This window comes from Macrobrachium nipponense, chromosome 34 (genome assembly GCF_015104395.2).
Source record: "Macrobrachium nipponense isolate FS-2020 chromosome 34, ASM1510439v2, whole genome shotgun sequence".
Lineage (NCBI taxonomy): Eukaryota > Metazoa > Arthropoda > Malacostraca > Decapoda > Palaemonidae > Macrobrachium > Macrobrachium nipponense.
Window position 1 is genome coordinate 27,954,059 of NC_061095.1, and position 223,560 is coordinate 28,177,618.

At 38.8% G+C, this 223,560-nt stretch overlaps 1 protein-coding gene across 2 annotated transcripts; it reads left to right on the top strand.

The window, feature by feature from the left end:
• Window positions 1-52,985: 52,985 nt before the first annotated feature.
• On the top strand, window positions 52,986-193,627 carry LOC135207997 (chromatin-remodeling ATPase INO80-like). 2 transcript variants are annotated; one of them, XM_064240087.1, is made up of 25 exons: window positions 52,986-53,045; window positions 59,889-60,102; window positions 63,381-63,468; window positions 64,752-64,840; window positions 66,429-66,631; window positions 66,823-67,025; window positions 67,456-67,547; window positions 67,984-68,145; window positions 83,399-83,594; window positions 116,862-116,955; window positions 117,144-117,419; window positions 121,234-121,507; window positions 141,204-141,380; window positions 156,288-156,407; window positions 156,590-156,695; window positions 157,579-157,706; window positions 163,171-163,265; window positions 163,503-163,575; window positions 178,275-178,433; window positions 178,601-178,700; window positions 181,143-181,243; window positions 181,776-181,895; window positions 189,984-190,074; window positions 191,260-191,490; window positions 192,570-193,627. In XM_064240087.1, the coding sequence occupies exons 1-25, from the start codon at window positions 53,014-53,016 to the stop codon at window positions 192,782-192,784; spliced, it is 3,639 nt and encodes a 1,212-aa protein (XP_064096157.1). In that variant the 5' UTR covers window positions 52,986-53,013; the 3' UTR covers window positions 192,785-193,627. The 2 variants fall into 2 exon arrangements, with proteins under 2 accessions (XP_064096157.1, XP_064096158.1); XM_064240088.1 differs by having other exon boundaries at window positions 141,228-141,380.
• The last annotated feature ends 29,933 nt before the right edge of the window (window positions 193,628-223,560 follow it).

Sequence of the window (223,560 nt, forward strand, 5' to 3'; positions counted from 1 at the left end):
TCTTTTATTTACGTATGTACACTAATAACTACGTAATAAACACAAATGAAATAACATTGCTAAACTATTTTTATTTTTTATTAATCAGTTTGTAGTTTAGAAATAATGGTGATGCCTTTGGAAGGTTTTATGCTTTGCTATAATTTCATGTTTTGCTTCCATCGAAATCATTTTCTTGGGTTTTTTTTGGGTTTTTTCTTATCACCTGCTTTGTCTTTAGCTTTGAGACCCATGGTTAATAATAAAATAGCCAAATAACACGAAAAATAGGCGCAAATACAACGAACTAAACAACGACGTGTTAACATGCAGCACCAACAAACAAACAGACTGAACGCCATTTATCGGTCGCCTATACAACTAACACTCATCGCAAAATCGTATCTCAAATATTTCGTTGTATATCAAGCTTATATTTTCGCAAATTTTCTGTTGTATCTCAAAACATTCGTATATTAGGGCAATCGTATGTCAAAGTTCCAGTGTAATTAGAGAGAGAGAGAGAGAGAGAGAGAGAGAGAGAGAGAGAGAGAGAGAGAGAGAGAGAGAGAGACGCCTTGGCAACAATGGTCACCGTCTCGGGGATTGACGGGGATTGACGTAACATTTATTTTCTGAACAGATAGGACAGAGAAGTGTTCGTTTCATTAAACGGCCTCTGACTCATAGCAGGAAATGTTTTGTTGATACTAAACATATCACGCCTATTTAAAGATACGTTTACTTTAATTAGTCTATATGAGACTAAATAGTAATCAGCTGTTCTTGTAGCCCTCAAGATTTGGCAAATCACTCCAGGTTGTACATAAAACTTCAAGAATGTAGTGTCACCAGAGGATTACAATAGCTTTTACCTTCAAGAACCAGCATTCTTTTATGAAAATAACTCCAGGTTGTACATAAAACAAAATACAGGAAAACAACATGTAGTGTAACCAAAGGATTTACAAGTAAGGTTTTTTATAACTTTTTAATAGTTTAAGACATATTTCCAAGCGTCGTTCCGGCTACGACGATTTTCGGCTTACGACGCGTCTCAAGAACGGAACCCCCGTCGTAACCGGGGGACTGCCCTGTACCCAATACTAAGCCTAATATATATATTATATATATATATATATATATGATATATATATATATATATATATATAATATATATATATAATTATATATATAAGCGAATACCACGGGAAAATGATAGTCAGGAATCCAAGCGCTTTCGTCTTTATTCAGACATCGTCAAGGAGCTACAAAAATACAATTGGAGAGGAAGGCCTCAGGTACAAACAAGATCAGGAATACCAGATGGTTAATTATCAAAAGAATAAAAAATTAAAAGGGATAATCCAGGATTATCGATATCACACGGTCACAAACTTAAACAGATTCTGACCCTAACCGAAATTACAAAGTATCTTTACAGTCCAAAACATGTAAAAACTGAATATATTAATTTGTTGCTTATATTTATCTACAACTTTTTTCATTATGGAAGCATCAAGTTAAATAAACCAAGACTTAAAATTTAGAACATTTCTATTATTTGACTTGATAAAACAAGATTCAATGATATTTCCTTTTAACTGTGTCATTACATGGGACTAAGGCTCTTGCTTGACTCCAGTTAATAGGATGGTCTAAATCTCTCATATGTACAAAATAATGCATTGATATTTGCCCAGTTCTCACAGAATATTGATGTTGCTTAAGACGCTATGAAAGAGATTTGCTGGTCTGTCCGTAATAGACTTTGTCACACTTTTTGCAAGAATTTTCATATATGCAGCCTGGAAGATCTTTAGGAGAATTTTTGATTACTAAACTCTTGACATTAATATTACTGAAAACAACAAATTTATGTTAAAAAGCTTTAAAATTCTAGGAATTTTATCTAAAAACCTTTCATCATAAGGTAATTTAGAATGTTATGCTTACTAAATTCAAGTTTGTCATTAGTTGAATAAAATGTTTTTTTTAGCTCTTTTCCATGCCACATCTACAAAAGTCCTTGGGTCTTTAAGTTTCAATAAACTGCGGGCTACAGACACGTAAAGCCCTTAGGAACATCCCAGAAAAAAAACAGAGAATTTAACATTTTGATGGTGATTGGAGTAGTAATGAACAAAAGAGGCAATATTAGTTGATTTTCGAAGACTGAAAAGTGAAATTTCTATCATTTCTATGGACAGTTACATCAAGAAAATTCAAATTTCAATGTAATGACACAGTTAAAAGGAATATCATTGAATCTTGTTTCATCAAGTCAAAATAATAGAAATGTTCTAAATTTAAGTCTGGTTTATTTAAACTTGATGCTTTCATAATGAAAAAAGTTGTAGATAAATATAAGCAACAAAATTAATATATTCAGTTTTTACATGTTTTGGACTGTAAAGATACTTTGTAATTTCGGTTAGGGGTCAGAATCTGTTTAAGTTTGTGACCGTGTGATATCCGATAATCCTGGATTATCCCTTTAATTTTTTACCCTTTTGATAATTAACCATCTGGTATTCCCCTGATCTTGTTTGTACCTGAGGCCTTCCTCTCCAATTGTACTTTAGTAGCTCCTTGATGATGTCTGAATAAAGACGAAAGCTGCTTGGATTCCTGACTATCATTTTCCCGTGGTATTCGCTTATTTATGAAGTCACGTGCATCTACTGTGATTTTTTAAGCATAATATATATATAATATTATAATATATATATATATATATATATATATATATATATATATATATATTATATATATATAGATATTATATTATATACGTATTACGGATTATATATATATATATATATATATATATATATATATATATATATATATATATATATATATATATATATATATATATATATATAGATTATATATATACGTATTATATACTATATATATATATATATATCATAATATATATAATATATATATATATATATATATATATATAGATATATATATATTGTTACGTATATAGTGCCTGTGAGAGACTAGATACGTAAACAGAAATGATTGAGGGATTTCAAGAGGGAATTGCTTGAACTTACCGTAAACTGATTATTATTGATTTCTTTCTTTAGAGGGAGGTCGCCAGAAAACTCAGCTCGTTACTTTAAAACTATTTATTTACAAAGAGGCCCGTGCTGGCCTGGAGAAAAGTTAAAGGATATTGGCCCCCCACGTTGGGGCTTATAGTCTCATTCAATTCAAGCTGATTTTCATTCACGTGGGTTAATGCACACTTGCGGACAGAGAGACGGCACGTGACTCATGGATCTGGAAAAGAGCTCCCAGATTAACGACATGAAAGGAAAAATGACTTCTTGCTTCGATTAAGGCTGATTAATTCTCTAACATTGGGGAAGGTAAACTCGAATGGTTCACTGAGGTATGCACGAAAACTAGGTCTTTAACAAGTCACAAAGGGGAGCACGTGGGCCCGATGAGGACAAAGGGCTTCTGATGTAGAAGGGGTAAAAATAAGAATTGGAAATGAATTTAGCAAGAGTCGTATGGTAGTAATGAAGCTGGGTTGAAGTTTACACTTTCAGACGTACCTTTATGCAATATTCTGTGTATCCTTGTAGAAGAATGCGGTCCGACCTCTGTTCAGGTCTGGGGTCCGTGTCCACCAGTGCGTCGTGGGTAGGCCTAATTTGGGAGGCTGGCAATTTGACCTCTGTCCGAGATCACGACCCGCAGCCGACTGAGAGCGATACTCCTTGCTTTCGAATCACGGGGCTTCCAAAAACCGCCTCGAGCATTGCCTGAAAGGTGGTAAACACAACGCCAGCAAATTGGGAAGGAAAATAGGTCTTATTGTAGAAGTCCCTAAAATCCATCTCGAAACCTAGCTACTCTTGTGACCTGCCTCTCTTACCCTAAGCTTCCGTCAGACCGGAAATATCATTCCTACGACATCCCCACTCTCCCAACAACAGTAGCTTCAAGAGACGGCATGGCTGCTACTTTTATAATTAAACAAAACTAATAACTTTCTGCTGGGAAGGCGAGGCGTTCTATAAAACGTAGCAGCTCCCCCTGTTAAGAAGGCATTCACTCCCTTTCGGGCGTGAAGGTCTTGGCTTAAATAAGTGATCGCCTCGACAACCCAGTTCTCCTACTCTAACTTGAAGTTTTTTGAGCAGCGATACGGCTGACTACAATGGCCTACCTAACTTATAGGCAAAGATGCTAAGTGTACTAACTTGATGTAGGGATGTAATCTAGCCTAAGTAATAACTAGGGTTGTCTGTGACGACAGTCTACTCTACCCCTAGATAAGGTTACTTGAAAATTCTACTTGCTACTAACCTAATGCCCTGGTACTAAATCATTAGCCTAACCTACTCAATACAGTTAAATGAAGACGCAATCATTCCAGAGTGTGGTACGCACAGCAGCAGTTCAGCGACGGAATTGTTAAAATACATAATGAGAGGTAATGATGCGAGTTTGGGATGATGAGTGGTTAAATTACCAGGAGGGAAATGCAATGAGGTAGTTATGACATTTACATGAGTGTTAGTATCACAATTTCTAGGGTTAGAGGGTTAGTTCTACTGGCAGAGATCAGGCTGGCTACCTTCTCTGGGTAGGTGCCAGGATCATTCTGCAAATGAATGCGACACTTGTACGCTCGGGCACAGGTGTCAAGGAGAGCATGTGGCTCTTTTGTGTTAGTTTGTTAATGACGTCCCTTCTTCTTCTTCTTATTCCCCCAGGACCTGGCTATACCAGTCCTTGGAGTAGACGGAGGCACCGACTCTGGAAAGGCCAGAAACGCCGGCAGGAGCAGAGGCAGTGGTAGCCTGAGGCGGTATGAAGGTGAGGTCTGCCGGAGGTTCATCCTCGGGCGACAGTGGTGAGGGTGAAGAAGACGGAACTAGTGATTGGCCATGGGCTGCGGTAAGCTCCATGCCTGTTGGAGGATCTCCTGTAGGAGGATCCTTGGGTAGGTTAGGCGCCGGCACTAGCTCGGGGCCGCCAGGCGCAGAAGTCAAGTTCGGTGGTGCTCTACGTCCAGGCTGGACGGAGCTTGGTACTGGACAGTGCTGCCAAGTGGCACTGGCAGAGAGTTGAGGTCGACTGGACCTGTGGCGGGTACCGGAGGTGCAATACCTCTCAGCGTGCCCTTGGAAATGGGAGACAGAGGCTCCTGTCTCTGGTTGAAGGCAGGCCTTGGGAACATGGACGTGTCCGCTGCTGATAGTCGGCTAGGCACTAGGCCAATTAGTATAGTGCCCTATTACGTTGCAGGTTTTGCAACGGAACTGTGAATGATCAATCTCCCTTCCTGGTAACGAGGGAGGACTGTTGGTGGTTGTACTTCCTGGAGGAAGTAAAATTTCGATTACTCCTTGCTTTAGAGTGATTGGACAAGGGGCTTAGGACCCCTAGGCTTTTTGGAATGCGAGGGAGACTTCATGTCTTGCCCTAGGAGGAGGTTCGTAACCTCCTGGAATGTAGCTTGCAACTGCAAGAGTACATACCTTGGAGAAACTAGGTCTGGTGACCCTCAATTGGACGGTCGGAAGGATCAGTTTAATGTGATTGATACCTTCAATGGTGATCAATCGACGTCTATCAATGTTAGCCCCTCGGGGGATTCGGTCTTCCCGTATCAGGGGAGATTTGAGCGCCAGAGTCGTCGTAGGCTCTGACGTGGCTTGGCTGTTAATGGCTTGGAGGGGTGCGACGGTTATAGGGCCCTTAGCTGGGGGTCCTAGAGAAGAAGGATTGGGTTGGGACGGCCATTGCGATGGCCGGAATATTGTGGTTCGCGCACCCTCCGTAATTTGCAGACATGTGACCCTTGCGGCCACAGTCTCGGCAGAACTTGTTCCAGAACCTCTTCCGTGGCACTGGATGATAAGGCCGAGATGGCCACCCCACAGGTTGCGAATCTGCGGAGTCACCAAGGCTGGCAGTGTGCTCTGGCACAGGTGAAGAGTCCTCTCTGGCAGTGATGTGACGTGGGGAGGTTAAGGGAACCTCCGTTGAATCACCCTCGGAAGCAATTTCGGGGTTAACTGGTGGGCTTACCTCTTCCAAAAGGGAGGAGGTAGGCGGTAAAAAGGTAAAAGGCTGAGATGATGCGGAGAAACGTCTGGCCCTGACACTGGGGTCAGGGCCAGGTTCACAAATAGACAGGACGTCGGGGACATCGGATGGCACTAGCCTCTGACCTAAAATTGAGGTTGTGGTTATCTGGCATGCTGCAGGTGTCCGGTGCATCTGGTAGTGGGAGCTGCGTCCAGGGGAGATACGGCTTTAGTAAATCTCGGCCCAATATCACCTGATAAACATCATGAAATTGGTCCACTACGCCAGGCGGCCAATGTGGTTTTCCTTGGTCACCTGGTCCAGAAAGGGCATTTTCACATTCAGAAGGACCGAAGGAACAGGAAAATAGAGGTTACCGTCAATCCATTCGAACTGAATTTCTTCGTCCGTCCGGATTTTGGCACCCCTAGGCAATGCCTTTCTGAAATAAGGGAGACCTGGGCTTCGGTGTCGGCCATGACTTGTACCACTGATAAGGCGTAGGAGACAGTTCATCAGGCAGGGCTACATGGTAGCCTTGGAGAAGTTCACCCTGGAAGCTCTCCTCCCAAGGTAGAGACCGACTTGGGCACTGGTCGGAATCCACAGCATGCCCACGCACACAACAAGTGGTGCAGAACCTCCGCAACCACCTCTTACCGGGAGTCCAGCTCATGGTCTGGGGCTTGGAAACTAGCAGAGAGATGCGTCATCTAGGAGAGCTAGCTCATGCTTTCTCTCTTATTCTCTTCCTTTCTCTCTGCTTCTCTTTCTTTTCTCTCTGCTTCTCCAGCTTTTCTCTGGTTTTCCCTTTCTTCCTTTTCTTGCAGGCGCGCGGCAGCCTGCTGCGCCTTTATCCACTGTCTAGTGCTGGTCCAGTGTAACCGCCTCCTTGCCCAGAGTTATGAGGGCTCCGAGCTCTCTAGCTCTCTGGCAAAGAAGTCACGGGAAGCAGGGGAAGACATTTCCCTTAGGCTGCAGTAGAGGCTGATGAAAATGAAAATAATGGCCAGGAAGGGTACGGAATGGAATAGGAGTGCCTACTGTGGAAAGTGGCACTCACTTGGAAAAGGTGTTTCTGCGACGTGGTAGAGAAAAGTCTGAGAAGACTGGGTGCTCTGTGGCACTTGGGAAGTGTCCCGTAAGTTGGTGGCACTTCTGGATTGGCACCTTCTAAAGAGGTGAAAAAATCAATGGAGTGTACGGCGTACGTCACACTTAAGGGCGTTCCCAACTTGGGAGACGTTGGAATGGGCTACCTGTACGTCTGTACAGGTGCGCGGCACTTATGAGGAGGCGTTCCTTGGAGCACTGGTATCGTGCTGGTATGTCCCGGACACTACACGCAGTATACCCAGTATTACCGAGGTGAAATGGCACTCTGTTCGGGGCAGAGGTGTAATGGTGGAGGAGAGAAAGTAAAAGGTGGGAGTACTTCAGCGGCCAGTCGGTGAACAGTGTCCAAGAATTAGTGCACTGTAAAATGATAAGACCTGACGTGCACTGGTGGTGGCCAGTCCTAAACTGGTAACGACTTCCCTGTCTGGAAGTAATGGAATTGGCGTGGCACACTGTGCGAATTGTGCTTGCGGTATACGCAAGTCTTTCGTGATAAAGAAAATGAAAAGACCACTCGGGCAACGACAGGTAATGGAAATTTTAGAAATGCTCAGTCACTCGCTGAAGTACTCGGTAAATGAAATAAATAAATGCTTGCAAACTGCAATGGACACAGGCGCGTACGTATCACGCTGTGTAAATGAAAGTACACAAGAGACTAAAATAATGTTAATTCTGCATGCTATAATTAATGGTAAGATGTAGTACTCTTGGCTTCGTGAATAATGGATTCTGGTTCTCTCTCTCTCTCTCTCTCTCTCTCTCTCTCTCGGAGAGGGTGACAAATGATATATGAATGAACTCCCTTATATTTGAATTGAACTACTAATGTTCGTTTAATATGACGCAACTTGCGTTAAATGATTTACTTACGTTAACGTTTTTAATGAAAGAATTGCTTTTGAAAACGTTTTATGAAAATGATAACGCGCTCGCGTTGAACGATTTTTACGTTAATGTTAGCGGCTTGCGCTTATGAAATGATTTGCGTTTCAATATGAATTTTACAAAGACGCGATTTACGTTAACTTTATGTAAGATTGCTAGGTCCCCGTGAACAGTGAAATGACGGTAAGGATTTTAAAACGATGTTAGCAAAACATTGTAAATGAGGTACGTAAGTGAAATGAAATTTTCGCTCAGCGCGCGAGTGAGCGATGCGAGGTGAAACATGTGAGCGCACAGCATGTCGTTCAAAACAGCTGATTCTCTGTAAATGCGTAGGTAATTTACAACACGAACTTTTAGTTTCTTATTAAAGGCGAATTACGTTAATTTCTCTGGCAGGACGATAGATACTAGTACCGAGATCGATATTATTTACGTTAAAACTTCGAGACTTACGTTACTTTGCTTAAATTGTTTAGGTAATGTTTAAAGGGATAAAAACATGGCTGCCGCTGTGAATGAGACGAAGGTTGGTTGAGACCGCGCAGGCGCGAGAGAGCGCGAAGCTGAATTAGCCGAGAGGTAAGCGGTTACCAACACTTGGAATGAAAACTAAGTTAAAAATGAATACCCTAACATATCACAGACAAAAGAATTGTACACTTCTTTTGCCGTAACTACTTAGTTAAAAACACTCCTAAACTAGCTAGGCTTTCACAGCAATAAACCTGGCAAAGCACTTCCTAGTTTGATCTGGTTCTTTCTGCATCTATTCTACACACGTGCTGTCTCGTCCTACGAGGACAGCACAAAGTACCAGAGAATTCGCGGGGCAAATTGTTTGCTCGCCGCTAAAATAAAGCACTGGCGCGTTCGCCGTTACAATAATAAGATTTCTACCTACGCTCTTTTAAACACTTCTACAATAAAAATACTTAAACTACCCTTAAGCTAACATTGGTTATAGAATAATCATATTAATGAATGGAATACCTTACCGTGAGTCAGTGTGTCTTCTTTCCCTGCAAGTGTGCTTGATTTACTTTTTGTAAAATAATTTACAGTTTACGTTTTACAACGGATAACGCGATTTACAAGCTTTTTTTTAAGCAAGCTAGGTTCAATCCTGGCAAGGTCGCCAATGTTACGTATAATAGGGCCCTGTGGAGAGACTAGATACGTAAACATAAATGATTGAGGGATTTCAAGAGGGAATTGCTTGAACTTACCGTAAACTGATTATTATTGATTTCTTTCTTTAGAGGGAAGGTCGCCAGAAAACTCAGCTCGTTACTTTAAAACTATTTATTTACAAAGAGGCCCGTGCTGGCCTGGAGAAAAGTTAAAGGATATTGGCCCCCACGTTGGGGCTTATAGTCTCATTCAATTCAAGCTGATTTTCATTCACGTGGGTTAATGCACACTTGCGGACAGAGAGACGGCACGTGACTCATGGAATCTGGAAAAAGAATCCCAGGATTAAACGACATGTGAAAAAGGAAAAATGACTTCTTGCTTCGATTAAGGCTGATTAATTCTCTAACATTGGGGAAGGTAAACTCGAATGGTTCACTGAGGTATGCACGAAAACTAGGTCTTTAACAAGTCACAAAGGGGAGCACGTGGCCCGATGAGGACAAAGGGCTTCTGATGTAGAAGGGGTAAAAATAAGAATTGGAAATGAATTTAGCAAGAGTCGTATGGTAGTAAAAGGTGCTGGGTTGAAGTTTACACTTTCAGACGTACCTTTATGCAATATTCTGTGTATCCTTGTAGAAGAATGCGGTCCGACCTCTGTTCAGGTCTGGGGTCCGTGTCCACCAGTGCGTCGTGGGTAGGCCTAATTTTGGGAGGCTGGCAATTTGACCTCTGTCCGAGATCACGACCGCAGCCGACTGAGAGCGATACTCCTTGCTTTCGAATCACGGGGCTTCCAAAACCGCCTCGAGCATTGGGCCTGAAAGGTGGTAAACACAACGCCAGCAAATTGGGAAGGAAAATAGGTCTTATTGTAGAAGTCCCTAAAATCCATCTCGAAACCTAGCTACTCTTGTGACCTGCCTCTACCCTAAGCTTCCGTCAGACCGGAAATATCATTCCTACGACATCCCCACCTCCCTCCCAACAACAGTAGCTTCAAGAGACGGCATGGCTGCTACTTTATAATTAAACAAAACTAAAACTCTGCTGGGAAGGCGAGGCGTTCTATAAACGTAGCAATAAGCAATATATATAATATATATATATATAGATTATATATATATATATATATAGATATATATTATATATATTATATATATATAGTATATATATATATATATATATATATATATATATATATTATATATAGTATATATATAATATATATATAGTATTATATATATATATATATATATATATATATATATATATATATATATATATATATATATAGATATATAATATATATATATATATATATATATATAAATATATATAGATATATGGTGTGTATATATATATATATATATATATATATAATATATATATATATATATATATATATATATATAATATATATATATATATATATATATATATATTGAATATACAGGCAGTCTATGTGTTACGATGAGCTTAGCAAAAAGACATTCTGAGTTTACAATGGTCTTGAAATATACTATTCATAAAAAATTATTTTTCCTAGGTTACAAAGGCATTAAACAAAAATATGGTTGTTCATATGTGAACCAAACCTTCGGTCTTAACAATAGGATAATTTCTAGTGCCCAGCTGGATCCGGTCAAAAAAAAAAGAGATGAAAGCAAGGAATCTTGTGCTATCTGGCAATGCATGCGTAGATTGATGAAGAGTGTCAAGGGCCATTCACCTACGCCACCGCGTCAGTCTTTTCTTAAAACACCTGGGCGAGAATCGTGGTTAACCTCTCTTGACTTTACCAGTTCATTGACCCGTTTCGATTGTGTTTAGTGTGTGTGTGTGTTTGGCTGTTATTTTAGCTCTTTTGCTCCTCAGCCTCGTCAACGTGTGTGCCCCAGAATTCCAGGGGGTCCCCCGTCCTTGGATGGGTTGCTAGCGCACTTTATGGAGGCTCGCTACCCCCCTCCTCAGGTGGCCTCGTCTTGGGTGGTAGCAAAGGTCGGCCATCTTGTATTGCTTTCTGCCAGTGTCTGCTGCCGCTTCTTCGAGTCAGAGGGAAGCCGTGGCATCAGACCTCTTGATGACATCATGGGATGTACGTCGTTTGGTAGGATTTCCTCGACCTAGTGGTGTCTGATTCCCCTTCTCACCGAGGGGAAGCTGTGATGTCATCACCCTTGCGACGTCACTCCCAGTCGTCTCCTCTGCACTGCCTCTCAGCCATGACGTCATCCCTGCCGCCCAGTTCGCTACATCTCCCTTCCATGTCATCGGAGCCTTCTCTTGCAGATCAGTCTGAGGTTATATGCCAGGCAGTGCTCTGTTTGGATGATAAGTTAGCTGCCTTTTCGGTTGGGAGGACTGGAAGGAAACGTGTTGTTTTGATGATAAGTTAGCTGCCTTGTCGGTTGGGAGGACTGGAAGGAAACGTGTTGCTTCGTCCCCGCCTCCTGCAAAGAGATCGCCTAAGAAACCAAGGCTGTCTTCCTCTCCCTTTTTCCCCCTCTACGCACGTTGGGTATCAAGCATTGGAAGGCTAGGACTTTTGCTCTCTTTCTTCGCCTACAAGGGAGGAACAACGTGGACGTGGTTGTAGAGAGTGTTGGTGTTTTGCAGAGTATTAGTATATCTTCCCTTGTGCAATCTGCATTGGGGCTTACGTCGTCCTCTGCATCGAATCGTTGGCATTGTTTTAACCTCCCCCATCCGTGCACATCGTGAGCATGTTGCAACCTCCCCCCCGTCCATGCACATCGTGAGCGTGTTGCAACCTCCTCTGTCCGTGCACATGATGCAAGTGCTTCTTCTTCTCCAAGGCCTATTCGTCACCATAAGGATCTCGAGGCACCTGTCAAGAGGTCGAAGGTGGTTGAGCGCGGAGTTGGTGCCAGGCAGGGAGTGTTTGCCTGCCCCTCACTGGTGCTTCCAAGAGTTCGACTTTAGGGATTGTCCTTTGATCTCAGTGTTCGGGATACCTCTCCAACTCATGTTTGTATGTCTGCCACGCCCATGACCATTCACGGACATGTTAATAAGTCATCTGTTGGAGGAGTACGTAGTGATGTTCCTAGTGTTATAGTGGGTTCGTTTCTGGAGCCAATGCGTGGACCCAGCCCAGAGAGGTTAATTGGTGTTTCGGGCTGTGTGGGAATATGCATCCAAAGGCAGAATTGTCAATATCAGGAGTTTTGTGAAAAAACCTGATAAAAATGCATGATACATTGTTTTCAACGATACTCAAAAGGATTAAAAGTAAAGTTTTCTCATGATTTCGAAGGTTTTTCAGATGATACCAGCCCAAACAAAGGAAAAACTATGGAGCCAAAATGGCAGAATGTTAATAATTTGGAGGTATTATCTTATGATAAACTCAACATAAGTGAAAGATATGTTGTTTTCAAGACACTCAAAGGAGTAAAAGTAAGGTTTTTCTTACGAATTTTGATGGTTTTTCGGACGCCGATCTGAATGGAAGAAATAAGATTTACATTGGTAGAGCAATGGTCACCAATTACTGTTTTTCATTTTATTTTCTTCACTAAGTACTCTTCATGATAAAAAATATGATTTGTACTCATTTTCTAATAGTAATATTTAGGTAACCTCAGAAATGTATCATTAAAGTTTAAATTAAAATCCCACGAAATCACAAAACCGCTTACTATGTAAGCGCAACACCTCTCTTCTCTTCCCTGAGTAACCTCATGAATCTCTCTCTCTCTCTCTCTCTCTCTCTCTCTCTCTCTCTCTCTCTCTCTCTCTCTCTCTCTCTCTCTCTCTGAACAGAAGATATAAAATTAACTAGATATAACAATATTCATATAACATATTCACTAATTACAGATTTTTATTTTATTTTTATGACTAAATAAATTTTTATGATAAAAAAATTATTAGTTCTAATTTTTAAATACCAATTAAGGTAACCACAGTAAAGTATCAATAAAAATTTTAAAATACAAAATCCTGCAAATCACAAAACCATCTTACAATGTGTAAACAACTCTCTCTCTCTCTCTCTCTCTCTCTCTCTCTCTCTTCTCTCTCTCTCTCTCTCTCTCTCTCTCTCTCTCTCTCTCTCTCTTTCAACTCATGAATAATTTAACTCTTCAGATTTAATGTGTACTGTGATATCCTCTAATGAATTATGCCCTACTGTATCAACATAAAAATTTTGGATACGTATATACTAAAATTCCATCATTGGTCATGTTACAATTTTTATTTCTCTGGCGTATGCTCTATGATGACACATTGCAATCGGGATTGGAAGTAGCCAATAACAGAGCTCGTAACAACCCCTTATTCAATGACAACATGCTATTGGCTGAAGGGACTGAAAGCAGCCACTAACAGCTTAAAACAACCCCTCTATTTCCTTGACGACTTGCTATTGGCTGAAAGGGTAGGATTTTAACCAACCACAGATCGTCTAACTAAAGGGCTTAGTATTCACAAACTAAAGGGCTTAGTATTCACTAACAGTTGGGGTGAGCAGTATTTTTTTCTCTCTCTGAGATAAGAGATTTTTTATGCGTAGTACGTATTTATGTATATTATGTTTAATTTTATATAGTTTTTTCATGTTTCATGCTATAATTAAGAACTTTTGCATTTCAATAAATAGGAAAAATTAGGTAAGAATTTACACAGGTCTGTTAAATTCCATGTCTTTTACTTAGTTAAGGGTGAGGCAAAGTCTCTCTCTCTCTCTCTCTCTCTCTCTCTCTCTCTCTCTCTCTCTCTCTCTCTCTCTCTCTCTCTCTCTCTCTCTCTGGCTCCAAAACAGCAGAATGGTAAAAATTTGGAGTTTTTTATGAAAGGCTTTATAAAAATACCAGGTTACGTGTTTTCAAGACACCTTTGACACGGCGTCAGAATGGAACCACTGTCATAAACCGGAGACTGCCTGTACTGTATTTGATATTTATTAATATTCAAACCCACTTTTTATAATAGCCTTGCAACCGCCTTACCCCCCCGGTGTGTGTGCCTCTGGGTCTGTGGCAAGGCGTAACACACCCTTAGTTACTTCCCTGTGCCCACCCTTTGATATACGGGGCTTTTTCCATGACAGTATGTTGGTTGGTTATTGAAGATGACATTTGTGCTTGCGCTGTAGGAGAATTTACTGGGAGAAGCCTTAATTCATGAGCATTTGCCCCTGTTTTTCTCTCTTGGTATTCTTCCCTTCAAGAGAAATATCTTCCTCGCCCTATGTGCTCACTTGTCAAGCGAGGAGGGGCTGCTGTTGATGATTGGGTGACTTATTCTCAGGGTCTTTTATCACTTCAGAGGACAATGTGCCCTTTGGGATGAGAGGAGTCTCTTTTTTATTAATCATACAGTGGAACCTCAGTTTTCGTATGCCATAGTTTTCATACAGTTCAGTTTTCATAGTTTTTTCAACAAAATTTTGTCTCTGGTTTCGTACGTTTCCTTAAACAATGCACCCAGGATAGGGATTTTGCTCTCCAGTCTGGTATGGTCACACGAAGAGCCAAGACATTGGGTGTTTTGACACTGCCTCCCAACACTTTTTTTAAGTGAGTGGTCAGGTCTATCCTTGTGTCTTGGACCTCAGGGTTTTGAGCACATAGATACAGCAGATGCAGAATCCCCCATTGTACTTCTTCTCGAGAGGCTTTGGGCCTCGAAGGAGGACTAAGTGTTGAAGTGTGGGAAGAAGTGATAGTTGTTAGCTGATGATTACCACTCATATATGTTATTGTGATCTGCTCAGCTCACTCGATTTGGCTCAACCAGTCCGGATCGACCAAGTCAAGTGCTTATCTCTGTCCGAGTGAATTTTCTGCTTTTCTCAGGTTGATTCTTTGCCATGGCATAAGTACCCTCATTTCCCATGTTGCAGACATCATATGTTGATGATCACCCATGATCTACTGCTCCTGTTGGTTCTTCTAGCAGGACAGGTAGAGTAGTACCTTTCCTTACCTGGTTGCTGGACCCTTTTGGTTTTCCCCCTCCGTCTTATACCTCTCTTTTGGAATTTGGCTACAAGGGTTGGTATTTCGAGATCAATCCTTGGATCATCTTGTCGTACATTTGAGTAGTTGAGGAAAGTTGTTGTCGTCTTCATCCTCATAATCGTCTTCATCTTCACTGTTGTTGTCCTCTGCCGCCTCCTCCCCTTCTCCTAAGACTACGTTGGTTGAAGAAGGTAGCCTCTCTGCCCCCTAAGAAGCCTGCCACCATGGGACTTAGAAGGGTCTGCCTCTTACACAGAGGCAAGCAGTTGGATCTCCTGTTGGTTCTCCTAATCCTTCAGGACCTAAGACCAGTTACGCTTAACTCTGGGTCTAGCATTTCGGGGAACCACATGAGTGCAGACTTCGGTTCATACTCCTACCACTTAGTCTTGGAATTTCCCTTCCAGAACTAGTGCTGCATTGGGGGGGCTTGTTTGCAAACACTTTGAATATACAATCCTCTATGGAGTATTGTGCATCTAAAATCGGTGCTGGAGCAACAGCTCACCATCTTGATTCTGGTGCAGGGCTGGAGAAGGGCGTGATTCATACAGTCACTCACCCCTGCTTGTCAACACTAGCATTAGTGTTGTTACCGGTTCAATGAAGATGTGTTCAGTCTTTCAAGACAGGATGTCGGGAGAGTTGGAGAGGAGGTTCTCTGTGCAGTCCTCATTCCGTGAGTTTTCAACCTCGGAGAAGATGTATGCATGGCAAAGACGTTGCAAGTTGTCGCCAACCAATGTTTTGCTCAAAATTTCTTTACCCAAATCTCGCTTACATTTGCGTTAGAACCTCTGCTCTCTCCTCAGGAAATGCTTTTGCTGAGGCAAAGATGCTATCCTAGACTTGTGTTACCATCACTGCAAGTTGATGATCACATGCAAATCACCCCCCCTGCTGGTTCTGCCAGGGGGCCAAAAGAGAACATTTGATCCCCCTCTCCTGTTCCCTCTACTTCCTTGGTTACACTGGAAAGGGCAAGGGGAATCAGAGGAACTCTATGGAGATTTCTCCCCAGAGTTCAACTGCCGAGCGCTTATGTTCCTGGTTTGGTCTTAGGATCTCACTGGAAGTATGCCCAAGTTGTTGAGGATGGATATCCTTCTGGAAGTATCAAACTTCACCTCTCCATTGTTCCTGTTTTGAGAACAACCAGTTTGGCTAAGAGCTAGTTATCTTTGTGTCCTGTTGTCACCATAGAAGCCTCCCTTTGGGACAGCTGTGCCTTTGGTCTCTTCATTAGAGAATGAAGGTCTGCTACCAGTCCTTATTCCATTTCCCCTTCTCTTTTGAAGGATGAAGAAGGAATTAGGCTGGTGCTTGATCAACAGTAGCCTTTGAAAATACTTTTATATTCTCCTTGCGACGTGTCGTTATCAGATGCACTGGCCGAGTAATAGGTGCATACCTGTAGGACAGTTATCTGTCTTACCACTACAAGTACCTCAGTCTCTGAATGGCATTTAACTCTCATTTAGGGTATACAAGCCCTTGTGAGAATCATCAGACAGAGTTTTGTTTTTCAAGACCACATCTTGTCTCTCTCTGGCATTGGCGAAGACGATAGACGATTTGCATGGATAGCCTTGAACATCATCCTTCAAAAGGCGGATATAATGACTTGACTTCTTCTTCTCGGATGTCGAAGCATTCGGCATCTGTTTGACAGGTTCAAAGCCTTCATGATCCCCTGCGCCTTGGGCTTTGTATTACAGTGGGCATTGCTAAGTCGCAGATCAGCAATCACAGAATCAGTCATTCACGGGTTTTTCCTTGGACCGCTTCTCATGTTATATCACTGGTATGAATCGCAGCATTGCGGGACAAATGTGTTGTGTATGCAATGTTTATCTGTGGGCTAAGCCTCGCCCGAGGTCCAGATAATCACCAACATACATGAAACGACTACATTATGATATTAACTGACAATAAAGGTAATAAAAAAACCATTCTCACATTATATATTATTGGCATATCTCCATAATAAAATAGCCTATTCAAAGTATATATGGATGACGTTCATTGGTAGGGTAAGCCTAGTTGCAGTGTGATAACCACCAACATACTTGAACAGATTCACATTTTGATATAAAGGCATATCACTGAATTAAGTTCCATTCGGCAACTAAAACAACTGATGATATTGGTACAACAAAATCAATTGATTATTTTAAGAATGTAAACAAACCAGAAATGCAAATGGTAGATTGCTGTGTTTCATTTCATAATACTATATATGGTAATAATACATGCAATATAATTAGACACAGTAAAACAACAGTTTTATTAAAAGGATCATTATTCTCAATACACAACTATTATTCAACTTTTTTTGCTAATGGATATCTGTCAATGTTACAACCTACAGGCAACAGTCTCTCTCTCTCTCTCCCTCTCTCTCTATCTCTCTCTCTCTCTCTCTCTCTCTCTCTCTCTCTCTCTCTCTCTCTCTCTCTTTAGAGAAACAGCTGATTGCTGACACGTTAATCTGCCATAACTATCGAGCATTTCGAGTTGTTGTAATTAAGTTGTCACTGCCAATGTTCAAATGGTGCTCCAAAAGTAAAAATAAAACTACATTTTTACTCATTCTTCATGTAATGGAGATCTGAAGAAAGATTCCCAGTACAATAGAAGCTGCAGGTTATAGCCGAGGCTGAATAAAATGAATAACGGAGCACATGATGTCTCTTCGGATGGACTCTCTGCATTTGTTAGGGTTTTGTGGCAACAATGAAACAAACAAAATACATTTTTTCCTTTTAGGCTGCTTGTTTAGAAAAAAACATGACATAAGAATCGGCTATGCGACTTCGTTTATTTTGATATTTTTAATGATACAATAACTATCATTGTACTAATAACACCATCTTCACTTAACTAATGAACGGTTGCTAGTAGTACGATGTGCAGATCTGTTTGAGTCCAGTGTTACTAATTTTGCATTTTTAATGCTAGCTTTCATTTTCTTGAGGTAATTAGCAAGAAAATTTTCAATCTAGCATCTGGCAGGAAAACTTGCATTTGTTTTCAATACATCTAGCATACGTATTTTGACATCAAATCTTTGTATAATGTTAAGTTGAATATTTCTTTTAGTCTACTATGTTTGATATATCATGTAAGAAAAATGAATAAAATCTTGCAAAACACTTTAAAAGGGATTGAACAAAAAGAATAGGTTTCGAAATTATAGGAAATTATGTAATGTAATGTACAAGTACACTGTGTATGTTAGAAGTATGTTTTGAATCGAAAAAGAGAGCAATCGGTTGGAATTGGCTGGGTGGCATTGTTGTGTATGATGTGAATTTTTAGCACTTTTTGGAGCAAAATCTAGCAAGAAATTGCCATTCCCATTTGGCAACACTGGCCTACCACCTTTTGTTTATGTTGTTATTGAAGTCGTGTTCGCTGCGTTCTTTAAATTGTAACCATATAAACGAGTTAATTATTGTGGCATCCAAAACCCCTGATTCGTTTTACTCTTATGGGAAAGAAGCCTAAACGTAAGGTGAAGGTTATACATATATATATTAAGTGTGTGAAGAAGGGAAGAGATGTTTTGCTGTATGCTGCTGGTAGCATTATCTTTATTATACATCCGATGCACTGCAAAATTGTTGCCATCTTTATCAACATAGATGGTTGGTGATTACCCATATGATTTACATAATTTTGATATTTCTCTTACCTCTCTCCTATTTCTCTTACCTCTCTCCCTCTATTTCCTTATAAAAGAAAGAGGCCCACGTTGAGTATGTAGTAGCACATACGTATGTAGGCTTATAGCTGTAATCCATAGGCTAGTTAGGGTACATATATACAGTAGTACGTATACTACATATATTTTTTAAGGCTAATGTTGTAAAATAACTTTGCAACTGTCTTGAATTTAGTTTAAGGTGATAGTTGAAGACATATTTGGTGTTTGAACTAAAGTAGGCAGTTTTAAGCAAATTTTTGAGAGTACCAGGATAACATGGATATTTACTTATCCCAGGGGGTTCTGGGCCTATCCCCCGCGATTATCGAGGCCCTACTGTACTTTGTCCTGTTGGTGTATTGCTGTACCTGCAGAAGACTTGACGCCCTCAACTTGGATATTGGTAACCTTTCTCCAGTACTGACTCACCGAGGGAGAAGTGTTCTAAGGACTTGTCTTTCTCCTAGTCTTGCGAGATCGGGAGGAGGTTCTCTGCAGCTGGCGACAAGGTTCACCATACGTTTCCCGAGAGCACATAGTATCAGTGGCTTGTCCTTTTATCCTCACATTCCAAAGAATATGTCGGACTGGAAGATAGATTGTGGTCTCATCAGAACCATATTTGTTTCTTTCTACCTTTGGGTCCCTTGCCCACAAGTCCTTGGAACCTTTTTTTCTTGGACCTGTGTGGCTGCTCAACAAGTTGTGTTTTCTTACCCTCCAGCTCCTTGAAGATGACAAGTTGCATGTTGCCTAAGGTGTGTGGTTCTATAGGTGAGAAGGATTCAAGAGTGAGTGGCCTCTCCTCTACCTTCCTTGTCCTTCTATTGCTCATTCTTCAGGTTGAGATAGGACTCGAACCTCACTTGCTGGACTGGCGCCTGATGTGGTAAATCTACACATCAAACTTTCTTTCTATTTTTCTTGTTGAATCATAGAAGCAATCCCACCTCTTCCTCTACCAAGGGGAGGAAGGAGACTCTGGCACTAAAGCAAACCCTTCTTAGTTCTCAGTCTTAGTGCCTCTGACTCTTTAACATTCTTCCTAGTGTTTTTCGTGTGTTACAATTCCTCACTCATTTTGAAAAGGCCCAGTTAATAGCAGCTTCTGTAACTTCTCAACTAGATCAAATAACATAGTCAGCCTGATTGGTTCTGTCCCTATTTGCATCAGTTTAGGTCTCCCGTCATCTATCCTTCTTACACTACTGCTTTATCAGTGCATTCATTTGTACATCCTGTAATGATTTAATTTAACGTTTTAACCTATACAGGCGGCCCTCGGTTAGCGGCAGGGGTTCCGTTCATGGCTGCTGACGCTAAGCAATTTTTCGACGCTAAGCAATTTTAAAGCCTAAGGCCGCCGCCGCACACCTTCTTTTTTTAAATACTAAAACCAGTTAACAGCGCCCTAGACCAGTCAAACGGCGCCGTAATCCCTCAATGGCGCAATAAGTAAAATTGGTATTAATGCAGTATAGCACTATAAGAATTTACTATTACCGTAGTTGTTGTAAATGACGTTATGTAGAATAGAACTGAGATAATCTTAATGTAATAACTTTATTCACTATAGATCAAAGATCAATCGGGAAATATACTGTTAAATTTAAACCTACTTATAACTGAAGCTGAGAAAACTGTTTCAAGCTGCTAATGACTATTATCGTGGCATCGGCAACCAGGATAAAACTCCAGTAAAACGTATGCCATCAAACACAATCGTAGATAAAATTGAGATAAAATAATTTTAATCAAAACTACTGGCTTGAAAGAACACATTTTAGTGTTGGTTTCACGCCGATATAAGATAAATAACGTAAAGTTCGTATTATGATGATATAAAGGAAAATTGCGAATGGAATCACGTAATTTTTTCACGCAATAAACATGCTGCCAACGTAATTGTTAAAGAAAAAAAAAAGTTCACAATCACAACAAGACATATTCAATTCATATTTGCACCTGAAAACACGTCGTATAAGGAAAATAACCTTGTCTAATATAAGTCAAGTATCTAGATATTCGTTTATGCCAACTAAAAACAAGAAAATTCGCTCAGAATTATGTTAAATATGGCAAAACAAACTCATGTTCGCCATCAGCTGATTTGAAACCAAAACATTGGCCGCTCCGCGGAATACTAGCTTAGATTTGCCATAGTATTTTATAATCAATAATATGAGAATACATACAACATCATTGGATACAGTGAAGTAATGTATAACTTTTTAAAGGATTTATGGAAAAGGTTCATAATTAATAAAATAACACCATGCATTTTTTCGGAACAGTGGCAGACAAGAACGAACATGAAAAAACATCCTCTGGCAACATGGAGGGTAGTTACAAAAGCTGCCTTAATTTGTATCATATTTATGTACAAAATAAAAATACCCTATACGTAATATATTTTCATACACATTTTAAACAGAAGAGCATGAACATTTATAAAATCGCACATAGATCGCTAAATTTGCACTCTTTTTAACTCAATATTTTTGGAAGAACGGCAGTTAGCTGCTTACAAGAATGGAACATGAAAAAAACATCGTATTTGATAATGTGAAGGGCAAGTTTCAAAAGCTGCCTTAGTATCATATTTCTGCACAGAATTTAAATACCCTGTACATAATACATTTGCATACACATTTAAACATTAAAGCATGAACAATTATAAAATGGACACATTGATCGCTAAATTTGCACTTGCACTTTTTTTAACTATATTTTCGGAAGAGCGGCAGATGGTGCCTCACAAGAATGAACATGAAAAAACATCATATTTGATAACATGAAGGGCAGCTTCAAAAGCTCCCTTTGTATCATATTTATGTGCAGAAATAAAAATACCTATACATAATACATTTTCATACACATTTTAAACATAAAAGCATGAACATTTATAAATCAAACACATCCATAGCTAAATTTGCACTCATTTAACTCGATATTTTCGGCATAGAAACAGTATCAGAGGCATATATTTTTTACCCTAATACCTGTGTAATAACTCTCAATACAATTTTTAATATAATTTGCATAACCTTTATGAGCTGAACAGTATTTCTACAAATGTATGTACTCGTTAGACATAACGACGCTAGCGGCGCTGTTGACCGAAAATTGTGTTGTAAAAATACCTTAAAATGTCTTATTTTTTTAATGATATTTTTGACGACAGCCATAAAACCAATTCGCCGTTGAGCGATTGCGCCGTCAACTGCGGGCCGCCTGTATAGTGTTTGGTTATCTTCTCTGAGAGTTAGGTTCCGTTTCCCCTTTAGATTTCCTGGTACAGGTACACAATCCTTTATCCGAAATCCTTGGGGTCAGATGTGTTATGGTTTTTGAATTTTATCCGTTTTTGGAATTGTGGGATCAGGAGCATAATCAATTGTCACTGCTACAGCAAAAGCATTTTTTCCTTTTTTCTCATGTTTTTTCATTATAGTTATTTATTCATTATAGTTTATTATTATTTATATTAATATACTCCTGCTAAGTGATTGGATATTAATTACTTCCAATAATAAAAGAGTGGAACAATTATGACTAGTATATGTTCACTAACATGCATCATTTTCAACAGAAACATTCAGTTAAACTAAAAAATATGCATATTTGAATTTTACCCTGATTGTGATTATTTGACTACTGATGGCAAAAATTACTATCATTGCTATAATTTAATTACTTCTTGAAAACAAAAATGTAACCATTTTAACCCTCTTACGCCGAAGCGGTAAAAAAAAAATTGTCTCCCGTGTGCCGGAGGTGTTTCAGAGTGAGCGCGGAAGCGGAAAAATATTTTCATACAATCAACTTACCTGGCAGATATATACTTAGCTAAGACTCCGTCGTCCCCGACAGAAATTCAAATTTTGCGCCACTCGCTACAGGTAGGTCAGGTGATCTACCGGCTTGCCTGGGTGGCAGGACTAGGAACCATTCCCATTTTCTATCATATTTTCTCTGTCGCCGGTGGTATCAACATTGTTGTTACTTCCTCCTGACTGGAATTCGCTTTTTAAAGACATTTGATCAACTTTATTGGACTTTTGGTGACGTACCTGGATCGTTGTTTTGGCATTCGCTACCGTGGACTGGATTTGGACTTGCTTTTGATTTTTCTACTAGAATGTCTGATTCAAGTGTTAGTGTGAGAGAGTGTGTGAATGTAGGCTGCAAGGTGAGGATATTGAAGGCTTCGGTTGATCCTCACACTGTATGTTGTAAGTGTAGAGGGTTTGAATGTTTCTTTAGCTAACACCTGTCATGAGTGTGAAAGGTTGAATGCTAATGAATGGAAGACTCTAACTTCTTACTTGAAGAAGTTAGAGAGGGATAGATTTAGACGGGCTGCACAAAGGGTGTGAGTACAAGGCCTATTGAGCCTTTTTCTGAGTCTAACTCTCCTTTAAATAATGTATTTGATTCTCCCTCTGTATCTGAACCCTCACAGGCTTTGCATTCAGATTCGGCTTCTGAAATCGCCGATCTGAAGGCTACTCTTCATAAGATGAGGACCAAAATGGCGGCCATGCAAGTAAGGGAAGTGATAGTGACATGCTAAGTGAAGTGAGTGTTCCCAGTGTTGTGGAGGGGGAGTCTGACCGTCTCTGCAATGCTCCCAGGCCTAGACCTCTTCCAAGCTCACGTACCCAGAGGAGAAGGAAAGTCGAAAGCCTTACGGAGGTCGTGGAGAATCCCCACCGGTCAGGCGTCCCTTCAGCAGGCTCTGTTTCGCAACAGACTGCTCAGGACCGCTTCAAGAGGAAGGGTCCTGCGAGAGTGCTTCTTCGTCGTCCGGTTCTCCTTGACCTAAACGAGGGTGGAAGGACTCGGACCTCGCGTCTAGGCCACTGAAAAGCAATTGGAAAGAACCCGCTTTTGACTCGAGCCCGGAACGCTTCTCGGAAGAAGCCCCCTCATCTATCAAGAAGGCAAAGATGGTCTCGACGTCTCCACGATCTGATTTTGAGGATCGTTTTAAACCCCACCCCCCCTTCGAGGTCTCCTCTTCTCCCATTGAATAGGACGCTGGAGTAGCTCGAAGAGGATCAGTTAGTGTACAAGAACAGTTAGCCGCTTTGTGGAGTTCTTTTAGAGATCCTCCTCGCAGAAAGGACGATAGGCTGGCCTCTTCCTATTAAGAAGGTCGCGTCTCCTTTCTCCTGCCAGGCGGCGAGGACTCCAGCCAGACGTAAGGCCTCTTCGCCAGGAGCGAAGCGTCGGCCAGGCGCGAGGCACCAGACAGATAGAAAAAGTCTACAGGTGGCGAACAACTTTCGGCACGACAGCCTTCCAAGCTGAGGAAATAGCCAGGCGTGAGAAAATAACTAGGCATGAAGCGCCTTACAGGCGCGCGACGTCTTCCAGGCGCGAAGAGCCTAACAGGCGCGAGGCGCCAGACAGATCCAGAAAGGCGCGAGGACACCAGCCAGGCCGCGAGACGCAGCCAGGTGTGCGAAGAGTCAGCCCCAGGCGCGAGGCTCCAGCAGGCGCGACGGCTCCAGCTAGGCGCCAGACAGGTCGCGAGGAGCCAGCCAAGCTGCGCACCAGCCCACAGGTTGCGGAGGTGCCCAGCAGGGGCACGAGGGCCAGCCAGAGGCGCAAGGAGCTAGCCAGACGCGAGACGTCAAACAGGCGCGAGGCGCCAAACTAGACTTAAGGAGAGAGAGACCTGTTCACTCGCTTGTCCTTCTCCAGTTGGAGTTTGTCTCACCAGAGGAGAGAAGTTTGTGAAGGAGCCTCCCGAATTTCAGTCGGGATTCTCCTCCCGGTTATGGACGAAGATTCGGAAGACGAGGCTCGTGGTAGAGAGGGGTTTCGAACTTAAAGTTGACAGCCCTTCTTTTGCAAGAGTATGGGGATTCATTGAACTCCTGCTGCTCTCCTCCTCGATCGCTATTTTCGAGTTCAAGGTGCGAAGTCTTCGTCGGTCGAAGATGGAGACCTACCTCTATATGAAGAGGGTCTCCAGTCTCTTAACAACTGGATGTTGACGAAGAAGGAACTGTCAGAACGACCTTTCTGTATGCTCCCGGCGAGACTCTGGCAAAAGACGGTGTGTGGTACGAACTGGGCGAGAACATTGCTGGCCTTTCTCTCCACAGGCCTCGGCTGAAGCTGATTTTTCAACTTTGTTGATGCCTCTAGTAGAACGCAAATGAACGCACTCGTGTGACTTGGACTCTTTCTGGAGATAGATGATATTCCTCAAGGGACTCTTCCAATGTAGAAAGTCTTTAATTTCTGGATGGTCCATTGGGGTGATGTCCAAGAAAGCCCATGGACTCGGAAGTCCTAGACCCCGAAGTCATCTTTGTATCTTGTTCATGCATTGACAAGGCAGTTGCAAGACGGTCGGGAGAAGGTATCCTCCCTCTTGGAGCTGGAATCCTTAAGAAGAGTATTATTTTTAGTGCCTTCCTAACCCAATTGCTGTGTACAAACCACAGAGAGCGCCCCTGGTTTTCGCTCCCATGTCGGACTTTTGTTTCCTTCCCAGTTAGTGAAGGACTTTCTCGCTCACTAACTGAGAAGGCGACACAAGATCTTATCCTACGTCTTAAAGGAAGAAAGAGTACGCCAGTTGTGGTGAGAAGAAAGGACGAGTACTTCGATTCAGCCCTTCAAGGAGGCCTCCTACAGAGCTCCCTCACAAAAAGGAGAGGCCCTGAGAGGAGAGGTAGACCTGCTTTCGTCCCTTTAAGAAAGGGGAAATGAGACAGCAAGCCTCAAAACACAGTAAGTGCCAGGCTACTCGATTTGCAGACGGCCTGGGGACCACTCATTAAATCGAAGCCTCTCGGTCTATTAATAAGGCGGGATATACTTTCCACTTCCAGGACAGTTTCCCCTAACGGGATATCAGCCGGGAACTGTCAGCCAGATAAAGTGGAACCCGTATGAGGATACGCTTCGCTGATGGTGGACAAATGTGGGACAAAAGAGCGATAGAATTGTCGTACTGGATCAAAACTCTCCGGGGTTTACAATCTTCCTTTTCTGTTGCAAAAGCTCGGGGGGCTGGAGACAGTACTAGACGTCAGCGCTCTAAACAATTGTCAGAAGGAGAAGTTCTCTATGGATGTTGCTGTATTTCTCGTGTCTGGCCTCAGTCCTTGCAGGCTTGCGACAAGGAGATTGGCGGTGTTCTGGGATTCCAGGACGCTAATTTTCACGTCCGAGTCACCCTTCTCGAAGAAGAGTAGCTCGTTTTCTGACGGGGGGAAGGATCTTTCAGTTTCAGGGCCTTGTGTTTCTGCCCTGTCCACAAGCTCTCAGGTCTCACAAGCTGATTGGAAGAATGGGGACGAGATTTCTATCCCTCAAAGGCGTAAATATCTCTTGTACTGGAAACTGGGCTCATCAGGGCCAGATCAGGAGAGACAGTTGTTTGGAGAGGACCGTAATTGACCCTAAACTGATCAAAAGTCGTGGGACTACTCGTTTGAACTCGAGAAGTCACAGCTGATCCCCAGACAGAACTTAGTCTATCTGGGGATTCAGATGGATTCTCGGGGTTTTTCGAGTATTCCTGCGCAAGAGGACTCGTGAGAGGCTTGAGAAAGTATCTCTCGTCTAGGGAAAGAACGTTTACTTCGGCGAGGGAACGGTTAAGACTTCTAGGACCCTTTTCCTCGCTCGACAGCTTTTCCTCTAGGAAGACTTATCTTCAGTCCTCTTCAGTTCTTCCTAAGTAGATCATGAAATTGGAAGACGGGACTTCTCTCCGGACAGTTTTCTCTTCCAGTGGAAATGAAACACACTGGAATGTGGGTTGTCCTTTGAAGAGAAACAAGGGAATCTCTCTAGAGGTTTCCGAACCCAAGCGAGTGTTGTATTCCGACGCATCGGGAGAAGGGTTGGGGGAGCAACGCCTAGGGGCAAGAGACGGTCAGGCACCTGGAAGGCAGCGCAATGGATGTCCTGGACAAAATTGCAAAGAACTTTTAGCAGTAACTTGGCTCTAAAGTTCTTTGACGTTTGGACAAACAGTGTAGTCCAATTGTGAAGTGGAACAACACTACGCTTCTTTCCTACATTTGGAAACAAGGAGGACACACTCCTTTTTCCTTCTACAAAATAGCAAAGAGATCTGCTACTTTGACCTCCAGAGGAACATCTCCTCCTAACGAGATTTGTTCAGGAACAAGGAATGTCAGGCAGACAGGCTGAGCAGGAGAAGGCCCAGGGTCATTCACACAGAGTGGAACCCTCCCTAGACCGACAAAAAAAAACAAAGTAAAAATAACGAATTGGAAACATATAAAACTGTACAAAAGAGAAAAAAAATTAGAATAAGTTCAAAAAAAGCATTGAAGTGTGTCAGAGTTCTTGGTCTCTTTGGGTGGCATCCTCATGTGGACCTGTTCGCCACATTCCTATCCAAAGAATGGAAGTCTTTGGCCCAGTGGTGGAAGACCCAAGAGCTCTTGTTTCGACGCATCTGCTAGAGGTATCATGTTAGACGTGTAGCGCTTTCCCCCTTCAAGATCTGGACAAGATTGAAAAAAGTTGCGTAGCGTTCGTACGGAACAAGAATGACCCTGATAGCCCCCTTTGGCCAGCACAGGATTGGTTCACAGAGGTGGTGGATGTGGAGAGTTAGACTTTCCCAGATCCCGTCCAAGAAGGATGGATTCTCAGACGCCACACTTCGAGAGGTATCATCAAAACCTCCCCCGCTCTCGATGACTGTCTTTCAACATCGAAAGATTGTCAGAGCGAGGATGGGTTTTTCACAAGGTGCAAGCACTATCGCTAGAAGCCCACGAGCTTCCCAGACGAGTCTATCAGTCTAAGTGGGAGGTTTTTAGGAAGGGTGGTGAAGTGAAGAAGTTGTCCTCATCCAGTACCTCTGTAACCGAAATCGCTGATTTCTTTTGTTCCTGAGCGGGGACTCTCCCTGATCTGTTCTACATAAAAGGTTACAGAAGCATGCTGTCGGCAGTCTTCAGGAAAATAGAGGGCCTAGAGCTTGTGATAATAAAGATCTACCCGATCTATTACAGATGTTTGAGATCAAAGTCTAGAGAACAGCTCCTCTATCTGGAATCTCTTGATGTGGTTCCAAGTTCCTTCGTAGAGAGATTCGAAGCCTCTCATTTAGGCTTACGTTTAGTGATTTAACAAGGGAAATGCTGTTTCTCTATCATGAGCTTCATGCACTAGAAGATGAAGTCGGATTCAACAGAGACTCGGCCTTCTGCTCGTTTAGAACAATATTTCTAGCCAAAACGAAAAAACCCCTCGAATCCCTGGCCCAAGGAGATTCGAGGTTAAAGGCTATCGAGTCCGTTGGTAGGAGAAGCAGAAAGGTCTCTTTGCCTGTAAGAGCGCTAAATTCTACTTACAGAGGAAGAAACGAAGGAAACAAATGGAGGCTCTAGACAAGGTCTTTGGTGCTTGATTAAAGACCCCACAAGAACCATGTCAAAGAATGCGGCTAGCTTTTTGTAAGAAGCGTCATTACAGATGCTCACAAGGATCTGTCATGACGACTCTTTTCGACCTCTTAAGGAGTGAAAGCTCATGAGGTAAGAGCAGTGGCGACATCCTCGCTTTCAGAAGAATATTTCGCTGAAGAAATCCTTGATCGACATATGGAGCATCAGTGCAACTGCGGTATTGCCATCTCACTATCTGAAAGACGTTCGCGTGACCTACGAGGAAATGTTTTCTCTTGGGTCCATCGTATATCGGATACGCAGATATGGGTACGGGAGCAACACCAATCCTAACTTTTGTACCCATACCTTCTACTAGCTATGTCTAGATTTTCTGCTGCAAGAGGGCTCGATGCTGCACAGGCGGCAGTGACTGTGTTCAGTACAGGAACTCTGTGATGTCTTTGGAGGAGTTTGGTTAAAAAAAAAAATTTTTGTATTTTATGTATGTATGCGCATTGTGTTTTCGGCGTTATGGTTGTTGTATGAGTTTGGGATAACTCAGAACAATCTTTTATATACTAAATGGTGGTTAGGCTCAGTGGTCGGGATGGTTGGTGCTCCTTCATAAGTGTATTGTCATAGAAGTGGGCAGTACCCATGACAAAGTCCGTTCAGGCTCTGCCGAGTAAGCGGATCAAAACCCATCGGCCAGACCCACAGAACTCTTGGCCATAGGATCACATATCTCGCTAAAGTTTCTTGAGGTGATGCAGAACTACCGGCAACAGGCCACGAAGGTCTACCACCTATCCGGTAGGAACCAAGGTTTTTATTGTATGACCTACAACATATGTTGTTACCTGTCCTATTTCATATTGCTGTTCTATGACACTCCACCAAAGCGTGCCAATCAGTAAGATATATCTGACAGGTAAGTTGATTGTATGAAATGATATTGTTTATGTACAATAAAGTTTCATAACATTCTACCTGGCAGCATATCACGATTAATGGCCCAACCCAGCCCCGACAAGGAGACAGGTGGAAAAGGGGGAGGAGAAAATATGAAGAAAAAACGGGAATGGTTCATAGTCCTGCCACCCAAGGAGGCCGGTAGATCACCTGACCTACTGTAGCGAGTGGCGCGAAATGTGAATTTCTGTCGGGGACTGACGGAGTCTTAGTCTAAGTTATATCTGCCAGGTAAAGTATGATGAAACTTTATCGTATTCATCAACAAATATCATTTTTTCAACAACTACAGCGAAGCTTAGTTTTCAAGATAAGCGATCATTTTTTGGCTCCTTTTTTGTCTATTGCTGAGGTTAGTATGCAACCATCAGACATGAAAAAAAATTATCATTATCATATATAAATAATGCGATATATGAGAGTGCAAAAACGAACTTTCATATATATTGTATTCAAATGCGCTGTGCGGCAAAACGGGGTTTAAAGTGTAACAAGACTTACTTTTTTTTCGTAATGTACACTAAATTTCGATCATTTTGGTATATAACACATTGTAAAACGATAAAAAGCAACACAGAGAAAATATTTATCTCATATAATGCATGAATTCGAACGCAGGATGTAAACAAATATTTTTCAAAAATTCACCATAAATCTAAATATTGTCCTAGAGGCTTCCAATTTCTTTCAAACTGGAGACAAATATGATTGAATATTAATCTACTGGAAGAGTATTAGCTTAAAATTGCAGTTTTTGACCATATCGACGAGTAAAGTGAACGAATGTCGAAAATTTTTTTATATATATATTTTTTAATGCAATTATTCGGAAATAAAAAAAATCTACAACCTTTCCAAAATTTTCAGTCTATTCTACATGAAAATTGTGCACATTTTCATATATAAAACTTTTGAATGACTAATATGAAACGGAGGCCAAAGATTCCGAGAATGGGACGTACACATTTCGGAGATTTTGGTGGCGGCGAAATCCGAGCGCGGCGGGAAGGAAAAGATTTTTTAAAAAAATTCACCATAAATCTAAATATTTTGCTAGAGACTTCGAATTTGTTTAAAGATGAAAGATAAATGATGAATATACTAGATGTAAGAGTTTTAGCCCTTACATTGCGTTTTCGACCATTATCGCGTAGAGTCAAAGTTTGACCCAATGGGTTTTTTTCGATTATCGTGATTTATATGCAAATATTTAAAAAATGGAAAAAGCTACAACCTTCAATTATATTTTGTTTTATTCTACATGAAATTGCGCACATTTTATATATAAACTTTAGTAATACGGATAATTTTAAAATGGTTTTGCAAAACATACCACAATTAGCACGTATGATTTTTTCGGAAGAGTTACCGCTGGCAAGAAAGGAAAATGTTATTTTTTTTTTCATAAATCACCATAAATCGAAATATTGTGCTAGGACTTCCTTAGTTGTCAAAATGAAGGTAAATGCTTGAATGTACTCTAAAATATAGAGTTTTAGCATACAATTCGTTTTCGACATTTCGTAGAGTCAAATTCGACGAAGGTTGAATTTTGGCACTTATAGTTATTTATATGAAAAAATCTCAAAACTGATAAAAAAGCTACAATATGAGTGTTTTTTTGTTGCGAAACCATTTTCATATATAATACTTCATGAACGGCTAATTACAATGGTACAAAAAATTATGCAAAAGTGACGAATAATTTCCGAGTATGTGTAACAGATACTTATTTAGTGCGGCAAGAAAGAAAATTCGCTCCTCTGCCGTAACGATTGTAAAACAAAACAAACACATTGATCGTAAAAATCCCAGCACCTCCAGGCGAAGTGATTCAAAGTTTTAGGATGGTAGGCCTATAAGTATTTCCGCGGAATTTTAAGAAAAATCTTTGTTAAGTCGACGTAAAAACGTCCAGTCGGCAACGGGAGGGACAAAAAATGGCGACGTAAATACGTTTTCAGTCGGCGTAAGAGGGTTAACTTAAATTTAGTGGTATGAAAAACCCACACTGTGTTGTAGTGATCAAATGTGACGACAGCAAACTGGATGATGCCAACGTTGACAATAAAGAACAGTCCTCTCCAACAATGAATATTAAACGATAAGTAAGACTATAAAATAACATTTCACATATCGATTTGGAGAGGTTTAATCTTTTACCTGTCATGATGTCATTATCAGTTGCTGTCGTTCATTTGATCACACGACACCACTTTGTGAGATCTTTCCATAGCCACGCTATTAAAGTTAGATTATTGTTAAATCTTGTTTCAAGAAGAATTGTTATATAAAGCAAATCATTGAGTAATTTGCCTTTAGCTGTCAAATAATCACGATATGGCAATGTTCTAATTTAGTTCAGTCACGACATATGTCTATAATAGAAAAAAGAAGTTAAGGGCAGTTCCTGAAAAACAGATCTTCATGACAACCCGCCAGCCAGTCAGGTTTAGCTGTTATCTGTCTGAGAAAAAAATTTTGCTTTGAGTTGACGAGACGTAAGGTGTGTGTTTTGAAAAATTTAGTTGCTTTTTAAGTGTATGTATTTACGGATTACATGAAGATAGAATGAAATCTTTTCACTACTTTTGGAGTGCAAAAATAGTTGGTTCAAAGATCTTGACAGCAAATTTTTTTTTTACCTCGGAGTATTTACTAATGCTGCATTGGACGTACCTTCAAAACAATTAAATCTCTTAATTCTCGAGGAATGTAAGCATTTCGTTTACTGTGTTCACCATTGTTAGGGTCATGTGAATAACAATTTTTTTTCAAAGATGTAGTACTGTAATACACATTTTTTTAAAAATATGAATACCACAGTGTGGATATTACGGAGATGTACAATTAGTTTATTAGCTTGGGAGTTTTTTGGTTAACCTTTGGAATTTTAAGGTAAGTTCTTGGGATTTAGTAAGAAAAATAATTGAGTCGCAGCACACACCCACATGACTCAGAGCAGCTGTAGCATCAAACTTATCAAACCTATGAATTACGTTCTACTCCACAAAATGTTTTTGGTCTTAGATTTTTGGGTAAAAGGGCGAGTGTGCACCTGTATGTAATTGATCCACAATCTCTGCATTCAGTCTTGACTCGGTGATAGAAAACAGGAATGGGCAAAGGGGGGGCGGGTTTAAATGAGCATGGAGTTATTTATTCTTCAAAGAGTACTCCTTTAAACTATTGAATATACCCTCTTATGTTTTATCAAGTTTCTGTTACCCCTTTCCTGGAGGAATCATTACCTCCCAGATTTTTGCTGTCTTTTGGTTATGGGCAATTGTTGACTGAACCTGTGTGATTTCAGTACAATGACTTGAAAGACAGATAACTCCAATCTCCCTTCAGAAATTTCATTTAGGCAACCAGCCTTGATGGTGTGTTTCTTCTCAAAGATATTCAAAAGTAAGACGGAGATACTGCTTCCCATAATTTTAGTTTTGTGCACTCGTTGGTTGTATGTTCCCTGTTGCAATCAGTAGTCGTGCCTATGTGCTTACCCTTTTGTATTGCTGATGCCCATTCCCTCTCCCAAAGGTGGACTTGGGAAGGATGCACCACATTCTTCTCCTTGATTCGGTTTGCTGATGCCTCACTTCCTTAGCCCAAGGTAGGACTTAGGAAAGGATTCAGCACATTCTTCTCATGGAAGGGATTCACCACATTCTTCACCTTGATTCTGTTTTGCTGAGCCTCATTCCATTCTCCCAAGTATGTTTAGGGAAGGATTCCACCAATTCTTCACCTTGATTCTGTTTGCTGATGCATCATTCCCTCTCCCAAGGTATATTAGGGAAGGATTCACCTAATTCTTTCTCCCTGAAGGATTCAAGCATAGGACAAGTGGCAATTTCGAGTAGGACTTCCCTGTGTCTACTTTCAGGTCTAGGGCCTTACTGCTTCACTTGAGCATGGGTCAGCTGGAAGGAGAGTTTGGCAACCTACATGGCTAAATCTTTGAGATTACCTCTTTATGATTCTTTGGAATGAGAAAGACCTGATGCTCCTCATTTTCTAGTTCACAGTCTTGAGGTTGCAAACTAGCCTTTTAGTTAGGTTTCAAATGAGAAGACAAAACTACAAATACTCTCCTCACTTCTACATAAAAGGACACCTATAGGCCTGGATCTTGTTCCTTTGCCTTAGAGTTGCATGAGCCATTGTTATAGCCATCTCCTTTTCATGAAATTTCTGGCAGACACAAGGTTGAGCTTCTTGGTTAGCACTGTCCAAAAACTTAGATTGATTTGTTTTTGTTTTTTTTTGGTGGGTTAGTCCCTAGAATTGTATAGGTAACTTGTTTGTTTTTTACTTTTTCAGTAAGTAAATCTGTCAAGCATTCCTTGTGTTTCATCTTCTCTCCTTGTTTACACTGAATGTCCTTGAATAATCTGTGGATCAGTGGTTTGCTTCACTCTGAAGAGATCTAATAACTGTCCAAATGCCAAGTCACCTGTTATGCTTTTTGGTCTTAAGCCAGCTGGCTTCTCTCCAGTGCCATCAGTTGGAACAAATGTCGTTGAGCAGTGACACCTGTGTGCCATGCCTCTTCCTCCAGTAAGGTCATGGATCATCATCATCCTGCTTCGGAGAGGAGAAGAAGAAGGGTTGTGGATTCCCCCTTTCCCACTTTGGTGCCCCAACTGGTTTTAATGGTTCCTCTGTCGATAGGTACTTTTGTTTGCCAAATGAGTTCCATGTTTCCATGTGGCTCTTAACTCTAGACAGACATTCATCTATGCCATTCATATCTGTTTACCTCATTCAATTAGTTTCTACAAGCTTCTAGTTTTGCTGACTTCTCCTCCTCCATTGCCAGCTTCCAACCACTAGCAGAAGAGAGCAGAAGTAGCATGGGGACACTACCATACGTTTTTTATGCCATGCTTGAGGAAGTCTTTTACCCTACACATAGACTTTGCCTGTAGTGCGCCCCCATCCACTAGCTACAATGATTTTTAAAGGCTGGAGTTTCCGTTGCTCTGCTAAGCTATCAAGGTATGAGCATAGCAGGGATCGTAGATAGGTTTCTTGTCTGGATGGGATTGCTCCCAGGCCATATTGATAATAGAAATTCTTGAAATCAAATTGTTTTCATGGGAGTTCCAGGGACTCATAAGTGATTTCAATGCTCCGATTGAAAGAGAGCTACAATGCGCTCTCCTAGTGGTCAGGCACATGGTCATGTCATTTGTTCAGTACTCCAGTGACTGTTCCTTATCTTTTAAAAAGAGATGCTTCACCTTCCCGCCCCCCCCCCCCCCCCCAAACTGTCACCCATGCAGTGATAGGCCTGGGGTTGTTTACTACCAGTTTGTCAAACAAAATGAGTAAGTGCCGTCCTCCTGCTGCTTCTCTTTCTCAAGGAATATCATATAATAATGTATGGGACACTCTAATTCTGTCTCTTCATCAGGACAGGTGAGAATAGGATAACGTCAGAGTATTTAGGGCATGCTATTACAAGTCTAGTAGAGGACGAGATTCATTGTCTCTGTTGTAAAAAAGGACAATGTTGCTCTGAACCCGGACACTGCTACTCACTCCCAATTCCCAATCCCTGAAGATGTTATTTGTTATAGAACAGATTCCTATGTCATTGAGCCAGTCTAGAGTTTTGGACATCTCTGTTCATCGAACGTTAAATTGTGATTGGTCTCCTGATAAGTGTTTTTTTTTTTTTTTCTCCCCTCTCTCCCAATAAACCACTACTTGAAGTACATGTTTCCCTTGCCAACTCCACTTTCTGTCTTACTCTCAGTACAAGAAAAGTAAACTGCTGGCCTTGTCATATGCAGTTCATGCATATGCTATTTTCTTAACAGGGACTAAAATGTTTTGAGTGGTTCGTCAATTTTTCTAAAAATCTAAAGTTATGCAAATAGCATGTTTGTAAATTTTCCTCAGATCTAAGTTATGGCAAAATAGTGTGTTGTATGAAAATTTCTGATTTTTAAAAAAATTATAAATTTTAGCCATGAGGGCCAACATAGATATGCATAGTATTTAATGAACATTCATTACATCAACAGGTACATTCCAACAGTAGTAGTAGTCAGGACCATGGGAAGCTGAATGGTCAGCTGGCACTGAAATGTTTCTTATCGGCCATAAATTTTTAGCTTTTGACAGCAACGGAAATCTGAATATATTCTTTTAAAACAAGTGATGGTTTTGCTGAAATTAACACGCACACATACATTTGGCAATAATTGATACAATTACCCGTCACTTATGAGGAAGACTAGGTAGTGGGAGCTGTCTCTTGGCAAAAAATTATGAATTTCCATTTCTTTTACATCCAAATCCAGGTTAACAGAAATACAAACAGGACGAAGAAAAGCTGAAACCTGCGGATATCCTATATGGCTGGGAATGTGTGATAATTTTTCTGTTTCAAAGAAGACTTATTAAGCTCCTCTTCCCAATTCTGTGTGAATACCTTGTTTCCATTATGGGGTCATGATGCATTTTGATCAGCAGTGGTATGGTTAAATGACTCACCAGTCTCCATTAAGCTAAGGTAATCAAAGATTATTTTTCCTGATAATTGCTGGTTGTTGTTTACTTGCAGAGTCCTTGGCACAGAATGAGGACCGTCACATAGTTTCCCTGATGATGCTCTGTGATCGGACCATTCCACTGAAGGGACGGAAAGTCTGTAGTAAAAGGATTATTAAAAAACCCAAGAAATTAAGATGCTCAGGTTGTCTTTGTTTTCGTATGTTTTGAAGTTTACACAGAAAATTTAGAATGGAGATATCATTATGTTATAAGCAGGAGAGATATAATAGAAAAGTATTAAGAAAAAAAATGAATTTCAGTTTATTTGCATTAGCACATAATTATTGTACCTTTCATATCCTTCATTGTTGAGTATCCCTTTTATCTGCACCTTCAGGCAATTGCTATGCGCCGACATAAGCTTTGGTTTTAATGGCTAAAAGGAAGGGGTAGGGTGCCAGAATCAAAAGTTCATTAAGGAAGGAAGTGCTCCAAAATGTTTAAAAGAATCGCAACTGGATGTATGCGTGTTTGTCGGACAAAAAAGCCTTACAGGTTATAGTATTGCATGTGTGTTGGGTTGATTAAAAATGTAGATTAGGACAAAATCCCTTTTGAAAGACATATGTAATTCCTTAATGTGTAAGGTTTTTTGTTACTTTTAAAAAGTATCTTATTATACATGTTGTTGATGAGATTCGAACTCCAAATTTGAATTCTTCTTTGATTAGATTGATCCAACTCGCCATATAGGTACTGTATGGAGTATTAGTTTGTATATCCAACTTACCAAAGTAATTTAATAGCTATTAAGTTCCACTTATGCAGCAGCTTGAATTCAAAACTCGAGGGTAAACACTTCAAAACTATTGTAGGTGACCACAGTTTCACCCACTAGCGGCGAGAATCGGACAATGACTGTCAGTTAGAAAGCTCAGTCTGTCCGACCTCTTCTGGGTAAGCACTGTGATTGGCGGTTCGCTTGTTAAATTATTTTCTGGTTATTTAACTGGATTATTTCAGTGGTGGGCATTCCACTGGAGACATATTTAGTAACCTTTAATGGAATTGCAGGGTGAGTTTTTCTTGTTGTAATTGTTGAGTTGATTCATCAACTTATCTGTGTTTACCTCTTAGAAATAACAAAAATTAGTCAGCCCTCAGTCATTCTCTATGTTACACCATCATTTAGGCCTAAGACTTCTGCATATGTTTTTCTTTTACCGGAGTCTCATTAATTGTAACTGTCGATATAAAGGTGGGCAATAATTTGCGGTCTCAGATTCATGGATTTTCTCGGGGGACATATCTAACCATTATTTGCAGGAAAATTCGCTATTCGCGGGTTTTTTTCCGACGATAATAATCACCAAATTAGTGTATTTTGTGTTATTTTCATGCTAAATACATTTTTATGATACAAAAATGATTTACTAATTTTTAAAATATTATTATGATCAATACTGAAGGGGAAAATCCCAGTCTTCACGCATCTTTCTTTCGAACCCAGGTCTCTCTCTCTCTCTACTGAGATGCGAGATTTTAGGTGCACGTTATGTATAATATGTTTTATAAATATTTTCAAATAAAATAATAATAATACTAACTGTCATTAAAACAAGTCATATATGAAATATTTTACAGAAATACTACGATAAATCTCTCTCTCTATCTCTCTCTCTCTTCTCTCTCTCTCTCTCTCTTCCTCTCCTCTCTCTCTCTCTTCTCTCTCCACACGATGATATGTTATGTCATAGTGGTAACTCTCGCCTCTGTTTGGGGTGGAAGTGTATGTATAAGTATATCTTTAAGGACATTACTACTTTATGGTTAAAATAATAATATACAGTACTAGTTTACAAAAATAAGTTTAATGAGATTAACCAGTAACAATAACATTTCTATCTCTCTCTCTCTCTCTTCCTCTCTCCTCTTCTCTCTCTCTCTCTCTCTTCTCTCTACATATTTTTATTTGTTTTATAGTATCAAATAAAAGAATTACCTTATAACTAAAGTTTCAAATATTAATACGATTACTTAAAAATAGGTGATTCCAGTCTTTTTTAATCACGTGGAGGAAGGGGGCGGGGGGAGTAAATGAGAGTTTGATATATGATTTGGCGGAGGGAAGGAATCAAAGTCTAGGGAGTTATTATCCTCTCTTCTCTCTCTCTTCTCTCTCTCTCTCTCTCTCTCTCTCTCTCTCTCTCTCGCTCTCTCTCTCTCTCGTTATTGGCGGTAGGTATATATTTTAATGGTTAAAATGTTTAAGCGGACTGTGAAATGATATTAACTGTACCACTGTGCACTCCAACAAGTCAAAGATTAATACAGTATAGTGTTAGTAATTTTAGGTATATTTGAAGTAGGGATGTTAATATGAAGGTAACATATGGTATCTGAACTTTCAAGATAGGCAGTGTTAGTTATTAAGCATTTTAGTGGTGGTTTAATCTATTCGGGGTGTAAACTATTCACGGCCGTGTCGGTAGCACATCCCCCCAAGACTGACGGGGGAACACTATACATATTATAGTTTTGCCCTTATTTTAAATTCCTAAATTATGTTTCCGAGTATAAATAGATGCAAAACTGTTTATTGCCTCAAAAGTAATTTTTTGAATAGTTTCGTCACTTTTTAGGACTGAATGCTAGCCACGTACGTGTAAGTTAGGCTGGTGTCATTTTTGCCTGAAAAGTAATCTTGTATCTTACGTTAGAATAAGCTTCACATCAGTGTGTTTACAGGGAACAACAGGTGACTCAATAAACATCGTTAGACAACTGCCTTAAAAGTAATTTTGTGAAAATGTTAGTGCATTTCAATAGGATTTTTGTGAGCTGCCAGCCTAGTGTTTCGTCCTAAAAAAGGAAATCTCATATCTTGTAAGTTTTCCTTAGGCCAAAATATTTTACATCCGATGGTGTTAACTAGGTAATATTAATGTTTATCATTCCTTTTGGCCAAAGGTTTGCATATCGTGTTTCTTTACTGAACTAGTTCTGCTAACAGTAAATAAGATTACTTAGTCCTTTCATTTCAAGGGATTTTTGGCTAGTCGCAAATTTGTTGATTAAACTTGCTTCTTAAAGTGCGTATAATGTTTCTTCATTCCTTGGGACTAAAGAAATGCTTTTCATGTTTACCCAATTAAGGAACCTAGTCTTGATAATTGTCAGTAAGTAATATATGTTAGCTTCGCTCTTCCCTTGCAGAGAATTAAAAATGTAAGGGCACGAAAGTAAGGAGGAGAGAATGGGCTTATGGGAAGATGTTTATCGTTGACCGAGAATCAGTCCAGTAATTGCATTGACTTCAGCAGTTTTATGATTATTACTCGCTTTGGCCGCTACAAATTTAGAGATTTTTTCTGAGATGTTTTTCTCATGTTTCTTTGTACAAGGAGGACACAATATATGGAAAATATGAAGTTCCAGCACCAGAATCACCTAAGCACTTGACGCCAACTTGTGCCAACAAAAACAGTCAATGGCGCGAGTTGGATTTGTATAGAAGTCACCCAAAAGTTGCCTCTTGATAGATAATCAACCAGTAATACCTTTTTCTCTCTAATATAAAACTCTATAATTTACCCGGTTACGGCGATCCGGTTTTATGGTGCTCGTCTAGGCTCTTGAAATTGGTGAGTTATGATACATAACAGCAAGTTCCGGTGTCGGCGCATGGTGGTTATGGTGCAGTTGCAAAGTACCCAGGTGTAAAGACAGCCACTGGAAAGGCATCTTTTTGGGAACTGGGCCTCATTCTTTTCTAAATTATGTGAGGTGTCCAGTCTTGGAAAATAGACATCAGTGGCAATTCAGTGATGGAGTCAAGGCATTTAAAAAGGCCAGCAAGGATTTCATTACATTCAACTTCCCTGACAGATAATACTTAGCTAGACTCCGTCTTCCCCGACAGAAATTCGAATTTCGCGCACCAGCTACAGGTAGGTAGAGTCAGGTGATCTACCCGTCCGCCGGCTGGGTGGCAGGAATAGGAACCATACATTCTAAAAACCAGATTTTTCTCTGCGCCCGTATGGTAAACAATGTTGTCTGCGGGGTACCTCATGACTGATTTTCGTGTTGTTTCATCGCAACGATCTTCTGGGCTGTCTTTGCAGGGAGTACTGGTCTGGTTCGGCCTACGCTTTTATTAACTTTTTAATAAATTTGCCTTGGAAAATTTCGAAGATGTTATGAAGTAACTACCGAAGTTTCGGTAGACACTCATGTAGGTTTGCGAAAGGGAAATATTAAATTTATCATTAATAGTGATATAAGTATTAGAACTTTATTGAGGAAATATAAAAAACTCTCTAATTCCTACTTAGGAAAGTCAGGAAAGCATCTAACTTCTACGCTTCCTTTAGAAGCTTTAATAGCTCTCGTGCTACCGAGCAGTTGGAGTATTAACATAATAGTAGTTTTGCATCCTCATCTCCTTCTTACTCTACAGAATCTACAAATTAATAAATTTGAAGATAATTGGATGTAGCTCAAAATGCGAGCTCTTATAAGGTAAGAAGTGAATTTAGTGTTCCCAGTGCAGTGGAGGGTGCGTTCTGATCGGCTCTGTTTCGCTCCCAGGTCTAGACCGCTTCCAAGCTCCCTGGCCCAGAGGAGAAGGAAAGTCGAAAGCCTTACGGAGGTTATGGAGAATCCCCACCGATCAGGCGTCCCCTCGGCAGGATCTGTAGAACGTCCCAGACTGCCAAGTTCGCCATTGGAAAGGCATCCTATAATAGTGGAGGGTGCGTCCGATCGGCTCTGTCTCGCTCTCAGGCCTAGACCTCTTCCAAGCTCACAAGCCCAGAGGAGAAGGAATGTCGAAAGCCGCACGGAGGTTTCAGAGAATCCCCACCGGTCGGGCGTCCCCTCGGCAGGTTCTGTAGTAGCGTCCCAGACTGCCAAGGATAGCCATTGAAAAGGCATCCTTAAAAAAGTGCGTCTTCTTCCGTTTCTTCATCTTACATCCGAAAAGACAAAGGATGTACATGTTTGGAGTTTGGACGATCTAGCACGTTCTCTGAAAACTAAGAGAACACTGAGCGAGAGGCTGAGACTGAGAGCCAGCCAGCAAGCTAGCGCGAGCCACGTTCCAACAGCCAGCAGCGAGCCGCGTTCCAACAGACTAGCGCGAGCCGCGTTCCAACAGACTAGCGTGAGCCTCGTTCATACAGATAAACGCGAGCCACGTTCCAGCAACTGAGCGCGAGCCGCGTTCCAGCAACTGAGCGCGAGCCACGTTCCAGAAAATTTTCTTGGCTCAAGGCGCCTTCAAAGAGAAAACAGACGGCTAGACTGAGGAGCCTTATAGTAGAGTGGCAATCAGAAGGATGCTTCCATTGAACGTTTACTGGCAAGAGGCTCCTAAAAGAAGACTAGTAGGCGCTCGGAACTATCAGGGCGCACGGGACCTTCCACGCAAGGGGAACGTTCCAGGAGCGAGTCTCCTTTCTAGCGTGCAGAACATTCCAGGCGCGCGGAACTATCCAGGCGCTAGGTGCAAGGATCCAGGCGCCAAAATATTCCAAAATCTTCATTTGAGAGAGAGGTCAGTCGCGAGGCTCCTCTTTGAGTTTTTTAACTTGAGCAACTTTCCCCTGGCAAAGGTGCAAGATGTCGCACAGGCGGCCGTTGCTTTTGTCAGAAGGATTCTGATACTAAGAGAAGCCCCTTTTCATTATTCAGAAGACTCCTGTGTTAGGCAGTTCCTCTCAATGCGGACACTCCTTCATCCATGCTCTTCCCTCGTTATGAGGAGGCAAGAGCTTTGGGAGTTTTTCTTAATAAGATTCTCATCGACGTTTGGGTATGATGGCGGATAGGAAATATCTACTTCCTTCCGTAAACCCAAGAGATGAACAGGAATTCTGTCTCTTCCGTGATTTATGAGGAAATCACAAAGATTTAAAGAGTTCCTGGATTAACTTCCTTCCTTAAGGAGATATATATACTCTTTCTATCGTTCTATTAACGAAAAGAATGAAGATAGTAGAAGGTAGTAGAGTATCTGCTGTATGAGAATACGATACGGTCAAATCATAAACACATACCGTAGTTACTTCTTTGCTGTGCAACTCAATTACCAGTATCCTTCTAGGACTTTCCTAGGAAGGACTCGCTTAAATGGGATTGTTAAGACAACACCTACTTAGCTTCTAGATTTATCGAAGTCTTGTTTCGCTTAAATATGCTTTAATAAGAACTTCCTGAAGTTCGATAATAATTTTATAAGATTCCTTTATTAAATGGAGTAGCTGGCAACTCTGGAAGAGTAAGGCCAGACGGCTAATGGAGACTGCTTTTGCTGAGACCAACGCAGTACCATGTAGGTGTTGGTCATAAGTGGTTGGTTACATCTCTCTCTCCTGCGGGATGGAATAACTATCCGTATCTCTCCCCTACAATCGCGGTCTTAGCCTCGGATTGAGGGGATAGTTAAGCTAACATAAATAAAATATGTATGCCTTTTGCTAAGAAGCTTTCAATAAGAGAGATATTACAACCTTTCAATGCTGTTTACCGTAGGTAACATTATAAGGATTCTATCGCAGCAGAACATTATATTATTATAATGCTCTCAGGCTTACGAAAGCATAGCTTATTTTAGAGTACCTGCTCAGAAGAAGATGATGAGTCGGGATGGGAAAAGACACATTCTCTTTGTGGCAGAACTTGTTTCCCTGAATGGACTATACTAATATATAAAGCTTTTCCTACTAAGAATGGAATTAACTGTGAAAAGGATGTCGGGTACCATAAAGGCCACAGATGTTCTGGCACATTAACCTAAAAAGAATTAGAAGGAAGCGCCAGCCTGGCGCAGTGAGCCAAGAGCACCATCCAAGATTTTCTTGTTTTAGCGAGTTATTAACCAATAAGAGTCCAGTAGCCTCTCGGACAGCAGGCTCGGTAACGGCAAGATTCGTTCCTGATTTTGTTACCCATTTAATCACTTAGGCCAATTCCACGACTCATATCGCAAAGAACATTGAGAATCTCTTTTTTTCGCTCCTGTTCGCGTTAACAAAGAGAACCTTCTCGATCGACGATAATAACTGTTAACGTATGTCTTAACATTTGATGGAAAAGAGTTGTGAGAACCTGCGGAAAGTCTTCTTCATAGATCTCTTAGCAAGGTAGAAGACGAACAGGCTTCCTATAGACTGCTTCCTTTTCCTCGAACAACAAGAGAGGTAGCAATATACGACCATCTTTATTTTTATAGAAAGGGGAATAAACTTTAGTCTTTTTCCCCTAAATATAAATTCTTTACAGAATTTAAGATGAAGGGCGTCAAAGAAAGAGAGGATAATACTTTATGCCTCATTTTGGCCTTAGAGAGGTTGGATTCACAGAGGTCACGTTCTTCTCACAACATGTTTTGGAAGTTTTTTTTCCAAGAGAGTCTGGATATTCTATCAGCATCATTATAAATAGACCTTAACAACCTCTCCACTCTGAGTCTGTCTGCGTGCAGACATGACCAGAAGTGGACAGAATGAGAGGATTTTTCAAGGTAAATGACAATAGTCATGGCCAAGACATAGAATTGCTGCAGATCGTGCTAGAGGGAATGAGGAAGCTGTCCCTTCCTTCCATACCTCTGTGAACCACATAGCGGTTTTTCTTTCCTTTCAGAGGAAGAATCACCTTTGTATATGTCTGCTATCAAAGAATGCAGTAAAGGCTATACTCTGTCTCTACAAAGGGAATTGGAGATAGCAGAGGATTAAGATCTTCGGGATCTTATATGATACCTCAATATGACAAGAGTAGGATATCATGTACTTCTAATGGGATCTTTTTTGTGCCACCAGATTCCATGTTCCGACAAGATGGAACTGCTCCTCATCAAACTTCTTTGAGAAATTTTTATGAGGAATTCTTTGTTTCTCTTGGTCCTAACGACCAAGAAGACAAGTGAATTTATTTTTTTGAGCATTGGAATCTCGCATCAGATTCTATGGAGACTAGGCAATGGGTTCTTGCCAGCATAGTTTGTCTGCAAAAGAACTCTAAAACCCCTATTCCTGATTCAGTGTTTCAGATAGAGGTTTCGTTGTCCAGGCAGGGTACTTACGTTTTTCATCTACAGTAGAATGGTTTCAAACGTTTGCCTACAGAGTCTTTGGAATGCGATGACGGCTCAAAATGCTTCCCAGAAGGTGTTCAGAGGGATACAATAAAGAGCTAGAAATCAGGAGTACTCCCAATTTCAGCTCGGAGTCTCCTTCGACTTCAGGCTTCTTCCCTTTCCTTCGGGCAAGGATAGGGAAGATTCTGCAACGAGAAACCCCTTCAACAGGTAAGAAGAGTCTCGTGAGCAAGGGAAGTTACTCAAGAAGGATCCTCCTCGGAGGAAGACTTATCTCTTGTACTGTTAGATATCCTATCGTATACTGGATGTAGCTGACTACAATCACCTCCCCTTGCCAGAGAGGCCAAAGCTCAAAGTGGAAGAATTTCTTCCACCCTTCTCCAGTCTCGTGATTTACTATTGTGGATGTTCAGGACTTTCGGACAATGTAGCGCCAACCAGGAGCCATATGCCAAAACAGGCGTAAAAAAACGCCAGAGGCAGACAGCCCCAAAGAACACTGTCATTGTCTGATGAGGAGAAAGACCGGGCCTACAACCTGGCACAGATGCGCTAGAGGCGCGAACATATCGGACAGATGAGAGTGTCCGATGTGGACATCGCCAGACATCCTCGAGACTCTACCAAGCTCGAAGCTCTGGCAAGTGGGGAGGAGCCAACCAGGCGCGAGGCGCCAGGCAAGCGCTAGGCGCGAGGTACCAGCCAGCCGCGAAGCTCCAGGCAGGCGCAAGGCACCAGGCAGGCACAAGGCGCCAACCTGGCGCCTCGCGCGAGGCGCCAGCCAGGTGCAAGCCAGGCTCTAGGCTTCATCCAGAAGAGATCCTTTTCAAAGAAAGCCCAGGTCGTCTTCTTTGAAACAAATGTGATCGCCAAGCACTTCTTGAGTAACTTGATGATTCCTTCAAACAGCTGAGAATTAAAAGCGCTTGAAGTGCGAGCTTTTATGAATTCTTGTTCTTTCCAGAACAATATGTCGTGAAGGACATATTAGCTGTAACTTACGGAAGATACAACTCGGGAGTTGACTTCCCTTTGCACGAAGGAGGTCAAGTTGACCTACGAGAAATAAACCTTCTCTCTTGGTTTTACGTGTCTACAGATACGTTGCTGGGATAGGAGCCGACACTGATCCTTAACTAAGTGAGTTAATTTTTTCTTTAACATAGTGTTTTGTTCTTTGGGTTGTTTGAAAGGAGTTTGGGGATAACTCTTTTTAAGCACAAGCCCTTGTGTTAGGATCAGGTGATCGGGATCGGTGTTGTGCTCCTTAATTATGCCACTAGGATAGTGTTATTGTCATGTAAGTGGATAAGACCCCATTGACAAAGGCCATCAGGCTCTGTCGAGTAAGTGGATAAGACCCCATTGACAGACCCGCAAGAACTCTTAGCCCATAGGTCACATCCTCGCTGAGGCTCTTGAGACGAAGCAGACTCCTAGCAATAGCTAAGAAGTCAACCCATCTCTAAACACATAGGAACCAAGGTTTTATTTATTTATTACCTACAACGTATGTTGTTTACCTGTCAATCAGTGAATAGCTGTCTCTTACCCTCCACCAAAGGGTGCCAATCAGCTAAGTATATATCTGTCAGGGAAGTTGAATGTATGAAAATGATATTGTTATGATACAATAAAGTTTCATACATACTTACCTGGCAGATATATACGATAAATGGCCCACCCAGCCTCCCCGCAGGAGACAGGTGGACGAGAAAAATCTGGTTTTAGAAGGTATGGTTCCTATTCCTGCCACCCAGCGGCGGGACGGTAGATCACCTGACCTACCTACCTGTAGCGTGTGCCGCGAAATTCAAATTTCTGTCGGGGAAGACGGAGTCTTAGCTAAGTATATATCTGCCAGGTAAGTATGTATGAAACTTTATTGTATCATAACAATATCATGTTTCTCTCTCCTCAGGTGCCTTGTCAATAGAACAAGGATCCTCTGTGAGTGCGAGGAGCCTTCATGCTGTCACTGGGACAGCCCAGAACTTTTCTTACCAGTGCTTGTGGTAGAGAAATGTTTGGTGCTTGAGCCGACGTGTTCTTCCACTCGTAAGCACTTTCACTCTAGTACACTGCCCGGAATGACAGTTTTTGAGCACAAATTGGCCCATTGGCATTTGAGCACCCAGCAACAAAAGAACGTGATGCATCCACTGAACATGCTCTAGTGCCAGAGCACTGAGGAGTGCCCTACTTTATGGAAGAAGTAGAGTCCCCATTAACACCTGTTTATTCAGATTCTACTGCTACAGTGACAGACTTCGACTTTGGATCCATCTTTGGCACCCATCTAGTAGCACTTAGACGACATTTTGGGGTTTTTAAGAAAACCTCTTGCAGTTAAGCTTACTAGGGACGAGTCATTATCTTTGGTCTTTGGTGGAAGAAGAGAGTAAGAAAGCAGAGGAGGACTTCTTCAACTGTATGCAGTTCTTTTTTACTTCCATATTTGCTTTCCAGTTTTCATACCTTCTTACCAACGACTATAGTTGCCAGGCCTAATTTTATGCAGATAAACGACCAACCTCTGATCCCTCCATGTTGTTGCCTAAATGGTGTTGTTCTACATCAGCAAAGAAAAGCACATAGTGAGGTAGACTCTTGGTACTCAATCAAGAAGGAGGAAGGAAAATCTTGCTTAAGTTTTACTCCAGGAAAGTCTTGCTTTAGTTTTACTCCAGCTAGATTTTCTCAGAGAAGATGCTCCTGTTATGCCACTGTAGAAACTCCTTCCCTGGGGTCAGCTACCTCCTCCCAGGTAGACTTCTGGCACTTATTGACTTGTCAAAGAGGTTGGTTTCTTTCAGCTGCTAAAGTGATGTTTTCTTTAGCTGAGATCAACCAATGTTTTGTAACCTGTTCAAGTTTTTGTAGTGGTTAGTTTTTTAAGACTGAATTTGGGCACAGTGGCATGCAAATCCAAGAATGCCCGCTCTTAGGTAGCTTCACTTTTCACTATGGGAGTGTTAAAGAAAAGAGAATTATAGTGCTTTTACACCTCTTGAGGAGTGACCTTAAGACAGAAATTGGCACTCCCCTTTTCTCCTTTAGTTAAAGACTTCTTGCTCCCACAGTCAACAGTACTTGATATTGGTTCTCAACTACACAAGAAATTGACCCAAGATCTCTTAATTCATTCCTCAAGAACGTCCTAGGATCAATCTTCCTTAGTGGTAAATCAACTTTGTTTACAGCTAAGAAATGACGTTCAAATCCTCCATGTACCTGTATAGGCACTCCAGCTGTTTTGGGAGAAGTGGAGCAAGAGAGGAGGCAAAGAGTGGATCATGCAAGTACGTATTCAAGGTAGAGTATTTTATCTTCTTCAAGGTAAAACCTCCTCTAGTATATGAACCCATAGCCTTGACAGCCTATTCAATAGGCTTAGTTAGAGAGGTTTTCGGGCCTCGCAGAGGAAACTGTCCTCATAGGGGTTCTACAATTGCTGTTGGTAGTACCCCAAGGTTTCCTGTGGATGGAGACCAGTCCTGGATGTCAGCTCTCTGAATGTCTTTATACAGAAAAACAAAAACTCAGAATGGAATGCAGTCATTCCATTCTTGTGCCCATGCAGCAAGGAGACTGTATGGTCTCAATAGACATGCAGGATATATACTTCCACATCCCTATACTATACACCCGAACTCGAGGAAGTACCTAAGATTCATCTCCCAGGACTGGGTCTTCCAGTTTCAAGCCCTTTGGTTTGGATTGTTGATGGCACCACAACAGGACAAAGGCTTATTCATTGACCTTCAGGAATCCCCATCGAGAATTTATGGCCATTTTCGGATTCCTCTTCTGTACCTAAGGAGTTGTATATGTTTCGTACTCTGAAAGGTAGTGGGACTAGGCTTAATTAATTGATTCTGCACAGGAACCCAGCATTGATGACCTTATCCTGTCTTTGCCATGTCCAAGTAAGGAAGAGACTTTTTTTCCTCTTCAACCCTGGGATCTTTAACGATAAAGGGGTCACATTCAAGCTCTAGATCCATCCTCTCTCCCTTTGGAATTAGTAGATATCATTGGCTCTGATGAAAAGAAAACCCTCTGTCCAGCTACAGCTTTTGGATTTTCATGACTCCCATTGCCCACCAGTCTTGAGCTCCTAGCTCGACTGGCATACAGCGCTTCTGGGTCACCAGCTACAGCCTTACACCAGATCGTTCTCCGAGCTTCCAAAGGGCTTCAGCTCTGTGGGAGAATAGGGAGGTCTCTGTCCATTTGAAGTGTTCAGAGAACCAGCCTTTTCATATACGATATGGTAAGATCTATTTCATCCACTGACTAGAAGTATTACATTTATGGACTTTTACCATGAGGCACACTCATAATTAGGAGAGCAGTTGGCCTTCTTCTAAGTAAAGCTAAGGATGTTGGAGTAACCTCTACCCCCTTAGTTACATTACATACTTTTTACACCTCGTACATCTATTTTGCCTTCGAACTTCTGGGAATGTAATCGTTCTTCGTTTTCAATAATTTTATGAAAGTTAACCCTTAAATGCCTATTGGACGTATTAAAACATCAACGAAAATTGTCTGTTGGATGCTTAATGACTTATGAAATGTCGACGCAAAAAAACTTTTTTTTTAAATTCACTGAAAAATAGTTATAGGCCTACTTGGCGAAAACTTTTGAATCACGCACCTTGAGGGATGCTGGGAATTCACGGATCAAGCTTTGTTTTGTTTACAAGCGTTATCCAGGCGCGCATGCGCGAATTTCTTTCTCTTGCACTAAATAGCATCAGCGACACATCTCAGAAATTATTTGTCACTTTGACATAATTTTTGCACCATTTTATATTAGCCGTTACAGAGTTTTATATATGAAAATGTGTGCAATTTCATGTAGATTACAACAAAAAAACACAACCCGTAGTTGTAGCTTTTATCAGTTTTGAAATATTTTTATATAAATAACGATAAGTGCCAAAATTTCAACCTTCAGTCAATTTTGACTCAAACGAAATGGTAAAAAAAATGCAATTGTAAGCTAAAACTCTGATATGCTAGTAATATTCAATCATTTACCTTCATTTTGCAACAAATTGGAAGTCCCTAGCACAATATTTTGATTTATGATGAATTTTTGAAAAAAAAACTTTTTCCTTACGTCCTGCGCGGTAACTCTTCCAAAAAAATCATAATTTTTTCGTCCCGATTGTCATAATGTTTGCACGTTTTATATTAGCCGTTACATAAAGTTTTATGTATGAAAATATGCACAATTTCATGTAGAATACAACAAAAACAACCCATGGTTGTAGCTTTTATCAGTTTTGAAAATATTTCATATAATAACAAAAAGTGCAAAATTTCAACCTTCGGTCAATTTGATTCGACTGAAATGAAAGGTAAAAAACACAATTGTAAGCTCAAAAACTCTTACATTCTAGTAATATTCAATCATTTTACCTTTATTTTGCAACAAAGTGGAAGTCTCTAGCACAATATTTCAATTTATGGTGAATTTTTGAAAACCAAAAGTTTTTCCTTACGTACCGCGCGGTAACTTACGAAAAAATCAGAAATTCTTTTTTGTCAGATTGTCTTAATGTTTGCACCGTTTTATATTAGCTGACATAAAGTTTTATATATGAAAATGTGTGCAATTTCCTGTAGAATACTACAAAAAACAAACCCTGGTTGTAGCTTTTATCATTTTGAAAATATTTCATATAAATAACGATGTGCCAAAATTTTAACCATCAGTCAACATTGACTCAACCGAAATGGTCAAAAAAACGCAATCGTAAGCTGAAACTTTTACGTTCTAGTAATATTCAATATTTACCTTTATTTTGCACCAAATTGGAAGTCTCTAGCACAATATTCGATTTATGGTGAATTTTTGAAAAAAAACTTTTTCCTTATGTCTGTGCGGTAACTCTTCTGAAAAAATCATAATTTTTTTCATCCGATTGTCGTAATGTTTGCACCGTTTTATATAAGCGTTATATAAATTTTTTATATATAAAAATGTGCACCAATTTCATGTAGAATAGTACCAAAAAAAATAACCATAGTTATCAGTTTTGAAATATTTTCAAAAATATATATAACGATAAGGGCCAAAATTTCAACATTCAGTCAACTTTAACTCGACCGAAATGGTCGAAAAACGCAATTGTAAGCTAAAACTCTTACATCTAGTAATATTCAATCATTTACCGTTCATTTGAAACAAATTGGAAGTCTCTAGCACAATATTTTGATTTATGGTGAATTTGTGAAAAAAAACTTTTTCCTTACGTTCGCGCGGTAACGCTGCCGAAAAAATCAAGAGAAATTCTTTTGTCAGATTGTCGTAATGTTTTTGCACCATTTTATATTAGCTGTTACATAAAGTTTTTATATATGAAAATATGCGCAATTTCATTTAGAATACAATGAAAAACAACCCATGGTTGTAGCTTTTATCAGTTTTGAAATATTTTCATATAAATAACGATAAGTGCCAAAATTTTAACCTACGGTCAACTTTGACTCGACTGAAATGGTCGAAAAACGCAATTGTAAGCTACAACACTTACAGTCTAGTAATATTCAATCAATTACCTTTATTTTGCAACAAACATGAAGTCTCTAGCACATATTTTGATTTATGGTGAATTTTTGAAAAAAAACTTTTTACGTCCGTACGTTACGCATTCATGCATTCATATTGTGATAATATTTTCATTGTGTTGCTTTGATCATTTTACAATTTGTTATATACTAAAATCATCGCATTTTAGTGTACAATACAATAGAAAAATAATTAACTCATTAGCTTTAACTGTTTGCTCACAGCGCGATTTGTATACAATTATATATGAAATTTTTTTTGCCGCTGTCATATATTCCAATATTTATATATGGTTGCATACTAAACTTCAGGCAATGACAAATAAAGGAGCCAAAATTGAACTCTTAATCTTGAAAACTAAAGCGTGCTGTGATTTAAAAAAAAGAAAAAAATTTCCGCTTCATCGCTCACTCCTGAACGTGCCGGCATACGGGAGACACTTTCGGAAATACCAGCTTGGCGTTTAAGGGTTAAATGAGTGTTCATACCATTCCTATGACTGGCATGGTATAGCGGAAGGAAACATAAGGATTTTTCCTATTATCTCTTCATCTTGTAATAAGATGTCGAGTTTTGCAGAGCCAGGGGGTGCAATGCACCTGAAGCACCCACCACTTTCAGTGGATGGGTGTGGTTTTGGTCTCAGTGTAGGTGGCAATGTTGTATGGTGGTGGTTTGTATTTGGTGTGCTCCTAGGGCAAGGGCAGGCACCTATCTTGCTTTACTAACATTTGGACTAAAGTCTGTGCTGGAAAGTTCCCACTTAGGTATGTAGTAGGTGACACTTGGCTATGCTGCCACACCCACTACAGTTTGAGGTGAGCACCAACCATAAGCAGTGTCTCAGTAGGTCTCTTAACTGGTAAGGAAACGAAAAGCATCTTATTCAATGATAGCAAGTTTTCTACTACAATTTATTACATATCTTAATATTTTGGAGTAGTATATGTCCATTTATTCTGGCTCCTGTTGATGAGGGAATCAGCTATGTAATTACTAGGTAAGTTACATAACAAAAACGACATTTTCTAATAAAATAAGCTTTATATATACTTACCAAGTAATTACAAGAATCGTACCGCCTTAGCCCACACCTACCCTGCTGATGGACATATTGCATGAAACAAGAACCTGAGCTTTCTGTTTACAGTCCTTACCTATTTTCCCGCTAGTGTGTGGTACTGGTCGTCTACACAATATGTAGTTTTGAAGTGTTACCCGTGAAATTTTAAATTCAAGCTGCCATATAAGTGGAATGTATAGCTATGTAATTACTTGGTAAGTATATATAAAAAAAAAAAGTTTTTTTTAATATAAAAATGTCATATTGCTAACATGTAATTTGTATGTAGAAGTTATTTTTTAGTAAAATAAAAAAACTGAACTGTAATTGGACTCAGGAGTTTGATTATATTTTAAACAAATCAAAGGCCAACAAGCAACTGTATTTGCAGGTGACAGTTGACCATTTTTTTTATTGCTAAAATAAATTTCAGAGTCAGAAAAGTGTCAAGGATAAAGTGTGGATGCTGAAACGTCTTACACGAAACATGCAGGCAGAATGGAAAAAGTTTGACAGAATTCTGAAGAGCAGAATCGAAGAGCAGAAAGGGAAGCTGAAGAACAGAGGAAAATGGATAAGGAAATTTTGGAGGCAAGTGGGGAGGTTACTTTTTTAATGTGCATTTTATATAGGTTTTTAAGCTTAAAAACATTTTTTCTGTTGAAACACATATGAGATGTCCTACAAATTGCTGAATGGTAGACTCTTTTATTGATGTACACTTAAATGTTTTTGGAATTCTGAAGCTGTAGTGATATATTTGTTATGTTAATATTCACTTTTTTTATCATGCGTTTAGTGTCAGATTCACAAGAGTGCTAGATTGTAAGAGTTCAATTTCCAGATCCCTAAAAAATAGAAGAAATTGGAATGGAGTTATTATGTAAAAAGATATGAACAGACAGGTCTTATTAACAATAGCTGGTTTGGGTATATATATTTAAAAGTAAATCTCTACTGAGAGCTTTTGGGAATCTTTTCGATCCCCTTTTTCAAAAGGGGAATTGAACAGATTCCTGGAAGTTCTCTTAGAGATTTATTTTTAAAATATATATGTGCCCATACATAACTGGATTTTAACTCCATTTCATTATGCTACTATGAGTATTTTGTAATAGCTGTTTTGCTCTACTCTGCCATATTTCTCTTGTGTTACTTTGAGATTGTGAAAGGTTTTATCATTCCTGATATAGAAGTTCACATTTTTTGTCTTTTAGTTGACAATGTAAGTTTTTGGTAGCAATCTGTTGTTTGTACTGTATGGTTCACTTTTGAAATTCGCAAAACTATAAAATTAGGCTGAGCTTGCTTCTCATGGTACATTTCAGGTGAAGGAGACAGCAACGTAAAGTGAATTTCTTGATAACCTTAACCTGAGCTCTATGCCACATTTTATGAAGAACAAAATGGGATCTTCCTCACTAGATGATGAGGATACAAATTTAATATTCTGAAGCAGTTAGAAGATGATGGTCCTATGCCTTCTTCCTCGCTGAATGATTATGATTGGTAAGTTATTTATTATTTGAATTATATCATTCTTATAGATTTTCTCTATGAAAGATGGTAATGATTAAGGCGACATCTCAGAGCTAATCCTTTAGAAATAACCAAGAATGGTCGGAGTTTTTACAGTACTTATTATCAGTTGGGAATTTTGTTTCTCTGAGTAGGTGGAACCTTTGCATTGTATTGAAAGTATAGTGAGCTTTTTTATATAACTTACCAAGTAATTACATAAAAAACTATTAGTTCAATTTATTGCAGCAGCTTAGATTCAAATTTTGCAGTGGTGACACCGATGTTGTGTGTAGGGGACCAGTATCACCTCCAGATGAGAGGGTTTAGGAATGACTCAGCAGACATCCCTCATTCTGTTTGGTGACACTCCTGCAGGATAAAATGTTGGCAGCAGTTGTTACTTTTTTCCAGTTTATTTAATCCGTCGTCTGTATTCAAGCCAAAAGTATAGTAGCGTCAGCTGAAAGCTTTCAGGCTGAGTTTTTCCCTTCCTTTGTTGATTCCAAATGAAGTGTAGTATAATCAATCTTTTTTGCTTTTTCAGCAAAAGTGCCGTTATTTGATTTAACTACCCTTTGGCAAGTCGGCAGGGCCTACTATAACGTGAACATTGGTTTGTCGTCGAATTGATATTTAAGTTTGTTTCTGATCTGGTATTGAATACTGCTTCAGTAGGGATTTTACAATCTATTGTTAAGTCATCTTTACAAAGTGTAATGCAACAACATAATTACAAGTACAGTAGTACTTCGAGATACGAAATTAATCCGTTCTGAGGCGCCTTTTTGTATCATGAGGTTTTCGTATGTTGGACCACATTTTACATGTAAAATGGCTAATCCGTTCAAGCCCCCACACAAAAACACCCCAGTAAATTTCATAATAAAGCTAAATTGACCTATAAACAATGAAATACTACAACAATTTGGACCATTCAATACGTAACTTAATAATAAAAATGCAAAACCTGTAAATAAAGTGTATATTAGTGTACAAGAAATATTATTACTGTAACGTAAAATGTGGAAGCTTACCTTTTGAGTGAGGCTATCTCCGAAAGTGGCGGCAGAGGAGGAGGAGGACAAACGGCAGATAACGTACGTACGTACGTACGTACGTACACTTAACTTTACGAAAACACAAAAAAAATTTAAGGAAAACTATAAAACTAAAATTTACGAAGCACATTAACAAAACTGTAACACTGAACTTTACAAAAAATAAAAAACTAAAAATTAAATTTTTTTTTTTTTAACTTTTTACTTTTACGTAGGCTTTTTTTTTTTTTTTTTTTTTTTTTTTTTTTTTTTTTTTTTTTTTTTTTTTTTTTTTTTTTTTTTTTTAAACAGAATTTCAACTTCATCACCACTTTCAACGTTCTGTTTTCATCACTTGGTTCTTCCTTTTTGCTTTCAACTTTCTTGTTTTTTATCACTTGGTTCTTCCTTTTTGCTTACTCCTGCTAATGCTGAAGGCCTCTTTAAAAGATAACGATCCAAGGAAGATTGGTTCTGCCTACTTTTGCACAATATTCCTGAAATGACTCAGGCAAACGTCATCGAACCTGCGCAAGCATGCGACCTGTGTAGCTTTTTTCGGGGTTGTCTTTTTTTTCGATAAACAATTGCACTTTATGAAAAGCGGATAGAACATCCTTAATTTCTGCCGTTGTCATAGGCTCCTCCTCCTCTTCCTCGCCGCTGCTAGAGAACTCCTCTTGAACGACGTTATGTTTGCATGGCCTCCAACTCCTTCAGGTCATCCGTCGTAAGCTCCTACGGGTGCTCCTCGAGAAGGTCGTTCCGATTTAGTCGTCCTCGTCGTACGACCAGCCCAGCCCCATGGACTTGCCGAGTGCAATGATCTCGTCAAGATCTGGTTCCACAACAGTTTCGGGATCGTCAAATGTTTCTGACATCTGCTAGTACCAGCTTCGCCCACGTCGAATCCCTCGAAGTCTCAGGCGGATACGGCATCAGGCCAGAGTTTCCTCCATGAGGAATTCAAGGTTTTGCCTCGAAACCTCCTGCCAAGCTTGGTCGATGAGTCGGATGCAAATGACGATGTCAAAAATGCTCCTTCCAAAATGACGCAAGGTGAGGTTTGTGGTATTGGTGATGTCGAAACATCTCTTGAAAAGATGTCGTTTCTGTACAGCTTCTTAAAGTTCGCTATCACTTGCTGGTCCATGGGCTGGAGGAGAGGGGTGGTGTTGGGCGGAAGAAAAAGAATCTTGACGAAGGAATATTTCCGCTAGAATATCTTCCTCAAGGCCAGGATGGATGGGGAGGGACATTGTCCTACACCAGCAGTTCATTTCAGGGGGAGGCGCTTCTCTTCCCAAAAAATTTCTTCACTGTCGGGCCGAAACAGATTTACCCGCTCGGTGAACAAAAGCCTCGTTACCTAGGCTTTTGCATTAGCCCTCCACATCACTGGAAGCTTCTCCTTCAGCACTTTGTGGGCCTTGAAGGCTCGAGTCTCGGAATGATAGACCAGTAGGGGCTTCACCTTGCAATCCCCACTGGCGTTTGAACAAAGTGCGAGCGTAAGCCTGTCTTTCATAGGCTTATGCCCAGGTAGCTTCTTCTCTTCCTCCGTGATGTACGTCCGACGAGGCATTTTTTTCCAAAAAAGGCCAGTCTCATCACAATTGAAGACTTGCTAGAACTGTAGCCTTCCTTGGTCATCATCTCGTCGAAAGTTTTCTTAAATGCTTCGCCGCTTTCGTGTCCGAGCTGGCAACCTCCTCATGACGCACCACCGAATGGATGCCAGTCCGTTTACGGAATTTCTCGAACCAGCCATACGGAACGCCTGTAAGTCTGGGGTTTGCGTTGAAGTCCCTTCCCCTCCGTCGTCTTCCGCCTGCGCAATTAAATCGCCGAGAATAGCGCTGGCCTTGTGGGCGATTGCTGTCTCCGTTACCGTATCGCCAGCGATTTCTTTGTCTTTTATCCAGACGAGGAGCAGCCGTTCCATCTCGTCGTGCACGTGGGTCCTCTTGCTGGACAAAATAGTGATGCCCTTGGACGGTGTACTGCTTTGATGGCATCCTTCTGTTTAAGGATGGTGCCTATTGTCGACGGATTACGGCCATATTCTTTGCGATCACACTCAATCGCTTACCAACTTCATACTTCTTGATGATCTCCATCTTTGTCTCCAAAGAGAGCATGCGCTTCTTTCCGTGAATTTCAACTTCTTGGGACCCATGACTACGTTATCTTGTACGTAATTTACGTAAAAGTTACACAATAAGTTTTCGCACAACACGATAATTGTACTGCAACGAAATCACTAATGAATTTATGTTACTAAAACGAAAAAATTGTTGGACCGAACGAATGCCGTGTGCGTACGATAAAGATGTTGATACGAAGAGGCCGAGATAGGTACGCCACCACGTATACGTATAAGATGCATGATGGGAGGGATGCTGTCCAATAGGAGAGAAGGATTTCATGGTGGTGACTAGCATCAGGAACCAATGGGAGAGCAGGAGGATGGTGGCGAGTCTACTAGTACTAGATGGCGGCGCGCGGCGCGAGTTTCAAAATTGTTATGCGGGCGAATCTCGGACTTTCAGAAACCTTTCGTATCTTGAAACTTTTCGTATGTAGAGCCGTTAAATTTTTCGCATTGGCTTTCGTATCTCGAGTTTTTCGTAAGTTGAGCCTTTCGTTTCTCGAGGTACCACTGTAGTGATAATAATGGAAACATTGTGTTGCTGAGTAGCATGATGAAGTAAACATTGCATTCGCTAGCATCGTTATCTATTAGCCTCATACATAGTAATATAAACATTGCTTCACTACCAAAATAATTTTGATAATAATCATACTAATGAAATACATTTCTGCAAGGCACTTCTTGCAAATTGGTATTTCATTGTTTAGTTACTGGCAAATTCACAGTAAATTTAAATGCTTTTCACCCTTTCTTTTCCAGAATTAAGTGAAAGGGTACAATGTAGCAGAAGAAAAATTTAGCTGTGATGGGCTTTACAGAGGACGCTCTCAGTAGCCAAGATCCGTACATGAAAGTGCTTAACCAGTGCATATGGCTCCCTTGCTTACTTCCCATACTATTGCTATTCTTGTGTTTGGGTTAGCAGATGTTAACCTTTTGATAGTGAAGTATTGTACAGTGGAGGAGATGACTACTCATTCCGGCCCGATACTCCAGGCACGGAGGTCCCTGTCCAGGACCTCATTCCAAGACCTGTTGCCACTTCCTAGGTATCGGTATGTGTAGTGGAGTGGCTTTCCAGCCATATCGGATATCCTAAACCCAGTCCCTGTCAGATTACTCTAAACCTGGGAAGAGACATGCTGTTGGTCCATGCGAGTCCGAAGGGGTTTACCCCCCAGATAGTTGCTTCTTGGTTGAGCTGCGGTTTGCAGGTTTGTCTTTGGATCCCAGTGTGAAGTTATGGATCCCAGTGTTTTCGGGATCCCAGTGTCCAGTAGATCTGAGCTCCCAGTGGATCCAAGCTCCCAGTGGATCCGAGCACCCTGTGGATCATAGCACCCAGCATGGTCTCTGTGCCCAGTGAGATCCAAGCACCCAACGAGATCGGAGTGGCCAACAGGATCCGAGCATCCAGGGAGATCCAGGTATAACACTGGGATCCGGTGGATCCAAATGTCCAGAGGGATCTGATGAATCCAAGCGTCCAGTTGAATCTAAGGGATCCATGCATTCTGTTGGATCTAAGAGATCCATGCATCCAGTGGGATCCGAGGGATCTGTGCATCCAGTGGATCTGAGGGATCCATGTGTCTAGTGGGATCTGAGGGATCCAAGCACCCTGTCGGTGCCGAGCCCCCAGTGGGGGCTGAGATCCCAGTGTCTAGTGTCCAGTGTTTACAAGGTTCAGTTAAATGAGTGCTTCCACCTGTCTGCCTGGCACCAGCTTTCAGGCTACCGGTGCCAACCTGCGTTGTCTGACGCCAGTTCCTTATTGGTTTGGCACCTGAATTTTAAGAACACACTGTTGTCCTGTTTTGTGCATCAGTTTCCATTGAAAAAGGGACCAAGTCTACCCTAAGACAAAACTTCTGGATCAGAATTGTTGACATGCTAAAGGGAGCTTCCTCTTTTGGCTATTTCATAGTCATCCAAGCATCTGTCAAGGTTGGAAATTTGGCTTTTATTTCAATGGAGCAAGACAGTTGTTTTTTTGTCTTCCCTCACTTTAGTACCTCATTGGATCTAGACTTTCTTGCAAGGTTGTTGGAAGTCCTAATTTTCTGGACTGACAGCAGGAGCGCTGGCCAGAGTCCTCCCCAAGTTACGTTGTCTACTTATCCCTGTTCTGGCCTGTATCATAATCCCTGAACCTGCTGGGTTGTGGACAAGCTCTATTGAATGTTCAGGTTCAAAGTCCATCTAGAACCTATGGTGTAATGGCAAGAGCTAGTTTCTTCCTCCGATTGGAACTCTTGGCAGCAGCTGCAACTTGGTGCCAGAAAAAGCCAGAAGTCCTGGGCCATCCACAACCCAGGGTGTTATGGCAAGAGTCATCTCATTCTCTGATTTGAGCATCATCTCCTTTTTTCCTAATGGACTTTATCTTCTGAGGCATGCTTGGAATTAGGAGAAGCATTTTCCTACTAGTAAACAATAAAGATGTTGGAATAGCCTCTACCTCATTAGCTTTCAAGCACTATATATTCCTTATGTCCATTCGACAGTCAACCCCCTGTTAGTATGATTGTTCTTCATTTCTCATAATTCTTAGGAAGTTTAAACAGTTTTCGAATTTTTTGGCAGTATCTGGCAAGTTTTAGTTACTGGCATGTATCATGGAAGGAAGCATAGGATTTTCTCGTACTGCATTGTCACCTCGTAGAACAAAGTGTCAAATTTTGGGGAGGGGAGTTATAAAGTACCCAGAGCACCCAAAATACTTAGTGGATGGTTTGTAGTTTTATTAGTGAAATAAAGTTTTTTATATACATACTTGCCAAGTAATTCCATTATCGGAGCCCTCCCTCCTCCCCTCTGATGGACGTAAGCATAAATGGAATGAGGATTTGTCTGCTCAGTGTTCCTAACCCTCTCTTGAGGGGGTGATACTGGTCACCTATACACAACATTGGTGTCGCTACCACAAAATTTGAATCTAAGCTGCTGCAAATAAATGAAACCAATTGCCTTGTAATTACTTTGTAAGTATATATAAAACTATTTTATTGTTGAAAAGTCATTTTAGGAGTCCAGCTGAACTTTTTAATGTAGGACTCTAGTGGAAAGTGTGAAGATTTGAGTAAAGTTTTGAAATTCTGAAATTTTGGAGTGTATTTGGCAGTTGGGTATATGATAAAATTAATAAAAATGTGAGAATAATAAAAATTATTACATTCAGCATTGGTGGTAGTTTTAACATTTTTCTCAAAAGTGGGTTGAAAAAATTAATGGTGCACGGTTTGTGCATATGTTTGAATTTTGATTTTGGAAATATCACATACAGGTGTAAATTAAGTTTATTATTCCTTGTTAAATTTTGTTATTCATACATTTTAGTATGAATCACATTCTCAAAGACTTAAGAAAAACTCTGTGCCATTCTGTTATTGGTTATGAGTAACAAAAGAATCCTTACATATTCTGACTGAATATGTTTCAAAAGTTTTCTGTTCCATTTTCAAAACTTAAAAATACATTTATTTGTCGTATGTATACAGTAACAACTTTTAGCTTAGAATTGGAACCTTGTGGTCACCTGTTAAAGTACTTTTATTATGATGATAATGATTTTTCATTAGGCTGTAAGGAATGTTATGGTATTGTGTTATTTCTGCTATATATCATTTCATATTTCAGTGAGGCTATGAAAGCCCAGGCTTTGAAGACAGCTCAAGAAGCATATTCCAATCAGCAGGCAAGGTTAAACCAATTTTCAGGTGACCAGAATGAAGGTATATGCTTGGGTGGTGGTAGAGAAGCTAAAGAGCATCCCCAGCCTCGCATATTCAAGGGAATTCTGAAGAGCTACCAAATGAAGGGAATGAACTGGCTGGCTAATCTGTATTATTTTGTAAGTTATCTAATCTATCGTTGTTCTTAACCAGTCTTCAACTTGATAGTAAGATAGAAATTCATAAGACTACAGAATTTTACAGTTTTATGGCTTTGTAAAACAACACAGTAATCTATTTTAAAACTTTTTCATTAATTGTGTTGCAAACAGTAGAAGAAAATAATTTTTTTTAGGTTTTAGGCTTTAGAGTAAACAATTGGTTAGAGAGAGAGAGAGTAATCAGCGTGTTTACACTTGGATCTTAAGTGCACCAAAGAGATTAATTATGCCACAATACATCAACTTACTGTTGGCAGACGCCAGACTTTTAAAACAAACATAAGGATTTTGCAAACAAATAAGTAATAAGTCAAGAATGCAAGAAAAGGAAAGAGAAATAAAATAACTTTTCACAAGGAAGCCAATTAAACAAACAATCGAAGGCATGCAGAAGCTGAAAGCAGTGCGAGTTTGTTTATTACAGAGTTGAGCTACTTTTACAGTAGTAAAACAATCGTAAAAAGCAATTGTCACTAGATTGGTATTTTACTGTAACAAAAATAAAAGTGATTTGGGCAGACAGAGCGTAAGTGAAAGAAATGGGGGGAATAATCATCTTAGATCAGCTGATAAGTCAATGGGAAGCAGAGCTGTTCTCTCTCTCTCTCTCTCTCTCTCTCTCTCAGTTCACCGAACACTGATGCACGGGAAAGCCTTTTTTTTTTTTTGTTTTTTTTTTTTTTTTTTTTTACTGTATTGCATTTGTTTTCACTTTATCATTATGTTAAATTTATTGTGAAATAACATTTTATTTTTTATGTGAATTGGTACTGCTTTGATATACATATTATAGTAAAGATTTTACTGTCTCTTCTCTCCTCAACCAGAGCCATATATTACAGCTCTGTCTTCAACAATACCATGACACATGATAACTTAAAATCATTCATTCATTATTCGTAAAAAATATAACCGCTCCCTCCCTCTACCTCAAGTTAGCTGTGTATCACCGCAATGACAAATGATTTTGTTAATCATTTGTGCTAAATTTTATTGTTAAAAACTGTTCTTTCATTTACTGTTTTGTTAATATTGTTCAACTAGACTCTCTCACTCAGTACACCGAACACTGGCTCAATTAAGACTTTTCTGTATTGCATTTGATTGTTTTCATATTTTATCATTTTGTTAAATTTATTGTGAAATATTTTATTTTTATGTGAATTGGTACTGCTTTTACATACATATAGTAAAGATTTTACTGTCTCTTCTCTCCTCAATAATACCACGACGCACGACAACTTAAAATCATTCATTCATTATCCCTCAAAAACATAAACGCCCCCTTAGGTTAGCTGTGTATCACCGCAATGACGAATAATTTTGTTATTCATTTGTGCTAAATTTTATTGTGATAAGCTTTGTTCTTTCATTTACTGTTTTGTTAATATATTGTTCAACTAGACCATCTCACTTGGCGCACCGAACACTGGCTCAATTAAGACTTTTCTGTATTGCATTTGATTGTTTACATATTTTATCATTTCTTTAAATTTATTGGGAAATCCCCTTTTTGTGTGAATTGTTATTGCTATTATACATACATACAGTAATATTTTAACTCTCCCTTCTCTCCTTCTCTCCTCAACATATCAGTGTTCCCTCGTTCAGTCTCAAGTCAGCTGGGTGTGACGTCACTGCGGTTATGTAGATTTTATGCGTCTTTTATGCTGAATGTTATATTGAAAGTTAAATTTTGTATTAAATGCTTTATACTTATATTTATTTTGTCAAATATTGTTATCATTAAGTATATATTGTAAATGAAAAGTAAATTTAATACAGTTTAACTTGTAAGACCCAGTAGGCCATCGAATACAAGTATAAACTAGATAATCAGTCAGTTCAAAGTATAAACATTTGTTCGACAAACGATACAACATTTTCTTGAAAATTTTGTTAAAAAAACAGAAAGTTTGACATAAACGTTCAACAAAAGAGGTACCACTGTATATGAATTTTCTTATAGAAGTAGAATATCTTGAATGTGCATGTTTAGACTATACAATATGCTCTTGGGGCTCATCAGATTTTATTATTTATCAGAAAGCCAATCCCAAAATCATTAAAAAATTTGATAGGTTATTATATTAATTTTTTCCAATACAGGCAGTCCCTGGTTATTGGCATGAGTTCCGTTCTTGGCAAGGTGCTGATAAGTGAAAACTATCATTAACTGGAACTCACCAATTAACCAGTTAATTGCACCAATAACCAGTCAATGTTGCCTCGGTTAAGTATGTTATGGCGCTATAAATATTGTCGGTGCCATAACCAGAACTTGGTGCATTATGGTGTCATAAATCGTCAATTTTATGGCGCTAGACAAGTGCCATAAAACTGGATCGCCATTAACCAAGTCCACTGATAACCAGGGACTGCCTTACCATAAAAAAAATTAGGAAATTGTTTTAAAAGACAGTAGGAAGGCTTTTCCTTATTACTTTATTTTACAAATTATATCAATAAAATTAATCTCACAATCATAAAAATAGTGTAGTCAAAGATGCCTATTTCTAAAACGAGTCATATCCATTTACATATTTTTATATATATTTTTAAATTTTAAAGAGTGAATTGATATCAAAGTCTTTTAGCTCACATCTTTGATTTTTAAATGAGAGTAGGGGTAGAATAGCACATGTAGTAGCATGTAGTACATGTAGTAGCATGTACAAAACATAAACCTTGGAATTCAAGGTATTTAAAACAGAATAAAAACATTTTTGCGCCATCTCCTAACCTTTGGAAGTCTTTTCTGTTGATAAAGGGAAGTCACAGAGGTGAAGTCTATTTCTTGATTGTACTACAGTATTCAGAAAAGGAATAAAATGTTGAAGATTGTGTTTGATGGTATAGAGCTCTTTGAAGACTTTTGCCTCATTGTTTAGGGCAAAGAAATATGTTCAAGTATTCAGGCTACCGAGAAGTAGAATGTTTGCAGACTGACTTGCTGTTTTTCACATATACATTCACAGCTGATTAGTGAAAGACCAATGATTAGTTCACAAGAATCCATTGTGGCCAGTCTCTCTCTCCCAAGTTTGTAGTGTAAGGAGTTTAGCAATTAGGACCTTGATACTTATGATATCAGCTTCATATATTTAATTAGTAACCAGCTTTAGATATTTGGTGCTATATTATGTAAAAATCAGTATGAAAATTTCATATTTTGATATTTAATGTTGCCCACTGGATGAGGAGGCTTTATAACACTTTATGACTTTTACTTGTAGGGGATAAATGGAATTCTAGCTGATGAGATGGGTCTTGGTAAGACGGTGCAGTCAATAGCCTTCCTTGCCCATATTTGTGAACAATATGGTGAGTAGAATAACTTACATTTGTGAGGTATATGCTTGTTTACATTATCTCCAAATTCTTGTAGCCACTAATTGTGCCAGTTTATTTTTTCAAAGGTGGCGGTACTATTAAAGAATAACAAATATTATTTAAATGGATCTCTTAATCCCTGTACATTGTAGTCCATCCTTTTCTGATCTTTTAGCCTACTACTTTTTTTTTCTCATTTTGAAAAGATTTCATGTGATTGTATGTGGTAAAACAGGAGCAAACCAGGTAGAACAATAGTTCCGTGGTGGGACAAGAAAAAATAGATTCCTTGATATACTATATAAATGGAATGAATTGAAAGACTTTCCTTGAAAATAAACAGCCAACTAATCACAGACCATGAAGACGGTGCTGTTAAGTTTGGGGCAAATTTCCATGTATTGCCACACCAAAGCATTATTAAATCACAAGCCATTAGGGGCTTATGTAAAAATTAATTTGCATTTTGATAATAACACGGAAGAATTTCACTGCCACCTTTACAACTAGAGAATTACACTGTGCCTTATCATCAAGCTGATAATAGATATAATGTTTTTATTATAATAAAGTGGACGAACTAAAGTTTCTAGATATTTGTGCCCTTGCTCAGTGTAGTGGAAATTGGTAAATGTACATGAAAATTATTTGTTATATGTCCAGGCTAGTATTAGCATATGCAGGCAATTTTGAAAGTCTGCACTGATATCTGGTAACATCATTCAAATTGGACAGAACTCATTGATATGGACAAGATGAACAATACTGGAATCGAATATGGTATCAAAGTGTAAATAAAGTAGGGTGAACATGGAAAGGAAACTTATCAGTTTCCTAATTTTTATTATATTTAAATGTCATATTGTTCTTTTGTAGTCTACATGGTTTTTTGGCTTATTATTTGTTCACATAAATTAGGCATAGTTAGTTTAGGTTTTTGGTGTAGTTTAACAGTTTTATTGCCTTGTTTGCATTTTGCCCTTGCCCACACTTCCTGAACCTATTTGTTTAAATGAAAGGGTGGTTACTTTATAAAACTTGTAAGTTTGTATAAAAAAAACTAGATTTATGTTGTATACAATATAAACTATCTTCCAAATTAATGGAACCCATAAGATAGTAATATCAGTTATTTCCTCAAGCTAACATTTGGTTTTCTTTTCAGGCATGAAATGTGGTGTGAGGATAATGTAGTGTTTAAGACTACTGAGGTAGATGTGTCATTGTGAAGTTTAATGAATATATTAATTTCTTTTTCTTTTTTATCTACGTAGATACCTGGGGACCTTTCCTTATAATTACTCCAGCTTCAACACTTCACAACTGGACTGGAGAGATTGCAAGATTTGTACCTAGTTTCCAGGTGAGTAAAGCAGAATTATCTTGGTTAACCCTCCGGACACATGATGAGTAGGGATGGAGAAAATTTAGTCAGATAAGCAGTAGGTATGGAAATAGTAGGGTGAATACTTGGAAAAGCCCAGGAAATCATGGAAAAGGATTATTGAAGACTAGATCTGTTATGGAATTAAGACAGAAAGAGGATACGATAGATGAGAGCATCATAACATTTTACGTCAGCTTGTACCTCAAAAAGGTACAAGCTGGTGTAAAATGTTATGTTGGTGAAAAGTCAGATTTAATGGATTAAGACCACTCTTCTTTTCTCCCTCAACTTAAATATTCAGGGTAGGACATAGTTTTAGCATTGTAAGTACCGTACTATATTTTATTTTGAAAGATTAAACTATGCGATTTTATTGTTCAGGAACTTTGCCTTTACCTATTATTCCTAAGCCAGCTTGGTCTTTTTAGCTGTTTCAGGGGATTAGACCATAATAAGCAAATTACTGAATTTTCTTAAGTGTTCACCTGTTGCCTCAAGTAGTCACCTATTGACTTACAGCCTAGTAAATGTAGGTTCTAATATTAATAGCTTGGTTAGACCTGACTCAGTAAGGTCAAATCCAGATGGTACTTGCAGATGTCTCCTTCCTCATCAGCTTTGTGGTGTTTTGTAACCCACAGGTTTCTATTGTCATCTGAATACTTAATTTTCTTTTTGCAGTTTACTTAGCATCAATAAAGTAATTAACGGTAAAGCATTTATCTTCTTCCCTCTGTTGAGTGGCCTTAGCTTAGGCCTGTAATAGAATCCTTTTATATTTAGTAATGATCTACTTTTTAAATTTCATAAAAACATTTTGTGAATTAGGAGTTTGTATGTTAAAGTGACAGGGTGGTAAGTCACTAAGTCATTCTAATGTCAGACAACACCATGGTGGTAGCGTATGTGAACAAAGGGGGAGGGGGGTTGGCTGGTGTCTCCTCAGCTTCATTTGCTGATAGTCAAGTTGCACCAGTGGGCAATCGACAACTCGGCGTAGCTCATGGCCTGGTACATTTAGGGCAAAAGGAATGTGGTGACCAACAAGCTAAGTCGTCGAAGTCAAGTTCTAGGTACAGAGTGTTCTCTCCATCAGAACATAGTGGACAGTCTATCCCATCAATGGGGAAGACCTATGTTAGACTTCTTTGGTACGCACTTCAATTAGTGAATGTTTATCAACGGAAAAGTCTTGCCAAATTTTTTGCAAATAATTTGACCTCTGTCCGAGATCACGTCTCGCAGCCAACTGAGACCGATACTGCTTGTTTCGAATCACGGGGGCTTCCAAAACCGCCTCGAGCATTGCTGAGTCGATCTAATCCAGCCGCATTCAGAATATCCAGGAGGAAAGATCGCTTATCATCCTCGGCTACCCAAACAATCTTCTGTAATGTTCTCTGATGTAGACCCAACATTCAGAAACCAAAGAAAGACCTGGGACAGTGATGATGCAAGTATGACTTAAAGGGTTTATTTGCCCTTACTGTAATCCCTGCTTTTATACCAGAAGCATTTGATAAGTGTATTTAGTATTTACCAATATCATGGTTATGTGTTTTAGGTTGTGCCTTACTGGGGAAATCCTGAAGAACGAAAAAATCTTCGGAAATTTTTTGATGGGAAGAATTTAGGCACTCGTGAAGCTTCATTCCATGTAGTGGTTACAAGTTACCAGATTGTCATTCAAGATTTCAAGTTTCTTAATCGGTTGAAGTGGAATTATATGGTTCTGGATGAAGCTCAAGCCATCAAAAGCATAAACAGGTAAGAATGTTTTAATTGACTTTTGTGTAATGGTTAGAAAAGTATACTATTAGATTAGTGTGTTGGAGTTATTTCTCTCTTGCTTTTTCTGTATTGGTTTGATTTATTTTAAGAAGGAACTAATTTGGAAGTTAAAGGTTTATTATATGATTAAGATAGTGAAAGTTAACTTAAAAGTAGTGCACTTACAGCCAGAGATGGAAGCTGTTACTGGGCTTCAGTTGCCGGAATCGACTCCTCCTATCGGGTACTCCAATTCAGAACAGCATGGCAGAGTTATGGGCCCTCCTCCATTTCATCATGCCCTCACTATTTGACTCCCACTTGTGGTTTAATGAGTGGTTCAGCAAAGACATAGAAGGGCACGTAGAAAACAAAACTCATGTGGATGAAAGTAAGTATTGTAAAATACATCGCATTCAACTGATTCCTTATCAACACAGTTATTGTTGAAGAACACCCTGTACTTACCAAACCTCTTTATTTTATGTATTGGGCACATCATGACCCACTGCCACTCATACTAAACATACCTCTCCCTTCTCCCTATATGCTATTTTGAACAGTCTCAATCCAGTCGTCTTGTGCAATAATTGTACCCCAGGGAAATTTAAGAAAAATGGAAGAAATTTAAATTTTGCAATTTTCAAAAGTAAGTAACAAGACTAGTTTTATTGTTTTTTAACATGGAGTTAATTTGTTTTTCAGTTTGTTTGGGTCTGAATGAAAATCACTCATTTAGGTGGAATTTTTATCGCACATTTCAAGCTTAAATGGTGTTAAATGGCAGTACTAGAATTACATTAATTTCTCTTAATTTACAGAACATTTAAATCGACTTCATATGATTTTGAAGCCTTTCATGTTGCGGAGAGTGAAGACAGAAGTAGAAAATGAACTAACAGATAAAATTGAGGTAAGAGTTCTGATTGCTGTGTAAACTGTGGCTTGATATTATTTGAATTTGCACCTTTTTATTTTATATTTGCTTGAAAATTAATGATCCTACTGATTCATAAATGTATTTTGACCCTTCATATGACCAAGAGAGAAGCCAGGAATAACAAAAATTCTCTCTCTCTCTCTCTCTCTCTCTCTCTCTCTCTCTCTCTGTAGTTAAACAATATACTACATGTATATTATTATTTATAGTCTAGTTGCCTAAATTATTTTGACCTTTCTCCAAGTTTTTCCACTATATGAAAAACAAATCCTTTCATCTGACCATGTAAGAGTCTACTATGTGATTCATTATGCAGGTTAAGCTTCATTTTAAGAGTTCTTGATAACCAATAATTCAGTAGTATTATGTTTTTTTTTTACTTTAATTATAATTATAAGGAATTTTCCAGATCATGATGTACTGCCCTTTGACACTACGGCAAAAGTTTTTGTACAATGGCCTGAAAAACAAGATTAGTATTGATGAATTGTTAAGGTCTTCAATGGGCCCATCTTCACAGCAATCATCTGTTACTTCATCTTTGATGAACCTAGTCATGCAGTTTAGGAAGGTGAGTAAATTCTTTGGCTGATTTTTTTCTTGGTAGGGAGAAAACACATTGATATAGATCATAGATGAAACTATTATAAATTGTTGGGGGTAAATGCTGATGTAAGTCCTGTTAGAAACTGAAGTGAGGTTTTGTAAATTTGGTACTATTTTCCTCTTTAAAACTCAAATGAAGCTTTTTATATTAGATAATATTTTTATCATTTGACACAAAAATATGATTTTGTATAGTTGACAAATTTTAGATGTGTCAATACTTTATATCATGTAATTACTTTATTTCCAGTATGCATTTTTAACATTTTAATTTTTTGCTGTGCGGGGTGGAACACTTAATATCTAATTTCAAAGATTTTGCAGAGAAAGATATTTATATCTTGGATTCATCTCCTGTTCATGGTTGTAACCAGCTTTATCTCGGTCTCAGTTTTGTACCCACATAAATTACATTTATTACAAGCTCATCAGTCATATGTCCACCTTTGCAGTCTTGAATATCCCTTGATACACACCATATTTTTGGTTTCCAGACAGATACTACAATACTCAAAGTCTGTAGTAGTACTGTCATCAATAACTATATGACTCTCCCGTACTTTTTTGCTTGGTAATCTTAAATAGGTTTCAGTCATCATTAGGAGTATACATATTCATAAAAGTTAATAACAATTTATTTTTAATTTGGCCTTTTGTTGGTGTTTGTAATCTTTTTTACTTTCTCTTCTGTTTTTGGAATTCTTCTAACCTTACCTGTTAACAGGTGTTGTCTCTGCAGGCTTCCTGTTCTATCTGCTTATTTGTTCTGATGGGAATATGAAACACTTTCATAGATGGAGTACTCAGTATAAGGTACTCTGTGTTGATCTCTTGTCTTGTAAAGAAAACAAAAGCCTATCGGGTACTGTAAGTCACCCTTGACCTGAGCTGAGTTAGCTCTTCCATTTTGTTATTAGCCATAGCAACTGGCAGAAAAGCTGGCAGTCACTATGAGCAACAAAACCACAGTGGTAGCCTATATAAACAAGCATGGGAGCACTATCTCTCAAGAGCTGAACAATTTGGTGGTAGAAATGCATGTGTGGTTGGAGTCCCAGGGCCAGGACCTGAGAGTCAGGTACATCCCAGGTAAGAAGAATGTTAGCACTGAAAAACTAAGAGGCAAGAAGTCTTGGGCACCAAGTGGTCCCTAAAATCAGAAAGTAGCTGACAAGTTGATGGAGTTGTAGAAAGGTCCAATGATCAATCTCTTCATCTCAGCAAGGAGTGCCAATCCTCTTTGTACTGTACTCCAGTTCCCTGCCTAGGGGACGACATGGCTATGTATATCTCCCTACCATTCTGATAGCTGAGGAAGGTGATCAACAGGTTCTTTGCATCTCAGAATGACATTGTTAGCACCCCCTTGGCCACAGGTGGAGTGGTACACAGACCATCTTCTAGTAGACATACCAAGGGACTTTCCAAAGCCCCTGACTTTCTGGTTCAGGAGTACATTGGGAGGTACCATCAGGTGTTAGGCTCCCTCCAGCTTCATGGTTGGAGACAATCCAGCAATTTATGTGAAAGAAAGGTTTATCAGAGCTATCTGCATAGGTGATTGCGAACAGTCTCTGGCCTTCTTCTGCTGGGGTTTACTAGGGAAAATGGACAGTCTTCTGCATTTGGTGTTGTGAAAGGGACCGCAATCCACTCAAGACCACTGTGAGGGAAGTAGCAGACTTCCTGGTGCACCTGCATAAGGAGGACCTCTCAATCACAGCATTCAAATGCTACAGAGCTGCCTCGGCCCACATCTTTAGGGCAAGGGGAATAGGTTTTTCGAATGCCTAGAAACTGTCTGCACTAGGAAAAGAAGAACCTACCAAGGGAGTTAAGACTTCTGGAGTGGGGTTACCACAACTACTGTGATGTCTGCCCTATGAACCCATTAAGAAAACATTAGATAGAGACCTGACGTTGAAGACTATTTTTTCCTCTTTCTCATATCGGCCAAGAGTTGGGGAGCTTCGTGCCCTCTTGTACAGCATCACACATGCTGCTGGATGGTCCTCCATCTCCTTGGAGTTTGTCCCAGGCATGTACTACTCTTAATTAATTTTTCTTTCACCAAGAGTAAGTAATTTTTATGTTTACCACTTATATTGTGATTTTGTTTTGTGCCCTGTGTGCTGTGTGTCATTTGTTATTGTCCGTTTTTTGGCTTTATCTGTGTGTTTTTCAGTATTTTGTTTCTGTGCTGTAGATAAAATTGTGCTGGATATTTCTTAACACATTCATTCATGGCTGCTCATCCAGTAATTATTATCTTAATCAGGGGTTAAGCCAGTCTAAAGAGATGCTGTTATCATATTTCTTTGGCCACAACTGCATCTCTTTTTCTTCCGTTGACTCTGGGTAAGTCCCTACTGCTGTAGGTTTTAGTCCCTACTGCTGTAGGAAAACCTAATGGAGAATACCACACTCTCCACCCTATTTGTGTGATGATCTGTCTCCCTCAGTGTCAGCAGCTAAAGCCAGCTACTATGAGAGGAGACATTCTCTGACACCTGAGGTCTTCATGGCCTGTATGACCCCAGACAGAAGATGAACAGGTTCTCACTCTACCACTCCACCCAAGATGTGTATGCATCCCAGGATACTTGAAACTTTCATCCCCTCCTACTGTTCTTGCTGCCTATGTTAAAAGTTCAGACACCACATATACCTTAAACTATCATCTGAAAATTAATATCATTTTAATATAATTTCAATATCACCTAGATATTTTAATATAATTTCAATATCGCTTTAATATAATTCCAGTATGTATTATTTCTGAGCGACATAGCTATATCGAAGTGAGAAAACCAGTTTAGGGAGCTGTAGTTACTAAGAGGGTTCACTATTAAAAGGTCTTTCCTGTGGGAGGGTTCAGTATAATGAGGTTCCTCCTATACATATGGAGGGGAGAAAATTGGTTTATTACTAACCAAAGCCTTAAAAATCTGCTACCTTCCATATAAGCCTCTCTCTCTCTCTATAAGTTATTATTTAATCTAATTACTAATTATTACAGTTACAGTATTATTATTATTATTTAATGTTATTAATATTTGAAAATTAGTATAGGCAGTCCCTGGTTATCAGTGGGGCTCCATTCTGCTGGCGAAAATTGCAGATAACGGGATATTGGTGTAGATAGCCAGATATTTACACCGATTACCAGAGATTGGCGCCTTTGTTAGGTATGTATCAACACCAATACCTGGTTATCGGTGCCGAGAAGTGGAAAACGGAAAAAAAAATTCTGATTTTCATCGCTATACAAGCTATACAACACTTAGTCCTAAATCTAGGCTTATCCTTTGCCTTTATGTTAGACCGTAAAAATAAAAATAGCCTAGACTTTATAGTTGCTTTTGATAAATATATATCGGATGAAAATTACAGCCATGAAGGAATATGTTTAAAAGGTATTTTACTAAATGCTTTAAGTGACCTTAATAAGAAATACCCTGTCCCCCTTAGATTTATGATAGCCATCTGCTGGCTACAAACGTTAGATATTGTAATAAGTAGATCCAACAAAGATGGCAAAATTGTAATCATGGACAAAAACTTGTACCTCGACAAAATCAACCAACTCCTTAGTGACACAAACACTTACGACAAATTGACAAAAAATCCCCTCCAAAATGTCCCCACATGATTTTTTTTGGAAAGTAAGATTAATCGGCCAAGACAAAAAGACCATTGAATAATTGGAGAAATTTGAAGTCGTTAACCCAAAATTACCTTACTTTTATGGCCTTCCCAAAACTCACAAAGATGATCTTTCATTTAGACCCATAATCTCGTGCTGGAGCTTTCAATTGTAAAATTTCTAAATGGTTGTCTGGCTTCCTTTCCCCTTTCTTAGGCCCTTTTTTTGCCCATCCACATTAAACATTTGGAAGATTTTTGTCACAAATTCTGAAGAGCACCTATACCAAACACTTCACAACGTAAAACTTAAGCCTTGATGTAGATTCCCTATTCACAAAAGTACCAGTACATGACGTTCTAGTTTATGAGGGAAAAATTAGTCCCCTATTTAGATAATTTCCCACTGGCCCTTGACAAAATAATAAAGTTATTATAATTATGTTTATTTAATAACATATTTCATCGTAGAGGCATCCTATAAGCAAAAATTTGGGCATACCATGGTAACCTATTAAGTCCTGTTTTAGCCAATCTATACAGTAGAGCCTCGGTTCTCGACGATAATTTGTTCCAGAAGGAGCGTCGAAATACGATTATTTCGAGAACTGAATCAAGTTTTCCCATAAGAAATAACTGAAAATGGATTAATCCGTTCTTGACCATCAGTTATTACCCTAACCTTGCCTTTTTATACAATACATTACATGTAAATTACAACTAAATAAGTTAAAAGTTAAAATAAATATCATGTTTAAAACGTATATTTATAATTTTAAATGTATAATAAACAGTATAAAAGAAAACTGGCCTGCATCCAACCGATTGTTGACCAAGCGCCATAGGCTAAGGCTACCTAGGTGATTAGTAAGTAGAATGTAGTGTAGTGGGTAGGCATAAAACGTGTTGCTAACATAATAAAAACATTGAAAAGCAAGTCTAATTATTACTGTAAATTAATAAACTATTAAAATTAAACCCAATTTATATTTATCAAAACTTACGAAAATTTGCCTACAGTAAGTCGGCATTTAAGGATGTAAACAAACCATAGCGTAGAAACGTTTGCATTCGATATTAATCTATGGTAAATCTTATTATGAATCGACTACAATACTGTACACAAAATTGCTTGAAAATTATCTTTCAGTAAATGTTATGATACTAACGATTTTGTTTCATAAATGTTCTTATAAAAAAGGTGCGTCTTTTACGGCAAATTGTCCAATATCAGGGCTGTTTTCAGAAGCTTATTGACCTTTGACAATTATTTATGGTACTGCATGGTACATATATACGTACGTACGTATAAGTAAAAGAATCTTCTTAATTTCTATAATTACTATACCATTACGTACCAGCCATTAATATCAAGCTTAACCTCTTTTTTACGAGGACGCTTATCGTAACCAAGCATACAGATTGCGTTCGTTACCAAGCGCACGCGTTACATATGTAAACATTGACGTCTTTTTACACTAGACATAAAAGAATCGTCTTAATTTCTATAATTATTCTATACCATAGCGGCTTCTCTGATTTAAGCTAAGGCTAACCTCCTCTTTACCAGCAAGCTTAACAAAGCTTAAGATTGCGTTCGCTACCGAACGGCACACGTTACGTATGTAACAGTGGTTTCACTACCAAATCTCACACGTAAACAATGACGTATTTTTACAGTAGACATAAAAGAATCTTCTTAATTTCTATAATTAATGTATACCGTAGCGGCTTCTGAGTTAAGCTAAGGCTAACCTCTTCTTTACCGGCAAGCTTAAAAAGCTTAGATTGCGTTGCTACCGAACCGAACATGTTACGTATGTAACTGGTTCACTACAAAATCTTACACGTAAACATTGACGTATTACAGTAAGGACATAAAAAGATTCGTCTTAATTTCTTAATTACTACGCACTTAATATGGCATAGCGGCTTCTCTGATTTAAGCTATGGCTAACCTCTTCTTTACCGGCAAGCTTAACAAAGCTTAAAGATTGCATTCGCTACCGAAACCGCACATGTAACCTACGTACGTAACATTGCCTTCACTCCAACCTAACACTTCAATACGTATTGCATTTGCTACTGAACGCGCGCCTCAAGTGTGAGCATGATTTTAGAATAGGTCTACCTTGAAAAAAAAAATCAAGCAGGGTGCTTGATTAAATCTTTTTTTCGCTCATCACTTTCATGCAGAGGAGAGGATAGACGAAACTTAAGGTTTAATTTGGAGTTGGAAATGATGGAAACATTTTGAAGAGGGAAAACGCGAGATGCCATGTAAACACTTTACATTATTTCAGAGATTAACAATAGCAAAGGTTTTTAATAGATAGCCAGTAGTAATGTTGGGACCCATGATGAATCAAAAGGTAACTGCGTATAGAGTTGATACCACCGAAAAAGCAAACGAAATGCGCGCAAGGTGTACGAGACACGACACATGTTTGAATGTTTGTAAACAATAGCTGCGTACTTTAAACAATGCTGAGTGGCGTCACCAGTGTTATCAACCGTTTTGCTAAATTATGCTAGTCGGTCCAAGCAAGAATTTATGCCAAATATGGTGCAATTTTGTGCCAGAATTATGCTATTAATCTATCATTATCTCTTTTCTCTAATACATTTGAGCTAAAACGACGATGTAATGGAAATTTAAAACATTTATATATTAGGTGAAATGATACAAAGTTACGAACAGACAATATTATAACTAATAATTTGATGGTCTTTACATGTTAGCAAACTCGAAATAAAACACCATTTTTCTTTAATAGATCACATACGCAATCACTAGTATACTATTTGATATGCAATCACTAGTATACTATTTGACAAATGTGTGATCACACATACAAATATGGAGAAAAACACAAATTTTACTTATTACTGCATCATTATCATGCCACTGAGAACCATTTTTCTTTAACAGGTCACACACACAATTAATAAACACTTGAAAATGTGTGAAAATTACTTCAAATATAACATTTTGATATTTACTGAAAAATTAAAACTAAAAAAAAAAGTAAACAAACAAACCAGTCTCTACTCGAGAAGAATAGCATACGTACTTATTACTTGATCATTATCATGCCATTGAAGCACCATTTTTCTTTAACAGATCACATACACAATGAATAAATACTTGAAAATTATGTGAAAATCACTTCAGACATAATTAAAATTTTGATATCTACTGAAAAAAATAAAACTTAAAAAAGGAAAAAAAGTAAAGTAATTCTTTACTCGTGAAGAAAAAACATTAAACACTTTACTGACCGTTTGTCATGCCACTGTGGGTATTTATTTATATTTGCAAAATTTAACATTCCTTAGTTGGGTTCAAACTTAGCAATTAACTCATTTGTTAGTGCTGCTTTTGAGGCAATTTCACTATGAAGATACATATATTCACTATAGCTGTGTATGAAATTGAGGAATTTTCTGCATTTTATTTAAAATTTTAGTGAAAATACATTCTAAAATTGTACTAAAACCCTAAGTGTGAAAGAAATTATGCTAAGCTCCAATTCTTGGGTCAAATTATGCTAAAAAAAAACATGAAATTATGCTACATTTGGTAGCACTGGATGATGCCGACTAGCGGCGGTTGGCGGAAACGGTTTTGTTTACAAACATCATATGGTCTAGGGTCGGAAACTGGTTTTTTGGTTGAAAACACGATACAAAGTTTATTGGAAATTTAGTGGCGAAATCCGATTATGTCGAGTTCTAATACGGTCGTGAACCGGGTCTCTACTGTACATGGAATTAAGACTGTGACAGAATCTTGGAAAATCGAACCCTTTTGCTTTTACCTACCCAAATACCCTAGCCAAATCCCTGATTAATGACCAAGAAAAGCCAATCTCAAAGATACAGGAGTATATGGAATTCCATGCCTGGACTGTGACTAATCTATATCAGTTTTACAGGAAAATCACTTCCCCAGAGATTAATACAACATAAACAGTCAACAGAGCTCAGCTATTTTTAACCATATAAATAACCATAACTACAGAATAAACTGGAGTTTGTCACATGTAATTTATAGTAGCAAATGTTACAAAAGCCAGATGGTAGAATCAGCCTTTATTAAACTAACATAGGTAATGAACATCTCTAAGGATGCTGGTATGAAATTATAGATAAAATCATCCTTCAGCCAATGCTTAAGAAAATTAAAGAGAAATTATCAACGGGGGTGGCCTAGTTAAACGGCTTACGCATGGATGGATCTTTTGGTATAAATACTGTCTTTTTTGTGACTTTTTCATTCATTACCTACCTGAAGAGAGAGACAGCAGTCTCTAAGTATACTACTTACTTTCTATATTTTGTTGTTTTTATGGGCTCCTTTTTTTAGATGGAATTCTGTTGTGCCAGAATGTTTTTATGAGTCGTGTATAAATATATATGTATATAAAGGTGACTAAAAGGACAGCATCTGCCTTGCAGTCTTACATTTTAGTAAAAGGCTAGGCCCACTGCCAATAACTGGAAACTGCTGCCTTGCAGTCTTACTTTTTAGTAAAAAGGTAGGCCCACTGCCAATAACTGTGGTTGATGATAGCAAAGGCATGTGGTCGTAAAAATCCCCTTTGCCAAACAATAAACCAAGCCTGATGTTTTAAAGAATATGAATGCCTTTAATCATTTCACAATTGCAGAGTCAATTATGTGTACAGTACTTAATTTTTATAGGCGTGATTAATCCTATTTTGTGGTTATGCTTTTGGATTTCTTAATGATACTTACATCGTTGCGACTGGCTTTTATAGATGATAAAGTGAGCACATATAGAGTAAAATAACTTTACACTGTGAAAGATGTGGAGAATGTCATTACAGGTGGCCCGCGGTTAACGGCGCAATCGCTTAGCGATGAATCAGTTTTACGGCTGTTGTCAAAAATATTAATTGGAAAAAAATAAGGCAATTTAAGGTATTTGTACAGCACAATATTCGGTTAACAGCGCCTCTAGCGCCATTGTGTCTAACGTGTTCATACATTTGTAGAAATGCTGTTCAGACCATAAAGGTTATGCAAATGATATTAATAAATTTTATGGAGTTATTGCATAGGTATTAGGGTAAAATATATGCCTCTGACGCTGTTCTTTTCCAAAAATATCGAGTTCCATAAGTGCAAATTTAGCTATGGATGTGTCGATTTATAAATGTTCATGCTGTTATGTTTAAAATGTGTATGAAAATGTATTACGTATAGGGTAATTTTATTTCCGCACAGAAATATGATGCAAAGGCAGCTTTTGAAACTACCCATCAAACCACCCATCACATTATCAAAGAGCATGTTTTTTCATGTTCGTTCTTGTGAGCCACTGCCTGCCGCTCTTCCAAAAATATAATTAAAAAAGTGCAAATTTAACGTTCGATGTGTTGATTTTATAAATTTACATGCTTTTGTGTTTAAAATGTGTATGAAAATATATTACATATAGGGTATTTTTATTTTTGTACATAAATATGATGTAAATTAAGGCAGCTTTTGTAACTACCCTCCACATTGTCAGAGGATGTTTTTTCATGTTCATTCTTGTCTGCCACTGTTCCAAAAAATGCATGGTGTTATTTTATTAATTTGGGAGCTAATTGTAACTCATTTTGTTATAATGAAACTTCAGCTTTTTGTTATAAGTTTTCATGCATTTATGTTTAAAATGTGTATGAAAAATGTATTACAGGGTATTTATTTTATTTTCGTACATAAATATAATACAGTGGCAGTACACGTGTACACGTCCATTTGAAGTCTTTGTAACAGCCCTTTACATGATGAAGACAATAGGTTGTTCAGTCGTGCCCGAATAATAAAATGTTAATTTATATAATTGAATCATGTTTTTATAACAAATTATATTTACAATTGTTGCATAAATATATTTTAATTAAAAGACAAAACTCGCGTATACTTTTGATTTTGCAACACTGCAATTTGTTTGTTTTTCCATGGGATAAAAGTACAAAATATAACTGCAACTCGGTCGATTTTTGGCTTTGTTACTTGAGCAAAAAATTGAGGTATGACCGTACGAGCTTGAGATGCCGCTGCTATGTAGATGGCATAGTGATGAAAATTAAGATTAGCACAGAGGGAAAAAAGTAAATATGTATGCATCTTTTTTTCATAAATCCTTTGAAAAGTTATACATTACTTCACTGTATCCAATAATATTGTATGTATTCTCATATTATTGTATTATAAAATACTACGGCAAATCTAAGCCAGTATTCCGTGGAGCGGCGAATGTTTTGGTTTAAAATCAGCTGATGGCGAATACGAGTTTGTTTTACCATATTTAACGCAGTTCTGAGTGAATTTTCTTGCTTCTGGTTCGTATAAACGAATATCTAAGATACTTGACTTATATGAGACAAGGTTATTTTTCCTTATATGACGTGTTTTTAGGTGGAAATATGAACTGAATGTCTCGTGACTGTGAAATAATTTTATTTTCGTTAACAGATTATGTTGGCGGCATGTTTATTGCAAAAAAAATTATGTGATTCCGTTCGCAATTTTCCTTTACATCCTTTACGTTATTTATCTTATATCGGCGTGAAACCAACAATAAAAGGTGGTTTTTCAAGCACAGTAGTTTTGATTAATATGATTTTGTCTCTATTTTATTTACGGCTGTGTTTGATGGCATACGTTTACTGGAGTTTTATCCTTGTTGCCGATGCACGATAATATCATTAGCAGCTTGAACAGTTTTCTCAGCTTCAGTTATAGCTAGGTTTAAATTTAACAGTGTATTTCCCTATTGATCTTTGATCTATATTGATCTTTGATCTATAGCAAATAAAGTTATTACATTAAGATATCTCAGTTCCATTCTTCATAACGTCCTTTATAACAACTACGGTAATAGTGTACTATAGTACGATGATTGAAATACAAGCCAAATGGATGTTACCCAATTCGGTTGTACTTAGGAAAAAAAAAAAGTTGTTTCTCATTCAGTTATTCATGGCTGTACACGTTTACGCAACGATTATAACGTTAAAACCATACTTTCATCATTCTCTTTTGCCGTTTTTGAACTTATGTAACATGAAGATGGGATAAAGTTAGACTATCGTAATTTGGTGTCTCATGAAATTGGATTATCGTAAGACGAATTATCGTAACTTGACCACTACAGCTACCTGTACACTATATAAAACCTTATTATATCTTTACATACTTTAGACACCCAAAGGATTAAAGCTAGGCTTTTTTCACTTTAAAATATTTATAATACTATAATGTACAGTGGTACCTCGAGATACGAAATTAATCCGTTTCGAGGCGCCCTTCGTATCATGAGTTTTTCGTATCTTGGACCGCATTTTACATGTAAAATGGCTAATCCGTTCCAAGCTCTCCAAAAACACCCCAGTAAATTTCACAATAAAGCTAAATTGACCTATAAACAATGAAATACTACAAATTTGGACCATTCAGTACCTTACTTAATACGTACTGCTAATTACCTGTAAATAAAGTGTATTAGTGTACATGGTATGTAGTAAAATGTGGAAGCTTACCTTTCGAGTGAGGCTATCTCCGAAAGTGGCGACAGAGGAGGAGGACGAACGGCAGAGACGTACGTACGTACATACACTTGACTTTACGAAACACATTAACAAAACTGTAACACTTAGCTTTACAAAAAACTATAATAAAAATTTTTTTTGTCTTTTTTTTATTTTTACATTTTTTATTACTTTTTTATACGTTACGTACTTTTATATATATATATATATATATATATATATATATATATATATATATATATATATATATATATATATATATATATATATATATATATATATATATATATATATATATATATATATATATATATATACATATATATACACATACAAAATTTCAACTTCATCACCACTTCAACTTTCTGTTTTTTTTAGTATCACTTGGTTCTTCCATTTTGCTTACTCTTGCCAATACTAAAGGCCTCTTTAAAAAATAACTTTCCAAGGAAGATTGCTTCTTCCTACTTTTCACAATGTTCCTGAAACGACTCAGGCAAGCCTCATCGAACTGCGCAAGCATACGACCTGTGTAAGCCTTTTCGGGGTGTCTTTTTTTCATCAAACGATTGCACTTTATGAAACGCAGCTAGAACATCCTTAATTTCTGCCGTTGTCATAGGGTCATCCTCCTCCTCCCCACCGCTGCTAGAGAACTCCTCTTGAACGACGTTATGTTGCATGGCCTCCAACTCCTTCAGGTCATCCGTTGTAAGCTCCTCTTGGTGCTCCTCGAGAAGGTCATTGATGTCCGTTGAACACAAAAGCCTCGTTACCCAGGCTTTCGCATTATAAGAGCCCTTCCACATCACTGGAAGCTTCTCCTTAAGCACTTTGTGGGCCTTCAAGGCTCGAGGAGTCTCGGAATGATAGACCAGTAGGGGCTTCACCTTGCAATCCCCTCTGGCGTTTGAACAAAGTGCGAGCGTAAGCCTGTCTTTCATAGGCCTATGCCCAGGTAGCTTCTCTTCCTCCGTGATGTACGTCCGATGAGGCATTTTTTTTCCCAAAAAAGGCCAGTCTCATCACAGTTGAAGACTTGCTAAGAACTGTAGCCTTCCTTAGTCATCATCTCGTTGAACGTCTTTTTAAAGGCTTCGGCCGCTTTTGTCTCCGAGCTGGCAGCCTGTATTATCATGTAGTGTTCTCTTCTCCTTTCTAGACTTTATAATTTTAGAAATTGAAGTCTTTCTCAGTAGTCAAGATCCTTAACTTCTATTCTAGCTGTAAAGGACCTTTGTACCCTCTCTATTTGCGCAATATCCGTTTGGTAGTGTGGCTACCATATCATATTGCAAAATTCAAGTGGACTACGTACATACGTTTTATAAAGCATAATCATGTGTTTGGGTTTTCTTTTTTTGAAGTGCCGTAACAACATTCCCATTTTTGCTTTGCATTTTGCCAATAGTATTGCTATTTGATCATTGCATAACATGTTCCTATTCAACGTCACACCAAGGTCTTTCAAATTTATCAGAGTTAAATACCATCCTATTTACTCCTGCCCATTCATATATTTTGTTAAGGTCTCTTTGTAGCTCGTTCCTATCTTCATCACAAGTAATTTCTCTACTTATGCTTGTGTCATCAGCAAAACTACTTGTACAGAGTCCTTAACATTACTGTCTACTGCAATCGTAAAAAGAAACAGCAATGCAGCTAACACCGTACCTTGTAGCACACCGGATATTACCTTAGCTTCATCCGATTTCTCATTGTTTTCAATAACTATCCGTTTTCTGTTGTGTACAAATTCTTTTATCCATCGTCCTACTTTGTCCACTATATTATGTTTTCTAATTTTCTTTGCTAATACATTATGGTCTACCTTGTCAAAAGCTTTTGCAAAGTTTAGGTAAACCACATCTGTTTTTTTCTGTTTATCATATTTTTATATATGTTCTCACCGTGGACTAGCAGTTGGGTTTGTGTACTTTTTCCGGGTACAAAACCATGTAGTCCTATATTAAACAAATTATTTTTCATTAATTCTTCATAATATTTTTCTTCATTACCCTTTCATACACTTTCATAATATGTGATGTTAGACTCACAGGCCTATAATTACTTGCCTCTAGTCTTGATCCACTTTTGTAAGTAGGGTAATATATGCTAATTTTTGCTCATCATAAATCTTGCCTGTATTTACACTGCCTTAATAATATTGCAAGGGGCTTTGCGATAGAATGAACTACTTTCTTTAATAAAATGGCAGGGACACCATCTGGTCCAGCTGCTAATCCATTTCTAATTTCATTAATAGCCTACACAATATCAGCTTCAATAGTACCTATGTCTGATAAATATTCACTATTTTTCTCCCTTATTTCTGTATCATTATCTCCCATTATCAATTCTATAGAGAGAGAGAGAGAGAGAGAGAGAGAGAGAGAGAGAGAGAGCATATAAATTACATAAAAATTAAACATAGGGTTTCTTAAGGATTAAAAAATGTTGTGTTTGTGTTGCATATAATTATTTGTTAGGTACCAATGAAAAGTTCACACTATTGAGAATTCACACAGTTCAACTTGCATAAGTTTGAGGTATTGCTGTATCTAAAAATATAAAAGTCCTGTTCTACTTAACGTCATTTATAACATAACTATACAGTCATTATTTAATGTTATATGATGCTTGAAATGCAAGCAAAACAACAGTTATCTGAATCGGTTGTTCATAGCAAAACAAGTTTTATCTCATTCATTGGTATATGGTTGTACGCATTTATGCAATTAATCTTTTTTTTAACTTAACTAAAGATGGGATAAGGAGGTGGAGGAAAAGACGTTAATCTAATGTCATTTGGTTCTCAAAAAAGGAAATTATGATACATGACATAAATGATAATTTTTTATGGGCAAAAATTTGGGGGTCACATTATATGCCAGATCCCGTATTACATGTTGAAAAATATACGGTATATTTTTCAACATTACTGCATCCCCATAAGACAGATGATTTTCTACACATAGAGCAGATGTATTGAAGGACAGAGCTGAATAAGTAAGAGTGACAGTTCAAGTACCTATATCTGCTCTTAATTTAGTTTTCTACAGCAAATTGAATGATTCAGCTATCTTGAATGCAAGTACCTGGCAACTCCACTGAATTTTCAAATGTTTTACTTTTAGTGGGAGATGCAGTGGTGTCATTTATCTCCTGCTTACCTGCAAGAAATAGTCTTCTAGAATTAGTCCTTTGGAATTAGTGACATATATAGTTCAATGGATTTGTCAGATGATGCCTTCTGTTCTTACAACCAAACCTGTTTCTTCTTATGAGCCTATGTGGACGCATGATTTTTCCTGATTATCACTATCTCGTTTCTTCCCTCTGTGTGACCTCATATATAGTTCCATAAGAGCTCTTCTGAACAATTGAATCCTGCAGTCCAGCTGGGTCTCAACTTTTCAACCCTCCTCCTAAAATAGGAGTCAGCCACAGTATAGTTGATTGTGTTGCAAAGAAATAAACTGAGATTTTGAAAAAATTAGTTTTTCATTCAAACCCATCAATCATTTACAGAATGCCTGCCCCTCAACATCTTCATGCCCTGTTTTGCTTCCAGGTGACACAAGTCATCCAGTGGATGCAGACATTTAATGAATATGCTTAATTCTTCTCTCGTAAACAAAAATTGGTTTGTGTATAGGAAATGTGAGACCATAGTTGATGGGTTTATGTTATATTTTAAGAATGTGGTACTTAAGCTAAACTCCATTTGATAATAAACAAAGCAGTACATGATATGGTGTGTGAATTATCAAATGTATATTTTAATTTTTAAGAGAGTTTCAGCCCATGGAATCAATTTTTGGTTTTAATTTTACCTAATTATAAGAACTTTTTGAACATTTAAATGTCATATGTTGTAATTTAGTTCATTTCATAAATAAGGATTGGAATTTATTGAAATGTCATATTATTTTAATATATATTTTATTAATAAGTAAAGATTTTTGCATATAATTGTTTAATGTTTTTAATTTTTCCTATTAGGTTTGCAATCACCCAGAACTTTTGGAGCGCAGGGAGGTGCGTTCTCCATTTACAATGCACCCTAATCCTTATGTCATTCCCAAGCTAGTTTTCCGAGAATCATTAAATGATATGAATTCAAGCAAACACCATCTTTTGTACAATAAGCTGTCCATCTTTAACCCAGAGTATATACATTCAACTTTAACCAGAGAAGGTAAGGGAATATTTAAAAATACTGTATCTTATTGCTATTACTGTTCATCGACTTAGCAAAGGCAAATTGTTGCAATTTCTTAAAGCAAAGGCTTAAAGGACAAGCAAACTAATCCCCTTTTTTTGCCTAGGCCCAAAGAAAGCAAGTCAGAATATACAAAGGTTATTGATTTCTTCATAGTAAAGGTAGGAAAGGTGACATGGACGGTGTTCCAGGGCATTTAGTGAAGAGGATGAATTTTTCCAAGAAACTAGATAGAACCTGACGCCATATTTCCTGCCATATAGGATGCATGTGTAATTTTGCAAAATATGTATAGGAAAAATAAAAAGAATGTCATTTTAGCAAGGTTTATTCACATATAAGCAAGGCTGAGGATGATGGCATATTTCATCTGTAATAGGGTGTTTAATTTTTAAAGCAAGAAGTTTACTTATATCTACAGTATTAAACAATAATCCAGGATATTTAAAGAATCCAGGATATTTAAAGTTAAATTTTAGTTTATTGAAGCAATGATTCATAGGTATTCAAAAAGAAAATGTTAAGGTAGCTAGATAACAACAAAGTGTTTGGAAACAAATACCATATATATATTCATGTATCATTTAATCTTGTGTATCATACAACTTCCAATTTTTTCCAAAACATATTTCATTATATATGTAGTTTAACCCTCTTACGCCGAAGCGGTAAAAAAAAAATTGTCTCCCGTGTGCCGGAGGTTTTTCAGAGTGAGCGCGGAAGCGGAAAAAATATTATCAAAAATATTTTTTTCAAAAAATCACAGCGCGCTTAGTTTTCAAGATTAAGAGTTCCTTTTTGGCTCCTTTTTTTGTCATTGGCTGAAGTTTAGTATGCAACCATCAGAAAATGAAAAAATCATCATTATCATATATAAATAATGCGATATATGATAGCGCAAAAACGAAATTTCATATATAATTGTATTCAAATCGTGCTGTGCGCAAAACGGTTAAAGGTAACAAGTTAATTTTTTTTCGTTGTAATGTACACTAAATTGTGATCATTTTGGTATATAACACATTGTAAAACGATAAAAGCAACACAGAGAAAATATTATAAAAAAATAATGCATGAATTCGCAACTCGCGGACGTAAACAAATATTTTTTTTAAAAATTCACCATAAATCTAAATCTTGTCCTAGAGACTTCCAATTTCTTTCAAAATGAAGACAAAATGATTGAATATTACTATACTGTAAGAGTATTAGCTTACAATTGCAGTTTTCGACCATATCTGACGAGTTAAAGTTGACCAAATGTCAAATTTTTTTATATATATATTTTTTATATGCAATTATTTCGAAAATAAGAAAAGCTTCAACCTTCAAATATTTTTTTGTTTTTTGTTTTATTCTACATGGAATTGCACACATTTTCATATATAAAACTCTATGAAATGCCTAATATGAAAAGGAGCAAATATTCCGAGAATGGGACGTACGCATTTCGGAGATTTGTGGCGAGAATCCGCGCGCGGAGGGAGGAATAAAAGATTTTTTAAAAATTGACCATAAATCTAAATATTTTGCTAGAGACTTCGAATTTGTTTCAAGATGAAGATAAATGACTGAATCTTTACTAGACTGTAAGAGTTTTAGCTTTACAATTGCGTTTTTTACCATTTCGGTAGAGTCAAAGTTGACCGAACGTGGTTTTTTTTCTCATATCGTGATTTATATGCAAATATTTCAAAAAACTGAGAAAAAGCTTACAACCTTCAATTATTTTTTGTTGTATTCTACATAAAATTTCACACATTTTCATATATAAAACTTTATGTAACGGCCAATTTAAAATGGTGCAAACATTACCAGAATCGCACGTATGATTTTTTCGGAAGAGTTACTTCGCGGACGTAAAGAAAATGTTATTTTTTTCATAAATTCACCATTAAATCGAAAATCATTGTGCTAAGAGACTTCCAATTTGTTATTGCAAAAGGAAGGTAAATGCTTGAATATTACTAGAATATAAGCGTTTTAGTACAATTGCGTTTTTTTGACCATTTCGGTAGAGTCAAAGTTGACCAAAGGTTGAAATTTTGGCAATTATCGTTATTTATATGAAAATATCTCAAAACTGATAAAAGCTACAACCATGGGATGTTTTTAGTTGTATTGTGCATGAAATTGCACACATTTCCATATATAAAACTTTATATAACGGCTAATTTTAAAATGGTGCAAACTTTACCCCAATCGCATGTATGATTTTTTTCGGAAGAGTTACCGCGCGGACGTAAGGAAAAAGTTTTTTCATAAATTCTATGTTTACTCAAAAGAATCCAAAATAGTAAACATATAAAATATTCAATAAATATGAAAACCCAAACTTACCCTAATTTGGTTCGCATATTACCAGGTTCACGAACAGAATTTTCAAGGATTCTTTTCTGTTCCTTTCATTCAATAAATTGAGAAATTGCGTTGTGTTTAAGTATACATCTTAATTTACCATATCTTATGATCGTATAAACCCATTATTTGACCAGGAATAGATTATTTATACTTATTACTAACCTTAAAATATTGTGAAATTTCCTATACAACGATCCGAAGAATAGTCTTATTCATTTACAAATGCCTGCCAGTAACAATATCTATCGTGCATGCATGCCCTTCAATATTATCACCTTAACAAAACACTTATAAAATCTTAGACTTAGCTGTAACACATGATGATAAAATTTCTTCCGAAGCCGTGTTGATTCGTTTCCCCCCTACATGCTGAGCTACCGTAAGGCGACGATGACCTTTACTGTTTAACAACTAAACCGGTACTGCTTGACTCTGACTCAAATCAGTCGGAGACGATTGGCGATCCACGCATGCGCGACCTGCATTCACCAACGACAATACTTAACGACTTGTTAAAGATTGCTTAGAGTTAAACCACCATTTAATGTATTTAACTCTTCAAAAACATTTAATATAAAGAAATATTATACTATCACTAACAATTCCACACAACTTATATATAATTTTCTACGCATCTTGCACTGCATAATGTTTACAATATTTCCCTTACAAACTAAAGATAAATGACTGTTTACTGGTCTTTATAAATACACTATCGTGATTCCATCTCGAGTCACGATGCACTCCCAGCAAACAAAAGCAATATTTACAGTTATAATTTTCCTGCTTGAATGGGGCTCTTCTGCCTCAGTAGCTGCCTGTGCCGTTTTCCTGTTCGGGATCGGGGTGCCTCTTGTTATCAGTTTTCTCAGACATGACAACATCAGTCTCTTGCCATAATTCTAAAGGATATAGCTTGACAACAGGTCTCATCACTTGACCTTGTGGGGTTTTTAAAGTAACCACACGCAAGACATCATCCGGTCCCACATGTAATTTGACAATTTGACCGAGCTTCCAACGACTTCTCGGTCCTTCATCGTGTATCATCACAACATCTCCCATTTTGGGCCAAGATTCGTGTCTGATTCCCACCCGATGAGTTTCTCGGAGAGAAGTTAGATATTCTCTCTCCCACCTTTTCCACAGGTCATCACATGTTTTTGTAATGTACAAAAATCGCTTTCCAACATCCTTATTTTCTCCATACAGAGGTCCTTAGCTTCATCTTTCCAATCTATGACTTCCCTAGGGAAAGATCTCAATCTACGTCCTAAAATCAAATGATTGGGCGTCAGTATCCAACTGATCTAACTTCTCCCGAAGTATAACTTAAGGGTCTGTCATTAATAATTGCTTCAAGTTCAGTCACAACACAGGAAAGTTGACCAAAACTGAGAAAGGCCTGACTTATTACCTTTTTCAGACATGTTTTCAGAAGACCAATCAATCTTTCCCATATAGCTCCAAACCAAGGTGCTCTGGCTGGTATGAACTTCCATTTACATTCTACAGCATTTAGGTGTTCTTGCACTAAGGAACTTTCTGCCATGCTTTTCAAATAATCTGAAGCCGATACAAAGGTAGTAGCATTGTCACTTAGCATTAAAGAAGGAAATCCCCGACGGCTACAAAACTTTCGGAACACCATAAGAAACGAATCGCAGGACAGATCTTTTACTAATTCGATATGGATTCCTCTAGTAACTGGACAAGTAAACAACACAATATAAGCTTTTTCAGGATTTTGATGTTTCTCCTTGGTTAACAACGCTCCTGTATAATCTACCCCTGTAACGCTAAAGGGTTGTTTTCTCTGCACCCGAAATTCTGGCAATGGTGGAGCAATATTCACACGGTAGGGTCTCCCCTGTGTTTTCTTACAAATTATACAATGATGTATTACACTTTTTGGCTTAATTGGCGAAGCTGTGGGACCCAGTATTCCTGTCTCACACTTGCTACGGATGCATTTACTCCCATGTGAGCTTGTAAACAGTGATGCTCCCTTACTATCAATTTTGTGAGAAAACAACCTTTTGGCAGTAAGATTGGGATTTTATTTCTGCCGCCTGTGCGACATGTTCCCATCTTCCTCTGCATCTATAAATACTTTCTTCCAAGAAGAGATTCAATTGTAACTAATAAGGTCAATTTTGAAACTTTATCCCCCTTTTCCAAAACTTTATATTCTTTTGGAAAGTATTCCTGTTGTAAGAGGATAATCATTTTACTTTTAGCTTTTTGAAGTTCTTCCAGCGTTAAACTTCCAGTTTTTCTACAGCCAGTTGATTTACAATTGTGAATAAATCATATTATCCAAGCTATAGTTCTACAAAATTTATCCACTCTACTAAATCTTTCCCAGTTCAGCAGATGGATTTTTCACTGTTCCCTACAAGATGGACCTGAATAACTTCATCCTGTGTTTGTGTTTCTTTCACCCATGTCCTGTCAATAGGATAGGTGTGTGGTTTTCTGATTGTTAACCATGGAGGTCCCTCCCATCAAAAGGAGTTATTTCGGTACTTCTTCTGTCCTTTTTCCTCTAGTAATCCAGTCACTAGGGTTTTCTGAAGATGGAACGTAAGAAAAGACAATCCCTGTAGTTATAGAGTTAATTTCCACTACTCTATTTTTCACAAATACTGGCAAATTATTCTTTGTCACTAACCATCCCAGGGCAACTTTACTATCAGACCAAATTATTATTTTCTCAAATTTATTTCTTCAAAGGTTTTCAACTATAAATTTACACAATCTTGCACCTAACAACAAAGCCATTAATTCCAATTAGGTACAGTCAACTCTTTAATGGGTGCTACTCTACCCTTTGCCATAATCAGAGACGAAGTTTTACCACTTGCTCGATAGGCCACACAACCATAAGCTGTTATGCTAGCTCACAGAAAATGTGGAGGTAATCCGCTTTCTCCAGATTAGTGCTTCTGGGGAAGGAAATACTGAGACTTTTCTCTAAGTCTTTGGACAACTCATTCCACTGTTCTAATAAAGGAACTGAAAGTAGTTCATCCCATTTCAACTGTTGCTTCCACAAATCCTGTAAGAATACTCTAGCTCGTATCGTAATAGGGATAAGCACTCCTAAAGGATAATAAATTTGGGCAGTTGCACTTAGAATTTCACGTTTTGTTTGACCGGTCTTAAGATGATTATGGTGTTATTGTTAATTTATCATTAGAGTATGTTTCCAATTTAGGCCTAAAACTTTATAGGTTTGTTTCTCTTTTGATCTTATGCGATAAGCATCCGCGACAGTATTCAAAAGATCACTATTACTAGTCCCTTCATTCCCTTAAATACAAGTGCGCCTGAGCAAAGATTTTGTTTGCGCCAAAAAATAAGCTTATCAATTCATCCTCACTGTTGGAGGCAAATTGAAGGTTGTCTACATATAATCCCCTCTTCATAATATCCACTATCTAGTACAGCTCTAATCTTCTCTAAGTAAGCAGCTGCCAGATGTGATTTAATAGTGGCATTCAAAAGAAACGAGAAACAGTAGCACCGAACAACACCACCCTAAACCTATATGTGATCAACTCGCTATTTGGATCCGTTGGGTCTTGTAACCATAAAAACCGTGTGTAATTGCGGTCTTCTTCTCTCAATTGCACCATAAGAAATGCCTTTTCTATATCACTAATACAAGCGTAGTTGTTAGTCCTGAACTGCAATAAGACTTTGAGCAAATCTGTCGTAATATGTGGTCCAGTCCACAGTATGTCGTTAAGGCTCAATCCATTTTTGCCTTGTCTCCAGGAACAGTCGAACACTATCCTAATTGGAGTGGTGACACTATCTTTCTGTACACCATGATGTGCTAGATAGTGACAATTTTTCACCGAATTGTTTTTATCTACCCTTTCTATGAACCCCCTATCCTCCTGATCCTTCAGGATTTTTTGATAGTGGTTCAGGTAGGCTTCATCTTTCTGAAATTTTGCACATTGTTGTTTAACCTGGCCCAACGCCATGCCAAAGTTGGATGGGAGCCTCGGCTTATTAGACTTCCATGGTAAGGCCACAACATATTGCTTCTCCATTTCAGAATATACAATGGTATTTTCAAAGTCTTCTAGAACCTTTCTATCATGTTCTTTCAATTCATTGCAGTCAATACCTTACTTGTTTATCTAAATTCCACAAAATATCCAAATCATTCTTTACATCTATTTAAATAGAGTAGCTTCAATTACTTCCTCTTTAGTTGCTAGCTTTAACACAGTTACTTGGGTTTTCTGTACTGGGGGAGCATTACAGGCCCTGTTACAACATATCCAAATATGGTAGGTAACAATATAAATTTTCCAGCTTTTCTGAATCCGGGGTGTAAAATGTTATAGACATTATCAACGCCTACCAATATATCAATGGGTGCTTGCTTGTCCACAGGTAGATCGAAATCTTTGTCCGCTAGACAAATTTTGGTTTTACACAACGTTTTCAAATTTCGTTTAACATTGAATTTCTTAGCATACTCTGGTAATTCATCTACCACAATACAATCCATAATAATCAATCAACCCTTATAAGGAATAGAAACACTCACCGTTTCATATTCGTTCACAGGTTTGCTTGTCAAATAACCCCTTAAGGCAATTTTCTCCTGCCGTTTAGATCTATACTTGTAGATCCTGAAGTGCTGACCTTCTAATAAAGGTTCGTTCTGCACGTGTCTTAACAATCCCCCGAAGACGTACCAAATGTCTTCCTTTGCCCTTTAACACAATTGTGGCTGTTGGTAAAATGGGACTTCAGTTTGGATTTCTGACCCTTATCACTTACGGAAAGTGTTCCAATTTTGCACACCATTATTAGATTTATTTGCTGATTTAATTGTTGATTTACTTGCTGGTTTACTTGGTTCGCTGGTTTGTTGTTTATCACACAATACACGATGATGTTTTAATCTATATCCGTTTCCACAAATTTGCTTTTCATAATAATACACTAAAGTGCTTATTTGACGCACACGCAAAAACAACAATCGTAAAAACCCGAGACGACTCAATTTCTTATCCCTACTGGCATAGGTTTTACACTGGTGTCACCAGTGTTCACCTTCACACAATGCACATTTTCCTTGTTTGTTGAGAACTAAATTTATTCACAGTTCCTTTACTCTTAGGTCTAACCGATTGTGATTGATTCACTGTGAATATAGATACGTGTTGATAAAGTTCCAGGTTTATTTACATCCGTTGAGACGAAAGAGCCTAGATTGTGAATTTCTTCCTCTAGATACCTTTTAAATGTGTCAAACACCAGCCAATCATCTCCACATCTGCGTTTTACAGTTTCACTTACACTCTTAGGCAACTTACCATATAGCAAAATGGTGTAAAATTCGTTCAACTCCAAGTTTTCACTCTCCAAAGATCTTATAGAGCATTCAAAATTTGCTCTGAATGTTTGTAATGATTCTGAATTAGCAGATGGAGTCTCCATTTCTAGTAATCTTCTTACCAGAACTCGTTTAATTTCATCCTTTTTCCCATAAGTGGTTTGGAGAAGAGATATAGCTTGTGAATAGTTCGCAGCTTCCAACTTAAATCCTGAAATCAGTTTTAGAGCATCTCCTGTAAGTAAACTTTGCAGATATGAAAATTTCTGAATCGGCTGTAAGTCCACTCGTTGGTGTACCGACACATTGTACAATTCCCAGAAGGAATTCCACTCCAGCACATCTCCATTGAAATGTGGGAGATCCAATTTTGGCAATCTAACATTAGTCTTTGGTGTGGTCGGAGGATTTCCAGGAGAACCGCTTCCTGACATCGCTGTGATGGCATTGATCAACTTATATCAATGTTCTCCAATTACTACTTCATATTCTGCTTGTTCTTCCACCTCATTCATTCGATCTTCTTCAGTGGTTAAAGTCAATATCTTTTCATTCAGGTCTTGCACAATCTTCATTTGTTTTATGAATAAATCCTTGATTGAAGACAGTGTATTGACATTACCTGCGGCAATAGCAGAGTCTATCTTATTTATCCATTTGGTGATCACACCCTTGTAACCACCTCGTGACCTCACCAAAGCTTCTCTTTCCGTCATTTTGCAATGATAATTATCAAACCAGCTAAAACCAATAAAAATTTCCAGACTTTCAGCAATTTCATCAAACAACTGTTTATGCAAATATACAATTTACGAATATTCAACAATTTCAGCAAATTTTAATTTAATATGTATAACCACCCCATTAAATGGAATTAATCAACACAATTCAAGAGAAATTCACTTCAGAACTTATCACAATAATTATATACAGCTTATAACAAATGCAGTGCAAGATGCGTAGTCCCTCATCCCCCCCACCCCATTTGGTCCCACCCTTGGGTGTTATTACCATTCTCCTGAATCAGCATCACTGCTGATCTTTCATATATTCTTTTTGCTAGTGTTTCAGAGGCTTCATGAGTCAAATGAATTCCATCATTGCCTAGATCCTCTTCAGTAAGACCATTAACCATGTATAATAAAACTGGTTGACTTACATAACCTTTGGTTCAACCTATTTCAACCTTTTCGATATCATCATAGGCTTACATATCTCAGGGTTGTGCAGGGTTCCACAGTGACGATATAGACTATCTTCACTCCATCCACATTGGAGATATCATTTGCAAGTTCTATGATATTTCGAATATCACATGTTGATTCAGCATCTTCAATATCTATATCATTACTTCCTACAAAAAGCACAACTGCCTCTGCTTCACTCCCCTTTACTTCTTCAGATGTGATATCATAACAAGTAGCACCACCTTTTGAGCGTGTTATAAAATGAAGGGTTTCCTCTTCTTCATTTTTATTTCATCAAAGGCACTTTCCATTTTCCTTACCTGAGATGTCCTAGGATCAGCACTATGCGTTTTTTTGTTTTTTCTTCTTCTTCCTTTCATTATCTGATATTTCTATGTCAGGACATTTCTAACGTTCTGATGTTTCTATGTCCAACATTGTTAATAATTCACCAAACTGTTCACTAATGGAGAAAAATAGACCAAGCAAGGGTGTAGGAAGGAACTACCTTATAATTACTTAATGCATTATGTTCATTATTTTCAACAGCACAACTATATTAAATTCCCATAGAATTTTCGTTTTAAATAAACTTCAACTTAGCTGCTCGGTCATTAACAAGATGGCCGCCAGTGCGACTACGTTATTCTTAATTAATGCCGAGACTAGCTTAACCCAACAATGAATGCCCGATCATTGACAAAATGGTCGCCCCCCAGTGCGACACAATATTATCAATGTCGACGCAAACTCACTAATACACAACTCGAAAATTTCACTTTCAACTATTAACGAATTTCCGAAATTCAACAACTTTCCAAAATTATTATTTCAATAAAAATCACAACTAATGAAAATAAATGTTCATACTTAAATGTTCTCAATTAGTGGCAACGATTAACACTGATCAATTCAAAATGTACATCGCTATATGATTTTCAATCACTTAAAAGTTCATTCCCCCCCCCCCCCCCACCCCCCCCCCCCCCCACAAATTTCAACCTTTCGTCGTTGTAAATGGTTTAATAGCCGTTAAAACATTTATGAATCTAAAAGAGAACGAAATTACTAACTTTAAAATTCACACTCGTGATTTCCTACTACGATCGATAAATACAATTAATCAAATAGAGTGCAATTACAAAAGGGAACGATAATATCTTACTCAACAATTTTCCTCATATGATTTACGGCAAAAAATTACGGCGTCAACGTTTTCTAAATTGCCAATACCAACCTAGTCATAACAACCCGACGTAACGAACACTTTCTCACGAAGCGCAATACTGGTAAAGCACCTATTCGCCAACATACACCAATATCAAAGTTAAAATATATGCGTTATCAATCAGTTACCAATTATCAATCATCACCCACAAAAATAATCCATCCTGGTCACGGCACCATTTATATGTTTCCAATCAAAACGAATCCAAAATAGTAAACATATAAAATATTCAATAAATATGAAAACCCAAACTTAACCCCTAATTTGTTTGGTTCGCATATTACCAGTTCACGAACAGAATTTCAAGGATTCTTTTCTGCTCCTTTCATTCAATAAATCGAGAAATTGCGTTGTGTTTAAGTATACATCTTAATTTACCATATCTTATGATCGTATAAACCCATTATTTGACCAGGAATAGATTATTTATACTTATTACTAACCTTAAAATATTGTGAAATTTCCTATACAACGATCCGAAGAATAGTCTTATTCATTTACAAATGCCTGCCAGTAACAATATCTATCGTGCATGCATGCCCTTCAATATTATCACCTTAACAAAACACTTATAAAATCTTAGACTTAGCTGTAACACATGATGATAAAATTTCTTCCGAAGCTGTGTTGATTCCTTTCCCCCCTACATGCTGAGCTACCGTAAGGCGACGATGACCTTTACTGTTTAACAACTAAACCGGTACTGCTTGACTCTGACTCAAATCAGTCGGAGACGATTGGCGATCCACGCATGCGCGACCCGCATTCACCAACGACAATACTTAACGACTTGTTAAAGATTGCTTAGAGTTAAACCACCATTTAATGTATTTAACTCTTCAAAAACACTTAATATAAAGAAATATTATACTATCACTAACAATTCCACACAACTTATATATAATTTTCTACGCATCTTGCACTGCATAATGTTTACAATATTTCCCTTACAAACTAAAGATAAATGACTGTTTACTGGTCTTTATAAATACACTATCGTGATTCCATCTCGAGTCACGATAAATTCACCATAAATCGAAATATTGTGCTAGAGACTTCCAATTAGTTGCAAAATTAAGGTAAATGATTGAATATTACTAAAATATAAGAGTTTTAGCTTACAATTGCGTTTTTCGACCATTTCGGTAGTCAAAGTTGACCGAAGGTTGAAATTTTGGCAATTATCGTTATTTATATGAAAATATCTCAAAACTGATAAAAGATACAATCATGAGTATTTTATTGTTGTATTTTACATAAAAATGTGCACATTTTCATATATAATAGTTCATGTAACGGCTAATTTACAATGGTACAAAAATTATGTCAAAGTGACGAAATAATTTCTGAGATGTGTCACAGATACTTTTTAGTGCGGCAAGAAAGAAAATTGCGCTTGCGCGCCTGCGTAACGATTGTAAACAAAACAGCACCTTGATCCGTGAACTCCCAGCATCCCCCAAGGCGCGTGATTCAAAAGTTTTAGGCTGGTAGGCCTATAAGTATTTTTCCGCGAATTTAAAAAAAAACTTTTGTAAGTCGACGTAAAATACGTCCAGTCGGCGTAAGAGGGTTAATATATGAGTTGCATGTTTGGTAGGTTACACGAGGCTATACTTAACTTGTCAGTTGTATTTTTGGTAGATTATACTTGGCTGTGCTTACTATGTATGTCTCAGTTTCAGTAGATTCTATTTAGAATGCATTTTACTACTGTTGATTTTTAACTAATATAGGAATTATTAGAAGCATATTGCAAATTATCATACATTCAGCCAGTTACCATTTCATGCAAAACATTGGCATAAACACAACAAGTATGCTGGCATAAACACCTAGCTAGATAAACAGATGTTTGCCAATGATAATTACCATAACTAGTGCACATTTATTAAGAGTTGTGTTACAGTTAAGTTAATAAAAACTTCATAATTCTCAAAAGTGACTTCCATAAGTAAAAATAAGATAGATTATTAATTCATACCTGGTTAGTGTGGGGGGGGGGTGTTCCATTCGGAAGTAACCAGAAATCAGTGCATCAGGTGCCAAAAATCATCGTTTTTCATTGCTAGACAAGCCCCATAAAATTGGATCGCCGATAACCAAGGCCGCTGATAACTGGGGACTGCCTACTGTACAACTGCACTATTTAACTTTTGTAAATAGATATCGTCAATGTAACACACACATTTTGTATCTCATGTATAGCGCATTTAGCAGGAAAATATTGGTTCCACTTCTAATGTTGCTAATGCTTAATATTGCTGTTGTCCTTAATTAGCAACCCCCAGCACCTCTTGGGTTAAAGTCCATTGCTCAATGAAAATCTACAGTAGAATCAATTAAGTGTATTATTGACTAACACTAGTCTCAGATTGACAAAATATAGTCCCATTGTCATACCATGTTTTTTGTCCATATAACAATACAGAACTCGCCAGATTTTGTGTAATATTAATGTACAATTTTTGATAGTGTAGTTGCTGTCTTGTCCTCAATGAGTTACCCTTTCATGGTCTAACCAGAGCTCCATGGTGATCAAATTAATGTCAAAGAATTCTCTTTTAACTGGTATTGTGTCATAATGATAAACATTATCCTCAGCAAATGCTGAACCCAGTTCTCCTACGTCACAAACCCGCAAGGAGAAGTGGCTATGTGCATATATATTGCCATATTGTTTACATCTGACCAGAGATGGACCAAGACACCATTTCCTTTCTGGTCATCATTGTTATAGTGTACTAAAACCAGTGCTCCATAATTTGAAAGTAAGTGCATAATTTTAAGTTCCTGTTAAAAATTTTGTAATTTAGACTTTGGAACAATGATTTCATTATAAGTGAAAAGCCGTGAACCGGTTTTTTCGCGAGCACATGATTTCTGATCGTTATTTGTAAAAGCACAAAGATGTTTTTAAGAATTTATTGGTTTGCTATTGGACAGTCAACGTTTCTCTTTGGTTCCCTATACAATGGTTCTCCCATACGTATATCATTGTATGTCACTCAGGGTCTGAGTCGTTAGATATCAATTTATCTAGCTTCTCAACGGGCTTCAGTCCCTCTCCAGAAGTCATTTCTTCTGGAATCTGGACTGGTGGGTAGGCTTCCAGCCAGTCTAGGATGTCTTGTACCTCCCTCCAAGTATGAGTCTATCCTATTGTTAAGACCGAAGGTTTGTTCGCGTATGAACAAATGACAAATTTTCTAAGACAATTTGTATTTTTCTTAGCTACAAACCTGAGGTTTTAACATTATACTGCCCACCTCTAGCCGCCCCTCTGTGTGTTAAGACATCCTGAGTTGGGAAAGACTGACGTGGTGGCGTAGGTGAGTGGTCTTTTGACTACTCTTTTCAATCTACGAATGCGTTGCCAGATATCACAAGATTCCTTGATTTCATCTGATTTTTAACTGGATCCAGCTAGGCACTAGAAATTATCCTATTGTTAAGACCTCAGGTTTGTAGCTATGAAAAATACAAATTGTCTTAGAAAATTTGTTATTTCAGTTCAAAAGTTTTATCTAAAGAAGTGTTCCACAATTATTATTATTATTAGTAATATAGGTAATCCTACTAGGAAGTAGCCTACAATCTATATCAATTCAGTGAGAATAAGTTAGCTAGACCAGTAGATACTATCGTGTGTAGCTTATAACTTAGGATTATGTATCCTTAAGGGTGAACAAAAATAACCTGGATTAGGTAGTAATCTGAATTAAGGTAAGATTTAAAGACATATTCGGTTAGGTTATGGGTCAGGGCAGTAGCCTAAGTTTACACCAAAGACCTTAGGATTAGATAAAGGCTACAGACACTTTCTTTTTATATAGCCTGTATACTTAAGCATAATGTAGGTACCTTTAAAAGCGAATTAAATAATCTGGATTGATTAGACAATAGCCTAGACTAGGTGATAGCCTAACTATTAAAGTTTCACAGTAAGTTACTGTCTTATATGGTAGACCAAAAGCAGTAAACTGAATAGGTGAGTGGTCTTTTGACTACTCTTTTCAATCTACGAATGCGTTGCCAGATATCACAAGATTCCTTGATTTCATCTGTTTTTTAACTGGATCCAGCTAGGCACTAGAAATTATCCTATTGTTAAGACCTCAGGTTTGTAGCTATGAAAAATACAAATTGTCTTAGGAAAATTTGTTATTTCAGTTCAAAAGTTTTATCTAAAGAAGTGTTCCACAATTATTATTATTATTAGTAATATAGGTAATCCTACTAGGAAGTAGCCTACAATCTATATCAATTCAGTGAGAATAAGTTAGCTAGACACCAGTAGATACTATCGTATGTAGCTTATAAACTTAGGAGTTATGTATCCTTAAGGGTGAACAAAAATAACCTGGATTAGGTAGTAATCTGAATTAAGGTAAGATTTAAAGACATATTCGGTTAGGTTATGGGTCAGGGCAGTAGCCTAAGTTTACACCAAAGACCTTAGGATTAGATAAAGGCTACAGACACTTTCTTTTTATATAGCCTGTATACTTAAGCATAATGTAGGTACCTTTAAAGCGAATTAAATAATCTGGATTGATTAGACAATAGCCTAGACTAGGTGATAGCCTAACTATTAAAGTTTCACAGTAAGTTACTGTCTTATATGGTAGACCAAAAGCAGTAAACTGAATAGGTGAGTGGTCTTTTGACTACTCTTTTCAATCTACGAATGCGTTGCCAGATATCACAAGATTCCTTGATTTCATCTGTTTTTTAACTGGATCCAGCTAGGCACTAGAAATTATCCTATTGTTAAGACCTCAGGTTTGTAGCTATGAAAAATACAAATTGTCTTAGAAAATTTGTTATTTCAGTTCAAAAGTTTTATCTAAAGAAGTGTTCCACAATTATTATTATTATTAGTAATATAGGTAATCCTACTAGGAAGTAGCCTACAATCTATATCAATTCAGTGAGAATAAGTTAGCTAGACCCAGTAAGATACTATCGTGTGTAGCTTATAAAACCTTAGGATTATGTATCCTTAAGGAGTGAAACAAAAATAACCTGGATTTAGGGTCAAGTAATACCTATTTAAGGTCAAGATTTAAAGGGAACATTTAAATTTGACAATTGGATTAGGTTATGGGTCAGGGCAGTAGCCTAAGTTTACACCAAAGACCTTAGGATTAGATAAAGGCTACAGACACTTTCTTTTTATATAGCCTGTATACTTAAGCATAATGTAGGTACCTTTAAAAGCGAATTAAATAATCTGGATTGATTAGACAATAGCCTAGACTAGGTGATAGCCTAACTATTAAAGTTTCACAGTAAGTTACTGTCTTATATGGTAGACCAAAAGCAGTAAACTGAATATGCAATGAAGCAATAGACTAATTTGAAGGCTACAAATTACAACTGGTTAATCCCATACCCTTAAAGGTGAATTAATTCATCAGGATTAGACAATAATTATACTAGGTGTTAGCCTAACTATAAAGTTTCACACCAGTAAGTTTCACATTAGAAAATTACAGTTTTATATAGTAGACCAAATAGCCTAAGGCTGGATTTAAACAACCTGCGTCAAACAAAAAAACTAGCCTAACTATGAGTTTATACATGAGTAAGTTTCATTTTTTATATACCCTTTACATTATAGATGATCTAGAATAATCTGGATTCTGCAATACCCTATAGGTACTATACTAAAAGAGAAAAATTTAGGAAACATCCTATACGGTAGCCTGTTGTTTAGGCTCCATAGTAATGGAGCTCTTATGTAGCCTATATCCTTAAAGGTGATGAAAATCCAGAACAGGCTGCAGCCTAACCAGATTAAGTAGGAACCCCCTTTTCTAACAGAATAACTTACCAGTACTAGCCTAAAAAACAGCAATGCCCAAATATCAGGTAAAGGTGGTCTTGGCTGCAGAAAACAGAAAACTAGATTAAAGAAGGACTTTTTCTGTATGGATTATATCCTTAAAAGTTTTAAATAAGCCCTATAGTAATAGGCAGTGACCTAGTATAGGGTGAGCTGGAACCCTTCAAGAAATCCTCTATTCTTAGTTTAATGTACATAGTCTTTCTATAAACATTACCCTAATGTACATAGTCTTTCTATAAACATTACCCTAAAGCCATATAAAACAGTAGCTTGGACTAGCTTTAAAAATTAGTTCAAAGAAGATTAGTTTGAATGGTATGACAATTCGAATTAAAGTAACACAGCCCTATACGGCTGTCAAAATTAGCTTAAATTTCAAAGGATATTAATACAAATATGGAAACCATATGAGGAACTACAGAGGTGTCCCTCATTAACCAATTGATACTACTAGCTTCCAATAACAACTTGCTTTATCACTACTGGGTTGCCATTATACAGGGCCCACAGTTCAAGTATTCTGTAGCAAATTGCTTGGTTCGATTTTTGCCCTTGGGTACGGCCCATACCACCTGCTATGAGCATAGTCCTTGTAAAAAACAAGAAAAATTTGCTTGTTTGCTAGATTTGTATGAATCTTGTAGTATGCTAATGGCAGCAAGTTTTAAGGATGAAACGGCTCATTTTAAGCTGTGCCGGTGAATCCTAGGGTTCAGTAGAGGTAAGGAAAGCAGTGATTATATCTCTGGCAGAACTCCGGCAGCAGATATTTAACCCTTTCTCAGAACAAGATTTATGTTTGGGCCAAAACCCAGTGACATCAGTCCCCAGTACCTCTCAGGTTAACCCAGTATAGGAAATAGAGGAATCTTTACATGCCCGGTTATTGTCGGGGGTTCCGTTCCAATGGCTTGATGATAGCCGAAAGTAGCTAATAACCTGATTTGGTGCAGATAACCTGTTAGTGGCACCTCTGTTAGATATGTATTGGCACCAATATTTTATTATTGGAGCCAATAACCAGAAGTCGGCGTATCAGCGGTTTTCAGTGCTAGACAAGCACCATCAAATCAGATTGCCAATAACTGGGGACTGCCTGTATGCAATATAAAGTGGACATTGCCACTGAAATGACCCTGCTGAACTCTAAAAGGTTTCTCTCAGCTAGCCATGAGAGAAACCTTTTAGAAGGAATTCTATCCCTATGCAGCTATTGATGCTGAAGAGGATCTTCCCCCCAAAAAGGATAGTAGTATCCATCTAACAATGACTGAAATTACTATATTTTCGAAGGGTATTGTAACTTACCATAAGGGACGTGGTGCATGATTCCAAAAAGCAAATTAAGTCAGTCAGGTACACTCCAAAGTGTAAAAATACTGCATCCTGCAACTCAAAAGTGAGAAGGGATGCTAATGCTACTCAGATAAGGTCTAATGTTTGAATTCCAACAGGAAAGCACTAAATGGTCAGTACAGAATACAAAACTTCAGATCAAAACATGATAGGGGCTCTAATACTCATCCCTGATGACACAGATCAAAACATGATAGGGGCTCTAATACTCATCCCTGATGACACAGATCAAAACATGATAGGGGCTCTAATACTCATCCCTGATGACACTAATAATCCTTGGTTAGATGCCTCAATGCACATTTTCTCTCTCTGTAGTAAATATGTAATTAATGAGAGAAAAACTGTGATTGAAAACTATACATGTGAGAGACCAATAACAGAAATGGTCTTCTTACCTGTGTCTATAACATTAAAAGTTATAGAAGACACCCTTTACCAGGACCCAAGTTGTTCACCAAGTAGCACCAGCCTTCTGTCTCTTCACTTTCAAAATGATTAGCCTTGGAAAGGCAGATTTTCAGAATTTTGTTGTGATTAAAAGATCAGAGACTGGTCATCCCAGTTTTGGAAAACTCCACAAGTAATGGGCAATGCTACAACTCCCTTCTGAAGGGGAAAAGCTCCCCTTATATATAGCTTCACAGTAATTTAGGACCACCTTGAGAAGAATCTCAGCAGTGACAGCCTCAAACAAGTGGCTTCCCAATGTAACTTCATTAGTATTACATAATAACCCTTGATGTTAGAACCTGTTTGAGGAATCTGTTGTGGTTAAAAACTTAACCAGTAAGCCCGCCAAACCAGTAAGCCCGCCAACAGAACTATACAGAGCGCAGGCAGTTCCCGGTTATTGAGGTGGGTTACACTCCAATGGCTCAGTGATAAGCGAAAACTGCTGATAACCAAACATTGGCAATTTTCAGTGTTTATCGGTGCCAATAACTGGATAATGAAGCTTCTGTTAGGTATGTATTGATGCAGATAACTGGAAATCTGCTCATTTTGGTGCTGAAAATTGCTCGTTTTTCAGATTGCTGATAAATGAGGCCAATGATAACTAGATACTGCCTGTACTCTCTTTTGGGAAAAAGGGGAATTCAGGAAACAAAACCCCAAAACTTCCCCTTACCCAACCCAAAAAAGGCTTGCTTAAAAAGGTAAGCGTTCAGTCACCCCAAAAGTTTTTCTTCAAAGACAGGTAGGTGGTCAGAAGAGACAACTCCTCACAAAGGGACAACAACACCACCAAGGAAATCTTTTCACAAGATCCAAAAACCCTCTTATAGGAAAAAGAAAAGCAACACCTGGAATGGAATGCCTATCAAGGGCAGAAAGGAACCAGCTTGAGAAGAGCCTTTATTAGGCTCAGAGGTCTGGATAAACTAGTCCTTTATAATAAAATAATAATAAAATCAAGGGTAGAGGCAGAGAAAGGGCCAAATACCAATAGGAATGGTATGGTTGGGGGTCAACTTCGATGACGCCACAGGCAATAGAAGTGCTCCCCCTGGGGGACAGCATTAATTGTAATCAGGCTGGGGTGGAAACGGCCTCACCCCTCCTCCTCCTTTAAAGGGGTTCTTCCAGAAAATCAGACCCCTCTCTAGAAGGTTACGTGCAGAAAGTCCCTGTTAACCCTTTAACGCCGATTGGACGTATTAAACGTCGATATAAATTGTCTGTTGGGTGCCGATTGGACGTAAGGTACGTCGATATAAAAGTTTTTAAAAAAATTTTCGGAAAAATAGTTATAGGCCTACTAGGCAAAAACTTTTGAATCACGCGCCTTGGGGGATGCTGGGAGCTCACGGATCAAGGCGCTGTTTTGTTTACAATCGTTACCCAGGCGCGCAAGCGCGAATATCTTTCTTCTCGCACTAAAAAGTATCAGCGACACATCTCAGAAATTATTTAGTCACTGACATAATTTTTGCACCATTTTATATTAGCAGTTACATGGAGTATTATATATGAAAATGTGCGCAATTTCATGTAGAATACAACATAAAACAACTCATTGTTGTAGCTTTTATCAGTCTTGAAATATTTTCATATATGTAAATAACGATAATTGCCAAAATTTCAACCTTCGGTCAACTTTGACTCTACCGAAATGGTCGAAAAACGCAATTGTAAGCTAAAACACTTATATTCTAGTAATATTCAATCATTTACCGTCATTTGCAACAAATTGGAAGTTTGTAGCACAATATTTCGATTTATGGTGAATTTATGAAACACACTTTTTCCTTAGGTTCGCGCGGTAACTCTTCTAAAAAAATCATAAATTTTTTTGTCCCATTGTCGTAACGTTTGCACCATTTTAAATTAGCCGTTACATTAAGTTTTATATATGGAAATGTGCACAATTTTATGTAGAATACAACTAAAAACAACCCATGGTTGTAGCTTTTATCAGTTTTGAAATATTTTTATATAAATAATGATAAGTGCCAAAATATCAACCTTCGGTCAACTTTGACTCGACCGAAATGGTAAAAAAACGCAATTGTAAGCTAAAACTCTTACATTCTAGTGATATTCAATCATTTACCTTTATTTTGCAACAAATTGGAAGTCTCTAGCACAATATTTCGATTTATGGTGAATTTATGAAAAAAAACATTTACCTTACGTCCGCGCTGTAACTTCCGAAAAAAATAAGAAATTTTTTCGTCCGATTGTCGTAATGTTTGCACCATTTTAAATAAGCTGTTACATAAAGTTTTATATATGAAAATATGTGCAATTTCATGTAGAATACAACTAAAAACAGCCCATGGTTGTAACTTTTATCAGTTTTGAAATATTTTCATATAAATAACGATGTGCCAAAATTTCAACCTTCGGTCAACTTTGACTCGACCGAAATGGTCGAAAAACGCAATTGTAAGCTAAAACTATTACATTCTAGTAATATTCATTCATTTACCTTTATTTTGCAACAAATTGGAAGTCTCTCTAGCACAATATTTTGATTTATGGTGAATTTATGAAATAAACTTTTTCCTTATGTCCGCGCGGTAACTCCGAAAAAATAATAAATTTTTTCGTTCGATTGTCGTTATGTTTTCACCATTTAAAATAAGCCGTTACATAAAGTTTTACATATGAAAATGTGCGCAATTTCATTTAGAATACAACAAAAAACAACCTATGGTTGTAGCTTTTATCAGTTTTGAAATATTTTCAACTTTAACTCGACCAAAATGATCGAAAACTGCAATTGTAAGCTACAACACTTACAGTCTAGTAATATTCAATCAATTACCTTCATTTTGCAACAAACGGGAAGTCTCTAGCACAATATTTCGATTTATGGTGAATTTTTGAAAACAGCTTTTTTTAACGTCCTTGTGTTACGAATTCATGCATCATTTTGTGATAATATTTTCTCTGTGTTGCCTTGATCGTTTTACAATGTGTTATATACCAAAATGATTGCTATTTAGTGTACAATACAAAAAAAAAAATTAACTCGTTAGCCTTAACCGTTTTGCTCACAGCGCGATTTGTATACAATTATATATGAAATTTCTTTTTCGCGCTGTCATATATCCCAATATTTATATATGATAATGATATTTTTTTCATTTCTGATGGTTGCATACTAAACTTCAGGCAATGATAAAAATGGAGCCAAAAATGAACTCTTAATCTTGAAAACTAAGCGTGCTGTGATTTTTTGAAAAGAAAATTTTTTCCGCTTCGGCGCTCACTCGCAAACGCCACCTGCGTACGGGAGACGATTTTTAAAATACCGCTTCGGCGTTTAAGGGTTAATTAGAGCAATAGAGAAACCTGCATTTATTTGCTGCCAAGCATGTCTCTTTTAAGTACCCCCAGAATGATTCCTCCAAATGGAGAGTGATTCTAGACTTATCAACATTGAACAAGCACATTGTTTGCCATGTTTTCCAGATAACTACTGTCGCATAAGTTCAATTGTTCTAAAAGGATCTTGGACAGCTGTAGATCAGAAAGATCCATCCTGACATGTCTCTTTTGCCATTCCCTTGCATATAGGGAAAGATATTTACAAATTCAAAGTCAAGTCCTTTGGGCTAAACATTCCCCAAAGAAATTTGACAAAATTATCAACAGTAGTTTTCAAGAAATCAGGAATACAAATAATAAATAGTCTTCCTAAACAACTTATCGATCTGTGGCCCCACAAGAAAAGTGTGCTTGAAAAACCTAAGATTATTGGTCAACTGACTACAGTCAAAAGGTTTTATGATAAATTGACAAAATCCTGCCTCACACACAGCAAATGCTTTCAGTAGCTAGGACTGTGTTGGGATACTTTTCACAGCCTGTTGTCTCTCCACATCATACTCAAAACAAAATAAAGCAAGTCCTCAAAATATGCCTTGCACAGCCCAGAGTTTCCAAACAGCAATTAGAACAAATGAAGGTCCTGTTGCAATTTGCATCAATAATAGATCCAGTGCTCAGATTACAACAAAAGAATGTGAACAAAGTCTAGCTGTTTCCAGCAAGAAAGAGGATGCAAAACCAAGCTCATCAGATTAAAAAAGTTGGTGAGATACTTTGGCCTTGATTCCGGAAGGCATCTCTGGCAAAATAGGTCACCCTGACTCATCAGTCTGTACAAGTGACAATACACACAGATGCCTCGTTGACAGGTTGGGAGGACATTGGGAGGATTGTCAGGTAGCAGGGAGGTGATCAGCTACTCTGGGTAATTGTTGTATCAATTTCCTAGAGCTGGCTGTCTTTTTGTCTCAAAAACTCAACCTCCAGAAGAGAGACATGTGGTTGGTTCTAGACAACGTGACCGTAATGTCTTATATCAAGAGATTGGGATGATGCGATGCTCACCTCTTCTCAATATGATCATGATAGCCATCCTTCGTTGGCGCAAGCAAGAAAGTGGCACTTGTCTGCAATTCACCTCTTGGGGTCTATCAGTGTAATAGTAGACTCTCTATCAAGGAAAACGACAGCATCAACAGAGTGGATGTTAGACATCCACTTTTCAGAAAATAGCCAACATGCTTCCACAAATGGAAGTGGGCCTGTTCACCACACATGAGAACCACAAACTTACAGTCAAGCAACAGCAAGAGATGCTTTCCTACAAGACTGGAACAAATGGTGGAGTATATATATTTTCCTCCATTGTTCCAGATTTTGAAAGTTTTGAGCAAACTCCTAACCTTCAAAGCAACAGCTTACTTAATAGCCCCAGTTTGGCCAAACAGGCATTGGTTCCTATTATATTAACAATGGGTGAAGTGATAAATTCCACTACTGTCCACTGTTTTATCCCAGTCAGTAGGAGGGAGAGTCATTTATGGATCTTCCTTTCTGAGTCGAGACCTAACATGAAAATTACTCATCCAACATTGCTAGGTACCTAGTGCAAAAATACCAGTCTTATAGAAGATATGGTTAGATTACATATATTGATACTGAGAGCCTAGTCAGAATTTCTAGGGAAACACTTAAATTTTCTTATCCCTTTTTGAAGACAAATGCCTTGTGATTATACAAATATCATGGCATACAAGGGAGCATTAACAGAATCATTGCTTTATAGATTCGGGAAATGTTTATTGGTTGTTGGGATTAAAATTTGAGAGCTTTTCATCTCTAAGTTTCTTTGTAAAACTCCTTGAGGACAAGACTGCAGCTACACTATAAAAAAATGACAAATTTTCAAAGACAATTTGTATTTTTCATAGGTACAAACCTGAGGTATTAATAATAGGATAATTTCTAGGGCCTAGCTGGATCCGGTTAAAAAAACAGATGAAAGCAAGGAATCTTGTGATATCTGGCAACGCATGCGTAGATCGGGTGAAGGATGGTCGAAGACCATTCTCATATGATCGCGTATCAGTCTTGCCCAACTCAGGATGTCGTAACACATAGAGGGGTGGCTAGAGGGGGGGCAATATAATGTTAAGACCTCAGGTTTGTAGCTATGAAAAATACAAATTGTCTTAGAAAATTTGTCATTTGTTCATACACGAACAAACCTTCAGGCTTAACAATAGGATAGACTCATACTTGGAGGTAGGTATAAGACATCCTAGACTGGCTGGGGCCTACCCACCAGTCCAGCTCTTAAAAGAAATGGTTTTTGGAGAGGGACTGAAGCCCATTGAGAAGCTAGATAAATTGATATCTAACGACTCAGACCCTGAGTGACGTACAATGATATATGGGATAACCATTGTATAGGGAACCAAAGAGAAACTTTGACTGTCCAATAACAAACCAAGACACCAGGGTTTGTATTACTCCCAACCCCTCCTTGCCAAGGAGTGGAGCATATGCTACCAAATAGCGGGTAAGATATTTGTCTTTTGCATGACCACACTATCAGTATGACTACCTTACCTGTATCAGACCAGTCCAGCGAATGATGTGTCTATTCCTTAAACCGCCCAAAGGAAGAAGGAACGGTACAAGAGAAAGATGGAGACCAGCCAACTCACTCATTCTCTCATCCACACAATCATCTTAGGTAAGATACAAAGGTGCCCTGTTAAGGGCGACCATGAGTTACACAACCTGTTGGGCAGCCACCACAGGACCCAGGGAAAACGTGTCTGCAGATCTGTGGGCAACATCCTTAAGATAGAAGCAGGTGAATGTGGACTGGCTTAACCAAGTACCAGCGCTCACCACTCTATGTACAGCCAAGTTCTTTTTGAAAGCCAGAGAGGGACCAATACCCCTAATGTCATGTGCTCTAGCCTGCACAGACGTGGTGGTAGAATTATCAAGAGTCAAGTATGCCTGTCTGATGGCTTCCCGTATCCAAAAAGAGATAATATTCTTAGACACCTCTTTCTTTGTATGGCCTGTGCTAACAAAAAGTCTGCGGCAGCCTGGTCTAAGGTGCCGAGTCCTTTTAAGATAGTAACGCAGGGCCCAGACAGGGCACAACAAAAGTTCTTGAGCATCACCACTCAAAAAGTCAGTCAGTGATGGAATGGAAAACGAAGTGAACTTGTCATCATGCACAGAGGGATTTTGGGTCTTGGCCACGAATTCCGGGACTAATTCGAAGGACATCAACCCCCATCCCTTGGTATGCTTCACCTCATAGCTCAGACCGTGGAGCTCTCCTACCCTCTTGAAAGATGCCAAAGCCAGAAGGAAAACTGTCTTGAGTGTCAGGTTCCTGTCAGATGAGCGACGCAAGGGCTCGTATGGACTCTTAGTGAAGCTCTTAAGAACCAAGGAAACATCCCACGTTGGAGGCTTGAGCTCTCTAGGAGAACTCGACTGCTCAAACCCCTTAACTAGCAGGGAAAGTTCCCAGGAAGAGATGTTGATACCCTTAAGGCGTAACACCAAACTCAGGGCCGCCCTGTAGCCTCTAATGGCAGAAACGGACAAACGCTTCTCGTCTCTGAGGAAGGTTAAAAGGTCTGCTATTCGCTGAGTAGAGGTCGCGAGTGGAGAAAAACTCCGTTTACGACACCAATCACAGTAGATCGCCCATTTGCCTTGGTAAACCGCGGAGGTCAACTTTCTAAGACTGCTGGACATGTGCCCAGCTGTTCTCTGAGAAAAGCCTCTCGCTCAGAGGAGATACTTGATAGCCTCCAACCTTGAAGAGACAGGTATTCTACTGACTGGTGGAACCTTTCTGCATGGGGCTGACACAGGAGATGTCGCCAAGGGGGAATCTCCCTCAGAACCTCTGACAACAACGACAGCAGATCTGGAAACCATTCCACCTGAGGCCACAGAGGGGCTACCAAAGTCATCCTGAGACCCTGTGAACTCATCATCCTGTTCAGAACCTGACGGATCAAACAAAACAGAGGGAAGGCATACACCTCCAGGTTGTCCCAGGGATGTTGGAATGCATCCCCTGCCAATGCTTAAGGATCTGGAACCACTGAAGAGAACTCCTCCAGCTTCCTTTTGAAGCGTGTCGCAAAAAGGTCCAGCATGGGTCTCCCCCAAATCTGGAAATGCTTGTCTGCCACCACTTGATGAAGGGACCACTCTGTGCCTAGATCTGATCCCGGCGACTGAGTTTGTGTGCGACCACGTTCCGTTTCCCAGGGATATACCTGGCTGAGAGCTCTACCGAATTGCTGACCGCCCACTGGTGAAGCTCTACGGCCAAGGCGTGAAGTTGACGAGAAACCAGGCCTCCCTGTTTGTTCACATAGGCTACCACCGTGGTGTTGTCAGACGTGAGAACGACAGAATGACCCTCTACCTTCCCCCGAAACTCCTTCAGACCCAGGAAAGCCGCCTTCAACTCCAAAATGTTGATATGTTGCTGCTTGTCTTCTAAACTCCAAACACCTGAAGCGATGAGGCTGCCTAAATGAGCGCCCCAACCTGCGAGGGAAGCATCCGAGAACAGAAGGAAGTCCGGTGGAAGGGAATGCAGAGGGACACCATTCAACAGATTCTGGTCTTCCAACCATCAACGAAGGTCTTCTCTCACTTCCAGAGACAGAGGAACCATTATCAGGGGAGAGTCCCCCGCCGGAGACCAGAATTCTCCCAGTCTCCATTGCAGAGACCGAAGATGAAGACGCCCATGAGGGACCAGCTTCTCCAGGGAAGACAACACTTCCAGAAGAACCTGCCACTGATGAGCTGACTGATGTGACTCTGACAGGAAGTTGCGTGTCACTGCCCGCAACTTCTCCAATCTCTGATCTGATGGGAAAACTTTTGCCACTGTCATATCAATGACCATGCCGAGGTAGAGAATCCTTTGAGTGGGTACAAGGTTTGACTTTTCCTGGTTGACTAATATGCCCAGTTCCAGACAGAACCGAAGTAGACGATCCCTGTCCTGCAGCAGCTTCTCCCTGGAAAATGCCAAGACTAACCAATCGTCGAGGTACCTCAGCAAACGGATCCCTGAACATGGGCCCAACTTGACACGAGAGAGATGACCCGTGTGAACACTTGAGGCGCTGTCGTCAGCCCGAAGCACAAGACTTTGAACTCGAAGACCTTGTCCGCAAGAGAGAAGCGAAGGAACTTCCTGGACATGGGATGAAGAGGGATTTGGAAGTATGCATCCCTTAAGTGTATCGACAGCATGAAGTTGCCTTCCCTCACGGCTGCCAACACCGAGCGCGGGGTGTCCATCTTGAACCGTGTCTTCCTGATGAAGTGATTCAAGGTGGGTAAGACGATCACAGGCCTCCATCCTCCCGACGCCTTGGGCACCATGATGTGACTGTAAAACCCCGGGGACAGACGCACTACTTCCTCTATTGCATCCTTGTCCAGCATTTTCTGCACTTCCTCCTGAAGAGCCAAGAACTTCAGAGAATCTGGAGGATATGCCTTCCTGAGCTGCAGCTTGTCTGACAGAGGAGGAGAGAAGTCGAATGGCAGTAGGTATCCCACCTAAAGGACATCTACCACCCACTCCTCCACCCCATAACTCTGCCACTTGGCCCAATGGCCAGCCAGGCACCCCCCACCCGTGGCACAGGAGAGGGAGAGGCGCCTAACCTACCGACGGCCCCCTTTACCTCTGCCCCTTGGGCCCCTTCTTGGCTTAAAGTAACGAGAGCGAAAGGGGCGTTATCTTCTGACTCAGGCTGTGTCGAACGGGAAGGCCCTGTGAACTCAAGTTCCTCGACGGCCTACCAGGCGACGATCTTGACTGCTGCTGGACCAGGGAAGGAGGAGGAGCCGGACGTCTCCGAGGACGAGACTCCAACAGACATAGCCTGGTGCACCAGTCTGTCTTTGGTGTCAGCCCGGCGCCAGCCTATCGCATTCTCGAGTTCTGTCCAAGGAAACGAAAATTGGGACTCCAACAGATCTCCGTTCCTCAATGCCAGCAAGGACTCGGTGTTGAGCGATCTCTCCATCCCAGACAAAGCCACATCCCTTCTAATCAGAAGAAGATTAGCCCATAAATTAGCACTGAGGTGAGCCAAATATGAAAACGCCTTGCCCCCAGACTGCAACAGACTGGCAAGCAAGGAGGCACTCACCAACCCTTCCGGGGACCTGTCGGAAGCTATCTTGGCAATAACCACAGACCAGAAGTCCAGCCAAGAAACCGTCTGCAACATGGAGGCTGCTGTAGATTCCAATGCTGAGGCATCTTTGCTGAGACAAGGACGGAGCCACCGACCTCACCTGTTCCAAAGTCAAACCAAGCTTCAGGCGAATAACGTCTAGGTTAAGATGGCGTGACAACAAAAATGCAGAGCTCGTAGCATAGTACTTCCTATGTCTTGTGAGAGGCGGGGTTAGTAGTTTGGTAGAGCCCCTAGAGTGAAGTGAACCATCCCGGTCCGAAACAGAGGCGTCAACCTTCTGCAACACTGACTGAACATGCCCCGGCAAATGAAGCTGAAGAGATGATTTGGGGTCCTGAGTAGCTCCCACCAAGGCTTCCAAGCAAGAAGGAGTGTAAGACGACCGAGCCTGAGTCCTACTTTCCAAATTTTTAAACCCATGAATGAGAACAACAACTTCCGAAAAGAAGACAGAAACTCTTGTGTGTCTCCCTCCTCCTCCTCTGGCAACGGAGACCGACGACGAGAAGGATGTGTAGGCTCCTCTAAGGTACCTTCCCCACCAAAATTAATGGAAGGGTTAGCAGCCAAACAGCCCAAAACCCCAACTAACTTGTCTGGGCTGGGTCCATGCGTTGGCTTCCGAGACGAACCCACTATAACACTAGGAACATCACTTACCTCAACAGATGCCTCGACATGTCCATGAATGGTCACGGGCATAGCGGACGTACGTATGTGAGATGGGGGGGAACTCGAACACTCGAGATTGAAGGAGAATCCCTTAGAGTCAAACTCTTGGAAGCACCAATGAGAGAGGCAGGCAAACACTCCAGCTGCACCAACTCTGCGCTCACTACCTTCGACCTCTTGACAGGCGCCTTGAGATCCTTACGACGACGAGTAGGCCTTGGAGAAGGAGCACTAACATCACATGGATGGGCAGAGGAGGTTGCAACACGCCCGAGATTCGAGGCAGAGGACGAAGCATCTCCTGCAGATCGCACACCACTAACACTGCCCGAAACCACATCACTCTCGGGAACACGTCCGCATTGTTCCTCCCTCTAAGGGGGAAGAGGGAGAGGAAGACAGCACTAGGTTCTTATGCACACTCTTCTCAGGAGGCGGGGACGAAGTAACGCGTTTCCTACCAGTCCTCCCAACCGATAAGGCAGCCAACTTCACATCCAATACAGTCCAACCTCTGAAGCACTGCCTGGCATATGACCTCAGACTGATGTGCCAGAGAAGGCTCCAATGGCAAGGAAGGGAGATGTAGCGAACGGGGTGGAGGAATACACAAAGACGGATCCCGTGACGTCATCAACGGGGCTGACACCACAGTGTCACTCCGACTTGAAGTGGCAGCAGACACTGGCGGAGCAATACAAGATGGCCAACTGCTGCTACCCACAAAGACGAGGCTGGGGAGGGGGGGTGCGAGCCTCCACAAAATACGCTAGCAATCCCTCCAAGGACGGGGTACCCCCTAGCCCGAGCATTTTCCAAATCGCCGCCATTTTGGATGCCTCCGACTCTGGAAGAGGAGAGATTGATGAAAAAGCCTCACCCTTCTCGGGAACCAAATAAACTTCCGAGGAAGAAGGGGCTACATTACAAACATTAGCCTGGCAGCCTCCCAATATTTGCATCGATGAATCAATGGAAGAAAAGGAAGGAGACGCAGGGACAACGCTACTATGAGGGTTGACTACTGCAGGAGACGAAACATTGGGAATAGGTGCAAAACCTTCTCAAGTAGGAAGAGTCAAAACCCTCCGATGTTCTCTCTTGCCATAAAACGACCTCCACTGCTCCTTAGGCCATGCCCGGCATTCCGTGCAAGGATTCGTAATAGTACAAAAATTAGAATGACATTACTGCACGTGATGTGAGGCTCAGTTGCTGCCGAAGCCAAAAAACGAGAACCTGGAAAACCTGGAACTCTGGGGCACATACGCTGACGCTGAGAAGGAGCAGAAGAAGCCATAATACCAGCCAAACACACACACACACACACACTAAACAGAATCGAAGCGGGCAATGAACCGGGAAAAGGCCATGAGAGGTTAACATGACTCTCACCCAGGCGGTCAAAAGACAGACTGATGCGCGATCATAGGTGAATGGTCTTCGACCATCCTTCACCTGATCAACGCATGTGTTGCCAGATATCACAAGATTCCTTGCTTTCCTCTGTTTTTTTAACCGGATCCAGCTAGGCGCTAGAAGTTATCCTATTGTTAAGACCGAAGATTTGTTCGTGTATGAAGAAATAGGTTTTGATGTAGGAAAAACCTACTTTTGGTAGTTGCTGCCGAGTCTTCAAAACCCTCCCCCTTCCCTGACTTATTTCACTCACTAGGTTGTGCATTTGTGATTGTAAGTTTATATTCAATGGTGAATTTTATAAACAAATATTTGGCATGGCAATGGGCAACCCTTTATCACCCCTCCTCTCAAACTTGTACATGGAATTCTTTGAAAAATGCTATGTACCTAATATCATTTATATTCCTTTAAAGTGGTATAGATATGTTGATGATATTTTAGCTGTTTTGCCTGCTGGTATTGATATAAATTATTTACTCTGTAAATTAAATAACCAGGTACCATCGATTAAGTTTACTCTAGGATTGGAAAAAGACAATGGCCTCCCTTTCTTAGATGTTTTGATACATAGAGAACCATTTCAATGTAAATTCAGTATTTATAGGAAACCAACCAACTCAACTTGTGTTCATTTCTATTCAGGCCACCATCTTAATATCAAAATATCAATTTTTTCTTCTATGTTTTTACGAGCATTGCACATTGTCAGTCCCCAATATTTGGATCAAGAAATTGATTACATAAGAAAAATTGGGAAAGATTTATGTTATCCTTCACATATATTAGATATTTCCTAAAATAAAGCCCACAAAAAGTTTTTTAGTGTAAGTAACACGGAGAAAGAAAATTCTAAGAACATTGTCAGTTTGCCTTATTTTAATGGTTTTGAAACCATTAAGTCATTGTTAAAATCCTTTAAGGTCAACCTTGATTTTTCCTATAATAAATAACTAAAAGGAATATTAATAAAAAATGGTCCCAGGGAAAGTAACAACATGATATATAAAATTCCATATATGGACTGCCCCTCCTTTTTTCTTGGGCAACTGACCAAGGACTTAGAAGTAAGAATCAAACCGCATAAATATTCTGTCAAAACTGGGCAAACATCTAATGCAATACTCATTCATTTAAGTGAAAACAACTACCAGATAAACTGGATTAGTAGTTCAGTAATTGCAAAATCAAAAGATGTCTTATCACGAAATCTTTTAGAATCTGCCATTATAAAACCTACTTCCCATTGTAGTTTTAATATTAGTCGTGGCCAGTTTCATTTAGACCCTTGTATTTGTAACATGTTTAAGAATGACCTCAAAGATACAATCACAGACTTAAATACAAATTAGTTGCCTTATAGATATTTTCTTTGTATATGTATGTTTAACATATTTTGTGAATAAGTTTTTGTAGACCAAACGTTTGAATGTGGTCAATTGCCACCCTGTATTATCCTTTTATTGTCTTGTCCCTGTGTCTGAGCAGTTGGTCTTAATCTTTTTGTAAACCTCTTAAATTGTGCCCATGTTTATGCTTGTCTGGGAAGGTTGCTGATTCTCCAGGTGTGTCGGATTCTAGGTACTAATCTCCTTATAATCCCTATCTGTCACTTATACGACCCTTCCTTGTCATCTCGGTTTCTCATGTATGTCAGTCGGTCGGCTAAGTGAAAGATGTGAGTCGAAAGATCTTCCAGCTACTCCAGTGTTTCCCTTTCCTTTGTGGCTTATACCTTTATGTAGATGAGATAGTGATGAAGAAGAGATGGAGATGGCTAGGAAAAGTCCTCCACACTGCCCTTGGGAAAATAGTTTGCAATAGTGTCAGCTAGGCTTATTCAATGGACACCAGGAAAGTTGGAAGACCCTGACCTACTTCAATGGGAACAGTGAAACAGTGTTGTTGGAATGAGTGAAGGTTTGTGAAGTGAGACACAGGAAAAACATGATTGGCTGAATTTCATGGAAGCCCTTTGTATTGCACAACATTGTAGGGAATGGAGGGGATAGTGGTGTACAGTCTATCCCTGTATTTGCATGGGTTAGGGACCACAACCCCTGCGAAAAATGCTAAAAATCTGCAATATATTGTTACTGTAGCCTAGTCTATGATTCTGACATCTAAACCCAAGAAGCTAAAAGCTTAGAATATGCCAATAAAATGTATAAATAATCAGTATGTACTCATTTCAAATAATTATTAATTAATATTTAACTATAATACACAAACAAAACAAAAAAAACCTTCCAATCGATTGTTTACATTCAGCTCTTACCGTCTTACGAGTACCGAACGAACGCCAAGCAATCACTTTTCCTAGGACACAGTAAGCCATAAATTTTCATGAGTATCTCTCTTCAACTAATGAAACTACCAAACACTATAATAACCATTCATTTCTATTCTTTATTCTATCTTTACCTAATGGAGATACCGAGTTACTGACAGCTATAATGAAACATGTACGTAACGTAATATTAAAACAGAAGAATAATTCTAAAAAATATTACGTATTTGTTGGCAGTCTGATTTATTTTATATTTTATGATATCTAATTCACAATTTTTTTTATTAAATGTTGCATGTACTCATTTCAAATAATTATTAAGTAACCATTAACTATAATAAACAAACAAAAAAAAGCTTCCAAACTTCTGTTTACATCCAGCACTTACGAGTATTGAACGATCGCCAAGCAATCACTTTACATAGTAAGCCATAAATTTTCATTATCTCTCTTCAACTACTGAAACTACCAAACAGTATAATAACCATTCATTTCTATTTATTCTATCTTTACCTAATGTTTTTTTTTATTAAGTGTATTGCATGAATAAGTTTTTCAATTTACAGCATCCTTTTACCAATAGAATACTTAAAGCACAAGGGGTAGATGCTGACCAATAGGAGAGCAGGATCTTATGGGGTGACTAGCATCAGGAACCAATGGGAGAGCGTGAGGATGGTGGCGAGTTTACTCAGCTGGCGGCGCGGGAGTTTTAAAATTGTTCTCGGTGGTCCGGGCGAATCTCGGGACTTTACAGCAACAACCTTTCGTATCTTGAAAACTTTTCGTATGTAGAGCCGTTAAATTTTTCGTATTTGCTTTCGTATCTCGAGTTTTTCGTAAGTTGAGCCTTTCGTATGTCGAGGTACCACTGTACGTTTTACCGTAAAACTTGCAAAGTACTGAATCCATGATCGCTGAACCGCAATCTAGTGGGGATCCACTGTATCCAGAATTTTGAAATATTAAAACCAAAGGGAATTTAGCAGGTACTGAAGATTGTGTTGTGATCTTTTTCTGGAAGAGAATGAAGTGTGAATATAAGTTAGTCTGAATGAAATTTGTCTTGCTTTCAAAGAAGAATTACAATGTAGGATTTACCTTTTATTTAGAATAAGGATTTTATTTTCAGTTTTTCAAATTTATTTTCATCTCTCAAGATAATTGTATTTTTCAAATTTATTTTCATCTCTCAAGATAATTGTAATTGTCTTGCAAGTAAGTTAATCTTAAAAATGCTACTTATTATGCATTTCTTAATATGTAGATCAAAGAAATAATTCATGAAAAATTCAGGGTATAATTTTTCCATGGTAGTTGTAAGCTTATTATTTGTAGGAGATATAAAGTTAATATGTTTATCAAGAATATTTTAAAACAGGAAACTGCATTTTGGAAGCAATAATGTTGGTCTTTATTTACAGAATTGATGTACATTACAAAAAACTATATTTTTTCTCATCAACATTTATGTTTTCAGAAGATAACCAGAGAACGTGCTTTTCGTTTCTACGCTTCATTGATGTTAGTCCTCATGAAATGTCTGAGGTCTTCATAAATGGCCTCGAAGCTAGGTAAACATAAAATTTATTAGATATTGTTGATACTATTTTTGTTAGTTCTTTTATATAAAGTCCTTTGTGTGGATATCTTGTCACCTCAGAATTTAACTATACTCACATATCCTTAACATCAAGACATATGGATGATGTAGAGTCAGGAATTAGAGTAAATTTGATAAACACATTTTAATTCATTACAGATGTTTGTTGCTAGTTGCTGCAGTGCAGTATGCCCACATTAGATATCTTCGAAAGAGGTGGTCGGAAAAGGACAGAAATAATGGGTCACCAACATCGAAACTCACATCTTTGAGTAAAGACTTCTTAATTGTGGACCCCAATCTCTGCTCTCCCAATGTCCAATCAAGTTCCATATTGTCTGATCTAGTTTTCACATCCTTCTGTTCATCTGTATATACATTCACAAATCATGTGATTCATTACATTCCAGAGACTATGAATCACAGGATAATGAGGTAAGTTCTTTTCATTATAGATCATTTCGTTCAGAGTGATGGTTTTCCATCGCAGACCCATCATTCATATTGAGCCCACAGTTTATTATATTCAATGTCCCAAGAGACAAACTTTGTTTTTTAGACAGAGACCTGTTGGTATGGAATAACTGCTCTCCTGTAAGTTTGCTAGTCTTTATTGGTGTCAACTCAGCTCATTGAGATCCTCTCCAGCACAATCTTGTTGGTGTTTTTCTTTTCTGATTGTGCAACTTTATTCCATAGAACTTGTGAGTATTGATCTCAACCAGTTCTTGGCAAGTATCATTTATTTTTATAATATTGTTCTAAATTTTACTTGGCCAGGAATTCAAATGTTTTTATTTTTTGTGCTTTTTATTTTTTCTTTTTTCTACAGTGAACCTCACTTTAACAGACCCAGAACCAATAGACATTGAATTTAACGGACAATATCCAACCAAGGGTAGTTGCTGCTGCTATTTATGTTTACTCACGCAATAACCTCAACATTAGCGCAAAATTGGAACCTACCATATTTTCCATGCATGAGATGACATTTAGATAAGAGGATGTAACAAATTATAGCAAATTTTCATGATTTTATCTCATATCTGTAGTATAAGACAGCTACTAAATTACAAAACTATCTGGGTATAGGATAGCTTTTGCAACAACGGATAGTACCCGTAGAAATTCAAAATGAATGAAATAAAACCAAGTCTATATCATGTTTTTCCTACACACATTACCTAAAAGAGAAACATTGTTTTGTTTAAGTCTCGTCATCAATCACAAACAACCCCTATCAATGTGAGAGTGTATGATAATTATCGTTCATATGACTAAAAATTGTTCTAAATAGTTATTTACCACCAAAGTGATAATACTCTTTGGTGTTATCCTAAATGATATTACTTGTCAGGCAGTCCCCAGTTATAGGTGGACTCACTTATCAGCGATCCGGTTTTATGGGGCTTGTCTAGCGCCATAAAATTGGCAAGTTATGGCACCATAACGGGACAAGTTCTGATTATCGGGCCTTAAGGTATCTTAAGGCACGATAAGGATGCTTATCAGCCCAATTATGGTGCCATAAATCACTGAGTTTTGGTTAATGGTGGTTTTCGCTTATAGGCACACCCCCGGGAACGGAACCTCCGCCGATAACTGGGGACTGCCTGTACCATTAAAATTTCTGAAAGGTTACAGAAAGATAAAGGTTGTTGTGAACACAACCATAACTAGATGTTTACATTTCGTCAGCTGGCCTCGCATAGAAAAAAGTTGAGTTCATTGATGTAGAATTATTCCTCGAATAGGCTATTTATTATATTTATATTATTATGAAGATATAATAATATAGTACATATGGGGGAAAAATAAAAATGGTTTTATTACCTTTATTATCAGTTTATTTCTTAATGTGAATCTTTTCTTGCATGTCGCCAGTTATTGCACCTAGGCCAAGGCTAGCCTATCACATCACTTAGGACAAAAAAAAAAAAAAAAAAACAATGTTTCACTTTAACAGAATCTTTTTTTAATGGATGACCTTCTCCCCTATTAGTCAGTTAAAGCAAGGTTTCACTGTATATTGTGTATGTTTTCCTATTTGGTTTACAACTATGGAACAAGTTAATAAATAATGTGCCATTAGATATTTCTGTCTGTCAACCTGAGGTTTAAGGTTTAGATACTAAAGGTTTTTCAACTTATTTTGTGAACGGTGCTGTTGTGTTTAACTTGTGCCCACCTCCCATTCCCCAATTCTTGCTGTCTTGTATCCAACCTGTAAATGTGAGCTTAATATGACTGATGTGTTTGCATAACAATTTTTTAATAAAAATTTCATGTTTTAAATATGTAATACTGTGTGTATATGAAAATTTTGTTTAATCTCATGTTAACCCTTAAACGCCGAAGCGGTAAAAATGAAAAACTCCCCCGAATGCCGGAGCCAGTTTTGAGTGAGCGCAGAAGCGGAAAAAATAATTTTTTCAAAAAATCACAGCGTGCTTAGTTATGAAGATTAAGAGTTCATTTTTGGCTCCTTTTTTTTGTCATTGCCTGAAGTTTAGTATGCAATCATCAGAAATGAAAAATAATATCATTATCATATGTAAATAATGCGATATATGGTAGCGAAAAAAAAAAAATCATACATAATTGTATTAAAATCATGCTGTGCAAAAAACGGTAAAAGCTAACAAGTTTCTTTTTTTTCTTTGTATTGTACACTAAATTGCAATCATTTTGATATATAATACATTGTAAAAACAAAATGATGTACGAATTCATAACGCGCGGACGTAAAAAAATGTTTTTTTTCAAAAATTCACCGTAAATCTAAATATTGTTCTAGAGACTTCCAATTTGTTTCAAAATGAATACAAAGGATTGAATATTACGATACTGTAATACAATTGCAGTTTTCGACCATTTCCGACGAGTTAAAAATAACCAAATGTCAAAATTTTTTTGAAATTTTTTTTATAAATTTTTTTTATATGCAATTATTTCGGAAATTAGAAAAGCTAGAACCTTCAAATATTTTTCCTTTTATTCTACATGAAATTGCGCACATTTTCATATATAAAACTCTATGAAATGCCTAATATGAAACGGAGCAAATTTTCCGAGAATGCGATGTACGCAATTCGGAGATTTATGGCGGAGAATCCATGCGCGGATGGAAGGAAAGTTTTTTTCATAAATTCACCATAAATCGAAATATTGTGCTAGAGACTTCCAATTTGTTGCAAAATTAAGGTAAATAGTTGAATATTACTACAATATAAGCGTTTTAGCTTACAATTGCGTTTTTCGACCATTTCGGTAGAGTCAAAGTTGACCGAAGGTTGAAATTTTTGCACTTATCGTTATTTATATGGAAATATTTCAAAACTGAGAAAAGCTACAATCATGAGTATTTTTTTGTTGTATACTATTGAAATTGCGCACATTTTCATATATAATACTTCATGTAACGGATAATTTAAAATGGTGCAAAAATTATGTCAAAGTGACAAAATAATTTTTGAGATGTGTCACTGATACTTTTTAGTGCGATAAGAAAGAAATTCTCGCTTGCGCGCCTGCGTAACGATTGTAAACAAAACAACGCCTTGATCCGTGAACTCCCAGCATCCCCCAAGGCGTGTGATTCAAAAGTTTTCGGCTGGTAGGCCTATAAGTATTTTTCTTCGAATTTTTAAAAAAAAACTTTTTTGAATTGACGTATGGTACATCCATTCGCCAATCGGAGGAGATTTTGACTCTACGTTTAATACGTCCATTCGGCGTTTAAGGGTTAATTTAAAAGGCAGTTTATGTGCAAAATGAAATTGTTAGTTTGACTTGTTGCTTCATTTATACAGTGAATAGTTAGTTAATTTAAAAGCCCAGTTTACTAATATTACCTTCTAAAAGTATCAGTGAAGGTATTTTATTTATAACTGCTAACTTGTAACTCCTGTGATAATGTTACATTGATGATGACTTTTTAATATTATATGTTTCTTGATGGTTTCAACTACTTGTATCAAGTTCCAACTAATTGCTTCTATTAATGCGTTTTTGAGAGTAACAGACATGAGTTTTGAGTCAAATATTTTGTAATAGACTTTTGCATTGCAAGCCGAAGAAAAGTAATTTTGTTTTTACCTTATTTTGTACAAATGGCTTCAGAAACTTTTAGGAATATATATTTTTTGTAGTATTGAAGATTTATTCTTATTTTAAAGCAATTTTTCTTATGCATAATTTTTTGTTGAGGCTTTATTTTATATTTCTTAAAAACTTTTATTTTCCTCAGATCCAAAAAGGAAAGAGCTCCTCTTATTGAGGAGTTACCAGAAAATCTAAGATCAAATAGTGATAATGAGGATCACCAGATTAACCAAGTAAAAATAGAACCAAAAGAGGAAATTTCCTTCCCAGAGGAGAAAATGTCCCCTAGTAAGAATACTTCACCTCAGAGATATCAGTTGAAAATAGGAAGTCCTAGCAAGAGTGGGAGTTCTCACAAGTCTTCCCATAAGAGACCCTCTTCAGGATCAAAACATTCTTCTAGAAGGCACAATATAAAAGTAGGTTATAACTTGAGTTATTTTATCCATTGCATCATAATGTTTAAGAAAGAAAAGAATATACGTAAGTTGTTAAGTAAGGGCTGCTGCATGTGTGCTTATGAATATTAGCTATAGCAGTTCAGTGATAGTCCTTTATTCCCCTTAACTTTAACTTATGCCTCTGTATTCATTGAATGCTTATCATTATTATGTATTTTTGATAGTGTTGTTGGTGTCTCATCCTCAAAGGATTATCCTTTCCATGGTCTATCCAGAGCTCCATGGTGACCTGACTAATGTCAAAGAATTCTCTTAACTGGTATTGCGTCGTAATGGTAAACATTATAATACGTGATAAAGTATAAATGGACTCAGGATAATAGGGCACTTTCTATGATCCTCAGTGAATGCTAATACTCAGTTTACCTACGTTGAAACCACAAGAAGAAGTGGCTATGTGCATGCACACCATCATATTGTTTACATATGACCAAAGTTTCAGTTAAACATTTTTTAGTTTATACAATAGAGAAATGATTTACTGTGAGTTCTTCTTCTTCTTCCCAGCTGATTACCATTTTTATATGGGGTCGCCGTTTCGGATGAGTCGTTTCCATCTATTTCTATCCTGCGCTTCTGCCTCATCAATTCCCTTCTCATGTAAGTCTCCTCTCACACAGTCCTTCCATCTCTTTCTTGGTCTCCCTCTTCTTCTTCCTTGAACCTCCATCCCCATAGTATGTCTCCCAGCGTGGTCCTCATCTCCTCAACAGGTGTCCTTACCATCTCAGCCTCCCCTCCTGCACTTTCTTTGATACTTCCACCACCTTAGTCGACCCCCTTATGTAGTCATTTCTGATCATATCCTCTCTTGTCACCCCAGACATCCACCTAAGCATTCTCATTTCTGCCACATCCATCTTCTTCTGCTCTGTTTTTCTCATGCTTGCTGTTTCTGTACCATACAGCATTGCTGTTCTTACCACCGTCTTGTGAAATTTTCCTTTTAACCTAAGCAGTACTCTTTTGTCACAAAGAACTCCAGAGGCCACTCTCCAGATGTTCCACCCTGCCTGTACCCGATGTTTTACTTCTTCTTCCATACTTCCTCCCAAATTCTTAAACATATCAACTCTCTTTATTTGCTCTCCACCAAGCTGAATATTTTCTCTATCATCCCCCTCAATGGTGGTGCACATATATTCTGTCTTAGATCTACTTATTCTCATTCCTCTGTCCTCTAGTACTTGTCTCCATTTTTCCAATTTCATTTCCAGATCTTCCCTGCTCTCTGCGCACAGAACAGTATCATCCGCATACAATATGTTCCATGGTACTGCCTCCCTTACTTCCTCTATTGTAACATCCATCACTATGTTAAAGATAATTGGGCTTAGAGCCAACCCCTGGTGTAATCCTACTCTCACCTCAAAACCCTCTGTCTCCCCAACACTGCTCCTCACTCTGGTAAATACATTCCGGTACATCTCTTGTATCAATCGCACGTACTTCTCTGGCACCATCTTCTCCCTCAGACTCCTCCATACCTCTTGTCTTGGGACTCGGTCATAAGCCTGATTCAAGGTCAATGAGTACCATATGTAGGTCCCTTTATCTTTCTCCGAATTTCTCCATTAGTTGCCTCAGGCAAAATATACCATCTTTTGTTCCCCTTCCCTTCATAAATCCCATCTGCTCTTTACCTATTTGTACTTCTTCTCTCAGTCTAGCATCTATCATCCTCTCCAGTATCTTCAGAGTGTGGGACATCAATTTAATGCCCCTATAATTACCACACTCTTGGACATTGCCTTTCCCTTTAAAAATTGGGATCAATATACTCCCATGCCACTCGTTTGGTATCTTTTCCTGTTCAAGGATCTTTATCATAAGATTGTACAGTATATCCACTCCTTCATCTCATAATGCTTTCCATGCCTCCACAGGAATCATGTCTGGACCGGTTGCCTTCCCATTCTTCATCTTCTTCAGTGCATTTAGTACCTCTTGCCTAGAAAACCTCATTACCATGCCAATGTTCACTTGCCCTCCTCTCTTATTAGTCTTATTATTTTCTTCATTTAACAAATGTTCGAAATATTCTTTCCATCTCTTCACAATGTCTTCCTCCTTTCTAGGTACTACATCATCTTGATCTTTTATTTGTTTGATATGTGTAATATCTTTGGTGCTCTTATTTCTAGCCTTTGATAGCTTGATCATCATCTTTAATCCCTCCTTTGTCCCCAGCTCATTATACACATCATCATACGACTTTGCTGTAGCTTGGGCTACCACCTTTTTCACTGCCTTGTTTTTCTCTCTGAACCTATCTGTCTTCCACTGACTGTGACTCTTCCCATCTTTTCTTTGCCTCCTTATCTTTTACTACTTTCTCAATGTCTTCATCCCACCACCAGCTCTCCTTTTCTTCCCATATGATACCAGATGTCTCCTAGCAGCTCCTTTCCATGCCTTCTTATTACTGCTGCATTTCGTGCCCACCATTCTTGAACATCTTCAATCCCTATATCAATATCCTCCAAAACCCTCCTCTTAAACTCTCTCTTCTTATCCCCTTCCTTCTCTAATTTGTACCATTTAATTTTCCTTATCCCTTTAGCTTTGGTTTTTCTTTCCCTTTTTAACTTCAAATCCATACATAGCAGTCTGTGTTGGGGGGCTACATGGTCGCCTGGAATAACTTTGCAGTTCTTGACCTCCACCATCTTTATCCTTTTATACAGGAAGTAGTCTTATCTGGGAGCATCTCCCCCCACTCCTATATGTTATTAGGTGTTCCCTTTTCTTCTTAAAGAATGTGTTTACTATTGCCATGTCGAATGACACAGCAAAGTCCACTACACTCTCTCCTTCTGGGTTTCTCTCCCCAATTCCATGGCCACCATGCACCTGACCAATCGCCTCATTTTCACTTCCAACATGGCCATTCAAATCTGCCCCCACTATCACCCTCTCATGTTCTTCCAGTTCTTGCATTATTCCATCCATGTTTCTCCAGAAATTTCCCTTCTCTTCTTCTGTGCAACCAACTTGTGGTGCATATGCACTTATAATATTCAGAATCTCTCCTCCATAACATATCTTCAATCTGATGATACGGTCATTCTTTCTATGCCCTTCTATCACTGTATTCTTCAGTTCACTAGACAGCATTATGCCAACTCCATTTCTACCTTGTTTATTTGCTCCACTATAGTATAGCTTATATCCATCACCCAACTCTAGCTTTATTTCCTTTCCATCGTGTTTCTTGCACACACATAACATCTACTTTCTTTTCTCTCATCAAGTCAGCCAATTCTCTACCTCTCCCAGTCATGGACCCAATATTAAGCTAACATACTCTAAACCCAATGTGAGCTCGGTTCTTTAGCTGTACCCGCTCTTGATGCAGTAGCCCTCGCCTTATCACAGAGTTAGGGCGATGTCTCTGTGCGTCGTTTACGGAGTACGCCCTAGCATTACCTCTTTCCATATTTCGGCTCATTCCATTTTTAGGTTTTGGCACAGATTTTTACAGCCGGATGCCCTCCCTATTTATCCGGGCTTGGGACCGGCACCCATAAGGACTTGTTTGCCCCTCAGGTGGCTAGGTTAAATGATTTATTATGAGTTAAAAGCTGTAATTGGCTTATTTCCTCGGTGCTTCTTACAATTTATGATAGGCTAGGTCCGAGAATTTCATTCTTTGCTTATTAATTTCATTACCAAGGTTCATGGAATCATATAAGATGAAAGCTTGTAAGTTTCAGTTGAAAATTTTGTTACCTTATAATGTGGAACAATGATTTTAGTGTGCGTGAAAAGCTGTAAACCATGTATTTTGCCAGGATATGTCAGCGCTAGCAATTTATGATCATTAGCTCCGGGAATGTTGTTCTTCACTTATTGATTTCATTACTGAAGTTCATGGAAACATCTAACTTGAAATCTGAGTACATAATTTCAAGTTCCAGTTAAAAATATTTTAGTTTAGACCATGGCACAATGATTTAATTGTGCGTAAGAAGCTGTAAACTGGCTTTTTTCGCCAGTACAAGTCTACTCTTCTTACATTTTGTGATCGTTAGCTGTTTGTAGAAGCAAAAGTTGTTTTGAAGAATTTATTCTTTTTAGAAGTTTTATCTAAAGAAATGTTCCACAATTATTGTTAATATAAATGGATAATCTGTTTAAATAATCTATGTCGATTCAGTGAGACTGTAGTAGATATTGTCTGTAGCCTACAACCTAGGATTATATATCCTCAAGGGTGAACAAAAATATCCTGGACTAGACAGTAACCTGAATTAATGTAATGGCCTAGGCAGTAACCTAAGTTTACACCAAAGACCTTAGGATTAGATAAAAGGCTACAGACAGTTTCCCTTTTTACATAGCCTGTATATTTAAGCATTGTCTTAATACTGTAGGCTACAATGTGCATACCTGTAAAAGGGAATTAATTAGTCTATTTTGGTTTGAATAATAACCTAGACCAAAAACAGTAAATAATTACTAGATAACACATATACTAGCTGATAACCTAACTATAAAGTTTCACATTAGTAATTTACTGTTTTATATAGTAGACCAAAATTAGTACATAGACCAAATGGACTATGAGGTAGTAACCTATCTTGAAGGCTACAAATTGCCATTGGTTAATCCCATACCTTTAAAGGTAAATTACTCAGGATTAGACAATAAACTATACTAGGTGATAGCGTAACAATTAAATTTCACATTAGTGAGTTTCATATTGGAAAGTTGCTGTTTTATATAATAGACCAAATAGCCTAGGGCTAGATGTAAACAATCTGAGTTAGACAGAAGATGTTAGCCTAACCATGAATTGACAAGTAAATAACTTTCTGTTTTTATATAGCCTTTACATATGATCTAGAATAATTTGGATGAGGTATGCTAGGTTAAGATAGAACAATTAAGAAATGTATGCCAAGTTTCTCCTGTCTGCTTGGGGCAAAGTTCCTCCAAGCGGTTAGCACCAGCGCATTCTCATCAGTCAACATTTTGGAAATGCAAAGCAGTGTTGGCAACGCATTATTTATGAGAAGTGGAGACAGTAATGAGACCTGCAGCATCCTGGGTCTGTTGTCAGTGTCTGGCATGGTATTGAGGGAGGATGCGTTGGAACTATGCTTCTAACCTTCCTTGGCCACCTTGAATATAGGTTGTCAAGTTTGGGGACCTGGTGGTGCTCTGTACCTGGTACAACTACACTTGAACAATAGCTCATTACTGAGATTTTAAATTCTAAAAGATGCCATGTTTAAGTTCAAGAGTAGAATTTTTAGCTATGTTATTACGTGGTAAGTACAGTGCTTACCCACTTTTACGTGGGAATAGGTTCTAGAACCTTCTGCAGTAATGCAAAAATCACCTCTAAAAATGCTTATACAGTGGTGCCTTCCTTAGTCGCTAACCACAGGTTTTTTTCTTGGACCACTTCTCAGTCTATATCGCTGGTATGAATTGCAGCATCGCAAGCTTGTCCGTGGTAGGCTAAGCCTCGTCCGCGGTCCGATAGCCAGCAGCATGCATGAACAGATTCACATTATGATATTAACTGACAATAATGGTAGTAAAACCATTCTCCCCTTTAGATTATTGGCATATCTGCATAATATATAGCCTATTCATGGAATAATTCCACATCATTGACATCAACTTGTAGTTGAGTGGCCAGCAACGAAATGTAAACATTGAGTTACACTGCTTCACAGCAACCTTTATCATTCGTTAACCTTTTAGAAATGTTAATAGTAATAGTGTAATTACAGTAGTAATAACATTTAGGAAAACATTAATTTTCAATTCGAACTTCATTATTGTTTTGGTAGAACGTAATCAACTTCTCCGAACACTGTAGTCATACAAACGATAATTGTCATAGATTATCATATTGTTGTTTGCGATTGGCAACGAAGTGTAAACGTAATAAAACGATTTTTACCGTATATATTATTGTCATATATTCATAATAAAATGCATATCTTATATATTATTGGCATATCTTCATAATAAAAAGCCTCTTCAAGGACTAATTTCTTGGGGAAAGCATTTTTCAAAAGACAAAAATACACTTTACAAGTTTACAGTATGCATTGATTACTTTATTTTGATGTGATTACATTAATATTACAGTATGGTACTGTAATCAGTACAGTAACTATTTTTTATCATAAATGTATATTCATTCACGAAAATAATACGTATGATCACCGTGACGTCACCAAACCTACAGTCTCGTTCGTACGTACTATCTTTACACAATGTGATAGTGTTACACCGTTCTACAAACTACCAATGTATTTTACATAAGTATGCTGTAAACTCGATCATAAATCACTTTACTTAATTTTTTTGTGGAGCCCAAATATGATATCCCGGGAAATTAACGAAATCGCGAATTTTATCAAATGGCAAGATTCACTGATTACTGTATTCTATCATAGAGCAAGATTCACTAATTACTGTATTTTCATCTTCTATTAATAACTAAATACATTTTAGGATAAAAATCATTTACTAATTTTCAAATGTTAATATGAATGTAAATAGCAAAATATCGATAAAATGCTAAAATAAAATCCCACAAAATTACAACCTCTCTCTCTCTCTCTCTCTCTCTCTCTCGTCTCTCTCGGAAGTCAGGTCCTCGTCTCCCGGATCAATCCCGACTTAATCCGCTCGCGGGAAAGGGGCTCAGATCTCGTCGGAGGTCTAACCTCCGATCTCTCGAGGTCTGTGTCATCTCTTCCTCCTCGCCTCTCTTCCTCTCTCTCTCATATCCATTGTAATACTAGTGATACTTCCCCATCCTCCACTACAAAATTCCAGTTTTTAGAATTCTGAATGAAGCGTTTATTGTAAACATGTATTGGCATAAACAACCAAATTGAGAAACAGCTTATTGCTGATGTCATTTACCATAACTATCAAGCGTTTATTAAGAGCTCCGTTAAAATTATTAAACCCTGCCAATTCTCTATTCTTCTTCTTCTTCTTCTTCCCAGCTTTTTTCCCATTTTTATATGGGGTCGCCGTTTCGGATGAGCCGTTTCCATCTATTTCTATCTTGCGCTTCTGCCTCATCAATTCCCTTCTCATGTAAATCTCCTCTCACACAGTCCTTCCATCTCTTCTTGGTCTCCCTCTCTTTCTTCTTCCTTGCACCTCCACTCCCATAGTATGTCTCCCAGCGTGGTCCTCAATCTCTCCTCAACAGGTGTCCATACCATCTCAGCCTCCCCTCCTGCACTTTCTTTGATACTTCCACCACCTTAGTTGACACCCCCCTTATGTAGTCATTTCTGATCCTATTCCACTCTTGTTACCCCAGACATCCACCTAAGCATTCTCATTTCTGCCACATCCATCTTCTTCTGCTCTGCTTTTCTCATGCTTGCTGTTTCCGTACCATACAGCATTGCTGTTCTTACCACCGTCTTGTGAAATTTTCCTTTTAACCTAAGCGGCACTCTTTTGTCACAAAGAACTCCCGAGGCCGCTCTCCAGTTGTTCCAGCCTGCCTGTACCCCGATGTTTTACTTCTTCTTCCATACTTCCTCCAGCGTTAACAAAAGATCCCAAATACTTAAACTTATCAACTCTCCTTATTTGCTCTCCACCAAGCTGAATACTTTCTCTATCATCCCCCTCAGTGGTGGTACACATATATTCTGTCTTGGATCTACTTATTCTCATTCCTCTGTCCTCAGTAACTTGTCTCCATCTTTCCAATTTCACTTCCAGATCTTCCCTGCTCTCTGCACACAGAACATATCATCCGCATACAATATGTTCCATGGTACTGTCTCCCTTACTTCCTCTATTATAACATCCATTTCACTATGTTAAAGATAAATGGGCTCAGAGCCGACCCCTGGTGTAATCCTACTCTCACCTCAAAACTTCTGTCTCCCCAACACTGCTCCTCACTCTGGTAAATACATTCCGGTACATCTCTTGTATCAATCGCACATACTTCTCTGGCACCATCTTCTCCCTCAGGCTCCTCCATACCTCTTGTCTCGGGACTCTGTCATAAAGCCTTTTCAAGGTCAATGAATACCATATGTAGGTCCCTTTGTCTTTCCCCGAATTTCTCCATTATTTGCCTCAGACAAAATATACCATCTGTTGTTCCCTTCCCTTCATAAATCCCATCTGCTCTTTACCTATTTGTACTTCTTCTCTCAGTCTAGCATCTATCATCCTTTCCAGTATCTTCAAAGTGTGGGACATCAATTTAATGCCCCTATAATTACCACACTCTTGGACATCGCCTTTCCCTTTAAAAATTGGGATCAATATACTCCCCTCCCACGCCACTCATTTGGTATCTTTTCCTGTTCAAGGATCTTTATCATAAGATCGTACAGTATATCCACTCCTTCATCTCCTAATGCTTTCCATGCCTCCACCGGGATCATGTCTGGTCCGGTTGCCTTCCCATTCTTCATCTTCTTCAGTGCATTTAGTACCTCTTGCCTAGAAAACCTCATTACCATGCCAATGTTCACTTGCCCATCCTCTCTTATTAGTCTATTATTTTCTTCATTTAACAACTGTTCGAAATATTCTTTCCATCTCTTCACAATGTCTTCCTCCTCCTTTCTAAGCACTACACCCTCTTGATTCTTTATTTGTTTGATGTGTGTTATATCTTTGGTGCTCTTATTTCTAGCCTTTGATAGCTTCATCATCTTCTTTAATCCTTCCTTTGTGCCCCAGCTCATTATACACATCATCATACGACTTTGCTTTAGCTTGGGCTACCACCTTTTTCACACCTTGTTTTTCTCTCTGTACCTATTTCTGGCTTCACTGACTGTGACCTCTTCCCATCTTTTCTTTGCCTCTTCTATCTTTTACTACTTTCTCAATGTCTTCATCCCACCACCAACTATCCTTTTCTTCCCATATGATACCAGATGTCTCTCCTAGCAGCTCCTTTCCATGCCTTCTTATTACTGCTGCATTTCGTGCCCACCATTCTTGAACATCTCTTCAATCCCTATATCAATATCCTCCAAAACCTCCTCTTAAACTCTCTCTTCTTATCCCCTTCCTTCTGTAATTCGTACCATTTAATTTTCCTTATCCCTTTAGCTTTGGGTTTTTCTTTCCCTTTCAACTTCAAGTCCTACATAGCAGCCTGTGTTGGGGGGCTACATGGTCGCCTGGAATAACTTTGCAGTCTTGACCTCCACCAGATTTATCCTTTTATACAAGAAATAGTCTATCTGGGAGAATCTTCCCCCACTCCTATATGTTATTAGGTGTTCCCTTTTCTTCTCAAAAAATGTGTTTACTATTGCCATGTCGAATGACACAGCAAAGTCCACTACACTCTCTCCTTCTGGGTTTCTCTCCCCAAATTCTATGGCCCCCATGCACCCGCCCAATCGCCTCATTTTCACTTCCGACATGGCCATTCAAATCTGCCCCAACTATCACCCTCTCATGCTCTTCCAGTTCTTGCATTATTCCATCCATGTCTCTCCAGAAATTTCCCTTCTCTTCTTCTGTGCAACCAACTTGTGGTGCATATGCGCTTATAATATTCAGAATCTCTCCTCCATAACATATCTTCAATCTGATGATACGGTCATTCTTTCTCTGCACTTCTATTACCGAGTTCTTTAGTTCACTAGACAGTACTATGCCAAACTCCATTTCTACCTTTGTTTTATTTGCTCCACTATAAAATATAGCTTATATCCATCTCCCAACTCTTTAGCTTTATTTCCTTTCCACCGCGTTTCTTGCACACACCACAACATCTACTTTCTTTTCTCTCATCAAGTCAGCCAATTCTCTACCTCTCCCAGTCATGGACCCAACATTTAGCTGACATACTCTGAACCCAATGTGAGCTCGCTTCTTTAGCTGCACCCGCTCCTGGATGCAGTAGCCCTCGCCTTACCACAGAGTTAGGGCGATGTCTCTGTGCGTCGTTTACGGAGTACGCCCTAGCATTACCTCTTTCCATATTTCGGGCTCATTCCATTTTTGGTTTTGGCACAGATTTTTACAGCCGGATGCCCTTCCTGACACCAACCCTCCCTATTTATCCGGGCTTGGACCGGCACCCATAAGGACTTGGTTGCCCCCCCAGGTGGCTAGGTTCTGCCAATTCTCTATTAGTAAACATAAAATACATTTTTGTTCATTTCTCATGCAGTGGAGATCTGAAGAAGAAATAGTAGTGAATTAAAGCTGCAGGTTATAAACGAGGGTGAATAAAACAAATAACGGCCAGGCGGCAGTGATGTTTGAAACTGGAAAAATTACACCTACTACATTGAAGTAATATCTGCACTTTTTCAACCAAACTTCGTTATGATAAAAGGTATCTCCAAATTACATCTCTCCTAACATATATATAATGGCAATGAAGGTATCGATAATACTCAAATCAGCTGAGATTTTGAGAATGTTAACAATATCAAATGCAAATGATGTACATAACGATGTTTATATTCTGTAATACAGTAACAATATGATAATAGTAATACTTTTATTGGATACAGCAAGCAAAACAACATTTATTTTACGTCATCATTATTATTAACCCTCTTACGCCGAAGCCCTAAAAATCAAAACCTCTCCCGTATACCGGGGCCGTTTTGGAGTGCACGGAAGCGGAAAAAAATAATTTTTTCAAGAAATCACAGCACGCTTAGTTTAGAAGATTAAGAGTTCATTTTTGGCTCATTTTTTTGTCATTGCCTGAAGTTTAGTATGCAACCATCAGAAATGAAAAATAATATCATTATCATATGTAAATAATGCAATATATGGTAGCAAAAAAAAAAAAAATTCATACACAATTGTATTCAAATCACGCTGTGCAAAAAACTGTCAAAGCTAACGAGTTACTTTTTTTTTCTTTGCATTTTACACTAAATTGCAATCATTTTGATATATAATACTTTGTAAAACAATAAAAGCAACACTGGAAAAATATTACCACAAAATGATGTACAAATTCGTAACGCGCGGACGTAAAAAAATGTTATTTTTAAAAATTCACCGTAAATCTAAATATTGTTCTAGAGACTTCCAATTTATTTCAAAATGAAGACAAATGATTGAATATTACGATACTGTAAGAGTTTTAGATTAGAATTGCAGATTTCGACCATTTCGGACGAGTTAAAGTTGACCGAATGTCAAAATTTATATATATATATTTTTTTATATGCACATATTTCGGAGATAGGAAAAGCTACAACCTTCAATTATTTTTTATTGTATTTTTCATGATTTTGCACACATTTTGATATATGAAACTCTATAAAACGGCTAATATGAAAAGGAGCAAATATTAGGATAATGCGATGTATGCATTTCGGAGACTTGCGGCCGGGAATCGGCGCTCGGAGGGAAGTTAAATATATTTTTCAAAAATTCACCATAAATCACAATATTGTTCTAGAGACTTCAAATTTGTTTAAAAATGAAGATAAATGACTGAATATTACTAGGCCGTAAGATTTTTAGCTTACAATTGCATTTTTCAACTATTTCGGTAGAGTCAAATTTGACCGAACGTGGTTTTTTTTCTATTTATCATGATTTATATGCAAATATTTCGAAAAAAAGAGAAAAGCTACAACCTTCAATCATTTTTAGTTGTATTCTACATGAAATTGCGCACATTTTCATATAAAAATAAAAACTTTACGTAATAGCTAATTTTAAATGATGCAAACATTTCGAGAATCACAAAAGAAAAATTCTGATTTTTTTGGAAGAGTTACCGCGCGAACGTAAGGAAAATTTTTTTTTTTTTTTAATTTTTTTTTTTTTTTATAAATTCACATAAATCGAAATATTGTGCTAGAGACTTCCAAGTCGTTGCAAAATGAAGGTAAATGATTGAATATTACTAAAATATAAGAGTTTTAGCTTACAATTGCGTTTTTCGACCATTTCGGTAGAGTCAAAGTTGACCGAAAGTTGAAATTTTTGCACTTAACGTTATTTATATGAAAATATTTCCAAAAACTGATAATAGCTACAACCATGGGTTGTTTTTTTAGTTGTATTGTGGCATGAAATTGCCCACATTTTACATATATAAACTTTACTTATGTAACGGTAAATTTAAAATGGTGCAAACATTAGGACAATCGCACGAAAAAATTTATCGGAAGATTTACCGCGCGAACGTAAGGAAAAAGTTTTGTGCATAAATTCACCATAAATTGAAATATTGTGCTAGAGACGTCCAATTTGTTGCAAAATGAAGGCAAATATTGAATATTACTTTAATATAAGAGTTTTAGCTTACAATTGCGTTTCTCGACCATTTCGGTAGAGTCAAAGTTGATCGAAGGTTGAAATTTTGGCACTTATCGTTATTTATATGAAAATATCTCAAAACTGATAAAATCTACAATCATGAGTATTTTTTGTTGTATTTTACATGAAATTGCGCACATTTTCATATATAATACTTCGTGTAAAGGATAATTTAAAATGGTGCAAAAATGATGTCAAAGTGACGAAATAATTTTTGAGATGTGTCACTGATACTTTATAGTGCGTTAAGAAAGAAATTCGCGCCTGCGCGCCTGCGTAACGATTGTAAACAAAACAACGCCTTGATCCGTGAGCTCCCAGCATCCCCCAAGGCGCGTGATTCAAAAGTTTTCGACTGGTAGGCCTATAAGTATTTTTCTTCGAATTTTTAAAAAACTTTTTTGAGTCGACGTATGATACGTCCATTCGGCATACGGGAGACATTTTGACTCGACGTTTAATAAGTCCATTCGGTGTAAGAGGGTTAATATAGTTGTACTGTTTCATTTTAGCAAATAATAACTTTTCTCCAAAAATATTTCTATTTGTAATTTAGAAGTCGTCCTATACTACAGATGAGATAAATTCATGAAAATTTGCCATGATATTTTGCCTCGTCTTATCTAAAGGTTGTCTTATACGCGGAAATATACAGTATATTTTTTTAAGGGTAATATATTGAAAAAAATAATTATATTTTTTAAGGGTAATATATTCATCCAGGCCTTGGGATTGTGCATCCAGAACACAGGCAGCAACACCATGTTCTTATTTTTGAGTGCCATGGGATTTGCAGCCTTGTAAATGAGGCCTGGTTTGAGCATAAAAAGCCGCATTCCTGCACAGCAGGAGGGTCACCCGTCCTTTTGTGCCTTGAATCCGGACAGACCAGTTTCGTCCATATTGAAGACCTGTTCTGAGCGGTATCCTTTCTCCTGCAGAACCTTCTTGAAGGTCTCGGAATATTCTTGGATAAGAACTCACCTCCCTATTTAGTAGTACAGTGTTCCCCCCGTATTCACGGGGGATGTGTACCAGGCACCCCCGTGAATAGTTAAAACCACCACTAAAAATGCTTATAACTGCCTATCATGAAAGTTCAGATAGTATACCTTAAATAACATCCTACATTAAATATACCTAAAATTACTAACCTATTACTGTATTAATCTTTGAGGTTATATTATTAATATCATTTCATAGTCATCTTAAACATTTTACCATTAAAAATATATACCTACAGCCAATAATACAGAGAGAGAGAGAGAGAGAGAGAGAGAGAGAGAGAGAGAGAGAGAGAGAGAGAGAGAGAGAGAGAGACACCATTGAATGGCAACATCATATATCTGACCATCAAGAGTGAAATTATGAATTATCCCTGAGATAGAGGGAATAATAATGGAGAGAGAGAGAGAGAGAGAGAGAGAGAGAGAGAGAGAGATCCTTATTTAAAAGAGTGAAATGGATAGATTATTGTATTTCTTTAAAATGCTATCACATATGAATTTTGAAATTAGTTATATTATTATTATTATTATGTGAAAATATTAATAAACGTATACACATGTACCATAGAAATTCTCTCATCTCAGTAAGAGAGAGAGAGAGAGAGAGAGTTATCCATATTTGAAAGAGTGAAATGGAAAGGCTATTGTAGTATATCTTTAAAATACCATCACATATGATTTTTGTAATTACAGTTATATTATTATTATTGTTATTATTATTATTTTTTTTTTTTTGCTCTATCACAGTCCTCCAATTCGACTGGGTGGTATTTATAGTGTGGGGTTCCGGGTTGCATCCTGCCTCCTTAGGAGTCCATCACTTTTCTTATTATGTGCGCCATTTCCAGGATTACACTCTTCTGCATAAGTCCTGGAGCTACTTCAGCGTCTAGTTTTTCTAGATTCCTTTTCAGGGATCTTTGGATCGTGCCTAGTGCTCCTATGATTATGGGTACGATTTCCACTGGCATATCCCATATCCTTCTTATTTCTATTTTCAGATCTTGATACTTATCCATTTTTTCCCTCTCATTCTGTTCAACTCTGGTGTCCCATGGTATTGCGACATCAATGAGTGATACTTTCTTCTTGACTTTGTCAGTCAACGTCATGTCTGGTCTATTTTGCACATATCACCCTATCTGTTCTGATACCATAGTCCCAGAGGATCTTTGCCTGATCATTTTCTATCACTCCGTCAGGTTGGTGCTCGTACCACTTATTACTGCAAGGTAGCTGATGTTTCTTGCACAGGCTCCAGTGGAGGGCTTTTGCCACTGAATCATGCCTCTTTTTGTACTGGTTCTGTGCAAGTGCCGGGCATTTGCTTGCTATGTGGTTTATGGTTTCATTTTTTGTATTGCACTTCCTACATATGGGAGAGATGTTATTTCCGTCTATCGTTCTTTGAACATATCTGGTTCTTAGGGCCTGATCTTGTGCCGCTGTTATCATTCCTTCAGTATCATTCTTTAGCTCTCCCCTCAGTAGCATTGCCATGTGTCATCGCTGGCTAGTTCTTTAGTCTGTCTCATGTATTGTCTGTGCATTGGTTTGTTGTGCCAGTCCTCTGTTCTGTTTGTCATTCTCCTGTCTCTGTATATTTCTGGGTCTTCGTCTACTTTTATTAGTCCTTCTTCCCATGCACTCTTTAGCTACTCGTCTTCACTGGTTTTCAGATATTGCCCCAGTGCTCTGTTCTCAATGTTGACGCAGTCCTCTATACTTAGCAGTCCTCTCCCTCCTTCCTTTCGTGTTATGTATAGTCTGTCCGTATTTGCTCTTGGGTGTAGTGCTTTGTGTATTGTCATATGTTTCCTGGTTTTCTGATCTATGCTGCGTAGTTCTGCCTTCGTCCATTCCACTATTCCTGCGCTGTATCTGATTACTGGCACTGCCCATGTGTTTATGGCTGTTATCATATTTCCGGCGTTGAGTTTTGATTTGAGTATTGCCTTGAGTCTCTGCATATATTCTTTCCTGATCGTGTCCTTCATCTCTTGGTGTTTTATATCCCCTCCTTCCATTATTCCCAGGTATTTGTATCCTGTCTCATCTATGTGTTTGATGTTGCTCCCATTTGGTAGCTTTATCCCTTCAGTTCTCGTTACTTTGCCTTTTTGTATGTTGACCAAGGCGCATTTTTCTATTCCAAACTCCATCCTGATGTCCCCAGATACAATCCTTACAGTCTGGATTAGGGTATTTATTTCCTTGATGCTCTTACCATACAGCTTGATGTCGTCCATGAACATCAGATGGTTGATTCTGTTGCCTCTTTTCTTGAGTTGGTACCCAGCATCCATCTTCTGTAGTACTTTTGTCATGGGAATCATGGCCACTACGAAGAGTAGTGGGGACAGTGAGTCGCCCTGGAAGATCCCTCTCCTGATATTAACCTCTGCTAGTCTTTTTCCAGAGCTTGTAAGTATTGTATTCCAGTTGTGTATTGTATTTTTGAGGAAGCTGATGGTGTTTTCCTCTGCCCCATATATTTTCAGGCATTCTATTAGCCATGTGTGTGGTATCGTGTCGAAGGCTTTCTTATAGTCTATCCATGCCAAGCTTAGGTTGGTTTTCCTTCTCCTACTGTTCTTCATTACCATTTTGTCTATCAGGAGCTGGTCTTTTGTGCCCCTACACTTCCTTCTGCAGCCTTTCTGTTGGTGGGGGATGGTGTTTGTCTCCTCTAGGTAATTGTATAGCCTTTCACTGATGATACCTGTTAGTAACTTCCACATTATTGGTAGGCACGGTGATAGGCCGGTAGTTACTGGCTATATTTCCCTTACTCTTGTCTTTTTGTACTAAGGATGTTCTTTCTGTGGTCATCCATTTGGGTGCATGGTGATTTGAGATACAATGCTGGAGTTGTTCTGCTATTCGTGGGTGTAGGGTCTTGAAGTTTTTGAGTCAGTAATTATTATTATTATTATTATTATTATTATTATTATTTAAAAATATTAATAAACCTTACATACATGTACCATAAAAATCTCTTATCTCAGGAGAGAGAGAGAGAGAGAGAGAGAGAGAGAAGAGAGAGGAGAGAAAGAGAGAGAGAGAGAGAGAGAGAGAGAGTTTTCCTTATTTTGAAAGAGTTAAATTGAAAGATTATTGTAGTATTTCTGTAAAATACTATCACATACGATTTTTGTAATTACAATAATTATTATCATTTGAAAATATTAATAAGCATATTATACATAATGTACTATAAAAATCTCAAATCTCAGTAGAGAGAGAGAGAGAGAGAGAGAGAGAGAGAGAGAGAGAGAGAGAGAGAGAGAGAGAGAGAGAGAGAGAGAGAAAACACACTCCCTCCCCTCCAGTCACATTACGTGATATATTTGACAGCTGTTGGACCTTAGTTTGTTACCTGGAGTTCGAAAGAAAGATGCGTGAAGTCTGGGATTTCCCTCATTCTTACATAATTTTTTAATTTATAAACTAATATCTTAGTTATTCACCATAGTATTTTCTTTATTGAATTGATTGCTCTTTACATTTATATTATTTGAAAATTAGTAAGTCATTTATTTATCATACAGAAAACATACATCTCTGTAAGAGAGAGAGAGAGAGAGAGAGAGAGAAGAGAGAGAGAGAGAGAGAGAGAGAGAGAGAGAGAGAGAGAATTATTATTGTTATTATGTGATATCATTTAATCTTATTAAACTTACTAATACAGTATTGATGAATATTAATATTTGAAAATTAGAAAATAATTTTTGTATCGTAAAAATGTATTTAATCATGAAAATAACATCAAAATACACTAATTTGGGGTTATTTATCGTCGGAGAAAACCTGCGAATAGACGAATTTCCTGCAAATAATGGGTAGATAAGGTCCAGAGAGAAATCCGTGAATCCGGAGAACCCAAATACAGGGGCCCCACTGTATTGCTATCCCATCAACGGACCAGGCCTTTGAGAAATTTCGTGGTCTCTACAATTTGATCAGGGGATGTCAGGGAGGTACAGACAATAGTCAAGGCATGGGATAAAAATAAAGAAAGCAAGAAAGGGTCACTTCTTTCACCAATACTATTCACTAATGAAATAGTGAAGCTCTATCATGACTCGTTTGTACAAATGTACAATTACCTCAAGAAGGTGGTGCCTTCTGAAATCCTTGACGAAGTGCCTCCAGAAAAAGGGGCAGAGGCGGCCTTAGAATATCTGTAACTCCTCTACTTTTCTGTGCAGTCTATCTTCATCATCATTCATCAGGCTGCATGGCTATAATATCATCATCATCTATTATCATCATTAATCAAAGTGCTGTATGATTTAGTATTATTATTATATAATTTAATGTCACATATTATATAGTAAATAACATGAAAATACAAATACAGGCAGTCCCCGGGTTACGACAGGTTTGGCTTACGACGTTCCAAGGTTAAGGCACTTTTCAATTATATTCATCAGAAATTATTTCCAGGGTTACGACGCCTACAACGCTGATCTGGCACAAGAAATATGACGCCAAAAATGCAAAATAATCAATATTTGAAGGGTTTTTTTATGAAAATGCAATAAGAATGCAGTTTACTTAGTTTCTAAGGCACCCAAAGCATTAAAAATAAGGTTTTCTTAGGATTTTTGACGATGTTCCGGCTTACAACGATGCGTCTCAGGAACGGAACCCTCATCATAACCCGGGACTGCCTGTATTAAAGTACGAAAAAATTCGCATCCGTGAAGGCCGGGGTGCCCGCGCATAATTTTAGATACGTTCCACAGAGAAACCCATGAATGAATGAGTCTTCCCGCAAATAATTTTTAGATAGGTTCCAAAGAAAAATCCACGAATGAGTGAGTCTGCCAATCCCGAGAACACGAATACGGGGAGTCCACTGTAGTTTCACTCAGTTTTCCTTCTGACCTTGACTTCCTGAAATAGAGTTGGAGAGCTCCATGGTTGGGATTTTGACATACTAAACACACAAGGGGTTGGGGGTCAGTAGCATTTGAATTTGTCCCCTGAATTCGTGACTAAGACCCAAAAATTTCCCTCTGCTCAAGATGACAGATTGTCTCGTTTCCCGTTCCTTCCATTGGAGTTTGTTACCAGCAACCATCAAGAGTTATTGCTTGGCTCTGTCAGAGCACTGCGTTGTTATCTAAAAGGACTCATCACCTAAAGTTTAGGTGTCATAGACTTTTTGTTAGTATGAGCCAAGAATACCTTTTGGTTTAGCTACATGAGGTGATAGGCAAGCTCCTCATTGTCAAGTTCTGCCATCAATACTGTAAATGCAGAAGCACATGACATCAGAGGAATAAGTTCCTCCCTGGCATTGAAGAAGAACTTTTCTTCATAGTATTTTGGATTTTGGTTCCTGGCTTTGTCAGACCACTTCCACTTTCTTCGACCTGAAGGATATTGCCCACAGGTCCTTGGACACTTTGTCCTTGGGTCCGGTGGTTGCTGCTCAAGTTGTGTAGTTCATCCAGTGCTCCTGTTGGGACAGTTTGCATCTTTTCTCCCTTCTTCAGTACCTATAGGTAGTTTGAAGAATAAACACATCATATGCTGGAACTAGCTTGATGCAGGTGAGCTTTGCAGTCATACTGTTACAGCACTTTTAATGTTCTATACAACATACAAATCTGCTTCTCTGTAGCTTCTCTCTCCAGCTTGGGGGAGTGAGGAGTGGTGACAAGCCCTTTTCATGTATAGTTCTCTTTGACTTCCATATATGCAGTGAATCTGGTCATGTTACATTGTATTTAAACCCAGTGGACTTGGTGTTAGACATTCACATATCTAACATCTCAAGGCTTAGGTCCTTTTCATTAGAATCCTCATTTTCTAAGAAGAATGGTCAGATGTGCTGAACCTCCAGTTGGTTGAGGGTTCTCATACCTCCCTCCAAGTGTGAATCTATCCTAATGTTAAGACTGAAGGTTTGTTCCGCATATGAACAAGTGACAAATTTTTTATTATTATTTTGTATTTTTCATGGCTAACAAACCTGAGGTCGTAACGTTGACTGCCCACTTCAAGGTACCCCTCTTATGTCTTATCCTGTATTGGAAGAAAGACTAAATATGTCAGTAGGTTTGATCCTGGTCTCTGACTCTCCTCCACTTCAGCTATGTATCAGATCCCAAATGCCACAGATTCCTTACATTTACAGTTTTTTTATTGTTTTTAACTGGTTTCCAGCTGGTTCCAGAAGATTTATCGTAATGTCAAGACCGAAGGTTTGTTAGCTATGAAAAATACAAATTAATTTAAAATGTATCTTTTTTTTTGGAAGAATTATATATATATATAATCTAAAAAAAGGTTTAAATTGTTATTTTCAATTTTGCATTATTGTACTGTATAATTTTTGTTTTATCTTTTAGTCAAGAGATGAAAATTTCTTGCAGAAAGAACCAATTATAGGCATAGATGATGAAACACCCAGTGGAAACGATACTGTAAATCTCCTGCCAGAGTTTCCACATATAGAAAGGCCTCCCGAAACTAGAACTTGTCTTCCCACTCAACTTCCTACATTCCTTATGCATACTTGTCCTAAGGTAATTATACATTGTTTTCATATTAAATGTAATGAAGGTGATGATATCTTTATATCATTATAGTATTGCAAAGGGAGATATAAATGTTCTGTTAAACTCACATTAGAGTGTGATTTGTTTATTCCATTTTTAGTTACAACTTGGATATAAGACAGATCCTTAATTAGATCTTAAAAGATATGAATGTTTTAATAATGTTTAAGAGTACTTATCATTGATGTGTTTCTCATAGCTGTTTATTTTTACAACTTGGATATTAGACAACCTTATTTAGAGACCTTAATAGATATGAACTTTTTAATAATGTCTAAGATTATGTTACACATTTGGTTGGGTGTAGGTAGATAAAATTAATATTTTCTTAGAAATTGCCTTAGGGCCACTTACCCCAGAACCAAATATAGTATAAGCAAATGTAACAAAAGGGAGAACTTACCTTCTGATTATATTTAAAACAAAGGGAAGGCCACCAGGAAAGCCAGTATAGTTACATTAAATTACTTTATTTCACACAGTTCAAGCAAGTAGAATAAATCCTAGCTGGTATGCAGTCCAGCAACACAAAGTATCTTACAACAAAGGCTACAGTTAAGTGGCTTTCAGAATGCTATAGAATTTATTACACAATGGTAACGTAAGATGGGGCCTGTGGCTCGGATTATATCTTTTACAGTGACACTAAGTTTCAAAAGCAGGGCTTGTTTGTAACTTAATTAGGGTCTGAAGCAACTTCTCACAGGAATGATCGATATCAGAACATGAGGGACAAAACAACACATCTCTGGGAAATAGATTTCCCGGATAAGAATTTGTACATAAAGGATTCTCTCATCAATAAAGGGATGGTTACTCTCACTGACCAAAGGATTATTTCCTTAATAAATTTAATTCCTATGGGAACACACACACTAGTGGGTAGCACGGGCGTTTACTTTGAGAGAAGAAATCTTGAAAAGGAAATGAGAGATTTAGTGAGAGAAACAGAAACGGACACTTAATTGTTAATTTCAGACTTACCCAGCAGACTTACCCAGCAATCCACATTTGCAATGTGCAATATTGAGAATGAACTAGCTGATCCCATATGCCTTCTGTTAACAACTAGGGGCTGCTTGTAACCAGGTCTCTTGTGACCTTACTGCCAGTGTGACCTGACAGACCTGAAAACAACTAACCAGCAGGAGATGTCACAGGGATGTAGGTCTCAGGTTAACTTCTGTATATTTTTATGTATAAGACGACCTTTAATTCCTAAAATTCACCCCACAAAATTGGTGGTCATCTTACACTACAATTCTAAAAGTCAAACCTTGAATTCTAAGATGTGTATCGGTAGGCTAGCCTCGGCCTCGTTGCTATAGCCTAACCACCAACATACAGGAAGATTCACATTATGAAATAAACTGATTAAGGTAATAAAATCATTTTTACCTTATATGTTATTGGCATATCTTCATAACAAATAGCCTATTTGAGGAATAATTCTAAATCAATGAAACAAACTTTTATCAGTGTGACCCCAGCTGAGAAAATGTAAACATCAAGTTACTGTTGCATTCACAGCAACATTTATCTTTTGGTAACCTTTTAGAAATTTCAATGGTAGTGCAATTATGGTAGTATAATAACATTAAGGATAACTTAATAATAATTTTTAATAAAGATTTTGCTCATACACATCACAAGATTGATCACATGTGCCACCATCATAAGGAATCCAGTTTGGTTCTGGCGAGTCCACTTCAGCTTCGTCGTCAATATCGTACAAATCATCATTGGTACATCCATCGCATTTTTTGAATGATTTTATGACACTTTCTATTTTCACATTCCCCAATGCTTTTATAACTAAAACACAGCAAACATCAAGTGAGGCAGTATGCAAATCCATTTGTAAACAATTCAGATATGAATGATAATTGTATATGATAATTATCATTCATTATTGTATTCTTATTATTAGCAGCTGTTTGAGAATGGTGATGAAATATAAACAAAACAATTGTTACCCTTTTAGGTGACTTAAGTATGAAAAACATATCGAATCAGTTTTATTTAACCCAGCTTTGATAATTTATGAAAGGAATGTATCTTTGAATTAAGTTCCATTTGGCAACTAAAGACAGTGGTGATATCAGTAAAACACAATCAGCTGATTATTTTGAGACTGTAAACAAAACCAGAACGCAAATGGCACAAAACAAAACCAGAATGCAAATGATGCATCATTGCTCTGTTCACATATTGTAATACAGGCGGACTTGGTTATCGGCAATCCAGTTTTATGGGGCTTGTTTAGTGCCATAAAATCAGTGATTTATGGCACCATAACGGGCCGAGTTCCTGTTATCGGCGCCTTAAGGCACCAATGATAGAGTTATCAGCGCCATAAGGTGCCAATAATAGAGTTATCAGCACCATAAGGCACCAATAGTAGACGTGCCAGAAGGTTATCGTTGCCATAAAATCCCAGAGTTTCGGTTAATGGTGGTTTTCGCTTATTAGCACACCCCCTGGAATGGAACCCCCAGATAACTAGGGACTGCCTATACATGCAATATGATACAGTGGTACCTCGACATACGAAAGACTCAACTTACGAAAAACTCGAGATACAAAAGCAAATACGAAGAATTTTTTGGCTCTACATACGAAAATAGTTCAAGTTACGAAAGGTTGTTGTTGTAAAGTCCCGAGATTCGCCCAGACCACCGAGAACAATTTTAAAACTCGCGCTCCGCCAACTGAGTAAACTTGCCACCATCCTCCCACTCTCCCATTGGTTCCTGATGCTAGTCACCCCATAAGATCCTGCTCTCCTATTGGTCAGCATCTACCCCTTGTGCTCTATGTATTCTATTGGTAAAAGGATGCTGTAAATTGAAAAACTTATTCATGCAATACATTTAATAAAAAAAAAAAAAAAAAAAACATTAGAATAGAAATGAATGGTTATTATACTGTTTGGTAGTTTCAGTAGTTGAAGAGAGATAATGAAAATTTATGGCTTACGCTGTGCTAGGAAAAAGTGATTGCTTGGCGATCGTTTGGTACTCGAAAGTGTTGGATGTAAAGAGAAGTTTGGAAGCTTTTTTCTGTTTTTGTTTTTTGTTTGATTGTTTATTATAGTTAATGGTTACTTAATGATTATTTGAAATGAGTACATGCAATACATTTAATAAAAAAAAATTGTGAATTAGATATAAAATATAAAATAAATCAGACTGCTATCATCGAAGCCAACAAATACTTATTTTCTAGAATTCTTCAGTTTTAATATTACGTGTATGTTTCATTATAGCTGTCAGTAACTCAGTATCTCCATTAGGTAAAGATAGAATAAAGAATAGAAATGAATGGTTATTATACTGTTTGGTAGTTTCATTAGTTGAAGAGAGATACTAATGAAAATTTATGGCTTACTCTGTCCTAGGAAAAGTGATTGCTTGGCGATCGTTCAGTACTCGTAAGAGCTGAATGTTAACAAACAATTGGAAGGTTTTTTTTGTTTGTTTGTTTGTGTATTATTGTTAATGATTAATTAATATTTATTTAAAATGAGGACATACTGATTATTTATACATTTTATTTGCTTATTCTAAGCTTTTAGCTTCGTAGGTTTAGATGTCAGAATCATAGACTAGGCTACAGTAGCAACTGCTAACATAGGCTAGGCTTATTGCTAAGGTACATATGCTAAAGTACTACTATATGCAGTAAAAATGGGGTTGAACATTACATGCAGTTGAATATTACTCAAGTATGTACAGTATTTTGCCTTTTTGGAGTCATATTTCTTCTGTCGGATCGGCATCGTAACCCTAGAACATGTGTTGTAGGCTTGGAAATATAATTTACTGGGGTGTTTTTGTAGGGCTTGGAATGGATTAGGCATTTTACATGTAAAATGCGGTTCAAGATACGAAAAACTCATGATACGAAGTCCGCCTCTGAACGGATTAATTTCGTATCTCGAGGTACCACTGTAACAGTAAAACAAGTTTTATTAAAATTACATTATTCTCAGTACATCTTATTATTCAACTTTTGCAAGGGGATATTTATCTGTGTATGTAACAACCTAACTGAGTACTTCTCTCTCTCTCTCTCTCTCTCTCTCTCTCTCTCTCTCGTCTCTCTCTCTCTCTCTCTCTCTCTCTCTCTCTCTCTCTCTCTCACATCGACTGTAATACTAATGATACTCCTCTTTAGGAGTATCATTGAGAAACAGCTGATTGCTGGTATCATTTACTGTAATATAGAGCATTTATTAAGAGCTCTGTTAAAATTGTCAAGTTGTTAAAACCTGCTGATTCTCAATGGTGGCTTCCATAAGTAAAAATAAAATACATTTTTGTTCATCCCTCATGCAGTGGAGATCGCAAGAAAGAATACTAGTAAATTAAAGCTGCAGGTTATAGCCGAGGCTGAAAAAAATGAATAACAGCCAGGCGGAAGTGATGTTCAAAATTGGAGAAATCACACCTAATGCTTATGTACAATGAAGTAATGATAAGTGCTAATTTTCAACCAGACTTCGTTGATTTACGATAAAAGGTATCAGAATTATATCTCTTTAACAAATATTGGCAATGAAGATATCGATAGTACTCAAATCAGCTGAGATTTTGAGAATGTAAACAATATCAAATGCAAATGATGTACAGGCCGATGTTTATATCCTGTTTTACAGTAACAATATGATATAGTAATACTGTAATTGGATACAAAAGGCAAAACAAACTTTTATTAAGTCATCATTATATGAATATAGCTGTACTGCATAATTTTTGCCAATAATCACTTTTTTTTCCCAAAAAATATTTTTGGTGTTGTGTAATTTAGAAGTCATCCTTATACTACAGATATGAGATAAAATCATGAAAATTTGCCATGATATTTGACCTCGTCTTATACACGGAAATATACGCTATCCAAGCTGTCCAGTTTCTTTTTGCAGAGGAAACATTTGTATGTATGTAAATCACAAGAGAGGGGGAGAGAGCTAGAACAAAAATATGTATAAAAATTTAAAAAAATTAATACATACTAGTACAACATACGTAAATAGGGTACTCACCAATGATGAATGTTGATTAAAGATGATGATGATGAATTAGCTTTGCAGTCCAACGATTGGCAATGAAGATTACTACACAGCTAAGCAGAGGAGTTACATCTCTGAGGGTGCCTCTTCTTCTTCAGTATGTGCTTTGGGAGGCACTTCTTCAGGCGATTAAAGAGGCACTACTTCAGGGGTTTCGGGAGGCTTTGGAGGGTCCTCCTTCCTACATGTGATGAATATCATGATTGGCAGCTGCTGTCATTGCTGCTTCATGGTGGTGAGGGCTTAATTATAGGGCTCCAGTGCCATATCAAGGATATTTGAACACTAGGGAAGGTCTCTTTGTCCTCTGATGCTTCTTCCCCATGTAAGGAAACAGACTTGAGGTGGCACCAGTTCCGGAACCGGTGAAACCATTCTTTGCTTGCCTGAAAACCTTAAGGAGCCCTTCCTTCTCTTCATCTTCTTCTTTAGGAACAGGTTCCTCAAAGCCCAAGAATTCTAATTCCCCTTATTCATTGCCTTCCTCTGCCTCTAGATCGCCGCCTTCCTGTTCCTTTACGTTGTCACCTTCCATAGCAGTTGATAACTGCTGGTAGAATTGTTGTGCTTTTTTGCCTATGGTGTTGGAGTCAAGGGGCATGTTCTTCTTATGGCAGTCCTTGATCCAGTATGCCAGTGGAATAGTGCAGATTCCATTCATACTATTGTTTTATTTTGCACTGTTTTAGCTGTATTCTTAATATATCTTGCCATGCTCTCATTCACACTAAATTGGCAGCCTGCCGCAGCAAAACTTTTGCCCTCCTTGCCCTCCTTCAACATACCAAGAACTTTCACTTTCACTTTGAGTTTCATGATGGCCTTCTTTCTTTTAGGCTCTTTGCCAGAACCATAAGAAAAAGGAGCAGGTTGCTGTTTAGGAGCCAGATTTTCAGGCATTGATTAACTCAGATATTTGGTGTTACGTAAAACACAGATTTGCAAGTATGTCCTCGTATATCAGTAACCCTACTCAGTGAGGCTGATGAAGGAGAGATGTGCAATATCTACAATTCCATCTTCACGAAATGAGACCGGTTTTAGTTCCTCGCTGGACAAGTGGTTTTCGCGCTCGGCTGCCAATCCAGTGGCCCAAAGTTTGAATCCTGACTCGGCCAACGCGGAATCAGAGGAATTTATTTCTGGTGTTAGAAATTAATTTCTTGATATAGTCTGGTTCGGATCCCACAATAAACTATAGGTCCCATTGCTAGATAAACAATTGGTTCCTAGCCACGTAAAAATATCTAATCCTTCAGGCCAGCCCTAGTAGAGCTGTTAATCAGCCCAGTGGTCTGGTACAACTAAGATATACTTTTTCAACCAATCAACACCAAATGTACAGCGAGTGAGTGCCAAGGAAAATGAATGCTGCTTCTGGATTGGCTGCTTTGCAGAGGACAGCCAATACGTAGTGTGTTGAGTATCATTTCATCTAGGAACTGCTCTTAACCCTTAAACACCTATTGGATGTATTTTACATCAACGAAAATTGTCTGTTGGGTGCTTAACCCTTAAACGCCGACTGGACGTATTTTACGTCGACATTTTTTGTCTCTCGGGTGCCGACTGGACGTATTTTACGTCGACATACAAAAGTTTTTTTTAAAATTTGCGGAAAAATACTTTTAGGCCTACCAGCCGAAAACTCTTGAATCACACGCCTTGGGGGATGCTGGGAGTTCACGGATCAAGGTGTTGTTTTGTTTACAATCGTTACGCCGGCTCGCAAGCGTGAATTTCTTTCTTGCCGCACTAAAAAGTATCTGTGACACATCTCAGAAATTATTTTGTCACTTTGACATAATTTTTGTACCATTTTAAATTAGCCATTACATGGAGTATTATATATGAAAATGTGTGCATTTTTATGTAGAATACAACAAAAAAATACTCATGATTGTAGCTTTTATCAATTTTGAGATATTTTCATATAAATAACGATAAGTGCCAAAATTTCAACCTTCGGTCAACTTTGACTACTGAAATGCCGAAAAATGCAATTGTAAGCTAAAACTGTTATATTCTAGTAATATTCAATCATTTACCTTAATTTCGCAACTTATTGGAAGTCTCTAGCACAATATTTCGATTTATGGTGAATTTATGAAAAAACTTTTTCCTTATGTCCGCGCGGTAACTCATCCAAAAAAAATCATACATGCGATTGTGGTAATATTTGCACCATTTTAAATTAGCCGTTACATAAAGTTTTATATATGAAAATGTGCTCAATTTCATGCAAAATACAACTAAAAACAACCCATGGTTGTAGCTTTTATCAATTTTGAAATATTTTCATATAAAAAAAGATAAGTGACAAATTTTCAACCTTCGGTCAACTTTGACTTTACCGAAATGGTCGAAAAATGCAATTGTAAGCTAAAACTCTTATATTCTAGTAATATTCAAGCATTTACCTTCCTTTTGCAACAAATTGGAAGTCTCTAGCATAATATTTCGATTTATGGAGAATTTATGAAAAAAATAACATTTTCTTTACGTCCGCGCGGTAACTCTTCCGAAAAAATCATACTTTCGATTGTGGTAATGTTTGCACCATTTTAAATTAGCCGTTACATAAAGTTTTATATATGAAAATGTGCGCAATTTCATGTAGAATACAACAAAAAATAATTGAAGGTTGTAGCTTTTCTTATTTTTGAAATATTTGCATATAAATCACGATAAATAGAAAAAAAAACCACGTTCGGTCAACTTTGACTCTACCGAAATGGTCGAAAAACGCAATTGTAAGCTAAAACTCTTACAGTCTAGTAATATTCAGTGATTTATCTTCATCTTGAAACAAATTGGAAGTCTCTAGCACAATATTTAGATTTATGGTGAATTAAAAAAAAAAAACTTTCCTTCCCTCTGCGCGCGGATTCTCCGCCACAAATCTCCGAAATGCGTATGTACCATTCTCGGAATATTTGCTCCGTTTCATATTAGGCATTTCATAGAGTTTTATATATGAAAATGTGCGCAATTTCATGTAGAATAAAACGAAAAATATTTGAAGGTTGTAGCTTTTCTTATTTCCGAAATAATTGCATATAAATAAATATATATAAAAAAATTCGACATTCGGTCAACTTTAACTCGTCAGATATGGTCAAAAACTGCAATTGTAAGCTAATATTCTTACAGTATAGTAATATTCAATTATTTATCTTCATTTTGAAAGAAATTGGAAGTCTCTAGGACAATATTTAGATTTATGGTGAATTTTTGAAAAAAATATTTGTTTACGTCCGCGCGTTATGAATTCATGCATTATTTTTTGATAATATTTTCTCTGTGTTGCTTTTATCGTTTTACAATGTGTTATATACCAAAATGATTGCAATTTAGTGTACATTACAACGGAAAAAAAGTAACTTGTTACCTTTAACCGTTTCGCGCACAGAGTGATTTGAATACAATTATATATGAAATTTTGTTTTTGCGCTATCATATATCGCATTATTTATTTATGATAATGATAATTTTTTCATTTCTGATGGTTGCATACTAAACTTCAGCCAATGACAAAAAAAAAAGGAGCCAAAAATGAACTCTTAATCTTGAAAACTAAGCGCGCTGTGATTTTTTGAAAAAAATATTTTTTCCGCTTCCGCGCTCACTCTGAAACACCTCCGGCACACGGGAGACATTTTTTTTTTACCGCTTCGGCGTTTAAGGGTTAATTGACGTAAAATATGTCTACGCTAAAAAGTTTTTTAAAATATTCATGGAAAAATAGTTATAGGCCTACTTGGCGAAAAATTTTGAATTACGCGCCATGAGGGATGCTAGGAGTTCACGGATCAAGCTGTTGTTTTGTTTACAAGCATTACCTAGGCACGCATGCGCGAATTTCTTTCTTCTCGCACTAAAAAGCATCAGCGACACATCTCAAATTATTTCGTCACGTAATTTTTGCACAGTTTTATATTAGCAGTTACAGAGAGTTTTATATATGAAAATGTGCACAATTTAATGTAGAATACAACTAAAAATAACCGATGGTTGTAGCGTTTATCAGTTTTGAAATATTTTCATATAAATAACGATAAATGCCAAAATTTCAACCTTTGGTCAACTTTGACTTAACCAGAATGGTCGAAAAACGCAATTGTAAGCTAAAACTCTTACATTCTAATAATATTCAATCATTTACCTTCATTTTGCAATAAATTGGAAGTCTCTAGCACAATATTTTGATTTATGGTGAATTTTTGAAAAAAACTTTTTCCTTACATCCATGTGGTAACTGCCGAAAAAATCATAAATTCTTTTGTCAGATTGTGGTAATGTTTGCACCGTTTTATATTAGCCGTTACATAAAGCCGTTACATAAAGTTTTATATATGAAAATGTGTGCAATTTCATGTAGAATACAACAAAAAACAACCCATGGTTGTAGCCTTTACCAGTTTTGAAATATTTTCATATAAATGACGATAATTGCCAAAATTTCAACCTTCTGACAACTTTGACTCTACTGAAATGGTCGAAAAACACATTTATAAGCTAAAACTCTTACATTCTAGTAATATTCAATCATTTACCTTCATTTTGCAACAAATTGGAAGTCTCTAGCACAATATTTCAATTTATGGGTGAATTTATGAAAAAAACTATTTCCTTATGTCCGCGCGGTAACTCTGCCGAAAAAATCAGAAATTCTTTCATCAGGTTGTGGTAATCTTTGTACCGTTTTATATTAGCCATTACATAAAGTTTTATATATGAAAATGTGCACAATTTCATTTAGAATACAACAAAAAGTAACTCATGGTTGTAGCTTTTATCATTTTTGAAATATTTTCATATAAATAACGATAAATAGAAAAAATTTAACCTTTGGTCAACTTTAACTCGACTGAAATGGTCGAAAACTGCAATTGTAAGCTACAACATTTACAGTCTAGTAATATTCAATCAATTACCTTCATTTTCCAACAAACAGGAAGTCTCTAGCACTTTCGATTTATGGTGAATTTTTGAAAACAACTTTTTTTATGTCTGTGCATTACAAATTCATGCATCATATTGTGATAATATTTTCTCTGTTGCTTTGATCGTTTTACAATTTGTTATATACCAAAATCATCGCACTTTAGTAAATAATACAACAAAAAAAAATCAATTCATTAGCTTCAACTGTTTTGCTCACAGCGCGATTTGTATACAATTATATATGAAATTTTTTTTGCGCTGTCATATATTCCAATATTTATATATGATAATATTTTTTTCATTTCTGATGGTTGCATACTAAACTTCAGGGAATGACAAAAAAAGGAGCCAAAAATGAACTTTAATCTTGAAAACTAAGCGTGTTGTGATTTTTTGAAAAAAAACTTTTGTTCTGTTTCGGCGCTCACTCCCGAACGCCACCGGCATACGGGAGACACTTCGGAAATACAGGCTCGGCATTTAAGGGTTAAGAGGGCATCACAGTGTCATAAGAATTGTTTATCTATGGAAAGCTGGCTTAGGTGAAGCTCTTTTAAGAAAAACAATTATGGTATTGAAATTTTTCTGTTTACATTAACTTATTACAGAACTGTAATATTTGAAAATTAGTGAATTTAGTCACACGATAATTATTATAATTAATTGGCTAAATATATGGAATGAAGAATGGGAAATTAATAAATTAAAACAAATAAAACCTAGTGTTGGAAAATGCAGTTCATATACCAAAGAGAGAGAGACATACGCCAGTAATTCTGATAAGTCTCTGAATAGGCCAGTCTTGTCTAACACATGGACACCTAATCCACATAACCCTGCTCCTGAATGCTCTGAGTGAAAAGTAATTATAACAAACATTTGTTTTGTGTGTCCAAGATATAATCAGCAGTAGTTATAAAAGGTGTAGAAATAAATCGGTGAAATTTTGTCAGAAACATCAACATTTACAATTATGTAATCCAATTATGTATAAACTTTTTGGAAAATTAATTTAATGGACAAAATATAAAAACATAAATAAAATCCTGTTAGAGCTGGTAATCAGTTCAGTGGTCTGGTAAACTATTTAAAAAATAATAATGATAATATAGGCATCTGTCCAGTCTCGAGATTTTTTTTTTCCTGAGTGTAGAGGGGATTCTCAGGACTCACCAGCTCCTGATGGGTGATTCAAGAGGTTTCTCTGACCCCATGTACCAAGACCTCAGTTGGTGGTTGTGAATGGGATGCTTCTTACACTCATTGTGAGATGTAAGATATTTCATGAAGGCTTGAGACTCCTAGATTGGAGTGCAGGCAGTCCCCGGTTATTGGCAATCCAGTTTTATGCTGCTTGTCTGGTGCCAAAAACTGCTAATTTTTGGCGCCAAATTCTGCTGATTTCTGGTTATTGACGCTGATACGTACCTAACAGAGTTCGAAAATCCAGTTATCAGTGCTGACAAGTGCTGAAAAGCAGCGATTTGTGCTTATCATCAAGCCATCAGAACGGGACCCCAACTGATAACTGGGGACTGCGTGTACTGGCTTCTTGTCTTAGGCTAGTGTAGGAGGAGGTTCCTAGTAACATCTTTCCTTCTCTGTCTTTTTGAGGTACCCAATGAGTTTATGACTACCACGAGAAAGGTGTTAGGGTAAAGGACTAGCCATAGCCCTTTCAGATAAACTTTGCAGTACTTCTGGGTAATGAGGGCATTCCTTCTCTAGTTCTACTAGAGGGAGGTCAACTACATGCCCTTAGATATTTTCTTGAGGCCTGCAGTAGTTGCTGCATGGAGGGTGTAGTCAAAGCTATATACAGGTACCTGCACTTTGAACACCCAATTTTAGCATAGCGTCTAGATGTCTCCTACTGTTCTCCCTTTTAACCAGGGTAGACGTAGGTCATAGGCAGAGCTGCTTGCTAGACCAGTTTTGGATTTGATCAAGAGGTCCCTTCTGCCGTGAATTCCTGTATGGGGAATCTCATGGTTTTGTGATATTTCTTCCTTAGATACGTACCCTCTTGTAATGCTGAGCACTGTGGACCAAGACTACCCAGGTCAGACATTTCACCTGACCAGTAGGAGGTTACAGGAGTCATGACATCCCTGATTGCATGCACAGCCTGAAGCATGACATTTCTGGGTGGCATTCAACTCAGTGTACAGGGACCACCTCCCTCCTTTTGGGTAAATCTCCTACAGTATACTGGTAATGGTTTGTATTCCCATAAGAACACCTAACATATTTTCAAAGTAATTTGTATTTTTCCTAGGTATCTGAACCAGAGCATTTTATGTAGTCAAACCCACCTCAAGTGCCCCATTGGTCCCTGCAACAGAAGGAAAAGTGGCATGTGGCAGTTGATGAGGGAGGGAAATTTCCCCCAACTTACCCTCTTAGCCCTTTAACGCCTAAGGGGTATAATAAAAATTGTCTCCCGTGTGCCGTGGGGGTCTCGGAGTGAGCGCCGAAGCGGAAAAAATATTTTTTTCAAAAAGTCACAGTGCGCTTAGTTTTCAAGATTAAGAGTTCATTTTTGGCTCCTTTTTTTGTCATTGCCTGAAATTTAGTATGCAACCATCAGAAATGAAAAAAATATCATTATCATATATAAATAATACGATATATGATAGCGCGAAAACAAAATTTCATATATAATTGTATTCAAATCAAGCTATGAGCAAAACGGTTAAAGCTAACGAGTTAATTTTTGTTGCTGTATTGTACACTAAATTGCGATCATTTTGGTATATAACACATTGTAAAACGATCAAAGCAACACAGAGAAAATATTATCACAAAATGATGCATGAATTCGTAACGCGCGGATGTAAATTCTTTTTTCAAAAATTCACCATAAATCTAAATATAGTTCTAGAGACTTCCAATTTGTTTCAAAATGAAGATAAATGATTGAATATTACTATACTGTAAGAGTTTTAGCTTACAATTGCAGTTTTCGACCATTTCGGACGAGTTAAAGTTGACCGAATGTCTAACTTTTTTATATATTTTTTTTATATGCAAATATTTCAAAAATGAGAAAAGCTACAACATTCAATTATTTTTTGTTGTATTCTACATAAAATTGCACACATTTTCATATATAAAACTCTGTGAAACACCTAATATGAAATGGAGCAAATATTGTGATAATGCGACGTACGCATTTCGGAGATTTGCGGCGGAGAATCCGCGCGCCGAGGGAAGGAAAGTTTTTTTAAAAATTGACCATAAATCTAAATATTGTGCTAGAGACTTCGAATTTGTTTCAAAATGAAGATAAATGTCTGAATATTACTAGACTGTAAGAGTTTTACCTTACAATTGCGTTTTTTCTACCATTTCGGTAGAGTCAAAGTTGACCGAACGTGGTTTTTTTTCTCTTTAACTGTGATTTATATGCAAATATTTCGAAAATGAGAAAAGCTACAACCTTTAATTATTTATTGATGTATTTTACATGAAATTGCGCACATTTTCATATCTAAAACTTTATGTAACGGCTAATTTAAAATGGTGTAAACATTACGGCCAATCGCACGTATGATTTTTATGGAAGAGTTACCGCACAGACGTAAGGAAAATTTTTTTTTTTTTTCATAAATTCACCATAAATCAGAATATTGTGCTAGAGACCCAATTTGTTGCAAAATTAAGGTAAATGATTGAATATTACTAGAATATAAGAGTTTTAGCTTACAATTGCGTTTTTCGACCATTTCGGTAGAGTCAAAGTTGACCGAAGGTTTAAATTTTGGCACTTATCGTTATTTATAATGAAAATATTTTAAAATATTTTCAAACTGATAAAGCTACGCCACCGTGGATTGTTTTTAGTTGTATTGTGCATGAAATTGTGCACATTTCCATGTATAAAACTTTATGTAATGGCTACTTTAAAATGGTGCAAACATTACAACAATCGCACGTGAGATTTTTTCGGAAGAGTTACCACGCGGATGTAAGGAAAAAGTTTTGTGCATAAATTCACCATAAATCAAAATATTGTGCTAGAGACTTCCAATATGTTGCAAAATGAAGGTAAATGATTGAATATTACTAGAATATAAGAGTTTTAGCTTACAATTGCGTTTTTTGACCATTTAGGTAGAGTCCAAGTTGACCGAAGGTTGAAATTTTGGCACTTATTGTTATGTATATGAAAATATTTCAAAACTGATAAAAGCTACAATCATGAGTATTTTTTGTTGTATTCTACATAAAATTGCTCACATTTTCATATATAATACTTCATGTAACGGCTAATTAAAAATGGTGCAAAAATTATGTCAAAGTGACGAAATAATTTTTGAGATGTGGCACTGATACTTTTTAGTGCGATAAGAAAGAAATTCGCGCTTGCACGCCTGCCTAACGATTGTAAACAAAACAACATCTTGATCCGTGAACTCCCAGCATCCCCCAAGGCGCCTGATTCAAAAGTTCGGCTGGTAGGCCTATAAGTATTTTTCCGCAAATTTTAAAAAAAACTTTTGTATGTCGACGTAAATTACGTCCGGTCGGAACCCAAGAGACAAAAAATGTCGACGTAAAATACGTCCATTAGGCGCTTAAGGGTTAACAGTCAATTTTTGACCCTCTTAACAGCCAGTTACCAACATTTTTTTGCCAAGTTTCAACATTGCTCCTGTTCTTGGTGAAGGACTCCTATTATAAAGAGATCTGGTTTGTATGCTTATGAAAAATTTGATTTCAGAAGTACGTTTTTTATAGCCTGTTTGTATAAATGTTTATGCAAACTTAAATGTCAGCGTAATCCATTCCCATTCAAGGGATATGTTATATGCTAGTAAGAAAGAAGAAATTTTGTTTGTGTTTTACAGGCACAGTGTTTAGAAAAGGAACTCTTCTGCCATGACCGAAGTGCTGCATGGTGGCAGGTTAGATGTCACCATTCTGACACTGCTGAAGGTTTGACTCCAATTCTTTATGGGTCAGGAGAGGTAAGTCCAGTGTATTTGTATTTAGTATTTTTTATTCTCATTTTTAGGTTTTTAGCATATGGATACTAACATTTTATGATTTCTTATCAGCAGTTAGGTGCCAGATTAAAAGTTGAAAGAGTATGTTGAATTGTGACTTTTAGATTTGAATTATTGGATTGTTTTTTTTTTTTTTTTTTTAGCTTGAAAGAGACTGGATGGAGAGAAGACAGAAATTCACTGGAGTTGAAGTTGGTGGCCTTAGAGCAGCCTATCCTAAATTAGGATGGAGTAGAATCCTAATACCTGGTAAGAAAATTTGGATTTGACTATCAAAGGAGGTAACCTGTAATACATTAGCATCAGTGCTACTTATGCATAATAAATTTGGTGATTTGGACTCTATTACTAGTAAAATTTTGTATAAAGTTTATAAAGTAATTGAAGAAGTAGGTTTGAGAATTGTTATAATAAAATGAGAGGCTGGGCTTGTGTTTCAGTTGTATGTAAAGTTACACGCATCTAGAGAAGTCCTATACGATGGTCAGCTGTCTTGGTAATGAATGCATATATTTGGTCATGGTACAAACTGGAATATCACTGTAACCTTGACTTGAAGGCATCCATGCCAAATATCTTTTTCTAAGTGATCTGACCATTTTTCTAATATTTATACAGTACTATACATACATTACTGCTCTTAGCACAGTCAGGCTTGTTTTACCCTATGTTCATTTTCATTCATTGCATCAACTTTTTATAGTTTCTACTGTTAAATAAATTGTTCAAAAAGCTTGTGAAGCTGAAAATATATTTATTGTAATTTTAGAGGTTTTCGTAACTTAAAAAGTAACTTATGATTTATGTTCCCATTATGTTGATATTCATGAATATTTTCACAGAAATAGCACTTTATTTGCAAAAGACTAGCATATCCAAGTGCACTTTCTTATTTTTCACCAAAAAAGAATAATGCAAAGTATTATAAAATGTTGATAATATGGTAAAGCAGAAATATAGGTTTAGATCAGTTTACTTTCTTTAGGGTGGTGTGAGCAATTCATTCTCATGCCAGGGTTTTAACTATTTTTCCTATTACAAGTTTTCTTATAATAATGAAGGTACTGCAGTACCACATACGCTGCTTTTTTTCAACAGATAAAAGCATTCCCTCACACTTTTTTTTCAACAGATAAGCATTCCCTCATTATGGATGCTGGAAAGCTGTATGTCCTTGACAGCCTCTTAAAGAAGCTTAAAGCTGGAGGTCACAGAGTGTTGATTTACTCCCAGATGACAAAAATGATTGATTTACTTGAGGTAGGTGTACTATAGCATATGCTGAAGCAAGTACGTAGTTTGTTTTTTTAACTTATACAGTATGTATAATGAAGTAGATTTGCTAAGCATATAGGAAAGGCATGGTTTTACTGCAAAGGATATTAACTAGTGCAGTGAAAAGCTATGATTTTCAGTACTGAGAGAAATAGAATCTGATTCAGTGTTATTAGTGATAATATTAATCTTATTAATCTAATTGAAACATAAGAGAACTGTTGTAAAATCAAGAGATGAGGCTCAGTGGTTGTTTAAATTACTTTTATATAATAATCATTAAAAGTTATGAAATGCCCTTGGGTTAGTATAAGAGCATGACCATGAATTTTTGTTGAGTTAGTAAATTAACTTGATTTTATGCCTTTTTGTTCCATTTTTGTGGCATAGACATGACGTGTTCTTAGTCCACTATTATTTTTTGGTGTGTACAAGCAATATGGTTGTTGGCCTGGAAAACAAGATTGTTCAGCATGCCAGTGATGCAAAACTCGTGGGTGTAGTAAGGTGTCCACTTACTAGAAATGAATCTGCCCTGTCTCATTTGGGACATTGACTGGATCAGTGAATGGGGTAGTCAGAGGTTTACTTCATATTTCACCTGTCCTACCACTCAAAAGGATAGGATAGGATAAAAGATTAGTCTGGTTAAACTAATCTTTTATCCTATCCTATCCTATCGTTTTGAGTGGTAGGACTGGTGAAACATTCCTGGGCAGTGCTGTGTTGGTCAGCTAGTATAGTATAACGTATGAATTTCATTAAAGATTAAAATATATCAATAAAAGTTCATAATGGTAAATAGATTGAAATAAAGATTGTACATTACATTACTGCACTATGTAGGTATACTTTACAAAGCAAAGGTTTGATATTATGCCCTACCCAGTATGTCGATGACTTTCTAAGGCTTGACTGTCATCCATTTAGACTTGTGACCTGTTGGTCGGAGCTAAACTCAGTTGTAAGTAGGAGGGTACTTGTGTGTGTGTGTATATATATATAGTACAGGCAGTCCCTGGGTTACGACGGGTTCGGCTTACACCGTTCCGAGGTTAAGGCGCTTTTCAATTATATAAATCAGAAATTATTTCTGGGGTTACGACACATTCCAGGGTTACGACACCTACAACGCTGATCTGGCAGAAGAAATATGACACCAAAAATGTAAAATAATCAATATTTGAAGGTTTTTTAATGAAAAATGCAATAAGAATGCAGTTTACATAGTTTTAATACACCCAAAGCATTAAAAGTAAGGTTTTCTTAGGGTTTTTGACGATGTTTTGGCTTATGACAATTTTCGGCTTACGACACATCTCAGTAACAGAACTCCCGTCGTAACCCGGGGACTGCCTGTATTTGATTATTTATCTATTTAATATGTGAAACTCCTTTTAATTTTTTGTTATTGTCCTATCTATTTTCATTACCTAGGCATTGCAATGCCAGTTTTATTAACCATAAATAAATGAGGCATGCCATTCACAGAAAGTTAGTTCTGGAACCAGCTACAAGGGATACTTATTTCTGCTGGGATGCGGACACTAGATGCTATAGAAAACAAACAAAGGACAGAAGTTAGAGATTTTTATCCTTGGTACAGGAGTTTCTTCAGAGAACAGAACCCCCTGCCAAGCTGGGGCAAGCCCTGATAGACCATATATTCTAGTAGAAACTAGATCCTTGCAGTTAGTTCAGGGTTTATTTTTACTGTTGCAGATCTGGTTCTTCTTGATATAATGGTTTCTCTGCTGGGGTTTCTGGCAGCATGGGACTACATAGTTATTACAGGAAATAATTGCTATAGTACAGACCTCATGAGGTTAAATGCCCTTTCCTAACCATGAAAGCCTTCAGTCAGTATGTTTAGGGCAGAAGAGTCAAGTCATGTCTGACAACAACTACAGTGTCATAGCTTGAGTTTTAGGTAGGCACAAAGTCAGAAAGCTTATAGTATCCCTTTTTAGTAGAGATTATCACATGGAGGGTATTGTGAGGCAGCCATGGAACACCCCAATAATAGGGGATGTTTGTATAACAACTCGCAACATCACAACATAAGACCACCAGACCCTTTAGACTGGAAAGTGTATGAATACCTTGAACAACCAAGGACTTTATACAAAATTTGAAAATTCCATTAATGTCCACATGACATTGATTGCTCACCTCCAGCTGAATTAGTAGTATTAACACAGCATTCCTTGCTGGCAGTCCTTCCTAGAAAGCTCATCAGCAGAAAATTACTGTGTCAGCCACACTTCTGCAAATTCCATGTAAATCTGGAAACTTTGGATCACTCAGCTTAGAGATTATCCAGCAAGACTTCAGAAATAGAGAATTGTGGAAGAAACAACCAAAATAGTCTGTGATGACCACACCACTAAGGCTAGCTAAAGTTTTCTATGACTCAATAAACAATCCTCTATTTGCCTCAAATACTTAAACTTTGGGAAACAGACTAATCTACTGCACCAATTGTAATCTGTCACTTTTGACTCAAAAAGAGCAATAAAAGCATATCCTTTCCCTAAGCCAGAGTTTTGCACCTTTTTCTTTGTATAATTGGGGATTCTGAAGAAGAAATGTCCAGGCTATTTGTGTCCACATAACAAATCAGTAAACTAGTAGGCTAATTAGGATTTTTTTAATTGATTCAGACGAGTTCTCGTAAGGCACATGATAATGTGTCACATGGTGGAGCGGTCCAAGTCAAGAATAGTGTCCGTTAGACCAGAGCTTTATGTACCACTTTTATTTTTAAAAGTAACATTGATTCTAGTGCAGTTTTTATGTTTTCATAAAGATGTGAAACTTTGCTCACAAATTTTTGCCTTTGAGAAATACCATACTGAGGTGTCGGCAGGGCAGGTCATCCATATTTCTTGGGAAGGGTTCTAAGTGTCAGGCCTGTTCTCCTTATTCTATTCTCCTGCTTTGCTCTTCTTATGGCATGCTAAATGATGCAGAATTCTGGTGTTATTAAACTACCCTGCATAAAATGACAAATTTTAGAATCAATTTGTATTTTTCATAGCTAACAAACCTGAGGTCTTAACAATAGGATATTTCCAAGTGCAGCTGGTAAACCGGTTAATACAATCATAGAGTGTAAGCAAGGAATCTGTGAGATCTGGCAACGCCTGCACATACGAGGTGAGATCTGGTCGAAGACCGTGTCCAAACCCCTTGATACCCAGTCTTTTTCCAACCCAGGAATAAAAAAAAAAATTATAGAGGGACAGCTAGAGGTGGGCAGTATATGTTAAGACCTCAGGTTTGTTACGACAACACACAGGAGCCGAGGAAGAGGATGTGGGAGCAATTTGAACCACATCCGCACGTACACATAGGCCAGAGCTTCGATTGTGTACAGATGACGAAGGCTCAACACTCCTACAGTCACGAACATGTCCAAGTGTAGGTACTCGAGCGTGAATAGACGACAATGTCGGGATACTAACCTGAACAGGGGTGACTTTGTTGAGCAGAGACGACGAGGAAGACTCCTCTGTGCAGGAACTCTTGTCAGAATCTCAAATGTTAGTCCGAAATGTAGGGGCAGGAGGAGAGGTTCTCTTGGCTGGACGATCATGGAGAAGAGGAGAAACACGGATGCAAGGAAGAGAAGGCGAACCACTCCTCTGCTTGGAGAAGTCCTTATCTCTCCAACTTCTGATGCGATGGTGACGAGTGAATGAAGTGTGAGAGGAAGATGAAGACGAAGAAGAAGAAGAGACATCTTCTCCACAAGATCTCTTCATGGCAGGGGGAGGAGGCGAGGCCTTCCGCTTCTGCACAGTCTCCTTCACAGCGAACGCCGATACCGTGTCATCCAAAATAGATTCCAGCCACTTGAAGACCGCCTGAAACAAGGCCTCTAACGAATCAGCGAGTGTGGAAGATGGTGTCATAACAGGCAAAGATGACATCACAGTGACGGGAGGGTGAGCGGGTGCTACTACTGCCATCATGGACGGAGAGGATGCTCTCCATATGACCAGAGCTAGTCGATGGCCTCACCATGCGACCGAGCATATAAGAGGCCAGAGGGAGGCGGGAGGACAGCAGGAGCTTGGAGAGGGGGGGAGCGCGGGACTCCATGAAATGCATCAACAAGCCTTCCAAGGAGGGGCACCCTGTAGCCCAAGCAATGCTCAAACCGCCGCCAATTTGGAAGACTCTTAAATCTGAAAGGCAAGATCATGATGAGGAAGCCTCCCAACCTTCAGGACGAGTATTGGAGCCTGAAGGAGAAGAGGTAACATTACACAAAACAGCAGCCTGTGGCACTCCTGATACTTCCATCAACGAATCAATGGAAGAAAAGGAAGGAGACACTGGAACAACAGAATTAGCTGCAAACAAAGGAGAAGGAGCCAATGACTCATTCCATGTAGAAGCAAAGCCTTCCCAAGTAGGAAGAATAGAAACTCTCCGATGCTCCCTCTTCCTGTTAAAACAGCTTCCACTGAGCCTTAGGCCAGGTAAAACACTTCAGACAAGGATTTGTTGTAGCACTGCACCTACTGCAAGTGGTGTGCGGGTCTGTTACCACAGATGCTGAAAACCTCAAGCAAGGAAATCCTCGGACGCCTGGACACATACGGTGGCGAGGACGAGTAGTTTCAGAGGAAGCCATAATCCAAAACACAAACACTCAATCACACTGGAAAGAAAGAACATGGGCAAAACACAACTGGCTTGGGAGGAGAGTGAAGCATTAGCATCTACTCTCCAAGGCAGTTAGGAAAAGACTGGGTATCACAGGGTTGCACAGGTGTTGCCAGTTCTCACAGATTCCTTGCTTACAATCTCTGATTATATTACCGTATATACTCGCATAACACGTGATCTCGCATATCATGCGACCCCCAAATTTTCACCCTCAAAAAATTATTTTATCATTTATCTCACGTATCATGCGAGTTAAATTTACGAGACCAAAATATAACAATAGGCTAACCTCTTTTCCTCCTCTTCCTCTATTCCATTTTTTAGTTAGGCTAACCCCTTTCACTCCATCTCTTAATGTATCCCATTTTCTAGTTAAGTTTAAAAAAGTAAAAGAGAATGCAAAAAGTATTGGTAGTAATGATATAGTACTTGTTTGGAAAACGCATACAGCCAGATCAGCTGATTTCAACCATCGTATGATAGTAAAAAATTACCATAGTTACGTTACAAATTATGTTAATGAGAATAGGACAGATATATTTTTACATTACAGGTAGTAGTCGACTTACTACACAATTGGTTACGAACAACCAGTCATAAATCGATTGGATGTAAATTGGCCCATGTTAATTTATCATAAGAAATATTGTTTTGGAGCATTTCTTAACAAACAAAATGGGCAGCATAAGCAATGAATTAAAAAAAACATTAGAAAATAATATATGCACCATATATTTCTGTAATTATATTTAAAACTTTTTTATTGCAGGAGTACATGTGGCATCGAAAGCACAAATACATGAGGCTTGATGGATCATCGAAGATATCAGACCGAAGAGATATGGTGGCTGATTTCCAGACTAAGTAAGGAATTTAGTAACTTAAACGTAGAATGATACGGCATGAGAAAGAGAATATACAGTGTATTACATAAGTCATATTTGTCATGTTTTTATAACTTGAGCAGTTTTATAACTTGGGAGTTTCCTTCTGGTTTTTAGTGAGGCAATGATAAAGGTCAATTTTCCTATGAACATTTTAATTTAATTTTTTGATGATTTAATTCATTTTTTAATATAATTTTATTATCTTGTCTTTCAGAGCAGATATATTTGTGTTCTTGTTATCCACCCGAGCTGGAGGGGTTGGTATCAACCTCACTGCTGCTGATACTGTGAGTTTTGAATGTATAAAATTTTTATATTTTGTTTATTATTGTATTGCTATTATTGTGTAAGGGAAAAGTAAATGAAAATTTTAAGATTATGGCATATTAATAATAAATATAGGAAACCAAAATAGAAGCACTAACAAGATTCAAACATTTTAACAAATATCAACCTTACAGATGTACCAGATAAATTTTATTATTTACTAGCAATTTTACATGAATTACTTCAAATTTTATAACCAGCCTAAAGTTTTATTTACTTTTTACCTATTTTTTTCTGTTATAATTCACAGCTCAGATGTATAGATTACTATTGTATTCTTCAGTGTTTTCATCCTTTCCATGCATTTACATCAACCTGTATTGTAGTAATATTGTTTTTAGTCGTGTTTTAACCCTTTCAGACTGAAGTGACGTCAAAATTGTAATGTTTTCCACGGATTATTCTCTTTAAAGTTGTTTTTCATGTTATGCTAGGATACATGGTTTGGTTCTATTTTGGAGCTGTGAATGGTTTAATTGTTGTAGCAAGTTCAAAAAGCGAATCAGCAAAAACAAATTGCCAAATGTCAAGTGGAAGTTTGCCAAAAAAAAAAAATATCCATAACTTGTCTAAAGAAAATACCTGTAGATGAGCATGAATTGTATTGTTTTGCAACTTTTAGAGCTAAGAATTTCTTTTCCAGTAGCATACTATGTTGCTATTTATGCCTACTATCGCACAGTAAAGAGCAAAAAAATATTGTATAATTCAAGTATTTGTTTATGTTGGTCACCCACTATGAGAGAGAGAGAGAGAGAGAGAGAGAGAGAGAGAGAGAGAAGCGAGAGAGAGAGAGAGAGGAGAGAGAGAGAGATAGAGAGAGAGAGAGAGAGAGAGAGAGAGAGAGAGAGAGAGAGAGAAGCATGTATTCTAAAAATGGAGAAACTAGAGAGATTGTACTGTATTTTCTTGCTGTATATACATTGTATTTAGAGAATAGTTATCTTCATCTATAAAATAATGGCATACAAAAACTACAGAAGCAAAACCAATATTGGCCACAATTCTCCCTTTTATTCAATCTGAAAATAGTGCTTCATCCCTTCCCCCTAAACAGCAGTTTAGGGCCTTATGCTGTTAACAAGTTTAGTAGTATATTTGTTTTTATTGAACTGTTGAACCATTTTGTAGCGTAGTCACTGTTTTTGTCCTCAAAGGAGTTACCTTCCATGGTGTGCTAACGCTCTCCATGGTGACTAAACTAATATTAAAGAAACATCTTTTAGCTTCTTTTTGTAGCCAGGTATTGTTTCCTAATGATAAACACTATGACACGAGTGAGAGTATAAGGGACTCAAAGACGAGGGCCTTTTCTCTCATCTTCAGTGAGGCTTAGCCCAGTTTAATCTACATCAAAATCTGGAAAAAGTGACTAATGTTCACGTCTGCTATTGTCTTTGTAACCGGGTCGGTTAAAAGACCATGGACCATTACATACTACTCGAATCCTTGCAGTTTGAAGACTACCTGCCAGTGCTCTTTTAGCAAACATTGCTTTAATTCAATACTGGCACTCCTCGATTAATGGCGAACTGGTTTTATGGGGCTTGTGTAGTGCCATAAAATCGGCAACTTATGGCACCATATCAGGCTGAATTTTGGTTATCGGCACCATAAGGTGCTGATAATAGACTTATAGCACCATAACTTACCCAACAGAGGCACCATTAACTGGTTACTGGCGGCAGTAGCCGAAACTCGTCGCTATAAGCAACCACAAATTGCCAAGTTTTGGTTAACGACAGTTTTTGCTTATCAGCTCCCAGCTGAGAATGTAACCCCCACCAATAACCAGTGACTGCGTGTATTTTCCATATGGAAACACATAACTTGAAAGTTAAATGCTATTTTGTTCATGAAACTTACCTGTCAGATATATATATATAGCTGTATTCTCCAAAGTCCGACAGAATTTCAAAACTCCCGGCACACGCAGTGGGCGGCCAGGTGGTTAGTACCCATTCCCGCCGCTGGGAGGCGGATATCAGGAACCCTTCCCATTTTCTATTCAGATTTTTCTCTGTCGCGGTAGTGAAAACACCTGTTTCCATTACCTCCGCCTAGGATTTTGAAACTTCATTAGCCGCTTAAGTATCCTATTTATTTTTTGAATGATTGACTTGGATTTGTGGCTAGGCATACGCTATCATAAATTAATTAAAATTTTTTCATTGCATATGATGTCTGATTCTAGTTAGCTTAGTTTCAGACTTTGTTGTCTGCAACGGGTAAGGGGAGGCTACCGAAACCTTCGGTAGACACTCGCTTAGTATACATGACGTTTACATGTTTTCTTTGTTGAAAGATCAATGTAGTGTAATGTTGACTGATTCCGAAAGAAGACGTATGATTCGTATGTACGCAAATTAGAGCGTGATAGAATCAGGAGGTTTTCCTCCACAGTAAACAGAAGTTAGGATAATGAACCTACTAGCCTCCAGTAGACTTTATTTTGCCTAACCCTGTGGTATGGCTTACGGGCCTAGAGGAAGTGTCTGTGAGAGGTAATGCCCTTTCTATTATGGTGGATTACATCAAGTAAGCTTGAAAAAGTGCTCGCTCTCCAATCAGTGTTGTGAGTGTAGTGATGTTGATTTTGCCCCTAGTGTTGTGGAGGGGGCGTCAGATCAGTCCTATAATGCTTCTAGGTCTAAACCTCTGTCGGACTCCCAGGACCAGGGAGGGGGCAAGTTGAAAACCGAAGGAGGGTTACGGGAACCCCCACCGATCTGGCGTCCCTTCGGCAGGACCTGAAGACGCTTCCAAGGCTGCCAAAGATCGTGCACGTGCACGAATCATGAAAGATTGCTTCTCGTCCTCCGAGGCGTCCTCCCCGCAAGGTTGGAGCTCTCGGAAGGACTCGCACCCTCTAAAAATGAAGCTTTAGAGAAGAGGATGCTTCACGTCCTCTCTCTCGTCAGGAGGGAGCGTCAGAGTTCTGATCTGGCGTCCCTTCAGCATGACTTAATATCGATAAGAGTGACAAAGACGCAAAATGTCGCACAGGCGGCTGTCGTCTTGGTCAAGAGATTAAAAATGTCCTTAAGGCAGGACCCTCACGAGGACGCCTTTCGAGACATTCAACGCTCTATCGAGAGGAAGGAACGTCTTTACTCTTGTAGCAAGGATTGTTTTCTTGCTTTCCAAGACGCTCCCCTCCCTCCTCCCCTCATGGCGCTATGTATACGTTATGTGACGTTCGCTTTACTACGAAACGGGATATTGTTCAAGCTCATAAGCTTGACGTCCGGCAAGCTGATTTGCATAGTCAAAGAGCTCGCCAAGACGCCTCTTACTCGTCCCTAAGGGACGCTCTGTCAGCGGACAGAGATGACACTGGAGACTATCCTAGGTTACGACAGGAGAAGGGAAAAGAATTCCTCATACCCAAGAACACACAGGCGTCCTTTTAAATGCCCTTCTGCAGTGTCGATGAGCGTGACAAAGACGCAAGATGTCGCACAGGCGGCCGTCGTTTTTGTCAAGAGTGGCGAACGTCCTTAAGACTCGTCCTGATGACGATCACCGTACTTCTGCTTAGGACGCTCGCGTTTCATGAGCGGCTCTCCCCTCGCCAGGAAGCCTCTCAGGTTACTCGTGTTGACGCACGTCATTCACTATGATGCTTCCCTTGATGTTCGTCGCTCTTCTATTCCGGACGCTCTTCAAGACGCTCAAAGAATGCAATCAGGACGTTCGGCAAGCACCTCGCGAGGATGCCTTTCGGAACGCTCGGCGTTCCTTTTTTTTGAGCGCATTTCTGGATATGTTCATTTGCATTACTAAGACGCAAGATGTCGCACAGGCGGCCACCGTCTTTGTTAGAAGGTAACGAAGGTCTTTAAGGCCATCTTGGAGACGATAGCCTTACGTCTTCCTATAGTGCTCTCACTCTTCAGGAGCAGCGTGCGGCTCTCCAGGACGCTTCTCGGGTGGCCTTTCATGCATCAGGGCACTCGATAAGATCCTCTCTGAGATGCCGTTCAGATCCCTTGGTGTTCTATGCACCAATACGCTCGGTAAGACGCTCGCGAGGACGTCTCTTGAAGACGCTCAACGTCCTACGCATTGCGATGTGAGGAAGCTTTTGCAGATGCTCGACGCCCTACATGAAGAGACGCTCATCAGGACGCTCTGGAAGACGCTCGATGTCATAAACATAGATAAGCTTTTTGGAAGACGCTCGATGTCTTACACATCTGGACGCTCGCCAGGACGCTAGCGAGGACGCTTTTGAAGACGCTCGGCATCCTACACGTCATGACGCTCGGTAGAGCACTTGCCAGGACGTTCTTCAGAACGATAGGCGTCCTACGCATCAAGACGTTCGGCAGGATTCCTGCAAGAACTCTCTTCAAGAGGGCGTTGTCGAAGAAGAGGAAGGAGTTTGGTCTCGTCAAGATGTCTACTTCGCTTTCTACGAAGGGAGCGTTCAATAGAATCCATGACTTGATGAATTCCAGGAAAACTGTAAGCAGATTTCGGTGTCATAAAACGCCTCGTCTGCTTTCGGGATTGCGCTGCCGAAGGGGAACATTAAGGTCCTTCCTGTCGTAAGCCCAGTCTCTAATCAGGAATCCTGCCCCTTCCTCGATTTCTGCGGGAATCGGGAAGACTATATGCTCGAATTCCTGGATTACTTTCCGTCATGCAAATGGGTTGGGTTAGTTCTCATTGACAAAGTTCTTAATAACATTTTATCGCATAAGCGGATAAGTAACAAAATTCGAAAGAGCTCTCATTCATTAGTCAGAGGCTCATCCAGGAAAAAGACTTATAGACTATGTCCATGAAGTCTTATGTCCAATTTCATAAGAAGCTTGAACTTTCCTTTTCGATCTTCGGTTCTCACTTGAGGATTTCCATTTGAATATTAATTCCTTCTCTTGGCAGTCGATTTCCATTCTCTCTCTCTTCCTCGTCGAGGAAAGAATGTAGTAGAGAATTAGATGTTCAAGTGACTACAATACTTACGTATTTTATCTTTACGTCATATTACTAATGTAAAGTTCAAGTCATATACGCATATCGTAGTTACCTCTACAGATGGCAACCGAAAGGACTGTTATTTTAAGTGTATTTAATCGGTCCTTCCTGCAAACTTCCAGGAGTTTCCGGTGTAAGGACAATGCTTAAAGGTATTGTTACAGCAACACCAACTCAGCTTCTGCATCTAGCGAATTATGTTTCGCTTAAATATGCCTGCTTGAGAATTTCCTTCTGATCGATAATAGTAACAAACCTACTCCTTCGTAGAAGAGAGTAGCTGGTAACTCAGGCAGAATAGTGCGAGACGAGAGGTTGCTGTCATTGTGGATGACGCAGTATATTTAATCGGTACTCCCGGCAACTTTCCAGGAGTTTCCGATTTAACATTTGATTAATTAAGCGTAATGTTACGACAACACAAAATCAGCTTCTGTATTTAGCGAATTCTGTTTCGCTTAAATATGCCAACTTGAGAGTTTCTGTTCAAATAATAGAAAATCTATTCCTTAGATGAATAGAATAGCTGGCAACTCGGCATAAGACTGCGAGAAGGTGAACATAAGCTGCTGCCTGTAACTGTCACAGTGTCTCCAACTCAGTATCAGGTAGCTCGTTGTTATGCTTGGTCGTTTACGTCTCTCTCTCCCGCGGGATTGATTGACGAACCGTATCTCTGCCCTACAATCATGACTTTCGCCTCGGGTTGAGGGGATTTCTGGTAATCATGAATAAACACGACTTCCTTTTGCTAAGAAACTTTCAACAGAGATATCTCTTAGACATGTTCGGCGCTGCTTACCGCACTGTAACAGAATTCTGTACGAGTCTACCGCGGCATAGCACTATAATAATGCTCTCCTGCTTATGCAAAGCGCAGCCTTATTAGGGAAGGAAGCATGCTTAGTGAGGGAATGGATGAGTCTGCTGGGGACCATTTCCTCGCTGGAGAAGCTTGTTTCCCTGAATAGACTGCAATTCAGACCTCTACAGTTTTTCCTACAGGAGAACTGAAATAACATCAAAGATCTAGAGATAATTCTAAACGTCTCTCAATGGGTTAAGGATCACCTCAGGTGATACTGAGAGGGTGCCAGGCATCCGGACAGAGGTACAGAGGTCCTGGCACATAATCTAAAAGAATTGGAAGCAATTTGGTTGGCTCTCCAGTTCCTCGAAGAGTGAGTTTTTGGTCGAGTGGTCCAAATCATCTCAGATAATTCCGCAGCTCTCTCATATCCCAAGAAGAGAGAGATGGTTATCGGCATAGGCACGGAACGTAACGATCCTTAAGAGGTTTGTTACACGATTGCACGTCCGTGCGGATCTTCTCGATCGACGGCAGCAACTACTGACGTTTGAGTAATCCTCGCTTAGAAGTATGTCGAGAGTTGTGGAGACTTTGGGGACGTCCTTTCGTAGATTTCTTTGCAATATTGAAGACGAAGAAGCTTCCTCTACGTTTGCGCCCTTATTATCGATCCGAGAGCGGTAGCAATAGACGCCATCCTATAGTATGGAATGGGGATAGTTGGTTAGCCCTTTTCCCCTATTCAAAAGCTTAGGAAATATAATAAGATAATCGCTGGCGTCAGAGGGAGCGAGAAAGACGTTGATCGCCCCATGTTGGCCTTCGAGAGGCTGGATTCACAGAGGTCACGTCCTTCAGAGAGCACTTTCCAAGGACCCTTCCCGAGAGAATCGGTCTACTCTAACAGCCTCACTTCGAGAGGTACCTAAAATCTCTCCGCTCTGAGTCTGAATGCGTTCAGACTGTCAAGAAGCGAGAGGATCTTCAAGATTAATTGCAAGTCTCATTGCCAAAGCAAAGCAGTGCTGCATATTTTGCAGTGTACCAATCGGAGTGGGCCGTTTCTGGACATAGGGCAGGAAGAATGACTGTTCCTCCACCTCTGACATCTGTGAATTACTTTACCGCCTTCCCTTTCCGTCTGAAGTATGGGATAAGCTAGCAGTCCCAACGTTTGTAGATGTTGTTGACGGCCTCTAGGCTCAGAGATTCGGATCTGTCAAACAACAAAGCCCTTCACGATCTTTGAGGTCTGTGGAAATCTTGAAATTGTCTAGATCGAAGCTTCCGGCATGGAACTTAGACGTAGTCTGAAGTTCCTGATGTCAAAGCATTTTGAACCTCTCCTTTCTGTAAACTTAATATATGTGACCAGAAAGGCTAATTTTCTAACCACTCTAGCTACGGCAAAGAGGGTTAGTGAGGTTTTAGCCATCATCAGAGGTTTTGGCTTTAGAGGACATAATTCGGCGCGTCCTCTAAGCCTTCCGTTCTTGCTAAGAACGAAAACCCGTCTAACCCTTGGTCCAGAGGCCTGGAGATCAAGGGGATGGTACAAATTATTGGGCAAGAGCCACAGAGAGTCCTGTGCCCTGTCGGGGCTCTCAAGTTTTATCTTGATAAAACAAAAGAAGTTTGAGGTCATTCGGACAATCTTCATGTTCCGTAAAAAAGACCAGACTTGCCCATGTCCGAAGAACGCCTTGGCGTTATGGTTAAGGAGTTCTTTTAAAGAGGCTCATTCACTATGTTTGAACAAAGATTTGAAAGCATTTAAATTGAATGCTTATGAGGTGAGGGCGCGGCCTCGGAAGCATTTCAACAGAGCATGACACTCAGTAATATCCTGAGTGCCACGTTTGAGCGAAGCAACTCTGTGTTCGCTTCACACTCCCGACGGGATGTGAAGACGACATATGAGATCTGCGAGTCGCGGAGACCATACTATCTGTAGAAATATTATTGAGGGCAGGAAGCCGCACGAATCCTATCCTATAGAAAAGGGGTAGGTGTGCTTTTAACTTTGAAGGGTTGGTCGCTTGAGGCGCTTTCCCTTTCTTTAGCCTAGAAGTTATGGGACTAACTTCGATAGGTTAGGTCAGGTGGTGGTTTTAGCTTCGTTGCCCTCACAGTATGGTCAATATGGTCTAGTCACATTGTGGTCACGCTCCCGTTGACAGATCATCTAGAGCGCACCAACTACACAGGTCACTACCTTGTTGGCAACTCTAGTAAAGCAAAAGCAGGCTTCGGTGACAGTAATCAAGAAGTCAGCTATGCTAACAGGTAAGGAACCAAGATGTCAATCATCTGCACTTGAGGTGTTTCCAAAATCCTTCTATTCTGTCCCTTCCCACCTCCAATGGTGGGATTCAGCTATATATATATATCTGACAGGTAAGTTTCATGAACAAAATGTTATTGTCATGATACAATAAATAAAGTTTGTTCATACTTACCTGGCAGATATATATAATTAAAGTACCCACCCACCTCCCCTCAGGGGACAGTGGTATGAAAAATCTGAATAGAAAATGGGAATGGTTCCTGATATCCACCTCCCAGCGGCGGGAATGGGTACTAACCACCTGGCCGCCCACTGCGTGTGCCGGGAGTTTTGAAATTCTGTCGGACTTCGGAGAATACAGCCATATATATATCTGCCAGGTAAGTATGAACAAACTTTATTGTATCATGACAATAACATTTTTAAGCTCAAGTTAAAAATTGTTAGTTTAAACTGTAGAGCAAGTGTTTCATTTCTGGTTTGAAAGCCAAAACCTGGCATTTGTTTTCTGAGCACATGGTCAGTGCTTTCTTATGGTCATGGGTTTGTTATTTGTGAAAAGTGCAAAATTTGACGAATTTGTCATTTTGTCTTGAAGTTCTAGCTAATATAAATAATCCTTTCAGATAATGATGTCTACAGTAGCCTAGGCAGTAGTGTACATGAAATGATAGTCAAACAGATTTAGTGAGAATAATTTAGACCATATATAGTAGATTTTGTTTATGGCCTATAGCCATGGATTACATATCCAAAAGGTGATTTAGGTAACCTGTATTAGGTAGTAACTAAACTAAGGTAAGTAAAAACAAAGTTAACACATCCTTTTATGATCCTAAGCAATAGCCTAGTTTTACACCAAGACCCTAGGATTTGATAAACAGGCTTCAGATTTTTCCCTTTATAGGCAGTTTTCCCTTTATAGGCAGTTCCTGGTTATCAGTGGACTAGGTTGATGGTGATCCAGTTTTATGGCGTCTGTCTAGAGTCATAAAATTGGAGAATTATGGCACCATAATGCACTGAGGTCCAGTTATTGTCACCCATAAGGCACCAATAATAGAGTTATGGCTTCATAACATACCTAACATAGGCGCCATTAACCGGATATTGGCACCATAAGAGCCATAAATCACCAAGTTTTGGTAATTGGTGGTTTTCACTTTTCAGCACCACTCGGAGAATGGAGGCCCACCGATAATTGGGGACTGCCTGTATATAGCCTGTATACATCTCTTTAGTGTTCCCAAAAAGGATTCTTCTGAACAAAGCACATTATTTGCTAAAAGTTTTGGATGACTACTGTTGCCCAAGTACATTCAATCATTCCAAAAGGGACTTGGACAGTTTCTATAGATCTGAAAGACGCATAGTACCGGCATGTCCTTTTTGACGCTCCCTTGTGCCCCTTCCTAGGGTTCCGGATAGGAAAAGATGAATTCAGGTTCAAAGTCATGCCTGTGGGATAAACATTACCCCAAGAATTTTTACAAAATTAGTAATGGTAGATGTCCGAGAACTCAGAAAAGACAGAATACAGGCAGTCCCCGGCTTACGATGTTCAAGGTTATGGCACTTTTCAATTATATTCATCAGACTGGGGACTGCCTTTACAGCTAATAGCTTACCTAGGCTAGCTTACCTAGATGACTGGTTAATCTGGGGGTCCACAAGAAAAGAATGCTTGGAAAACCTAAGAGCAGTGGTCGACAGACTCCAATCAAAAGGTTTTATAGTAAATTGGAAAAAATCCCGCTACATTCACAGCAGATACTTTCAGTGGCTGGGACTGTGTTGGAGTACTCTTCAGGGCATGTTGTCTCTCCTCAGCAAAACCCAGAACAGAATAAGGAAAATCTCAAAAGGTTCTGGTACAGCAGCCCAGAGTTTCCAGATGGCAGTTTTGCATCAGGAGTAGATCCAATAGTACTTAGATTGCAATTGAAAAACTTAAACAAATTCTGGCCGTCGTACACAAGAAAAAAGATGCGAGACTGATGTCACCAACAGAATCAGATAGTTGGGGAGATATTTCGGCCTTAGACCCAGAAGGAATATCTGACAATACAGGTCACACTGACTCCTCCATCTGTAAGAGTGACAATATATACAGATGCCTCGATGACAGGTTGGGGAGGACATAGGGAGGATCATCAGGTGTCAGGGAGATGATCAGCTACTCTGAGGAATTGTCATATCAATTTCGAGAAGAGACAAATTCTGTTGGTTCTAGACAACATGACTGCAGTGTCCTGCATTAAGAAAACACGATTGCACTCATCTCCTCTCAATATGATAATGGTAGCCATCGGATGGCACAAGTAAAGAAATGGCACCTGTCTGCAATTCACCTCACAGAGTCTCATGGTGTAATAACAGACTTTCTATCAAGGAAAACGACAGCCTCAACAGAGTGGGCATTGGGCAACCACTCTTTTCAAGCAATAGCCAACCTACTTCTACAACATGAGGTGGACCTGTTTGCCACATACAAAAATCACAAACTCCCAGCATACAGTATGTGTCCCCAAATTTGGACAGTCAAGCAACAGCAAGAGATATCTTCCTACAAGACTGGAACAAGTGGAAGACGATATATCTTTTTCCTCCAGTGCCCTGGATTTTTAAGGTTTTGAGCAAACTCCTAACCTTCAAAGGAACAGCTTACTTAATAGCCCCAAATTGGCCAAACAGGCATTGTTCCTATTACTTCAACAACGGGCGAAATGATAATTTCCACTACTGTCCGCTGTCCTATCCCAAAAAATAAGAAGGAAAATCATTTCCGCATCCTCCTTTCTGAGCAGTGACCTTCATGCATGGATTTTTTAAGTACTATTGTCCATCATGAAAACTACTCACCCAACATTGCTAGGTACCTGGTACAAAAATTATGGACATCATCTATCCGGCAATACCAATCCATATGGAAGATTTGTTGTATATCTATACTGAGAGCCCAGTCGAGATTTCCATAGAAATGCTTTTAAATTTTCTTATACAGTATACATTTTTGAAGAAAATTTTAATATTTCTTATACAGCATACATTTTTTAAGACAAAAGTCTTGCGGTTACAACAATCATGGCATACAAGGCAGCGTTAACAGAACCCTTGCTTTATGTATTCAGGTTTGACTCCAGCATAGAAATTGTCACTTCCCTTATGTGGTTCACTTCCCTTATGTGGTCTTTTGCCCTACAAAGACCTGCCTCTGAAAGATTTCCAAATACTTGGTCCCTGAACAAGGTACTTAGACTGTTATCTACCCCTTAATTCAGCAGACCCAATACAACTGCAATTCACATGCCACAAAAGGCTATCTTTCTGATTGCATTAACATCAGGAGCCTGTATTTAGTAGTCTAGATTGGGACGATATATCACACAAACTGGCCCATCATTCCTGGCCAAGAATGAGGATCCTTTAAGAAGGAAATCTTAGTTTAGCAGACAAAACATTATGCCAAGTTCAAGCATTTAAGGTTTACCTAGAGGGAGGTCATGGTAAACATCCAGAAGGTCTGACTTTCCTACACCCCAGCACAAATAAACCTCTTTCTCTACAAGGGCTAAGAACCATTTTAGTATCCCTCATTAAAAAGGCAAACCCACACTCCTTTCCTAAGTTGCATGATATTAGGAAAGTAAGTACGTTGTTGGCCTTCATCAGAAATTTCTCTTACGAAGATGTCTCCGAGTTTACAGAGTTGTCATTAGAAACAGTATTCTTAAAACATTACTGCCATGAGGTCAAACAAGTTCGACTATGTATATTAGTAGGTGGTATGGTTAGCCCTGACCCCGTAGGCACTACAGTGGAAAACCAGGGGTCTTCTCTAACAGGTGGGTGTGCTGACTATAGCAGGGGAGGGTGCAACAATACTGCAACCATACCCAGCATACTTAGGTATGTCATTACGGAAATTCACCCCAAAGAAATGCAAGTTCTTCTTTAGTTTATTGGTTTTTGTTACCAAAACTTGTGGCTTGACCTCGGACCAGAAATGTTTAAGTTTTTCTTTCTGGGTTGTGGGTATTAAAAATTTTGAGAACTTTAGCCTTTCATCACCTCTCAATCTCTGTATAAAGCTTCTTTGAAGACAAAAACAGCGACTATGCTATCAAAAAACAGGTTTTGACGTAGGAAAAACATGTTTTTAATAGTCACTGTTGAGTCCTCAAAACCCCCCACTTCCCTGAAGAATCCCAAATGCCAATGACTGTCCAACACATTAGTTGAATGTCCAGTTTGGAACCCACAAAGAAGCATTTATTTTCGAAACCCAAATATTAAAAGGTTTTCTTGCTGAAGGCAAAGATTTCTTATTTAATTATTCAATAGGATTATAATGTTCCTAAATAAAACCAGTTTTCTAAAGAAAGACTCATTTTTTTCTAGAATTCTTGAAAACCAGCCCAAGAAAAGACTTTATTAGGCTCAGAGGTCTGAATAAACTAATTCTTTATAATAATAATGGTTAAGGGATCATCCTATGTTGATCAACAGAGAAATGGTCCATGGTCTTTTAACGGGACCAGTTGCAAAGAAGATGGCTGATGTGCATGCGCATTAGTCACTTCTAGATTTTGACTTGGCTCAGCCTCGCAGAAGATGAGAGAAAGTGCCCTCTTGTCTTTCAGTCCATTATACTCTATCTCGTGTCATAGTGTTTATCATTACAACACTACTCGGCTAAAAGACCAGGCTAAAAGATGTTTCTTTATTATTAGTCTAGTCACCATGGAGGGTAACTCCTTGAAGACTCAACAACAACTACCAAAAATAGGTTTTTCCTATGTCAAAACTAGTTTTTTTGGTGCTGTTTTGTCAATTAAGGGTGTGTATGTGATATACTATGGTAGTATTCTGTTTGGTAAGTCCATTATGAATTCTTTATAGTATCATGATGTTATCATCCATGATGATTTTCACTGAAGTTTAGTACAGTGGTACCTCGACATACGAAATTAATCCGATCCGAGGCGGCCTTCGTAACCTGAGCTTTTCGTATCTTGAACTGCATTTTACATGTAAATTTCCTAATTCGTTCCAAGCCCTACAAAAACACCCCAGTAAATTTTATAATAAAGCTAAATTGACCAATAAACAATGAAATACAACAATTTGGACCATTCAATACCTAACTTAATACGTACTACTAATATGTACCTGTAAATATAGTGTATTAGTGTACATGGTATACAAGAAATACTGTATGTACATACGTACGTATGTAGTAAAATGTGGAACCTTATCTTTCGAGTGAGGCTATCTCTGAAAGTGACGACAGGAGGAGGACAACAACAGGAAATTTGTTACGTAGTACGTACACTTAACGAAACAGAGTAAAAATGTCAGGAAACATAAACTAAACTTTACGAAACACATTAACAAAACCGTAACACTTAACTTTACAAAAAGCTTAAAATTAAATTTTTTTTTTTTTTTTTTGTCTTTTTTGATTTTTACATTTTTTTTTACTTTATACTTTACATTTTTAACAAAATTTCAATTTCTTCACTACCGAGTGGATGACAGTCCATTTACGGAATTTTTTGAACCACCCATGAGAAGCCTTGAAGTCTGGGATTGCTGTCGATGTCCCTTCTCCTCTGTCGTCTTCGGCCTGGGCAATCAAATCGCTGAAAATAGCGCTAGCCTTCTGGCAGATTGCCGTCTCCGTTATCGTATCGCCAGCGATTTCTTTGTCCTCAATCCATAGAAGAAGCAGCCTCTCCATCTCATCATGCATGGGGCTCCTCTTGTTGGACAAAATAGTCATGCCCTTGGAAGGTGTAGCTGCTTTGATGGCTTCCTTCTGCTTAAAGATGGTGCCTATTGTCGACGGATTTCGGCTGTATTCCTTAGCGATCACGCTCAACCGCATGCCAGCTTCATAAATTTTTATTATCTCCATTTTTGTCTGCATAGAAAGCATCCTCTTCTTTCCGTAAACTCCAGCAACTTTCTTGGGACCCATGACTATACTGTACGTAATTAAGTTGTGTAGTATACTAATTAAGTTCTCACATAACACGATAAAGTAGTACAACGAAATCACTAACATGAATTTACGTTAACAAACTAAATCGTATGTGTGAACGAACCAATTCCACGTGCATACGATAACGCTGGTGCAAAGCAATGGCTGAAGAAGAACGCTGCTACGTAGATGCATGATGGGAGAGATGCTGACCAACAGGAGAGCAGGATCTTATGGCGGTGGCTAGCATCAGGAACCAATGGGAGAGCTGGAGGATGGTGGCGAGTCTACTCGGTTGGCGGCGCGCGAGTTTTAAAATTGTTATCGGTGGTCCGGGCGAATTTCGGGACTTTACAGCAACAACCTTTCGTATCTTGAGCTATTTTCGTATGTAGAGCCAAAAAAATCTTCGTATTTGTTTTCATAACTCAAATTTTTCATAAGTTGAGCCTTTCTTATGTCGAGGTACCACTGTATTTTATTTACTTGATATAAATTCTGTCATGTGACAGCATTTTGATTTTTTTATGTTGTTGATTTAATATAATTTTTTAGTTAAATAAGTTCTTGTTCAATTCCTGTTTTTCAGGTTATTTTCTATGACTCTGATTGGAACCCCACTGTTGACCAGCAGGCCATGGACCGAGCTCATCGATTAGGCCAAACAAAACAGGTTACAGTGTATCGTTTGGTCTGTAAAGCCACTATTGAAGAAAGGATCCTACAGAGAGCCAGGGAAAAGAGTGAGGTAAAGTGATTGTATTTTTGTTAGAAATGAGCTGTAGTTGAAGCTACTTTCTTAAGTATTAAGTATTTGATGTTTGTTATATAACAGTAAGGTTTACAGATTCGGTGAAGTTGTAACTTTTAAATTCTTTATTTGTATGGTTAAAAATTTTTATTTTTAATGCACAGATTCAGCGAATGGTTATAAGTGGTGGTAATTTCAAGCCTGACACATTGAAGCCAAAGGAAGTTGTCTCGCTCCTGTTGGATGATGACATTGAGAAGCAATGTAAGTTTTCTTCCAAAAGTATGTTACACTTTTGGTTTTTCCCAGTCATAGTAGTACAATATTATTATAGTGGATTTTGCCCAAATACTGTCACATGAGACATATTTCTTGAAGATGACTACTGAAAGCCAGTTTTTGTAAGATATTAATTTTGAGGAAGACTCAACAACCCAATGGCCAGAAACATATTGATTTGCGGATATACTCCAACCTCTGCTGTAGTTAAGTCAACTCCTCGGTGTTATTTTAGAATATAACCTAATAACATTTCCTAGGACCCTCCAGTGTTTGAAATTTCTTGCATGGCTAGATCAATAGAGTGGGGCAATGAAATGCTGGTGGATGTCTTTAAAGTCTCATCCAAGAAGACATTTCATACATATGTACTTGTCTTTTGAGTCACGAGATAGTTTTAGCTGAACCACTATAGTTTAGGAAAATGAAAGATCACCTTGCATTGAAGGCAAGCTAAAGTGATGTTGATGGAAAGTGTTAATTTTTCAAGATTATGCTTATATTTGTGACAGGGATAGCCATGACTAGTTCAACATCCTATAACTTCGTCATTGCCTCTTGAGAACATGGGTTATCTAAAGTATGTTTAGGCTTCGAAAAGCAAGGTTTTTGATCTGCCAAATATTTTCTACCATATTAAAACAATGATTTGCTCTTCAAAATTCATTAATCATCAGTAACCTTTACTTCGTGTGCTTTGCCAAGTAGTAGTTTCATGTGTTGCTGTACCTCCCATGATTAATGTTGTTTCCTTACCCAGTCACTGAGTTGTACTATAATTTTCTTTTAGATTTCAATGTCCATTCCCTTTTCTTCATGTGACGACTGATATCAGTGTTTATTAAGTTTTATTACTTTATTATTTTAACTTTAATGCTGGTGGCTACCCTCCACCACAGCACTACTGTTAGCACGTGCTGTTTCAGTTTTCAGTTTGTATTCAAAGTATTTGGTCATTATATAATTCATGCTTGGGGTTTATTTTGTTGTTGGGTGTAGTGAACTGTGTAGCATAACTTTCTGGCCTTGTCTGAGACTTAATGGGGTAGTTTAATAAAACAGTTTGTCTGCTCAGTTGTGTTTGCCTTTCCATTATGTACACAATGGCTGGGTCTCAGCTTTGTTTGTTTTTTGTAATGTCTTAGTGTTGATTACATGAGTTTTATGGGTCTTTGTAACTTCCATTACTTGCATTTGCCTTCTGGACAACATCTTTCTCTTTTCAACCAGTGGCTTGTAAAATTTTATTAGACTCAGGGTTGACTTTCATAGGCTTGGCTGTTCCCACTTTCTTTGGGCCTTATTCAACTCTTTGAGTTGGCAGAAGTGAGTGCATCATGGTAGGTAGTCGTCCTTCAACTGATAATACAGCCAAGGGATGCTGTGTTCTCCCTTATTCCAACTTCTCTCTCCAATGGTATTTTTGTATATTGCATGTTAATGGAAGTGATGATTATGAGGGATGATGACCTCCATAACCTTTCTAGTTTGTTTGGTATGGCTGAGTTATGCTCCTAGCTATTCACCCAATCACCTTCGACTTCTACTTATCTAATCTGTAGAAGCTTATCCTTCTTGGTGCAGGAGGGTGCCATCTAGGTTCAGGAGTTTTTAGGATTTCTAGTCACCATATCACCATATCCTTGTCTCAAAGCCTTAGGGGTTGGAAACCAAATCCAAGACCCCAGCTGCCTTGGAAAGTTTTCTTGCCTATTCCCCTTCAGGATGGAGACTTGTGGAATCAGTATTGAGGTCTTATCTCAGAGAGGACATCCTTGCCTTGATAGACCTTATAAGGGATGCAGATTTCCAGGTCCCAATCCACCTGCTTTCCAAGCGGTTTGTTCTGTCCTTTGGACAGGCTGTGTTCCAGTTCCAGTACCTTTGCTTTGGTCATTAAGAAGTGAAAAAATTACAAGACAATTGAAGCTAATGAAAGCCACCCACCCAGTCCTCTCCATGCAGCTTTTTAGGCCCTCCTACCCCTTAAGCGCTTTCCTAGGCTAAAATCCACCTTCAACAAATACTCAGCCACTCAAAAGTGATAATCAGAGTAACATTTGAGTGAAGTTGATGTTTTTAAGCTAACAGTAGTCATAGCAGTTTTCAAGAATCAAAGAATCTCTTCCCCCATCTCTTTCTCCAGCCTACCACCCCCTCAGTAACCCTTTCACAGTCTGCTTATGCCTATAAGCAGTATTACCCAACACTTCTGTCCATCTGTTCATCATTGCCAAACATTATGAGTTTGGTTTTAATTTTATGATTGTAAATATAGATATGTTGTGATGCCAGGGGCTCTGGGTAATTTAAATGCATTTTTATATTTATAAAAATTTCTGTGTAAGCAGTTGAATATGCAATTATGCTAACTCTTATCTCATCATTTAAGTGTTGATACTATATCATTTTTTTAATTTTTTTTAGATCGAGCTAGACAGCAAGAAAGGCGAATTTTAGAAGAACACAAGATTGAAGTTAATCGAGAAAAGATGAGAGAGAGAATGAGAAAAAGATATGCTGAGAAGGTCTGAATTTTCTTTTAATCTTTTTACTATTTCATATTGTCGTTTATCTCAAGGCATGTTTTCTGATAAAAGTGTAGGTTGTCAATTTTTAAAAATTCCTTGAGTCATAAGTATCCAAGATCATGAATATTCCTTGAAATTGTACAGAAATCAGTCTTACAAATACCATGAAATAATAATTAAATGTACCGAGTTGTCCAGTATTATATAACTGTATACTAGATACATGATAGTGTAAGGAAAAGTAAGTATGCTAATTGTTAAAACCTGTTAAAACCTTGTGGGTACCTGCTCAAGCAAAGATTATTAGGCTGAATAACTTACTCTAGGGTTTTATATGTATATTAGGTTATTTTAGATTTTCATATCTTTATTCATTTTGTGGATTTCTACATTAGGTAGATGTAATTCTTTTCATACTTTTCATTTTTCTCATGGAACACATTTTCTAAGTTTTCATTATTGAATATTTTAAATTTTGTTGTTACAACTTAACTCTTTACATATTAATTTACCTTAATTTTGCATGCAGAAATGGGAGAGAGAACAAGAGGAAAAGCGTCGTCGGATTGAAGAAGGTATTGTGGATATTGGTGGTGGTGGGGATACCACTCCACTCAACTCGACACCAGCATCTCCGACGCACAGTGAGGTAATGGAGGCTTGATTCCTGCAACAGAAATTTTTTTTTTTTTTGGTGGTCTTTAAAAAGGTATTGTTTCATAGTAAATCAGGAGATCAAAGGAAAAATGCTGAATTTTTCTTGATAAGTTAACAGTTCAGTACTCTGCACTTTGTCTTATAATGAATATTTGCCAAACTAAACTTGTAACCATGAACAATTATGTTTTCATAGAGGACATCATTGAATGTCTATTCCAGCTTCTCTTGCGGGCAAGACTGAAGTAAAGGCAGTTCATCAAATCAATAACAGTGATGTCAGTTTGGCACTAAATGGGCACAGTGTTTTGTGTACTGAAGAAGCCTTTGGCTTTTGGGACTGGAAGTGTCAAAATTTTAATGCTTATGGTACATCAGGTTTATGTCTATTGCACTAAAATCACTTGTATTTACTTTCCATAGTTCTTTGCTTAAGGTCATTAACTTGTTAATAAAATAGTTTCATAAGATCTCCAATTCACATCTATCAGCTCTCATGAGGCCTTGTCTGAGAGAGCCAGGTTATAAGCCTACAATTTTTTTTTTTTTTTGAACAGTGGCAGATTAAGGTGTGTGCATACATTTATAAATATTGATATTTATGTACTGTATGCATGTACGTTACTTATACTATATACGTATGATAATCCTAAGTGCCTCTCCAATGAAAGATTACAATTAACAACCACTTGCAAAACACCGGAATAAACAACAGCAAATATTGACATAAACAATAGAGTTAACAAACAGCTGTTTGCCTATGTTAGTTGCCATAACTAACATGTTCCATGAAGAGTTGTGTTACAGTTGTCTTATTGAAAACTTATTTTCAGGGTAATCAATAACTAGAAATAAAATTTCTTTATTCATCCATCATACACTGAGAAGGTGATAAGAAAGTATGCCACTAACTTCAAGCAGCAGGTATATTATCCCTCTTACGCCGACTGGACGTATTTTACGTCGACATTTTTTGTCTCCCGTGTGCCGACTGGACGTATTTTACGTCGACTTACAAAAGTTTTTTTTTAAATTCGCGGAAAAATACTTATAGGCCTACCAGCCTAAAACTTTTGAATCACGCGCCTTGTGGGATGCTGGGAGTTCACGAATCAAGGTGTTGTTTTGCTTACAATCGTTACGCAGGCGCGCAAGCGCGAATTTCTTTCTTGCCGCACTAAAAAGTATCTGTGACACATCTTGGAAATTATTTCGTCACTTTGACATAATTTTTGTACCATTTTAAATTAGCCGTTACATGAAGTATTATATATGAAAATGTGCGCATTTTTATGTAGAATACAACAATAAAATACTCGTGATTGTAGCTTTTATCAGCTTTGAGATATTTTCATATAAATAACGATAATTGCCAAACTTTCAACCTTCGGTCAACTTTGACTCTACCGAAATGGTCGAAAAACGCAATTGTAAGCTAAAACTCTTATATTTTAGTAATATTCAATCATTTACCTTAATTTTGCAACTAATTGGAAGTCTCGAGCACAATATTTCGATTTATGGTGAATTTATGAAAAAAAATTTTCTTACGTCCGTGCGGTAACTCTTCCGAAAAAAATCATACATTCGATTGTGGTAATGTTTGCACCATTTTAAAATTAGCCGTTATATAAAGTTTTATATATGGAAATGTGCGCAATTTCATGCACAATAAAACTAAAAACAACCCATGGTTGTAGCTTTATCAATTTTGAGATATTTTCATATAAATAACCATAATTGCCAAAATTTCAACCTTCGGTCAACTTGACTCTACCGAAATGGTCGAAAAACGCAATTGTAAGCTAAAACACTTACATTCTAGTAATATTCAATCATTTACCTTCCTTTTGCAACAAATTGGAAGTCTCTAGCACAATATTTGGATTTATGGTGAATTTATGAAAAAAATAACATTTTCTTTACGTCCGCGCGGTAACTCTTCCGAAAAAATCATACGTGCGATTGTGGTAATGTTTGCACCATTTTAAATTAGCCGTTACATAAAGTTTTATGTATGAAAATGTGCGCAATTTCATGTAGAATACAACAAAAAATAATTGAAGGTTGTAGCTTTTCTCATTTTTGAAATATTTGCATATAAATCACGATAAATAGAAAAAAAACCACGTTCGGTCAACTTTGACTCTACCGAAATGGTCGAAAAACGCAATTGTAAGCTAAAACTCTTACAGTCTAGTAATATTCAGTCATTTATCTTCATCTTGAAACAAATTCGAAGTCTCTAGCAAAATATTTAGATTTATGGTGAACTTAAAAAAAAATCTTTCCTTCCCTCCGCACGCAGATTCTCCGCCACAAATATCCGAAATGCGTACGTCCCATTCTCGGAATATTTGCTCCGATTCATATTAGGCATTTCATAGAGTTTTATATATGAAAATGTGCGCAAGTTCATGTAGAATAAAACGAAAAATATTTGAAGGTTGTAGCTCTTCTTATTTCCGAAATAATTGCATATAAAAAATATATATATAAAAAAATTCGACATTCGGTCAACTTTAACTCGTCAGATATGGTCCGGCAAAACTGCAATTGTAAGCTAATACTCTTACAGTATAGTAATATTCAATCATTTGTTTCATTTTCAATTTTGAAAGAAAATTTGGAAAGTGTCTAGGACAAATATTTACGATTTATGGTGTAATTAATTTTGAAAAAAAAAATATTTTGTTGTTTACGTCCGCGTGTTACGAATTCATGCATTATACGTGTATTGTGATAATATTTTCTCTGTGTTGCTTTTATAGTTTTACAATGTGTTATATACCAAAATGATCGCAATTTAGTGTACATTACAACGAAAAAAAAGTAACTTGTTACCTTTAACCGTTTTGCGCACAGCGCGATTTGAATACAATTATATATGAAATTTCGTTTTTGCGCTATCATATATCGCATTATTTATATATGATAATGATAATTTTTTTCATTTCTGATGGTTGCATACTAAACTTCAGGCAATGAAAAAAAAGGAGCCAAAAAATGAACTCTTAATCTTGAAAACTAAGCGCGCTGTGATTTTTTGAAAAAATATTTTTTCCGCTTCCGCGCTCACTTCGAAACCCCTCCGGCATACGGGAGACAATTTTTTATTTACCGCTACGGCCTAAGAGGGTTATTATAACTGAGGCTGAAGAAATGAATAATGAACAGACTCCAAAAAATTTTTGGAGGCAGCTGCAATATCTGAATCAGGCAAAATCACACATTATTATTTTGATTTAAAGCGTGTATGAATAAGTAGTTGCAATATTTAAACCATGCTCTGATAATTTGAGAAAGGAACATATCTCTGAATTAAGTTCCATTCAGCATCTAAAGACAGTGATGATGTCGGTAAAAACCAAAATGCAAATGGCACATGACTGCTCAGATCACATTTTGTTACAATATTAATACTACATGCAATATGATTAGATACAGTAAAACAACAGTTTTATTAAAATTATCATGATTGTACAAATCAACTGGCTTGGAAAGGGAGCAAAGCGATAGCGTCTTACTCTCCAAGGTGGTTAAGAAAAGACTAAAGATGTCACGAGGTAGTGTGGGGTCTCTGATCAGCTATCACCTCGTATGCGCAGGAGTTGCCAGATCTCACAGATTCCTTGCTTACAATCTTTTATTGTTTTTAACCGGTCACCAGCTGGCGATTGGAAAAGATCGTATTGTTGAGACCTCAGGTTTGTTAGCTATGAAAAATACAATTGTTCATATACGAAACAAACCTTTGGTCTTAACATTAGGATAATACTAGTGCCAATCTGGAAAACCGGTAGAATTAATAAACTTGTGTGATCCAGGGACTATTGGTATCTGTTATTGATCACGGGGGCATTGTAGTTCTCATAATGCTCTGGGCCTTCCGTGACCTATCAGTTTCTTTCCTACTACCTTTAAGAGAGGAATACATTTTTATTCATCCTTCACACAATTGAGATCTTAAGGAAGAATACCAGTAAATTAAAGCTACAGATTATAGCTGAGGCTGAATAAAACTAATAACAGTCAGGCAAAAGTGATGTCTGAATCTTGTGAAATCACACTTAGTGTTTATAGTCAAGTAATGTACACATTTTAAACCTAAATTTGTTAATTTACAAGAAAAAGTAACTGGATTATACTTCTTCTAGCAACTAATGGCAATGAAGTTGGTAGTACTCAATTAGCCAAGATTTTGAAAATGTAAAGAATGTCATTTGTAAATGGCATATAATGACAATGTTTATAATATTCTGTAATACAGTACCAATATGATTATAATACATGCTGTATACTTTAATTGGATAAAGCAAGCAAAACAACCTTTATTTAAATCATCATTATTATATATATAGTTGTATACTATTTAAATTTAGCAAATTATTACTTTTTGGTATATGTACAGGTGACCCTCGGTTAGCGACAGGGTTCCGTTCCTGGCCGCCGACGCTATGTGATTTTCGACGCTAAGCAATTTTAAAGCCTACGGCCACCGCACACCTTCTTTCAAAATTCTAGACTAGTTAACAGCGCCCTAAACCAGTCAAACGGCGCCTTAATCCCGCGATGGCGCACTAAGTAAAATTATATTTATGCAGTATAGATCTTTAGAATTTACTGTTCAGTACATATATTATATTATTATAAATACTGTAAAGTGAAAAAAGCCTAGCTTTAATCCTTTGGGTGTCTAGAGTATGTAAAGATATAATAAGGTTTTATACAGTGTACAGGTAGCTGTAGTGTTCAACGATAATTCGTCTTACGATAATCCGATTTTATGGGATATCAAATTACAATAGCCTAACTTTATCCCATCTTCTAGTTACATAAGTTCAAAAACAGCAAAAAAGAATGATGAAAGTATGGTTTTAATGTTATACTTGTTGCATAAACATGTACAGCCATGAACAACCAAACGGAAAAGACTTTTTTTTTACAACCGAATTCGATAACATCCGTTTGGCTTGTATTTCAATCATCGTACCATAGTTGTTATAAATGACGTTATGTAGAATAGAATTGAGATATTTTAATGTAATAACTTTATTCGCTATAGATCAAAGATCAATCGGGAAATATACTGTTAAATTTAAACCTAGTTATAACTGAAGCCGAGAAAACTGTTCAAGCTGCTAATGGCTATTATCTTGCAGTAAACGTATGCCATCTATCTTGCATCGGCAACAAGGATAAAACTCCAGTAAACGTATGCCATCAGACACAATCGTAGATAAAATTGAGATAAAATAATTTAATCAAAACTACTGGGCTTGAAAGAACACATTTTACTGCTGGTTTCACGCCGATATAAGATAAATAACGTAAAGTTCGTTTTACAATAATATAAAGGAAAATTGTGAACGGAATCACAATTTTTTTTCGCAATAAACATGCCACCAACGTAATCTGTTAATGAAAAAAATAAAAGTTCACAATCACAACGAGATATATTCAATTCATATTTCCACCTAAAAACACACATCATATTATGGAAAAATAACCTTGTCTCATATAAGTTACGTATCTAGATATTCGTTTATGCCAAATAGAAGCAAGAAAATTCGCTCAGAATTGCGTTAAATATGGTGAATCAAACTCGTGTTCACCATCAGCTGATTTGAAACCAAAACATTGGCCGCTTCGCGGAATACATACTAGCTTAGATTTGCCGTAGTATTTTATAATACAATAATATGAGAATACATACAATATTATTGGATACAGTGAAGTAATGTATACTTTTTAAAGGATTTATGGAAAACATGCATAAATAATAAAAAAACACCATGCATTTTTCGGAACAGTGGTGGATAAGAACGAACATGAAAAAACATTCTCTGACAACGTGGAGGGTAGTTACAAAAGCTGCCTTAATTTGTATCATATTTATGTACAAAAATAAAAATGCCCTATACGTAATATATTTTCAGACACATTTTAAACGTAAGTGCATGAACATTTATAAAATCGACACATCGATCGCAAAATTTGCACTCTTTTCAACTCTATGTTTTTGGAAGAGCGGCAGGCAGCTGCTTACAAGAATGAACATGAAAAAACATTGTATTTGATAACGTGAAGGACAGTTTCAAAAGCTGCCTTAGTATCATATTTCTGTGCAGAATTAAAAATACCCTATACTATGTAATACATTTGCATACACATTTTAAACATTAAAGCATGATCATTAATAAAATCAACACATCGATTGTTAAATTTGCACTATTTTTAACTATATTTTCGGAACAGCGGCAGGCGCCAGCTTACAAGAATGAACATAAAAAACATATTTGATGATGTGAAGGGCAGTTTCAAAAGCTGCCTTTGTATCATATTCATGTGCAGAAATAAAAATACCTATACATAATACATTTTCATACACATTTTAAATTTAAAAGCATGAACATTATAAATCAACACATCCAAAGCTAAATTTGCACTCATTTAACTTAATATTTTTGGCATAGAACAGCATCAGAGGCATATATTTTACCCTAATACCTATGTAATAACTCTCAATACAATTTTTTAATATCACTTCCATAACCTTTGTGGGCTGAACGGTATTTCTACAAATGTATGTATACTCGTTAGACATAACGGCGCTATCAGCGCTGTTGACTGAAAATTGTGCTGTAAAAATACCTTAAAATGCCTTATTTTTTTAATGAATATTTTTGACAACAGTTGTAAAACCGATTCGCCACTGAGCGATTGCGCCGTTAACCGCTGGCCGCCTGTGTATGTGTGTATGTATGTATGTATATATATATATTATATATATATATATATATATATATATATATATATATGATATATATATATATATATATTATATATTATATATATATATATAATATATATATAGATATATATATATATATATATATATATACTATCTATATATATATATATATATATATATATACTACTATATATATATATATACATATACCAAAAAGTAATACGTAATTTGCAAAATTTAAACAGTATACAAACTATATATATAATAATGATGATTTAAATAAAGGTTGTTTTGCTTGCTATATCCAATTAAATTATACACCATGTATTATAATCATATTGGTGTGTGTGTATTATATATATATATATATTATATATATATATATATATATATATATATATATATATATATATATATATATATATATATATATATATGTAGAGCTATGTTTCAGAGTTTCTTTTATAACAGTGTAGGTTCAGACATTAGTCTGTTATACAGGCAGTCCAAGGCTTACGACGGGGGTTCTGTTCTTGAGACATGCCATAAGCCGAAAATCGACTTTTAATGCTTTGGCTGTATTAAAAACAATGTAAACTGCTTCCTTATTGCATTTTTCATAAAACAACCCTTAAAATATTGATTATTTTTGCATTTTTGGAGTCATATTTCTTCTGCGAGAGTGGCAGCACAACTTTCGTAAGCCTGGAACATGAGTCATAAACTTGGAATTAATTTTTGATGAATATAATTAAAAAGCATTCTAACCTCGGAACGTCGTAAGGCGAACCTGCCGTAAGCTGGGGACTGCCTTTATCGGCAAACTACTATATTTATGTTCATGATTTTGCATGTAAATTTTGGGTTCTTAAGTATAATTGCTTTGAGCTCATAGTTATTACACTGGAAAACTAACACACAGACTTGAGAGTAGTAGCTGCAGCAAAGACAAAGAGTTTTGTTAACATAGTAATGGTGGTTTGTCATTTGGGGACTGTATTAACTTAATGGGTTCTAGATCATTCCTGTTTATTATAGTAGGACCCAAGAGGTATAAAATATCATGTGTGTTGCAACCTGTAGGTCTGTAAAGGTCCTTTGTAGTGGTCATTCACCATTCAGCTGCACTATTTTTTTTCCCTATTCATTCATTCCTTCTGTTCTCTTCATGTATTGGTCCTATGCACTTCTTTATCTTTACCATTCTCTAATTTTTATTTGAATTAGGACAAACCCTTTGGATTGGTACTAGCATTGTCAAATTCAGAGTTGTAAAATCTGTATATTTAAACATAGCCTTTATTAAACTTTATTACATATTTTCAGGTATCTGTCACAACTAGTCTTCATTTAGATGATGGAAGTAATGATGGTTCTCTTATTGTTGATGTAGAGTCACCAGCACCATCTACACCTGGTAAGAATAATGTGCCTTCAATTGTCTTTTACTTTCAGTGTTTAAAAGAACAGGTTTGATTTATGTTTTTAATTTTTAAAGCATAATTTAATTAACACTTGGAAGTAAAATTTTTATAATATTTTTTATACTCTTAAAAGTTGTGATGTGATGACAGTTCTCTGGTATAAGCAATGAACTAACTTTGTATTGGTTCCAGATTATAAAGATATTTCCATTTACTGGGATTCCATTTGATATGCTCAGTTTTGTTCTTTAAATGTTCCTTGTCAATGACACTTTTGAGTCATAAAAATGTATTATTGTAAGACAGGGGTTTACCTTAGTCAAACCACTGGCTGTGTGATTTTTGTACTTGTCATTCAGGCAAAATAGCTGTAATGCCAAACAAGCTTCAAAGCAATCAGGAACAGTACAGCTTGGCAGAAGCAGTACCAGAAATGTTAGAGGAACATAACTATTTCAAGATTGTTGTTACAATTGGATTTTTGTCATATTTCTGTTTTTTTAAAGGTTCCATTAAAACTCAGATGTAAATGTAAATGGAAGGAATCTGTCGGTTCAAATGGGGATGTTATAGGAATAAACATTAATATTAAAATGACAGAATTTGTTAGCTGAAGAAGGGATTGAAACTTGTGTAGTTGAAAACTCATGTGATTGAACATGGCTATAGCATAAGCTTTATCATACGTGTAGGAAGTTTTTATTTTAAAAATTATGGCCAGTCTGATTATAAAGCCATGGTTATTTTAAGTAAAAGATAATTATAGGGCCCTCTTGAAAAATTGTACTGCACTATAGGGGTGAAACTCTATTTAAAATAGTCTCTAAGCCAGGAAAATTCTGTGTTAATGAGATTAAATCTAATGTTTTGGGACTTTTATATCGTGAATAACTTCTGATAAATTTATATTTATTCTATTGAGATGATGTGTCCCTCCATTAGAGCTGTAATGACCTGACACTTAAGTTGATTTTAAGATTCTTTCATATTCATATTTGTATATGTATAGTATTTACCCTTACATTTTTTATTATTCATTACTTAAATACATTATCATTGTCACTGCCTCCCATACCTTGTGATGTAAAGGGCCCTGTGAAACTGTGTGTATTTTTAATACCAAACTGCATTTGATCATATTTTTGGGTATATGGCATTAACCTGTTTGTGAATTTCAGTGTCATTATCAGGGAGTGGTATTATTGGAGGTAGTAATCTCCCACCTTCATCATCTGGGGGTACTCCTATTCGGGGTCAGAGAAAGAGAGGACGGCCCAAAGGTTCCACTCTTCGGGGACGGTTATCTAGATCTGCTGATGGGGTTTCTTCATCTCCAGCAACATCAGCAGTTTCTTCATCTGTTGGTGTTGGTGGTGGGTCATCTTCACTTCCTGGTAGCGGCTCCCCAGGTACGTTCTGCCTCGTCTATTTTTCGTACAAAGATCAGTAGTATTAATAAAGTGTTTAGTATATAATCAAAGAGGACAGTCATTTATGTCTTGTAGTGTTTTATATGTTAACATCCATGAACTTGAAAATATTAAGTTCAAAATAAAACATCACAACTGTATCCTATACAGTTAGCATATTTAGTTCTGAACGTAGTTAGTGTCCACCTCTAGGATTCTTGGTTAACTGCCATTCCTAAACATGTAGAGCATAAGTCTTTGAGCTGGTGCTAGGATTCTGATAAATTAGTAGGCAGGAAAGAATATAGATATTTAGCACAAAATATATCAGTGGGAAGATTTCACAAAACAGATGTATGCATGGCCAAGCTTTTTCAATTTGATGAAAATTTTTCTTGTTTTGGATGTTTTTATAAAATCTCTTAATATAATTTTTAACTACTGCAATCCTTAATTAAACCATATAATGCTCCATACAATAGTATTATTATTAAATTAGAATACATTGAGCAAAAATGAAGGTGGTGGATTAGTAAAGTTCAAGATTACTTGAACTCTTCTTAAATGGAATTTCTTAAAAATTACATTCTGTACAAATACTTAATTTAGAAACACAATGTCAGATAAACAGAACCACCTCACACACCTTCAGAATGGTCCCAGATTCGTTTGCTGGGGCAGAGGACTCCCTTCTGCATTCTTGGGGCAACCTGGAAATTTACGTCTTTTCTATGTTTTGCCTCATTTGTCATGTAAGAACACAGTAATGGGTTCCATGAATGGCTGACACCAGAAGCTCCTTTGTGGCCCCAATCAGAGTGGTTCCTGGATCTTCTAGGTTCGAGCATGGTCTCTGACTTGCTTCCACCTCAGCTATGTATCGGATTCTAGATGCCATGGATACCTTGCATTTACAATTTTTGTTGTTTTTAATCAGTTTCCAGCTGGCGCCAGAAGATTTACCCTAAGGTTAAGACCAAATGTTTGTTAGCTATGAAAAATACAATTTTAATTTATAAATTTGTCATTTCAGATTTGTTAATACTGTACTGATTTTTTTCCTTTTTTCTGAACTTCAGGTAGTGGAAACAGTGGTAGTCCAGTAGGTTCTAATGGAGCAGGGGGAAGTGGTCTTCCAATGAAAAGAGGTCGAGGACGACCTCGTCTACTGCCACTGGGTCCTGGCCATCAGGGAACGAGGACTCCACCAGCTTTACCGTTGGCTTTAGGCACAACTCTAAATACCCCAAAACCAGATGATAATTCTCAGAAACCTTTTGGTTTTTATACGTGAATGCAATTTTTATAAAAAAACAATTGACATATCATGGAACGTTTAATGTGGGAATGGTAACTGATACTCATTGTAAAGTTATTTATTCTATTTATTCAAGTTTTGATTGCTGATAATCAAAACAAAAAGTCAACTGTTGTTTATGCATTCTTCATGCTTGGAGGAATTAGGCCTAATTTATATAGTAGGCTTGATGAGCATTTTTAATATTTGGAATTTGGTGATTTTAGGAATGTAATTTTCTCAGGTTTAAAAGATTTTAACAGTTGAAAATATTTGAAATGTGAAAGACCTAAGTGATGAAATTTTGGAAAGCAAGTGAAAATTTGAATTGAAGTTAAATTACAGTGATTTGTTAGAGTTTGTGCAATAATTGGGAGTGATGAATATTTTAGATTTACTGAAAAACATTATTGTATGTTTTGAAATCTTCTTAAAAATGTTAAAAAGTCTTCCTTAGTTATATTGTCAAGGTAATTGAAAGTCAACAAACTGGTTTATTTATGACCATAGTCCAAAGTATTGTACATATTCTGTAACAATGGCATTTTGAGTTGGTTTTGGAAACTATATGGAATCATTTCCACATCTATGTTATGTAAGAGTCTTGGATTTTTTCTGGGAATGTAAAAATTAGAATTTTATTACTATAATATATTGTTTAAAAACAATGTGCTAGTTGAATATTTTAGATTTATATCTATTTCCTCTGAACAATGAAAAGTACAGAATTAATAAAATACAGTATATTGGCTATATTATTTCAGTTTGATCTTATATTTTAATAAGTCCATTGTACTGAAACATGTCAGCACTCAGACTTAAACATAGTAGTCTCTCAAATTAGTCTCTTTGTCTGCTGCATCACCTCACCACACATCGTATGACATTACCCCCCAGTGGTGTCAGTCCATTAACGATACATCTTACATTACCATGCTTGTTCTCTTTTCTTGGATTGACAGTAGATTCCATGAATGAAGCTGAATGAATTAAATGTGCATATTCTTTTGGAAATTATTAGTATGGTTCAGTCACTAGATTAAAAATACTTCTTTCATTATTTGTGGAGATTGCAGTGCAAAACACAGTGAGTGGCTTAATTCATATTCCACTGATCAATATGGCCAGTCTTCTCTTGAGTTCTGTGTATCCTCTGATTTTATCCTGTGAAATGAACCACCCACCAGTATTTCTGGTAATAGACTAGATACCTTGTTCACAGATGTTGTGTGTCTTAAAGTCCAAGGTTTGTGAGTTTATAGACACTTGTGATCTTTGTACCATTGAGATGGACATATCTGTCAATCAGTATAGTACACATATTCCTAATGCCACAGCTGGAAAATTGGTCTAGTTGAAATTTAGAGCCAATTTGGATGCATTATTTAAGCATGTCAAGCACTCATTATTTCAGATGCAATATCTGATCCAAATACCAATAGGAATGCGAGAGAAAGGCTGATGACTATTTTAGTATGTCCCTAAAAATTACCAGCTGTAGATGAGCTTACCATGACAAACATACCAAATTCAATATATGGAGATGAAATTGCTCACATGAAAACTATGCCATTATTGTTGAGTCTTGCCAAGCTATGAATGGAACTGATCATATAGCAGAGAGAAATTATAATAATTCTTTGAAGAAAAAACTTGGAAAAATTACTCAGCCTCATCTGTGGTGGACTAAATTGCCATCGTCTATCTTTTGGTCAGGCTCGTCTTCCATCCCATTACTAATAGTTATTACTGACCCTAAGGAAGACCCCAAGGAAAAGGCTGAACTGCTTCATTTGAGTTTTTGAAGCTAAGCAATTGGCTGAGGTTCTCCCTATCCCTGATACTGGTCATCCTGAACCCATTCTTACAAAATCTGCCTTGAGTTCCTGGGATGTTGAAGAAAATTCTTGGTAATCTTGAAAGCTGGGGTGGAGAAGATCCTGATGGTGTTTTCCCTTTGTTGTTTTTTTTCAAGTTTCTAGTGTGTTCTCTCCCAAGATTAATCACTTATATAGATTTTTATGTCAATGTAGCATCTTTGCGGATGAGCAAAAGTTTAGCGATACATACAGTGCTTGATCCAAGGAATGGTTTATCTGGAGACTGCAGTAACTATAGGGCTCTTTCTATTGCCTGTGTGATCCTCAAAGTTGCAGAAAAATTTATTCTTAAACCACTCTGCAAATGTGTGGAATTGTGGAATCCTAAGATTTTTTGTCAGTTGTCAGTATGCATATATGAAGCAGTTAGGTACCTGCAATGGTCTTTTGGCTTTGACATGCCATTTGCAAAGAACATTGATATGGGTTTTGAGTGTAAAGTAATTCAGACAGATTTTAGTATTGCTTTCAATTTAGTAAAACAAGACATGTATTTTTTAACTCCAAAATCTTGGAGTGGGTGGATAAGTTTCATGATTACTCCAAGATTTCCTTATAGGTAAATAGCAACAGGTTGCTGTTAAGATCTTTAGTGTAAAAAAATATTTCATGTATGGCATTCCACAGGGTAGCATTCTTGGTCTGTTGTTATTTTTAGAGAATACAAGTGATATGGTTGTAGGCCTGGAAAACAAGAGTGTTCAGTATGCCAATGAAGTAACTTGTATGGGTGTAGTAAAATCTCTACTTGGGAAGCATGAAACTGCCCTTAATTTTAATCAGGACATGGGGCTGATTAGTAAATGGTGTAGTCAGTTGGGTATGAGACTGAACTTCAGTAACAAAATCACTAGTGATTAGTAAATCTCTTACAGATTTTCAACCCATCGTCCCCTTCATGTGGATTGGGCGCTGCTGAATGAGTCTGAAGCTTTGACTATACTTGTTGGAACTTTTGACCATCATCTTACTTTTAAGAAAAATTTGATGAAAGTTTCAGCAAATGCTGTACAGAAGTAATATGTTATGAATAAGGCCTCATATATTTATAACAAGAATGAAATCAATGCAACCTGTTTTAAGTCATTTGACCTTCTTTTACAAAAATACAATTCTCCAGAAATTTATCTTTGTTCATATACGAAACAAACCTTCGGTCTTAACATTAGGATAATAGTAGCGCCAAGCTGGAAACCGATAGAATTAATAATAAACTTGTAAGGTCCAGGGACTATTGGCATCTATACCAGGTCAGGGGGTATGTAGTACCCAGAATGCCCTTGGTGTCCTGTGACCCTACAGTTACTTTCCTACCGCCTTTAAGATAGGACGTGATTAGTACGTACTTTCTATCTGTTTTAAAGCCGGTTTTAGTTTGCCCAATTTTATTCATATTTTCCCATTTTACTTTTTCTTTCTCTGGGTATTTTCAGTGTGGGTGTGATCTGATAGGTGTGTGTATGTTGTGAGATGGAGAATTTTGCTTCACCAACAGAAATTTCTTCAGGTTCTCTGAAGAGACAGGAAATGCCCTGGAGTGAGTGGTTTTCCTTGTTCAAGATTTTTAACATCGGCGTCTACAGATCCTCATCCAAAGTGTAGTAGGTGCAGAGAAAACGTATGCACTATTACTAATCCTTCTTCAGTTTGCATACATGACAGAAGACGGAGGGTCAAATAGCCTGGAGAGGGCTAGAGCTCATGGCATCAGGGGCTTGAGTGCTTCTTTGGCATTCAAGAAATATATGTCTGTGGAGTGGATTTTGAAAGCTGGATTTTGAGAGCAATGCCAAACAACTTTCACTTCCTTTTATTTAAAAGATGTTGCCCATAGATCCTTGGACACTTTTTCCTTGGGTCCAGTGGTGGCGGCCCAGCAGGTGGTATAGCTCATCCAGTACTCCTGGCGGGTCAGTTTGTGTCTAGTCTAAGATGAAGGTATGAAAGTAGAATGAATTAGATGACTGGTCGTCCTTCTTTACTACTTTCTTTCTACTCCTTTACCTATGGGCGTAACAACACACTCCTCTCAATAATAGGGAGAGAGAGGGGTGATAATAGATCCAAATACAAGGGACAGGAGTGGTTTATGAGAATGGAGAGTTCTACATCTTCCGTAATGTAATAAACCATGGCATCGTATGACCACCCAGAGAGGGAAACCAATAGATTCTCATTTATCTTTGGTTCAAGGGTTAATAGTCCATTGTCTTAGAATACATTTACTATTTGGAAATGGATAAAGGTGGCAAACTCCCAGTCAGTTATAGAGACTTACCTCCCTCCAATAATAAGTAAGTCTATCCTATTGTTAAGACCGAAGGTTTGTTTCATATATGAACAAATGACAAATTTATAACCAATTTGTATTTTTCATAACTAACAAACCTGAGGTCTTAACAGATAAAGGCCCACCTCTAACCACTCCTCTAGCAGTTCTAAAACTGGGTTGAAGGTAGTAACTGTCGGGTCATGGACACCAAGGGCATTCTGGGTACTACATACCCTGTGACCTGGTATAGATGCCAATAGTCCCTGGATCTCACAAGTTTATTATTAATTCTACCGGTTTCCAGCTTGGCGCTAGTAATATCCTAATGTTAACACCTCAGGTTTGTTAGTTATGAAAAATACAAATTGGTTAAAAATTTGTCATTTTAGACCGTGTGGTTCTTGGTGGTAGTCTCTTTTTCCTAACATAAGCAGTTATGATTTGGACCATTGATGGATGGTATCTTGTTTGTCAGTTTGTTCCGACACGTAATACAAACCCTCGGTCCTTTACATAAGGAATTACTATTCAGCGCCAGCTGGACCGGTCGTAAGATTTACCAACAAGGTAGTTCGGCAGTAACTGCTTGTCTGATGGTCGGGAGTCCCGCCCAACTGGAGGTAAACATACCACTTTGCTTTCGTCCACTGTCTGGTGAAGACGTGTGCTCGCCTCTTTGCCCACTTTTGTCGTGAGATATTGTTGGAAATCAACCTAAAGCTGCTTGCTTCTACCTATTTCTTTAAGAATACTTGTGTGTAAGATTGTAAGTACTCTTTTCGTTATTTTTGTTCATGTATTGTGGAATTGCATCGCTGTGACACCATGCAGTCCCACGAAGTGGAGAAGCCCCCTCGCCCCCCATTCCAAACAGTGTGCCCTGGCGTGGGAGGCTGCAAGTGTGGGGCATTTCAGTCCAGTGATGCCGAGGGCGTGAATGCTCTCAGGCCGTACCCTGTGATAATTGTGTGTCCTGGTTGGAGGAGCAGTGGAAGTTGTACGAGAAGAGGAGGAAACCACGTTAAGTCGTCAAGGTGTCGTTGGAAAGCTCTCCCTCGACATCTCTGGTGACAGACACGTCTTCCTTTCTCCCTCCTAGTCAACTCCCACGTATGGCTCTCTCCCCTTCGGGAGATGTGTTCTGCTCCACCTCTTCGCTCGATTTGTCGAGCGCAGAGGAAGAAGTGCTACACTCCGACCTGTTCAGGGTGGGATCCTTCCCCCTCTGAGTGAACAGGAACCCCGCCTATTAACTCGACTGTTGCTTCCCCAGGTGTATCTGCCTCCGCGGGTGCAGATCTTCAGCAGGTGTGGCGATCGCTGAGTCTTCCGGGCACTCCGAGTATCCAGGGGCTGATTCAATACCTGGCCGTGGCCTGTCACTCACGGGGTGGAGACGAGGACTACTACCGCAGTATCTACACCAGGTTATGCCGCACCTCCGCACCTGGTGTATACCCAACACATAACCACGGTCACCCCTTCGGCCGCAGCACAAGCCCCGCTGCCGTATGTGCCCTGGAAGGAGATGGTTCCTCCGCTGCCTGGGTTTGCTGTCCTAGCCCCTGCCCCCTGACTTTGAGTGCCAAAGAGCTCTCCTCTAGAACGTCCTCCGGTAGCTGTTGCTGTGCCTGCTGTCTCCATACCTGCGCGTGGAAGTGCTGCTGCTCCCGCAGGTCCCTCCGGACAGGTGGAGTTGCGCCGTGTTGCTACGGCAACCGCCCCAGCTCCATCCTGGATGGAGGACCTGTCTGCTGTCCTGAGGAAGCTGGCAAAGAAGAAGTCCAAGAAGAAGAGGAATGTGTCGTCGTCTTCTCCATCATCTTCTTCGTCGTCGTCTTCTGCTGCCTCTTCCCCTTCGACTTCCAAGGCCCCCCAGTCGATGAAGAAGATGGCCTCGCCCCCTCAAGAAGTCTGGCTCAGAGACTTCTAAGGGTCTGTCCTGCTCCAGTGGGACAGGTGGGTCTTCCACTGGTCCTCCTGTTCCTCTGGGAACGGAGCCTGTCTCTCCTACCTCAGGGAAGAAGACGACGGGAAGCGTAGGGGACCAGCTACCACTGGTACCTCTGCTCATGGCTCCAGAGGTTCCGCCTCCGGACCGGGAACCGTCTCTGCTGCTTGCTCGCTTGTGCCACCAATTGTAACAGTCACCTTCGGGTGACCGTGCAGCCAAGGTCCAGACCGTTGAGTATGCTCACCATTAGGACCCAGGCATGAAGCGGAAGGCTGGCAAGAGTCACTCAGGTGACACTCGCCAGACCGGCGATCGCTCTCGTGGCAATCCCCCAGTTCCCAGGAGACCTAAGAAGGAACCTAGAGCGACGGTGGGTTTACCCCAGTCCACCTTTGCCGACAGTGTGCTGGACCAGGTGAACGCTCTCGTCTCCGGACAGGAAGATTCACTCAGGCCCAGTAGGTCGGACAAGCTGCTTCCCCCTCCTCTGCCTCACCAGCGGTGTTTCTACGTGCCTTCAGTAGACCCGTTGCTGACCAAGCAGATTGATCCGGAGATAGCTAGGCTAACACCGGGAGTGCCTCTTCATCACCTGCTGTCCGAGAACCTCAGGTTCTTAAGCAAGAGGCATTAGCCCTGGAAGCGACTGCCATGGCAGCTTTCCAGGCCGTCTCTTGACTGGATCTGTGGTCCCTCACAGTATCCAGAGTCGCAGCCTCCTCGGGAGCTATCGTTCCCGAGGAAGACTCGACGTTCGGGAGACTGCCAGTCTGGAGGTAGGGCCATCAGATGGCCAACATGTGGGCCAACCTGGTCCTGAGATGACGGGACTCAGTCCTGTCTCGGGTAACCGGAGTGGCCGGTCGAGAGGTAACACTGGGTCTACGTAACAGACCGTTGCTGGGTTCCTCCTCTCTCTTCCCCAGAGAGATGGTGGACGCTGCGGTGGAAAAGTGGAGAACTGAGGACAGTGATTGCCTAGTACACCAGGCAGTTTCGAAGACTTCTGGGCAGTCTCGAGCAACTGTGGCCAAGCCTCGGAGCTTGGCTAGCTCTCCCTCTGCTCCCAAGACGCTAGCACCGTCGAGGGCAGTGCAAGTAAAGTCCCAGCCTTCCTCTTTCGCTTCGAGGAGTGAGCGTCAGGGCTCCTCCCAAGCCTCCTTCTCTCGTGGGAGAGTGGCTAAGCGGAAGGGGAAGAGAGGGAAACGCTAGGGACGGCGCTCCCCCTCACCTGCTGCCAGAAGTTGGGGGGGTGCCTGGTGAGCCATTGGGCAACTTGGCAGCACTACGGAGCCAAAACCTGGGTAGTGGATGTCCTTCGGGAGGGATATCTACTGCCCTTCGAGTCGAGGCCACCCCTCACTTCACACACGGCCCACCTTCAGATGTACGTCCCCGGTTCTGCCAGGGACGTAGCACTGATACAAGAAACCAAGACCATGCTGAGCAAACGAGCTGTGGAAATCGTGCGAGGTCAGTCACTGGGTTTCTACAGCTGACTCTTCCTGGTGGAGAAGTCTACAGGGGACTGGAGACCGGTGATAGATCTCTTTCCCTTGAACCGATTTGTTTGCCAGACTCGGTTCACGATGGAAACAGCACATTCAATGCTCAATTACATCAGGGAGAACGATTTCCTGCTTTCTGTGGACCTGAAGGATATGTATTTTCAAATACCCATCCATCAGTCCTCCAGGAAGTATTGCTTTATCCTCGACGGGACAGTGTTCCAATTCAGGGCACTTTGTTTCGGTCTCTCAACCGCCCCACAGGTGTTCACGCGAGTGTTCATTCTGGTGTCGGCTTGGGCCCATTCGGTCGGGATACGTCTGATGAGGTATCTCAACGATGGGCTGGTGGGAGATCACAGTTGCTACAGGACAGAGATCGACTCCTCGACTTCTGCCGTGATCTGGGGATCGTGGTAAATGTCGACAAGTCAGATCTCGAACCCAAGCAGAGGATAAAGTACCTGGGCATGCCGATCGATACAGTAGCAGCACGAGTCATCCCCACAGACTCGCGGATCAGCAGGTTCAGGGAGGCAGCCAGACAGTTCCTGTCACGACAGGAACAGTTAGCTCAGCAGTGGCAAGTCGCGATCGGTCACCTGTCGTCACTAGAGAAGTTAGTCCCTCATGGGCGTCTTCACCTGCGGTCTCTCCAGTGGACACTAAAGGAGTGTTGGCCACAGGCACAGGATCCACAATCCTTCCTGGTTCCTCTCACGGAGGAAGTAAGGGAGGACTTGGCCTGGTGGCTAGATGGCAGGAACCTCTTAATAGGAGTGCCCCTGTGCACTCCCCCTACTGAGATACTGCTGTTCTCAGACGCATCGACCGAGGGTTGGGGCGCACACCTGGAAGAGTTGCTGGTTGCAGGAGTGTGGAACCGTCACGACAGGCACCTTCACATCAACTTCCTGGAACTCAAGGCTACTGATGGAACACTCAGTGGTGTTGATGAGCGACAACACCACGGTAGTACATCAACAAACGGGGGCGTAGTGTCCCTCCCGTTGCACCAGTTGACGATGCAGGTGCATGAGTGGGCCATAGCTCACTTGGTAGAGCTGTCAGACAGATACATTCCAGGCAAGAAGAATGTAGTGGCAGACAAGCTCAGCCGCCAGAATCACGTGATAGGGACTGAATGGTCTCTACACCCAGACGTGGCAGAAAGGCTCTTCAACCTATGGGGGCGTCCAGTAGTGGATCTGTTTGCCACCCGGCACAACAGAAAACTCCAGGTTTTCTTCTCAGTTGCGCCAGACTCATGGGCAGCTGCAGAGGATGTGTTCCAACACCCATGGGACAACCTCGTAGTTTACACCTTTCCCCCGTTCTGGCTGATTTGCAAGGTGATCAGCAGGGTGCTGACCACCAGCAATCTTCGGAAGATTTTGGTGGCACCTAAATGCCCTCAGGCCATTTGGTATCCGGACATGCTGGCTCTTCTCTCAGAGGCACCATGAGAGATTTCCCCATGGCACAACCTGCTGTGCCAACCACATGTAGAACGGTACCACCAGGCAGTTCATTCCCTGTCTCTTCACGTTGGTGTTATCCACCATCTCTTGCGAGCGAGAGGCTTTTCTCGCCAAGCAGCAACAAAGATGGCTGGTTACCTCAGACAGTCCTCTACAGCAGTATACCAGGGAAAATGGTCCATCTTCTGTGGTTGGTGTCGTAGACGGGGTCTCTCTCTGCTCAGAGCCACTCTTCAGCAGGTAGCGGATTTCCTCCTCTTTCTTCGCTGAGAGAAGCTCCTCTCTGTCTCCGCAGTCAAAGGCTACAGAGCCGCCCTGGCCCTAGTCCTTAAACTGCCTGCGAGGAGTCGATATTTCCACCTCCATGGAAATATCACTCCTAATGAGGAGCTTCGAGAGGTCTTGCCCACCCAGGGAACTCAGGCCCCCAGGGTGGGATGTGACTCTCGTCTCAAGGAGCTTGACTTGCAGACCCTACGAGCCTCTCCGATTGTCATCAGACAGGGATCTGACCCTCAAGACCATCTTTCTGCTGGCCCTGGCATTGGTGAAGAGAGTAGGAGAACTCCACGGTCTTTCCTTCGATGTTAAACACTCGAGGAGATGGGGATCAGTTACGCTCGATTTTGTCCCAGATTTCGTAGCAAAGACTCGGAACCCTTCGGTCCCTGATGCCAGGTTCGAGTCCTTCACTATCCCCTCCCTGGAAGACTTCACCGATAATGATGTAGATGAGATGCTGCTTTGTCCTGTGAGGGTGCTACGGCACTATCTGAAGAAAGCTCAACACCTCAGGCCTGAGTGTCGACGCCTCTTCGTTAACACCTGAGTGACCAAGAAAGAAGTGTCCAAGAACACTGTCTCTTTCTGGCTTTGTGAGGTAATCCAGAAAGCATACGACTCCGACAGGAGTGCCGACACCAGTACCTTTCGTCCGAGAGCCCACGAAGTTAGAGGCATTGGTCCAACCCTTGCATTCTGCAAGAACTTGTCCGTGGCACAGGTACTGAAGGCAGGGGTTTGGGCCAACCAGACCACCTTCACCTCCTTCTACCTTCGGGATATTGCCCACAGGTCCTTGGATACATTTTCCTTGGGACCTGTGGTGGCTGCTCAACAAGTTGTGTAGCTTACCCAGCTCCCTCGCCGGACAAGGTAGCATCTCATCCTTGTGAGACTGCATGAATGGAAGAGTGAATGAGTGTGACTGGCTTCTCCTCCTCCTCTTTTCTCCCCTCTCCCTGCAGGCATAGGGTAGCGGTCGTCACCACACTGGACAGGACAGAGATGCAGGTAAGCTACGTAACTGAGCTCCATTCTATCACTTTCATTAGAGATAGAAGCGTGTATCCGTCCCTTCCCTACAAGATAACGTAGTCATGGGTCCCAAGAAAGTTGAAATTCACGGAAAGAAGCGCATGCTCTCTTTGGAGACAAAGATGGAGATCATCAAGAAGTACGAAGCTGGTATGCGATTGAGTGTGATCGCAAAGGAATACGGCCGTAATCCATCGACAATAGGCACCATCCTTAAACAGAAGGATGCCATCAAAGCAGCTACACTGTCGAAGGGCATTACTATTTTGTCCAGCAAGAGGACCCAAGTGCACGACGAGATGGAACGGCTGCTCCTCGTCTGGATAAAAGACAAAGAAATCGCTGGCGATACGGTAACGGAGACAGCAATCGCCCACAAGGCCAGCGCTATTTTCAGCGATTTGATTGCGCAGGCAGAAGACGACGGAGGGTAAGGGACTTCAATGCCAACCCCAGACTTCAAGGCTTCGCATGGCTGGTTCGAGAAATTCCGTAAACGGACTGGCATCCATTCGGTGGTGCGTCATGGGGAGGCTCCCAGCTTGGACACGAAAGCGGCCGAAGCACTTAAGAAAACTTTTGACGAGATGATGACCAAGGAAGGCTACAGTTCTCAGCAGGTTTTCAACTGTGATGAGACTGGCCTTTTTTAGAAAAAAATGCCTCGTTGGACGTACATCACGGAGGAAGAGAAGAAGCTAACCGGGCATAAGCCTATGAAAGACAGGCTTACGCTCGCACTTTGTTCAAACGCCAGTGGGGATTGCAAGGTGAAGCCCCTACTGGTGTATCATTCCGAGACTCCTCGAGCCTTCAAGGCCACAAAGCAAGTGCTGAAGGAGAAGCTTCCAGTGAATGTGGGAGGGCTAATTGCAAAGCCTGGGTAACGAGGCTTTTGTTCACCGAGTGGGTAAATCTGTGTTTCGGCCCGACAGTGAAGAAATTTTTGGAAGAGAAGCGCCTCCCCCTGAAATGTCTGCTGGTGTTGGACAATGCCCCTCCACACCCTCCTGGTCTCGAGGAAGATATCCTAGCTGTGTATTCCTTCGTTAAGATTCTTTTTCTTCCACCCAACACCACCCCTCTCCTCCAACACATGGACCATCAAGTGATAGCAAACATTAAGAAGCTGTACACGAAACATCTTTTCAAGAGATGTTTCGACATCACCGATACCACAAACCTCACTTTGCGTCAATTTTGGAAGGAGCATTTCGACATCATCATTTGTATCCGACTCATCGACCAAGCTTGGCAGGAGGTTTTGAGGCGAACCTTGAATTCCTTGTGGAGGAAACTCTGGTCTGATGCCATATCCGCCCGAGACTTCGAGGGATTCGACATGGGCGAAGCTGGTGCTGCAGAGTCCGAAACAGTAAGCGATCCCGGAACTGTTTTGGAACCAGACCTTGACGAGGTCGTTGCACTCAGCAAGTCCATGGGGCTGGTCGTCGACGAGGACGACATCAACGACCTTCTCGAGGAGCACCAAGAGGAGCTTACGACGGATGACCTGAAGGAGTTGGAGGCCATGCAACATAATGTCGTTCAAGAGGAGTTCTCTAGCAGCGGCGAGGAGGAGGACGACGACCCTATGACAACGGCAGAAATTAAGGATGTTCTAGCTGCTTTTCATAAAGTGCAATCGTTTATCGAAAAAAAACACCCCGAAAAGGCTCACACAGGTTGTATGCTTGCGCAGTTCGATGACGTTTGCCCGAGTCCTTTCAGGAACATTGTGAAAAGTAGGCAGAAGCAATCTTCCTTGGATCGTTATTTTTTAAAGAGGCCTTCAGCATTAGCAGGAGTGACCAAAAAGGAAGAACCAAGTGATAAAAAACAGAAAGTTGAAAGCAAAAAGGAAGAACCAAGTGATAAACAGAAAGTTGAAAGTGGTGATGAAGTTGAAATTCTGTAAAAAAAAAAAAAAAAAAGCCTACGTAAAAGTAAAAAAAAAGTTAAAAATAAAAAAAAGAAAAAAAGAATTTTAATTTTTAGTTTTTTGTAAAGTTAAGTGTTAGTTTTGTTAATGTGTTTCGTAAATTTTAGTTTTATAGTTTTCCTTAAATTTTTTATGTTTTCGTAAAGTTAAGTGTACGTACGTACGTACGTTATCTGCCGTTTAGTTTATCCTCCTCCTCCTCTGCCGCCACTTTCGGAGATAGCCTCACTCGGAAGGTAAGTTTCCACATTTTATGTACAGTATTTTCTTGTTACCATGTACACTAATTACACTTTATTTACAGGTTATATTTTGCATTTTTTTTTTTATTGATTTAGGTATTGAATGGTCCAAATTGTTGTAGTATTTCATTGTTTATAGGTCAATTTAGCTTTATTATGAAATTTACTGGGGGGTTTTGGAGGGCTTGGAACGGATTAGCCATTTTACATGTAAAATGTGGTCCAAGATACGAAATCCTCATGATATGAAAGGCGCCTCGGAACGGATTAATTTCGTATCTTGAGGTACTACTGTGTATATATATATATATATATATATATATATATATATATATATATATATATAGTATATTATATATATATATATATACACACACACATTTATATTTTTTAGTAAATTTTCATATATGTTAACCAAAGGGGAATTTTTTTGTTTATAATAATTTTGTCGGCTCACATCCGCAAACCTCAGAACCAAGAAAGCAGAATGTACAGTGAAGCGCTCTAACCACATGGCTATCACAAGAGGTATAAGTTAACGCCGCTTCTGACCTACAAATCCCTCTCGCGCTCAGGTATTCGTTGTTTTCGAGTCGGCATCAACCCACCTCGACCTTGATAACTGTGTAGTGCTTTTGTCACGTAGTCAATTTATGGGTCTTATCACATCACCTGATTCACACCTACGCATTAAGCCACAAATGTCCTTTAATACCTAATTTGCTCTACCTCATCTACCTCAGAATTAATATATTTTCATATATATTAACCAAAGGGAAGTTTTTTAGTTGATAATAATTTTGTCGGCTCACGGTCGTCAGCCGCATTAAATGGCAAATGGTTTTATATATTAAGGAAATGTATAGTAATTCTATGCATAAATTATCTATGATGCACAAATGGTTCAAGGAAAAGATTCCTTGCATTAGGTGGGTTGTTACCATACTGCCTCTTTCGTCTCTCATAACAGGATTAGTCTAGTCTGGCAAAGTGGTAACAGGTCTAATGTTGTCCTGTTTCAAATAGGTTATTAATGCCATATGAAAATCATTTCTAGGACTAATTAGGTGTAGAGAATTGCAGATGCTCTTAACTTTGTAAGGAAAGAATTTCAGTGCAGCTCTGCCCCAGTTTCTTTATGACCAGTGCTCATGATTGGTTAACGACACCACACTGAAGTTTCTTGTTTGCGGCTAAAGGTTGTATTAGGAAAATGCAAATTGCCACGTCACTTCTTATACGAAGTTCCTGTAAAATATCAACATGATGGAGCTTTCCACAATGATTTAACAGCTGTGCGAAGGAGCAAGATCCTTTGCTCCCACAATGATAACTAAATAGATCCATAACAAATGCTGCCTTGGAATTGGTTGGATATTCTGATGACTCGTAAGCAATAGTTATTCTTTGTGAATGCTTGTTTTCTTTCCTGAAATGTGCTTGCCAAAGGGGACTGCACAGTGCTAAGATTATGCCTGTAGCCAAGGTATTCTATAGACCTTGCCTGTGGCTATCATCTTTCCAGATCTCGCAAATAATTGTGTAAGTACTCGACTTTAATTATATTTAGATGTATGTTCTATTGCCCATATATTGAAATATTTAGAAATTTTCTTGCATAACGCCAGTATTCCCCATATGTATGACTTAAGGTTCTTTTACAAACGTCCTTTTGGCCCCTGGATGCAACTTCTTTTATTCCTTGTAATCTACCCCTATTCACATTCTCTCTTCCATCTTACTGTAAACCCTCACTTGACAATTGTTTCAACATTATTTTCAATACTGAATGATCTCCTAGGTCCCAGCGCTCAGCCTTTGGCCTAAATTTTGTTTCATTCCCTTCGAACTGTGGTGCTTCTTGTGATATTTATATATATTATATATATAGATATATATATATATATATATATATATATATATATATATATATATATATATATCATTCGAGCTATAAATGTCCTTTAATATCTAATTCGCTCTACCTCGGAATCGATATATTTTCATATATGTACCGAGGGGGAATTTTTAGTTAATAATAATTTCGTCCCCCCATGGGATCGAACCACCGTCCAGTGGACGGGAAACGAAATCAGAAACGGACAGTGATGCTACCGAGTCGGCTAGCAGAGAGGCTATAAGTTTATATCGATTCTGAACATTACAAATCACCGTCGATCTCTGCATTTTCGTAATTAGAATCGATATGAAACCCCCTCAACCATGCTAGCCGATTCGAGCATTTGACCAACGTAGCCTTGTTATGAATACTTATCACATCACCGTGATTCATATAAATCATTCGAGCTACAAATGTCCTTTATATGAATCACAGTGATGTGATAAGTATTCATAACAAAGCTGCGTTGGTCAAACGCTCGAATCGGTTAGCATGGTTGAGGGGGTTTCATATCGATTCTAATTACGAAAATGCTGAGATTGACGGTGATTTGTAATGGACAGAATCGATATAAACTTATAGCCTCTCTGCTAGCCGACTCGGTAGCGTCACTGTCCATTTCTGATTTCGTTTTCCATCCACTGGACGGTGGTTCGATCCCATGGGGGGACGAAATTGTTATCAACTAAAAATTCCCCCTCGGTACATATATGAAAATATATCAATTCCGAGGTAGAGCAAATTAGATATTAAAGGACATTTTTAGCTCGAATGATGTATATGAATCACAGTGATGTGATGAGTATTCATAACAAGGCCGCGTTGGTCAAACGCTCGAATCGGCTAGCATGGTTGAGGGGGTTTCATATCGATTCTAATTACGAAAACGCCGAGATCGACGGTGATTTGTAATGGTCAGAATCGATATAAACTTATAGCCTCTCTGCTAGCCGACTCGGTAGTGTCACTGTCCGTTTCTGATTTCGTTTCCCGTCCACTGGACGGTGGTTTGATCCCATGGGGGGACGAAATTATTATCAACTAAAAATTCCCCTTCGGTACATATATGAAAATATATCAATTTCGAGGTAGAGCGAATTAGATATTAAAGGATATTTGTAGCTCGAATGATTTATGTGAATCACGGTGATGTGATAATTATTCATATATATATATATATATATATATATATACATATATCATATACTATATATATATATTATATATATATATATATGATATATATATTTTTCTATTTTCGAATGATCTCATAGGTCCCAGTGCTTGGCCTTTGGCCTAAATTTTATGTTGCATTCCCTTCGAACTGTGGTGGTCTTGTGATATACTATATATATATATTTATATATATATATATAATATATATATTATATATAATATAGATGATATATAAGAGATATATATTAATATAGATATGATATATATATATAATATATATATATATACATTATCTATATATATATATTTTATATATATATATATATATATATATATATATATGTATTAGCAGGTACAAATGGTAAGTGTAGTAACCAGATACTTGGCAATTTGGGTTAACTAATATTAATGGTGTCCAGACTCAGATCTTTTTGACTATTTCATGCACTAAGTATTAATGGTATCCAGACCCAGATACTCTTGCCCACTCCCCCCCCAAGTATTAATGGTATCCAGACCCAGATACTCGGCCCACTTCATCACAATATATATATATATATATATATATATATATATATATATATATATATATATGTATATATATACTATATATATATATATATATATATATATATTGTGATGAAGTGGGCCGAGTATCTGGGTCTGGATACCATTAATACTTGGGGGGGAGTGGGCAAGAGTATCTGGGTCTGGATACCATTAATACTTAGTGCATGAAATAGTCAAAGATCTGAGTCTGGACACCATTAATATTAGTTAACCCAAATTGCCAAGTATCTGGTTACTACACTTACCATTTGTACCTGCTAATACAAGAGACCCTTTTATTCCTGGTTGTGGGACACCCTTTGTACTTGGGGCACAGTTCATTCAAGTACCTGGTTGTTACTTACCTCACTACAGACAGACACCTGACCCTTCATCACAAATGCTAAACGACTGAATACTCTAAAGGTAAGAGTGATCCCTTTTTTCTAACTGAACAGTCAAGAAAACAATCAGTCTAAGTTCATTAAAATATGTGTGAGGTAATCTTAATTAAAGGGCATCACTCGTGCAAATTCAAATTAAGTATTTCCCTGATTCTGTTTTATTTGTGGTAGGAAAGTCACAATCATCACTATATTTCTACCTAAACAAAATAAAATATAGCTTAATATATACTGGTGTTGGAGTAAAATACTCATATAAATTTTAAATACAAAAATTTATTTCTTAATTCAAAATTTATAAGTGAAATTCACAATCTCAGGGAAATTGTTATTACTTGAAAACAAAAGTTTAATTAATTCTTGAATTAATTCTTAAGCAAAATTAAATCAAAGTTTATCAAGAAAATTAATTAAATTAAATCATAAAGCAATAATTAAATTGAAATTAAATTTAATTAAGTGCAAGTTAATTCACAAGTGTAAGATTCAAAATGTACACAATAGAATATTATTCAAACTAATTAAACAAAATAAAGACATTGCAGAAAAACATAATGCATAATATGAAAACAATTAAAGCATTGACAGTACACACATTAAGCATATAAAAATGGGAAATGTCAAAAGAACAAAGCAAAAGATAAATGTTTAGAAATGATAAAACCCCGAAGTGCACTTCAAAACATTTGTAAAAATACCTTATACACAGCTGATCTTCAATCAAAAGGCCTGTTACAATTTTACACTTTTTCACTATTTTTGTGGGCGCCTTCACAGATTTAACAAAAAAATAATACTATGTTCAGATTCCACAAACAACACATATATTACTAAGAATTATATAAAAATGAGTGACCAGCTCATTACGTTAAGTTACTGAAACAGCCTCGCAACCGAGCGAGCGAGCGAGAGAGATTTTGAGAGAGAGAGAGAGAGACTATTACGCACGCCGCTCTCCTCCAAGCGAATGAATAAGGTTCTCTCACCCCATAAGCGTATGGGCGATTAGTATCTCTTGTTCAAGACGAAAACATATTACGTCATCTCTATAGGAATAGCTAATACAGGGCCTCTTTGACTGTGTTCACATATGGCTATGAATAAGACTCCCTTGTTCCTTCACAGGCCCGACCGCGATGTGTTTTACATCGATAACGAAATCCAGCTTGTTTGCTAGACGTTCTCAAAGTGGGAATACACTCCCTTCAAAAGGCTTATGAGCTTTCACTCTCTGTGGTGGGTCTTACGTACCTTTCAAAATGAAAAGTGGGATTACTTAGCACATGTTATCTTTAAATTTGGGAAATCTGAACACAGAAACAAACATTTCATACCATGATACACAAGTTCTGATGTGAATTAATCATATTACCACAATTATAATTGCATTCCAAACATTATAAGAAATATATATAAGAATATATATATATATAATATATATATATATATATATATATATATATATATATATATATATATATATATATAATATACGTGTATATATATATATATATATATATATATATATATATATATATATATATATATATATATATATATATATGTATATATATAAAGTGGTACCTCGAGATACGAAAGGCTCAACTTATGAAAAACTCGAGATACGAAAGCAAATACAAAAAATTTTATGGTTCTACATACGAAAATTGTTCAATATACTAAAGGTTGTTGCTGTAAAGTCCGATATTCGCCCAAACCACCGATAACAATTTTGAAACTTGCGCGCCGCCAACTCACCATCCTCCCGCTCTCCCATTGGTTCCTGATGCTAGTCACCGCCATGAGATCCTTCTCTCCTATTGGTCAGCATCCCTCTCATGATGCATCTACGTAGCGGCGTGCTTCTTCGGCCACTTCACGGCATCATCGGTATCGTAAGCACGCAGTATTCGTTCGTTCTAACGATTTTGTTTATTAACGTAAATTCGTTAGTGATTTCGTTGTAGTATACTTTATCGTGTTGTGTGAGAACTTTACTACATATGTATACGTACTACATAACACAATTACGTACAGTATATACGTAGTCATGGGTCCCAAGAAAGTTGAAATTCACGGAAAGAAGAGGATGCTCTCTTTGGAGACGAAGATGGAGATCATTAAAAAATATGAAGCTGGTATGCGATTGAGTGTGATCTCCAAGGAATACGGCCGAAATCCGTCGACAACAGGCACCATCCTTAAGCAGAAGGATGTCATGAAAGCAGCTACACCTTCCAAGAGCGTGACTATTTTGTCCAGCAAGAGGACCCACGTGCACGACGAGATGGAACGGCTGCTTCTTGTCTGGATAGAAGACAAAGAAATCGCTGGCGATACGATAACGGAGACGGCAATCTGCCACAAGGCTATTTTCGGCAATTTGATTGCCCAGGCCGAAGATGACAGAGGAGAAAAACATCAACGCCAACCCCAGACTTCAAGGCTTCGCATGGGTGGTTCGAGAAATTTCATAAACGGACTGGCATCCATTCGGTGGTGCGGCATGGGGAGGCTGCCAGCTCGGACACGAAAGCGGCCAAAGCCTTTAAAAAGACGTTTGACGAGATGATGATCAAGGAAGGCTACAGTTCTCAGCAAGTCTTCAACTGTGATGAGACTGGCCTTTTTTGGAAAAAATACCTCGTCGGACGTACATCACGGAGGAAGAGAAGAAGCCTATGAAAGACAGGCTTACGCTCGCACTTTGTTCGAACGCCAGTGGGGATTGCAAGGTGAAGCCCCTACTTGTCTATCATTCCGAGACTCCTCGAGCCTTCAAGGCCCACAAAATGGTTAAGGAGAAGCTTCCAGTGATGTGGAGGGCTAATGCGAAAGCCTGGGTAACGAGGCTTTTGTTCACCGAGTGGGTAAATCTGTGTTTCGGCCCGACAGTGAAGAAATTCTTGGAAGAGAAGCGCCTCCCTCTGAAATGTCTGCTGGTGTTGTACAATGCCCCTGCTCACCCTCCTGGCCTCGAGGAAGATATCCTAGCGGAGTATTCCTTCATCAAGGTTCTTTATCTTCTGCCTAACACCACCCCTCTCCTCCACCCCATGGACCAGCAAGTGATATCGAACTTCAAAAAGCTGTATACGAATCTTTTCAAGAGATGTTTCGACATCACCGATACCACATACCTCACTTTGTGTGAATTTTGGAAGGAGCATTTCGATATCATAATATGCATCCAACTCATCGACCAAGCTTTGCAGGAGGTTTCGAGGCGAACCTTGAATTCCTCGTGGAGGAAACTCTGGCCTGATCCCTTATCCGGCCGAGACTTCAAAGGATTCGACGTGGGCGAAGCTGGTGCTGCAGATTCAGGAACAGTTGACGATCCTGAAACTGTTTTGCAACCAGATCTAGACAAGATCGTTGCACTTGGCAAGTCCATGGGGCTGGTCGTCGACGAGGACGACATCAATGACCTTCTCGAGGAGCACCAAGAGGAGCTTACGACAGATGACCTGAAGGAGTTGGAGGCCATGCAACATAACGTCGTTCAAGAGGAGTTCTCTAGCAGCGGTGAGGAGGAGGACGACGACTCTAAGACAACGGCAGAAATTAAGGATGCTCTAGCTGCTTTTCATAAGGTGCAATCATTCGTAGAAAAGAGACACCCTGAAAAGGCTTACACAGGTCGTATGCTTGCACAGTTCGATGACGTTTGCCTGAGTCGTTTCAGGAACATTGTCAAAAGTAGGCAGAAGCAATCTTCCTTGGATAGTTATTTTTTAAAGAGCCCTTTAGTAGGAGTAGTAAGCAAAAATGAAGAACCAAGTGATACCAAAAAACAGAAAGTTGAAAGTGGTGAAAAAGTTGAAATTTTTTAAAAAGAAAAAAAAAATGTAAATATATAAAAAAGTAAAAAAATTTAAAAATAAAAAAAGACAAAATTTTTTTAATTTAAGTTTTTTGTAAAGTTAAGTGTTACAGTTTTGTTAATGTGTTTCGTAAAGTTTAGTTTATGTTTTCCTTACATTTTTTATGTGTTTCATAAAGTTAATTAAGTGCACGCACGTATCTGCTGTTTGTCCTCCTCCTCTGTCGCCACTTTCGGAGATAGCCTCACTCGAAAGGTAAGCTTCCACATTTTACTACATACGTACGTATGTACGTACAGTATTTCTTGTATACCATGTACACTAATACACTTTATTTACAGGTACTATGTAGTACATATTAAGTTAGGTATTGAATGGTCCAAATTGTTGAAGTATTTCATTGTTTATGGGTCAATTTAGCTTTATTATGAAATTTTTTACTGGGGTGTTTTTGGAGGGCTTGAACGGATTAGCCATTTTACTGTAAAATGCGGTTCAAGATACGAAAAGCTCATGATACAAAGGCCGCCTCGGAACGGATTAATTTCGTATCTCGAGGTACCTCTGTGTATATTAATATATATATATATATATATATATATATATATATATATATATATCTATATATATATATATATATTGTTACGTATATAGGGCCTTGAGAAGAAGCTAGATACGTAAACAGAAATGATTGAGGGATTTCAAGAGGGAATTGCTTTAACTTACCGTAAACTGATAGTTATTAATGAATACTTTAGAGGGAAGGTCGCCAGAAAACTCAGCTCGTTACTTAACAACTATTTATTTACTAAAAGGCCCGTGCTGGGCTGGAGAAAAGGTAAATGATGGCTCCGTTGAGCCGTTATAGCTGGTTTTCATACACTTGGGTAATGCAACACTTGCGGGCAGAGACATGACACGTGGCTCAGGGAATCTGGAAAAGAATCCCAGATTAAACGAGATAAGAGGAAAAATGACTTCTTGCTTTGATTAAGGCTGATTAATTCTCTAACATTGGGGTGGGGAAGGTAAACTCGAATGGTTCACTGAGGTATACACGAAAGCTTGGTCTTTAACAAGTCACAAAGGGGAGCAGTGGCCCGATGAGGACAAAGGGCTTTGATGTAGAAGGGGTAACAATGAGAATTGAAAATGAATTTAGCAAGAGTCGTATGGTAGTAAAAGGTGCTGGGTTGAAGTTTACACTTTCAGACGTACCTTTATGCAATATTTAGTGTATCCTTGTAGAAGAATGCGGCCTGACCTCTGTTCAGGTCCAGGGTTCGTGTCCACCAGTACGTCGTGGGTAGGCCTAATTTTGGGGGAGGCTGGCCATTTGACCTCTGTCCGAGATCACGTCTCGCAGCGACTGAGATCGATACTGGTTGTTTTCGAATCACGGGGCTTCCAAAAACCGCCTCGAGCATTGCCTGAAAGGTGGTAAACACAACGCCAGCAAATTGGGAAGGAAAATAGGTCTTATTGTAGAAGTCCCTAAAATCCATCTCGAAGCCTAGCTACTCTTGTGACTTGCCTCTCTTACCCTAAGCTTCCGTCAGACCGGACAAATATCATTCCTACGACATACCCACTCTCCCAACAACAGTCGCTTCAGGAGAAGGCATGGCTGCTACTTTTATAATTAAAATATAACGAAAAGAAAAACTCTGCTGGGAAGGAGACGGCGTTCTATAGACGTAGCAGCTCTCCCCTGTTTTAGAAGGCATTCACTCCCTTTCGGGCGTGAAGGTCTTGGCTTAAATAAGTTGATCGCCTCGACTACCCAGTTCTCCTACTCTAACTTGAAGTTTTTTTGAGCAGCGATACGGCTGACTACAATGGCCTACCTAACTTATAGGCAAAGATGCTAAGTGTACTAACTTAATGTAGTGATGTAATCTAGCCTAAGTAATAACTACGGGTTGTCTGTGACGACAGTCTACTCTACTCCTAGATAAGGTTTACTTGAAAATTCTACCTTGCTACTAACCTAATGCCCTGGTACTAAATCATTAGCCTAACCTACTCAATACAGTTAAATGAAGACGCAATCATTCCAGAGTGTGGTACGCACAGCAGTAGTCAGCGACGGAACTGTTAAAATACATAATGAGAGGTAATGATGCGTGGGGATGATGAGTGGTTAATTTACCAGGAGGGAAATGCAATGAGGTAATTATATTTAAGTGAGGGTTAGTATTACAATGGCTAGGGGTTAGAGGGTTAGTGCTACTGGCAGAGATCAGGCTGGCTACCTTCTCTGGGTAGGTGCCAGGATCATTCTGCAAATGAATGCGACCACCTGTACCTCGGGCACAGGTGTCAAGGAGAGCATGTGGCTCTTTTGTGTTAGTTTGTTAATGATTGGTTACGTCCCTTCTTCTTCTTCTTCTTATTCCTCCAGGACCTGGCTATACCAGTCCTAGGAGTAGATGGAGGCACAGACTCTGGGGAAGGGCCAGAAACGCCGGCAGGAGCAGAGGCAGTGGTAGCCTGAAAGATTTCAGGAGAACACCCTACTTCGGTATCTGCAGCAACCGTCGTAGAGGTGGAACCTACTGCAAGGGGAGGCCCTCACTCCGGCTGCTGCGACAGCTGTCGTAAGGGGAAAACTCCAGGCTGACTCCTGGTCGGGCAGTTCCTGGTTTTCCAGAGGAGGTATGAAGGTGAGGTCTGCCGGAGGTTCATCCTCGGGCGACAGTGGTGAAGGTGAAGAAGACTCATGGACTTTGGATTGGCCATGGGCCGCGGTAAGACTTTACAATGCCTGTTGGAGGATCTCCTGTAGGAGGATCCTTGGGTAGGTTAGGCGCCGGCACTAGCTCGGGGCCAGGCGCAGAAGTCAAGTTCTGTGGTGGCTCTACGTCCAGGCTGGACGGAGCTTGGCACTGCTCAGTGCTGCCAAGTGGCACTGGCAGAGAGTTGAGGTCGACTGGACCTGTGACGGGTACCGGAGGTGCAATACCTCTCAGCGTGCCCTTGGAAATGGGAGACAGAGGCTCCTGTCTCTTGTTGAAGGCTAGGCCTTGTGGAAAATGGACAGTGTCCGCTGCTGGTAGTTTGCTAGGGCACCTAGGCCAATTAGTAGAGTGCCCTATTACGTTACAGGTTTTGCAACGGAACTGCGAATGGTCAATCTCCCTCCTTGGTAACGGGGAGACTGTTGGTGGACATACTTCCTAGAGGAAGTAGAATTTCGATGACTCCTTGCTTTGGAGTGATTTGTTGTGGGGTTAGGACCCCTAGGCTTTTTGGAATGCGAGGGAGACTTCATGTCTTGCCCTAGGAGGAGGTCGTAACCTCCTGGAATGTAGCTTGCAACTGCAAGGGTACAAACTCTGGAGAAGTGAGGTCTGGTGACCCTCAATTGGACGGTCGGAAGGATCAGCTTAATATGGTTGATACCTTCAATGGTTATTAAATGACGTCTATCGACGTTAGCCCCTCGGGGGATTCGATCTTCCCGTATTAGGGAGATTTGAGCGCCAGAGTCGTCGTAGGCTCTGACGTGGCTTGGCGGATAATGGCTTTGGAGGGGTGCGACTGTTATAGGGCCCTTAGCTGGGGGTCCTAGTGAAGAAGGATTGGTGACGGCCATTGCGATGGCCGGAATATTGTGGTTCGCGCACCCTCCGTAGTTGGCAGACATGTGACCCTTGCGGCCACAGTCTCGGCAGAACGTGTTCCAGAACCTCTTCCGTGGCACTGGATGGTAAGGCTGAGATGGCCCCACAGGTTGCGAATCTGTGGAGTCACCAAGGCTGGCAGTGTGCTCTGGCACAGGTGAAGAGTCCTCTCTGGCAGTGATTTGAGGTAGGGAGGTTAAGGAATCCTCTGTTGAATCACCCTCGGAAACAAGTCCGGGGTTAACTGGTGGGCTTACCTCTTCCAAAGTGGATGAGGTAGGCGGTAAAATGGTAAGAGGCTGAGATGATGCAGAAGAAACGTCTGGCTCTGACACTGGGTCAGGGCCAGGTTCACAAATAAAAGGGATGTCTGGGACATTGGAGGCACTAGCCTCTGAATCTAAAATTGAGGTTTGATTATGAGGCATGCTGCAGGGATCCGGTGCATCTGGTAGTGGGAGCTGCGTCCAGGGGAGATACGGCTTAAGTAGATCTCGGCCCAATATCACCTGATAAACATCATGGAGTTGGTCAACTACGCCCAGGCGGCACAATGTGGTTTCCTTGGTCACCTGGTCCAGAAAGGGCATTTTTACATTCAGAAGGACCGAAGGAACAGAATAGAGGTTACCGTCAATCCATTCAAACTGAATTTCTTCGTTCGTCTGGATTTTGGCACCCTAGGCAATGCCTTTCTGGAAATAAGGGAGACCTGGGCTTCGGTGTCGGCCATGACTTGTACCCACTGATAGGCCGTAGGAGACTGTTCATCAGGCAGGGCTACATGGTAGCCTTGGAGAAGTTCACCCTGGAAGCTCTCCTCCCAAGGTAGAGACCGACTTGGGCACTGGTCAGAATCCACAGCATGCCCACGCACACAACAAGTGGTGCAGAACCTCCGCAACCACCTCTTACCGGGAGTCCAGCTCATGGTCTGTGGCTTAGAAGCTAGCAGAGAGATTGCGTCATCTAGGAGAGCGAGCTCATGGGCTTTCTCTCTTCTTCTCTCTTTTTTTTATTTTTTTTTTTTCTTCTTTTTTTTTTTTATTATTTTTTTTTTTCCTTCTTTTTTTCCCTTTCCTCTCTCCCCAAGTCTCAATTCTCCATCCCTTAGCGGTCACGTCCTCTTTTCTCACTCTCCTTCTCACGTGACCTCTCCCGCGCTCCTGCGAAAGGAGTTTCTCGCCTGCTCCCTCCACTCTCTCGGGGATCTTCTCTCATTTTCCTCCTTATTTCACTCCTTCTCCGTCCGCCTTTCCTCGTCCCAGTGCTTCTCTTCTCTCTTCTCTGGCTATCCTCTTCCTCTCCACCTCCCCCTCTCCTCTTTCCATCTCCTCCTCTCCTCAGCCCTTCGCCTCTTCCACCTGGTCGTTCTTTTCTCTGCTTCTTGGCTATCTCCTGCTTCTCTTTCTTTTCTCTCTGCTTCTCCGGCTTTCCTCTCTGCTTTCTCTTTTCTCCTTTCCTGCGGCGCGCAGCAGCCTGCTGCGCCTTTATCCACTGGTCTAGTGCTGGTCCAGTGTAACCAGCCTCCTTGCCCAGAGTTATGAGGCTCGGAGCCTCTCGAGCTCTACGGCAAAGAAGTCGCGGGAAGCAGGGGAAGACATTTCCCTTAGGCTGCAGTAGAGGCTCTGATGAAAATGAAAATAATGGCCAGGAAGGGTACGGAATGGAATTGGAGTGCCTACTGTGGAAAGTGGCACTCACTTGGAAAGGTGTTCTGCGACGTGGTAGAGAAAAAGTCTGAGAAGACTGGGTGCTCTGTGGGCACTTGGGAAGGGTCCCGTAAGTTGGTGGCACTTCTGGATTGGCACTTCTAAAGAGGTGAAAAAATCAAATGGGAGTGACGGCGTACGTCACACTTAAGGGCGTTCCTAAGTTGGGAGACGCTGGAATGGGCTACCTGTAGGTCCAATTACAGGTTTGGGCACGGCACTTATGAGGAGGCGTTCCTTGGTTCAGTGATCCAAAATGGTGGATACTCTATAATGAATGAGCGTTCCGTAGGAGGCAGGACACGCAGGTATAGGGCTACCTGTACGTCTGTACAGGTGCTGGCGGCACTTATGAGGAGGCGTTCTTGGGCAGCACTAGTAGTGCTGGGTATTGCGGCACTTTGGGGAGGCGTTCCCTTAGGATGGTCCGAAAGATCACTGATCCTCGTACACGGACATTAATTACTTGGGCGTTCCGTAAGGACGGACACGCAGGTTTGTCAGCACTTAGGGCTGGTATTGCGGCACTTCTGGGAGGCGTTCCCTTGTTGAGTGTTCCGAAGGATCACTGACCCTTGTCCACGGACATTAATGAATTGGGCGTTCCGTAAGGACGGACACGCAGGTTGTCAGCACTTAGGGCTGGTATTGCGGCACTTCTGGGAGGCGTTCCTTGTTGAGTGTTCCGAAGGATCACTGACCCTTGTACACGGACACACTAATTATTTGGGCGTTCCGTAAGGACGGACACGCAGGTTTAATGGCTACCTGTACGGCCTGTACAGGTGCAATGGCATTTATGGAGGCGTTCCTTGGAGCACTGGTATCGTGCTGGTGTGTCCCGGACACTACATGCAGTATACTTAAATATACTGAAGTGAAATGGCACTGCTCATGGCAGAGTGTAATAGTGGAGGAGAGAAAGTAAAAGGTGGGAGTACTTCAGCAGCCAGTCGATTGGACCAGTGTTCAAGAATTAGTGGCACTGTGAAATGGTAAGACCTGACGTGCACTGGTGGTGGCCAGTCCTAAACTGGTAACGACTTCCCTGTCTGGAAGTAATGAATTTGTCTGGAAGTAATGAATTTGCGTGGCACACTGTGCGAATTGTGCTTGCGGTATACGCAAGTCTTTCGTGATAAAGAAAATGAAAAGACTACTCGGGCAACGACAGGTAATGGAAATTTTAGGAATGCTCAGTCCCTCGCTGAAGTACTCGGTAAATGAAATAAATAAATGCTTGCAAACTGCAATGGACACAGGCGCGTAACGTATCACGCTGTGTAAATGAAAGACACAAGAGACTAAAATAATGTTAATTCTGCATGCTATAATTAATGGTAAGATGTAGTACTCTTGGCTTCGTGAATACTGTGTTCTGGTTTTCTCTCTCTCTCTCTCTCTCTCTCTCTCTCTCTCTCTCTCTCGGAGAGGGTGAAAAATGATATATGAATGAACTCCCTTATATTTGAATTGAACTACTAATTGTTTAGTTTTAATAGACGCAACTTGCGTTTAAATGATTTACTTACGTTTAACGTTTTTAATGAAAGAATTGCTTTTTGGATAACGTTTTTTATGAAAATGATAACGCGCTCGTGTGAACGATTTTACGTTAATGTTAGCGGCTTGCGCTTATGAAATGATTTGCGTTTCAATATGAATTTTACAAAGACGCGTTTTACGTTAACAATTCTTGTGATTTCCTCTACTTGAGATTTACGTTAACTTTATGTAAGATTACTAGGTCCCTGTGAACAGTGAAATGACGGTAAGGATTTAAAACGATGTTAGCAAACAATTGTTTGAATGAGGCTACGTTAAGTGAAATGAAATTTTCGCTCAGCGCGCGAGTGAGCGATGCGAGTGAAACACGTGAGGCGAGAAAGAGGGGTTAGCACCATGGTGTGCTAGCATTGATGGCGAATCAGCTGATTCTCTGTAAATGCGAAGGCAATTTACAACACAAAATTTCTACTTTCTTATTCAGGCGAATTACGTTAATTTCTCTGGCAGGACGATAGATACTAGTACCGAGATCGATATTATTTACGTTAAAACTTCGTGACTTACGTTACTTTGCTTAAATTGTTTAGATACTGTTGAAAGAGAAAACAAACATGGCTGCCGCTGTGAATGAGACGAAGGCTGGTTGAGACCGCGCAGGCGCGCGAGAGAGCGCGAAGCTGAATTAGCTGAGAGGTAAGCGGTTACCAACACTTGGAATGAAAACTAAGTTAAAATGAATACCCTAACATATCACAGACAAAAGATTGTACACTTCTTTTGCCGTAACTATTAGTAAAACACTCCTAACTAGCTAGGCTTTCAAACACAGCAATAAACCCTGGCAAAGCACTTCCTAGTTTAATCTGGTAATTTCTGGCATCTATCTGCACACGTGTTAGTGTAAGCTCCTACGAGGACAGCACAAAGTAACAGAATTCGCGGGGCAAATTGTTTGCTCGCCGCTAAAATAAAGCTCTGGCGCATTCGCCGTTACAATAATAAGATTTCTACCTACGCATTTGTTTAACACACTTCTACAATAAAAATACTTAAACGTACTTAAGCTAACATTGGTTATAGAATAATCATATTAATGAATGGAATACCTTACCGTGAGTCAGTGTGTCTTCTTTCCTGCAAGTGTGCTTGATTTACTTTTTGTAAAATAATTTACAGTTTACGTTTTACAACGGATAACGCGATTTTACAAGCTTTTTAAGCAAGCCCGGATTCGATCCTCGGCGAGGTCGACAATGTTACGTATATAGGGCCTTGAGAAGAAGCTAGATACGTAAACAGAAATGATTGAGGGATTTCAAGAGGGAATTGCTTTAACTTACCGTAAACTGATAGTTATTAATGAATACTTTAGAGGAAGGTCGCCAGAAAACTCAGCTCGTTACTTAACAACTATTTATTTACTAATAAAAGGCCCGTGCTGGGCTGGAGAAAAGGTAAATGATGGCTCCGTTGAGCCGTTATAGCTGGTTTTCATACACTTGGGTAATGCAACACTTGCGGGCAGAGACATGACACGTGGCTCAGGGAATCTGGAAAAGAATCCCAGATTAAACGAGATAAGAGGAAAAAATGACTTCTTGCTTTGATTAAGGCTGATTAATTCTCTAACATTGGGGAAGGTAAACTCGAATTGGTTCACTGAGGTATACACGAAAGCTTGGTCTTTAACAAGTCACAAAGGGGAGCACGTGGCCCGATGAGGACAAAGGGCTTTGATGTAGAAGGGGTAACAATGAGAATTGAAAATGAATTTAGCAAGAGTCGTATGGTATAGTAAAAGTGCTGGGTTGAAGTTTACACTTTCAGACGTACCTTTATGCAATATTTAGTGTATCCTTGTAGAAGAATGCGGCCTGACCTCTGTTCAGGTCCAGGGTTCGTGTCCACCAGTACGTCGTGGGTAGCCTAATTTTGGGAGGCTGGCCATTTGACCTCTGTCCGAGATCACGTCTGCCGCAGCCGACTGAGATCGATACTTGTTTTCGAATCACGGGGCTTCCAAAAACCGCCTCGAGCATTGCCTGAAAGGTGGTAACACAACGCCAGCAAATTGGGAAGGAAAATAGGTCTTATTGTAGAAGTCCCTAAAATCCATCTCGAAGCCTAGCTACTCTTGTGACTTGCCTCTCTTACCCTAAGCTTCCGTCAGACCGGAAATATCATTCCTACGACCATACCCACTCTCCCAACAACAGTCGCTTCAGGAGAAGGCATGGCTGCTACTTTTATAATTAATATAACTAAAACTCTGCTGGGAAGGCGAGGCGTTCTATAGACGTAGCAAGATATTATACACATATATATATATATATATATATATATATATATATATATATAATATATATATATATATATATATATATATATATATATATATATATATATATATTATATTGTTCTAGATTTGAACATCCCCAAGTTAAATAACAAAATATTAATTTAAATCCATAAACCAGTAGCCATTCTATGATTCTTTCACTACTTCTATGAAAGATATCTGTGACTCACAGCTTTCTCTTCCACAAACACTGCTGCTGACCTTTTTCCTTGACAGATTACCAAGCCGATTAAGCCAGCTGTCCCAACCACGTGTGAGGTGTGAAATTTGAAAAAAGCCTCAAGGCGATGGAACACTTGCCTTCTACTGGATAAATTGCAAGTAGGGGTGGAAGATGATAAAAGGGCTTGCGGCAAAAGATTCTTTCTTAAACGGTCGGCTCCCATCGTAGAGAACGGTCAAGTCACCTGAGACCAGCGCTCCTGCCCTTCCCCTCACACCCATCCATATCTCCTTGAGATGGCTCCACGTGTTGATTTACTCTCTCCATGGTGTTCCCCCTATCAACGCCACCATTGATGACGTACAAGCCCAGTCTATCAGGTACAGTGAGAAGTTAATGGTTATAGGCAGTCTCTCCTTCTTACATGTTCTGATTCTTTTACATTTCATTGTTACAAGCAACTTATGGTCCCTAGTCACTACCCAAGCATCACTCCCAGCCATATTACTGTGTGACCACCTATCCCGTTTGAGTGTGGTGATGTGGTAAGTGTCCTCCCATGGTGTTTCTGAATCAGTAAGTGTCCCTTAGTGATTAGTTTTGCTATGGTGCCTGGACGTAAATTCATCTTGTGTAACCATTGTCCTACACTCCTGTGATTAATCAGTAATGTAACTCCCGCAAACGGGATCATGTTTAGTCTTCAAAGCATTTTCCGATCCCCTCCATATGTTTGCAATCAGTGTATTGATGTTGTCATAACATCTGTTTGCAGATGCCCTACCATGTGCCTCGTTGTGGCAGGTAGATTCTTGTAAATGCATGACTCAGGGATTCATCATATCATTTTATTCCCACCAGGACTGAGTATTTCGATCCTCCACTCCAGTCTACAGCAGCGAGCCAATCTCGCGGCCTTTAGTTCCCTTAGAGTAATGAAGTATCTGTAAGC

What these genes read in the sequence shown, in the direction of transcription:
- LOC135207997 (XM_064240087.1), top strand. Translation starts at nt 53,014, where the DNA reads ATGCCTTCTTCCTCGCTGAATGATTATGATTG. An exon ending in TAGTCATGCAGTTTAGGAAG is followed by an intron (nt 68,146 to 83,398) that starts GTGAGTAAATTC and finishes TTTTCCTATTAG; the next exon opens with GTTTGCAATCACCCAGAACT. An exon ending in AAATGATTGATTTACTTGAG is followed by an intron (nt 157,707 to 163,170) that starts GTAGGTGTACTA and finishes TTTTTATTGCAG; the next exon opens with GAGTACATGTGGCATCGAAA.